The sequence below is a fragment of the Dendrobates tinctorius genome, unplaced genomic scaffold (assembly GCF_039654945.1).
Source record: "Dendrobates tinctorius isolate UK_male_01 unplaced genomic scaffold, ASM3965494v1 ptg000251l, whole genome shotgun sequence".
Lineage (NCBI taxonomy): Eukaryota > Metazoa > Chordata > Amphibia > Anura > Dendrobatidae > Dendrobates > Dendrobates tinctorius.
In genome coordinates, this window is record NW_027361918.1 from 5,320,676 (window position 1) to 5,563,170 (window position 242,495).

Below are 242,495 nucleotides of genomic sequence, written 5' to 3' on the forward strand. Positions count from 1 at the left end.
CTAGAACACGTACGGATCTCACAAACGGAACATATCATGCCCGAAGCATGTCAGTCATGTACAAATGTTCTGTTGGTTCAGTAACTGGAAGACTTGCGATTGTTATGGTGCAAGAATACAGAAGTAAATGTGGAGGCGCCGCGACCTCTATATACAGAGTAACACACAGCTATACAGTATTATACAGATCATATACAAGACACAGCAGAGACATGCAACCTATATGTACAAAGACAGAACGATGCAATCAGAAAGGCCAGAACATGCACGTCTCAGACTGGATATCTACAGACACAGAACACATTACAGGTAGAAGGAAGAGACTGCCTGCATGGTGGAGAACATACGCTTTATTAATGGGCACCTGGCATGGCGTAATGGACAGTACAGCACCAGGTCCAGAATGCACAGGTAGGCTCAGGCCCGTACACAATGCACACAATCTACTCATTACACGGTTCTGACCTGCAGAATGACCTCAGCCTAGAAGCCAACACCTGGTAGACCACGTACCAGATGTTCTCACGAGGGTAAAGACATGAATGTACTGATGATGAAATCATATGTATGACCCCATTGTACCATCTAAATTCTACTTCTGCAGTGTCTGTAGCAAGTCTTGTCCACCAGGACAGTAGATGAGCTGGTCAGGTTATATGGCCGTGCCATCACCGCTCACTAGGCAGGGCGTCTCCAGTTCCACCCTACTTATGGATGGGCTTTGGTTACCTCACTGGATGAAGCTTAACATTTTTCACAAGTATCCGGTGCATTTCCACCAACCGTATGCTGTATGGAGCACACATGATTAGCCGTGAGATAGGACTGTCCATCCACGTGACTGGAGAGTCTTTGCGTCTCTTTACTGAAAGACAGACACGTATCCCGATCACTGGGCTGTCTGATTAGGTTTCTTTAAGGCAATAACTAAAAATATTAGAAAAATAGATTTTGGTCCTGAAAATAGAAGATATAGAAGATGAGCATCCTTGTGGACACTCCTCGATGCAGAGTTACGCCCTTCTCAGGGTCACAGTAGGCATCACTCTATATAGTGGCCTACGTGCTGTAGATTGGGGACTGCCGGTACGAGATCTGCTGCGCTGCCCCACGCCATCATCATTCACGTCAAATGCTGCAGCAGATAGTCTGCTTCCCACTTTGTGAAATATGTGGCGTGCACATGTAAACCAGTGTCACACCAGATAAATACTGGAGTTTGTGGCCCTTCTCTGGTGACTGTTAGGACTTGTCGAGAAAATTCAGTTCTCTACCTGGGGAACACTATAGACTCAGATCTCAGGGATCACCAAGTCTTCTAGACTCATGGAATCTCACGATTGAGACTTGGCACCAAGAGCCATGATAGATTCACACACACGAATGTTCAAAGCTGACAGTGGGAAATGTTCTAGATCCATACGGTCCCATACTGGGGAATTTTCGATAACCAGAAACATTCAGCTCCTCAGCGAGGATAAAACTCCAGAAGAGACTGCACTGAAGGACAAACTGCTGGGTGAGGGCAAAAAATAAAAGGCACTCGTCTAAGATTCAGCGGTAAAAACCGTCCTGGGGTTCCAGAGGAACGGTCACTGAAGTCACCGGAACGTTATCCAGGTGCGGTTACACAGACAGCGCTGATCAGCCAACTTCTCCCCAATACTACCACAAGAGGAATACAACACCCATTCTCCAGCTGTACATCTACTAATGACCACCCTCACATAGGACTGATGTGACTCCCATCAAACTGATACACGGGGAGGTTGGCTCCCATCATATATCAGTCAGGCAGAGGATAAGTTGTAGTAGGCACAACCCCTAATATACAAGGACCACGAGAGAATGTCTCCACCAGTATCAAGCTGTTACTGAGAGTAATGGCATAACCCTCATTATGGTGGTTCCTGTTGGATGATACAATGCCCTGGACCGGAGCAGACCCCCATAGTACTATGCTAGCAGTAATACCCCTATTATTCTGGCACCAGGAGGTAATGATAGTTATTCTTGACCTAATCTGACCGGACCCGGTTTTGGGGTGTAGCTATTATATGGTGGTCACCAAATTGTCATTATCAATATTATTATGGATGGAAAACTGAGAGGAGTGGGGAGCAGCACCGGGTCATGACAGGTGGCTTAAGAACCATTATAACTGGATCCATAACCATGGATGTGATCTGAGCGCGTCGTCGCCTCTAGGAGGTCTCTTCTCCGTGGTAGTGCTCCATCCAGGCTACGGCTGGACATGCTCTTCTTACATAGTGTATATGGAGTATGACCCACATACAGGTCTGCACTCGGTATCTTCTACATCAGGTGGACATCTCAAGGTGTTCAGGTCCCACAGCTGGAGAGATGTCACCTGCACGTGGCAGAGGAGATGAAATGAGCCCTTGGGAAAGCTCCGCTGGTGGCAGAGTTCCATATGTATTGCTATAAGGAGTCTTCAGTCAGCAGCAGGCCCAGGACGTCAGGTGAAGAACTGGGCCAGTACTGGGCGGCACTATACCTCAATAATATTGACAGATGGGGCCTTTTGCTGAAAAGATGACAAAACAACATTAATAGAATCTAAAATGGTGACGAATGGAACATAATGTTCATTAAGTACTCCATACACATTATTAGACTAGAATCCCGCCGATATTAGCAGGATCAGATGGCGGTTTATTGTTTATGGTGGCCTCCGGACTCTCCCCCGACTGATCATGTCAGGGAAGAGAAGCATTTGGGATGTGAGATTTCTACCACCCAATACTTTTGCTGTCCAGCAGATAAACCATCACCAGAGGAGTCTGGAAGGGACTGAGGAGGCAGAAAAAAGATGTGCTCTGTAGAGCGGAGGAGGATAGAGTAGAAGGGTAGAGAGAGTAAGGAGAGTGAAGCTCTGTAGGGAGGTGCAGGAGACTGGAGCTCTGTAGAGAGAGGCTGGATGAGAGTGGAAGAGTAGAGAGGAAAAGGAGAGAGTGGAAGGGTAGAGAGAGGCAGGAGAGTGAATCTTTGAAGAGAGGTGCAGGAGAGTGGAGCTCTGTAGAAAGGAGCAGGAGAGAGTAGTGGTAAAGAGGGTCAGGAAAGTGGAGCTCTGTAGAGAAGTGCAGGAGAAAGTGGAGATCTGAAGAGAGGTTAAGGAGAGAGTGGAGCTCTGTATAGAGGAGCAAGACAGTGGAGCTCTGTAGAGAGTGACAGGAGAGTGGAGCTCTGCAGAAGTGCAGTAAAGAGTGGAAAGGTAGAGAGCAGCAGGAGAGTAGAGCTCTGTAGAACAGGACAGGAGACAGTGGAAGGATAGAGAGGGGCAGGAGAGAGTGGAGCACTGTAGAGAAGTGCAGTGGAGAGTGGAAGAATAGAGGTGCAGGAGAGAGTGGAGCTCTGTAGAGAGGTGCAAGAGAGTGAAAGGGTAGAGAGGAGCGAGAGAGTAGAACTCTGTTGAGAGGTGCAGGATAGAGTGGAGCACTGTAGAGAAGTGCAGTGGAGAGTGGAAGAATAGAATCATAGAATCGTAGAGTTGGAAGGGACCTCCTGGGCCATCTGGTCCAACCCCCTGCTCAAAGCAGGATTCGCTAAATCATCCCAGTCAGATGTCTGTCCAGCCTCTGTTTGAAGACTTCCATTGAAGGAGAACTCACCACTTCTCGTGGCAGCCTGTTCCACTCATTGATCACTCTAACTGTCAAAAAGTTTTTTCTAATATCTAATCTGTGTCTCCTCCCATTCAGTTTCATCCCATTGCTTCTAGTCTTTCCTTGTGCAAATGAGAATAAAGTTGATCCTTCTACAATGTGACAGCCCTTTAGATATTTGTAGACAGCAATTAAGTCTCCTCTCAGTCTTCTCTTTTGCAAACTAAACATTCCCAAATCCTGCAACCTTTCCTCATAAGACAGGGTTTGCAGACCGGTCACCATTCTGGTCGCTCTTTTCTGAACTTGCTCCAGTTTGTTGATGTCTTTTTTAAAATGTGGTGCCCAAAACTGGACACAATATTCCAGATGAGGTCTGACCAAAGAGGAGTAGAGGGAAATAATGACTTCACGTGATCTAGACTGTATGCTTCTGTTAATACATCCTAGAATTGCATTTGCCTTTTTTGCTGCTGCATCACACTGTTGACTCATATTCAGTCTGTGATCTATTAGTATACCCAAGTCTTTTTCACATGTGCTGTCACTTAGCCCTATTCCTCCCATTCTATATATGCTTTTTCCATTTTTATTGCCCAGATGTAGTACTTTGCATTTCTCCCTGTTAAAAACCATTCTGTTAGTTGCTGCCCACTTCTCCAGTTTATTTAAATCTTTTTGAATCCTCTCTCTCTCTTTTCTAGTATTAGCTATCCCTCCTAGCTTTGTGTCATCAGCAAATTTAATCAGTTTACCCTCAATTCCTTCATCTAAATCGTTGATAAAGATGTTGAACAATACAGGGCCCAAGACAGAGCCCTGTGGTACCCCACTTGAGACATTCTTCCAACTGGATGTGCAGCCATTTACGACCACTCTTTGGGTCCGATCACTAAGCCAGTTATGAATCCACCTAATAGTTGCCTTGTCCATTCCATACTTAATCATTTTTTCAATAAGGATTGTATGAGAGACTTTGTCAAATGCTTTGCTGAAGTCAAGATATACTATATCTACAGCATTTCCTTGATCCACCCAATCAGTGATACCGTCATAGAAGGAAATTAAGTTAGTCTGACATGACTTATTAGTTACAAACCCATGCTGACTCTGTTTAATCACTTCATTTTTATCCAGGTATTGACATACATGTTGTTTAATAATTTGTTCAAAGATCTTTCCTGGTATAGAAGTCAGACTCACCGGCCTATAGTTACCTGGGTCCACCTTCTTCCCCTTTTTGAAGATAGGAACAACATTTGCTCTTCTCCAGTCTTCTGGCACTTCTCCTGTTCTCCAAGAATTTTCAAAGATTATAGAGAGGGGTTCAAAAATTTCTTCTGCTATCTCCTTCAGTACTCTGGGGTGTAATTCATCTGGACCTGGAGACTTGAATTCATTTAGGCTAGCTAAGTGTTTCCTCACTATCTGTCTGTTAATAGATATCCTGGATTCTTCTATTCCCTTAATAGGACAGTGAATAACAGTTGATGTTACATTTCCTTTCTGAGAGAAAACAGATGCAAAATAGGAATTTAAAAGTTCAGCCTTCTCCACATCCTGTCTTACCATTTCATCATTTTCATCCTGTAAAAATCCTATAGCATCTTTGACTTTTCTTTTACTTTTGACATATCGCCAAAATCCTTTATTATTGCTTTTGACATCTCTTGCAAGCCTCAATTCATTTTCAGCTTTAGATAATCTGATTTGTGCCCTGCAGGTTCTGCAGACAGCATTATATTCTTCTTTAGATATGCCTCCCTCTTTCCATTTTATAAACATTTTTTTCTTCCTTTTTAGCATGTGCTTAAGTTCTGTGTTCATCCATCCTGGTTTCCTTAACTGCTTCCTATTCTTCCCTCTTTTCGGAATTGTTAACAACTGTGCTTTGAGAATTTCATTTTTCAAGATTTCCCATCCTTCCTGGACATTTTTGTCTTTAAGGATATCCAGCCATTGGATCCCTCCAATTCTCTTTCTGAATCCCTTAAAATCTGCCTTTCTGAAATCTAACCTTGACGTCTGAGTCTTCACAGGTCTTCCGCCTCTAGTTATCCAAAATTCTAAAATAGCATGGTCGCTACCTCCTAGGGTCCCAGCCACTTTTACCTCCTCAACCATTTCCTCCCTGTTTATAAGGATTAGATTAGAGGTGCAGGAGAGTTGAGCTCTGTAGAGAGGTGCAAGATAGAGTGAAAGGGTAGAGAGGAGCGGGAGAGTAGAGCTCTATTGAGAGGTGCAGGACAGAGTGGAGCTCTGTAGAGTGAAAGTAGAGTGGCAGAAGAGTGGAGCTCTGTAGAAGTGCAGTAAAGAGTGGAAAGGTAGAGAGCCGCAGGAGAGTAGAGCTCTGTAGAACGGGGCAGGAGAGAGTGGAGCACTGTAGAGAAGTACAGTGGAGAGTGGAAGGATAGAGGTGCTGGAGAGAGTGGAGCTCTGTAGAGAGGTGCAAGATAGAGTGAAAGGGTAGAGAGGAGCGGGAGAGTAGAGCTCTGTTGAGAGGTGCAGGATAGAGTGGAGCACTGTAAGGTGCAGTGGAGAGTGGAAGGGTAGAGAGGTGCAGGAGAGTGGAGCTCTGTAGAGGTGCAAGAGAGTGGAAGGGTAGAGAGGGGCAATAGTGTGGAGCTCTGTAGAGAGGGGCAGGAGAGTTGAGCTCTGTAGAGAGCATCAGAAGAGAGTGACAGTTTAGAGAAAGGAAGAAGAGGTGAGCTCTATAGGGAGGTGCAGGAGCTCTGTAGTACTGAGCAGGAGAAAGTGGAGCTCTGTAGAAAGAGTGGAAGGGTAGAGAGGAGCGGGAGAGTAGAGCTCTGTTAAGAGGTGCAGGATAGAGTGGAGCACTGTAGAGAAGTGCAGTGGAGAGTGGAAGGGTAGAGAGGTGCAGGAGAGTGGAGATCTGTAGAGGTGCAAGAGAGTGGAAGGGTAGAGAAGGGTAATAGAGTAGAGCTCTGTAGAGGGGCAGGAGAGTGGAGCTCTAGAGAGTATCAGAAGAGAGTGACAGTTTAGAGAAAGGAAGGAGAGGTGAGCTCTTTAGGGAGGTGCAGGAGAGGAGCTCTGTAGTACAGAGCAGGAGAAAGTGGAGCTCTATAGGGAGAGAATGGAAATTTGTAGGGATGTGCAGGAGTGGAGCTCTGTAGAGAGGAGCAGAAGAGAGTGGAAAGGTAGAGAGGGGCAGGAAAGTAGAGTGGTGTAGAGAGGGGTAGGAGAGTGAAGCTCTGTAAAAAGGTACAGGAGAGAGTGAAGCTCTGTAGAGAGCAGTAAGACAAAGTAAAGATCTGTAGAAAGTGGCGTGGCAGGAGAATGAAATTCTGTAGAGAAGTGCAGGAGAGAGTGGAGCTCTATAGAGTGGGGGCAGGAGAGTGAAAGGGTAAGGAGAGGTGAGCTCTGTAGGGAGGTGCAGGAGGGTGGAGCTCTGTAGAGATAAACAGGAGAGAGTGGAGCTCTGTAGATAGGATCAGGAGAGAGTGGAGCGCTGTATAGAGGAGCAGGAGATAGTAATTGTAGAGGGGGCATGAGAGGTGAGCTCTGTAAGGAGGTGCAGACGAATGGACCTCTGTAGAAAGGTGCAGGAGAGAGTGGAGCTCTATAGAGCGGAGCAGGAGAGTGGAGCTCTGTAGAGAGGTGCAGGAGAGAGAGTGGAATGGTAGAGAAGGGCAGGAGAATGGAGCTCTTCAGAGAAGTGTAGGAGAATGGAGCTCTGTAGTGAGGGGCAGCAAATATGAGCTCTCTAGAGAGGGGCAGGATAGATTATAATGGTAGAGAGGGACAGGAGAGTGGAGCTCTGTAGAGAGGGGCAGGAGAGTGGAGCTCTGTGGAGAAGGGCAGGAGAATGGAGCTCTGTAGAGAGGTGCAGGAGAGAGTGGAATGGTAGAGAAGGGCAGGAGAATGGAGCTCTACAGAGAGGTGTAGGAGAATGGAACTCTATAGAGAGGGGCAGTAAAGTTGAGCTTTGTAGAAAGGGGCAGGAGAGATTATAATGGTAGAGAGGGACAGGAGAGTGGAGCTCTGTAGAGAGGTGCAGGAGAGAGTGGAATGGTAGAGAAGGGCAGGAGAATGGAGCTCTACAGAGAGGTGTAGGAGAATGGAGCTCTGTAGAGAGGGGCAGTAAAGTTGAGCTCTGTAGAGAGGGGCAGGAGAGATTATAATGGTAGAGAGGGACAGGAGAGTGAAGCTCTGTAGAGAGGGGCAGGAGAGTGGAGCTCTGTAGAGAGGGGCAGGAGAGGAGCTCTGTGGAGAAGGGTAGGAGAATGGAGCTCTGGAGAAGGGCAGGAGAGATTGAAATGGTAGAAAGGCAGGAGAGGTGAGCTCTGAAGAAGGTGTGGGAGAGTGGAGCTCTCTATAAAGGTGCAAGAGAGTTTGAAAGGGTAGAGAGAGGTTGGAAAGAAGCTCTGTAGAGGGGTAGGAAAGAAGCTCTGTTGAGAGGTGCAGGAGAGAGTGGAGCTCTGTATAGAGAAGCAGGAGAGAGTGGAGTTCTGTAGAAATGTTCATGAGAGAGGGGTAGGAGAGGTGAGCTATATAAGGAGGTGGAGAAGAATGGAGCTCTGTATAAAGGTCCAGTATAGAGTGGAAGGCTTGAGAGTGAAGCTCTGTAGAGAGGGGCAGGAGAGTGTTGAGGCTATGTAGAGAGGGGCAGGAGAGTGGAGCTCTGTAGAGAGGGGAAGGACAGTGGAGCTCTGTGGAGAAGGACAGGAGAATGGAGCTCTGTAGATAGGAGCAGGAGAGATTGAAATGGTAGAGAGGCAGGAGAGGTGAGATCTGAAGGGAGGTGCAGGAGAGTGGAGCTCTATATAGAGGTGCAGGAGAGATTGAAAGGGTAGAGAGGTTTAGGAAATAAGCTCTGTAGAGAGCTGAAGGAGACTTGAGCTCTGTAAAGAGGTGCAGGAGAGAGTGGAGCTTCATAGAGAGGGGCAGGAGAGAGTGGAAGGGTAGAGAGGGACAGAAGAATGGAGCTCTGTAGAGAGGATCAGGAGAAGGTGAAAGCGGAAGGAGAGATGAGCTCTGTAGAAATGAGTAGAAGACAGTGGTGCTCTGGAGAAAGATGTCGGAGAGTGGAGTTCTGTAGAGAGGGTCAGGAGAGTTGAGATTTGTAGGGAGGTGCAGGAGAGTGGCGCTCTGTAGGGAAGTTAAGGTGAGTAGAACTCTGTAAAGGAGCAGGAGAGAATGGTGCTCTAGGGAGGTGCAGGAGAGTGGAGCTCTGTAGAGAGTGGAGCTCCATAAAGAGGTGCAGGAGAGACTGGAAGGGTAGAGAGGGGCAAGAGAGTGGAGATCTGTAGAGCGGTGCAGGAGAAAATGGAGCTTTGTAGAGCGGTGCAGGAGAGAGCAGATGTGTAGAGAGGAGCTCTCTAGGGAGGTGCAGGAGAGTGGAGCTCTATAGAGAGGAGCAGAAGGGTAGAGAGGAGCTCTGTAGAGGGGGAGGAGAGCAGAATGGTAGAGTGGGGCACAAGAACAAAAAGGGAGAGAGGGGAAGAAGAGTGGAGCAGGATAGAGTGGAGCTCTGTAAAGAGGGGCAATAGAGCAGAATGGTAGAAAGGGTCAGAAGAGCGGAGCTCTGTAGAGTAGTGCAGGAGAGAGTGGATCTCAGTAAAGAGGGGCAGGAAAGAGCGGAAGTGTAGAGAGGTGCAGAAGAATGGAGCTCAGTAGGAAGGTGCAGGAGAGTGGCGCTCTATAGAGAGGTGCAGGATAGAGTGGAACAGTAGAGAAGTGTAGGAGACTGAAGCACTGGAGAGAGGGTCAGGAGAGTTTAGGGCTGTGGAGAGGGGAATTAGAGGGACAGGAGGGAGTGGACCTCTAGAAAGGGGCAGGAGAGAAGCTCTGTAGAGAGGTGCAGGAGAGAGCAGAAGGATAGAGAGGGACAGGAAAGAGCAGAAGGATAGAGAGGGCAGGAGAGAGTGGAAGGGTTGAGAGTGGCAGAAGAATGTAGTTCCTTAGCAAGGGGCATGAATGAGTGGAGCTCTGTAGAGAGGTGCAGGAGAGAGTGGAGCTCTGTAGAGAGGAGCAGGAGAGTTGAGTGGGGTGTAGAAGGGCAGGAGAGAGCGGAAGGGTAGAGAGGGTTAGGAGAGTGGAGCTCTGTAGGGAGGTGCAGGAGAGAGTGGTGCTCTGTAGGAGGGCAGGAGGGAGTGATGTGTAGAGTGGTGCTTTATAGAGGTGTAGGAGAGAGGTTCTCTGGGGGGAAAGCAGACTAATGCTCTAGGGAAAGTGGATATCTGCAGAGTGGTGCAGGAGAGAGTGGTGCTTTGCAGAGAAGTCAAGGAAAATGGTGCTGTGTAGGGGGGCAGGAGGTAGTGTTTTTTTGTAGAGAGGTGCAGGAGAAAGTGGTTTGTAGGGTGGGCAAGAGAGAGTGGTCCATAGGAGGTGGCAGAAGAGAGTGGTGCTTTGTATAGAGGTACAGTAGAGAGTGGTGGTTTGTAGAGGTGCAGGATTTAGTGGTGCTCTGTAGAGTGGTGGTCTGTAGAGAGGTACAGGAGAGAGAGGTGGTCTATAGCGAAGGTGTTTGTAGAGAGGTGCAGGATTTAGTGGTGCTCTGTAGAGTGGTGCTTTGTAGAGAGGTGCAGGATTTAGTGGTGCTCTGTAGAGCGGTGCAGGATTTAGTGGTGCTCTGTAGAGTGGTGCTTTGTAGAGAGGTGCAGGATTTAGTGGTGTTCCGTAGAGTGGTGCAGGATTTAGTGGTGCTCTGTAGAATGGTGCTTTGTAGAGAGGTGCATGATTTAGTGGTGCTCTGTAGAGTGGTGCTTTGTAGAGAGGTGCAGGATTTAGTGGTGCTTTGTAGAGAGGTGCAGGATTTAGTGGTGTTCTGTAGAATGGTGCAGGATTTAGTGGTGCTCTGTTGAGTGGTGCTTTGTAGAGAGGTGCAGGATTTAGTGGTGTTCTGTAGAGTGGTGCAGTATTTAGTGGTGCTCTGTTGAGTGGTGCTTTGTAGAGAGGTGCAGGATTTAGTGGTGTTCTGTTCTTGTTAGAACGATTCTTTAATGGACTAACCCCCGAGACACAGGAATGGCTTTGGGACAGACGGCCAACGACTCTGGAGGAAGCCGCTCGTCAGGCGATGAACATCATGATGCCAGGAGGCCTCAGTTGTCCGGATCAAAGATGGTTACTAGGGGCCCGCCCATGGACCTGGAGGGCCCCAAACCACCGAAGATTGTAGGGGGACCAGCTAGAAACCCGGCCTACCACAGTCCCCTTGGGGCGCGATGCCACACCTGCCATCAGCTGGGCCACCTGCGAAGACAATGTCCCAACCGGACTCAGCATACCTAGTGGTCAAAGGCGGGAACAGCTACCTTCAGCCGGGCTGCTGTACACTGCTACCAAGGCGAAGCTGACCTGGCATTGTGGGCTACGACTAACCAAGGGGTGGAAGAGATGGAGGAAGTGCTGCATGAAGTAGACCCCGTGCAGGCAGCCCGGGCAGATAATCGACAACAGCATCGACAGGTCGTGTGGGTTAATGGGAAACATATGCAGGGACTAAGAGATTCCGGGGCAACTTTGACCCTTGTGAAGCCTCATCTCGTCCGGGACCAAGAGAAGACGGACCAGACTGGCAGTCCGTGTAGCAGAGGGAGCTATACATCGACTGCCCACTGCCAGGATTCTCCTGAACTGGGGAGTCGGGGATGGCCTTGTTGAGGTCTGCTTGATGGAGAATTTGCCTGCAGACGTCTTGCTGGGAAACGACTTGGGGACCATGTTGTCTGCATTCTCGGTTGCCCCTCTGGCTGAGACATATCCTGTGACCACTCGGAGACAAGCTCGAGCTGCGGAGGCGGAATCACACTCAGAGGAGGCCCAGGTAAGATATCCCAGCCCTACACGTATTCCCATAGCCAGACACATTTCTTAGGCCACCCCAGATGAATTTAAGAGGGAGTTACTTGAGGATCCTTCATTGGAGGGATATCGTGGGAAGGCACAGGAGGGGAGAGGGGTACTGGAAGGGGAACAGTTTGTATGGAAGCAGGGACTCCTCTACCGGATCACAGAGCAGCACCACACAGGGACAAGCTCCACTATAAAACGACAGCTGGTAGTTCCCAAGAAGTATAGGCAGGAGTTACTGCGAATCTCTCATGACATACCCTTGGCCAGGCACTTCGGCGTCAGTCGCACCAGGCATCGTCTGACACAAAACTTCTTTTGGCCGGGGGTAACCTATGATGTTTGTCAGTACTGCCAGACCTGTGACAGTTGCCAGTGCATTGGCAAGAGGGGGGATTGATGCAAGGCCAAATTACGCCCCCTCCCCATTGTGGAGGAACCATTTAGCCGAGTAGTGGTCGATCTGATAGGGCCGTTAGCCAAACCCAGTCCTTGAGGGAAAAGGTATATATTGACAGTGGTAGATTATGCCACACGGTATCCAGAGGCGGTTGCGTTACCTAACATACTGGCAGAGACGGTGGCGGCCACCCTGCTCCAGGTTTTCTCACGGGTTGAATTTCCCCGGGAGATTATCTCGGACCAGGGTACCCAGTTTACAGCAGAGGTGACCAACCAACTGTGGAAGCTGTGCGGCGTAAAGTCCATTAGAAGCGCCCCGTACCACCCGCAAACCAATGGGTTATGTGAACGCTTTAACGGGACATTAAAACAGCTCATTGGGACTTTTACTAGGACCTACAGGGACTGGGAGAAATTCTTGCCACACCTCCTGTTTGGGTTCTCCCTGTTCGAGCTGGTATACAGGAGACTGGTAAGGGGACCCCTAGACTTAGTGCTAGAACACTGGGAAGGGGAGGGCCTCATAGAAGGGGTACCTATTGTACCCTATGTGCTGGAATTCCGGGACCGCTTACAGGAGCTGACCCAGGCTGTACGTGAGAACATACAGGCGACCCAGCGGCGCCAGCGCGTATGGTACGATCGGAGGGCCAGAGAGCGCACCTTGGAAATAGGACAGAAGGTCCTGGTGTTAGAGCCCACTAAGCAGAACAAGTTCCAAGCTGCATGGCAGGGGCCCTACCAGGTAGTGGGGAAAATAGCCGACATAACCTATAATGTCGCCGATTGTGACGACCCCAGGGTTATCCGCATGTTCCACTTGAATATGCTGAAGCCCTACTGGGAGCGCCCTGAAGAGGTAGTGGCCATCTGTGCACCTGAAGCAGAGGATTTATCCGGACTTCCCTTGCCGGATGTCTTAGGGGAAAGGACTCAGTCTAAAACATGGGACCAGGTTCACTTGGGTGAAGACCTAGGCCCCTGGGAGAGACAGCAGGCGGAGGAGTTGAGGCAGCAACAGAGGATGTTTTCGGGGAGACCAGGGTACACTCGCCTGGCACAACACAAGGTTGAGACCCAGGATCAGACCCCTTGCGGCAAAACCCCTTCCGCGTCCCTGAGTCTGTACGAGAGGGGATGCGACAAGAGATGTTGCGTTTAGGGGTCATTGAAGAGTCAGATAGTCCCTGGGCATCCCCCGTAGTGTTAGTGCCCAAGAAGGATGGGACTACACGGTTTTGTGTAGACTATCGTAAGCTCAATGAGAAAACGGTGACGGATGCATATCCCATGCCACGTGTGGATGAGTTGTTAGACCGGCTGGCGGGGGCAAAGTATTTGACCACCATCGATCTATGCAAAGGCTACTGGCAGATTCACCTTAGTCCTGACACTATTCCCAAGTCGGCATTTGTCACCCCGTTCGGCTTATTCCTGTTTCGAGTTATGCCATTCAGGATAAAGAATGCTCCGGCGACCTTCCAAAGGCTGGCTGACCGGCTTCTGGATGGTCTCCAGGACTATGCTTGTGCCTACCTGGACGACATCGCCATCTACAGTGCGACATGGGAAGAGCATCTAAATCACCTAGAGACAGTATTGGACAGGATCCACCAGGCGGAATCACCCTGAACCCAAACAAGTGTCACGTGGGCAAAGCAGAGGTTCAGTATTTAGGGCATTGGGTGGGAAGTGGGAAACAACGACCAGAACCAGCCAAGATTGAGGCGATAGCCAAATGGCCCATCCCACGCACTAAAACCCAGGTCATGGCGTTTCTAGGGACAGCGGGGTAATTACAGGAAATTCGTTCCCAATTACAGCAGCGTAGCCAAGCCCCTCACTGATCTGACCCGTAAGAACCAACCCCGCCAGGTAACCTGGACCCCAGAGTGTGAGGAAGCCTTCCGCCAACTAAAGGACGCCCTCACCAATACCCCTGTATTGGCCGCACCCGATCCAACTAAACGTTTCCTGGTTCACACAGATGCTTCTATGTTTGGATTGGGGGCAGTGCTGAGCCAAGTCGGGACGGACGGACAAGAACACCCGGTAGCTTACCTGAGTCGGAAACTACTGCCCCGTGAAGTAAGCTATGCGGCCATTGAGAAGGAGTGCCTGGCGGTAGTATGGGCACTCAAAAAGTTGCAACCATATTTGTATGGACGACAGTTTTCCCTCCTAACGGACCATAATCCCCTAGTCTGGCTTAATCGGGTCTCAGGAGACAATGCCAGATTGTTGCGGTGGAGTTTAGCCCTACAACCTCTGGACTACACCATCCACTACAGACCCGTCAAACAAAACAGTAACGCCAATGGACTAAGTCGACAAACGGAACTTGTACCAACCCCATAAACTTCGGTCATCCCCAAACCGATCCGTTAAGGATCAGACTGTGTATGCCTATCGCGTCGCTGAAAAGGGGAGCCGTGTTACGTGTTATGGAACCACTCAGCACCCAGGGTATGTTGTGCAGTTGTATGTATGTATAATAGGTTCCATGGGAGATGCATGTCCCTAATGCATCAGCCCACAGGCTGCGCCCAGCCGCCGCCTCCCCCCACCTTTGTAATTCCCACAGTAAATATCGGCAGGCTCCGGCCACCTGCGGCCATTGTAATGCATGTCTGGCCTGCCGCTTTTCTATTGGCCGGCCCTCTGTATCTGTGTGATATATTCTGTGTCCTGTGAGTAAAGTGTTGTCAGACTAGAAATACATGGAGAAGCAGTGATCTTTTATATGCGCCCATGTAACCAAGGAATTCCAGCCAGCGTCCTTCATTCAGACTCCAGCCAAAGCAGAGTGGACCTCCGGAAACACGGGGTGGTACTGAAAGAGGTACCCGAGATATCAAGACCCCGTTACATGCAGGATTTAGTGGTGCTCTGTAGAGTGGTGCTTTGTAGAGAGGTGCAGGATTTAGTGGTGCTCTGTAGAGTGGTGCAGGATTTAGTGGTGCTCTGTAGAGAGGTGCAGGATTTAGTGGTGCTCTGCAGAGTGGTGCTTTGTAGAGAGGTGCAGGATTTAGTGGTGCTCTGTTGAGTGGTGCTTTGTAGAGAGGTGCAGGATTTAGTGGTGTTCTGTAGAGTGGTGCAGGATTTAGTGGTGCTCTGTAGAGTGGTGCTTTGTAGAGAGGTGCAGGATTTAGTGGTGCTCTGTTGAGTGGTGCAGGATTTAGTGGTGGTCTGTAGATAGGTGCAGGATTTAGTGGTGCTCTGTAGAGTGGTGCAGGATTTAGTGGTGCTCTGTAGAGTGGTGCCTTGTAGAGAGGTGCAGGATTTAGTGGTGCTCTGTAGAGTGGTGCAGGATTTAGTGGTGCTCTGTAGAGCGGTGCAGGATTTAGTGGTGGTATGTAGAGTGGTGCTTTGTAGAGAGGTGCATAATTCAGTGGTGCTCTGTAGAGTGGTGGTCTGTAGAGTGATGCAGGATTTAGTGGTGCTCTGTAGAGTGGTGCTTTGTAGAGAGATGCAGGATTTAGTGGTGCTCTGTAGAGTGATGCAGGATTTAGTGGTGCTCTGTAGAGTGGTGCTTTGTAGAGAGGTGCAGGATTTAGTGGTGCTCTGTAGAGTGGTGCTTTGTAGAGAGGTGCAGGATTTAGTGGTGCTTTGTAGAGAGGTGCAGGATTTAGTGGTGCTCTGGAGTGATGCAGGATTTAGTGGTGCTCTGTAGAGTGTTGCTTTGTAGAGAGGTGCAGGATTTAGTGGTGCTCTGTAGAGTGGTGCTTTGTAGAGAGGTGCAGGATTTAGTGGTGCTCTGTAGAGTGGTGCTTTGTAGAGAGGTGCAGGATTTAGTGGTGCTCTGTAGAGTGGTGCTTTGTACAGAGGTGCAGGATTAGGTGGTGCTCTGTAGAGTGGTGCTTTGTAGAGAGGTGCAGGATTTAGTGGTGCTTTGTAGAGTGGTGCTTTGTAGAGAGGTGCAGGATTTAGTGGTGCTTTGTAGAGAGGTGCTTTGTAGCGAGGTGCAGGATTTAGTGGTGCTCTGTAGAGTGGTGCAGAATTTAGTGGTGCTCTGTAGAGTGGTGGTCTGTAGAGTGGTGCAGGATTTAATGGTGCTCTGTAGAGCCATGCTTTGTAGAGAGGTGCAGGATTTAGTAGTGGTCTGTAGAGTGGTGCAGGATTTAGTGGTGCTCTGTAGGGTGGTGCTTTGTAGAGAGGTGCAGGATTTAGTGGTGCTCTGTAGAGTGATGCAGGATTTAGTGGTGCTCTGTAGAATGGTGCTTTGTAGAGAGGTGCAGGATTTAGTGGTGCTCTGTAGAGTGGTGCTTTGTAGAGAGGTGCAGGATTTAGTGGTGCTCTGTAGAGTGGTGCTTTGTAGAGAGGTGCAGGATTTAGTGGTGCTCTGTAGAGTGGTGCTTTGTACAGAGGTGCAGGATTTAGTGGTGCTTTGTAGAGTGGTGCTTTGTAGAGAGGTGCAGGATTTAGTGGTGCTCTGTAGAGTGGTGCAGGATTTAGTGGTGCTCTGTAGAGTGGTGGTCTTTAGAGTGGTGCAGGATTTAATGGTGCTCTGTAGAGCCATGCTTTGTAGAGAGGTGCAGGATTTAGTAGTGGTCTGTAGAGTGGTGCAGGATTTAGTGGTGCTCTGTAGGGTGGTGGTCTGTAGAGTGGTGCAGGATTTAATGGTGCTCTGTAGAGCCATGCTTTGTAGAGAGGTGCAGGATTTAGTAGTGGTCTGTAGAGTGGTGCAGGATTTAGTGGTGCTCTGTAGGGTGGTGGTCTGTAGAGTGGTGCAGGATTTAATGGTGCTCTGTAGAGTGGTGCTTTGTAGAGAGGTGCAGGATTTAGTGGTGCTCTGTAGAGTGATGCAGGATTTAGTAGTGGTCTGTAGAGTGGTGCAGGATTTAGTGGTGCTCTGTAGAGTGGTGCTTTGTAGAGAGGTGCAGGATTTAGTGGTGCTCTGTAGAGCCATGCTTTGTAGAGAGGTGCAGGATTTAGTAGTGGTCTGTAGAGTGGTGCAGGATTTAGTGGTGCTCTGTAGGGTGGTGGTCTGTAGAGTGGTGCAGGATTTAATGGTGCTCTGTAGAGTGGTGCTTTGTAGAGAGGTGCAGGATTTAGTGGTGCTCTGTAGAGTGATGCAGGATTTAGTAGTGGTCTGTAGAGTGGTGCAGGATTTTGTGGTGCTCTGTAGAGTGGTGCTTTGTAGAGAGGTGCAGGATTTAGTGGTGCTCTGTAGAGTGATGCAGGATTTAGTGGTGCTCTGTAGAATGGTGCTTTGTAGAGAGGTGCAGGATTTAGTGTAGGGGGCAGGAGAGTGCTGTGATTGGTAGGGATCCTGTGACAGACCAGTGTACTCACTTTCCGCAGTAACCCCCCCGTTTGCCGCTCTGGGGTGCTCTGTTCTGAGGACGGTTTGGCCTTTTCCTTGTTGTTGTTGGAGTCGTTGTCCTTGATGATGTCATACTGGCGGCAGAAGAGGGCAATCACCGCTAGAGGGCGACACACAGCAGTCTCCTCATTGTCCTGCCTGCCAGATGTCAGGACCCCCACAAATACACTATACAGAAGTGGCGCCCTCACCTGCCCACATCACCAGCACCGCCACAATGATTATAATCTCTCCGGTCTCCAGCTGCCGCTCTTTGTCCACTCCTTGCACAGTGATGTCTCCTGTCCGGGGCACAGAGATCAGAATTACAGGGGGAAGGGGGGGTGCACAGGCAGTATAGTATATTTTGGGTTCCGTGTAGCAGAGTATACTTTTGTGGGCTGGCTAATAGGATATATTTTGGGGTTCAGACAGCTGTGTATATGTTGGGTTGCAGGCACAATACATTTTGGGGTACAGGTGGCACCCACCTTGGTTGGAACTGTTGGATGGCAGGCGGTCAGTCTCCTTTAGGGTGCGGAAGTGTATCCTCTTGCTGGCCTGGCTCTCGCTGTAGAGGCCGATGGACTGGACCTGGATGATGTAGTCTGTGTCCTCCTCCAAGTCCCACAGCACACAGGCCCGGTTAGTGGTGTTCACCTCACGTATGAATCTGTAGATCTGTCCATCCTGCCTCTGAGGAGAGAGTTGGAGATGGGAGCAGTAGACAGAGGTGACCATCCAGGAGGAACCATGGTCATCATCCAACTACAACTCCCCAAAGAGCGCCCGGACCCTCAGCAGACAGAACAGTCGCTGACCTGCCTGATTATCCAGCTATACCCAGTGTCCTTACACAGGGCCCCCCAAATCTCACCCAAGAGCCCCCTCAGATGAAGGTCCCTCCAGACAGGGGAGAATCAGATCTTTCAGAGTATCGCAGAATGACTTTTCTTTACATGGGACAAATGTTCAGTACATACGATGGCATGTGGGAATTACCCAGACCACCATTAAGTACCTTCCCTTGGATACCCCTAACCCGGCACACCCCAGACCCGGCACTCCCTTTACCCGACACTTCCATGACCGGCATTCCCTTGTCCTGGCATTCCCTTGTTCTGGCACTCCCATGGCCCGGCACACTCTTGTCCTGGCACTCCCATGACCCGGCACTCCCTTGTCCCGGCACTCCCTTGTCCTGGCACTCCCATGACCCGGAACTCCCTTGTCCTGGCATTCCCCTGACTCGGGATACCCCTGCTCCAGTGATCGGCATACCTGCTGAGAGATGGCATATCCGATGATAATGTCACCCTCAGGGACGTCCCATGAGACGGTGGCGGAGTTGGCTTTTAGCTGTGTGACTGTGACATTGACAGGAGAGGGAGGACGATCTGCAACATAAAAAAGGATCAGCAGCATCTCCGACAGGTGGAACCCGATAACATAGGGCGACAAACATACCAGACGCCCAACCTGGCAGAAGACCCTTCCATCTGTGTCCACAAAGACCTCTGGCGCCCCACATGTGCAGACACCGATATAGACAGGGCGTCTCACATGTGCAGACACCGATATAGACAGGCGCCCCACATGTGCAGACACCGATATAGACAGGGCGCCCCACATGTGTAGACACCAATATAGTCAGGGCGCCCCACATGTGCAGACACCGATATAGACAGGGCGCCCCACATGTGTAGACACCGATATAGACAGGGCGCCCCACATGTGCAGACACCGATATAGACAGGGCGCCCCATATGTGCAGACACCGAAATAGACAGGGCACCCCACATGTGTAGACATCGATATAGACAGGGCACCCCACATGTGCAGACACCGATATAGAAAGGGCGCCCCACATGTGCAGACACCGATATAGACAGGGCGCCCCACATGTGTAGACACCAATATAGTCAGGGCGTCTCACATGTGCAGACACCGATATAGACAGGCGCCCCACATGTGCAGACACCGATATAGACAGGGCGCCCCACATGTGCAGACACCGATATAGACAGGGCGCCCCACATGTGTAGACACCGATATAGACAGGGCGCCCCACATGTGTAGACACCAATATAGTCAGGGCGCCCCACATGTGCAGACACCGATATAGACAGGGCGCCCCACATGTGCAGACACCAATGTAGACAGGGCGCCCCACATGTGCAGACACCGATATAGACAGGCATCCCACATGTGCAGACACCGATATAGACAGGGCGTCTCACATGTGCAGACACCGATATAGACAGGCATCCCACATGTGCAGACACCGATATAGAAAGGGCGCCCCACATGTGCAGACACCGATATAGACAGGGCGCCCCACATGTGCAGACACCGATATAGACAGGGCGTCTCACATGTGCAGACACCGATATAGACAGGCATCCCACATGTGCAGACACCGATATAGACAGGGCGCCCCACATGTGCAGACACCTATATAGACAGGGCGCCCCACATGTGCAGACACCGATATAGACAGGGCACCCCACATGTGTAGACATCGATATAGACAGGGCGCCCCACATGTGTAAACACGATATAGACAGGGCACCCCACATGTGCAGACACCGATATAGAAAGGGCGCCCCACATGTGCAGACACCGATATAGACAGGGCGCCCCACATGTGTAGACACCGATATAGACAGGGCGCCCCACATGTGCAGACACCGATATAGACAGGGCGCCCCACATGTGCAGATACCGATATAGACAGGGCGCCCCACATGTGTAGACATCGATATAGACAGGTGCCCCACATGTGCAGACACCGATATAGAAAGGGCGCCCCACATGTGCAGACACCGATATAGACAGGGCGCCCCACATGTGCAGACACCGATATAGACAGGGCGCCCCACATGTGCAGACACCGATATAGACAGGGCGCCCCACATGTGCAGACACCGATATAGACAGGGCGCCCCACATGTGCAGACACCGATATAGAAAGGGCGCCCCACATGTGCAGACACCGATATAGACAGGGCGCCCCACATGTGCAGACACCGATATAGACAGGGCGCCCCACATGTGCAGACACCGATATAGACAGGGCGCCCCACATGTGCAGACACCGATATAGACAGGGTGCCCCACATGTGCAGACACCGATATAGACAGGGCACCCCACATGTGCAGACACCGATATAGACAGGGCGCCCCACATGTGCAGACACCGATATAGACAGGGCGCCCCACATGTGCAGAGACCGATATAGACAGGGCGCCCCACATGTGCAGACACCGATATAGACAGGGCGCCCCACATGTGCAGACACCGAAATAGAAAGGGCTCCCCACATGTGCAGACACCGATATAGACAGGGCTCCCCACATGTGCAGACACCGATATAGACAGGGCACCCCACATGTGCAGACACCGATATAGACAGGCGCCCCACATGTGCAGACATTGATATAGACAGGGCGTCTCACATGTGCAGACACCGATATAGACAGGTGCCCCACATGTGCAGACACCAATGTAGACAGGGCGCCCCACATGTGCAGACACCGATATAGACAGGGCGTTGGCTGGAGTGAAGCGGCAGCAGCTGCGAGAGGCGGCGGACAGGCCGGAGCACAGCGGTAACAGCTGCAGACGACCATGGGCAGGTAGTGATCCCGGATTGGAGTGAAGCGGCAGTATCTTGTTGGTAAGTTTGGCGCTTACTCTCCGCAGACCACTGTAAGTCTCCTCTCTGCCGCTGGTCTCCTCTCTGGTCACCGTCTGTCACTCTGGCTCTCTCAAACTCCCACAGTCTCTTGCTTCGTGTCTGCCGTTCCGCCAACTGACTCCCCTGCGCGCTCCCTGTCCCTTTTATACTCGCCCCTCCCCTTGCTGTCCTGTCACTCCCAGCAGTCCACTCTCCTCCGTTCCCCAGGTACAGTTCCCTTAGGAACCTAGACGACGGTCGCCTTGGTTCCAGCCCGGACACTCTGTGGGGGCCCTTCTCCCTACACTCCCCCATCCTGTATGCTCGCCAGTCCTCGGGCGAGGGCCTCAGTATACTTGGGTTGGTCTGCAGAGATGTCAGTTTTTGTTACCATATGAACTGGTCCTGTTTGTATCGTTCGGGGGGTTTGCCGGCTGTTGACCGCTCGGAGCGTCTTAGTTCGACTAGGGTGGAGTCTTCTAGGATGGTGGATGGTGGTGGGCTAGCTGGTTCGGGCAGGCTATTTGTGTCAGTTGGTTTGTCATTGAGTGGAGAGCCCCTGGATATTGGGGGAAGTCTTCTTAGTCATCCGGGTACCAGAACACTGGCAATGGTTCAGAGACCTGAGGAGTAGGTTCAGGTTGTATCAGGTCGTTGGAAGTACATGGGCGTAACATATTACGGTGCACAATGCGAGTAGGCAACGTTCCGTCTTTCTCGGGTCGTATTTCGTACACAGGTCCTTTAGGGTTTATACGGCGTAGGACCCGATAGGGACTCTCTTCCCAGCGTGGCTCTAATTTGTTCTGGGGGCGTTGGTCTAGTACGAGTACTCGATCTCCGCTTGGGAGGTGGGGATAAATTCTTTCCTGGGTGTTCTAAGTCTTGGAGTTTGGTATGTACAATTCGATGGAGAGTTTGCAGCCGGTGTCGGTGATTTCGCACCCATGATGATATCCCGGTCCAGGGCTGAAGTTCCTCTGGGTCCAACTCTACCTCTGTGATCCCTTTGCCTTCTCGTCCGAATAGCAGGGAGTAGGGGGTATAGCCGGTAACTCGGTGTACCCGGTTGTTATAAACCCATACTAATTCAAGGACATATTCGGGCCAACGGGCCTTCTTGTCACTCTCTAGAGTACGCAACATTTGGATTAATGTCCGATTAAATCGTTCACAGGCCCCATTTCCCTGCAGGTGGTAAGGCGTGGTCCGGGATTTGTCAATACCGTAGAGACGGTGTAGATCCTCCATAATTTTTCCCAAAAAGCATGCTCCTTGGTTGGAATGTATCCGTTCAGGGCAGCCGTATACTTGTATGAAGTTTCTACAAATTGCGGAGGCGGCCGACTCCGCGGTTTGGTCTCGAGTGGGAGTGACCACAGCGAACTTAGTGAAATGGTCCACCATGACGAGGCAGTGTTTGTACCCATGGAATGCGGGACCAATGGTCAGGTAATCCACCGTCAGAAGCTCGAGGGGCACTGAGGTCACGATTGTTTGTACTGAGGCTCGCTGTGCGGGCGGTTTGGCTAAATCGCATGGGCGGCAGGCCTGGCAAGTCTCGTCCACAACAGCATGTAAGCGTGGATGGTAAATTATCTGTTGTAACCATTGCAAGGTCTTTTGAGCTCCGAAATGAGCCCCTTTTTCTTGGCTACTCGAGCCAGTTCGTTAAGTTGGGCTCCGGGCGCAACTACTTGCCAAATCGTCATAGATGTTGTCCTTGTTGTCATTTTACGATACAATAGTCCCTTTCTGATAACCAGCCTCTCCCATTGTCGTAACATCAGCGACATGTCCTGAGTCAAAGTCTGTCTTTGTGAGTCAGTGGGCAGTTTGCCAGCGGCTACCCATTTCCGGAGAAGTCCAATTTCTTCGTCTTCTTGCTGCTGTTGGATCCATTTATCACGGGATTGCTCCAGCATGCTCCTTAGGGTCTCAGAGGGGAGTACTTTCTGGGCGCTGTAAGCACGGTAGCGGTGAGGGCGAACGGTATCTCTTCCCCTTCCAGTTCGTCGTCTCGACCCTTCAATGGGGTTGTATGTCGAATCCTGGAGAGGGCGCCAGCGTGTACATTCTCGGCCCCTCTTTTATAGATGATTTTATAGTTGAATTTCGCCATCCAGGCCACCCATCTTTGTTCCATAGCCCCCAGTTTGGCGTTCTCCAAATGAGCCAGCGGGTTATTGTTGGTCCGCACCACTACTTCGGAGCCCGCCAGGTACTCTGCGAACCGCTCCGTCATAGCCCACACTACTGCGAGGAGCTTGAGCGTAAAGGAGCTGTAATTGTCAGGGTTGCGCTCGGAATCATGGAGTGAGCGGCTTCCATACGCGATCACTCTCTCCCGGCCGTCTTGAACTTGTGACAACACAGCCCCCAGCCCGTGAAGACTCCCGTCAGTGTGCAGGATGAACAGTTGCGAGAAACCCGCATAAGCTAACACCGGGGCATCCGAGAGCGCAGCCTTAAGGTCTTGGAAGGCCTCTTCTTGGGGTTGTAGCCACTGGATTTTTCGTCCATTTGCCCCAGCGGGAGCCCCCTTCAGCAGGTCGTGCAGGGCTCGAGCTCGACATGCAAAATTCATTACGAAAAGACGGTAGTATCCGGCCAACCCCAGGAAGGCCCGCACGTCTTTTATCGTCTCGGGGGGTAGGCCATCCCTGAATGGCAGCAACCTTTTCCCGGGACGGCCTTACACCCTCCGCCGAGACGATATGGCCCAGATATTCGATCTGGGTGCGAAATAGGTGGCATTTTTGGGGTTTTACCTTCAACCCGTACTTTTGCAGCCGACCGAGTACCTGCCCCAACCGCTTCAGGTAGTCCTCAAATGTGGTAGCATAGATGATGATATCGTCTAGGTATATCAACGTGGCCTCGAAATTGAGATCTCCCAAACACTGCTTCATCAACCGCTGAAAGGTCCCCGGGGCATTGGCCAGTCCGAACGGCATTGGATTGAACTCAAATAGTCCCATAGGAAGTATGAACGCCGTCTTAGCCCTGTCTTCTTCTGACATGGGCACCTGCCAGTACCCACTGGCCAGGTCCAAAGTCGAAAAATACGTTGCCTTCCCCAAGGCGGACAAGGATTCTTCTATACGGGGTAGTGGGTACAAGTCTTTGATGGTGCAAGCATTCAGCTTTCGATAGTCCACGCAGAACCGTAGGGTGCCATCCTTTTTGCGGACCAATACAATGGGAGCAGCCCAGGGGCTTTGGCTTTCTCGGATAACTCCCTTCCGTAGCATTTGGGCCAGCAAAGTTTTCACCTCTTGGTAGAGCTGTGGAGTAATCTGTCAATATCGTTCGCGGATGGGGACCGCTCCTGCCGTGGAATTCCATGGGTGATGGTGGTGGTACATCCAAAATCTTCCTCATGACTAGCAAATACCTCGTGGTATTGTCCGAGCAGTGTTTTTATCTGGGAAAGCTGAGCTGAAGTTAGTCCGGAGAGCTCGGTCCACATTTGTTCCAGGATTTTTCGACCCTTCTCCCGAGTCGAGATTTCGGTAGCCTGTAGAGTCCGGATAGTTACTTCCCAAGGGTCCTCGGATTGCACTCTCAATTGAACCGCAGGGGCCGACAGCACTTCTTCCAAAGGCCTTACTAGCTTGGCCAGTTCGGTCCGGGGCTTCAGGACGATGTCTTGGTCTTCAAGGTTGACGCAGCGCACCAGGACGGTCCCCTTTTGCACTGTGGTCAGGGAGCGGGCCACCATTATGCCAGGAGGCAAGCGCTCTGAGTAGCATGGCTCCACCTGCATCTCTAATGTATGCCCTCCAAGGGTATCGAGGCTCGAATTGGCAGTGCCATCACCGTCTGTCCAGGGGGCAGTACAAGCAGGGGAGCCTTTGCCCAGAGCCTCACCCTCCTGGCAGTCCTGATGTACTCGCGCTTCCCGCACCAACTGCTGGAATACCTGTCCTTGGGCCGTGCGGGAACCCCACTGCTTCAGGATCTTGTGCGTGGGATCATTGAGGAGCAGGTTGCCGAACTCCCGTAATATGTTCATGCCCAGAATGACTGGATGCTACTTATCGGTTTCCCCTTGGGTCAGAACCACTCCTCTGCAGTCGAGGGATTTACCGCACAGCGTCACCTATACCCACACCACCCCGGCAACAGAGAGAGGTAGTTGATTGGCGGCTACTAGTCTTATCATGGGTCCCCACTGGGGTCTCGCTGCCTCGGGAAAATTCTGCCAGAAATAAGTTGCAAGCATAATTGTCACTTGTGACCCCGTGTCCACTAGGCACCGGACGGCACGGCCCTCTACTTCTGCCCATACCACCGGACATTTTGCGACCAAATCTTCGGGACTTCCACCACCCCTAATCGTGGTTTCTGGCTCCAAGCGGCGTCCCCCCAGCCTGGAGCCCTCTAGTTTAATGGCCACGGAGGTGGGTATCTCCCACACCGCGGACATTCTCGGGCGAAGTGGCCCGGCTCCCCGCACTCATAGCACCGGGTCTGCAAAGACCGACCGCCCCGGGTGGAGCGGGGCTCCCAGGGGCCAGGATTGAAACTAGGCCGTCCAGTCCCGGACTCAGTCCCCTTCACTTCGGCCAACTCGCCCTTGATGTTCTTCAATTCTTGTTTCATCTCCTCCACCCATTGAGGCTCCACACTCCGGACCTTCCCCACAGGGACCACCATCCCCTGCTCCTGCTCTCGAGCGCGTGCTTGACTTCCCACCTCTGAAAAGTCCATACGGTGATTCATTCTGACCTGCTCCCGTAATGCCTGCCGCAGTCCAGTCACCAACAGGTCACGTAGTGTAATGTCAATAGGTCCTACCCCTACGCCGTCCTTCCTTTCGATGGCCCTATGCAGCTCTTGGAGGACATTCATATACTGGGTGATGGTCTCCCCCTCTCTCTGCATCCAACTGAACAACCGGGTCCTTAACTCTCCCACAGTGGTTGGGTCCCCATGGGTCTGTTCTAAAATCTGTAAAACTTTATCAAAGGTGTTGCGGTGTCCCGGGGGCCTCAACATTACTGAATTCCAGGCCTCCCCGTCTAACGCCATGAGAGCTACTTCGGCTTCCAGGTCAGGAGTCATCGGGTGCATCCAAAAGAGCCCCCGCATCCATTCTGTCCAGCTCCATAGCATGGTATTAGAGCCGGAAAACCTAGGCAGGTTGCTCAGCATAGCCCCCAACGAAAAGCTGGAGCGGGTGCCCTCGCTATCTGTCGAGTTCACGGCCCTGCACTGGTCTGGGGCGTTGTTGTCCACGCTCGGAGACTGCATCCTGCCAACTACGCCAAATGTAGGTAACAGCAGGTACGCAGGATGCAGTGACGAGACGCGAGACTGAGCTGAACTTTGGGAAGAAACTTTTATAAATTTAAGCCATTGGGGCTATGCTAAGCAACCAACACACAATAACAGCTATTGCCCTCGCAGGGACTTCTGCACAAACAAACACTTTCAAAGAGAACACTGTTATGAGTCACCGAAGGAGGAAAAAACAAAATACCAGCTAAGTCCAGAAAAACCAGAGAGGTTGGCAGCTATCGGATTGCAGAGCCCTGAACCTATCCACAACAACTAGCAGTAGCCGTGGGGGGTTCCTACGGTGCCCTAGACCCCTCTATCACAGCCGGAGAGCTACATAGCCTAAAGACAGAAAGGGGAAAACTAAACTGCACCAGAGCAGACCCCAAAGCAATAGGCAGCCCCCAACATATAATGACGGTGAAGCAAGATGAAAACACTAACACAGATAGAAAGATAGGTTGAGCAAATGATGGGGCCCAAGCTAACTACATAGGACAGGATAGGAAAGCTGCTGTCTGCCATCCGCAAAAACACTATCAAAATGAGCCAACCGACTAATAGGAAAAACAGGCCCTGAAGTCGCTAGGCTTCAAAAGACTATATCAGCACTCAGGTATATTCTGAAGACAGAGCAAAAGATCAACAGATCAGAGACAAAAAATGGAATTCAGCTCACCCCCGGCCGAGGATGGCAGAACTCCCAAAAAACAAGGCAAAAAAAAACACAACTGAAGAGTACAAAGCAGAGCAGAAAAACTTAGCTTTGAGACGCAGGAATCAGACTAGTCTCCAAGAATCCAGCAGGAAAATCACCAGCCAGGAAGAAGGGCGTCGGCAGCCTGTTATCCAGTCCTCAATTCCAGCCACCCAGTTATCATCTAGCTGCCCAGGTGTTTGGTAATCAGTCTCACTACCTTCCTTCACCAGAGGAGGGAGTTCATCAGACCTCAATGGTGAAGGGAAAAAATGAACTCACAACAGAACACGATTAACCCGGCAAAGGCCGATTGCTATAGGGCCGCGATATGGCCTACTACGGGTCCTTATTTCCTATAGTGTGAAAAATGAGGATGAATGAACTCATGGAGATCAACATCCAACACTGCAGAGACACCATCACATGTTTCACAACGCAGTGATTCTAGAGCAATGCCCCCATCCCTTATGGGAAATATGCAAAAACATGCAAAACACAAGCCACGGAGACACCATCACATGTTTCTCAACGCAAGCAATGACTAGCCAGGTTTTTCCCCTGGAAGGAACAACCACGGGAAGGGCAGTCTCCAATGAAGGAAACCACCTATGCCAAAACATGGTATCCATCCACAGACAGCTGTTTCGGGGTATTGCCCCTTATCAGTGTGGAGTAGGAAACTGGCTAGTAGGAGCAATGCCTAGTAAAAGACTGTGAAAAATGAGGATGAATGAACTCATGGAGATCAACATCCAACACTGCGTAGACACCATCACATGTTTCTCAACGCAGTGATTCTAGAGCAATGCCCCCATCCCTTATGGGAAATATGCAAAAACATGCAAAACACAAGCCACGGAGACACCATCACATGTTTCTCAACACAAGCAATGACTAGCCAGGTCTTTCCCCAGGAAGGAACAACCACGGGAAGGGCAGTCTCCAATGAAGGAAACCACCTATGCCAAAACATGGTATCCATCCACAGACAGCTGTTTCAGGGTATTGCCCCTCATCAGTGTGGAGTACGAAACTGGCTAGTAGGAGCAATGCCTAGTAAAAGACTGTGAAAAATGAGGATGAATGAACTCATGGAGATCAACATCCAACACTGCGGAGACACCATCACATGTTTCTCAATGCAGTGATTCTAGCCAGTGACCTGGCTAGTCATTGCTTGCGTTGAGAAACATGTGATGGTGTCTCCGCAGTGTTGGATGTTGATCTCCATGAGTTCATTCATCCTCATTTTTCACAGTCTTTTACTAGGCATTGCTCCTACTAGCCAGTTTCCTACACCACACTGATGAGGGGCAATACCCCGAAACAGCTGTCTGTGGATGGATACCATGTTTTGGCATAGGTGGTTTCCTTCATTGGAGACTGCCCTTCCCGTGGTTGTTCCTTCCTGGGGAAAGACCTGGCTAGTCATTGCTTGCGTTGAGAAACATGTGATGGTGTCTCCGTGGCTTGTGTTTTGCTTATTTCCTATAGTGTCACTTATTCGTCCTGACGTCCCTCGGCATCTCTGATGAGGCTGCTTTGGTGTCGCAGCCGCTGGGCCCAGCTGCTGAAGATCTGTCGTAGTCTTCGGGCACCCCAGCGCCCAGGAGCAGTTAGGGCACAACAGGCCCTGAGGGAGTCCTTTGATGAGGTAACCCCCTGTAGAAACAACAGGGTTCCGCTCGTAAGCGAGTTCAATGAGACTACAGTCCCCAAGCAGGATTGTGTCGCAGTTACCAGGAGTGGCGGTTGGCAGGCCAAGTGCACGGCCTGGGCCTAGGCAAAGAGTTTCTCTGTAGGCGAGGAGTAGGCCCCAACTGCCGACTGCAGCGGGGTGACGTCAACTGCAGGCGATGATGAATAGGCCGCAGCCGTGGGCTGAAGCGGGGTGGTAGCGGGCAGGCTGCAGCCGCGGGCTGGAGTGAAGCGGCAGCGGCTTTGAGAGGCGGCGGACAGGCCGCAACAGGCTGAAGAACAGCGGTAACAGCTGCGGACGACCGTGGGCAGGTCGTGACCCCGGATTGGAGTGAAGCGGCAGTATCTTGTTGGTAAGTTTGGCGCTTACTCTCCACAGGCCACTGTAAGTCTCCCCTCTGCCGCTGGTCTCCTCTCTGGTCACCGTCTGTCACTCTGGCTCTCTCAAACTCCCACAGTCTCTTGCTTCGTGTCTGCCGTTCCGCCAACTGACTCCCCTGCGCGCTCCCTGTCCCTTTTATACTCGCCCCTCCCCTTGCTGTCCTGTCACTCCCAGCAGTCCACTCTCCTCCTCCGTTCCCCAGGTACAGTTCCCTTAGGAACCTAGATGGCGGTCCCCTTGGTTCCGGCCCGGACACTCTGTGGGGGCCCTTCTCCCTACATCTGCATTTGTTTAGCTAGTACTGAAACAGGATTCATGGTAAGATCAGAAAATATGGAGCAACCAATAATGTCACGCTGTGACTGTAGGGAAGCCGGAGACGAGGGACCCTATACTGTTCCTAATCTAGGGAAGCCCCAGTTTATCACTAACCCTGAGGTTACTCCTGAAGGTGGAGATGCCCGGTTCTCATACCTCTCTGTGCTGTTATAAAATCCCATGAAGCTGCCACCCTCCCCGCAGTGAGGGAAGGGGCAGGGTTATAAGAGGTAACACTGGCTGAACGAACACTGGAAAACCAAGGCACAATCAAACAACAGGTACACAGGATAAAATACAAAGATGGGAGCAAAGAAAAGCAACACAAAGGAACGCCATCAAGGGGAAGGAAGAAGTATTCACAACAAACTGCATGCAACAATCTCAAGACGCCAAGAACGACTCTCCAGAAAACCTTCTCCAATGCAGAGAGGAGCAGAATGAAAATTCTATTGCTGGCATGGAGGGAAGCCAGACACAGGTTTATATAATGGAAGGGTGTGGTAACAATATGCAGCACAGCCAATAGACAACAAGGAGCTCTCAACCCTTTCCATGCCACAAAATACTTATTGTTAACTCATGAATGGCCGTGAGGATATAAAGAGGATCTGTGCTCAGCTAATCGCTGCAATCTTCTAATCTCAAATGTACCACAGGTCCCAGCAGAATTTGGTACATTCATTACAGTGGGGACACATATCATGGCTCATTAGGATAGAGACGTAACAGGGATCCTCAGGAGACAGACACTTACTGGCTTTCACCAAGCAGAGGTTACAGCTGAACAGGACGAGCACAGCCGGGCTCAGGTACATTGGTATATGGGCCATCTCAGGCAGGTTATGGCCCCACACGAAGCCTTGGGATCTCCGGCTCAGAAGTGAGACACAAGTCATTGGAGCTTCAAGTTTGGACGATCTCTCCCCAGTAATGTCTACATCCTATGACTGGAGGAGAAGGGAAGGTCTGCGCTGTACTCCATCCACTGTAAGTGGGGACAAGGGTATAGGAGCTGCGCCTCTTCAAGGGTGACTGGTGCAGAGTTTACAGCTCACCTGTGGGCAGAGGAGAACAATATTATCACTAAACACCGAACAATGAGGTGCAGAGATTTACTGACATTAACCTGTAATGTACCTGGAGGAGGGGTGAAATGTCAAATGTACTAAAAATGTATGCGCCTAATAAATGTACCCGTTAATGGCGGTCTGAGCCTCATATGAGCGGGTGTAGGGGTGTATCCCTCTCCACTATAAAAAGTGCAATAGTTCAATACAAATAAAATCAAAAATTCAGCACAAATTGCAGTACTACATAGTGTAATATGGCTCCTGGAGTGTGATATCATGATATATACAGTGGGGGGAAAAGTATTTAGTCAGCCCCCAATTGTGCAAGTTCTCCCACTTATAAAGATGAGAGCGGCCTGTAATTGACATCATAGGTAGACCACAACTATGAGAGACAAAATGAGAAAACAAATCCAGAAAATCACAGTGTCTGATTTGGAAATATTTATTTAGCAAATTATGGTGGAAAATAAGTATTTCGTCATTAACAAAAGTTCATCTCAATATTTTGTTATATATCCTTTGTTGGCAATGACAGCGGTCAAACGTTTTCTGTAAGTCTCCACAAGGTTGGCCCACACTGTTGGTGGTATGTTGGCCCATTGCTCCATGCAGATCTCCTCTAGAGCAGTGAGGTTTGGGCCTGTCGCTGGGCAACACAGACTTTCTTATCCCTCTATGGGCTTGAGATCTGGAGACTGGCTAGGCCACTCCAGGACTTTCATATGCTTCTTACGAAGCCACTCCTTTGTTGCCCTGGTGGTCTGCTTGGGATCATTATCATGCTGAAAGAGCTATCCACGTTTCATCTTCAAAGCCCTTGCTGATGGAAGGAAGATTACACTCAAAATCTCACGATACATGGGCCCCATTCATTCTTTAATGTACATGGATCAGTCGTCCTGGTCACTTTGCAGAAAAACAGCCCCAAAGCTTGATGTTGCCACCCCTGTTGTGAACTCTCTTAATCTGACTTTTGAGGCAGGGCTCCCTCTGGTGGATACTGCTGGTAGTGGAGCTGGTCAACATGATGTTAACCCAACAGCTGCAGAAGATAATTGGAGGAGTGGGGATAGTGACTGGGACTACATAAGCGAGCAGACTTCTCTCAGTGGCTGCCGGTGATATTCCTTTCTTTGCTTATTGTGGATTTCTTTCTCCTGCCTGATCCTGCATTTTTCAGCTAAGTGTCATTTGCTAAACCCTTTGCATCTGATTTTGCCTTGCTGTCAGGGGTCAGCGTGCTCCCCCAGGGGCTGCTGGCTCCTGCCCTGTATTTTTGTATCTTGTGTTTGTTTGCTCAGTCCCCTGCTGTATTAGTCTGTTGCTAGCTGCCAGTTCACACCTGAGTGCTGATATAGTGGGGGCGAGGTTTGTGCAAACCTCAGTATTTTTGTACATCAGTCGTGTTGGAATTGTTAGGGTTTTTGCGTGATTGCAGACAGTGCCTTTTCTGTCCTGTCCTAGTCAGTGTGGGTCCCATCATTTGCTCAGTCTATTTTCTGTCTGTGTTTGTGCATCATCTTGTCTCACCGACAATATATGTTTGGGGGCTGTCTATTCCTTTGGGGATCTGCTCTGGGGCAGTTTAGATTTCACCTTTCTGTCTTTAGGCTTAGTTAGTCCTCCGGCTGTGACGAGGCGTCTAGGGCAACGTAGGAATGGTCCATGGCTACTGCTAGTTGTGTTGTTAAGATCAGGGGTCTGCAATCCGCTGAGCGACCAACCTCTCTGGTGTTCTTGTGGCATAGCCTATTGCACTCTCCTCCTCGGTGACCCATTCATAATACACCCCCGTGCTTCACAGTAGGTATGATATTCTTTGGATACAACTCAGCATTCTGTCTCCTCCAAACACAACGAGTTTTGTTTCTACCAAACAGTTCTACTTTGGTTTCATCAGACCATATGACATTCTCCCAATACTCTTCTGGATAATCCAAATGCTTTCTAGCAAACTTCAGACGGGCCCGGACATGTACTGGCTTAAGCAGGGGGACACGTCTGGCACTACAGGATCTGAGCCCCTGGTGGCGTAATGTGTTATTGATGGTAGCCTTTGTTACGGTGGTCCCAGCTCTATGCAGGTCATTCACTAGGTCCCCCATGTGGTTCTGGGATTTTTGCTCACTGTTCTTGTGATCATTCTGACCCCACGGGGTGAGATCTTGCGTGGAGCCCCAGATCGAGGGAGATTATCAGTGGTCTTGTATGTCTTCCATTTTCTTATTATTGCTCCCACAGTTGATTTCATCACACCAAGCTGCTTGCCTATTGCAGATTCAGTCTTCGCAGCCTGGTGCAGGGCTACAATTTTGTTTCTGGTGTCCTTCGACAGCTCTTTGGTCTTCACCATAGTGGAGTTTGGAGTGTGCCTGTTTGAGGTTGTGGACAGGCGTCTTTTATACTGATAACCAGGTCAAACAGGAGCCATTACTACAGGTAATGAGTGGAGGACAGAGGAGCCTCTTAAAGAAGAAGTTACAGATCTGTGAGAGCCAGAAATCTTGCATGTTTTTACGTGACCAAATACTTATTTTCCACCATAATTTGCCAAACAAATCTTGCCAAATCATACAAGGTGATTTCCTGGATTTGCTTTCTCATTTTGACTCTTATAGTTGTGATATATCTATGATGTCAATTACAGGTGTGATGGTATGATATGTTATGTGGGTATCATTTTGTGTCTATATATATTTTACGGATTTCCTTTTAGTTTTGCCTATAATAAAGGTCTTGGGATTGTTCATACTTCCCTCACTCTGGTGATTGTGTGGTATCGGAGAAGGACTCCGTGCCAACTGGTGGCAGCTGTGGGATCAACAGAGTGCAACCCAATGGAGAACCACCCACAGAGTGAGTACAGAAATTGGACTGTATCCAGTTTACAGGAGAGAGACAGAGACCTGGGTCTGAACTACCAGGGACTGACTCAAGAAGCCTTAATTGACCTACTGGTGGGTGCTAGCCCGGCCACCTCCTCACAGATGTCTGAATGACAAGCACTGGAGACAGGGATCCCCACCCCAAAAAGTCAATGGTTGGTGTGGTATGAAGTAGAGGTGGCGGCTCTGGGCCAAGGCGTCTCACAGGAGTACAAGGAGGAGGCTGCCCGCCGGGCACAGCGGAGACAAGACGCAATGGAGCTTGAAAGAGGGAGTAACGCAATGTGGAGTGTTAACCCAACGATCCGGAAGCCTGTACAGATCACCCGGCCAGAGTTTAAGCCATTTGATGAGGCTTCGAGAGATGTGGAGGGGTTCTTCAAGGACTTTGAGCAGCAGTGTGCTGTGATGGAGGTACCCCACTCTGGCTGGATGCGTTTGTTAGTGGGGCTCCTGAACGGTAGCATGGCGGAGGCTTACCGAACCATTGACTCACAGCGGAATCGGGATTATAACACTGTAAAGCGGACTGTCCTGGATTACCATGCTATCACCCCAAGAAGGATGGTACAACACGATCCTGCGTTGATAACAGATGATTAAATGATGCCACCAAGAGTGATGCTTACCCCATGCCCAGGATTGATGATCTATTGGATCGTTTGGCCAGTGCCCAATTTGTGACCATGTTAAACTGGAGGAAGGGGTACTTTCAGATACCCCTAACGGAGGACGCTCGGGAGCGCTCGGCCCACTCCATTTGGGCTTTTTGAGTTCCTGGGAATGTCCTTTGGGATGAAAACTGCCCCCGCTACTTTCCAGAGACTGGTAGATCGACTGTTACAACAATGTCAGGACTTTGCCTGTGCTTACGTGGATGACATTGCCATTTTTAGCACAACCTTGGAGGAACATCTTAAACACTTGGGCATAGTGCTAGACTGTATCCTTACTGCAGGACTGACCATTCGCCCCGATAAATGCCAAATAGGGATGGCTGAGGTGCAGTACCTCGGGCATAGAGTAGGGGGTGGGACACTAAGGCCTGAGCCTGCCAAGGTGGAAGCCATTAGCAACTGGTGTAGACCCCAGACTAAAAAAGCAGGTACTTGCATTTTTAGGAACTGCTGGTTACTATCGCAAATTTGTTTCTAATTTCAGCACCTTGGCCAAGCCCCTAACCGACCTGACCTGCAAGAACATGCCTAGGAATGTGACGTGGACGACGGCATGCAAGGATGCCATTTCAGCATTAAAGACCGCCCTCATCACATGAAAATCTGGCACTGCCGCCGGCACTCGGACCGGAGCGTGCGGCTACATGTATTTCTATGCAGCCGCACCCTCCAGTCAGAGTGCCGGCGGCAGTGCCACGTTTTCATGCGAGAGACTCGCACCAGAATCGTGCGAGTCTCTCAAAAGTGAGTATGAGCCCTTAAAGGGATCACTGGTATGGAAGTTAGGACCATTCCACTCAGCGCTCTGGTTATGACTCCAGACTGACAGGATGATGTGGGATGTTAGGGGTAGTAATCCGGTGGCTCTGGCTGACGGGATGATGTGGTATATTAGTGGTAGTAGTCCGGTGGCTCTGGCTGATGGGATGATGTGGGATATTAGTGGTAGTAGTCCGGTGGCTCTGGCTGACGGGATGATGTGGGATATTAGGGGTAGTAGTCCGGTGGCTCTGGCTGACGGGATGATGTGTGATATTAGGGGTAGTAGTCCGGTGGCTCTGGCTGACGGGATGATGTGTGATATTAGGGGTAGTAGTCCGGTGGCTCTGGCTGACGGGATGATGTGTGATATTAGGGGTAGTAGTCCGGTGGCTCTGGCTGACGGGATGATGTGGGATATTAGGGGTAGTAGTCCGGTGGCTCTGGCTGATGGGATGATGTGGGATATTAGGGGTAGTAGTCCGGTGGCTCTGGCTGACGGGATGATGTGGGATATTAGGGGTAGTAGTCCGGTGGCTCTGGCTGACGGGATGATGTGTGATATTAGGGGTAGTAGTCCGGTGGCTCTGGCTGACGGGATGATGTGTGATATTAGGGGTAGTAGTCCGGTGGCTCTGGCTGACGGGATGATGTGGGATATTAGGGGTAGTAGTCCGGTGGCTCTGGCTGATGGGATGATGTGGGATATTAGGGGTAGTAGTCCGGTGGCTCTGGCTGACGGGATGATGTGGGATATTAGTGGTAGTAGTCCGGTGGCTCTGGCTGACGGGATGTTGTGGGATATTAGGGGTAGTAGTCCGGTGGCTCTGGCTGATGGGATGATGTGGGATATTAGGGGTAGTAGTCCGGTGGCTCTGGCTGACGGGATGATGTGGGATATTAGGGGTAGTAGTCCGGTGGCTCTGGCTGACGGGATGATGTGGGATATTAGGGGTAGTAGTCTGGAGGCTCTGGCTGACGGGATGATGTGGGATATTAGTGGTAGTATTCCGGTGGCTCTGGGTGACGGGATTATGTGGGATATTAGGGGTAGTAGTCCGGTGGCTCTGGCTGACGGGATGATGTGGGATATTAGAGGTAGTAGTCCGGTGGCTCTGGGTGACGGGATTATGTGGGATATTAGGGGTAGCAGTCCGGTGGCTCTGGCTGACGGGATGATGTGAGATATTAGTGGTAGTATTCCGGTGGCTCTGGGTGACGGGATTATGTGGGATATTAGGGGTAGTAGTCCGGTGGCTCTGGCTGACGGGATGATGTGGGATATTAGAGGTAGTAGTCCTGTGGCTCTGGCTGACGGGATGATGTGGGATATTAGTGGTAGTAGTCCGGTGGCTCTGGCTGATGGGATGATGTGGGATATTAGGGGTAGTAGTCCGGTGGCTCTGGGTGACGGGATTATGTGGGATATTAGGGGTAGCAGTCCGGTGGCTCTGGCTGACGGGATGATGTGAGATATTAGTGGTAGTAGTCCGGTGGCTCTGGCTGATGGGATGATGTGGGATATTAGGGGTAGTAGTCCGGTGGCTCTGGGTGACGGGATTATGTGGGATATTAGGGGTAGTAGTCCGGTGGCTCTGGCTGATGGGATGATGTGGGATATTAGGGGTAGTAGTCCGGTGGCTCTGGGTGACGGGATGATGTGGGATATTAGGGGTAGTAGTCCGGTGGCTCTGGGTGACGGGATTATGTGGGATATTAGGGGTAGCAGTCCGGTGGCTCTGGCTGACGGGATGATGTGTGATATTAGGGGTAGTAGTCCGGTGGCTCTGGCTGACGGGATGATGTGGGATATTAGGGGTAGTAGTCCGGTGGCTCTGGCTGACGGGATGATGTGGGATATTAGTGGTAGTATTCCGGTGGCTCTGGGTGACGGGATTATGTGGGATATTAGGGGTAGTAGTCCGGTGGCTCTGGCTGACGGGATGATGTGGGATATTAGAGGTAGTAGTCCGGTGGCTCTGGGTGACGGGATTATGTGGGATATTAGGGGTAGCAGTCCGGTGGCTCTGGCTGACGGGATGATGTGAGATATTAGTGGTAGTATTCCGGTGGCTCTGGGTGACGGGATTATGTGGGATATTAGGGGTAGTAGTCCGGTGGCTCTGGCTGACGGGATGATGTGGGATATTAGAGGTAGTAGTCCTGTGGCTCTGGCTGACGGGATGATGTGGGATATTAGTGGTAGTAGTCCGGTGGCTCTGGCTGATGGGATGATGTGGGATATTAGGGGTAGTAGTCCGGTGGCTCTGGCTGACGGGATGATGTGAGATATTAGTGGTAGTATTCCGGTGGCTCTGGGTGACGGGATTATGTGGGATATTAGGGGTAGTAGTCCGGTGGCTCTGGCTGATGGGATGATGTGGGATATTAGGGGTAGTAGTCCGGTGGCTCTGGGTGACGGGATGATGTGGGATATTAGGGGTAGCAGTCCGGTGGCTCTGGCTGACGGGATGATGTGAGATATTAGTGGTAGTATTCCGGTGGCTCTGGGTGACGGGATTATGTGGGATATTAGGGGTAGTAGTCCGGTGGCTCTGGCTGACGGGATGATGTGGGATATTAGAGGTAGTAGTCCTGTGGCTCTGGCTGACGGGATGATGTGGGATATTAGTGGTAGTAGTCCGGTGGCTCTGGCTGACGGGATGATGTGGGATATTAGAGGTAGTAGTCCTGTGGCTCTGGCTGACGGGATGATGTGGGATATTAGTGGTAGTAGTCCGGTGGCTCTGGCTGATGGGATGATGTGGGATATTAGGGGTAGTAGTCCGGTGGCTCTGGCTGACGGGATGATGTGAGATATTAGTGGTAGTATTCCGGTGGCTCTGGGTGACGGGATTATGTGGGATATTAGGGGTAGTAGTCCGGTGGCTCTGGCTGATGGGATGATGTGGGATATTAGGGGTAGTAGTCCGGTGGCTCTGGGTGACGGGATGATGTGGGATATTAGGGGTAGTAGTCCGGTGGCTCTGGGTGACGGGATTATGTGGGATATTAGGGGTAGCAGTCCGGTGGCTCTGGCTGACGGGATGATGTGAGATATTAGTGGTAGTATTCCGGTGGCTCTGGGTGACGGGATTATGTGGGATATTAGGGGTAGTAGTCCGGTGGCTCTGGCTGACGGGATGATGTGGGATATTAGAGGTAGTAGTCCTGTGGCTCTGGCTGACGGGATGATGTGGGATATTAGTGGTAGTAGTCCGGTGGCTCTGGCTGATGGGATGATGTGGGATATTAGGGGTAGTAGTCCGGTGGCTCTGGCTGATGGGATGATGTGGGATATTAGGGGTAGTAGTCCGGTGGCTCTGGCTGATGGGATGATGTGGGATATTAGGGGTAGTAGTCCGGTGGCTCTGGCTGACGGGATGTTGTGGGATATTAGGGGTAGTAGTCCGATGGCTCTGGCTGATGGGATGATGTGGGATATTAGGGGTAGTAGTCCGGTGGCTCTGGCTGACGGGATGATGTGGGATATTAGGGGTAGTACTCCGGTGGCTCTGGCTGACGGGATGATGTGGGATATTAGGGGTAGTAGTCCGGTGGCTCTGGCTGACGGGATGATGTGGGATATTAGGGGTAGTAGTCCGGTGGCTCTGGCTGACGGGATGATGTGGGATATTAGGGGTAGTAGTCCGGCGGCTCTGGCTGATGGGATGATGTGGGAAATTAGGGGTAGTAGTCCGGTGGCTCTGGCTGACGGGATGATGTGGGATATTAGGGGTAGTAGTCCGGTGGCTCTGGCTGATGGGATGATGTGTGATATTAGTGGTAGTAGTCCGGCGGCTCTGGCTGATGGGATGATGTGGGATATTAGTGGTAGTAGTCCGGTGGCTCTCGCTGACGGGATGATGTGGGATATTAGTGGTAGTAGTCCGGTGGCTCTGGCTGACGGGATGATGTGTGATATTAGTGGTAGTAGTCCGGCGGCTCTGGCTGATGGGATGATGTGGGATATTAGGGGTAGTAGTCCGGTGGCTCTGGCTGACGGGATGATGTGGGATATTAGGGGTAGTAGTCCGGTGCCTCTGGCTGACGGGATGATGTGTGATATTAGTGGTAGTAGTCCGGCGGCTCTGGCTGATGGGATGAAGTGGGATATTAGGGGTAGTAGTCCGGTGGCTCTGGCTGACGGGATGATGTGGGATATTAGGGGTAGTAGTCCGGTGGCTCTGGCTGACGGGATGATGTGTGATATTAGTGGTAGTAGTCCGGTGGCTCTGGCTGACGGGATGATGTGGGATATTAGTGGTAGTAGTCCGGTAGCTCTGGCTGACGGGATGATGTGGGATATTAGTGGTAGTAGTCCGGTGGCTCAGGCTGACGGGATGATGTGTGATATTAGTGGTAGTAGTCCGGCGGCTCTGGCTGATGGGATGATGTGGGATATTAGGGGTAGTTGTCCGGCGGCTCTGGCTGACGGGATGATGTGGGATATTAGTGGTAGTAGTCCGGTGGCTCTGGCTGACGGGATGATGTGGGATATTAGGGGTAGTAGTCCGGCGGCTCTGGCTGATGGGATGATGTGGGATATTAGGGGTAGTAGTCCGGTGGCTCTGGCTGACGGGATGATGTGGGATATTAGGGGTAGTAGTCCGGTGGCTCTGGCTGACGGGATGATGTGGGATATTAGGGGTAGTAGTCCGGTGGCTCTGGCTGACGGGATGATGTGGGATATTAGGGGTAGTAGTCCGGTGGCTCTGGCTGACGGGATGATGTGGGATATTAGGGGTAGTAGTCCGGTGGCTCTGGCTGACGGGATGATGTGGGATATTAGGGGTAGTAGTCCAGTGGCTCTGGCTGACGGGATGATGTGGGATATTAAGGGTAGTAGTCCGGTGGCTCTGGCTGACGGGATGATGTGGGATATTAGGGGTAGTAGTCCGGTGGCTCTGACTGACGGGATGATGTGGGATATTAGGGGTAGTAGTCCGGTGGCTCTGGCTGACGGGATGATGTGGGATATTAGGGGTAGTAGTCCGGTGGCTCTGGCTGACGGGATGATGTGGGATATTAGGGGTAGTAGTCCGGTGGCTCTGGCTGACGGGATGATGTGGGATATTAGGGGTAGTAGTCCGGTGGCTCTGGCTGACGGGATGATGTGGGATATTAGGGGTAGTAGTCCGGTGGCTCTGGCTGACGGGATGATGTGGGATATTAGGGGTAGTAGTCCGGTGGCTCTGACTGACGGGATGATGTGGGATATTAGGGGTAGTAGTCCGGTGGCTCTGGCTGACGGGATGATGTGGGATATTAGGGGTAGTAGTCCGGTGGCTCTGGCTGACGGGATGATGTGGGATATTAGGGTAGTAGTCCAGTGGCTCTGGCTGACGGGATGATGTGGGATATTAAGGGTAGTAGTCCGGTGGCTCTGGCTGACGGGATGATGTGGGATATTAGGGGTAGTAGTCCGGTATCTCTGGCTGACGGGATGATGTGGGATATTAGGGGTAGTAGTCCGGTGGCTCTGCCTGACGGGATGATGTGGGATATTAGGGGTAGTAGTCCGGTGGCTCTGGCTGACGGGATGATGTGGGATATTAGGGGTAGTAGTCCGGTGGCTCTGGCTGACGGGATGATGTGGGATATTAGTGGTAGTAGTCCGGTATCTCTGGCTGACGGGATGATGTGGGATATTAGGGGTAGTAGTCCAGTGGCTCTGGCTGACGGGATGATGTGGGATATTAGTGGTAGTAGTCCGGTGGCTCTGGCTGACGGGATGATGTGGGATATTAGGGGTAGTAGTCCGGTGGCTCTGGCTGACGGGATGATGTGGGATATTAGTGGTAGTAGTCCGGTATCTCTGGCTGACGGGATGATGTGGGATATTAGGGGTAGTAGTCCAGTGGCTCTGGCTGACGGGATGATGTGGGATATTAGTGGTAGTAGTCCGGTGGCTCTGGCTGACGGGATGATGTGGGATATTAGTGGTAGTAGTCCGGTGGCTCTGGCTGACGGGATGATGTGGGATATTAAGGGTAGTAGTCCTGTGGCTCTGGCTGACGGGATGATGTGGGATATTAGGGGTAGTAGTCCGGTATCTCTGGCTGACGGGATGATGTGGGATATTAGGGGTAGTAGTCCGGTGGCTCTGCCTGACGGGATGATGTGGGATATTAGGGGTAGTAGTCCGGTGGCTCTGGCTGACGGGATGATGTGGGATATTAGGGGTAGTAGTCCGGTATCTCTGGCTGACGGGATGATGTGGTATATTAGGGGTAGTAGTCCGGTATCTCTGGCTGACGGGATGATGTGGGATATTAGGGGTAGTAGTCCGGTGGCTCTGGCTGACGGGATGATGTGGGATATTAGGGGTAGTAGTCCGGTGGCTCTGGCTGACGGGATGATGTGGGATATTAGGGGTAGTAGTCCGGTGGCTCTGGCTGACGGGATGATGTGGGATATTAGGGGTAGTAGTCCGGTATCTCTGGCTGACGGGATGATGTGGGATATTAGCGGTAGTAGTCCGGTATCTCTGGCTGACGGGATGATGTGGGATATTAGGGGTAGTAGTCCGGTGGCTCTGGCTGACGGGATGATGTGGGATATTAGTGGTAGTAGTCCGGTGGCTCTGGCTGACGGGATGATGTGGGATATTAGGGGTAGTAGTCCGGTGGCTCTGGCTGATGGGATGATGTGGGATATTAGTGGTAGTAGTCCGGTATCTCTGGCTGACGGGATGATGTGGGATATTAGGGGTAGTACTCCGGTATCTCTGGCTGACGGGATGATGTGGGATATTAGGGGTAGTAGTCCGGTATCTCTGGCTGACGGGATGATGTGGTATATTAGGGGTAGTAGTCCAGTGGCTCTGGCTGACGGGATGATGTGGGATATTAGTGGTAGTAGTCCGATGGCTCTGGCTGACGGGATGATGTGGGATATTAGTGGTAGTAGTCCGGTGGCTCTGGCTGACGGGATGATGTGGGATATTAAGGGTAGTAGTCCGGTGGCTCTGGCTGACGGGATGATGTGGGATATTAGTGGTAGTAGTCCGGTATCTCTGGCTGACGGGATGATGTGGTATATTAGGGGTAGTAGTCCGGTATCTCTGGCTGACGGGATGATGTGGGATATTAGGGGTAGTAGTCCGGTGGCTCTGGCTGACGGGATGATGTGGGATATTAGGGGTAGTAGTCCGGTGGCTCTGGCTGACGGGATGATGTGGGATATTAGGGGTAGTAGTCCGGTGGCTCTGGCTGACGGGATGATGTGGGATATTAGGGGTAGTAGTCCGGTATCTCTGGCTGACGGGATGATGTGGGATATTAGGGGTAGTAGTCCGGTATCTCTGGCTGACGGGATGATGTGGGATATTAGTGGTAGTAGTCCGGTGGCTATGGCTGACGGGATGATGTGGGATATTAGGGGTAGTAGTCCGGTGGCTCTGGCTGACGGGATGATGTGGGATATTAGTGGTAGTAGTCCGGTGGCTCTGGCTGACGGGATGATGTGAGATATTAAGGGTAGTAGTCCGGTGGCTCTGGCTGACGGGATGATGTGGGATATTAGTGGTAGTAGTCCGGTGGCTCTGGCTGACGGGATGATGTGTGATATTAGGGGTAGTGGTCCGGTGGCTCTGCCTGACGGGATGATGTGGGATATTAGGGGTAGTAGTCCGGTGGCTCTGGCTGACGGGATGATGTGGGATATTAGGGGTAGTAGTCCGGTATCTCTGGCTGACGGGATGATGTGGGATATTAGCGGTAGTAGTCCGGTATCTCTGGCTGACGGGATGATGTGGGATATTAGGGGTAGTAGTCCGGTGGCTCTGGCTGACGGGATGATGTGGGATATTAGGGGTAGTAGTCCGGTGGCTCTGGCTGACGGGATGATGTGGGATATTAGGGGTAGTAGTCCGGTGGCTCTGGCTGACGGGATGATGTGGGATATTAGGGGTAGTAGTCCGGTGGCTCTGCCTGACGAGATGATGTGGGATATTAGCGGTAGTAGTCCGGTATCTCTGGCTGACGGGATGATGTGGGATATTAGGGGTAGTAGTCCGGTGGCTCTGGCTGACGGGATGATGTGGGATATTAGGGGTAGTAGTCCGGTATCTCTGGCTGACGGGATGATGTGGGATATTAGCGGTAGTAGTCCGGTATCTCTGGCTGACGGGATGATGTGGGATATTAGGGGTAGTAGTCCGGTGGCTCTGGCTGACGGGATGATGTGGGATATTAGGGGTAGTAGTCCGGTGGCTCTGGCTGACGGGATAATGTGGGATATTAGGGGTAGTAGTCCGGTGGCTCTGACTGACGGGATGATGTGGGATATTAGGGTTAGTAGTCCGGTGGCTCTGGCTGACGGGATGATGTGGGATATTAGGGGTAGTAGTCCGGTGGCTCTGGCTGACGGGATGATGTGGGATATTAGGGGTAGTAGTCCGGTAGCTCTGGCTGACGGGATGATGTGTGATATTAGGGGTAGTAGTCCGGTATCTCTGGCTGACGGGATGATGTGGGATATTAGGGGTAGTAGTCCGGTGGCTCTGGCTGACGGGATGATGGGGGATATTAGGGGTAGTAGTCCGGTGGCTCTGGCTGACGGGATGATGTGGGATATTTTGGGTAGTAGTCCGGTGGCTCTGGCTGACGGGATGATGTGGGATATTAGGGGTAGTAGTCCGGTATCTCTAGCTGACGGGATGATGTGGGATATTAGGGGTAGTAGTCCGGTATCTCTGGCTGACGGGATGATGTGGGATATTAGTGGTAGTAGTCCGGTGGCTCTGGCTGACGGGATGATGTGGGATATTAGTGGTAGTAGTCCGGTGGCTCTGGCTGACGGGATGATGTGTGATATTAGGGGTAGTAGTCCGGTGGCTCTGGCTGACGGGATGATGTGGGATATTAGGGGTAGTAGTCCGGTGGCTCTGGCTGACGGGATGATGTGGGATATTAGTGGTAGTAGTCCGGTGGCTCTGGCTGACGGGATGAAGTGAGATATTAAGGGTAGTAGTCCGGTGGCTCTGGCTGACGGGATGATGTGGGATATTAGTGGTAGTAGTCCGGTGGCTCTGGCTGACGGGATGATGTGGGATATTAGGGGTAGTAGTCCGGTGGCTCTGGCTGACGGGATGATGTGGGATATTAGTGGTAGTAGTCCGGTGGCTCTGGCTGACGGGATGATGTGAGATATTAAGGGTAGTAGTCCGGTGGCTCTGGCTGACGGGATGATGTGGGATATTAGGGGTAGTAGTCCGGTATCTCTGGCTGACGGGATGATGTGGGATATTAGGGGTAGTAGTCCGGTGGCTCTGCCTGACGGGATGATGTGGGATATTAGGGGTAGTAGTCCGGTGGCTCTGGCTGACGGGATGATGTGGGATATTAGGGGTAGTAGTCCGGTATCTCTGGCTGACGGGATGATGTGGGATATTAGCGGTAGTAGTCCGGTATCTCTGGCTGACGGGATGATGTGGGATATTAGGGGTAGTAGTCCGGTGGCTCTGCCTGACGAGATGATGTGGGATATTAGTGGTAGTAGTCCGGTGGCTCTGGCTGATGGGATGATGTGGGATATTAGGGGTAGTAGTCCGGTGGCTCTGGCTGACGGGATGATGTGGGATATTAGGGGTAGTAGTCCGGTAGCTCTGGCTGACGGGATGATGTGTGATATTAGGGGTAGTAGTCCGGTATCTCTGGCTGACGGGATGATGTGGGATATTAGGGGTAGTAGTCCGGTATCTCTGGCTGACGGGATGATGTGGGATATTAGGGGTAGTAGTCCGGTGGCTCTGGCTGATGGGATGATGTGGGATATTAGGGGTAGTAGTCCGGTGGCTCTGGCTGACGGGATGATGTGTGATATTAGGGGTAGTAGTCCGGTGGCTCTGCCTGACGAGATGATGTGGGATATTAGGGGTAGTAGTCCGGTGGCTCTGGCTGATGGGATGATGTGGGATATTAGGGGTAGTAGTCCGGTGGCTCTGGCTGACGGGATGATGTGGGATATTAGTGGTAGTAGTCCGGTGGCTCTGGCTGATGGGATGATGTGGGATATTAGGGGTAGTAGTCCGGTGGCTCTGGCTGACGGGATGATGTGTGATATTAGGGGTAGTAGTCCGGTGGCTCTGCCTGACGAGATGATGTGGGATATTAGGGGTAGTAGTCCGGTGGCTCTGGCTGATGGGATGATGTGGGATATTAGGGGTAGTAGTCCGGTGGCTCTGGCTGACGGGATGATGTGTGATATTAGGGGTAGTAGTCCGGTGGCTCTGGCTGACGGGATGATGTGGGATATTAGGGGTAGTAGTCCGGTGGCTCTGGCTGATGGGATGATGTGGGATATTAGGGGTAGTAGTCCGGTGGCTCTGGCTGATGGGATGATGTGGGATATTAGGGGTAGTAGTCCGGTGGCTCTGGCTGACGGGATGATGTGGGATATTAGGAGTAGTAGTCCGGTGGCTCTGGCTGACGGGATGATGTGGGATATTAGGGGTAGTAGTCCGGTGGCTCTGGCTGACGGGATGATGTGGGATATTAGGGGTAGTAGTCCGGTGGCTCTGGCTGACGGGATGATGTGTGATATTAGGGGTAGTAGTCCGGTGGCTCTGGCTGACGGGATGATGTGGGATATTAGGGGTAGTAGTCCGGTGGCTCTGGCTGACGGGATGATGTGGGATATTAGGGGTAGTAGTCCTGTGGCTCTGGCTGATGGGATGATGTGGGATATTAGGGGTAGTAGTCCGGTGGCTCTGGCTGACGGGATGATGTGGGATATTAGGGGTAGTAGTCCGGTGGCTCTGGCTGACGGGATGATGTGGGATATTAGGGGTAGTAGTCCGGTGGCTCTGGCTGACGGGATGATGTGGGATATTAGGGGTAGTAGTCCGGTGGCTCTGGCTGACGGGATGATGTGGGATATTAGGGGTAGTAGTCCGGTGGCTCTGGCTGACGGGATGATGTGGGATATTAGGGGTAGTAGTCCGGTGGCTCTGGCTGATGGGATGATGTGGGATATTAGGGGTAGTAGTCCGGTGGCTCTGGCTGACGGGATGATGTGGGATATTAGGGGTAGTAGTCCGGTGGCTCTGGCTGACGGGATGATGTGGGATATTAGTGGTAGTAGTCCGGTGGCTCTGGCTGATGGGATGATGTGGGATATTAGGGGTAGTAGTCCGGTGGCTCTGGCTGACGGGATGATGTGGGATATTAGGGGTAGTAGTCCGGTGGCTCTGGCTGACGGGATGATGTGGAATATTAGGGGTAGTAGTCCGGTGGCTCTGGCTGACGGGATGATGTGGGATATTAGGGGTAGTAGTCCGGTGGCTCTGCCTGACGAGATGATGTGGGATATTAGTGGTAGTAGTCCGGTGGCTCTGGCTGATGGGATGATGTGGGATATTAGGGGTAGTAGTCCGGTGGCTCTGGCTGATGGGATGATGTGGGATATTAGGGGTAGTAGTCCGGTGGCTCTGACTGACGGGATGATGTGGGATATTAGCGGTAGTAGTGCGGTGTTTCTGTCTGATGGGATGATGTGGGATATTAGGGGTAGTAGTCCTGTGGCTCTGGCTGACGGGATGATGTGGGATATTAGGGGTAGTAGTCCGGTGGCTCTGACTGATGGGATGATGTGGGATATTAGGGGTAGTAGTCCGGTGGCTCTGGCTGACGGGATGATGTGGGATATTAGGGGTAGTAGTCCGGTGGCTCTGGCTGATGGGATGATGTGGGATATTAGGGGTAGTAGTCCGGTGGCTCTGGCTGATGGGATGATGTGGGATATTAGGGGTAGTAGTCCGGTGGCTCTGACTGACGGGATGATGTGGGATATTAGGGGTAGTAGTCCGGTGGCTCTGGCTGATGGGATGATGTGGGATATTAGGGGTAGTAGTCCGGTGGCTCTGACTGACGGGATGATGTGGGATATTAGGGGTAGTAGTCCGGTGGCTCTGGCTGATGGGATGATGTGGGATATTAGGGGTAGTAGTCCGGTGGCTCTGACTGACGGGATGATGTGGGATATTAGGGGTAGTAGTCCGGTGGCTCTGGCTGATGGGATGATGTGGGATATTAGTGGTAGTAGTCCGGTGACTCTGGCTGACGGGATGATGTGGGATATTAGGGGTAGTAGTCCGGTGGCTCTGGCTGACGGGATGATGTGGGATAATAGGGGTAGTAGTCCGGTGGTTCTGGCTGACGGGATGATGTGGGATATTAGGGGTAGTAGTCCGGTGGCTCTGGCTGACGGGATGATGTGGGATATTAGGGGTAGTAGTCCGGTGGCTCTGGCTGACGGGATGATGTAGGATATTAGGGGTAGTAGTCCGGTGGCTCTGGCTGATGGGATGATGTGGGATATTAGGGGTAGTAGTCCGGTGGCTCTGGCTGACGGGATGATGTGGGATATTAGGGGTAGTAGTCCGGTGGCTCTGGCTGACGGGATGATGTGGGATATTAGGGGTAGTAGTCCGGTGGCTCTGACTGACGGGATGATGTGGGATATTAGGGGTAGTAGTCCGGTGGCTCTGGCTGATGGGATGATGTGGGATATTAGGGGTAGTAGTCCGGTGGCTCTGACTGACGGGATGATGTGGGATATTAGTGGTAGTAGTCCGGTAGCTCTGGCTGACGGGATGATGTGGGATATTAGTGGTAGTAGTCCGGTGGCTCTGACTGACGGGATGATGTGGGATATTAGGGGTAGTAGTCCGGTAGCTCTGGCTGACGGGATGATGTGGGATATTAGGGGTAGTAGTCCGGTGGCTCTGGCTGACGGGATGATGGGGGATATTAGGGGTAGTAGTCCGGTGGCCCTGGCTGACGGGATGATGTGGGATATTAGGGGTAGTAGTCCGGTGGCTCTAGCTGACGGGATGATGGGGGATATTAGGGGTAGTAGTCCGGTGGCTCTGACTGACGGGATGATGTGGGATATTAGTGGTAGTAGTCCGGTGGCTCTGGCTGACGGGATGATGTGGGATATTAGTGGTAGTAGTCCGGTGGCTCTGGCTGACGGGATGATGTGGGATATTAGTGGTAGTAGTCCGGTGGCTCTGGCTGACGGGATGATGTGGGATATTAGTGGTAGTAGTCCGGTGGCTCTGGCTGATGGGATGATGTGGGATATTAGGGGTAGTAGTCCGGTGGCTCTGGCTGACGGGATGATGTGGGATATTAGTGGTAGTAGTCCGGTGGCTCTGGCTGACGGGATGATGTGGGATATTAGTGGTAGTAGTCCGGTGACTCTGGCTGACGGGATGATGTGGGATATTAGTGGTAGTAGTCCGGTGGCTCTGGCTGACGGGATGATGTGGGATATTAGGGGTAGTAGTCCGGTAGCTCTGGCTGATGGGATGATGTGGGATATTAGGGGTAGTAGTCCGGTGGCTCTGACTGACGGGATGATGTGGGATAATAGGGGTAGTAGTCCGGTGACTCTGGCTGACGGGATGATGTGGGATATTAGGGGTAGTAGTCCGGTGGCTCTGACTGACGGGATGATGTGGGATATTAGGGGTAGTAGTCCGGTGGCTCTGGCTGACTGGATGATGTGGGATATTAGGGGTAGTAGTCCGGTGGCTCTGGATGACGGGATGATGTGGGATATTAGGGGTAGTAGTCCGGTGGCTCTGACTGACGGGATGATGTGGGATATTAATGGTAGTAGTCCGGTGGCTCTGGCTGACGGGATGATGTGGGATATTAGGGGTAGTAGTCCGGTGGCTCTGGCTGACGGGATGATGTGGGATATTAGGGGTAGTAGTCCGGTGGCTCTGGCTGACGGGATGATGGGGGATATTAGGGGTAGTAGTCCGGTGGCTCTGGCTGACGGGATGATGTGGGATATTAGGGGTAGTAGTCCGGTGGCTCTGGCTGACGGGATGATGTGGGATATTAGGGGTAGTAGTCCGGTGGCTCTGGCTGATGGGATGATGTGGGATATTAGCGGTAGTAGTCCGGTGGCTCTGGCTGACGGGATGATGTGGGATATTAGGGGTAGTAGTCCGGTGGCTCTGGCTGACGGGATGATGTGGGATATTAGGGGTAGTAGTCCGGTGGCTCTGGCTGATGGGATGATGTGGGATATTAGGGGTAGTAGTCCGGTGGCTCTGGCTGACGGGATGATGTGGGATATTAGGGGTAGTAGTCCGGTGGCTCTGACTGACGGGATGATGTGGGATATTAGTGGTAGTAGTCCGGTGGCTCTGGCTGACGGGATGATGTGGGATATTAGGGGTAGTAGTCCGGTGGCTCTGGCTGATGGGATGATGTGGGATATTAGCGGTAGTAGTCCGGTAGCTCTGGCTGACGGGATGATGTGGGATATTAGGGGTAGTAGTCCGGTGGCTCTGGCTGATGGGATGATGTGGGATATTAGGGGTAGTAGTCCGGTGGCTCTGGCTGACGGGATGATGTGGGATATTAGTGGTAGTAGTCCGGTGGCTCTGGCTGATGGGATGATGTGGGATATTAGCGGTAGTAGTCCGGTAGCTCTGGCTGACGGGATGATGTGGGATATTAGGGGTAGTAGTCCGGTGGCTCTGACTGATGGGATGATGTGGGATATTAATGGTAGTAGTCCGGTGGCTCTGGCTGACGGGATGATGTGGGATATTAGGGGTAGTAGTCCGGTGGCTCTGGCTGACGGGATGATGTGGGATATTAGGGCTAGTAGTCCGGTGGCTCTGGCTGACGGGATGATGGGGGATATTAGGGGTAGTAGTCCGGTGGCTCTGGCTGACGGGATGATGTGGGATATTAGGGGTAGTAGTCCGGTGGCTCTGACTGACGGGATGATGTGGGATATTAGTGGTAGTAGTCCGGTGGCTCTGGCTGACGGGATGATGTGGGATATTAGGGGTAGTAGTCCGGTGGCTCTGGCTGATGGGATGATGTGGGATATTAGCGGTAGCAGTCCGGTGGCTCTGGCTGACGGGATGATGTGGGATATTAGGGGTAGTAGTCCGGTGGCTCTGGCTGACGGGATGATGTGGGATATTAGGGGTAGTAGTCCGGTGGCTCTGGCTGACGGGATGATGTGGGATATTAGGGGTAGTAGTCCGGTAGCTCTGGCTGACGGGATGATGTGGGATATCAGGGGTAGTAGTCCGGTGGCTCTGACTGACGGGATGATGTGGGATATTAGGGGTAGTAGTCCGGTGGCTCTGGCTGACGGGATGATGTGGGATATTAGGGGTAGTAGTCCGGTGGCTCTGACTGACGGGATGATGTGGGATATTAGTGGTAGTAGTCCGGTGGCTCTGGCTGACGGGATGATGTGGGATATTAGGGGTAGTAGTCCGGTGGCTCTGACTGACGGGATGATGTGGGATATTAGGGGTAGTAGTCCGGTGGCTCTGACTGATGGGATGATGTGGGATATTAGTGGTAGTAGTCCGGTGGCTCTGGCTGACGGGATGATGTGGGATATTAGGGGTAGTAGTCCGGTGTTTCTGTCTGATGGGATGATGTGGGATATTAGCGGTAGTAGTCCGGTGGCTCTGGCTGATGGGATGATGTGGGATATTAGGGGTAGTAGTCCGGTGGCTCTGGCTGACGGGATGATGTGGGATATTAGGGGTAGTAGTCCGGTGGCTCTGACTGACGGGATGATGTGGGATATTAGTGGTAGTAGTCCGGTGGCTCTGGCTGACGGGATGATGTGGGATATTAGTGGTAGTAGTCCGGTGGCTCTGACTGACGGGATGATGTGGGATATTAGTGGTAGTAGTCCGGTGGCTCTGGCTGACGGGATGATGTGGGATATTAGTGGTAGTAGTCCGGTGGCTCTGGCTGACGGGATGATGTGGGATATTAGGGGTAGTAGTCCGGTGGCTCTGACTGACGGGATGATGTGGGATATTAGTGGTAGTAGTCCGGTGGCTCTGGCTGACGGGATGATGTGGGATATTAGTGGTAGTAGTCCGGTGGCTCTGGCTGACGGGATGATGTGGGATATTAGTGGTAGTAGTCCGGTGGCTCTGGCTGACGGGATGATGTGGGATATTAGTGGTAGTAGTCCGGTGTTTCTGTCTGATGGGATGATGTGGGATATTAGGGGTAGTAGTCCGGTGGCTCTGGCTGACGGGTTGATGTGGGATATTAGGGGTAGTAGTCCGGTGGCTCTGGCTGACGGGATGATGTGGGATATTAGGGGTAGTAGTCCGGTGGATCTGGCTGACGGGATGATGTGGGATATTAGGGGTAGTAGTCCGGTGGCTCTGGCTGACGGGATGATGTGGGATATTAGGGGTAGTAGTCCGGTGGCTCTGGCTGACGGGATGATGTGGGATATTAGTGGTAGTAGTCCGGTGGCTCTGGCAGATGGGATGATGTGGGATATTAGGGGTAGTAGTCCTGTGGCTCTGACTGATGGGATGATGTGGGATATTAGGGGTAGTAGTCCGGTGGCTCTGGCTGACGGGATGATGTGGGATATTAGGGGTAGTAGTCCGGTGGCTCTGGCTGACGGGATGATGTGGGATATTAGGGGTAGTAGTCCGGTGTTTCTGTCTGATGGGATGATGTGGGATATTAGGGGTAGTAGTCCGGTGGATCTGGCTGACGGGATGATGTGGGATATTAGGGGTAGTAGTCCGGTGGCTCTGGCTGACGGAATGATGTGGGATATTAGGGGTAGTAGTCCGGTGGCTCTGGCTGATGGGATGATGTGGGATATTAGGGGTAGTAGTCCGGTGGCTCTGGCTGACGGGATGATGTGGGATATTAGTGGTAGTAGTCCGGTGGCTCTGGCTGACGGAATGATGTGGGATATTAGGGGTAGTAGTCCGGTGGCTCTGACTGACGGGATGATGTGGGATATTAGGGGTAGTAGTCCGGTGGCTCTGACTGACGGGATGATGTGGGATATTAGGGGTAGTAGTCCGGTGGATCTGGCTGACGGGATGATGTGGGATATTAGGGGTAGTAGTCCGGTGGCTCTGGCTGACGGAATGATGTGGGATATTAGGGGTAGTAGTCCGGTGGCTCTGGCTGATGGGATGATGTGGGATATTAGGGGTAGTAGTCCGGTGGCTCTGGCTGACGGGATGATGTGGGATATTAGTGGTAGTAGTCCGGTGGCTCTGGCTGACGGAATGATGTGGGATATTAGGGGTAGTAGTCCGGTGGCTCTGGCTGACGGAATGATGTGGGATATTAGGGGTAGTAGTCCGGTGGCTCTGACTGACGGGATGATGTGGGATATTAGTGGTAGTAGTCCGGTGGCTCTGGCTGACGGAATGATGTGGGATATTAGGGGTAGTAGTCCGGTGGCTCTGGCTGACGGAATGATGTGGGATATTAGGGGTAGTAGTCCGGTGGCTCTGGCTGACGGGATGATGTGGGATATTAGTGGTAGTAGTCCGGTGGCTCTGGCTGACGGAATGATGTGGGATATTAGGGGTAGTAGTCCGGTGGCTCTGACTGACGGGATGATGTGGGATATTAGTGGTAGTAGTCCGGTGGCTCTGGCTGACGGGATGATGTGGGATATTAGTGGTAGTAGTCCGGTGGCTCTGGCTGACGGGATGATGTGGGATATTAGTGGTAGTAGTCCGGTGGCTCTGGCTGACGGGATGATGTGGGATATTAGTGGTAGTAGTCCGGTGTTTCTGTCTGATGGGATGATGTGGGATATTAGGGGTAGTAGTCCGGTGGCTCTGGCTGACGGGTTGATGTGGGATATTAGGGGTAGTAGTCCGGTGGCTCTGGCTGACGGGATGATGTGGGATATTAGGGGTAGTAGTCCGGTGGATCTGGCTGACGGGATGATGTGGGATATTAGGGGTAGTAGTCCGGTGGCTCTGGCTGACGGGATGATGTGGGATATTAGGGGTAGTAGTCCGGTGGCTCTGGCTGACGGGATGATGTGGGATATTAGTGGTAGTAGTCCGGTGGCTCTGGCTGACGGGATGATGTGGGATATTAGGGGTAGTAGTCCGGTGTTTCTGTCTGATGGGATGATGTGGGATATTAGGGGTAGTAGTCCGGTGGATCTGGCTGACGGGATGATGTGGGATATTAGGGGTAGTAGTCCGGTGGCTCTGGCTGACGGAATGATGTGGGATATTAGGGGTAGTAGTCCGGTGGCTCTGGCTGATGGGATGATGTGGGATATTAGGGGTAGTAGTCCGGTGGCTCTGGCTGACGGGATGATGTGGGATATTAGGGGTAGTAGTCCGGTGGCTCTGGCTGACGGAATGATGTGGGATATTAGGGGTAGTAGTCCGGTGGCTCTGGCTGATGGGATGATGTGGGATATTAGGGGTAGTAGTCCGGTGGATCTGGCTGACGGGATGATGTGGGATATTAGGGGTAGTAGTCCGGTGGCTCTGGCTGACGGAATGATGTGGGATATTAGGGGTAGTAGTCCGGTGGCTCTGGCTGATGGGATGATGTGGGATATTAGGGGTAGTAGTCCGGTGGCTCTGGCTGACGGAATGATGTGGGATATTAGGGGTAGTAGTCCGGTGGCTCTGGCTGATGGGATGATGTGGGATATTAGGGGTAGTAGTCCGGTGGCTCTGGCTGACGGGATGATGTGGGATATTAGGGGTAGTAGTCCGGTGGCTCTGGCTGACGGGATGATGTGGGATATTAGGGGTAGTAGTCCGGTGGCTCTGGCTGATGGGATGATGTGGGATATTAGGGGTAGTAGTCCGGTGGCTCTGGCTGACGGGATGATGTGGGATATTAGTGGTAGTAGTCCGGTGGCTCTGGCTGATGGGATGATGTGGGATATTAGGGGTAGTAGTCCGGTGGCTCTGGCTGACGGGATGATGTGTGATATTAGGGGTAGTAGTCCGGTGGCTCTGCCTGACGAGATGATGTGGGATATTAGGGGTAGTAGTCCGGTGGCTCTGGCTGATGGGATGATGTGGGATATTAGGGGTAGTAGTCCGGTGGCTCTGGCTGACGGGATGATGTGTGATATTAGGGGTAGTAGTCCGGTGGCTCTGGCTGACGGGATGATGTGGGATATTAGGGGTAGTAGTCCGGTGGCTCTGGCTGATGGGATGATGTGGGATATTAGGGGTAGTAGTCCGGTGGCTCTGGCTGATGGGATGATGTGGGATATTAGGGGTAGTAGTCCGGTGGCTCTGGCTGACGGGATGATGTGGGATATTAGGAGTAGTAGTCCGGTGGCTCTGGCTGACGGGATGATGTGGGATATTAGGGGTAGTAGTCCGGTGGCTCTGGCTGACGGGATGATGTGGGATATTAGGGGTAGTAGTCCGGTGGCTCTGGCTGACGGGATGATGTGTGATATTAGGGGTAGTAGTCCGGTGGCTCTGGCTGACGGGATGATGTGGGATATTAGGGGTAGTAGTCCGGTGGCTCTGGCTGACGGGATGATGTGGGATATTAGGGGTAGTAGTCCTGTGGCTCTGGCTGATGGGATGATGTGGGATATTAGGGGTAGTAGTCCGGTGGCTCTGGCTGACGGGATGATGTGGGATATTAGGGGTAGTAGTCCGGTGGCTCTGGCTGACGGGATGATGTGGGATATTAGGGGTAGTAGTCCGGTGGCTCTGGCTGACGGGATGATGTGGGATATTAGGGGTAGTAGTCCGGTGGCTCTGGCTGACGGGATGATGTGGGATATTAGGGGTAGTAGTCCGGTGGCTCTGGCTGACGGGATGATGTGGGATATTAGGGGTAGTAGTCCGGTGGCTCTGGCTGATGGGATGATGTGGGATATTAGGGGTAGTAGTCCGGTGGCTCTGGCTGACGGGATGATGTGGGATATTAGGGGTAGTAGTCCGGTGGCTCTGGCTGACGGGATGATGTGGGATATTAGTGGTAGTAGTCCGGTGGCTCTGGCTGATGGGATGATGTGGGATATTAGGGGTAGTAGTCCGGTGGCTCTGGCTGACGGGATGATGTGGGATATTAGGGGTAGTAGTCCGGTGGCTCTGGCTGACGGGATGATGTGGAATATTAGGGGTAGTAGTCCGGTGGCTCTGGCTGACGGGATGATGTGGGATATTAGGGGTAGTAGTCCGGTGGCTCTGCCTGACGAGATGATGTGGGATATTAGTGGTAGTAGTCCGGTGGCTCTGGCTGATGGGATGATGTGGGATATTAGGGGTAGTAGTCCGGTGGCTCTGGCTGATGGGATGATGTGGGATATTAGGGGTAGTAGTCCGGTGGCTCTGACTGACGGGATGATGTGGGATATTAGCGGTAGTAGTCCGGTGTTTCTGTCTGATGGGATGATGTGGGATATTAGGGGTAGTAGTCCTGTGGCTCTGGCTGACGGGATGATGTGGGATATTAGGGGTAGTAGTCCGGTGGCTCTGACTGATGGGATGATGTGGGATATTAGGGGTAGTAGTCCGGTGGCTCTGGCTGACGGGATGATGTGGGATATTAGGGGTAGTAGTCCGGTGGCTCTGGCTGATGGGATGATGTGGGATATTAGGGGTAGTAGTCCGGTGGCTCTGGCTGATGGGATGATGTGGGATATTAGGGGTAGTAGTCCGGTGGCTCTGACTGACGGGATGATGTGGGATATTAGGGGTAGTAGTCCGGTGGCTCTGGCTGATGGGATGATGTGGGATATTAGGGGTAGTAGTCCGGTGGCTCTGACTGACGGGATGATGTGGGATATTAGGGGTAGTAGTCCGGTGGCTCTGGCTGATGGGATGATGTGGGATATTAGGGGTAGTAGTCCGGTGGCTCTGACTGACGGGATGATGTGGGATATTAGGGGTAGTAGTCCGGTGGCTCTGGCTGATGGGATGATGTGGGATATTAGTGGTAGTAGTCCGGTGACTCTGGCTGACGGGATGATGTGGGATATTAGGGGTAGTAGTCCGGTGGCTCTGGCTGACGGGATGATGTGGGATAATAGGGGTAGTAGTCCGGTGGTTCTGGCTGACGGGATGATGTGGGATATTAGGGGTAGTAGTCCGGTGGCTCTGGCTGACGGGATGATGTGGGATATTAGGGGTAGTAGTCCGGTGGCTCTGGCTGACGGGATGATGTAGGATATTAGGGGTAGTAGTCCGGTGGCTCTGGCTGATGGGATGATGTGGGATATTAGGGGTAGTAGTCCGGTGGCTCTGGCTGACGGGATGATGTGGGATATTAGGGGTAGTAGTCCGGTGGCTCTGGCTGACGGGATGATGTGGGATATTAGGGGTAGTAGTCCGGTGGCTCTGACTGACGGGATGATGTGGGATATTAGGGGTAGTAGTCCGGTGGCTCTGGCTGATGGGATGATGTGGGATATTAGGGGTAGTAGTCCGGTGGCTCTGACTGACGGGATGATGTGGGATATTAGTGGTAGTAGTCCGGTAGCTCTGGCTGACGGGATGATGTGGGATATTAGTGGTAGTAGTCCGGTGGCTCTGACTGACGGGATGATGTGGGATATTAGGGGTAGTAGTCCGGTAGCTCTGGCTGACGGGATGATGTGGGATATTAGGGGTAGTAGTCCGGTGGCTCTGGCTGACGGGATGATGGGGGATATTAGGGGTAGTAGTCCGGTGGCCCTGGCTGACGGGATGATGTGGGATATTAGGGGTAGTAGTCCGGTGGCTCTAGCTGACGGGATGATGGGGGATATTAGGGGTAGTAGTCCGGTGGCTCTGACTGACGGGATGATGTGGGATATTAGTGGTAGTAGTCCGGTGGCTCTGGCTGACGGGATGATGTGGGATATTAGTGGTAGTAGTCCGGTGGCTCTGGCTGACGGGATGATGTGGGATATTAGTGGTAGTAGTCCGGTGGCTCTGGCTGACGGGATGATGTGGGATATTAGTGGTAGTAGTCCGGTGGCTCTGGCTGATGGGATGATGTGGGATATTAGGGGTAGTAGTCCGGTGGCTCTGGCTGACGGGATGATGTGGGATATTAGTGGTAGTAGTCCGGTGGCTCTGGCTGACGGGATGATGTGGGATATTAGTGGTAGTAGTCCGGTGACTCTGGCTGACGGGATGATGTGGGATATTAGTGGTAGTAGTCCGGTGGCTCTGGCTGACGGGATGATGTGGGATATTAGGGGTAGTAGTCCGGTAGCTCTGGCTGATGGGATGATGTGGGATATTAGGGGTAGTAGTCCGGTGGCTCTGACTGACGGGATGATGTGGGATAATAGGGGTAGTAGTCCGGTGACTCTGGCTGACGGGATGATGTGGGATATTAGGGGTAGTAGTCCGGTGGCTCTGACTGACGGGATGATGTGGGATATTAGGGGTAGTAGTCCGGTGGCTCTGGCTGACTGGATGATGTGGGATATTAGGGGTAGTAGTCCGGTGGCTCTGGATGACGGGATGATGTGGGATATTAGGGGTAGTAGTCCGGTGGCTCTGACTGACGGGATGATGTGGGATATTAATGGTAGTAGTCCGGTGGCTCTGGCTGACGGGATGATGTGGGATATTAGGGGTAGTAGTCCGGTGGCTCTGGCTGACGGGATGATGTGGGATATTAGGGGTAGTAGTCCGGTGGCTCTGGCTGACGGGATGATGGGGGATATTAGGGGTAGTAGTCCGGTGGCTCTGGCTGACGGGATGATGTGGGATATTAGGGGTAGTAGTCCGGTGGCTCTGGCTGACGGGATGATGTGGGATATTAGGGGTAGTAGTCCGGTGGCTCTGGCTGATGGGATGATGTGGGATATTAGCGGTAGTAGTCCGGTGGCTCTGGCTGACGGGATGATGTGGGATATTAGGGGTAGTAGTCCGGTGGCTCTGGCTGACGGGATGATGTGGGATATTAGGGGTAGTAGTCCGGTGGCTCTGGCTGATGGGATGATGTGGGATATTAGGGGTAGTAGTCCGGTGGCTCTGGCTGACGGGATGATGTGGGATATTAGGGGTAGTAGTCCGGTGGCTCTGACTGACGGGATGATGTGGGATATTAGTGGTAGTAGTCCGGTGGCTCTGGCTGACGGGATGATGTGGGATATTAGGGGTAGTAGTCCGGTGGCTCTGGCTGATGGGATGATGTGGGATATTAGCGGTAGTAGTCCGGTAGCTCTGGCTGACGGGATGATGTGGGATATTAGGGGTAGTAGTCCGGTGGCTCTGGCTGATGGGATGATGTGGGATATTAGGGGTAGTAGTCCGGTGGCTCTGGCTGACGGGATGATGTGGGATATTAGTGGTAGTAGTCCGGTGGCTCTGGCTGATGGGATGATGTGGGATATTAGCGGTAGTAGTCCGGTAGCTCTGGCTGACGGGATGATGTGGGATATTAGGGGTAGTAGTCCGGTGGCTCTGACTGATGGGATGATGTGGGATATTAATGGTAGTAGTCCGGTGGCTCTGGCTGACGGGATGATGTGGGATATTAGGGGTAGTAGTCCGGTGGCTCTGGCTGACGGGATGATGTGGGATATTAGGGCTAGTAGTCCGGTGGCTCTGGCTGACGGGATGATGGGGGATATTAGGGGTAGTAGTCCGGTGGCTCTGGCTGACGGGATGATGTGGGATATTAGGGGTAGTAGTCCGGTGGCTCTGACTGATGGGATGATGTGGGATATTAGGGGTAGTAGTCCGGTGGCTCTGGCTGATGGGATGATGTGGGATATTAGGGGTAGTAGTCCGGTGGCTCTGGCTGACGGGATGATGTGGGATATTAGGGGTAGTAGTCCGGTGGCTCTGGCTGATGGGATGATGTGGGATATTAGGGGTAGTAGTCCGGTGGCTCTGGCTGACGGGATGATGTGGGATATTAGGGGTAGTAGTCCGGTGGCTCTGGCTGATGGGATGATGTGGGATATTAGCGGTAGCAGTCCGGTGGCTCTGGCTGACGGGATGATGTGGGATATTAGGGGTAGTAGTCCGGTGGCTCTGGCTGACGGGATGATGTGGGATATTAGGGGTAGTAGTCCGGTGGCTCTGGCTGACGGGATGATGTGGGATATTAGGGGTAGTAGTCCGGTAGCTCTGGCTGACGGGATGATGTGGGATATCAGGGGTAGTAGTCCGGTGGCTCTGACTGACGGGATGATGTGGGATATTAGGGGTAGTAGTCCGGTGGCTCTGGCTGACGGGATGATGTGGGATATTAGGGGTAGTAGTCCGGTGGCTCTGACTGACGGGATGATGTGGGATATTAGTGGTAGTAGTCCGGTGGCTCTGGCTGACGGGATGATGTGGGATATTAGGGGTAGTAGTCCGGTGGCTCTGACTGACGGGATGATGTGGGATATTAGTGGTAGTAGTCCGGTGGCTCTGGCTGACGGGATGATGTGGGATATTAGGGGTAGTAGTCCGGTGGCTCTGACTGATGGGATGATGTGGGATATTAGTGGTAGTAGTCCGGTGGCTCTGGCTGACGGGATGATGTGGGATATTAGGGGTAGTAGTCCGGTGTTTCTGTCTGATGGGATGATGTGGGATATTAGCGGTAGTAGTCCGGTGGCTCTGGCTGATGGGATGATGTGGGATATTAGGGGTAGTAGTCCGGTGGCTCTGGCTGACGGGATGATGTGGGATATTAGGGGTAGTAGTCCGGTGGCTCTGACTGACGGGATGATGTGGGATATTAGTGGTAGTAGTCCGGTGGCTCTGGCTGACGGGATGATGTGGGATATTAGTGGTAGTAGTCCGGTGGCTCTGACTGACGGGATGATGTGGGATATTAGTGGTAGTAGTCCGGTGGCTCTGGCTGACGGGATGATGTGGGATATTAGTGGTAGTAGTCCGGTGGCTCTGGCTGACGGGATGATGTGGGATATTAGGGGTAGTAGTCCGGTGGCTCTGACTGACGGGATGATGTGGGATATTAGTGGTAGTAGTCCGGTGGCTCTGGCTGACGGGATGATGTGGGATATTAGTGGTAGTAGTCCGGTGGCTCTGGCTGACGGGATGATGTGGGATATTAGTGGTAGTAGTCCGGTGGCTCTGGCTGACGGGATGATGTGGGATATTAGTGGTAGTAGTCCGGTGGCTCTGGCTGACGGGATGATGTGGGATATTAGGGGTAGTAGTCCGGTGGCTCTGGCTGACGGGATGATGTGGGATATTAGGGGTAGTAGTCCGGTGGATCTGGCTGACGGGATGATGTGGGATATTAGGGGTAGTAGTCCGGTGGCTCTGGCTGATGGGATGATGTGGGATATTAGGGGTAGTAGTCCGGTGGCTCTGGCTGACGGGTTGATGTGGGATATTAGGGGTAGTAGTCCGGTGGCTCTGGCTGACGGGATGATGTGGGATATTAGGGGTAGTAGTCCGGTGGATCTGGCTGACGGGATGATGTGGGATATTAGGGGTAGTAGTCCGGTGGCTCTGGCTGACGGGATGATGTGGGATATTAGGGGTAGTAGTCCGGTGGCTCTGGCTGACGGGATGATGTGGGATATTAGTGGTAGTAGTCCGGTGGCTCTGGCTGACGGGATGATGTGGGATATTAGGGGTAGTAGTCCGGTGTTTCTGTCTGATGGGATGATGTGGGATATTAGGGGTAGTAGTCCGGTGGATCTGGCTGACGGGATGATGTGGGATATTAGGGGTAGTAGTCCGGTGGCTCTGGCTGACGGAATGATGTGGGATATTAGGGGTAGTAGTCCGGTGGCTCTGGCTGACGGGATGATGTGGGATATTAGTGGTAGTAGTCCGGTGGCTCTGGCTGACGGGATGATGTGGGATATTAGGGGTAGTAGTCCGGTGTTTCTATCTGATGGGATGATGTGGGATATTAGGGGTAGTAGTCCGGTGGATCTGGCTGACGGGATGATATGGGATATTAGGGGTAGTAGTCCGGTGGCTCTGGCTGACAGGATGATGTGGGATATTAGGGGTAGTAATCCGGAGGCTCTGGCTGACGGGATGATGTGGGATATTAGGGGTAGTAGTCCGGTGGCTCTGGCTGACGGGATGATGTGGGATATTAGGGGTAGTAGTCCGGAGGCTCTGGCTGACGGGATGATGTGGGATATTAGGGGTAGTAGTCCGGTGGCTCTGGCTGACGGGATGATGTGGGATATTAGGGGTAGTAATCCGGTGGCTCTGGCTGACGGGATGATGTGGGATATTAGGGGTAGTAGTCCGGTGGCTCTGACTGACGGGATGATGTGGGATATTAGGGGTAGTAGTCCGGAGGCTCTGGCTGACGGGATGATGTGGGATATTAGGGGTAGTAATCCGGAGGCTCTGGCTGACGGGATGATGTGGGATATTAGGGGTAGTAGTCCGGTGGCTCTGACTGACGGGATGATGTGGGATATTAGGGGTAGTAGTCCGGTGGCTCTGGCTGACGGGATGATGTGGGATATTAGGGGTAGTAATCCGGTGGCTCTGACTGACGGGATGATGTGGGATATTAGGGGTAGTAGTCCGGTGGCTCTGGCTGACGGGATGATGTGGGATATTAGGGGTAGTAATCCGGTGGCTCTGGCTGACGGGATGATGTGGGATATTAGTGGTAGTAGTCCGGTGGCTCTGACTGACGGGATGATGTGGGATATTAGGGGTAGTAGTCCGGAGGCTCTGGCTGACGGGATGATGTGGGATATTAGGGGTAGTAATCCGGAGGCTCTGGCTGACGGGATGATGTGGGATATTAGGGGTAGTAGTCCGGTGGCTCTGACTGACGGGATGATGTGGGATATTAGGGGTAGTAGTCCGGTGGCTCTGGCTGACGGGATGATGTGGGATATTAGGGGTAGTAATCCGGTGGCTCTGGCTGACGGGATGATGTGGGATATTAGTGGTAGTAGTCCGGTGGCTCTGACTGACGGGATGATGTGGGATATTAGGGGTAGTAGTCCGGTGGCTCTGGCTGACGGGATGATGTGGGATATTAGGGGTAGTAGTCCGGTGGATCTGGCTGACGGGATGATATGGGATATTAGGGGTAGTAGTCCGGTGGCTCTGGCTGACGGGATGATGTGGGATATTAGGGGTAGTAATCCGGTGGCTCTGGCTGACGGGATGATGTGGGATATTACGGGTAGTAGTCCGGTGGCTCTGGCTGACGGGATGATGTGGGATATTAGGGGTAGTAGTCCGGTGGCTCTGGCTGATGGGATGATGTGGGATATTAGGGGTAGTAGTCCGGTGTTTCTGTCTGATGGGATGATGTGGGATATTAGGGGTAGTAGTCCGGTGGCTTTGGGTGATGGGATGGTGTGGGATATTAGGGGTAGTAGTCCGGTGGCTTTGGGTGATGGGATGGTGTGGGATATTAGGGGTAGTAGTCCGGTGGCTCTGGCTGATGGGATGATGTGGGATATTAGGGGTAGTAGTCCGGTGTTTCTGTCTGATGGGATGATGTGAGATATTAGGGGTAGTAGTCCGGTGGCTTTGGGTGATGGGATGGTGTGGGATATTAGGGGTAGTAGTCCGGTGGCTCTGGCTGATGGGATGATGTGGGATATTAGGGGTAGTAGTCCGGTGTTTCTGTCTGATGGGATGATGTGGGATATTAGGGGTAGTAGTCCGGTGGCTCTGGCTGACGGGATGAAGTGGGATATTAGGGGTAGTAGTCCGGTGGCTCTGGCTGACGGGATGATGTGGGATATTAGTGGTAGTAGTCCGGTGGCTCTGGCTGACGGGATGATGTGGGATATTAGGGGTAGTAGTCCGGTGGCTCTGGCTGACGGGATGATGTGGGATATTAGGGGTAGTAGTCCGGTGTTTCTGTCTGATGGGATGATGTGGGATATTAGGGGTAGTAGTCCGGTGGCTTTGGGTGATGGGATGGTGTGGGATATTAGGGGTAGTAGTCCGGTGGCTTTGGGTGATGGGATGGTGTGGGATATTAGGGGTAGTAGTCCGGTGGCTCTGGCTGATGGGATGATGTGGGATATTAGGGGTAGTAGTCCGGTGTTTCTGTCTGATGGGATGATGTGAGATATTAGGGGTAGTAGTCCGGTGGCTTTGGGTGATGGGATGGTGTGGGATATTAGGGGTAGTAGTCCGGTGGCTCTGGCTGATGGGATGATGTGGGATATTAGGGGTAGTAGTCCGGTGTTTCTGTCTGATGGGATGATGTGGGATATTAGGGGTAGTAGTCCGGTGGCTCTGGCTGACGGGATGAAGTGGGATATTAGGGGTAGTAGTCCGGTGGCTCTGGCTGACGGGATGATGTGGGATATTAGTGGTAGTAGTCCGGTGGCTCTGGCTGACGGGATGAAGTGGGATATTAGGGGTAGTAGTCCGGTGGCTCTGACTGACGGGATGATGTGGGATATTAGGGGTAGTAGTCCGGTGGCTCTGGCTGACGGGATGATGTGGGATATTAGGGGTAGTAGTCCGGTGGCTCTGGCTGATGGGATGATGTGAGATATTAGGGGTAGTAGTCCGGTGGCTCTGGCTGACGGGATGATCTGAGATATTAGTGGTAGTAGTCCGGTGGCTCTGGCTGATGGGATGATGTGGGATATTAGGGGTAGTAGTCCGGTGGCTCTGGCTGACGGGATGATGTGGGATATTAGGGGTAGTAGTCCGGTGGCTCTGGCTGACGGGATGATGTGGAATATTAGGGGTAGTAGTCCGGTGTTTCTGTCTGATGGGATGATGTGAGATATTAGGGGTAGTAGTCCGGTGGCTCTGGCTGATGGGATGATGTGAGATATTAGGGGTAGTAGTCCGGTGGCTTTGGGTGATGGGATGATGTGGGATATTAGGGGTAGTAGTCCGGTGGCTCTGGCTGACGGGATGATGTGGGATATTAGGGGTAGTAGTCCGGTGGCTTTGGGTGATGGGATGGTGTGGGATATTAGGGGTAGTAGTCCGGTGGCTTTGGGTGATGGGATGATGTGGGATATTAGGGGTAGTAGTCCGGTGGCTCTGACTGACGGGATGATGTGGGATATTAGGGGTAGTAGTCCGGTGGCTTTGGCTGATGGGATGATGTGTGATATTAGGGGTAGTAGTCCGGTGGCTTTGGGTGATGGGATGATGTGGGATATTAGGGGTAGTAGTCCGGTGGCTTTGGGTGATGGGATGGTGTGGGATATTAGGGGTAGTAGTCCGGTGGCTTTGGGTGATGGGATGGTGTGGGATATTAGGGGTAGTAGTCCGGTGGCTTTGGCTGATGGGATGATGTGTGATATTAGGGGTAGTAGTCCGGTGGCTTTGGGTGATGGGATGATGTGGGATATTAGGGGTAGTAGTCTGGTGGCTCTGGCTGATGGGATGATGTGGGATATTAGTGGTAGTAGTCCGGTGGCTCTGGCTGATGGGATGATGTGGGATATTAGTGGTAGTAGTCCGGTAGCTCTGGCTGACGGGATGATGTGGGATATTAGCGGTAGTAGTCCGGTGGCTCTGGCTGACGGGATGATGTGGGATATTAGTGGTAGTAGTCTGGTGGCTCTGGCTGACGGGATGATGTGGGATATTAGGGGTAGTAGTCCGGTGGCTCTGGCTGACGGGATGATGTGGGATATTAGGGGTAGTAGTCTGGTGGCTCTGGCTGACGGGATGATGTGGGATATTAGGGGTAGTAGTCCGGTGGCTCTGGCTGACGGGATGATGTGGGATATTAGTGGTAGTAGTCTGGTGGCTCTGGCTGACGGGATGATGTGGGATATTAGGGGTAGTAGTCCGGTGGCTCTGGCTGACGGGATGATGTGGGATATTAGTGGTAGTAGTCTGGTGGCTCTGGCTGACGGGATGATGTGGGATATTAGGGGTAGTAGTCCGGTGGCTCTGGCTGACGGGATGATGTGGGATATTAGTGGTAGTAGTCTGGTGGCTCTGGCTGACGGGATGATGTGGGATATTAGGGGTAGTAGTCCGGTGGCTCTGGCTGACGGGATGATGTGGGATATTAGTGGTAGTAGTCTGGTGGCTCTGGCTGTCGGGATGATGTGGGATATTAGTGGTAGTAGTCTGGTGGCTCTGGCTGATGGGATGATGTGGGATATTAGTGGTAGTAGTCCGGTGGCTCTGGCTGATGGGATGATGTGGGATATTAGGGGTAGTAGTCTGGTGGCTCTGGCTGATGGGATGATGTGGGATATTAGTGGTAGTAGTCCGGTGGCTCTGGCTGATGGGATGATGTGGGATATTAGTGGTAGTAGTCCCTTGGCTCTGGCTGACGGGATGATGTGGGATATTAGGGGTAGTAGTCCGGTGGCTCTGGCTGACGGGATGATGTGGGATATTAGTGGTAGTAGTCTGGTGGCTCTGGCTGACGGGATGATGTGGGATATTAGGGGTAGTAGTCCGGTGGCTCTGGCTGACGGGATGATGTGGGATATTAGTGGTAGTAGTCTGGTGGCTCTGGCTGATGGGATGATGTGGGATATTAGGGGTAGTAGTCCGGTGGCTCTGGCTGACGGGATGATGTGGGATATTAGTGGTAGTAGTCTGGTGGCTCTGGCTGATGAGATGATGTGGGATATTAGTGGTAGTAGTCTGGTGGCTCTGGCTGACGGGATGATGTGGGATATTAGGGGTAGTAGTCCGGTGGCTCTGGCTGACGGGATGATGTGGGATATTAGTGGTAGTAGTCTGGTGGCTCTGGCTGACGGGATGATGTGGGATATTAGGGGTAGTAGTCCGGTGGCTCTGGCTGTCGGGATGATGTGGGATATTAGTGGTAGTAGTGCGGTGGCTCTGGCTGACGGGATGATGTGGGATATTAGTGGTAGTAGTCCGGTGACTCTGGCTGACGGGATGATGTGGGATATTAGGGGTAGTAGTCCGGTGGCTCTGGCTGATGGGATGATGTGTGATATTAGGGGTAGTAGTCCGGTGGCTCTGGCTGTCGGGATGATGTGGGATATTAGTGGTAGTAGTGCGGTGGCTCTGGCTGACGGGATGATGTGGGATATTAGGGGTAGTAGTGCGGTGGCTCTGGCTGATGGGATGATGTGTGATATTAGGGGTAGTAGTCCGGTGGCTCTGGCTGACGGGATGATGTGGGATATTAGTGGTAGTAGTCCGGTGGCTCTGGCTGACGGGATGATGTGGGATATTAGTGGTAGTAGTGCGGTGGCTCTGGCTGACGGGATGATGTGGGATATTAGGGGTAGTAGTCCGGTAGCTCTGGCTGACGGGATGATGTGGGATATTAGTGGTAGTAGTCCGGTGGCTCTGGCTGACGGGATGATGTGGGATATTAGTGGTAGTAGTCTGGTGGCTCTGGCTGACGGGATGATGTGGGATATTAGTGGTAGTAGTCCGGTGACTCTGGCTGACGGGATGATGTGGGATATTAGGGGTAGTAGTCCGGTGGCTCTGGCTGATGGGATGATGTGTGATATTAGGGGTAGTAGTCCGGTGGCTCTGGCTGTCGGGATGATGTGGGATATTAGTGGTAGTAGTGCGGTGGCTCTGGCTGACGGGATGATGTGGGATATTAGGGGTAGTAGTGCGGTGGCTCTGGCTGACGGGATGATGTGGGATATTAGGGGTAGTAGTCCGGTGGCTCTGGCTGACGGGATGATGTGGGATATTAGTGGTAGTAGTCTGGTGGCTCTGGCTGATGGGATGATGTGGGATATTAGTGGTAGTAGTCTGGTGGCTCTGGCTGACGGGATGATGTGGGATATTAGTGGTAGTAGTCTGGTGGCTCTGGCTGACGGGATGATGTGGGATATTAGGGGTAGTAGTCCGGTGGCTCTGGCTGACGGGATGATGTGGGATATTAGTGGTAGTAGTCTGGTGGCTCTGGCTGATGGGATGATGTGGGATATTAGTGGTAGTAGTCTGGTAGCTCTGGCTGACGGGATTATGTGGGATATTAGGGGTAGTAGTCCGGTGGCTCTGGCTGACGGGATGATGTGGGATATTAGGGGTAGTAGTCTGGTGGCTCTGGCTGTCGGGATGATGTGGGATATTAGTGGTAGTAGTCCGGTGGCTCTGGCTGACGGAATGATGTGGGATATTAGGGGTAGCAGTCCGGTGGCTCTGGCTGACGGGATGATGTGGGATATTAGTGGTAGTAGTCCGGTGGCTCTGGCTGATGGGATGATGTGGGATATTAGGGGTAGTAGTGCGGTGGCTCTGGCTGACGGGATGATGTGGGATATTAGGGGTAGCAGTCCGGTGGCTCTGGCTGACGGGATGATGTGGGATATTAGGGGTAGTAGTCCAGTGGCTCTGGCTGACGGGATGATGTGGGATATTAGTGGTAGTAGTCCGGTGGCTCTGGCTGACGGGATGATGTGGGATATTAGGGGTAGCAGTCCGGTGGCTCTGGCTGACGGGATGATGTGGGATATTAGGGGTAGTAGTCCAGTGGCTCTGGCTGACGGGATGATGTGGGATATTAGTGGTAGTAGTCCGGTGGCTCTGGCTGATGGGATGATGTGGGATATTAGGGGTAGTAGTCCGGTGGCTCTGGCTGACGGGATGATGTGGGATATTAGGGGTAGTAGTCCGGTGGCTCTGGCTGACGGGATGATGTGGGATATTAGTGGTAGTAGTCCGGTGGCTCTGGCTGATGGGATGATGTGGGATATTAGGGGTAGTAGTCCGGTGGATCTGGCTGACGGGATGATGTGGGATATTAGGGGTAGTAGTCCGGTGGCTCTGGCTGATGGGATGATGTGGGATATTAGGGGTAGTAGTCCGGTGGATCTGGCTGACGGGATGATGTGGGATATTAGGAGTAGTAGTCCGGTGTATCTGGCTGACGGGATGATGGGGGATATTAGGGGTAGTAGTCCGGTGGCTCTGGCTGATGGGATGATGTGGGATATTAGGGGTAGTAGTCCGGTGGTTCTGGCTGACAGGATGATGTGGGATATTAGGGGTAGTAGTCCGGTGGATCTGGCTGACGGGATGATGTGGGATATTAGGGGTAGTAGTCCGGTGGATCTGGCTGACGGGATGATGTGGGATATTAGGGGTAGTAGTCCGGTGGCTCTGGCTGATGGGATGATGTGGGATATTAGGGGTAGTAGTCCAGTGGTTCTGGCTGACGGGATGATGTGGGATATTAGGAGTAGTAGTCCGGTGGCTGTGGCTGACGGGATGATGTGGGATATTAGGGGTAGTAGTCCGGTGGCTCTGGCTGATGGGATGATGTGGGATATTAGGGGTAGTAGTCCGGTGGCTCTGGCTGATGGGATGATGTGGGATATTAGGGGTAGTAGTCCGGTGGCTCTGGCTGACGGGATGATGTGGGATATTAGGGGTAGTAGTCCGGTGGCTGTGGCTGACGGGATGATGTGGGATATTAGGGGTAGTAGTCCGGTGGCTCTGGCTGATGGGATGATGTGGGATATTAGAGGTAGTAGTCCGGTGGTTCTGGCTGACGGGATGATGTGGGATATTAGGAGTAGTAGTCCGGTGGCTGTGGCTGACGGGATGATGTGGGATATTAGGGGTAGTAGTCCGGTGGCTCTGGCTGACGGGATGATGGGGGATATTAGTGGTAGTAGTCCGGTGGCTCTGGCTGACGGGATGATGTGGGATATTAGGGGTAGTAGTCTGGTGGCTCTGGCTGTCGGGATGATATGGGATATTAGTGGTAGTAGTCCGGTGGCTCTGGCTGACGGAATGATGTGGGATATTAGGGGTAGCAGTCCGGTGGCTCTGGCTGACGGGATGATGTGGGATATTAGTGGTAGTAGTCCGGTGGCTCTGGCTGATGGGATGATGTGGGATATTAGGGGTAGTTGTCCGGTGGCTCTGGCTGACGGGATGATGTGGGATATTAGGGGTAGTAGTCCGGTGGCTGTGGCTGACGGGATGATGTGGGATATTAGGGGTAGTAGTCCGGTGGCTCTGGCTGATGGGATGATGTGGGATATTAAAGGTAGTAGTCCGGTGGTTCTGGCTGACGGGATGATGTGGGATATTAGGAGTAGTAGTCCGGTGGCTGTGGCTGACGGGATGATGTGGGATATTAGGGGTAGTAGTCCGGTGGCTCTGGCTGACGGGATGATGGGGGATATTAGTGGTAGTAGTCCGGTGGCTCTGGCTGACGGGATGATGTGGGATATTAGGGGTAGTAGTCCGGTGGCTCTGGCTGATGGGATGATGTGGGATATTAGGGGTAGTAGTCTGGTGGCTCTGGCTGTCGGGATGATGTGGGATATTAGTGGTAGTAGTCCGGTGGCTCTGGCTGACGGAATGATGTGGGATATTAGGGGTAGCAGTCCGGTGGCTCTGGCTGACGGGATGATGTGGGATATTAGTGGTAGTAGTCCGGTGGCTCTGGCTGATGGGATGATGTGGGATATTAGGGGTAGTAGTCCGGTGGATCTGGCTGACGGGATGATGTGGGATATTAGGGGTAGTAGTCCGGTGGATCTGGCTGACGGGATGATGTGGGATATTAGGAGTAGTAGTCCGGTAGATCTGGCTGACGGGATGATGGGGGATATTAGGGGTAGTAGTCCGGTGGCTCTGGCTGATGGGATGATGTGGGATATTAGTGGTAGTAGTGCGGTGGCTCTGGCTGACGGGATGATGTGGGATATTAGGGGTAGTCGTCCAGTGGCTCTGGCTGACGGGATGATGTGGGATATTAGTGGTAGTAGTCCGGTGGCTCTGGCTGACGGGATGATGTGGGATATTAGGGGTAGTAGTCCGGTGGATCTGGCTGACGGGATGATGTGGGATATTAGGGGTAGTAGTCCAGTGGCTCTGGCTGACGGGATGATGTGGGATATTAGTGGTAGTAGTCCGGTGGCTCTGGCTGATGGGATGATGTGGGATATTAGGGGTAGTAGTCCGGTGGATCTGGCTGACGGGATGATGTGGGATATTAGGGGTAGTAGTCCGGTGGCTCTGGCTGACGGGATGATGTGGGATATTAGGGGTAGTAGTCCGGTGGATCTGGCTGACGGGATGATGTGGGATATTAGGAGTAGTAGTCCGGTAGATCTGGCTGACGGGATGATGGGGGATATTAGGGGTAGTAGTCCGGTGGCTCTGGCTGATGGGATGATGTGGGATATTAGGGGTAGTAGTCCGGTGGATCTGGCTGACGGGATGATGTGGGATATTAGGGGTAGTAGTCCGGTGGCTCTGGCTGATGGGATGATGTGGGATATTAGGGGTAGTAGTCCGGTGGATCTGGCTGACGGGATGATGTGGGATATTAGGAGTAGTAGTCCGGTGGATCTGGCTGACGGGATGATGGGGGATATTAGGGGTAGTAGTCCGGTGGCTCTGGCTGACGGGATGATGTGGGATATTAGGGGTAGTAGTCCAGTGGCTCTGGCTGACGGGATGATGTGGGATATTAGTGGTAGTAGTCCGGTGGCTCTGGCTGATGGGATGATGTGGGATATTAGGGGTAGTAGTCCGGTGGCTCTGGCTGACGGGATGATGTGGGATATTAGGGGTAGTAGTCCGGTGGCTCTGGCTGACGGGATGATGTGGGATATTAGTGGTAGTAGTCCGGTGGCTCTGGCTGATGGGATGATGTGGGATATTAGGGGTAGTAGTCCGGTGGATCTGGCTGACGGGATGATGTGGGATATTAGGGGTAGTAGTCCGGTGGCTCTGGCTGATGGGATGATGTGGGATATTAGGGGTAGTAGTCCGGTGGATCTGGCTGACGGGATGATGTGGGATATTAGGAGTAGTAGTCCGGTGGATCTGGCTGACGGGATGATGGGGGATATTAGGGGTAGTAGTCCGGTGGCTCTGGCTGATGGGATGATGTGGGATATTAGGGGTAGTAGTCCGGTGGTTCTGGCTGACAGGATGATGTGGGATATTAGGGGTAGTAGTCCGGTGGATCTGGCTGACGGGATGATGTGGGATATTAGGGGTAGTAGTCCGGTGGATCTGGCTGACGGGATGATGTGGGATATTAGGGGTAGTAGTCCGGTGGCTCTGGCTGATGGGATGATGTGGGATATTAGGGGTAGTAGTCCAGTGGTTCTGGCTGACGGGATGATGTGGGATATTAGGAGTAGTAGTCCGGTGGCTGTGGCTGACGGGATGATGTGGGATATTAGGGGTAGTAGTCCGGTGGCTCTGGCTGATGGGATGATGTGGGATATTAGGGGTAGTAGTCCGGTGGCTCTGGCTGATGGGATGATGTGGGATATTAGGGGTAGTAGTCCGGTGGCTCTGGCTGACGGGATGATGTGGGATATTAGGGGTAGTAGTCCGGTGGCTGTGGCTGACGGGATGATGTGGGATATTAGGGGTAGTAGTCCGGTGGCTCTGGCTGATGGGATGATGTGGGATATTAGAGGTAGTAGTCCGGTGGTTCTGGCTGACGGGATGATGTGGGATATTAGGAGTAGTAGTCCGGTGGCTGTGGCTGACGGGATGATGTGGGATATTAGGGGTAGTAGTCCGGTGGCTCTGGCTGACGGGATGATGGGGGATATTAGTGGTAGTAGTCCGGTGGCTCTGGCTGACGGGATGATGTGGGATATTAGGGGTAGTAGTCCGGTGGCTCTGGCTGATGGGATGATGTGGGATATTAGGGGTAGTAGTCTGGTGGCTCTGGCTGTCGGGATGATGTGGGATATTAGTGGTAGTAGTCCGGTGGCTCTGGCTGACGGAATGATGTGGGATATTAGGGGTAGCAGTCCGGTGGCTCTGGCTGACGGGATGATGTGGGATATTAGTGGTAGTAGTCCGGTGGCTCTGGCTGATGGGATGATGTGGGATATTAGGGGTAGTAGTCCGGTGGCTCTGGCTGATGGGATGATGTGGGATATTAGGGGTAGTAGTCTGGTGGCTCTGGCTGTCGGGATGATGTGGGATATTAGTGGTAGTAGTCCGGTGGCTCTGGCTGACGGAATGATGTGGGATATTAGGGGTAGCAGTCCGGTGGCTCTGGCTGACGGGATGATGTGGGATATTAGTGGTAGTAGTCCGGTGGCTCTGGCTGATGGGATGATGTGGGATATTAGGGGTAGTAGTCCGGTGGATCTGGCTGACGGGATGATGTGGGATATTAGGGGTAGTAGTCCGGTGGATCTGGCTGACGGGATGATGTGGGATATTAGGAGTAGTAGTCCGGTAGATCTGGCTGACGGGATGATGGGGGATATTAGGGGTAGTAGTCCGGTGGCTCTGGCTGATGGGATGATGTGGGATATTAGTGGTAGTAGTGCGGTGGCTCTGGCTGACGGGATGATGTGGGATATTAGGGGTAGTCGTCCAGTGGCTCTGGCTGACGGGATGATGTGGGATATTAGTGGTAGTAGTCCGGTGGCTCTGGCTGACGGGATGATGTGGGATATTAGGGGTAGTAGTCCGGTGGATCTGGCTGACGGGATGATGTGGGATATTAGGGGTAGTAGTCCAGTGGCTCTGGCTGACGGGATGATGTGGGATATTAGTGGTAGTAGTCCGGTGGCTCTGGCTGATGGGATGATGTGGGATATTAGGGGTAGTAGTCCGGTGGATCTGGCTGACGGGATGATGTGGGATATTAGGGGTAGTAGTCCGGTGGCTCTGGCTGACGGGATGATGTGGGATATTAGGGGTAGTAGTCCGGTGGATCTGGCTGACGGGATGATGTGGGATATTAGGAGTAGTAGTCCGGTAGATCTGGCTGACGGGATGATGGGGGATATTAGGGGTAGTAGTCCGGTGGCTCTGGCTGATGGGATGATGTGGGATATTAGGGGTAGTAGTCCGGTGGTTCTGGCTGACAGGATGATGTGGAATATTAGGGGTAGTAGTCCGGTGGATCTGGCTGACGGGATGATGTGGGATATTAGGGGTAGTAGTCCGGTGGATCTGGCTGACGGGATGATGTGGGATATTAGGGGTAGTAGTCCGGTGGCTCTGGCTGATGGGATGATGTGGGATATTAGGAGTAGTAGTCCGGTGGCTGTGGCTGACGGGATGATGTGGGATATTAGGGGTAGTAGTCCAGTGGTTCTGGCTGACGGGATGATGTGGGATATTAGGGGTAGTAGTCCAGTGGTTCTGGCTGACGGGATGATGTGGGATATTAGGAGTAGTAGTCCGGTGGCTGTGGCTGACGGGATGATGTGGGATATTAGGGGTAGTAGTCCGGTGGCTCTGGCTGATGGGATGATGTGGGATATTAGGGGTAGTAGTCCGGTGGCTCTGGCTGATGGGATGATGTGGGATATTAGGGGTAGTAGTCCGGTGGCTCTGGCTGACGGGATGATGTGGGATATTAGGGGTAGTAGTCCGGTGGCTGTGGCTGACGGGATGATGTGGGATATTAGGGGTAGTAGTCCGGTGGCTCTGGCTGATGGGATGATGTGGGATATTAGGGGTAGTAGTCCGGTGGTTCTGGCTGACGGGATGATGTGGGATATTAGGAGTAGTAGTCCGGTGGCTGTGGCTGACGGGATGATGTGGGATATTAGGGGTAGTAGTCCGGTGGCTCTGGCTGACGGGATGATGGGGGATATTAGTGGTAGTAGTCCGGTGGCTCTGGCTGACGGGATGATGTGGGATATTAGGGGTAGTAGTCCGGTGGCTCTGGCTGATGGGATGATGTGGGATATTAGGGGTAGTAGTCCGGTGGTTCTGGCTGACGGGATGATGTGGGATATTAGGAGTAGTAGTCCGGTGGCTGTGGCTGACGGGATGATGTGGGATATTAGGGGTAGTAGTCCGGTGGCTCTGGCTGACGGGATGATGGGGGATATTAGTGGTAGTAGTCCGGTGGCTCTGGCTGACGGGATGATGTGGGATATTAGGGGTAGTAGTCCGGTGGCTCTGGCTGATGGGATGATGTGGGATATTAGGGGTAGTAGTCCGGTGGTTCTGGCTGATGGGATGATGTGGGATATTAGGGGTAGTAGTCCGGTGGCTCTGGCTGACGGGATGATGTGGGATATTAGGAGTAGTAGTCCGGTGGCTGTGGCTGACGGGATGATGTGGGATATTAGGGGTAGTAGTCCGGTGGCTCTGGCTGACGGGATGATGGGGGATATTAGTGGTAGTAGTCCGGTGGCTCTGGCTGACGGGATGATGTGGGATATTAGGGGTAGTAGCCCGGTGGCTCTGGCTGATGGGATGATGTGGGATATTAGGGGTAGTAGTCCAGTGGCTCTGGCTGACGGGATGATGTGGGATATTAGTGGTAGTAGTCCGGTGGCTCTGACTGATGGGATGATGTGGGATATTAGGGGTAGTAGTCCAGTGGCTCTGGCTGATGGGATGATGTGGGATATTAGGGGTAGTAGTCCGGTGGCTCTGGCTGATGGGATGATGTGGGATATTAGGGGTAGTAGTCCGGTGGCTCTGGCTGACGGGATGATGTGAGAAATTAGGGGTAGTAGTCCGGTGGCTCTGGCTGACGGGATGATGTGGGATATTAGTGGTAGTAGTCCGGTGGCTCTGGCTGACGGGATGATGTGGGATATTAGGGGTAGTAGTCCAGTGGCTCTGGCTGATGGGATGATGTGGGATATTAGGGGTAGTAGTCCGGTGGCTCTGGCTGATGGGATGATGTGGGATATTAGGGGTAGTAGTCCGGTGGCTCTGGCTGACGGGATGATGTGGGATATTAGGGGTAGTAGTCCGGTGGCTCTGACTGATGGGATGATGTGGGATATTAGTGGTAGTAGTCTGGTGGCTCTGGCTGACGGGATGATGTGGGATATTAGGGGTAGTAGTCCAGTGGCTCTGGCTGACAGGATGATGTGGGATATTAGGGGTAGTAGTCCGGTGGCTCTGGCTGACGGGATGATGTGGGATATTAGTGGTAGTAGTCCGGTGGCTCTGGCTGACGGGATGATGTGGGATATTAGTGGTAGTAGTCCGGTGGCTCTGGCTGTCGGGATGATGTGGGATATTAGGGGTAGAAGTCCGGTGGCTCTGACTGATGGGATGATGTGGGATATTAGGGGTAGTAGTCCGGTGGCTCTGGCTGCCGGGATGATGTGGGATATTAGGGGTAGTAGTCCGGTGGCTCTGGCTGACGGGATGATGTGGGATATTAGTGGTAGTAGTCCGGTGGCTCTGGCTGACGGGATGATGTGGGATATTAGTGGTAGTAGTCCGGTGGCTCTGGCTGTCGGGATGATGTGGGATATTAGGGGTAGTAGTCCGGTGGCTCTGGCTGACGGGATGATGTGAGAAATTAGGGGTAGTAGTCCGGTGGCTCTGGCTGACGGGATGATGTGGGATATTAGTGGTAGTAGTCCGGTGGCTCTGGCTGTCGGGATGATGTGGGATATTAGGGGTAGAAGTCCGGTGGCTCTGACTGATGGGATGATGTGGGATATTAGGGGTAGTAGTCCGGTGGCTCTGGCTGCCGGGATGATGTGGGATATTAGGGGTAGTAGTCCGGTGGCTCTGACTGATGGGATGATGTGGGATATTAGGGGTAGTAGTCCGGTGGCTCTGGCTGACGGGATGATGTGGGATATTAGGGGTAGTAGTCCAGTGGCTCTGGCTGATGGGATGATGTGGGATATTAGGGGTAGTAGTCCGGTGGCTCTGGCTGACGGGATGATGTGGGATATTAGGGGTAGTAGTCCAGTGGCTCTGGCTGACGGGATGATGTGGGATATTAGGGGTAGTAGTCCGGTGGCTCTGGCTGTCGGGATGATGTGGGATATTAGGGGTAGAAGTCCGGTGGCTCTGACTGATGGGATGATGTGGGATATTAGGGGTAGTAGTCCGGTGGCTCTGGCTGACGGGATGATGTGGGATATTAGGGGTAGAAGTCCGGTGGCTCTGACTGATGGGATGATGTGGGATATTAGTGGTAGTAGTCCGGTGGCTCTGGCTGTCGGGATGGTGTGGGATATTAGGGGTAGTAGTCCGGTGGCTCTGACTGATGGGATGATGTGGGATATTAGGGGTAGTAGTCCGGTGGCTCTGGCTGACGGGATGATGTGGGATATTAGGGGTAGTAGTCCGGTGGCTCTGGCTGACGGGATGATGTGGGATATTAGGGGTAGTAGTCCTGTGGCTCTGGCTGACGGGATGATGTGGGATATTAGGGGTAGTAGTCCGGTGGCTCTGGCTGACGGGATGATGTGGGATATTAGGGGTAGTAGTCCTGTGGCTCTGGCTGACGGGATGATGTGGGATATTAGGGGTAGTAGTCCGGTGGCTCTGGCTGACGGGATGATGTGGGATATTAGGGGTAGTAATCCGGTGGCTCTGGCTGACGGGATGATGTGGGATATTAGGGGTAGTAGTCCGGTGGCTCTGGCTGACGGGATGACGTGGGATATTAGGGGTAGTAATCCTGTGGCTCTGGCTGACGGGATGATGTGGGATATTAGCGGTAGTAGTCCGGTGGCTCTGGCTGATGGGATGATGTGGGATATTAGCGGTAGTAGTCCGGTGGCTCTGGCTGATGGGATGATGTGGGATATTAGGGGTAGTAGTCCGGTGGCTCTGGCTGACGGGATGATGTGGGATATTAGCGGTAGTAGTCCGATGGCTCTGGCTGATGGGATGATGTGGGATATTAGTGGTAGTAGTCCGGTGGCTCTGGCTGGTGAGATGATGTGGGATATTAGGGGTAGTAGTCCGGTGTTTCTGTCTGATGGGATGATGTGGGATATTAGTGGTAGTAGTCCTGTGGCTCTGGCTGACGGGATGATGTGGGATATTAGGGGTAGTAGTCCGGTGGCTCTGGCTGACGGGATGATGTGGGATATTAGGGGTAGTAGTCCGGTGGCTCTGGCTGACGGGATGACGTGGGATATTAGGGGTAGTAGTCCGGTGGCTCTGGCTGACGGGATGATGTGGGATATTAGGGGTAGTAATCCGGTGGCTCTGGCTGACGGGATGATGTGGGATATTAGGGGTAGTAGTCCGGTGGCTCTGGCTGACGGGATGATGTGGGATATTAGTGGTAGTAGTCCGGTGGCTCTGGCTGACGGGATGATGTGGGATATTAGGGGTAGTAATCCGGTGGCTCTGACGGGATGATGTGGGATATTAGGGGTGGTAGTCCGGTGGCTCTGGCTGACGGGATGATGTGGGATATTAGGGGTAGTAGTCCGGTGGCTCTGGCTGACGGGATGATGTGGGATGTTAGGGGTAGTAGTCCGGTGGCTCTGGCTGACGGGATGATGTGGGATATTAGGTGTAGTAGTCCGGTGGCTCTGGCTGATGGGATGATGTGGGATATTAGCGGTAGTAGTCCGGTGGCTCTGGCTGACGGGATGATGTGGGATATTAGGGGTAGTAGTCCGATGGCTCTGGCTGACGGGATGATGTGGGATATTAGTGGTAGTAGTCCGATGGCTCTGGCTGACGGGATGATGTGGGATATTAGGGGTAGTAGTCCGGTGGCTCTGGCTGACGGGATGATGTGGGATATTAGTGGTAGTAGTCCGATGGCTCTGGCTGACGGGATGATGTGGGATATTAGGGGTAGTAGTCCGGTGGCTCTGGCTGACGGGATGATGTGGGATATTAGTGGTAGTAGTCCGGTGGCTCTGGCTGACGGGATGATGTGGGATGTTAGGTGTAGTAGTCCGGTGGCTCTGGCTGACGGGATGATGTGGGATGTTAGGGGTAGTAGTCCGGTGGCTCTGGCTGACGGGATGATGTGGGATATTAGGTGTAGTAGTCCGGTGGCTCTGGCTGATGGGATGATGTGGGATATTAGGGGTAGTAGTCCGGTGGCTCTGGCTGATGGGATGATGTGGGATATTAGGGGTAGTAGTCCGGTGGCTCTGGCTGACGGGATGATGTGGGATATTAGGTGTAGTAGTCCGGTGGCTCTGGCTGACGGGATGATGTGGGATATTAGGGGTAGTAGTCCGGTGGCTCTGGCTGACGGGATGATGTGGGATATTAGGGGTAGTAGTCCGGTGGCTCTGGCTGACGGGATGATGTGGGATATTAGGTGTAGTAGTCCGGTGGCTCTGGCTGACGGGATGATGTGGGATATTAGGTGTAGTAGTCCGGTGGCACTGGCTGACGGGATGATGTGGGATATTAGTGGTAGTAGTCCGGTGGCTCTGGCTGACGGGATGATGTGAGATATTAGGGGTAGTAGTCCGGTGGCTCTGGCTGACGGGATGATGTGGGATATTAGGGGTAGTAGTCCGGTGGCTCTGGCTGATGGGATGATGTGGGATATTAGTGGTAGTAGTCCGGTGGCTCTGGCTGACGGGATGATGTGGGATATTAGGTGTAGTAGTCCGATGGCTCTGGCTGACGGGATGATGTGGGATATTAGCGGTAGTAGTCCGGTGGCTCTGGCTGACAGGATGATGTGGGATGTTAGGGGTAGTAATCCGGTGGCTCTGGCTGACGGGATGATATGGGATATTAGGGGTAGTAGTCCGGTGGCTCTGGCTGACGGGATGATGTGGGATATTAGCGGTTGGAGTCCGGTGGCTCTGGCTGACAGGATGATGTGGGATGTTAGGGGTAGTAGTCCGGTGGCTCTGGCTGACGGGATGATGTGGGATATTAGGGGTAGTAATCCGGTGGCTCTGGCTGACAGGATGATGTGGGATGTTAGGGGTAGTAGTCCGGTGGCTCTGGCTGACAGGATGATGTGGGATGTTAGGGGTAGTAATCCGGTGGCTCTGGCTGACGGGATGATGTGGGATGTTAGGGGTAGTAGTCCGGTGGCTCTGGCTGATGGGATGATGTGGGATGTTAGGGGTAGTAGTCCGGTGGCTCTGGCTGACAGGATGATGTGGGATGTTAGGGGTAGTAATCCGGTGGCTCTGGCTGACGGGATGATGTGTGATATTAGGGGTAGTAGTCCGGTGGCTCTGGCTGACGGGATGATGTGGGATATTAGGTGTAGTAGTCCGGTGGCTCTGGCTGACGGGATGATGTGGGATATTAGAGGTAGTAGTCCGGTGGCTCTGGCTGACGGGATGATGTGGGATATTAGGTGTAGTAGTCCGGTGGCTCTGGCTGACGGGATGATGTGGGATATTAGGGGTAGTAATCCGGTGGCTCTGGCTGACGGGATGATGTGGGATGTTAGGGGTAGTAGTCCGGTGGCTCTGGCTGACAGGATGATGTGGGATGTTAGGGGTAGTAGTCCGGTGGCTCTGGCTGACGGGATGATGTGGGACATTAGGTGTAGTAGTCCGGTGGCTCTGGCTGACGGGATGATGTGGGATATTAGTGGTAGTAGTCTGGTGGCTCTGGCTGACGGGATGATGTGGGATATTAGGGGTAGTAGTCCAGTGGCTCTGGCTGACGGGATGATGTGGGATATTAGGGGTAGTAGTCCGGTGGCTCTGGCTGTCGGGATGATGTGGGATATTAGGGGTAGAAGTCCGGTGGCTCTGACTGATGGGATGATGTGGGATATTAGTGGTAGTAGTCCGGTGGCTCTGGCTGTCGGGATGATGTGGGATATTAGGGGTAGTAGTCCGGTGGCTCTGACTGATGGGATGATGTGGGATATTAGGGGTAGTAGTCCGGTGGCTCTGGCTGACGGGATGATGTGGGATATTAGTGGTAGTAGTCCGGTGGCTCTGGCTGTCGGGATGATGTGGGATATTAGGGGTAGTAGTCCAGTGGCTCTGGCTGACGGGATGATGTGGGATATTAGGGGTAGTAGTCCGGTGGCTCTGACTGATGGGATGATGTGGGATATTAGGGGTAGAAGTCCGGTGGCTCTGACTGATGGGATGATGTGGGATATTAGTGGTAGTAGTCCGGTGGCTCTGGCTGTCGGGATGATGTGGGATATTAGGGGTAGTAGTCCGGTGGCTCTGACTGATGGGATGATGTGGGATATTAGGGGTAGTAGTCCGGTGGCTCTGGCTGACGGGATGATGTGGGATATTAGGGGTAGTAGTCCGGTGGCTCTGGCTGACGGGATGATGTGGGATATTAGGGGTAGTAGTCCGGTGGCTCTGGCTGACGGGATGATGTGGGATATTAGGGGTAGTAGTCCTGTGGCTCTGGCTGACGGGATGATGTGGGATATTAGGGGTAGTAGTCCGGTGGCTCTGGCTGACGGGATGATGTGGGATATTAGGGGTAGTAATCCGGTGGCTCTGGCTGACGGGATGATGTGGGATATTAGAGGTAGTAGTCCGGTGGCTCTGGCTGACGGGATGACGTGGGATATTAGGGGTAGTAATCCTGTGGCTCTGGCTGACGGGATGATGTGGGATATTAGCGGTAGTAGTCCGGTGGCTCTGGCTGATGGGATGATGTGGGATATTAGCGGTAGTAGTCCGGTGGCTCTGGCTGATGGGATGATGTGGGATATTAGGGGTAGTAGTCCGGTGGCTCTGGCTGACGGGATGATGTGGGATATTAGCGGTAGTAGTCCGATGGCTCTGGCTGATGGGATGATGTGGGATATTAGTGGTAGTAGTCCGGTGGCTCTGGCTGGTGAGATGATGTGGGATATTAGGGGTAGTAGTCCGGTGTTTCTGTCTGATGGGATGATGTGGGATATTAGTGGTAGTAGTCCTGTGGCTCTGGCTGACGGGATGATGTGGGATATTAGGGGTAGTAGTCCGGTGGCTCTGGCTGACGGGATGATGTGGGATATTAGGGGTAGTAGTCCGGTGGCTCTGGCTGACGGGATGACGTGGGATATTAGGGGTAGTAGTCCGGTGGCTCTGGCTGACGGGATGATGTGGGATATTAGGGGTAGTAATCCGGTGGCTCTGGCTGACGGGATGATGTGGGATATTAGGGGTAGTAGTCCGGTGGCTCTGGCTGACGGGATGATGTGGGATATTAGTGGTAGTAGTCCGGTGGCTCTGGCTGACGGGATGATGTGGGATATTAGGGGTAGTAATCCGGTGGCTCTGACGGGATGATGTGGGATATTAGGGGTGGTAGTCCGGTGGCTCTGGCTGACGGGATGATGTGGGATATTAGGGGTAGTAGTCCGGTGGCTCTGGCTGACGGGATGATGTGGGATGTTAGGGGTAGTAGTCCGGTGGCTCTGGCTGACGGGATGATGTGGGATATTAGGTGTAGTAGTCCGGTGGCTCTGGCTGATGGGATGATGTGGGATATTAGCGGTAGTAGTCCGGTGGCTCTGGCTGACGGGATGATGTGGGATATTAAGGGTAGTAGTCCGATGGCTCTGGCTGACGGGATGATGTGGGATATTAGTGGTAGTAGTCCGATGGCTCTGGCTGACGGGATGATGTGGGATATTAGTGGTAGTAGTCCGGTGGCTCTGGCTGACGGGATGATGTGGGATGTTAGGGGTAGTAGTCCGGTGGCTCTGGCTGACGGGATGATGTGGGATGTTAGGGGTAGTAGTCCGGTGGCTCTGGCTGACGGGATGATGTGGGATATTAGGTGTAGTAGTCCGGTGGCTCTGGCTGATGGGATGATGTGGGATATTAGGGGTAGTAGTCCGGTGGCTCTGGCTGATGGGATGATGTGGGATATTAGGGGTAGTAGTCCGGTGGCTCTGGCTGACGGGATGATGTGGGATATTAGGGGTAGTAGTCCGGTGGCTCTGGCTGATGGGATGATGTGGGATATTAGGGGTAGTAGTCCGGTGGCTCTGGCTGACGGGATGATGTGGGATATTAGGGGTAGTAGTCCGGTGGCTCTGGCTGACGGGATGATGTGGGATATTAGGGGTAGTAGTCCGGTGGCTCTGGCTGACGGGATGATGTGGGATATTAGGTGTAGTAGTCCGGTGGCTCTGGCTGACGGGATGATGTGGGATATTAGGTGTAGTAGTCCGGTGGCTCTGGCTGACGGGATGATGTGGGATATTAGTGGTAGTAGTCCGGTGGCTCTGGCTGACGGGATGATGTGAGATATTAGGGGTAGTAGTCCGGTGGCTCTGGCTGACGGGATGATGTGGGATATTAGGGGTAGTAGTCCGGTGGCTCTGGCTGATGGGATGATGTGGGATATTAGTGGTAGTAGTCCGGTGGCTCTGGCTGACGGGATGATGTGGGATATTAGGTGTAGTAGTCCGATGGCTCTGGCTGACGGGATGATGTGGGATATTAGCGGTAGTAGTCCGGTGGCTCTGGCTGACAGGATGATGTGGGATGTTAGGGGTAGTAATCCGGTGGCTCTGGCTGACGGGATGATATGGGATATTAGGGGTAGTAGTCCGGTGGCTCTGGCTGACGGGATGATGTGGGATATTAGCGGTAGTAGTCCGGTGGCTCTGGCTGACAGGATGATGTGGGATGTTAGGGGTAGTAGTCCGGTGGCTCTGGCTGACGGGATGATGTGGGATATTAGGGGTAGTAATCCGGTGGCTCTGGCTGACGGGATGATGTGGGATGTTAGGGGTAGTAGTCCGGTGGCTCTGGCTGACAGGATGATGTGGGATGTTAGGGGTAGTAATCCGGTGGCTCTGGCTGACGGGATGATGTGTGATATTAGGGGTAGTAGTCCGGTGGCTCTGGCTGACGGGATGATGTGGGATATTAGGTGTAGTAGTCCGGTGGCTCTGGCTGACGGGATGATGTGGGATATTAGAGGTAGTAGTCCGGTGGCTCTGGCTGACGGGATGATGTGGGATATTAGGTGTAGTAGTCCGGTGGCTCTGGCTGACGGGATGATGTGGGATATTAGGGGTAGTAATCCGGTGGCTCTGGCTGACGGGATGATGTGGGATGTTAGGGGTAGTAGTCCGGTGGCTCTGGCTGACAGGATGATGTGGGATGTTAGGGGTAGTAGTCCGGTGGCTCTGGCTGACGGGATGATGTGGGATATTAGGTGTAGTAGTCCGGTGGCTCTGGCTGACGGGATGATGTGGGATATTAGGTGTAGTAGTCCGGTGGCTCTGGCTGACGGGATGATGTGGGATGTTAGGGGTAGTAATCCGGTGGCTCTGGCTGACAGGATGATGTGGGATGTTAGGGGTAGTAGTCCGGTGGCTCTGGCTGACAGGATGATGTGGGATGTTAGGGGTAGTAATCCGGTGGCTCTGGCTGACGGGATGATGTGTGATATTAGGGGTAGTAGTCCGGTGGCTCTGGCTGACGGGATGATGTGGGATATTAGGTGTAGTAGTCCGGTGGCTCTGGCTGACGGGATGATGTGGGATATTAGAGGTAGTAGTCCGGTGGCTCTGGCTGACGGGATGATGTGGGATATTAGGGGTAGTAATCCGGTGGCTCTGGCTGACGGGATGATGTGGGATATTAGGGGTAGTAATCCGGTGGCTCTGGCTGACGGGATGATGTGGGATATTAGGGGTAGTAGTCCGGTGGCTCTGGCTGACGGGATGATGTGGGATATTAGGGGTAGTAGTCCGATGGCTCTGGCTGACGGGATGATGTGGGATATTAGGGGTAGTAATCCGGTGGCTCTGGCTGATGGGATGATGTGGGATATTAGTGGTAGTAGTCCGGTGGCTCTGGCTGACGGGATGATGTGGGATATTAGGGGTAGTAATCCGATGGCTCTGGCTGACGGTATGATGTGGGATATTAGGGGTAGTAGTCCGATGGCTCTGGCTGACGGGATGATGTGGGATATTAGGGGTAGTAATCCGGTGGCTCTGGCTGATGGGATGATGTGGGATATTAGGGGTAGTAGTTCGGTGGCTCTGGCTGACGGGATGATGTGGGATATTAGGGGTAGTAGTCCGGTGGCTCTGGCTGATGGGATGATGTGGGATATTAGGGGTAGTAGTCCGGTGGCTCTGGCTGACGGGATGATGTGAGATATTGGGGGTAGTAGTCCGGTGGCTCTGGCTGACGGGATGATGTGAGATATTAGGGGTAGTAGTCCGGTGGCTCTGGCTGACGGGATGATGTGGGATATTAGGGGTAGTAGTCCGGTGGCTCTGGCTGACGGGATGATGTGGGATATTAGGGGTAGTAGTCCGGTGGCTCTGGCTGACGGGATGATGTGGGATATTAGGGGTAGTAGTCCGGTGGCTCTGGCTGACGGGATGATGTGGGATATTAGGGGTAGTAGTCCGGTGGCTCTGGCTGACGGGATGATGTGGGATATTAGGGGTAGTAGTCCGGTGGCTCTGGCTGACGGGATGATGTGGGATATTAGGGGTAGTAGTCCGGTGGCTCTGGCTGACGGGATGATGTGGGATATTAGGGGTAGTAGTCCGGTGGCTCTGGCTGACGGGATGATGTGAGATATTAGTGGTAGTAGTCCGGTGGCTCTGGCTGACGGGATGATGTGGGATATTAGTGGTAGTAGTCGGGTGGCTCTGGCTGACGGGATGATGTGGGATATTAGGGGTAGTAGTCCGGTAGCTCTGGCTGACGGGATGACGTGGGATATTAGGGGTAGTAGTCCGGTGGCTTTGGGTGATGGGATGATGTGGGATATTAGTGGTAGTAGTCCGGTGGCTCTGACTGACGGGATGATGTGGGATATTAGGGGTAGTAGTCCGGTGGCTCTGGCTGACGGGATGATGTGGGATATTAGGGGTAGTAATCCGGTGGCTCTGGCTGACGGGATGATGTGGGATATTAGGGGTAGTAATCCGGTGGCTCTGGCTGACGGGATGATGTGGGATATTAGCGGTAGTAGTCCGGTGGCTCTGGCTGACGGGATGATGTGGGATATTAGGGGTAGTAGTCCGGTAGCTCTGGCTGACGGGATGACGTTGGATATTAGGGGTAGTAATCCGGTGGCTTTGGGTGATGGGATGATGTGGGATATTAGTGGTAGTAGTCCGGTAGCTCTGGATGACGGGATGACGTTGGATATTAGGGGTAGTAATCCGGTGGCTTTGGGTGATGGGATGATGTGGGATATTAGTGGTAGTAGTCCGGTAGCTCTGGATGACGGGATGATGTGGGATATTAGGGGTAGTAGTCCGGTGGCTCTGGCTGATGGGATGATGTGGGATATTAGTGGTAGTAGTCCGGTGGCTCTGACTGACGGGATGATGTGGGATATTAGGGGTAGTATTCCGGTGGCTCTGGCTGACGGGATGATGTGGGATATTAGGGGTAGTAGTCCGGTGGCTCTGGATGACGGGATGATGTGGGATATTAGGAGTAGTAGTCCGGTGGCTTTGGGTGATGGGATGATGTGGGATATTAGTGGTAGTAGTCCGGTAGCTCTGGATGACGGGATGACGTTGGATATTAGGGGTAGTAATCCGGTGGCTTTGGGTGATGGGATGATGTGGGATATTAGTGGTAGTAGTCCGGTAGCTCTGGATGACGGGATGACGTTGGATATTAGGGGTAGTAATCCGGTGGCTCTGGCTGACGGGATGATGTGGGATATTAGGGGTAGTATTCCGGTAGCTCTGGATGACGGGATGATGTGGGATATTAGGAGTAGTAGTCCGGTGGCTTTGGGTGATGGGATGATGTGGGATATTAGTGGTAGTAGTCCGGTAGCTCTGGATGACGGGATGACGTTGGATATTAGGGGTAGTAATCCGGTGGCTTTGGGTGATGGGATGATGTGGGATATTAGTGGTAGTAGTCCGGTAGCTCTGGATGACGGGATGATGTGGGATATTAGGGGTAGTAGTCCGGTGGCTCTGGCTGATGGGATGATGTGGGATATTAGTGGTAGTAGTCCGGTGGCTCTGACTGACGGGATGATGTGGGATATTAGGGGTAGTATTCCGGTGGCTCTGGCTGACGGGATGATGTGGGATATTAGGGGTAGTAGTCCGGTGGCTCTGGCTGACGGGATGATGTGGGATATTAGGAGTAGTAGTCCGGTGGCTCTGACTGACGGGATGATGTGGGATATTAGGGGTAGTATTCCGGTGGCTCTGGCTGACGGGATGATGTGGGATATTAGGGGTAGTAGTCCGGTGGCTCTGGCTGACGGGATGATGTGGGATATTAGCGGTAGTAGTCCGGTGGCTCTGGCTGACGGGATGATGTGGGATATTAGGGGTAGTAGTCCGGTAGCTCTGGCTGACGGGATGACGTTGGATATTAGGGGTAGTAATCCGGTGGCTTTGGGTGATGGGATGATGTGGGATATTAGTGGTAGTAGTCCGGTGGCTCTGACTGACAGGATGATGTGGGATATTAGGGGTAGTAGTCCGGTGGCTCTGGCTGACGGGATGATGTGGGATATTAGGGGTAGTAGTCCGGTAGCTCTGGCTGACGGGATGACGTGGGATATTAGGGGTAGTAATCCGGTGGCTTTGGGTGATGGGATGATGTGGGATATTAGTGGTAGTAGTCCGGTGGCTCTGACTGACGGGATGATGTGGGATATTAGTGGTAGTAGTCCGGTGGCTCTGGCTGACGGGATGATGTGGGATATTAGGGGTAGTAGTCCGGTGGCTCTGACTGACGGGATGATGTGGGATATTAGGGGTAGTAGTCCGGTGGCTCTGACTGACGGGATGATGTGGGATATTAGGGGTAGTAGTCCGGTGGCTCTGGCTGACGGGATGATGTGGGATATTAGGGGTAGTAATCCGGTGGCTCTGGCTGACGGGATGATGTGGGATATTAGGGGTAGTAGTCCAGTGGCTCTGGCTGACGGGATGATGTGGGATATTAGGGGTAGTAGTCCGGTGGCTCTGGCTGATGGGATGATGTGGGATATTAGTGGTAGTAGTCCGATGGCTCTGGCTGACGGGATGATGTGGGATATTAGGGGTAGTAATCCGGTGGCTCTGGCTGATGGGATGATGTGGGATATTAGGGGTAGTAGTCCGGTGGCTCTGGCTGACGGGATGATGTGGGATATTAGGGGTAGTAATCCGGTGGCTCTGGCTGACAGGATGATGTGGGATATTAGGGGTAGTAGTCCGGTGGCTCTGGCTGACGGGATGATGTGGGATATTAGTGGTAGTAATCCGGTGGCTCTGGCTGACGGGATGATGTGGGATATTAGTGGTAGTAGTCCGGTGGCTCTGACTGACAGGATGATGTGGAATATTAGTGGTAGTAGTCCGGTGGCTCTGGCTGACGGGATGATGTGGGATATTAGGGGTAGTAATCCGGTGGCTCTGACTGACGGGATGATGTGGGATATTAGGGGTAGTAGTCCGGTGGCTCTGGCTGACGGGATGATGTGGGATATTAGGGGTAGTAGTCCGGTGGCTCTGACTGACGGGATGATGTGGGATATTAGGGGTAGTAGTCCGGTGGCTCTGACTGACGGGATGATGTGGGATATTAGAGGTAGTAGTCCGGTGGCTCTGACTGACGGGATGATGTGGGATATTAGGGGTAGTAGTCCGGTGGCTCTGACTGACGGGATGATGTGGGATATTAGGGGTAGTAGTCCGGTGGCTCTGGCTGACGGGATGATGTGGGATATTAGGGGTAGTAATCCGGTGGCTCTGGCTGACGGGATGATGTGGGATATTAGGGGTAGTAGTCCAGTGGCTCTGGCTGACGGGATGATGTGGGATATTAGTGGTAGTAGTCCGATGGCTCTGGCTGACGGGATGATGTGGGATATTAGGGGTAGTAATCCGGTGGCTCTGGCTGATGGGATGATGTGGGATATTAGGGGTAGTAGTCCGGTGGCTCTGGCTGACGGGATGATGTGGGATATTAGGGGTAGTAATCCGGTGGCTCTGGCTGACAGGATGATGTGGGATATTAGGGGTAGTAGTCCGGTGGCTCTGGCTGACGGGATGATGTGGGATATTAGTGGTAGTAATCCGGTGGCTCTGGCTGACGGGATGATGTGGGATATTAGGGGTAGTAGTCCGGTGGCTCTGGCTGACGGGATGATGTGGGATATTAGTGGTAGTAATCCGGTGGCTCTGGCTGACGGGATGACGTGGGATATTAGGGGTAGTAGTCCGGTGGCTCTGGCTGACGGGATGATGTGGGATATTAGTGGTAGTAATCCGGTGGCTCTGGCTGACGGGATGATGTGGGATATTAGTGGTAGTAGTCCGGTGGCTCTGACTGACAGGATGATGTGGAATATTAGTGGTAGTAATCCGGTGGCTCTGGCTGACGGGATGATGTGTGATATTAGGGGTAGTAGTCCGGTGGCTCTGGCTGACGGGATGATGTGGGATATTAGGGGTAGTAGTCCGGTGGCTCTGGCTGACGGGATGACGTGGGATATTAGGGGTAGTAGTCCGGTGGCTCTGGCTGACGGGATGATGTGGGATATTAGTGGTAGTAATCCGGTGGCTCTGGCTGACGGGATGATGTGGGATACTAGTGGTAGTAGTCCGGTGGCTCTGGCTGACGGGATGATGTGGGATATTAGGGGTAGTAGTCCGGTGGCTCTGGCTGACGGGATGATGTGGGATATTAGGGGTAGTAGTCCGGTGGCTCTGGCTGACGGGATGACGTGGGATATTAGGGGTAGTAGTCCGGTGGCTCTGGCTGACGGGATGACGTGGGATATTAGGGGTAGTAATCCGGTGGCTCTGGCTGACGGGATGATGTGGGATATTAGTGGTAGTAGTCTGGTGGCTCTGGCTGACGGGATGATGTGGGATATTAGGGGTAGTAGTCCGGTGGCTCTGGCTGATGGGATGATGTGGGATATTAGGGGTAGTAGTCTGGTGGCTCTGGCTGATGGGATGATGTGGGATATTAGTGGTAGTAGTCTGGTGGCTCTGGCTGACGGGATGATGTGGGATATTAGGGGTAGTAGTCCGGTGGCTCTGGCTGACGGGATGACGTGGGATATTAGGGGTAGTAATCCGGTGGCTCTGGCTGACGGGATGATGTGGGATATTAGTGGTAGTAGTCTGGTGGCTCTGGCTGACGGAATGATGTGGGATATTAGGGGTAGTAGTCCGGTGGCTCTGGCTGATGGGATGATGTGGGATATTAGGGGTAGTAGTCTGGTGGCTCTGGCTGATGGGATGATGTGGGATATTAGTGGTAGTAGTCCGGTGGCTCTGGCTGACGGGATGATGTGGGATATTAGTGGTAGTAGTCTGGTGGCTCTGGCTGTCGGGATGATGTGGGATATTAGTGGTAGTAGTGCGGTGGCTCTGGCTGACGGGATGATGTGGGATATTAGGGGTAGTAGTCTGGTGGCTCTGGCTGATGGGATGATGTGGGATATTAGTGGTAGTAGTCCGGTGGCTCTGGCTGATGGGATGATGTGGGATATTAGTGGTAGTAGTCCGGTGGCTCTGGCTGACGGGATGATGTGGGATATTAGGGGTAGTAGTCCGGTGGCTCTGGCTGACGGGATGATGTGGGATATTAGTGGTAGTAGTCTGGTGGCTCTGGCTGACGGGATGATGTGGGATATTAGGGGTAGTAGTCCGGTGGCTCTGGCTGATGGGATGATGTGGGATATTAGGGGTAGTAGTCCGGTGGCTCTGGCTGACGGGATGATGTGGGATATTAGTGGTAGTAGTCTGGTGGCTCTGGCTGACGGGATGATGTGGGATATTATGGGTAGTAGTCCGGTGGCTCTGGCTGATGAGATGATGTGGGATATTAGTGGTAGTAGTCTGGTGGCTCTGGCTGATGAGATGATGTGGGATATTAGTGGTAGTAGTCTGGTGGCTCTGGCTGACGGGATGATGTGGGATATTAGGGGTAGTAGTCCGGTGGCTCTGGCTGACGGGATGATGTGGGATATTAGTGGTAGTAGTCTGGTGGCTCTGGCTGACGGGATGATGTGGGATATTAGTGGTAGTAGTCTGGTGGCTCTGGCTGATGAGATGATGTGGGATATTAGGGGTAGTAGTCTGGTGGCTCTGGCTGACGGGATGATGTGGGATATTAGGGGTAGTAGTCCGGTGGCTCTGGCTGACGGGATGATGTGGGATATTAGTGGTAGTAGTCTGGTGGCTCTGGCTGACGGGATGATGTGGGATATTAGGGGTAGTAGTCCGGTGGCTCTGGCTGTCGGGATGATGTGGGATATTAGTGGTAGTAGTGCGGTGGCTCTGGCTGACGGGATGATGTGGGATATTAGTGGTAGTAGTCCGGTGACTCTGGCTGACGGGATGATGTGGGATATTAGGGGTAGTAGTCCGGTGGCTCTGGCTGTCGGGATGATGTGGGATATTAGTGGTAGTAGTGCGGTGGCTCTGGCTGACGGGATGATGTGGGATATTAGGGGTAGTAGTGCGGTGGCTCTGGCTGACGGGATGATGTGGGATATTAGTGGTAGTAGTCCGGTGGCTCTGGCTGACGGGATGATGTGGGATATTAGTGGTAGTAGTGCGGTGGCTCTGGCTGACGGGATGATGTGGGATATTAGGGGTAGTAGTGCGGTGGCTCTGGCTGACGGGATGATGTGGGATATTAGGGGTAGTAGTCCGGTGGCTCTGGCTGACGGGATGATGTGGGATATTAGTGGTAGTAGTCTGGTGGCCCTGGCTGTCGGGATGATGTGGGATATTAGTGGTAGTAGTCTGGTGGCTCTGGCTGACGGGATGATGTGGGATATTAGTGGTAGTAGTCTGGTGGCTCTGGCTGACGGGATGATGTGGGATATTAGGGGTAGTAGTCCGGTGGCTCTGGCTGACGGGATGATGTGGGATATTAGGGGTAGTAGTCCGGTGGCTCTGGCTGATGGGATGATGTGGGATATTAGTGGTAGTAGTCCGGTGGCTCTGGCTGACGGGATGATGTGGGATATTAGGGGTAGTAGTCTGGTGGCTCTGGCTGACGGGATGATGTGGGATATTAGTGGTAGTAGTCTGGTGGCTCTGGCTGACGGGATGATGTGGGATATTAGGGGTAGTAGTCCGGTGGCTCTGGCTGATGGGATGATGTGGGATATTAGTGGTAGTAGTCCGGTGGCTCTGGCTGACGGGATGATGTGGGATATTAGGGGTAGTAGTCTGGTGGCTCTGGCTGACGGGATTATGTGGGATATTAGGGGTAGTAGTGCGGTGGCTCTGGCTGACGGGATGATGTGGGATATTAGGGGTAGTAGTCCGGTGGCTCTGGCTGACGGGATGATGTGGGATATTAGTGGTAGTAGTCTGGTGGCTCTGGCTGACGGGATGATGTGGGATATTAGTGGTAGTAGTCTGGTGGCTCTGGCTGATGGGATGATGTGGGATATTAGTGGTAGTAGTCCGGTGGCTCTGGCTGACGGGATGATGTGGGATATTAGGGGTAGTAGTCTGGTGGCTCTGGCTGACGGGATTATGTGGGATATTAGGGGTAGTAGTCCGGTGGCTCTGGCTGACGGGATGATGTGGGATATTAGGGGTAGTAGTCTGGTGGCTCTGGCTGTCGGGATGATGTGGGATATTAGTGGTAGTAGTCCGGTGGCTCTGGCTGACGGAATGATGTGGGATATTAGGGGTAGTAGTCCGGTGGTTCTGGCTGACAGGATGATGTGGGATATTAGGGGTAGTAGTCCGGTGGATCTGGCTGACGGGATGATGTGGGATATTAGGGGTAGTAGTCCGGTGGATCTGGCTGACGGGATGATGTGGGATATTAGGGGTAGTAGTCCGGTGGCTCTGGCTGATGGGATGATGTGGGATATTAGGGGTAGTAGTCCAGTGGTTCTGGCTGACGGGATGATGTGGGATATTAGGAGTAGTAGTCCGGTGGCTGTGGCTGACGGGATGATGTGGGATATTAGGGGTAGTAGTCCGGTGGCTCTGGCTGATGGGATGATGTGGGATATTAGGGGTAGTAGTCCGGTGGCTCTGGCTGATGGGATGATGTGGGATATTAGGGGTAGTAGTCCGGTGGCTCTGGCTGACGGGATGATGTGGGATATTAGGGGTAGTAGTCCGGTGGCTGTGGCTGACGGGATGATGTGGGATATTAGGGGTAGTAGTCCGGTGGCTCTGGCTGATGGGATGATGTGGGATATTAGGGGTAGTAGTCCGGTGGCTCTGGCTGACGGGATGATGTGGGATATTAGGGGTAGTAGTCCGGTGGCTCTGGCTGACGGGATGATGTGGGATATTAGTGGTAGTAGTCCGGTGGCTCTGGCTGACGGGATGATGTGGGATATTAGGGGTAGTAGTCCGGTGGCTCTGGCTGACGGGATGATGTGGGATATTAGGGGTAGTAGTCCGGTGGCTCTGGCTGATGGGATGATGTGGGATATTAGGGGTAGTAGTCCGGTGGCTCTGGCTGACGGGATGATGTGGGATATTAGTTGTAGTAGTCCGGTGGCTCTGGCTGACGGGATGATGTGGGATATTAGTGGTAGTAGTCCGGTAGCTCTGGCTGACGGGATGATGTGGGATATTAGTGGTAGTAGTCCGGTGGCTCTGGCTGACGGGATGATGTGGGATATTAGGGGTAGTAGTCCAGTGGCTCTGGCTGATGGGATGATGTGGGATATTAGGGGTAGTAGTCCGGTGGCTCTGGCTGATGGGATGATGTGGGATATTAGGGGTAGTAGTCCGGTGGTTCTGGCTGACGGGATGATGTGGGATATTAGGGGTAGTAGTCCAGTGGCTCTGGCTGATGGGATGATGTGGGATATTAGGGGTAGTAGTCCGGTGGCTCTGGCTGATGGGATGATGTGGGATATTAGGGGTAGTAGTCCGGTGGCTCTGGCTGACGGGATGATGTGGGATATTAGGGGTAGTAGTCCAGTGGCTCTGACTGATGGGATGATGTGGGATATTAGTGGTAGTAGTCTGGTGGCTCTGGCTGACGGGATGATGTGGGATATTAGGGGTAGTAGTCCAGTGGCTCTGGCTGACGGGATGATGTGGGATATTAGGGGTAGTAGTCCGGTGGCTCTGGCTGTCGGGATGATGTGGGATATTAGGGGTAGAAGTCCGGTGGCTCTGACTGATGGGATGATGTGGGATATTAGGGGTAGTAGTCCGGTGGCTCTGGCTGACGGGATGATGTGGGATATTAGTGGTAGTAGTCCGGTGGCTCTGGCTGTCGGGATGATGTGGGATATTAGGGGTAGTAGTCCGGTGGCTCTGACTGATGGGATGATGTGGGATATTAGGGGTAGTAGTCCGGTGGCTCTGGCTGACGGGATGATGTGGGATATTAGGGGTAGTAGTCCAGTGGCTCTGGCTGACGGGATGATGTGGGATATTAGGGGTAGTAGTCCTGTGGCTCTGGCTGACGGGATGATGTGGGATATTAGGGGTAGTAGTCCGGTGGCTCTGGCTGACGGGATGATGTGGGATATTAGGGGTAGTAGTCCTGTGGCTCTGGCTGACGGGATGATGTGGGATATTAGGGGTAGTAGTCCGGTGGCTCTGGCTGACGGGATGATGTGGGATATTAGGGGTAGTAATCCGGTGGCTCTGGCTGACGGGATGATGTGGGATATTAGGGGTAGTAGTCCGGTGGCTCTGGCTGACGGGATGACGTGGGATATTAGGGGTAGTAATCCTGTGGCTCTGGCTGACGGGATGATGTGGGATATTAGCGGTAGTAGTCCGGTGGCTCTGGCTGATGGGATGATGTGGGATGTTAGGGGTAGTAGTCCGGTGGCTCTGGCTGACGGGATGATGTGGGATATTAGCGGTAGTAGTCCGGTGGCTCTGGCTGGTGAGATGATGTGGGATATTAGGGGTAGTAGTCCGGTGTTTCTGTCTGATGGGATGATGTGGGATATTAGTGGTAGTATTCCTGTGGCTCTGGCTGACGGGATGATGTGGGATATTAGGGGTAGTAGTCCGGTGGCTCTGGCTGACAGGATGATGTGGGATATTAGTGGTAGTAGTCCGGTGGCTCTGGCTGACGGGATGATGTGGGATATTAGGGGTAGTAATCCGGTGGCTCTGGCTGACGGGATGATGTGGGATATTAGGGGTGGTACTCCGGTGGCTCTGGCTGACGGGATGATGTGGGATATTAGGGGTAGTAGTCCGGTGGCTCTGGCTGACGGGATGATGTGGGATGTTAGGGGTAGTAGTCCGGTGGCTCTGGCTGACGGGATGATGTGGGATATTAGGTGTAGTAGTCCGGTGGCTCTGGCTGATGGGATGATGTGGGATATTAGCGGTAGTAGTCCGGTGGCTCTGGCTGACGGGATGATGTGGGATATTAGTGGTAGTAGTCCGGTGGCTCTGGCTGACGGGATGATGTGGGATATTAGTGGTAGTAGTCCGATGGCTCTGGCTGACGGGATGATGTGGGATATTAGGGGTAGTAGTCCGGTGGCTCTGGCTGACGGGATGATGTGGGATGTTAGGGGTAGTAGTCCGGTGGCTCTGGCTGACGGGATGATGTGGGATGTTAGGGGTAGTAGTCCGGTGGCTCTGGCTGACGGGATGATGTGGGATATTAGGTGTAGTAGTCCGGTGGCTCTGGCTGATGGGATGATGTGGGATATTAGGGGTAGTAGTCCGGTGGCTCTGGCTGATGGGATGATGTGGGATATTAGGGGTAGTAGTCCGGTGGCTCTGGCTGACGGGATGATGTGGGATATTAGGGGTAGCAGTCCGGTGGCTCTGGCTGATGGGATGATGTGGGATATTAGGGGTAGTAGTCCGGTGGCTCTGGCTGACGGGATGATGTGGGATATTAGGTGTAGTAGTCCGGTGGCTCTGGCTGACGGGATGATGTGGGATATTAGGTGTAGTAGTCCGGTGGCTCTGGCTGACGGGATGATGTGGGATATTAGTGGTAGTAGTCCGGTGGCTCTGGCTGACGGGATGATGTGAGATATTAGGGGTAGTAGTCCGGTGGCTCTGGCTGACGGGATGATGTGGGATATTAGGGGTAGTAGTCCGGTGGCTCTGGCTGACGGGATGATGTGGGATATTAGTGGTAGTAGTCCGGTGGCTCTGGCTGACGGGATGATGTGGGATATTAGGTGTAGTAGTCCGATGGCTCTGGCTGACGGGATGATGTGGGATATTAGCGGTAGTAGTCCGGTGGCTCTGGCTGACAGGATGATGTGGGATGTTAGGGGTAGTAATCCGGTGGCTCTGGCTGACGGGATGATGTGGGATATTAGGGGTAGTAGTCCGGTGGCTCTGGCTGACGGGATGATGTGGGATATTAGCGGTAGTAGTCCGGTGGCTCTGGCTGACGGGATGATGTGGGATGTTAGGGGTAGTAGTCCGGTGGCTCTGGCTGACGGGATGATGTGGGATATTAGGGGTAGTAATCCGGTGGCTCTGGCTGACGGGATGATGTGGGATGTTAGGGGTAGTAATCCGGTGGCTCTGGCTGACGGGATGATGTGTGATATTAGGGGTAGTAGTCCGGTGGCTCTGGCTGACAGGATGATGTGGGATGTTAGGGGTAGTAATCCGGTGGCTCTGGCTGACGGGATGATGTGTGATATTAGGGGTAGTAGTCCGGTGGCTCTGGCTGACGGGATGATGTGGGATATTAGGTGTAGTAGTCCGGTGGCTCTGGCTGACGGGATGATGTGGGATATTAGAGGTAGTAGTCCGGTGGCTCTGGCTGACGGGATGATGTGGGATATTAGGGGTAGTAATCCGGTGGCTCTGGCTGACGGGATGATGTGGGATGTTAGGGGTAGTAGTCCGGTGGCTCTGGCTGACGGGATGATGTGGGATATTAGGTGTAGTAGTCCGGTGGCTCTGGCTGACGGGATGATGTGGGATGTTAGGGGTAGTAGTCCGGTGGCTCTGGCTGACAGGATGATGTGGGATGTTAGGGGTAGTAATCCGGTGGCTCTGGCTGACAGGATGATGTGGGATGTTAGGGGTAGTAGTCCGGTGGCTCTGGCTGACAGGATGATGTGGGATGTTAGGGGTAGTAATCCGGTGGCTCTGGCTGACGGGATGATGTGTGATATTAGGGGTAGTAGTCCGGTGGCTCTGGCTGACGGGATGATGTGGGATATTAGGGGTAGTAGTCCGGTGGCTCTGGCTGACGGGATGATGTGGGATATTAGAGGTAGTAGTCCGGTGGCTCTGGCTGACGGGATGATGTGGGATATTAGGGGTAGTAATCCGGTGGCTCTGGCTGACGGGATGATGTGGGATGTTAGGGGTAGTAGTCCGGTGGCTCTGGCTGACGGGATGATGTGGGATATTAGGTGTAGTAGTCCGGTGGCTCTGGCTGACGGGATGATGTGGGATATTAGGTGTAGTAGTCCGGTGGCTCTGGCTGACGGGATGATGTGAGATGTTAGGGGTAGTAGTCCGGTGGCTCTGGCTGACAGGATGATGTGGGATGTTAGGGGTAGTAATCCGGTGGCTCTGGCTGACAGGATGATGTGGGATGTTAGGGGTAGTAGTCCGGTGGCTCTGGCTGACAGGATGATGTGGGATGTTAGGGGTAGTAATCCGGTGGCTCTGGCTGACGGGATGATGTGTGATATTAGGGGTAGTAGTCCGGTGGCTCTGGCTGACGGGATGATGTGGGATATTAGGTGTAGTAGTCCGGTGGCTCTGGCTGACGGGATGATGTGGGATATTAGGGGTAGTAATCTGGTGGCTCTGGCTGACGGGATGATGTGGGATATTAGGGGTAGTAATCCGGTGGCTCTGGCTGACGGGATGATGTGGGATATTAGGGGTAGTAATCTGGTGGCTCTGGCTGACGGGATGATGTGGGATATTAGGGGTAGTAGTCCGGTGGCTCTGGCTGACGGGATGATGTGGGATATTAGGGGTAGTAGTCCGATGGCTCTGGCTGACGGGATGATGTGGGATATTAGGGGTAGTAATCCGGTGGCTCTGGCTGATGGGATGATGTGGGATATTAGGGGTAGTAATCCGATGGCTCTGGCTGATGGGATGATGTGGGATATTAGGGGTAGTAGTCCGGTGGCTCTGGCTGACGGGATGATGTGGGATATTAGGGGTAGTAGTCCGGTGGCTCTGGCTGATGGGATGATGTGGGATATTAGGGGTAGTAGTCCGGTGGCTCTGGCTGACGGGATGATGTGGGATATTAGGGGTAGTAGTCCGGTGGCTCTGGCTGACGGGATGATGTGAGATATTAGGGGTAGTAGTCCGGTGGCTCTGGCTGACGGGATGATGTGGGATATTAGGGGTAGTAGTCCGGTGGCTCTGGCTGACGGGATGATGTGGGATATTAGGGGTAGTATTCCGGTGGCTCTGGCTGATGGGATGATGTGGGATATTAGGGGTAGTAGTCCGGTGGCTCTGGCTGACGGGATGATGTGGGATATTAGGGGTAGTAGTCCGGTGGCTCTGGCTGACGGGATGATGTGGGATTTTAGGGGTAGTAGTCCGGTGGCTCTGGCTGACGGGATGATGTGGGATATTAGGGGTAGTAGTCCGGTGGCTCTGGCTGACGGGATGATGTGAGATATTAGGGGTAGTAGTCCGGTGGCTCTGGCTGACGGGATGATGTGGGATATTAGGGGTAGTAGTCCGGTGGCTCTGGCTGACGGGATGATGTGGGATATTAGGGGTAGTAGTCCGGTGGCTCTGGCTGACGGGATGATGTGGGATATTAGGGGTAGTAGTCCGGTGGCTCTGGCTGACGGGATGATGTGGGATATTAGGGGGAGTAGTCCGGTGGCTCTGGCTGACGGGATGATGTGAGATATTAGTGGTAGTAGTCCGGTGGCTCTGGCTGACGGGATGATGTGGGATATTAGGGGTAGTATTCCGGTGGCTCTGGCTGACGGGATGATGTGGGATATTAGGGGTAGTAGTCGGGTGGCTCTGGCTGACGGGATGATGTGGGATATTAGGGGTAGTAGTCCGGTAGCTCTGGCTGACGGGATGACGTGGGATATTAGGGGTAGTAGTCCGGTGGCTTTGGGTGATGGGATGATGTGGGATATTAGTGGTAGTAGTCCGGTGGCTCTGACTGACGGGATGATGTGGGATATTAGGGGTAGTAGTCCGGTGGCTCTGGCTGACGGGATGATGTGGGATATTAGGGGTAGTAATCCGGTGGCTCTGGCTGACGGGATGATGTGGGATATTAGGGGTAGTAATCCGGTGGCTCTGGCTGACGGGATGATGTGGGATATTAGCGGTAGTAGTCCGGTGGCTCTGGCTGACGGGATGATGTGGGATATTAGGGGTAGTAGTCCGGTAGCTCTGGCTGACGGGATGACGTTGGATATTAGTGGTAGTAGTCCGGTGGCTTTGGGTGATGGGATGATGTGGGATATTAGTGGTAGTAGTCCGGTAGCTCTGGATGACGGGATGACGTTGGATATTAGTGGTAGTAGTCCGGTGGCTTTGGGTGATGGGATGATGTGGGATATTAGTGGTAGTAGTCCGGTAGCTCTGGCTGACGGGATGACGTTGGATATTAGGGGTAGTAGTCCGGTGGCTTTGGGTGATGGGATGATGTGGGATATTAGTGGTAGTAGTCCGGTAGCTCTGGATGACGGGATGATGTGGGATATTAGGGGTAGTAGTCCGGTGGCTCTGGCTGATGGGATGATGTGGGATATTAGTGGTAGTAGTCCGGTGGCTCTGACTGACGGGATGATGTGGGATATTAGGGGTAGTATTCCGGTGGCTCTGGCTGACGGGATGATGTGGGATATTAGGGGTAGTAGTCCGGTGGCTCTGGCTGATGGGATGATGTGGGATATTAGTGGTAGTAGTCCGGTGGCTCTGACTGACGGGATGATGTGGGATATTAGGGGTAGTATTCCGGTGGCTCTGGCTGACGGGATGATGTGGGATATTAGGGGTAGTAGTCCGGTGGCTCTGGCTGACGGGATGATGTGGGATATTAGGAGTAGTAGTCCGGTGGCTCTGACTGACGGGATGATGTGGGATATTAGGGGTAGTATTCCGGTGGCTCTGGCTGACGGGATGATGTGGGATATTAGGGGTAGTAGTCCGGTGGCTCTGGCTGACGGGATGATGTGGGATATTAGCGGTAGTAGTCCGGTGGCTCTGGCTGACGGGATGATGTGGGATATTAGGGGTAGTAGTCCGGTAGCTCTGGCTGACGGGATGACGTTGTATATTAGGGGTAGTAATCCGGTGGCTTTGGGTGATGGGATGATGTGGGATATTAGTGGTAGTAGTCCGGTGGCTCTGACTGACAGGATGATGTGGGATATTAGGGGTAGTAGTCCGGTGGCTCTGGCTGACGGGATGATGTGGGATATTAGGGGTAGTAGTCCGGTAGCTCTGGCTGACGGGATGACGTGGGATATTAGGGGTAGTAATCCGGTGGCTTTGGGTGATGGGATGATGTGGGATATTAGTGGTAGTAGTCCGGTGGCTCTGACTGACGGGATGATGTGGGATATTAGTGGTAGTAGTCCGGTGGCTCTGACTGACGGGATGATGTGGGATATTAGGGGTAGTAGTCCGGTGGCTCTGGCTGACGGGATGATGTGGGATATTAGGGGTAGTAATCCGGTGGCTCTGGCTGACGGGATGATGTGGGATATTAGGGGTAGTAGTCCGGTGGCTCTGGCTGACGGGATGATGTGGGATATTAGTGGTAGTAGTCCGATGGCTCTGGCTGACGGGATGATGTGGGATATTAGGTGTAGTAATCCGGTGGCTCTGGCTGATGGGATGATGTGGGATATTAGGGGTAGTAGTCCGATGGCTCTGGCTGACGGGATGATGTGGGATATTAGGTGTAGTAATCCGGTGGCTCTGGCTGATGGGATGATGTGGGATATTAGGGGTAGTAGTCCGGTGGCTCTGGCTGACGGGATGATGTGGGATATTAGGGGTAGTAGTCCGGTGGCTCTGGCTGACAGGATGATGTGGGATATTAGGGGTAGTAGTCCGGTGGCTCTGGCTGACGGGATGATGTGGGATATTAGTGGTAGTAATCCGGTGGCTCTGGCTGACGGGATGATGTGGGATATTAGTGGTAGTAGTCCGGTGGCTCTGGCTGACGGGATGATGTGGGATATTAGTGGTAGTAGTCCGGTGGCTCTGACTGACAGGATGATGTGGAATATTAGTGGTAGTAATCCGGTGGCTCTGGCTGACGGGATGATGTGTGATATTAGGGGTAGTAGTCCGGTGGCTCTGGCTGACGGGATGATGTGGGATATTAGGGGTAGTAGTCCGGTGGCTCTGGCTGACGGGATGATGTGGGATATTAGGGGTAGTAGTCCGGTGGCTCTGGCTGACGGGATGACGTGGGATATTAGGGGTAGTAGTCCGGTGGCTCTGGCTGACGGGATGATGTGGGATATTAGTGGTAGTAATCCGGTGGCTCTGGCTGACGGGATGATGTGGGATATTAGGGGTAGTAGTCCGGTGGCTCTGGCTGACGGGATGATGTGGGATATTAGTGGTAGTAATCCGGTGGCTCTGGCTGACGGGATGATGTGGGATACTAGTGGTAGTAGTCCGGTGGCTCTGGCTGACGGGATGATGTGGGATATTAGGGGTAGTAGTCCGGTGGCTCTGGCTGACGGGATGATGTGGGATATTAGGGGTAGTAGTCCGGTGGCTCTGGCTGACGGGATGACGTGGGATATTAGGGGTAGTAGTCCGGTGGCTCTGGCTGACGGGATGACGTGGGATATTAGGGGTAGTAATCCGGTGGCTCTGGCTGACGGGATGACGTGGGATATTAGGGGTAGTAGTCCGGTGACTCTGGCTGACGGGATGATGTGGGATATTAGTGGTAGTAGTCCGGTGGCTCTGGCTGACGGGATGACGTGGGATATTAGGGGTAGTAGTCCGGTGGCTCTGGCTGACGGGATGACGTGGGATATTAGTGGTAGTAGTCCGGTGGCTCTGGCTGACGGGATGACGTGGGATATTAGTGGTAGTAGTCCGGTGGCTCTGGCTGACGGGATGATGTGGGATATTAGTGGTAGTAGTCCGGTGGCTCTGGCTGACGGGATGATGTGGGATATTAGTGGTAGTAGTCCGGTGGCTCTGGCTGACGGGATGATGTGGGATATTAGGGGTAGTAGTCCGGTGACTCTGGCTGACGGGATGATGTGGGATATTAGTGGTAGTAGTCCGGTGGCTCTGGCTGACGGGATGACGTGGGATATTAGGGGTAGTAGTCCGGTGGCTCTGGCTGACGGGATGATGTGGGATATTAGTGGTAGTAGTCCGGTGGCTCTGGCTGACGGGATGACGTGGGATATTAGGGGTAGTAATCCGGTGGCTCTGGCTGACTGGATGATGTGGGATATTAGGGGTAGTAGTCCGGTGGCTCTGGCTGATGGGATGATGTGGGATATTAGTGGTAGTAGTCCGGTGGCTCTGGCTGACTGGATGATGTGGGATATTAGTGGTAGTAGTCCGGTGGCTCTGGCTGATGGGATGATGTGGGATATTAGTGGTAGTAGTCCGGTGGCTCTGGCTGACGGGATGATGTTTGATATTAGGGGTAGTAGTCCGGTGCCTCTGACTGACGGGATGATGTGGGATATTAGCGGTAGTAGTCCGGTGTTTCTGTCTGACGGGATGATGTGGGATATTAGGGGTAGTAGTCCAGTAGCTCTGGCTGACGGGATGATGTGGGATATTAGGGGTAGTAGTCCCGTAGCTCTGGCTGACGGGATGATGTGGGATATTAGTGGTAGTAGTCCGGTGGCTTTGGGTGACGAGATGATGTGGGATATTAGGGGTAGTTGTCCGGTAGCTCTGGCTGATGGGATGATGTGGGATATTAGGGGTAGTTGTCCGGTAGCTCTGGCTGATGGGATGATGTGGGATATTGTCATGATCCAGTGTTGGATCTGGCGGTATTAAATTGACAAAGTGAACTTTTTTTACTTTGTCAGGTTCAGGGTGTCTTGACTGTCCCCGGTGGTGGTGAGTGGTATCGCACCTTAGCTTTAGTTTTAGGTTAATGTGCACGTTAATTTCATGACAGGTGTTAGGCTCTATAAAGGACAGCCAGGGGTTTTCAATCATTGTTGGTGTTAGTTGTTCATTTGCAACCAACCTTGGTGGTGGAAGGAGCTGAAGAGGGTGCTCAGCTCAATCTGAGTCCTGGTGTGGAAGGAGTCACAGAAGGGAGTTCTTGGCAGCTATTCAGGAGGAAGGCTGCAGTCGGTCGCTGGACTCTGTGCTGGAGCATTAGCACAGAGAGAGCTAAGTTTTCTTTTTCCCCTGTTTGTGACTTTCCTTATGTGTGTTCTAGTGCAGTGGTGGGATTAGTCTCCGCACCGACCTATTCCCTAGTTAGGGTTTAGGTTTAGGGCTTGCTAGGGTTTTAAGGCACGCGTGTGGCGACAGGCGAGGAGCCTGTATAGGGAATGTGAGGAGTGCAGGGACACTGGCTCAGGGGAGCTTAGGAGGTCTCCACGTCCCCCATTCCCTATCGCAGGGCCCACCACTGTAATTGTTCCCTGTGTTTACCCTTATTATTTAAATTCGCCAGCTGTAGGCGGGGTATCCAGTTTTAAGTGTATTTCTTAAATTCGCCAGCTGGAGGCGGTATATCCGGCTGCACGTCCCATTATTGTTTAAATTCGCCCTGCTGGAGGCGCTGTATCCAGGATCACGTGTGTCATAAATTCGTCCTGCTGGAGGCGCTGTGTCCAGTCACACGTGATCATTACATTAACACCAACCTTAAAATTTTTTTTCTGCTGAGCCATGGACCTAATGCAAACCTTTACCCAGGTACTGCAGACCTTTACTGAAGAGATTAGGGGGCTGCGCGGTGAGATGGTGCAGCAACTGCAGCTATTGGTGGGCTTTGGAGGTTTGATTCAGGCACAGGCTCAGCCAGAACCCAAGATATCTCTCCCAGACCGGTTTTCTGGAGGGAGAGATCAATTCTTGGTTTTTCAGCAAGCCTGTAAATTATATTTCAGGCTGCGCCCTCGTTCTTCAGGGAGCGAAGAGCAACGGGTGGGAATCATTATGTCCCTTCTGAAGGGAGATCCCCAATCCTGGGCCTTCTCCCTGCCGGACGATTCACCATCTTTAGAGTCCGTGGACGAGTTTTTTGCGGCGTTGGCGCTTGTGTATGGGGATCCTGATGGCATCTCTCTGGCGGAATCCCGACTCCGTAGGTGTAAACAGGGAGCCCGGATTGCTGAAGAGTACTGCTCGGAGTTTAGGAGATGGGCTACTAACACACAGTGGAATGACCCTGCGCTTAGGAGTCAATTTGTGCAGGGTCTGTCTCCAAAGTTGCAGGACACTCTGGTGCAGTACGCCGCCCCCAGGTCGCTGGAGGCCGCCATGTCCCTTGCCATCCGGGTGGATAGACGCCTTAGGGAAAGACAGACACAAAATATGCCCCCGGTAGTCCTCTCCAGAGGGGAGGACCCCCCAGTACGGTTGGTGGAACCCTGGCAGCCCGGTGTTGTTGGTACAAATAGGGGGTTGCCTGGGGTTCGCCGTGGTGGGGGGGTATGCTTTTCTTGTGGGAAGCCGGGCCATTTCATGGGAGCCTGCCCAGGGCGTGCCAAGTCTCCGGACGAACCTATGCAAGCAGGAGGTGTTGGGTTGTGTTCAGGCCTGCCTACGGTGCAGGGTGTGGTGTCGGCATGTCATTACTGTGGGCAGACGGGTCATTTCATTAAGGCGTGCCCATTACGTGCCAAAATATCTGTGTCATATCAGAAGCCGCATACCCCTGGTCGTTTGGAGGGAGGCGACCAGGGAATGTACATTTCCTCCATTTTGCCCTCCCAAGGTATTATGTCAGCAGAAGTGTTGGCTGGCGGGTTACCGGAGGTGGTACCGGTGCTTGTGGACAGCGGAGCAGGAGTCAGTCTGGTCGATGCTCGTTTTGTCCAGACTCATGGCCTGAAGTGTAGGACGCTGGCCCAACCTATTAGCGTCCAGGCCATTAACTCTGTTCCACTTAGCCAGGGGAGCCTTACCCAAGTCGTAGAAAACATCCATCTGCGTACAGGACATCATGAGGAGTCCTTGTCATGCTACGTCTTGGAGGGAATGTCAGTACCTATCGTTTTAGGCTTCCCTTGGCTGAAAAAACACAACCCGGGGATAGATTGGCGAGCTAGGGAAGTAGTCAGCTGGGGGCAGTCGTGTGGGGGCTGCTGTCTAGGGACTACCCTCTCTGCCGTCTCTCTTCAGGGGACCCCTTCCTCTCCAGTGAGAGCAGCGATTGTGCGGCGGGGGAGTAGGGGAAAGTTTCAGCCCTCGCCGCTAGCTAACCCTGTGAGGTGTAGACCTCGTGGTGAAAAGGGTTGGAGGGTGGGGTACCCTATGGAAGGGCGGGGGTGTGAGTGTGGTGACACAGGGGGACGCCTCTGTGGTCGGGTCCAGTATGAGTTCACCTAATTTATGACAAACGAATGTGTGCAATAAACGTTCAGGTCCGGACCTGTGTGTGAACGAGCGTGTATGTGTGCCACCAAAAAACATCCTGTGGAAGTGTGTTGTGGAGCCTGATCAGCTCATAACAAACAAACATACACATACATAAACTCGTTCCCCAGGTCGGCACTGTGGAGATGGGTGGTTCCTCCAAAATAATAAAAATAAACTTTATTGCCTATACCAGCTGTGTATTTGTCATAAACCTGAAGTGTCAGGTAGTGGTGGGGTGAACTCAGGATCTGGCCGTCCCCGCTGTAGGTGTTTCCCTAATGAAGGGTGGGCTTGAGGGTCCAGAGGCCCCTCATTAAGGAGGGGGTACTGTCATGATCCAGTGTTGGATCTGGCGGTATTAAATTGACAAAGTGAACTTTTTTTACTTTGTCAGGTTCAGGGTGTCTTGACTGTCCCCGGTGGTGGTGAGTGGTATCGCACCTTAGCTTTAGTTTTAGGTTAATGTGCACGTTAATTTCATGACAGGTGTTAGGCTCTATAAAGGACAGCCAGGGGTTTTCAATCACTGTTGGTGTTAGTTGTTCATTTGCAACCAACCTTGGTGGTGGAAGGAGCTGAAGAGAGTGCTCAGCTCAATCTGAGTCCTGGTGTGGAAGGAGGCACAGAAGGGAGTTCTTGGCAGCTATTCAGGAGGAAGGCTGCAGTCGGTCGCTGGACTCTGTGCTGGAGCTTTAGCACAGAGAGAGCTAAGTTTTCTTTTTCCCCTGTTTGTGACTTTCCTTATGTGTGTTCTAGTGCAGTGGTGGGATTAGTCTCCGCACCGACCTATTCCCTAGTTAGGGTTTAGGTTTAGGGCTTGCTAGGGTATTAAGGCACGCGTGCGGCGACAGGCGAGGAGCCTGTATAGGGAATGTGAGGAGTGCAGGGACACTGGCTCAGGGGAGCTTAGGAGGTCTCCACGTCCCCCATTCCCTATCGCAGGGCCCACCACTGTAATTGTTCCCTGTGTTTACCCTTATTATTTAAATTCGCCAGCTGGAGGCGGGGTATCCGGCTGCACGTCCCATTATTGTTTAAATTCGCCCTGCTGGAGGCGCTGTGTCCAGTCACACGTGATCATTACAGATATTACCGGTAGTAGTCCGGTGGCTCTGGCTGACGGGATGATGTGGGATATTAGGGGTAGTAGTCCGGTGGCTCTGGCTGATGGGATGATGTGGGATATTAGTGGTAGTAGTCCGGTGGCTCTGGCTGACGGGATGATGTGGGATATTAGGGGTAGTAGTCCGGTGGCTTTGGGTGATGAGCTGATGTGGGATATTAGTGGTAGTAGTCCGGTGGCTCTGGCTGATGGGATTATGTGGGATATTAGGGGTAGTAGTCCGGTGGTTCTGGCTGATGGGATGATGTGGGATATTAGGGGTAGTAGTCCAGTGGCTCTGGCTGATGGGATGATGTGGGATATTAGTGGTAGTAGTCCGGTGGTTCTGGCTGATGGGATGATGTGGGATATTAGGGGTAGTAGTCCGGTGGCTCTGGCTGATGGGATGATGTGGGATATTAGTGGTAGTAGTCCGGTGGCTCTGGCTGATGGGATGATGTGGGATATTAGGGGTAGTAGTCCGGTGGCTCTGGCTGGTGGGATATTAGGGGTAGTAGTCCGGTGGCTTTGGGTGATGGGATGATGTGGGATATTAGTGGTAGTAGTCCGGTGGCTCTGGCTGATGGGATGATGTGGGATATTAGGGGTAGTAGTCCGGTGGCTCTGGCTGGTGGGATATTAGGGGTAGTAGTCCGGTGGCATTGGGTGATGGGATGATGTGGGATATTAGTGGTAGTAGTCCGGTGGCTCTGGCTGATGGGATGATGTGGGATATTAGTGGTAGTAGTCCGGTGGCTCTGGCTGATGGGATGATGTGGGATATTAGGGGTAGTAGTCCGGTGGCTCTGACTGACGGGATGATGTGGGATATTAGGGGTAGTAGTCCGGTGGCTTTGGGTGATGAGCTGATGTGGGATATTAGTGGTAGTAGTCCGGTGGCTCTGGCTGATGGGATTATGTGGGATATTAGGGGTAGTAGTCCGGTGGTTCTGGCTGATGGGATGATGTGGGATATTAGGGGTAGTAGTCCGGTGGTTCTGGCTGATGGGATGATGTGGGATATTAGGGGTAGTAGTCCGGTGGCTTTGGGTGATGGGATGATGTGGGATATTAGTGGTAGTAGTCCGGTGGCTCTGGCTGATGGGATGATGTGGGATATTAGGGGTAGTAGTCCGGTGGCTCTGGCTGGTGGGATATTAGTGGTAGTAGTCCGGTGGCTCTGGCTGATGGGATGATGTGGGATATTAGGGGTAGTAGTCCGGTGGCTCTGGCTGATGGGATGATGTGGGATACTAGGGGTAGTAGTCCGGTGGCTCTGGCTGATGGGATGATGTGGGATATTAGGGGTAGTAGTCCGGTGGCTTTGGCTGGTGGGATATTAGGGGTAGTAGTCCGGTGGCTTTGGGTGATGAGATGATGTGGGATATTAGGGGTAGTAGTCCGGTGGCTCTGGCTGATGGGATGATGTGGGATATTAGGGGTAGTAGTCCGGTGGCTTTGGGTGATGGGATGATGTGGGATATTAGGGGTAGTAGTCCGGTGGTTCTGGCTGATGGGATGATGTGGGATATTAGTGGTAGTAGTCCGGTGGCTTTGGGTGATGAGATGATGTGGGATATCAGGGGGAGTAGTCCAGTAGCCCTGGCTGATGGGATGATGTGGGATATTAGGGGTAGTAGTCCGGTGGCTTTGGGTGATGAGATGATGTGGGATATTAGGGGTAGTAGTCCGGTGGCTCTGGCTGATGGGATGATGTGGGATATTAGGGGTAGTAGTCCGGTGGCTTTGGGTGATGGGATGATGTGGGATATTAGGGGTAGTAGTCCGGTGGTTCTGGCTGATGGGATGATGTGGGATATTAGTGGTAGTAGTCCGGTGGCTTTGGGTGATGAGATGATGTGGGATATTAGGGGTAGTAGTCCGGTGGCTCTGGCTGATGGGATGATGTGGGATATTAGGGGTAGTAGTCCGGTGGCTTTGGGTGATGGGATGATGTGGGATATTAGGGGTAGTAGTCCGGTGGCTCTGGCTGATGGGATGATGTGGGATATTAGGGGTAGTAGTCCGGTGGTTCTGGCTGATGGGATGATGTGGGATATTAGGGGTAGTAGTCCGGTGGCTTTGGGTGATGAGATGATGTGGGATATCAGGGGGAGTAGTCCAGTATCCCTGGCTGACGGGATGATGTGGGATATTAGGGGTAGTAGTCCGGTGGCTCTGGCTGACGGGATGATGTGGGATATTAGTGGTAGTAGTCCGGTGGCTCTGGCTGACGGGATGATGTGGGATATTAGGGGTAGTAGTCCGGTGGCTCTGGCTGATGGGATGATGTGGGATATTAGGGGTAGTAGTCCGGTGGCTTTGGGTGATGGAATGATGTGGGATATTAGGGGTAGTAGTCCGGTGGCTCTGGCTGATGGGATGATGTGGGATATTAGGGGTAGTAGTCCGGTGGTTCTGGCTGATGGGATGATGTGGGATATTAGGGGTAGTAGTCCGGTGGCTCTGGCTGATGGGATGATGTGGGATATTAGGGGTAGTAGTCCGGTGGCTCTGGCTGATGGGATGATGTGGGATATTAGGGGTAGTAGTCCGGTGGTTCTGGCTGATGGGATGATGTGGGATATTAGGGGTAGTAGTCCGGTGGCTTTGGGTGATGAGATGATGTGGGATATTAGTGGTAGTAGTCCGGTGGCTTTGGGTGATGAGATGATGTGGGATATTAGTGGTAGTAGTCCGGTGGCTCTGGCTGATGGGATGATGTGGGATATTAGGGTAGTAGTCCGGTGGCTTTGGGTGATGAGATGATGTGGGATATTAGGGTAGTAGTCCGGTGGCTTTGGGTGATGGGATGATGTGGGATATTAGTGGTAGTAGTCCGGTGGCTCTGGCTGATGGGATGATGTGGGATATTAGGGGTAGTAGTCCGGTGGCTTTGGGTGATGGGATGATGTGGGATATTAGGGGTAGTAGTCCGGTGGCTCTGGCTGATGGGATGATGTGGGATATTAGTGGTAGTAGTCCGGTGGCTCTGGCTGATGGGATGATGTGGGATATTAGGGGTAGTAGTCCGGTGGCTTTGGGTGATGAGATGATGTGGGATATTAGTGGTAGTAGTCCGGTGGCTTTGGGTGATGAGATGATGTGGGATATTAGTGGTAGTAGTCCGGTGGCTCTGGCTGATGGGATGATGTGGGATATTAGGGGTAGTAGTCCGGTGGCTTTGGGTGATGGGATGATGTGGGATATTAGGGGTAGTAGTCCGGTGGTTCTGGCTGATGGGATGATGTGGGATATTAGGGGTAGTAGTCCGTTGGCTTTGGGTGATGAGATGATGTGGGATATTAGTGGTAGTAGTCCGGTGGCTCTGGCTGATGGGATGATGTGGGATATTAGGGGTAGTAGTCCGGTGGCTTTGGGTGATGGGATGATGTGGGATATTAGGGGTAGTAGTCCGGTTGCTGATGGGATGATGTGGGATATTAGTGGTAGTAGTCCGGTGGCTCTGACTGACGGGATGATGTGGGATATTAGGGGTAGTAGTCCGGTAGCTCTGGCTGACGGGGTGATGTGAGATATTAGTGGTAGTAGTCCGGTGGCTCTGGCTGACTGGATGATGTGGGATATTAGGGGTAGTAGTCCGGTGGCTCTGACTGACGGGATGATGTGGGATATTAGGGGTAGTAGTCCGGTGGCTCTGGCTGATGGGATGATGTGGGATATTAGGGGTAGTAGTCCGGTGGCTTTGGGTGATGGGATGATGTGGGATATTAGGGGTAGTAGTCCGGTGGCTCTGGCTGATGGGATGATGTGGGATATTAGTGGTAGTAGTCCGGTGGCTCTGGCTGATGGGATGATGTGGGATATTAGGGGTAGTAGTCCGGTGGCTTTGGGTGATGAGATGATGTGGGATATTAGTGGTAGTAGTCCGGTGGCTTTGGGTGATGAGATGATGTGGGATATTAGTGGTAGTAGTCCGGTGGCTCTGGCTGATGGGATGATGTGGGATATTAGGGGTAGTAGTCCGGTGGCTTTGGGTGATGGGATGATGTGGGATATTAGGGGTAGTAGTCCGGTGGTTCTGGCTGATGGGATGATGTGGGATATTAGGGGTAGTAGTCCGTTGGCTTTGGGTGATGAGATGATGTGGGATATTAGTGGTAGTAGTCCGGTGGCTCTGGCTGATGGGATGATGTGGGATATTAGGGGTAGTAGTCCGGTGGCTTTGGGTGATGGGATGATGTGGGATATTAGGGGTAGTAGTCCGGTTGCTGATGGGATGATGTGGGATATTAGGGGTAGTAGTCCGGTGGCTCTGACTGACGGGATGATGTGGGATATTAGGGGTAGTAGTCCGGTAGCTCTGGCTGACGGGGTGATGTGAGATATTAGTGGTAGTAGTCCGGTGGCTCTGGCTGACTGGATGATGTGGGATATTAGGGGTAGTAGTCCGGTGGCTCTGACTGACGGGATGATGTGAGATATTAGTGGTAGTAGTCCGGTGGCTTTGGGTGATGGGATGATGTGGGATATTAGTGGTAGTAGTCCGGTGGTTCTGGCTGATGGGATGATGTGGGATATTAGGGGTAGTAGTCCGTTGGCTTTGGGTGATGAGATGATGTGGGATATTAGGGGTAGTAGTCCGGTGGCTCTGGCTGATGGGATGATGTGGGATATTAGGGGTAGTAGTCCGGTGGCTTTGGGTGATGGGATGATGTGGGATATTAGGGGTAGTAGTCCGGTTGCTGATGGGATGATGTGGGATATTAGTGGTAGTAGTCCGGTGGCTCTGACGGGATGATGTGGGATATTAGTGGTAGTAGTCCGGTAGCTCTGGCTGACGGGGTGATGTGAGATATTAGTGGTAGTAGTCCGGTGGCTGATGGGATGATGTGGGATATTAGGGGTAGTAGTCCGGTGGCTTTGGGTGATGGGATGATGTGGGATATTAGTGGTAGTAGTCCGGTGGCTCTGGCTGATGGGATGATGTGGGATATTAGGGGTAGTAGTCCGGTGGCTTTGGGTGATGGGATGATGTTGGATATTAGGGGTAGTAGTCCGGTTGCTGATGGGATGATGTGGGATATTAGTGGTAGTAGTCCGGTGGCTCTGACGGGATGATGTGGGATATTAGTGGTAGTAGTCCGGTAGCTCTGGCTGACGGGGTGATGTGAGATATTAGTGGTAGTAGTCCGGTGGCTGATGGGATGATGTGGGATATTAGGGGTAGTAGTCCAGTGGCTGACGGGATGATGTGGGATATTAGCGGTAGTAGTCCGGTGTTTCTGTCTGACGGGATGATGTGGGATATTAGGGGTAGTAGTCCGGTGGCCCTGGCTGATGGGATGATGTGGGATATTAGTGGTAGTAGTTCGGTGGCTCTGACTGACGGGATGATGTGGGATATTAGGGGTAGTAGTCCGGTAGCTCTGGCTGACGGGATGATGTGGGATATTAGTGGTAGTAGTTCGGTGGCTCTGACTGACGGGATGATGTGGGATATTAGGGGTAGTAGTCCGGTGGCTCTGGCTGACGGGATGATGTGGGATATTAGGGGTAGTAGTCCGGTGGCTCTGGCTGACGGAATGATGTGGGATATTAGGGGTAGTAGTCCGGTGGCTCTGGCTGATGGGATGATGTGGGATATTAGGGGTAGTAGTCCGGTGGCTCTGGCTGACGGGATGATGTGGGATATTAGGGGTAGTAGTCCGGTGGCTCTGGCTGACGGGATGATGTGGGATATTAGGGGTAGTAGTCCGGTGGCTCTGGCTGACGGGATGATGTGGGATATTAGTGGTAGTAGTCCGGTGGCTCTGGCTGACGGGATGATGTGGGATATTAGGGGTAGTAGTCCGGTGGCTCTGGCTGACGGGATGATGTGGGATATTAGGGGTAGTAGTCCGGTGGCTCTGGCTGACGGGATGATGTGGGATATTAGTGGTAGTAGTCCGGTGGCTCTGGCTGACGGGATGATGTGGGATATTAGTGGTAGTAGTCCGGTGGCTCTGGCTGACGGGATGATGTGGGATATTAGTGGTAGTAGTCCGGTGGCTCTGGCTGACGGGATGATGTGGGATATTAGGGGTAGTAGTCCGGTAGCTCTGGCTGACGGGATGATGTGGGATATTAGGGGTAGTAGCCCGGTGGCTCTGGCTGACGGGATGATGTGGGATATTAGGGGTAGTAGCCCGGTGGCTCTGGCTGACGGGATGATGTGGGATATTAGGGGTAGTAGTCCGGTGGCTCTGGCTGACGTGATGATGTGGGATATTAGTGGTAGTAGTCCGGTGGCTCTGGCTGACGGGATGATGTGGGATATTAGGGGTAGTAGTCCGGTGGCTCTGGCTGACGGGATGATGTGGGATATTAGGGGTAGTAGTCCGGTGGCTCTGGCTGACGGAATGATGTGGGATATTAGGGGTAGTAGTCCGGTGGCTCTGGCTGACGGGATGATGTGGGATATTAGTGGTAGTAGTTCGGTGGCTCTGGCTGACGGAATGATGTGGGATATTAGGGGTAGTAGTCCGGTGGCTCTGGCTGACGGGATGATGTGGGATATTAGGGGTAGTAGTCCGGTGGCTCTGGCTGACGGAATGATGTGGGATATTAGGGGTAGTAGTCCGGTGGCTCTGGCTGATGGGATGATGTGGGATATTAGGGGTAGTAGTCCGGTGGCTCTGGCTGACGGGATGATGTGGGATATTAGGGGTAGTAGTCCGGTGGCTCTGGCTGACGGGATGATGTGGGATATTAGGGGTAGTAGTCCGGTGGCTCTGGCTGACGGGATGATGTGGGATATTAGTGGTAGTAGTCCGGTGGCTCTGGCTGACGGGATGATGTGGGATATTAGGGGTAGTAGTCCGGTGGCTCTGGCTGACGGGATGATGTGGGATATTAGGGGTAGTAGTCCGGTGGCTCTGGCTGACGGGATGATGTGGGATATTAGTGGTAGTAGTCCGGTGGCTCTGGCTGACGGGATGATGTGGGATATTAGTGGTAGTAGTCCGGTGGCTCTGGCTGACGGGATGATGTGGGATATTAGTGGTAGTAGTCCGGTGGCTCTGGCTGACGGGATGATGTGGGATATTAGGGGTAGTAGTCCGGTAGCTCTGGCTGACGGGATGATGTGGGATATTAGGGGTAGTAGCCCGGTGGCTCTGGCTGACGGGATGATGTGGGATATTAGGGGTAGTAGCCCGGTGGCTCTGGCTGACGGGATGATGTGGGATATTAGGGGTAGTAGTCCGGTGGCTCTGGCTGACGTGATGATGTGGGATATTAGTGGTAGTAGTCCGGTGGCTCTGGCTGACGGGATGATGTGGGATATTAGGGGTAGTAGTCCGGTGGCTCTGGCTGACGGGATGATGTGGGATATTAGGGGTAGTAGCCCGGTGGCTCTGGCTGACGGGATGATGTGGGATATTAGGGGTAGTAGTCCGGTGGCTCTGGCTGACGGGATGATGTGGGATATTAGGGGTAGTAGTCCGGTGGCTCTGGCTGACGGGATGATGTGGGATATTAGGGGTAGTAGTCCGGTGGCTCTGGCTGACGGGATGATGTGGGATATTAGGGGTAGTAGTCCGGTGGCTCTGGCTGACGGGATGATGTGGGATATTAGTGGTAGTAGTCCGGTGGCTCTGGCTGACGGGATGATGTGGGATATTAGTGGTAGTAGTCCGGTGGCTCTGGCTGACTGGATGATGTGGGATATTAGGGGTAGTAGTCTGGTGGCTCTGGCTGACGGGATGATGTGGGATATTAGGGGTAGTAGTCCGGTGGCTCTGGCTGACGGGATGATGTGGGATATTAGGGGTAGTAGTCCGGTGGCTCTGGCTGACGTGATGATGTGGGATATTAGTGGTAGTAGTCCGGTGGCTCTGGCTGACGGGATGATGTGGGATATTAGGGGTAGTAGTCCGGTGGCTCTGGCTGACGTGATGATGTGGGATATTAGTGGTAGTAGTCCGGTGGCTCTGGCTGACGGGATGATGTGGGATATTAGGGGTAGTAGTCCGGTGGCTCTGGCTGACGGGATGATGTGGGATATTAGGGGTAGTAGTCCGGTGGCTCTGGCTGACGGGATGATGTGGGATATTAGGGGTAGTAGTCTGGTGGCTCTGGCTGACGGGATGATGTGGGATATTAGGGGTAGTAGTCCGGTGGCTCTGGCTGACGTGGTGATGTGGGATATTAGTGGTAGTAGTCCGGTGGCTCTGGCTGACGGGATGATGTGGGATATTAGTGGTAGTAGTCCGGTAGCTCTGGCTGACGTGATGATGTGGGATATTAGGGGTAGTAGTCCGGTGGCTCTGGCTGACGGGATGATGTGGGATATTAGGGGTAGTAGTCCGGTGGCTCTGGCTGACGGGATGATGTGGGATATTAGGGGTAGTAGTCCGGTGGCTCTGGCTGACGTGATGATGTGGGATATTAGTGGTAGTAGTCCGGTGGCTCTGGCTGACGGGATGATGTGGGATATTAGGGGTAGTAGTCCGGTGGCTCTGGCTGACGTGATGATGTAGGATATTAGTGGTAGTAGTCCGGTGGCTCTGGCTGACTGGATGATGTGGGATATTAGTGGTAGTAGTCCGGTGGCTCTGGCTGACGGGATGATGTGGGATATTAGGGGTAGTAGTCCGGTGGCTCTGGCTGACGGGATGATGTGGGATATTAGGGGTAGTAGTCCGGTGGCTCTGGCTGACGGGATGATGTGGGATATTAGTGGTAGTAGTCCGGTGGCTCTGGCTGACGTGATGTGGGATATTAGGGGTAGTAGTCCGGTGGCTCTGGCTGACGTGATGATGTGGGATATTAGGGGTAGTAGTCCGGTGGCTCTGGCTGACGGGATGATGTGGGATATTAGGGGTAGTAGTCCGGTGGCTCTGGCTGATGGGATGATGTGGGATATTAGGGGTAGTAGTCCGGTGGCTCTGGCTGATGTGATGATGTGGGATATTAGGGGTAGTAGTCCGGTGGCTCTGGCTGACGGGATGATGTGGGATATTAGGGGTAGTAGTCCGGTGGCTCTGGCTGACGTGATGATGTGGGATATTAGGGGTAGTAGTCCGGTGGCTCTGGCTGACGGGATGATGTGGGATATTAGGGGTTGTAGTCCGGTGGCTCTGGCTGACGGGATGATGTGGGATATTAGGGGTAGTAGTCCGGTGGCTCTGGCTGATGGGATGATGTGGGATATTAGGGGTAGTAGTCCGGTGGCTCTGGCTGATGGGATGATGTGGGATATTAGGGGTAGTAGTCCGGTGGCTCTGGCTGATGGGATGATGTGGGATATTAGAGGTAGTAGTCCGGTAGCTCTGGCTGATGGGATGATGTGGGATATTAGGGGTAGTAGTCCGGTGGCTCTGGCTGACGGGATGATGTGGGATATTAGGGGTAGTAGTCCGGTGGCTCTGGCTGACGGGATGATGTGGGATATTAGGGGTAGTAGTCCGGTGGCTCTGGCTGATGGGATGATGTGGGATATTAGGGGTAGTAGTCCGGTGGCTCTGGCTGATGGGATGATGTGGGATATTAGAGGTAGTAGTCCGGTAGCTCTGGCTGATGGGATGATGTGGGATATTAGGGGTAGTAGTCCGGTATCTCTGGCTGACGGGATGATGTGGGATATTAGGGGTAGTAGTCCGGTGGCTCTGGCTGACGGGATGATGTGAGATATTAGGGGTTGTAGTCTGGTAGCTCTGGCTGATGGGATGATGTGGGATATTAGGGGTAGTAGTCCGGTGGCTCTGGCTGATGGGATGATGTGGGATATTAGGGGTAGTAGTCCGGTGGCTCTGGCTGACGGGATGATGTGGGATATTAGGGGTAGTAGTCCGGTGGCTCTGGCTGATGGGATGATGTGGGATATTAGAGGTAGTAGTCCGGTAGCTCTGGCTGATGGGATGATGTGGGATATTAGGGGTAGTAGTCCGGTATCTCTGGCTGACGGGATGATGTGGGATATTAGGGGTAGTAGTCCGGTGGCTCTGGCTGACGGGATGATGTGGGATATTAGGGGTAGTAGTCCGGTAGCTCTGGCTGATGGGATGATGTGGGATATTAGGGGTTGTAGTCTGGTAGCTCTGGCTGACGGAATGATGTGGGATATTAGGGGTAGTAGTCCGGTATCTCTGGCTGACGGGATGATGTGGGATATTAGGGGTAGTAGTCCGGTGGCTCTGGCTGACGGGATGATGTGGGATATTAGGGGTAGTAGTCCGGTAGCTCTGGCTGATGGGATGATGTGGGATATTAGGGGTTGTAGTCTGGTAGCTCTGGCTGACGGAATGATGTGGGATATTAGGGGTAGTAGTCCGGTATCTCTGGCTGACGGGATGATGTGGGATATTAGGGGTAGTAGTCCGGTGGCTCTGGCTGACGGGATGATGTGGGATATTAGGGGTAGTAGTCCGGTAGCTCTGGCTGATGGGATGATGTGGGATATTAGGGGTTGTAGTCTGGTAGCTCTGGCTGACGGAATGATGTGGGATATTAGGGGTAGTAGTCCGGTGGCTCTGGCTGACGGGATGATGTGGGATATTAGGGGTAGTAGTCCGGTGGCTCTGGCTGACGGAATGATGTGGGATATTAGGGGTAGTAGTCCGGTGGCTCTGGCTGACGGGATGATGTGGGATATTAGAGGTAGTAGTCCGGTAGCTCTGGCTGATGGGATGATGTGGGATATTAGGGGTAGTAGTCCGGTATCTCTGGCTGACGGGATGATGTGGGATATTAGGGGTAGTAGTCCGTTGGCTCTGGCTGACGGGATGATGTGGGATATTAGGGGTAGTAGTCCGGTATCTCTGGCTGATGGGATGATGTGGGATATTAGGGGTAGTAGTCCGGTATCTCTGGCTGATGGGATGATGTGGGATATTAGGGGTAGTAGTCCGGTGGCTCTGGCTGACGGGATGATGTGGGATATTAGGGGTAGTAGTCCGGTATCTCTGGCTGACGGGATGATGTGGGATATTAGGGGTAGTAGTCCGGTATCTCTGGCTGATGGGATGATGTGGGATATTAGGGGTAGTAGTCCGGTATCTCTGGCTGATGGGATGATGTGGGATATTAGGGGTAGTAGTCCGGTGGCTCTGGCTGACGGGATGATGTGGGATATTAGGGGTAGTAGTCCGGTGGTTCTGGCTGACGGGATGATGTGGGATATTAGGGGTAGTAGTCCGGTGGCTCTGGCTGACGGGATGATGTGGGATATTAGGGGTAGTAGTCCGGTGGTTCTGGCTGACGGGATGATGTGGGATATTAGGGGTAGCAGTCCGGTGGCTCTGACTGATGGGATGATGTGGGATATTAGGGGTAGTAGTCCGGTGGTTCTGGCTGATGGGATGATGTGGGATATTAGTGGTAATAGTCCGGTGGCTCTGGCTGACGGGATGATGTGGGATATTAGTGGTAGTAGTCCGGTGGCTCTGGCTGACGGGATGATGTGGGATATTATAGTGGGTGTGGCTATGTGGAGTGGGCGGAGCTCTACACTCAGCTTTATATATATAGATATAATCATTATAATTTGTTATAACTAACCGTAGTTGGTCACTTTGCCCGGGCAGCACCGGGCTCTTCAGCTAGTATATAATATTATCCGCAAAATACGGGGGACGAGATCTCAATCTGAGCATGCGCTGCCTCGGCCTCCATTTTCCCTGAGGCCACCACATCGCAGTTATGGATATGCGGGGGACTCCGGGCTTTCATAAAATTCCGGCAGAGCCCCCCTCCCGCACCACGGAGCACCGCAGCCATTTTCACCCGCAGCGGCGCACACCAGAACACCCCCTCATCCCAGCCTGTCTCCTGCAGCAATGCGACACTCTTTCCTCCTCCAGTAGCGACACTGGCACCCTGATCCACAGCGGCCAGTAAGGTATATCCGCATTTTAGGCGCACCCCCATTTCCCCCCCAAATTTGAGGGGAGGGGGAAGTACATCTTATAATCCCAAAAATTCAGAGGTAATGTGTCATCTTTAACTTTGGGCCATTTAGAGACCATTTCATCTTCAATTTGTTTGACTGCTGACAATAACAGTAATTTTGACCAGGGGTGCCCAAACTTTTGCAGTCCTCTGTACTCCTAATGGCAGCCTATGTTTCTGCAGTAGATTTAGGAAGCTTGATGTTGGGTTAACGTTTGATGCCTAACCAATGCCTGGAGTGCACGAGTTAATGGAGAGACTGGTACTTCACAACATTCGACCTTACACAAGGCAACTTGCCAGATCAGGCTAGGGAGGAGATGGCCACTGACCTCTTCCACCACGGGACACCGGTGCGTCAGTCTTAGATTTGCTTGCTTGTCATGCTGGAACAATTTATGTCCAAGCTCCCAGGTGACTTACAACAATGGGTGGCGGATAGAAAAGCACTCCGCCCGGATGAGGGTGCAAGATTGGCGGATGATTGGTCAGCTAATCGACCCGGGCTACGTGAAAGCACAGCCCCAGCGAGTTGTGAACAGGAGGTTACATGGAGGCCAGCGAGACCCATGGACTGGTAAGAGGAGGAACTGTGGGGATCTCAGACTTTACAACGAGGGGGAGGTTTCCCAAGCCCCCAAGTCCGGCCACTGTCGGGGCGAGGTGGGGTAACGCTGCCATTACTGTGGACATATGGGACTCTTTGCCAGGAATGTTCTAACCCACATCATACCCGTCCCAAACCAGTGAGCGCTATGCTGCAATGGGGCTGGAATGCTGAAGGAGAGAGGATCCCACCACCCCAACCGAAAGAGGAAGAGGCACATGTGGTACAAGGACAAGTGTCCTGGACTAGATGGGAGACCTCAGCGACCATGAACCAGCATCTGCAGCCGGTCTGGGTAGAGGGCGCGGAGGCTGCGGGGCCTCTGTCACATTGATCAAAGAGCATCTAGTACCGGACCAGTGTATTGTTCCCGGCAGCCGGATGGTAGCCAACGTAGCCGGAGGAGAATCTCTGAGCGTTCGGAGGGCCCGGCTACATTCAGGCGGGGTCACAGTCATGGCATGGTGTACATAGGAGTAGCGCGGCACCTACCAGTAGTTGTGTTACTGGGAAACAACCTAGGAGCAGGGCTGGTGTGCCACTGGACCAGTGTCGTAACCCAAAGCCAAGTACCGATTCCCACTGCGTCAGCCGAGAGGGAACACAGCAAGTGTAAGGGAGTGAGATATGATGTCTTTCTTGCTTCCCTTCCTCGGATTGCCCTTCGGTTGTTAATGTGTACATATTGTGGATTAATAATGTCTATGATAGACGCCTGCGGTACTGCTACATAGAAATATGTATGATCGCTCATCTTTAATGGTATTGCCACATGTATGTGTTACCATTTTGCACAAAGCTATAACATATTCTCTTGTGTTCCTTTATTGCATAATGTAATGTGTCTGTTGTGCATGTACAGTTAGGGTAAGTTAGTGCATCCTTTTTGGGGGACGTTAGAGGAGGGCACTTTAGTATATAGTTCCTATAGACATGGGTAAGTGTAGTTCTGTTGAGGGCCACTAGATGGGGGCATACTAGTGGGCCTGTTAGGTATAGCTGATAGGATGGTTATAGAGGGTTAATTGTAAGAGGGGCTGCTGAGTAGTAAGAGGGGAGCTTGTAGGAAGTTAGGTGAGATGGGGCCAGGGTGCCCAAGTGTCCACATGGGCTATAGGCCCGGACAGCTTGGCAGCCACATAATGTTCAAGCACTGCAACCCACGTTACCAATGGCCACTGTGTGTCATAGCAGTGGGCCAGTGCAGAAAAGGAAGAATGTGGCGGCTTATCGCCTAGGCAGATGCTTTTAGGGCAGGAATCGGTTGGACAGCTGAGATGAAGGAAGTTGGAGCTTCGACGAGTTCGGTACAGATGGGCCAGATGCTTTACCACAGGCAACCAAACTTGATGACTGATGATTTAGAGTCTGGGGCTGTTGTTGATATCTTGCCAGCTGGAGCGGGAAACATGTGCTACTGTCATGGTTTGGGACATGGACTGTGACTACAGACTATACTGGTGGGTAATACAAAAGCTATAGGCCAACCAAAAGAGGGGAAACAGTGGGTATTGCCTGGTATGAGGGCAGTGGGACTATCAGTCTCAGAGAAGGGGTCGTGTGAACTGGGGACAATGCATTGTGACGATCTACCCAGTATTGCTGTAAGATCATGGATGTAAGGAATAAAAATGAGTTGTGTTGTTAACCTGCCTAGGCGATTATTACAACCCAGAACCTCAGATCTTCATATGGCTGAAGATAAGACAACCTTTTATAAACTAACCCTGCTTTCCTCTTCTCCACAACGTTATCCCTGACCTGTCTGGTGAGCTCCTTGGTTTTCATGATGCTGTTTGATCCGTAATGTTCTCACACAAACCTCTGAGGCCTTCACAGAACAGCTGTAGTTATACTGAGAACAAATCACACACAGATAGACACAATGTGCTAATTATGTGACTTCTGTGAGCAATTGGTCACTCAGAATTTGATTTAGGGGTGTTAGACTACAGGAGGCTAAATACTAATGCACTTCACAACCTTGTATCGTTTCCTTTACATTTCACCAATGCTTGTTACTTTGTGTTGATGTCGCAAAAAAATCTCAATAAAATATATTTAAGTTTGTGAAAAAATTTGGAAAATGTGTATTCAAGTGGTATGAATACTTTATCAAGCCACTGTTTGAAATCAAGTGACAAGTGTGCAGTGACAAGTGTTTAATATACAGAGGATAGATCGGGGCAGTGCCCAGGGTAAAATACACAGAGGACTGGTCAGCTCAGTAACAGGGGTATGATATACAGAGGCAGTCACCAGGGTATAATAAATGAGATCGGGGGTAGTGACCGGAGTATAATATATAGAGGAGAGATCGGGGGCAGTCACCGGGGTATAATTAATGGAGGAGAGATCGGGGGCAGTCACCGGGGTATAATTAATGGAGGAGAGATCGGGGGCAGTCACCGGGGTATAATACACAGAGAAGAGATAGGGGGCAGTGAATGGGGTATAATACACAGAAGAGAAATCGGGAGTAGTGACTGGGGTATAATATACAGAGGACAGATCGGGGGCAGTCACCGGGGTATAATACATGGAGGAAAGATCAGGGGCAGTCACCGGGGTAAACTACACAGAGAGGAGATAGGGGCAGTCACCGGGGTATAATGCATGGAGGAGAGATCGGGGGCAGTCACCGAGGTATAATACATGGAGGAAAGATCGGGGGCAGTCACCGGGGTATAATACATGGAGGAAAGATCAGGGGCAGTCACCGGGGTAAACTACACAGAGAGGAGATAGGGGCAGTCACCGGGGTATAATGCATGGAGGAGAGATCGGGGGCAGTCACCGAGGTATAATACATGGAGGAAAGATCGGGGGCAGTCACTGGGGTATAATACATGGAGGAAAGATCAGGGGCAGTCACCGGGGTAAACTACACAGAGAGGAGATAGGGGCAGTCACCGGGGTATAATGCATGGAGGAGAGATCGGGGGCAGTCACCGAGGTATAATACATGGAGGAAAGATCGGGGGCAGTCACCGGGGTATAATACATGGAGGAAAGATCAGGGGCCGTCACCGGGGTAAACTACACAGAGAGGAGATAGGGGCAGTCACCGGGGTATAATACATGGAGGAGAGATCGGGGGCAGTCACCGAGGTATAATACATGGAGGAGAGATCGGGGGCAGTCACCGGGGTATAATACATGGAGGAAAGATCAGGGGCAGTCACCGGGGTAAACTACACAGAGAGGAGATAGGGGCAGTCACCGGGGTATAATACACAGAGGAGAGATCGGAGGCAGTCACCGAGGTATAATACATGGAGGAGAGATCGGGGGCAATCACCGGGGTATAATACATGGAGGAGAGATCGGGGGCAATCACCGGGGTATCATACATGGAGGAGAGATCGGGGGCAGTCACCGGGGTATCAAACATGCAGGAGAGATCGGGGGCAGTCACTGGGTTATCATACATGGAGGAGAGATCGGGGTGGCAGTCACCGGGGTAAACTACACAGAGAGGAGTTAGGGGCAGTCACTGTGGTATAATACATGGAGGAGAGATCGCGGGCAGTCACCGGGGTATCATACATGGAGGAGAGATCGGGGGGCAGACACTGGGGTATCATACATGGAGGAGAGATCGGGGGCAGTCACCGGGGTATCATACATGAAGGAGAGATCGCGGGCAGTGACCGGGGTAAACTACACAGAGAGGAGATAGGGGCAGTCACCAGGGTATAATACATGGAGGGGAGATCGGGGGCAGTCACCGGGGTATCATACATGGAGGAGAGATCGGGGGCAGACACTGGGGTATCATACATGGAGGAGAGATCGGAGGCAGTCACCGGGGTATCATACATGGAGGAGAGATCGCGGGCAGTCACCGGGTATCATACATGGAGGAGAGATCGCGGGCAGTCACCGGGGTATAATACACAGAGGAAAGATCGGGGGCAGTGACCGGGGTATAATACACGGAGAAGAGGTCAGGGGCAGTCACCGGGGTATAATACACGGAGGAGAGATCAGGGGCAGTCACCGGGGTATGATACACGGAGGAGAGATCAGGGGCAGTCACCGGGGTATCATACACGGAGGAGAGATCAAGGGCAGTCACCGGGGTATCATACACGGAGGAGAGATCGGGGGCAGTGACCGGGGTATAATACACAGAGGAGAGATCAGGGGCAGTGACCGGGGTATAATAAACAGAGGAGAGATCAGGGGCAGTCACCGGGGTATGATACACGGAGGAGAGATCAGGGGCAGTCACCGGGTATCATACATGGAGGAGAGATCGCGGGCAGTCACCGGGGTATAATACACAGAGGAAAGATTGGGGGCAGTGACCGGGGTATAATACACGGAGGAGAGGACAGGGGCAGTCACCGGGGTATAATACACGGAGGAGAGATCAGGGGCAGTCACCGGGGTATGATACACGGAGGAGAGATCAGGGGCAGTCACCGGGGTATGATACTCAGAGGAGAGATCGGGGGCAGTGACCGGGGTATAATACACGGAGGAGAGATCAGGGGCAGTCACTGGGGTATCATACATGGAGAGATCGGGGGCAGTCACCGGGGTATCATACATGGAGGAGAGATCTGGGGCAGTCACCAGGGTATCGTACATGGAGGAGAGATCGGGGCAGTCACTGGGGTATCATACATGGAGAGATCGGGGGCAGTCACTGGGGTATCATACATGGCGGAGAGATCGGGGGCAGTCACCGGGGTATCATACATGGAGAGATCGGGGGCAGTCACCGGGGTATGATACATGGCGGAGAGATCGGGGGCAGTCACCGGGGTATGATACATGGCGGAGAGATCGGGGGCAGTCACCGGGGTATGATACATGGCGGAGAGATCGGGGGCAGTCACCGGGGTATGATACATGGCGGAGAGATCGGGGGCAGTCACCGGGGTATGATACATGGCGGAGAGATCAGGGGCAGTCACCGGGGTATGATACATGGAGGAGAGATCGGGGCAGTCACCGGGGTATGATACATGGCGGAGAGATCGGGGGCAGTCACCGGGGTATGATACATGGCGGAGAGATCGGGGGCAGTCACCGGGGTATGATACATGGCGGAGAGATCGGGGGCAGTCACCGGGGTATGATACATGGCGGAGAGATCGGGGGCAGTCACCGGGGTATCATACATGGAGGAGAGATCGGGGCAGTCACCGGGGTATCATACATGGAGGAGAGATCGGGGCAGTCACCGGGGTATGATACATGGCGGAGAGATCGGGGGCAGTCACCGGGGTATGATACATGGCGGAGAGATCGGGGGCAGTCACCGGGGTATCATACATGGAGGAGAGATCGGGGCAGTCACCGGGGTATCATACATGGAGAGATCGGGGGCAGTCACCGGGGTATCATACATGGAGGAGAGATCGGGGGCAGTCACCGGGGTATCATACATGGCGGAGAGATCGGGGCAGTCACCGGGGTATCATACATGGCGGAGAGATCGGGGGCAGACACTGGGGTATCATACATGGAGAGATCGGGGGCAGTCACCGGGGTATCATACATGGAGAGATCGGGGCAGTCACCGGGGTATGATACATGGAGGATATATATACACACACACACAGAGTTCTGTTTGCCTCATCAGCCGTTCTTCTCCTCCTGCATTCCTCCGGGGGTCTCCTCCTCATTAGTAGACCCCCATCTCCTTCTGTCCTTACCCCGGGGTTCTGACAGCTCATCCTCCTAATCCTCCGCATCCTGCCCACTGCTCTGGATGCTGCTGGACCACTCGCTGCCGCCTCCTCTTACCTCCTGGGCTCTCATCCTGCAGGATGCAGCGTGTGAGGGTCCGGGCTTGGATGGAGGGCTGCAGAGCTGGAGATGGGCCTGGATGCTGCAGCTCCTTCAGTGCACAGATGCTGAGTGATGCAGTGTGATGTGTGATGTGTGATGTCACTACCTGTGCTGGGAGGAGCGCTGAACGATAATCACTGATTAACCCCTTGCCTGCCACTCTCCATCATCTTATATCAGTAAACGGGACACAGAAAATACCATCCTCACACCAACCCAAGAGCTGACAATCTACACCACATCCTCCATGTCATCATGCACAGGTCAGGACGTATAAGCCTCACACCAACCCAAGAGCTGACAATCTACACCACGTCCTCCATGTCATCATGCACAGGTCAGGACGTATAAGCCTCACACCAACCCAAGAGCTGACAATCTACACCACGTCCTCCATGTCATCATGCACAGGTCAGGACGTATAAGCCTCACACCAACCCAAGAGCTGACAATCTACACCACGTCCTCCATGTCATCATGCACAGGTCAGGACGTATAAGCCTCCCACCAACCCAAGAGCTGACAATCTACACCACGTCCTCCATGTCATCAGGCACAGGTCAGGACGTATAAGCCTCACACTGACCCAAGAGCTGACAATCTACACCACGTCCTCCATGTCATCATGCACAGGTCAGGACGTATAACCCTCACACCAACCCAAGAGCTGACAATCTACACCACGTCCTACATGTCACAATGCACAGGTCAGGACGTATAACCCTCACACCAACCCAAGAGCTGACAATCTACACCACGTCCTCCATGTCATCATGCACAGGTCAGGACGTATAAGCCTCACACCAACCCAAGAGCTGACAATCTACACCACGTCCTCCATGTCATCATGCACAGGTCAGGACGTATAACCCTCACACCAACCCAAGAGCTGACAATCTACACCACGTCCTCCATGTCATCATGCAAAGGTCAGGACGTATAAGCCTCACACCAACCCAAGAGCTGACAATCTACACCACGTCCTCCATGTCATCATGCACAGGTCAGGACGTATAACCCTCACACCAACCCAAGAGCTGACAATCTACACCACGTCCTCCATGTCATCAGGCACAGGTCAGGACGTATAAGCCTCACACCAACCCAAGAGCTGACAATCTACACCACGTCCTCCATGTCATCATGCACAGGTCAGGACGTATAACCCTCACACCAACCCAAGAGCTGACAATCTACACCACGTCCTCCATGTCATCATGCACAGGTCAGGACGTATAAGCCTCACACCAACCCAAGAGCTGACAATCTACACCACGTCCTCCATGTCATCAGGCACAGGTCAGGACGTATAACCCTCACACCAACCCAAGAGCTGACAATCTACACCACGTCCTCCATGTCATCATGCACAGGTCAGGACGTATAAGCCTCACACCAACCCAAGAGCTGACAATCTACACCACGTCCTCCATGTCATCAGGCACAGGTCAGGACGTATAACCCTCACACCAACCCAAGAGCTGACAATCTACACCACGTCCTCCATGTCATCATGCACAGGTCAGGACGTATAAGCCTCACACCAACCCAAGAGCTGACAATCTACACCACGTCCTCCATGTCACAATGCACAGGTCAGGACGTATAAGCCTCACACTGACCCAAGAGCTGACAACCTACACCACGTCCTCCATGTCATCATGCACAGGTCAGGACGTATAAGCCTCACACTGACCCAAGAGCTGACAATCTACACCACGTCCTCCATGTCATCATGCACAGGTCAGGACGTATAAGCCTCACACCAACCCAAGAGCTGACAATCTACACCACGTCCTCCATGTCATCAGGCACAGGTCAGGACGTATAACCCTCACACCAACCCAAGAGCTGACAATCTACACCACGTCCTCCATGTCATCATGCACAGGTCAGGACGTATAAGCCTCACACCAACCCAAGAGCTGACAATCTACACCACGTCCTCCATGTCATCAGGCACAGGTCAGGACGTATAACCCTCACACCAACCCAAGAGCTGACAATCTACACCACGTCCTCCATGTCATCATGCACAGGTCAGGACGTATAAGCCTCACACTGACCCAAGAGCTGACAACCTACACCACGTCCTCCATGTCATCAGGCACAGGTCAGGACGTATAAGCCTCACACCAACCCAAGAGCTGACAACCTACACCACGTCCTCCATGTCATCATGCACAGGTCAGGACGTATAAGCCTCACACTGACCCAAGAGCTGACAATCTACACCACGTCCTCCATGTCATCATGCACAGGTCAGGACGTATAACCCTCACACCGACCCAAGAGCTGACAATCTACACCACGTCCTCCATGTCATCAGGCACAGGTCAGGACGTATAAGCCTCACACCAACCCAAGAGCTGACAACCTACACCACGTCCTCCATGTCATCGTGCACAGGTCAGGACGTATAAGCCTCACACCAACCCAAGAGCTGACAATCTACACCACGTCCTCCATGTCATCATGCACAGGTCAGGACGTATAACCCTCACACCAACCCAAGAGCTGACAATCTACACCACGTCCTCCATGTCACAATGCACAGGTCAGGACGTATAAGCCTCACACTGACCCAAGAGCTGACAACCTACACCACGTCCTCCATGTCATCAGGCACAGGTCAGGACGTATAAGCCTCACACCAACCCAAGAGCTGACAACCTACACCACGTCCTCCATGTCATCATGCACAGGTCAGGACGTATAAGCCTCACACTGACCCAAGAGCTGACAACCTACACCACGTCCTCCATGTCATCATGCACAGGTCAGGACGTATAAGCCTCACACTGACCCAAGAGCTGACAATCTACACCACGTCCTCCATGTCACAATGCACAGGTCAGGACGTATAAGCCTCACACTGACCCAAGAGCTGACAATCTACACCACATCCTCCATGTCACAATGCACAGGTCAGGACGTATAAGCCTCACACCAACCCAAGAGCTGACAATCTACACCACGTCCTCCATGTCATCATGCACAGGTCAGGACGTATAAGCCTCACACCAACCCAAGAGCTGACAATCTACACCACGTCCTCCATGTCATCATGCACAGGTCAGGACGTATAAGCCTCACACCAACCCAAGAGCTGACAATCTACACCACGTCCTCCATGTCATTATGCACAGGTCAGGACGTATAAGCCTCACACCAACCCAAGAGCTGACAATCTACACCACGTCCTCCATGTCATCATGCACAGGTCAGGACGTATAAGCCTCACACCAACCCAAGAGCTGACAATCTACACCATGTCCTCCATGTCATCATGCACAGGTCAGGACGTTTAAGCCTCACACCAACCCAAGAGCTGACAACCTACACCACGTCCTCTATGTCATCATGCACAGGTCAGGACGTATAAGCCTCACACTGACCCAAGAGCTGACAATCTACACCACATCCTCCATATCACAATGCACAGGTCAGGACGTATAAGCCTCACACCAACCCAAGAGCTGACAATCTACACCACGTCCTCCATGTCATCATGCACAGGTCAGGACGTATAAGCCTCACACCAACCCAAGAGCTGACAATCTACACCACGTCCTCCATGTCATCATGCACAGGTCAGGACATATAAGCCTCACACCAACCCAAGAGCTGACAATCTACACCACGTCCTCCATGTCATCATGCACAGGTCAGGACGTATAAGCCTCACACCAACCCAAGAGCTGACAATCTACACCACGTCCTCCATGTCATCATGCACAGGTCAGGACGTATAAGCCTCACACCAACCCAAGAGCTGACAATCTACACCACGTCCTCCATGTCATCATGCACAGGTCAGGACGTATAAGCCTCACACCAACCCAAGAGCTGACAATCTACACCACGTCCTCCATGTCATCATGCACAGGTCAGGACGTATAAGCCTCACACCAACCCAAGAGCTGACAATCTACACCACATCCTCCATGTCACAATGCACAGGTCAGGACGTATAAGCCTCACACCAACCCAAGAGCTGACAATCTACACCACGTCCTCCATGTCATCATGCACAGGTCAGGACGTATAAGCCTCACACCAACCCAAGAGCTGACAATCTACACCACGTCCTCCATGTCATCATGCACAGGTCAGGACGTATAAGCCTCACACCAACCCAAGAGCTGACAATCTACACCACGTCCTCCATGTCATCATGCACAGGTCAGGACATATAAGCCTCACACCAACCCAAGAGCTGACAATCTACACCACGTCCTCCATGTCATCATGCACAGGTCAGGACGTATAAGCCTCACACCAACCCAAGAGCTGACAATCTACACCACATCCTCCATGTCACAATGCACAGGTCAGGACGTATAAGCCTCACACCAACCCAAGAGCTGACAATCTACACCACGTCCTCCATGTCATCATGCACAGGTCAGGACGTATAAGCTTCACACCAACCCAAGAGCTGACAATCTACACCACGTCCTCCATGTCATCATGCACAGGTCAGGACGTATAACCCTCACACTGACCCCCAGAGCTGACAGTCTACACCTCGTCCTCCATGTCATAATGCACAGGTCAGGACGTATAACCCTCACACTGACCCCCAGAGCTGACAATCTACACCTCATCCTCTATGTCATCATGCACAGGTCAGAACGTATAACCCTCACACTGACCCTAGAGCTGACAATCTACACCTCGTCCTCCATGTCATCATGCACAGGTCAGGACGTATAAGCCTCACACCAACCCAAGAGCTGACAATCTACACCACGTCCTCCATGTCATCAGGCACAGGTCAGGACGTATAAGCCTCACACTGACCCAAGAGCTGACAACCTACACCACGTCCTCCATGTCATCATGCACAGGTCAGGACGTATAAGCCTCACACCAACCCAAGAGCTGACAATCTACACCACATCCTCCATGTCACAATGCACAGGTCAGGACGTATAAGCCTCACACCAACCCAAGAGCTGACAATCTACACCACGTCCTCCATGTCATCAGGCACAGGTCAGGACGTATAAGCCTCACACCAACCCAAGAGCTGACAACCTACACCACGTCCTCCATGTCATCATGCACAGGTCAGGACGTATAAGCTTCACACCAACCCAAGAGCTGACAATCTACACCACGTCCTCCATGTCATCATGCACAGGTCAGGACGTATAACCCTCACACTGACCCCGGAGCTGACAATCTACACCTCGTCCTGTGTGTCATCATGCACAGGTCAGGACGTATAACCCTCACACTGACCCCCAGAGCTGACAGTCTACACCTCGTCCTCCATGTCATAATGCACAGGTCAGGACGTATAACCCTCACACTGACCCCCGGAGCTGACAATCTACACCTCATCCTCTATGTCATCATGCACAGGTCAGAACGTATAACCCTCACACTGACCCTAGAGCTGACAATCTACACCACGTACTCCATGTCATCATGCACAGGTCAGGACGTATAACCCTCACACTGACTCCAGAGCTGACAATCTACACCTCGTCCTCCATGTCATCATGCACAGTTCAGGACGTATAACCCTTACACTGACCCCGAAGCTGACAATCTACACCTCATCCTCCATGTCATCATGCACAGGTCAGGACGTATAAGCCTCACACTGACCCCCGGAGCTGACAATCTACACCTCGTCCTCCATGTCATCATGCACAGGTCAGAACGTATAACCCTCACACTGACCCCGGAGCTGACAATCTACACCTCGTCCTCCATGTCATCATGCACAGGTCAGGACGTATAACCCTTACACTGACCCCGAAGCTGACAATCTACACCTCATCCTCCATGTCATCATGCACAGGTCAGGACGTATAAGCCTCACACTGACCCCAGAGCTGACAATCTACTCCTCGTCCTCCATGTCATCATGCACAGGTCAGGACGTATAACCCTCACACTGACCCTAGAGCTGACAATCTACACCACGTACTCCATGTCATCATGCACAGGTCAGGACGTATAACCCTCACACTGACTCCAGAGCTGACAATCTACACCTCGTCCTCCATGTCATCATGCACAGGTCAGAACGTATAACCCTCACACTGACCCCGGAGCTGACAATCTACACCTCGTCCTCCATGTCATCATGCACAGGTCAGGACGTATAACCCTTACACTGACCCTGAAGCTGACAATCTACACCTCATCCTCCATGTCATCATGCACAGGTCAGGACGTATAAGCCTCACACTGACCCCCGGAGCTGACAATCTACACCTCATCCTCCATGTCATCATGCACAGGTCAGAACGTATAACCCTCACACTGACCCCAGAGCTGACAATCTACACCTCGTCCTCCATGTCATCATGCACAGGTCAGAACGTATAACCCTCACACTGACCCCGGAGCTGACAATCTACACCTCGTCCTCCATGTCATCATGCACAGGTCAGAACGTATAACCCTCACACTGACCCCGGTGCTGACAATCTACACCTCGTCCTCCATGTCATCATGCACAGGTCAGGACTTATAACCCTCACACTGACCCCCGGAGCTGACAATCTACACCTCATCCTCCATGTCATCATGCACAGGTCAGGACGTATAACCCTCATACTGACCCCCAGAGCTGACAATCTACACGTCGTCCTCCATGTCATCATGCACAGGTCAGAACGTATAACCCTCACACTGACCCCCAGAGCTGACAATCTACACCTCGTCCTCCATGTCATCATGCACAGGTCATGACGTATAACCCTCACATTGACCCCCGGAGCTGACAATCTACACCAAATCCTCCATGTCATCATGCACAGGTCAGGACGTATAACCCTCATACTGACCCCCAGAGCTGACAATCTACACCTCGTCCTCCATGTCATCATGCACAGGTCAGAACGTATAACCCTCACACTGACCCCCAGAGCTGACAATCTACACCTCGTCCTCCATGTCATCATGCACAGGTCAGGACATATAACCCTCACACTGACCCCCAGAGCTGACATCTACACCACGTCCTCCATGTCAGCATGTACAGGTCAGGACGTATAACCCTCACACTGACCCCCGGAGCTGACAATCTACACAACGTCCTGTGAGTCATCATGCACAGGTCAGGACGTATAACCCTCACACTGACCCAGGAGCTGACAATCTACACAACGTCCTGTGAGTCATCATGCACAGGTCAGGACGTATAACCCTCACACTGCCCCCCGGAGCTGACAATCTACACAACGTCCTGTGAGTCATCATGCACAGGTCAGGACGTATAACCCTCACACTGACCCAGGAGCTGACAATCTACACAACGTCCTCTGTGTCATCATGCACAGGTCAGGACGTATAACCCTCACACTGACCCAGGAGCTGACAATCTACACAACGTCCTGTGAGTCATCATGCACAGGTCAGGACGTATAACCCTCACACTGCCCCCCGGAGCTGACAATCTACAACACGTCCTCCATGTCACAATGCACAGGTCAGGACGTATAAGCCTCACACTGACCCCAGAGCTGACAATCTACACCTCATCCTCCATGTCATCATGCACAGGTCAGGACGTATAACCCTCACACTGCCCCCCGGAGCTGACAATCTACACAACGTCCTCTGTGTCATCATGCACAGGTCAGGACGTATAACCCTCACACTGACCCAGGAGCTGACAATCTACACAACGTCCTGTGAGTCATCATGCACAGGTCAGGACGTATAACCCTCACACTGCCCCCCGGAGCTGACAATCTACAACACGTCCTCCATGTCACAATGCACAGATCAGGACGTATAAGCCTCACGCTGACCCCAGAGCTGACAATCTACACCTCATCCTCCATGTCATCATGCACAGGTCAGGACGTATAACCCTCACACTGACCCCGGAGCTGACAATCTACACCTCGTCCTCCATGTCATCATGCACAGGTCAGGACGTATAACCCTCACACTGACCCCCGGAGCTGACAATCTACACCTCGTCCTCCATGTCATAATGCACAGGTCAGGACGTATAAGCCTCACACTGACCCCCGGAGCTGACAATCTACACCTCGTCCTCCATGTCATAATGCACAGGTCAGGACGTATAAGCCTCACACTGACCCCGGAGCTGACAATCTACACCACGTCCTCCATGTCATCATGCACAGGTCAGAGCTGACAATCTACACCTCGTCCTCCATGTCATAATGCACAGGTCAGGACGTATAACACTCACACTGACCCCCGGAGCTGACAATCTACACCTCGTCCTCCATGTCATCATGCACAGGTCAGGACGTATAACCCTCACACTTACCCCAGAGCTGACAATCTACACCTCGTCCTCCATGTCATAATGCACAGGTCAGGACGTATAAGCCTCACACTGACCCCAGAGCTGACAATCTACACCTCGTTCTCCATGTCATAATGCACAGGTCAGGACGTATAAGCCTCACACTGACCCCAGAGCTGACAATCTACACCTCGTCCTCCATGTCATCATGCACAGGTCAGGACGTGTAACCCTCACACTGACCCCGGAGCCGACAATCTACACCTCGTCCTCCATGTCATAATGCACAGATCAGGACGTATAACCCTCACACTGACCCCCGGAGCTGACAGTCTACACAACGTCCTGTGTGTCATCATGCACAGGTTAGGACGTATAACCCTCACACTGAATCCTGGAGCTGACAATCTACACCAAATCATCCAAGTCAGCATGCACAGGTCAGGACGTATAACCCTCACAGTGACCCCCAGAGCTGACAATCTACACCTCGTCCTCCATGTCATCATGCACAGGTCAGGACGTATAACCCTCACACTAACCCCCAGAGCTGACAATCTACACCACGTCCTCCATGTCAGCATGTACAGGTCAGGACGTATAACCCTCACACTGACCCCCGGAGCTGACAATCTACACAACGTCCTGTGTGTCATCATGCACAGGTCAGGACGTATAACCCTCACACTGACCCCCGGAGCTGACAATCTACACCATGTCCTCCATGTCATCATGTACAGGTCAGGACGTATAACCCTCACACTGACCCCCGGAGCTGACAATCTACACCACGTCCTCCATGTCATCATGCACAGATCAGGACGTATAACCTTCACACTGACCCCAGAGCTGACAATCTACACCTCATCCTCCATGTCATCATGCACAGGTCAGCACGTATAAGCCTCACACTGACCCCAGAGCTGACATCTACACCTCATCCTCCATGTCATCATGCACAGGTCAGCACGTATAAGCCTCACACTGACCCCAGAGCTGACATCTACACCACGTCCTCCATGTCATAATGCACAGGTCAGGACGTATAAGCCTCACACTGACCCCCGGAGCTGACAATCTACACCATGTTGTGAGGCTCTCCAGATGAGGTGGGTCCGCTAGGCAACTGGTGCAGGACGTGGAGGTGTACAGGGGCTCCAGGCATTGGTGTTGCTTGGACTATGTGCAATCTCTGGATCAGTCAGGCAGCTGGAGGAATGGAAGTGTGCAGGGAGTGGAGCACACTAAATACAGTCATGGCCAAAAGTTTTGAGAATGACACAAATATTAATTTTTACAAAGTCTACGGCTTCATTTTTTCTAATGGCAATTTGCATATACTCCAGAATGTTATAAAGAGTGATCAGCTTAACAGCAATTACTTGCAAAGTCAATATTTGCCTAGAAAATTAACTTTATCCCCCAAAACACATTTCAACATCATTGCAGCCCTGCCTTAAAAGGACCAGCTAACATCGTTTCAGTGATTGCTCCATTAACACAGGTGTGGGTGCTGATGAGGACAGGGCTGGAGATCAATCTGTCATGATTAAGTAAGAATGACACCACTGGACACTTTAAAAGGAGGCTGGTGCTTGGCATCATTGTTTCTCTTCTGTTAACCATGGTTATCTCTAAAGAAACACGTGCAGTCATCATTGCACTGCACAGAAATGGCCTAACAGGGAAGAGTATCGCAGCTAGAAAGATTGCACCTCAGTCAACAATCTATCGCATCATCAAGAACTTCAAGGAGAGAGGTTCCCTTGTTGCCAAAAAGGCTCCAGGGCGCCCAAGAAAGACCAGCAAGCGCCAGGACCGTCTCTTAAAAGTGTTTCAGCTGCGGGATCGGGCTACCAGCAGTGCAGAGCTTGCTCAGGAATGGCAGCAGGCAGGTGTGAGTGCATCTGCACGCACTGTGAGGCGGAGACTCTTGGAGCAAGGCCTGGTCTCAAGGAGGGCAGCAAAGAAGCCACTTCTCTCCAGGAAAAACATCATGGACAGACTAATATTCTGCAAGAGGTACAGGGAGTGGACTGCTGAGGACTGGGGTAAAGTCATTTTCTCTGATGAATCCCCTTTTCGATTGTTTGGGACATCTGGAAAACAGCTTATTCGGAGAAGACCAGGTGAGCGCTACCACCAGTCTTGTCTCATGCCAACTGTCAAGCATCCTGAAACCATTCATGTGTGGGGTGGCTTCTCAGCCAAGGGAATGGGCTCTGTCTCAGTCTTGCCTAAAAACACAGCCATGAATAAAGAATGGTACCAGAATGTCCTCCACATTTCGCCCCCGCACATTTCGCCCCCAGCAGTTCGCCCCCAGCAGTTCGCCCCCGGATGTTTCGCCCCCAGCAGTTCGCCCCTGGATTTTTCGCCCCCAGATTTTTCGCCCCTGGATGTTTCGCCCCAGCAGTTCGTCCCCGGATTTTTCGCCCCCAGATGTTTCGCCCCAGCAGTTCGTCCCCAGATTTTTCGCCCCCAGATTTTTCGCCCCTGGATGTTTCGCCCCAGCAGTTCGTCCCCGGATTTTTCGCCCCCGGATGTTTCGCACTAGCAGTTCATCCCCGGATTTTTCGCCCCCAGATGTTTCGCCCCAGCAGTTCGTCCCCAGATTTTTCGCCCCTGGATTTTTTGCCCCCGGATGTTTCGCCCCCAGCAGTTCACTCCGGTAGTTTGCCCCCGGATGTGTGTACCCTGTTTTGCCCCCAGAATTTTGAGTTTGGATGTTTCACCAGTTTGTCCTTGTGGTTCATGAATTCCCGTCCGTCATCAATCCACATGTCACAGAAGTACTGTACAGAGTGCTGCACTTTTGTGACATTTTAAATCAACTGTTTCCATCTGTAACCCTCACAACTGATTGCATTATAGTGTCAGAGCATTTTGCCGCAATTTTAACAAGACATTTTCCAAAATGTTTCTAAAACGTTTTTGTGTTACAAAACATACCACGAAAAAAATAAACGGATTCTAAAAATGCAGTGTGAATGGGGCCTGATTAGGTGGGGAATGTAAACCACTCTAAAATCAAACCATTTTGTGACCTTTTACCTGACCCAGCACTGAGCTGCTTTCTGCAAGTTTTGTTGCAGATGTAACAATTTTCATGTCCGGTGTCCTGCGAGTTCCATTAGACGAGCTCTTATTCCATCTTTACATCAGAATACAGCAGTGTCTAAAATCTCTACAGAGAGAGAGGTGCACTAGCACGAAACATCAGTCAGCTTCCACAGCAATCCACTTTCTACAAGTGTGAATTCAGTTCTATCCAGACGTGGGAAGAAGAAGTTGGTCTACGAGAATCACATTTACGTAGTTTCCAAACGGACGGCGGACGATGTCCATTCCATCTGGGTCTGTGAAAAACGGTCGACTTGCAAGGGACGTGTTTGGACCAATGAAGCATCTGGTGAAGTGGTGAAAGAAACCAATCCCCGGACAACCATGCAGCACAAGCAGCAGGACCTGAAGCCATCCGACTTGTCAATGAGGCGGTCACCAGGGCAAGGACAACACCGGAGACACCACCACAGATTCTCACCGAAGTCATTTTAGGAGCCCAGTCTAATGTTGTAGCGCTTCTCCCAAGGAAAGCATCACTGAAGAGGACAATACGATTATCAAGGCAACGTGGCAATATTCCAAGGTTGCCCCAAACCCTTGATTCCAGGGGATCAGTACTGATGGTCTCCAGCAGCCGTTCCTTCTGCAGGACTCTGGTGAGCATTTAACATTTCCATTATATAGAATTATTGCAAAGTTTATGTTGCACAAATGTGAACAATTATCTATTACAAAGTGCTGATATAGAATGCTATGTGATTATTTTACCTTAAAGGGAAACTTTGAGGATAGTGTAATGTAGGGTGAGGCCTACTGATTCCGACTAGGCCTCACTTGTTTAGGTGCAGTCTGATTCTCTGCTCAGTCCTGCCTCTGAGATACGGTGGTCCGCCATGTTCATCAGCAGAGTGGTAACCTTGTCCACCAACCATGATTTGCAGGTATCCAGCCATTGTCAATCACAGCCAGAGGACAAGGTTGTCGCATCAAACCCTCATCACTAGATGTCAATTTTAGTATAGAATTTCCTGCTGTAAATTAGCTGCAGATTGTCTGCTGCAACTCCTTAGTGCATGTGAATGGACCTTAAGGATTCATTAACATGTGTCCTAACCTCTGCCCTGCCCCTTTAGCCATGCCCCCTGCCAACAGCCTGAAATGAAGTTCCAATGCTGAATTAGTGCTGGGCAGAGGGTACGCCATGCCCCGGTAGGTGGCAGTCACTTACCGGAGCATGGCAGGGGGTTAATTCATATTCACCACCTGCTGCCAAACGCTGCTTTGATACAGGACCTGGAATGCTGTTTGCAATCATGTGATCGCTCAGTCTCAGGATCTGTATCGAAGCAGAGTGAGGAAAGCAGCGCAGCAGCAGCAGGCGGTATTAGGTTATCCTTGCCATGCTCCAGGAGGAGACAGGCACATACCAGAGCATGATAGATCCAGGGGGCCCGCTGTTCATGGGCGCATTACACCCCTTGGCGGCAGACCCCTGACAGCCCGGGGGCTCTGGCGTCCCCTGCCTACATGGTAGGTATGCCACTGCTGCACTGCATGTGATTTTTTTTAACTGTGCATTTTTTTATGAGCATGTGGATGGGATTTAGACCTTTACGCTGCATATGACCCCGACCTAACGACCCGTTGAGTTACTATGCTTTTTTTCACAAATACTTCTTACACATTTGCTCGTTTTTCCTGATGTAAACCTTTTATTATCATGGAATTCTGCATTTTGCAAGTTTCTGCCGCCGTTATTCCTTTCACGACTTTGAGATTGTGACATTTTTGAATCTTGGAGGCATTTTTAAACAGGAATATATCATTTTCCACTGGGACATACATGTCGTAGAAAAAGCTATTGTTTAGCTCCTTCACACCAGATTTTACTTCAATTTAATGTTTTTGTTATAAAATCAGAAAATCTGAAACTAAATGTGAGTTTCTAATGTGAGATATGAACAAGGGATGCTTCTGATTAGGAAAATTTATTGTGATTTCATCCCAAAACTCTCTGTCGCGCATCCGCCCTTTTTGCGCTGCACCGAGCGCACAAAAATGCAACACAGTGCGTTTGGCGCACGTTGGCGCAGCGCAAAAAGGGCGGATGCCCGGGCAAAAGTGTGCCAGCGCATGACCAGCGTACCCAACACTAAGTATAGGGTATGCTGATCGTATGCAGCTGACAGGAGGGGGCGTGGCCGGAGGCGGAGCTTAGCGGCGGCCCTGCGCTGCGCCCAGCAACGCTAGTGTGAAACTAGCCTGTGTCCAAGAAAAAATATGCAACTCCAGGTAGAGAAAAGTTAATCCATGTGGCAGAAATGACCAGAGTACATATTAGAGATTTGAAAGCTAAGGTATAAGGAAGATATATAAAAGAAAAAGTGTTGCTACATTACCTTAAGTAGTGGCGGTACCCCATCGTGTGTTTCGCATTTGCTTTTTCGAGGGGAGTGTGTTTTTTAATATAATCAGGTAAAATTACCTTTGGGTATCTCTTATACAGGGTGCCGCTCCCTCCTGGACTAACGTGTCCGCCCCGACGCGCGTTTCAGCTCCTTTCTCAAGGGGCCTGCTACCCACCATGTGTCTCCATTATTTATATCTCCCAGCCGCAGCGTGGTATACCGTGCGACCAGAAGTGACGCTCACATGTCACATCCGGGTGGTGAGCGTTACTTCCAGTCGCGCGGACCAGAAGTGACCATGGTTATTTGATTATATTTGCGGAGTATTATTGTAATTATGGGTATGAGGGTTATTGCCAGACAAGCGGCATTGTTTTATGGTTGACATCTAGATCATAATCTGTGATGTGGCCTATACAGCTTGCGATATAATTATGGCTATATTAATATTTGTAGTAGTTTAAGTAGCAAAGAATAAGGAGGGCACCGCTAATAATAAAAGGTCAGGGATACACCAATAGTCAGTATAAAGAAGTAATGCAAAAGAAGAGAGAAAGATACTGACCAAGAACTGGGATCACCTCTATCAAAACTAAACATGTAAATTTTAGGACGCATGCGCATGATGGTACTATTTACAAATTTGTGAGATAACTCTCCTCTATATTTATTAAAGAGTGTGAAGGTTTAGTAGTAACTGCTCCGGCGCATGCGTATTGGCTGATTCTGGTCATGTCCTTCGGAATGACCTTCTTCCGTGGGAAGTGACGATTATTAGTGTCGTCAGGGCTGAGATGAAGTGTATAATCCCGCCCTTCTACTGCACAGGCGCATTGGCCGATTTCGGCTACGGCTCCCGGTATGATCTCCTTCCGGGGGCAACAACATTATCTTGCCCTTCCATCGCGCAGGCGTACTGGCTGATTTCGGCCACTGCCCCCGATTTGACCTCCTTCCGGGGGAAGTGACGTTTGGAAATATTCCCCTGGCCTGGACGTGGCGTCCAGTCCCGCCTCTCTGTATATGTGATCACACAGGTATTATCCGCAGCTGTGTCTTATTGCCTTGTTACTTTTCTGCATTTATATAGTACCTCTCTCAGACATAATCACTAGCCCCTGACGAAGCTACCTTGCGGTAGCGACACGCGTCGGGCACGTCCACAGGCTCCCCCTTGTTTGGGTATAGTATGCTGTTTTAGCATCTAGTGCATATTGTATGCACTCTTTGGGAGGTTACTTATTGGGCTCTGAATGTATTATTTCAGGGCACAAACATATGTTCTTATTTATTATTTTTTCCTCCATACCATGTCCTTCTCTGAGTTAGGGGGTTGTTTTGACATCTGGTGCATGCTTTAGCACATTTGCATTTTCATGGTTTTGGTCCCATAGTGCATTTTTCATTGTTTCATAAATTACTGTGATATTGTCAATACATTAATGCACTGTGTATATTCTTTATCGAGCATAGTGGTTTTTGTTTGATAGTGCTCCAATTGGGTTCTCTAATATCTGTTTAATTGTACCAGATGCTTGATATAACATGGTCCATTTGTCAGCTTCTATCATTACCTCAGATGAGAGGGGAGTCTGTTAGGGTTATATTATTAACCCATAAGGGTTTAATTGTCATTTTGTGACTTTTTAAATGTTTTTATATTGTTCATTTGTCTGAGTGATTCAATAAAATTTACATGTTTAGTTTTGATAGAGGTGATCCCAGTTCTTGGTCAGTATCTTTCTCTCTTCTTTTGTATTTGTAGTAGTTTATTATTAGGGCTTTTTCAGTTCTGGCCCTTGTAGCTGAAATATATTGCTGGCAGTCCCTGTGTCTATCCGTTTTCGTGGTAGCTGTCTCTTCCTGGATTTGCGCGGTTAATGAGTGACTGTGAGCAGTGAGTGTATCTGTAGTCTCCTACTTCCCCAGTTTTGGCAGTATGGTTTTAATTAATTTGTTTCAATAAAAATTCTAATTTTTATACACACAAATAATTGCCTTGTGATCATCCTTCTCCTATGGTTCTATGAGGTACCGGCAGACGCGGAGGGTCTTCTTCAGTCCTCTTCCATGCACTTCCACATTGTGTGAATATGTTATCGTACCCGGGGGAATCCCTTTCATTATTCCTAGCTAGGGATTCCCTTGGTCCAGAAGATTCTCCACACAGGTCGGGACCTCGGCAAAGGGGAGAGAAGCGATTTTTCTTTTCTGATGAGCAAACTCCCAACATTGCCTGTTTGGGGTCGGTGTGGTTGAACCCGAGCAGACAATGTTCGATACGAAACCTGAACTTTCCAGATCGGGTTTGCTCATCACTAGGTACAGTATGATATGTAATGGATGACAAAAAGAAGCCATTAAGTGTAACACCACTAGTACATGACAGTAAAATGATGGTCACTTGTCTTAGATCAGGGGTGTCAGACTCATATTCACCAACGGCCACACCAAGTTAATGGTTGTCCCCAAAGGGCTGTTACTGACAGACCAGATGCACACAATCGAGTCCCGTCCAGAACATGCATTTCTCTGCACAGAGCGTGCCCCTGTATAAGGCATGTCACGGGGGATCAGCTCTTTACCAAGCTTCCCTGGATCTCACTGAAGTCATGGAGAGCTATGGCTGCAGCTTCCAGTCACTGGTCCTTGTCGTTGGTCCTCCTGAAAGCTGCTGATAAACAGCTGGTTCAATGCAGAATACAACTGGACCCTATTCTTGGCCTAATCTGAGGAATGGGCATCAATAGAAAAAGGGATCCTGAAGTGAGAATACCACTTTTATCTGCTGCCCCATTCTTTGGTGTACAGGCAGAGTGTTCTGTGAGGACTAATCCCAAAACCCCCCTTCTGAAGGCCTGATAAAGAGGTTCTGTAGAAGCTGGTTAACCACTTTAGTTCAGCAAAGCCAATATCTCCGTTCTGCAGAGAAGGTTGGTGGGATTAACCCTATAGTCAGTCAACAGTCCCGCTGCTTCCATACATAGCCTGCATTAAGGGGGTATTCTCATGCCGAACAGCAAAATTAGGCAGCATGCTTTCAGCAATCATGTTGTGGTAAGCATGCTGCCACCTAGACCTAGAGGTCTTCTGCTCATCTTTCTCTGATCTTCTCCTGGCTGTGTGGGCTGCCGATCACCATGCTGGATCCAGAGGCCACCACGAGTCCTCTCCTTCTTCCCAGCATCCTCTTCTTCTGCCTGATCTCATCGCGGCATTGCGCATGCGCAGCAGTGTTTTGGTGACAGGAGAGGCATCCTGCCCCCTGGATTGACTGATGAATGGGGCAGGAGTGACGTCATGTCAGTGAGCGGCCAGGAGATATTCGGCCTCACTGCCGTGGCATTCTTCATGCTTCATGGATCAGTGATCCAGGCAAGATGAAAAGACAGCCAGAACCAGGAGAAGACGTCACGGGGAACCGCTAGACTGCACTCCGGGACCCAAGGAGCTGCAGCTGTGACAGGTAAGTATGTCACTTTTTTTGTGTTCTAGGGTGATAATACTCCTTTAAGGCCAGCCAGTAGAGCTGCTGAAAAGGCAGCCACAGGAATCCCCAGCAATTGGGGTCCTGTATATTTTACCCCCAGGTATGTTCAGCCCTAGATGTTTTGTTCCGTGCATGTTGACCCCAAAAGCTGAGGGTGAAACATCTGGGGTCAAAATGCTAGGGGCAAAACATCAGATGGTGACACATCCAGGGACAAAATGCTGTAGGTGAAACATCCGGGGGCAAACTGCTGGGGGCAAAAAATCCAGGCGCGAAACATCTGGGGGCGAAACATCCGGGGGCAAACTGCTGGGGGCGAAACATCCGGGGGCAAACTGCTGGGGGCGAAACATCCGGGGGCGAACCGCTGGGGGCGAAACATAAGGGGGGCGAACTGCTGGGGTCTGCTGGGGGCGAAATATGCGGGGGTGAAATGTGCGGGGGCGAAACCTTCTGGGGGCCAAATGCTGGGGACGAAATGTGCAGGGGCGAAATGTACCCGGGGGCGAACTGCTGGGCGCGAACTGCTGGGGGCGAAACATCCGGGGACGAACCGCTGGGGGCGAAACATCCGGGGGTGAAACATCCGGGGGCGAACTGCTGGGGGCGAAACATAAGGGGGGCGAACTGCTGGGGTCTGCTGGGGGCGAAATGTGCGGGGGTGAAATGTGCGGGGGCGAAATGTGCGGGGGCGAAACCTCCTGGGGGCCAAATGCTGGGGACGAAATGTGCAGGGGCGAAATGTACCCGGGGGCGAACTGCTGGGGGCGAACTGCTGGGGGCGAAACATCCAAATCCCCAAAAACCCCTAGCTACTGCCCCCCGGGTAGCTGCAATACCAGGTTGTGCACTCAACACAGAGTCATGAAATTCTTGAAGGAGTGTGGAACGGAATTGTTCGGGTACAAACAATTTACTTGGGGGTTTATTCCTGGGAGCTTGTGCTTCCAGAATCTCTCTCTGTAACTCAGAGGAGATTTCGGCTACAATCACTCCCGGTTGAAGAATGGAGGAAGGAGGTTCTGGAGGGGACACAGAATCAAAACTTCGGGATAAGGCATCCGTCTTTACATTTTTAGACCCTGGTCGGAACGTGATGGTAAAATGATATCGAGGAAAAAAAAAGTGCCCACCGAGCCTAGCTGGGGGTCAATCTCTTAGCAGACTCGATATAGGCCAGGTTTTTATGATCAGTGATGACCGTAATGGGATGAGCGGCCCCCTCCAAAAATTGCCTCCATTCTTCAAAGGCCAATTTAACCGCTAACAATTCCCTGTTACCGACATCATAGTTTCTCTCGGCCGAAGAGAACTTCTTAGAGAAAAAGGCACAGGGTTTGAGGTTAGTCAGGGTAGAGGGGCCCTGTGACAAAACTGCCCCCACCTCCGAAGCGTCGACCTCGACAATAAAAGGTCTTGACGAATCGGGTTGTACCAACACAGGGGCTGTAGTAAAACACTTCTTTAATGCCAGGAAGGAATTTTTTGCGGCCACGGACCAATTTTTTACATCTGCCCTTTAAGAGTGAGGTCCGTCCAGGGTTTCACCACCTGCGAGAACCCTTTAATGAACTTCCTATAATAATTAGCGAAGCCCAGAAATCGCTGCAACCCCTTCAGGTCATGAGGCTGCACCCAATCTGTAATGGCCTGAACCTTCCTGGATCCATGCGGAATCCCTCCCCGGATACAATTACACCCAGAAAAGACAGTTCTTGCATAAAAAATGAGCACTTCTCCAGCTTAGCGTACAAATGGTTCTCCCGGAGTCTCATAAGCACCGTACGCAGATGATGCAAGTGTGACTGACTGTCCTCAGAGTAAATCAAGATGTCATCCAGGTAAATGACTACATAACGTCAAATCAAGTCAGAAAAAACAACATTAATAAAGTTCTGAAAAACCGCAGGAGCGTTAGTGAGGCCAAAGGGCATAACCAGGTTTTCAAACAGCCCCTCAGTTGTCAGGAACGCTGTTTTCCATTCGTCCCCCTCCCGGATCCTTATAAGGTTATAAGCCCCCCGTAGATCGAGCTTAGAAAACCATTTGGCCCCCGTGAGTTGATTGCATAGATCAGGAATCAACGGGAGAGGGTACGTGTTCTTAACAGTAATTATGTTCAGTTCTCGAAAGTCGAGGCATGGTCGCAACCCACCATCTTTCTTCTTTACAAAGAAAACCCCGCTGCCACGGGTGAGACCAAGGGCCGAATATGCCCCTTGTGAAGGCTTTCTTTAATGTACTCTTTCATAGCTTGGCGCTCAGGCCCGGACAAATTAAACAAACGAGCCTTGGGTAATTTGGCTCCAGGTACTAAATCAATAGCACAGTCATATGGTCTATGTGGTGGGAGCGCCTCAGCCTCGCTTTCGGAAAACACATCTTTAAAGTCTCTCAGGTACTCCGGAATACCCTCCAGACCGACAGATGACACAGATACAGATTTTATCGGATTGACAAAAGGAACCGGGTTACAACACAGTTCAATATCATTACATCCCCATCGGGTGATCTCCCCCTTCACCCAATCAATAAGAGGATTGTGGCGTTGCAACCAGGGCATTCCCAATACCAGTCCTGCAGGCAGATTATTCATAATGAAACAACTTAAATTTTCCACATGAGTGGAACCCACTTTCATAGAAAAAACTTCAGACATAAGACAAATTCCATCCCAGGTACGAGGGGATGAATCCACAGCCACAATTTTAACAGGGTCTCTTACCTGACTGTCCCTATCTTATTAAGAGTCACAACTTGGGCATCAATCAGATTACTGGAGGAACCACAGTCGACAAAGGCGGTGGTCAAAACAGGACCGCCAACAATTTCCAATTCAACCTGGAGCACCATTTTTATACGTGAGAAAAAATGTACCTGGGAGTCTGGACAACCTCCTAGATTGTTGCCCAGACTCAGTCGTTTATCTTAAGAAGGGCAGGAGGGGCAATTCCTTTTTCAATGTCCAGAGGCTCCACAGTAGAAGCATAGTAGATTGTCTCTACGGTGCCTTCTCTCTTTCTCCTTAACCGAGACTGACCCAACCTTCATGGGCTCAGATACAGGTGCAGAGTCACACAATTTGGGGTACAAGGGAGACTCTTGTTGCATCATTCCTCTAGCATGGAGTCTCCGGTCCATAAGGACCGCCTGCATCATGGCGTCCTCCAGGGTATCAGGAGGCGGATGTAATGCCAGAGCGTCCTGCAGACGGTCAGAAAGGCCCCTGCGAAACAAACCCCTCAGGGCGTCGTCGTTCCAGGATACTTCGGCGGTCCAACGTCTAAACTCTGAGCAGAACCATTCAGCAGAGTTCCTCCCCTGTGTCACACTCATCACCATATCCTCTGCCAGACGCACGCTATCAGGCTCATCATAGATGTGCCCCAGAGCCTCAAAGAACAAGTTCACTGACATACGTTCAGGAGCAGAGGAAGACAGAGAGAAAGCCCATGCTTGCGGAGCCCCCCGAAGTAGGGAAATAATGACCCCCACCCTCTGGAACTCATCCCCGGAGGAGTGGGGCCTCAGAGAAAAAAAAAGCTTACATCCTTCTCTGAAAGATCTGAACTCCTTTTTATCCCCTGAGAAAGGGTCTGGCAATTTGACCGGAGATTTGGGGGACGCTAATGACACATCCCTACCCCCAGAACTAGAATCCCCTGCAGCGACAGCCCCCTGCACAGTATTCACCAACTGTTGCTGGGTCTGGGCCATCGTGCGCTGTTCCACATTGAGTTTATGGAACATTTGGGTCAGGTGCTTGACCTGATCAGCCAAAGCTTGTATGGGATCCATGAGGATAACCACACCTTTTTTTTTTTTTTTTCCTCTTCAGAGGAAAAAAAACCTGAAACGGTCAGTTATAATGTCAGGAACACCGCACTGCACTTGCTCACTGAGCCAGTGCGGGTGTCCTGAGTACAAAGACTGTGCACAAAGATACCTGCGGAGCGGGCAGCAGTGGTGACAATGCATGCTCCAGGACCTGAAGCATGTGACTGCTGGGGGCGTGGCCTAAGCTCCACAGAGCCAGGAGCTGCAGGGAAGCTCCTAGAAAGGTAACTACAGGACAATGTTACCAAGGGGCATAGACAGAGACAGAAACTAGATCAAGCCGAGGTCAAAGCACAAGATAGCAATACAGTACCAAAGGGTTAGACAGAATGGATAGTCAGGATGTAGCAATAGATCAGAAAACCAGAACGGGCATTAGACGGTACAATAGAGGTAAACTGTAATGGAGTAACGATAGCCAAGCCAGGAGGTCAGAACCAGAGAAGACAATAGTACCAAAACGTGAGACAGAGTACAGAGTGAGGGGACAGACCGGGTCATACACGGGAAGCAAACAAGCAACGCAAAGTACACGCACACCAGGGGTCAGACACACCAGAACAACAGTATAACTGACAGAGAATGCTAGCTTGGAGTGAGTATAAATACCCCTCCCAGATCCAAAGAGAGGCCGGCAAAAGTTAACCCTGTGAGAACAGGACATTAACCATGTCCTAGCCATGACAGAAACTGATCAGGTGGTTCAACACACACATATCCATGATGGCAGAGGAGTACCTAGGGTTTTGGTTCAGGGAGGGCGAAATTTCTGAGAGGGCCCCTTACCAGTATAGACCTCCATACAGTATAATGCATTCCCCATAGGCCTCTACTGTATATAGTATAATGTACTCTCTATAGGCCTCTATATAGAATAATACAATCCCCATAGGCCTCCATAATGTATAATTCACTCCCCATAAGCCTCCATATAGTATAATACACTCCGCATAGTCCTCCATATAGTAAAATTCACTCCCCATAGGCCTCTATATAGAATAATGCACGATCCATATGTCTGTATATAGAATAATGCACTCCCGATAGGCCTCTATATAGAACAATGCACTCCCCATAAGCCTCTATATAGTATAATGCACCCCATTAGGCCTCTATGACGTCAGACGCAGAGGGGGAACGATGGTAGAGGGAGCGTCAGCTGATACAGTTGAACTTGTGATGGCGGGCGTGGGCCTAATGTTGGCACTGCCTCCGCTGGTTCACAGGCCCGAGTGGCAGTGCAGGGAGATCTTGTCTCCCTGCTTTGCTGGAGAGTTTGACTGTATCAGCTCTCTGCGTCGAGTAGCTCTGGGTGGGCCCTCAGAGCAGTGCCCAAGGCGATCGCACCCTCTGCCCCCCGCTGGCTATGCTACTGCTTCATAGTATTTCAAAGTTTCTGATGATCAACAAAGTCGAAGGCCTTGCTGTAGCAAAAATCGATTTCCTTGTATTCTTGGCCTTTTCCATTATCCACCTAATGTTAGCAGTCTCTTGTTCCTCTGGCCACTCCTCGTCAGTAATACTATCATAATAATAATAAATTATATCTCTATAGCGCTGACATATTCCGCAGCACTTTACATTTCAGAGGGGACTTGTACAGACGATAGACATTACAGCATAACAATAATCACATTGTCAAGATCCATGCTGGATCATGACTGATATAACGCACAGGTAACCTTTTTTTTTCCCTAAGCTGTGCTTAAGGTGTTTTTGCCCCCGGTGGCCATTAGGATTATTGCACTGTGTCGTTTGTTCTAAGTTTTCCCCCCGGTGGTGGTGAGCGTCATTGCACTCTAGTTTCTTTTGATAAATGTCACGTGGAGCCGTCCTGTGTGACACGGCTCGCAGGCCGGTAACTAAAACAACAGGACGCGGCACGTGATACTGTCCTGTGTGACACGGCTCGCAGGCCGGTAACTAAAACAACAAGACAAGAGGTAGGGAAACAGTTACAACGGTGGGCCCTGCGATAGGGAAAGGGGACGTGGAGACCTCCTGCACTCCCCTGAGTCAGTGTCCCTAACGCTCCTAACATTCCCTATGCCGGTTCCGCACCGGGCACCGATCACGAACCTGTCGCCCTCGCACACCCTACACCTATCCCTTACTAGGGAGCTGGGTGGCACAGGCACTGGCCCCACCGCTGTACTAATACACACTAAGGAGAAAACACAAACGGGGAAACACAACTTAGCTTTACTCTGTTGCACTTGCTCCTGGCAACAGAGTCCACCACCAGCATGCAGCTCTCCTCCTGAATCGCTGCCACCAAGCTCTGTCAGAGCTAAGGAAATCCCCTATGACTCCTTTCACACCAAGCTCTGTCAGAGCTGCTCTCCAGCTTCTTCCTCCACCAAGGATGGTTGAAATGAACACTATCACCAACACTGATTGCAACACCTGTGACTCTTTTATAGCAGAGCCAGCAATCACACCTGCATTATAATCATGTGCACTAAGCAAAAGAAACTAGAGTGCAATGACGCTCACCACCACCGGGGGGAAAACTTAGAACAAACGACACACAGTGCAATAATCCTAATGGCCACCGGGGGCAAAAACATCTTGAGCACAGCTTAGGGGAAAAAAAAGGTTACCTGTGTTTTATATCAGTCATGATCCAGCATGGATCATGACACACATTGATCATAACAGATACCAAGAGGAATGAGGGCCCTGCTCGCAAGCTTACAGTCTATGAGGAAAGAGGTAGACCCGAAAGGTGGGTGGTAACAGTTGCCCTGATTGTATGGACCAGCCATAATATTAAGTGTGTAACAGTACAGACACAGAGGGCTAATGGATGCATAAAGCATGTGGGAACATGATGCGGGGAACCTAGTGTGACAAAACACTCCGGGATCACCTTTGCTGGGGTCAAAGGTCATGTGGGATTAGCATGAAACTCAGGTGCACAGCCGGGATTCGGACATAACTGACGCTGGGTCAGGTTTATTTAAGGTGAAAACCAAAACAGGGAGTAAAACATAAAAGAAATCCTTGCCTGTCTGGCACTAACTAAACAGGGTCCGATCTAACTACCAACTGGCGGGCTTCTCCCGTCCAGCCCAACCACAGCTACCGTGAGCACTGCTTTCACTCACAGGTGTCTCTCACACAGACAGGCTCTCTGTGTTCCCAGGCTGAGACACTAACACACCACCTGGCATCCTTTTATATCCGCCTCCCCTTACTCATTAGTCATCATGTGAGATACTGACCAGACTAGGCCACATAATAAAGGTATCTGGGCGAGATATACCTGCCCTCATCCACTACTCCCACATGCTTCTCACATATCCCCCCCTCTGCTCAGACCACTCTGGTCGAGCAATGACACCCGTCAGACAGTGCACTCGGGACAGGGCATCTGCATTCCCCATCTGTACCCCTGGGCGGTGCTCCACCGTAAAAGTGTAGTCCTGCAGGGCAAGGAACCCCCGGGTCACTCGGCTATTCCGTTCCTTGTGCAAGTGCATCCACTTGAAAGGGGCATGGTCAGTGATCAGCCTGGACTTTCTGCCCACCAGGTAATATTTGAGGGCCTCTAGAGCCCACTTAATGGCTAGGCACTCTTTTTCCACTACCCCATACATTTGCTCATGTTTATTCAGCTTCCTGCTGAGATAGAGGACCGGGTGTTCCACTCCGACCCTCGCTTGTGACAGTACGGCCCCGATACCGGTCTCAGAGGCATCAGTTTGTACCACAAACTCACTGCGGAAATCTGGAGTCACCAGTACGGGTTGAGAGCAAAGTGCCCGTTTTAGGCTATGGAAGGCTTCTTCAGCCGCTAAATTCCATTTAACCATGACAGAATCTTTCCCTTTGGTAAGATCCGTCAGGGGGGTAGCGATGGCTGCAAAATTGGGGATGAACCGGCGATAATAGCCGGCGATCCCCAGAAAGGCTTGCACCTGCTTTTTGTTAACTGGTTGCGGCCAGTCCTGAACCGCTTGAATTTTATCGACCTGGGGTTTAACAATACCCCTCCCAATTACATACCCCAAATACTGGGCTTCTTCTAGCCCGATGTGACATTTCTTGGGGTTCGCGGTTAGACCTGCCTCCCCCAGGTCCTCAATCTGTAAATGACAATGTCATCCAAATAGGCCGAAGCGTACTGCCTATGTGGCCTCAGGACTCGATCCATCAGTCTCTGGAAGGTCGTCGATGCTCCGTGCAGTCCAAACGGCATATACACATACTGGTATAAACCCTCCGGTGTAGCAAACACCGTCTTCTCTCTGGCAGCCTCTGCCAGAGGGATCTGCCAATACCCTTTTGTTAGATCTAGGGTCGTAATATACCGGGCCTTCCCTAACCGATCTATTAACTCGTCGACCCGGGGCATAGGTTAAGCATCAAATTTTGAGACCGCATTCAGTTTCCTGTAGTGATTGCAGAACCGGATTGTGCCGCCCGGTTTAGGAATTAACACAATCGGGCTGGACCAAGCACTGTGTGACTCCTCAATGACCACTAACTCTAACATTGCCTTGACTTCTCGGGAAACGGCTTCACGGCGCACTTCCGGGATTCTGTATGGTTTCACATGGATGGTGACCCCAGGTTCCGTTATGATGTCATGTTTCATTAGCGCAGTCTGCCCGGGTTTTCAGAGAAAAACTTTTGATTGGGAAGTAGAAACTGCCTGACCTCAGTCTTTTGCCGCTCCGAGAGAGTCTCTGCAATCCGTACCTCCGTTACAGTATGCGAGCAGGCGGGCCGGGCCAGATCCGCTGATAAGGCTGACCGATCCTTCCAGGGTTTTATCAGATTTACATGATAAATCTGTTCAGGTTTCCTTTTACCTGCCTGATACACTTTGTAGTTTACCTCACCAACTCTTTCCTTAATCTCAAAGGGGCCCTGCCACTTTGCCAGGAATTTACTGTCGGCCGTGGGGACCAGGATCAACACCCTATATCTGGGTGCAAACGTACGGATCTTGGCGCCCCTATCATAGATTCTTTTTTGGGCTCCTTGAGCCTGCATCATGTGCTCTTTGACGACGGGCATAACAGCCGCAATACAGTCCTGCATTTGTGTTACATGATCTATCACCGTTTTAAACGTAGTGACCTGACCCTCCCAGGTTTCTTTTGCGACGTCTAACAGTCCGCGGGGACGTCGGGCGTACAATAACTCGAAAGACGAGAATCCAGTGGAAGACTGGGGCAATTCCCTGATGGCAAAAAGCAAATACGGAAGTAAATAGTCCCAGTTCTTCCCATCCTTGTCTATCGCCTTTCTCAGCATCTGCTTCAGAGTTTTATTGAACCGTTCGACCAACCCGTCTGTTTGAGGGTGATACACGGACGTGCGTAACGGTTCAATTTGTAGCAACCTGCAGAGCTCCCTCATTACCCTTGACATAAAGGGAGTCCCCTGGTCGGTAAGTATCTGTTTTGGTATACCGACCCGACTAAACCAATGCACCAGTTCCTTGGCAATCGTCTTGGTGGCCGTGTTACGCAAAGGGATGGCCTCCGGGTAACGCGTGGCATAATCCAAGATGACCAGGATATGTTGGTGTCCACGTGCAGACCGTGGAAGGGACCCAACTAAATCCATCCCAATCCTCTCAAATGGGACTTCAATAATAGGTAGGGGTACCAAAGGGCTACAGAACCAGGGCTTAGGCGCAAAGGCTTGGCAGTCAGGACAAGACTCACAATATACACGAACATCATGATGCATGCCTGGCCAAACAAAACAGTGTAATATCCTTTCGGTGGTTTTCTGGACTCCCAAGTGACCTCCCATCACATGTCCGTGGGCCAGGTCCAGCACCTGCCGCCGGTAGGGTTTTGGAACGACTAATCGTTGCACCATGTCTTCCCCTTTTTTCTCTATCTGATATAATAAATTATTCTCCAGGACCATGTAAGGATATGCCAGCTTAGCGCCAGGTTCTACGGGTACCCCATTTATCACTTTTACATTTGTCCTAGCCTGAGAAAGGGTAGGATCCTTTATTTGCTCGCTTTGGAAGTCATCTTTCTGGACTTCCACATCCGGCAAACGGGGAGGTGGACGGTTCCCTGCCCCCTCCTCTCCCCTGGTCTCTTCAGTATTCCCCGCCATGACTTAAAACGGGAACTGAAGTTCATTTCCAGTAGACTCATCACTAGAGTCTCCCTGGGGAACCTCCTCCAGGGGTTCGGGACCCACACGCGCCCTGTGACAGGAATCCCGTACACTGTTACCCTGGGGCATCAACTGATTCTCCCACAATTGCCAGAAGTGGGAAAAATCCCGGCCCAAGATAACATCATGCAACAACACAGGGACGAGTCCCACTTTATGTTGCGCAGACCCATAGGAAGTAGAAATGCATATGACCGCGGTGAGGTACGAACAGGTGTCTCCATGCACACACGTTACAGAAAATTTGTCTGATGGTCCAGTCGGGGCTGACACCAGACTGGCCTTCACCAGAGTCACCACACTTCCCAAGTCTACCAATGCCACAACCCTTTTTCCATCCACCTTTACATCAAACAGGTGATTTTCCACCTTACTTTGACCAGCATTCACACTCACTACCCGGGCAACCATAGACATGCGTTTTTGAGAGTCTGTGACATCACACTGCATGGGTTCAGTAGTGACCGGACAGTTCGCAGCGATGTGGCCCATCTCTTGGCAGCGAAAACACCTAACGGGCCCCTTGCCTAGACCAATATTCGTTACTCTTGGCCTCACCGTGTGGGCAGTCCCGTTTTACTCCCCCACTGTCTTAGGGATTTTTCCTTCTCCCCTACTCCTGTCTTACCGGTTCCACGTGGAGATGATGAAGACTGAGGTGGGGTAGCGTCGTCTCGGAGTCCTTCCGCCATGGAGTAACGCTCAACCATATCCACCAATTGATCTGCCATCGTAGGATTTCCATGGCTTACCCACTTCCTCAGGGCTGGCGGTAGAGCTCTCAGGTATTTGTCCAGGACGACTCTCTGGGTTATCTCTGGCGCCATCAGCACCTCGGATTGTAGCCACTTCTTCGTCAGGTGGATCAGGTCGAACATCTGTGACCGTGGTGGTTTATCCGGCTGATAAGTCCATTGATACACTCTTTGTGCATGGACGGCGGTCATCACTCTCAGCCGGGCCAAGATCTCGGCTTTCAGTTTGTCAAAGTCCTGTGCGGCTTCAGGTTCTAAGTCATAATAAGTCTTTTGGCCTCACCGGAAAGAAATGTGGCAATTAGGCCGGCCCAGGGGGCCTTCGGCCATTTTTCTCGCACCGCCGTCCGTTCAAACGTGGTCAAGTATGCCTCGATGTCATCTTCGGTCATCATCTTCTGCCAGTACCGACTAACGTGAATCACTCTCGAATCGACTTCCGGGTTAACCTCAGGTAAGATCGCCAGGCGCTGCGCCACCTGCTGGAGAAGCGAACGATCTGTAGCTGTCCTGTCCACCAACTCCTTCAGCTGGGCCATCATCACCCGATTAGAGTCTTGCTGGACTGCGGTGGACTGTACCAGCGCTTTCACCACGTCCTCCATGTTCATGCTTTCAACGTGTTGCCCGCATTCTCCACCTTCCTGTGACAAAACACTCTGGGATCGCCTTTGCTGGCGTCAAAGGCCACGTGGGTTTAGCATGAAACTCAGGTGCACAGCCGGGTTCCGGACATAACTGACACTGGGTCAGGTTTTGTTTATGGTGAAAGCCAAAACATACAGGGAGTAAAACATAAAACAAATCCTTGCCTGTCCGGCACTAACTAACCAGGGTCCGAACTAACTACCAACTGGCGGGCTTCTCCCGTCCAGCCCAACCACAGCTACCGTGAGCACTGCTTTCACTCACAAGAGTCTCTCACACAGACAGGCTCTCTGTGTTCCCCAGGCTGAGACACTAACACACCACCTGGCATCCTTTTATATCCGCCTCCCCTTACTCATTAGTCATCAGGTGAAATACTGACCTGACTAGGCCACATAGGAAAGGTATCTGGGCGAGATATACCTGCCCTCATCCACGATTCCCCCAAGCTTCTCACACTGGTTATGGTAAAACTTTTGACTGTGCCACACAGGGATAGATTAGGTTAATGTGTTGAGGCGGTAGGTCAGTCTGAATAAATGCGTTTTCAGGGCACGCTTAAAATTGTAGGGATTGGGGACTAATCGGATTGACCTGGGAAGTGCATTCCAGAGAATTGGCGCAGCACATGTATAGTCTTGGAGACGGGAGTGGGAGGTTCTGATTATTGAGGATGCTAACCTCAGGTCATTAGCAGAACGGAGGGCATGGGTAGGGTGGTAGACTGAATCGAGGGAGGAGATGTAGGGTGGTGCTGAGCCATGGAGGGCTTTGTGGGTGCGGGTAATAAATTTGTAAAGGATTCTGGATTGGATGGATAGCCAGTGTAAGGACTGGCACAAGGTAGAGGCATCGGTGTAATGATTGGTGAGGAATATGATCCTGGCTGCAGCATTCAGGACGGATTGGAGAGGGGAGAGTTTGGTAAGAGGGAGACCGATTATAGGAAAGTTACAATAGTCCAGACGAGAATGAATAAGAGAAACAGTAAGAGTTTTTGCGGAGTCAAAAGTAAGAAAAGGTTGAATTCTAGAAATGTTTTTGAGATTCAGATAACAAGAGCGAGCCAGTGATCGGATGTGGGGGCTATCACCGTCTTTATAGGGTCTTCAATAGGTAGCCAAGTCTCATGTGTTACTTACATGCACTAATACTATTTCATTATGTACTTACTGCAGCGGATTTGGTTATTTTGATTTTAGCCAAGTAAGTTTCAAAAGCACTGGTGTATCGGAGAGTGATGAAAAAAGAAAATGTCCTCAACGTGTTGTGTCCCAATCTGAAGAGTTCCCGTCTCTCTCTGGAATTGCATACGGCCTCCTGGGACTGCAGAGCCATTTGTTGAGATCAGCTTTAGATGTGTCTACAGGGAAACAAATGTTATTTTCAGCTTTTTTCCAAAGAGAAGTCCATGAAATTCTCTTCCAGAATCAATGAATGCTTGTCCTGTGGACATAGAGGAACCAAAGGAAACAGACATACTGTATTTATATTCCATGCATTGGAATCAAAGGTGCATCTACTACACGGTCACGGTGAGCTCTCCGATAACCAGCCATGTAGTGAAAACAGTCGTGGCCTCATCCATCAGTCAATTGCCGTATTGTCCTGATGATTGGAGGCAGAGGACTTGTGTACCCTGACAAACAGTGACATAGGTGGAATCTGCATAACCCACCCTGGCTGTTAACCCTGACACTAGGTAATTGGCCAGAAGCCCAGGACAGGACCACCTTGGGGTGGGACTGTCAGAAGATGCCAGTGGAGTGGGACGACCCCATATAGTTGGGTCCACTGGAGAATAACGGGTGTAAATGTGGACATTATTGATACTTCAGAAAAAAAACTGCCACAGAACACAGGTGGTAGCCCAGGTCCAGGGTCCTACCAGACCGTGGAACAGGCTGCGGATGCTTACTATGATGTTCAAATTCTGTTAATATGGAGGATGTTTTAGAACTTGAACTTAAAAGCAGCGTGTCTGGACGATGAGACCTATACAAAGATGAACATGTATTTACCACTGATGTACGATGTGAGTTCTGTAAACTTGAGGGTTTGAGTGATTGTCGCTTGTTGTGATTCTGAGACCTTCAAGCCTGACAGACACATCAGTGTGTAAGACAATCTGGGGCATTGGCTCCATAAATATTCCACCTAAAACCTGGCATAAATCTGCCCTGATTATGCTGCTGAGAATGGACAAAGATTCATGCTCATAACTGGTGTCGTTAATGGTGTGCGTCCAGACAAACATAGACATCCCTCCGGGAGTCCAGAAAAGACAATATGGGGTGGATTCTGTTAATGTGATTATTGACAGATAATTATGGTTATGACATCTTATATCCTCAGACTCCAGGCAGATATTAAGATCATACCCTCCGAGAGTCAGAAAACAGCATCACAGATGAGATCCGCAAGGTCAACATGAGTCCATGGCAAGAAGGAAAACTCCAAAACCCTTATACAAGTGAATGAGACTGCTGATAATATCTGTACACTTTTTGCAGCCAAAACTGCTGCTTCCAGGAGTTCCTGCCAATGGGTGATCTCATCATGCAGAGATATTAAATCTTGGGACGCTCCTCAAACCTTCTCCGTCATCACCCAAGTGATGGGCAATGTGAAGGAAATGTTCACAGAATCCTGGTCTGGGAAAACAGCCCCATAAGTGCACTATATGTGAGAAAACCCCCCCGATGCATGGACAGATGCTACCCCCAATAACAGGACAATACCCCCATATACAGGACAACAACTTCCCATATACACGACAATACCCCCATATACAGGACAATATCCCCCCTTATACAGGACAATACCCCATACACAGGACAATACTCCCCATACACTGGACAATAAGCCCCATACACAGTACAATACTCCCCATACACAGACAGAATAATACCCCCCATGCACAGGACAATACCCCCATACACAGGACAATACCCCTCATACATAGATGGGATAATACCCCTCATACACAGATGGGATAATACCCCTATACCCAGGAAAAGTCAGTATACTGTTTGGAAGCCCAATAGTGCCATATACAGGCGATAAATACCACCACACCATGACCAGATCATATATTAACCCACCTAATGACTGAATAATACCACATGCAGGGGATAAATATCACCAGACCATGATCGGACCACATTGTCACGAAGTGTGGGAAGACTAATTGCAACACGAAGCAATGAGGGGGAAGGAAGCCCAAACACTAGGGAAATGGGGAGTGGAGACCCCTAGTCAGATCTAGGACCTGCCTACCCTACTGTCCTATATTGGCTCCACACCAATCGCCGAGCAGGAAGCCTAAGCCCTGTATATCCCTAACGTTTGGACCTGAATAACAAAAGGGGGGTGGGGGGTGAGCCCACTGTACTCTAAAAAGAAGAAGGGAGACAAACAAGGGGGAGAAACTTAACTTGGGCAGACTCCAGAGAGGTAACACCAAACGTCCTCCAAGAGCACCAAAGAGGAAGTAAGCCGACTGCTATAGCTCCAAGCCTACACAAGGGAAAATGTGAATATCACCGACGACTCCCTGAAGCAGACTGAGAGTCTATAAACACCCAGGTACAGGAGTGTCAATTAACATTGGAGGGGGGGTTGCCACTGGGTCCAAAATTCAGAATGACTTAGAAGATGTCTGCAATGCCAAATGCAGAGACCTTTTGCAGCCAGATGCAGAGCGACAGTCTGTAGTGTCTGACACACCCGTGATACATATATTACCATCAAATAATACCACATACAAGGAATACCACCACACGGTGACCAGATCACATATCACCATACAGTGACCAAATAATATCACATAAAGGGGATAAATACCATCACACCAATCCCAGACCACATATTACCACCACATAGTGACCGAATAATACCACATACAGGGGATAAATACCACCACACTGTGACCAGACCACATATTACCACACAGTGACCAAATAATACCATATACAATGAACAAACACCATCACATCATTACCCAATTACATATTCCCACCACACAGTGACCGAATAATACTACATTCAGGGGATAAATACCACCATACAGTCACACCGTGACCAGACCACATATTATCACAACACAGTGACCAAATAATACCACATACAAGGAACAAATACAGTCACACCGTGACCAGACCACATTATCACCACACAGTGATCAAATAATAACCTGATTACATATTGCCACCAGTGACCGAATAATACCACCTACAACGAATAAATATCACTACACCATGACAAGATCACATATTACCACCAGTTAGTGATGGAATAATATCACATACAAAGAACAAATGCAGTCACACCTCGACCAGACCACATATTACCATCACATTGTGACCGAATATTATCACATACAGGGGACAAATGCCACCACACCATGGCAAGACCATATATTACCACCACATAGTGACCGAATAATACTACATACAAAGAATAAATACAGTCACACCACGACCAAAGTACATTATCACCACATAGTGACTGAATAATACAACATACAAGTGATAAATACTACCACACCATGGCCGTATCACATATTACCACCACATGGTAATATGTGGTACAGACTCCCCATAGCCCTATAGCGTCTTGTTGTCTCTGACGGCAAGTGCACACACAGTTCGTCCCAGGCCCTGGGTGCACCAGGTGGTGACTCTGGCCCTCGTTGTTGCGGCAGGTCATGTTGAGTCCTGCATGGGCCAGTGCCCCTAAAAACTCCCCCCTTCTCTCTCTTGGGTCCACTGGGCATTTCCCCGGTACCCTGCCAGGTGAGTCTGATCCTGGAAGTAATCATTTTTTGTATCCGCTGCAGTGTTCAGTAGTGAACCCTGCATGTGGGTGATTTCACTGCAAAGAGTACTTAAAGGGCCCGTTGCCATCAGCTTGCTGGCCACCGGCCCGAGCACTTCAGTCCCCGGGAATCTGCCCAGGGTTACTCACCCCTTCTCTATGGAGACAGACACTTGAAACTCTCTGAGAGGATGGATATGTGAACCTCTCTGAGGGCACATACGTAATGACCTCTCTATGGGGAGGTCATGTTTACCTCTATTATCGATCGGAACATGAACCTCTTTGAATGGAGGACATGTTTTTGTACAGAGTTGGAAAGCAGCTTCAGAATGAGTGACAAATTTTTATGTTTAGGAAAAGCCCACAGGTGGAGAGTATGTTTATTCCAGACAAATTAAAGATAGCAAGTCTGAGAACAAGTTCTACCAGCAACTACTTTTATATGACTGGAGTGCAGAAATTGAAAGAGAGTTAAGAAGGAATCTTCCATTTGCAGTGAGTACGGCCTTAGCATTTCAGAGCTGTGGGAAACAGAATACCCCAAGGCAAGGGCACCATGTTAGGGTGTCCTGAGAGATAGTAGTTTCTATTCTGACCAGGATAGGACACAAAAGGTACATTTCTGAGGGGAAGGACATAATGAACTCTCTGAGGGATGGATGAGTTTACAACATATTGAGAGTCGGTTACTTGAATCTGGATTGCCCGCCAGGGCCGTGGGGTACTCGGAACCAGGCCCGTTGATTTCAATGGGAGATGTCACTGTGGCAGTCACCCGGTCCGTGGCCCTGGGCGTCCATGTAAAAGGGGTTGAGTGATGGGGATAAAGTCATTAAAGTCATTGAGATGATTCGTGACGCCACCTGTGGTTTCTGGTCATGTTGACCAGCGCTGCAGGGTTGCTTCTCTGGGGCGGATGGTGTGGTGCAGCAATGATGTTGTAGCCCTCCACAGGTAGGGCTGTAGTTCCAGGGCAGAGTAGATGAGGTTGGTGTAAATGAGGAGATAGTGAGGAGAAGTAGATGGTGCAGTGTTAGGCACAGAGATATATCAGTGCTGAGTGGGTTGGCGCAGGAAGAAGACAATGAGACAGATGAATGCAGTTCCAGTTCTTTTACTCACATTCTTGGCACAGACAGGTGCCCGCTTCGATGCTGCGGTCTCCAGACCAGGGGCTCAGCCAACTCCCAGGCAGATGGAATTAACCTTTCCAGCTCTCCCTTTCGTATGCCTGTTCTGAATGTCTCCTCACTAGCGCTTATTTGAGGTACTCACAGTACTGAGTTACACTGAAGTTCATACTTTCAGATGTTCCTTTGAACACTACTTGTATGGTAGACAGCTGTAGCCTGCTTCGGGGACTGCTTGCTATCAAGTCCCGGCTCACTCACGTTGCTGTTGTGCCCCCAAGTCTTAGTAGGGAATAAAGTGGTGACAACTTCTATTCCTCCGGTGTCTGCTGCAGGACCATCAGTATCCATACAACCTCGGGGACCGGACCCCGGCCATGTGCTTAGAACTTGAGGAAGGGCTCCACTCAGACCCTAATCCTTAGTTCTCTTCTTCTCCTTATGTTCAGCACTAATCTTTCTTCCTTCTGGAGAATCAGGCTTTCTATTTCTCTTTCCCGTGCCAGCAGCTTCAGGTCACTGAAGTCTGCTGCAGCACCTCCTTCACTCCATCCCTCTCATGGGATCTTCTCTCACAGACTGACCTGTAATTCTAAACCTCTCTGCTCTTTTATGTATTCTAACTCCACCCGCCTCCCAGCACTCTTCGTGTTCCAAGCAGGGAGCCACCAAAGGTGCTTTGCTACACTACTATGTTGTGTGGGGTGCAGGTGTTGGAGGCTGGTCAGGTGTTACCATCTTACCTGGAGAATGGGATACTACGCCTCAGGAGGTGGTGCAGTAGCTCTGTGGCGACTGAACCCTCAGGGGCGCCACAAATCTTTCTGAGGGGATGGACACTATGAGCCACCTGAGGTGATGGACTCATGAACTTCTATCAGGGAATGGATACGATAGCTGGAAGGATGTGATGACCTCTCTGAAATGTGAGACATAAAGACCACTCTGTGTGGAAATGCAGGGAAAGCCATTTATAAATTCTGATGGGACGTACACATGAACCTCTCTGAGGGGAGGGACACATGAATCTCTCTTGGGGACAAACACAATGACCTCTGTGGGGACAGATGTATGAAAAAATCTGAGATGACAGACACAAGAACTTCTCCAAAGTAACAGATATGATAACCTTCTCAAGCAACAGACACTTGAACCTTTCTGAGGGAGCAGACACGATGACGTCTCTAAAGGATGGACATATTTACTGCTCTGAGGGGGATGACACTTGAACCTCTATGAGAGTCAGACATGTGAACCTTTCTGAAGGACGGACTCTTCTGGTTTTTTGTTATGAAGCATACAAGCTTGTGAGGTTCTTCTAAATCTGTGAAACACTCCTCGTGTCTACGGGTATAGATGATGAGATATTTTCCGATGACTGACTTTGCTTCTCAGTGCTGCCATTGCAGTCTGTTACACTTCCCTTCACGGCCTCATGTGACATTTCTGGACTGGGATCAGAACTCTAGATCCTTGATATTACATGAGATTCCAGGATACACAGAACTTCTCAGGGGAGGGAGGCCCAGGCTGATTGTTTAATGATAGTCCTCTCAGGATGGGATGTGGTGGGAGGGAGCTGCCGGTATCAGAGTCACGCTGCCCTTTGTTCTAATTTCTATTGACTTCAGATAATTGGGCATCTTCATCGCAGTAATTATGAAGAACGTCTAATCAGCGGAATTACCCATGCACTGTCTATTCTCCACCATTAACCCTTTACTTCCAGCTCCGAAGAACTCTCTACGGATGAGACAAATGTCAGTAGACCCAGAACAAGATGATTACTACCACGCCAGTGAATGAGGATAAGCTTGTAGTCAGCTGTCGGAAACATGCAGAGTAAATGCTCACATGGTCAGAGTATGGACGGCGGACTCATGTATACCCCTCTGGGGCTTTCGGCTCATAGCTGTAAAACTTCCGTATACTAGAACCTGCTGCGTGATTAATAGCAGCAGCTCCTTGGTGATCCATGGACGCCTGACTGAAACCTGCTCCCGGGAAGAGATGTTGCCTTTTCCAGGGGACTAAGCTTGGATGGTTTTACGATGGTGACTCGTGTGCTGTTGGGTCTTGCTCTCTTTTATACCTTTTAGAAAAACTCAAAATCAAAAGTCAGCAATAGTACACGAATATGTCAAGGTTCTAAATAAATTGTGACTGAAATGAAACCATGAAAAGAAAATATTCCCATGTAGGACGTGTAGGCCGGACCGTTATACAGTGAGCCATCAGTGATATCATATGAAGGCCGAAACCAAGAGAGAACAGACAAAAAGGCCAATAATATTAAGCTGAAAAATAATTCAACATTTTATTGATCAAGAATTTGATGCACATGTGGAAGAAAAACAACTTGAAGAAAAGCGGGCGCTAATCCAAGTGGTAAACATAAATCATATAACCCCTTCATGACCTTGGACGTACCCACTACATCACGTTGGGAAGTGCAGGAACAACCTGCCTCAAAAACCCATCCCACTAGTTAGCCCCTTCAGTGAGCAAGGCAAAAAACAATGCTTTATCATCATACCGCCAAACAAAAAGTGGAATAAAGCGCGATGGAAAGATGAAAGTAAATAAAAATGGTACCGCTGAAAACGTCATCTTGTCCCGAAGAAACAAGCTGCCATACAGCTCCATCAGCAGAAAAATAATAAAGTTATAGCTCTCAGAATAAAGCGATGCAAAAATAATTACAGTTTCCATAAAATAATTTTTATTGTGTAAAAACGCCAAAACATAAGAAAACCACAGTGCCTTGTGAAAGTATTCGGCCCCCTGGAACTTTTCAACCTTTTCCCACATATCATGCTTCAAACATAAAGATACCAAGTGTAAATTTTTGGTGAAGAATCAACAACAAGTGGGACACAATTGTGAAGTTGAACGAAATTTATTGGTTATTTTACATTTTTGTGGAAATTCAAAAACTGAAAATTGGGGCGTGCAATATTATTCGGCCCCTGTAACTTAACACTTTGTTGCGCCACCTTTTGCCACGATTACAGCTGCAGTCACTTGGGGTATGTCGCTATCAGTTTTGTACATCGAGAGACTGAAATTCTCGCCCATTCTTCCTTGGCAAACAGCTCAAGCTCAGTGAGGTTGGATGGAGATCGTTTGTGTGACGTCCGCCTGCGGGTCTGGGCTGCAGCCAGGCAACACCCCGAGAAACACTGATACCCTTTACCCCTATACAGGGATCTGGATTTATAGCAGAGCCCAGGAGGCGCTGTCTGAATAGGAGCAGTGACCAGAGCAGGACGGTCGCCAGAAAGGTGTTCCAATACAGGACACAAACGTGGAGATATGCGAGTCTAAACCAGTCGGGAAGCAATGGTACAAAAACGGTAGACAGAAGCAGAGTCAGATTCAGGCCGAGAGTCATAAACCAGGAGAGTCGCAGAGGTACAGAATCGTTAGGCAGAAGGAGAGTCAGAAGTCCAGGCCAAAGTCAGTCAGTCAGAAAGCAATTCACACAGTAACATGCAGGGGAACCAAGAATATATCCGGCGGCTTGCAAGACCAGTCCCAAGGTATTTCAGGGATCAGGTCACCCCTCATAGGTTCCTGGACTGATGATGTCATCAGTACCGCCCCCAGGACCAGGCCAGATGGAGATGCAGTAACCTCTTGATGACTGACAGAGGGGTGGAGCCTGCGTCCACCAGATGCCTGCGCAGGTGCCCTTACTCTGTCAGCACCATAACTCCCGGGCGAGCCATGGTGCCTCCTAGTGACCGCGACAGGAGCAGCAGACCCAGAATTTAACGGCGACGTGACAGACCGGCGCCTCCTAGAGGCTAAAGCCGGGACAGTAGGCTCTGAGCCTGACGTGACAGAACCACGGCCCTGTCCAGTGGCCGAGGCAGGAACAGCCGTCCCTGAGTCTGACGATAAAGTGGCGGTCCGGCGCCTCCTAGAGGCCGCGACCGGAACAGCAGGCCCTAAGTCTGGCGGAAACGTGACAGTTTGTGAGCAGCAGTTTTCAGCTCTTTCCACAGATTGTCGATTGGATTCAGGTCTGGACTTTGACTTGGCCATTCTAACAACTGGATACGTGTATTTGTGAACCATTCCATTGAAGATTTTGCTTTATGTTTGGGATCATTGTCTTGTTGGAAGACAAATCTCCGTCCCAGTCTCAGGTCTTTTGCAGACTCCAACAGGTTTGCTTCAAGAGCGGTCCTGTATTTGGCTCCATCCATCTTCCCATCAATTTTAACGATCTTCCCTGTCCCTGCTGAAGAAAAGCAGGCCCAAACCATGATGCTGCCACCACCATGTTTGACAGTGGGGATGGTGTGTTCAGGGTGATGAGCTGTGTTGCCTTTACGCCAAACATATCATTTAGCATTGTTGCCAAAAAGTTCAATCTTGGTTCATCTGACCAGAGCACCTTCTTCCACATGTTTGGTGTGCCTCCCAGGTGGCTTGTTGCAAACTTTAAATGACACTTTTTATGGATATCTTTGAGAAATGGCTTTCTTCTTGCCATTCTTCCATAAAGGCAAGATTTGTGCAGTGTACAACTGATTGTTGTCCTATGGACAGACTGTCCCACCTCAGCTGTAGTTCTCTGCAGTTCATCCAGAGTGATCATGGGCCTCATGGCTGCATCTCTGATCAGTCTTCTCCTTGTTTGAGATGAAAGTTTAGAGGGACGGCCGGGTCTTGGTAGATTTGCAGTGGTATGATACTCCTTCCATTTCAATATGATCGCTTACACAGTGCTCTTTGGGATGTTTAAAGTTTTGAAAATCATTTTGTATCCAAATCCAGCTTTAAACTTCTCCACAACAGTATCACGGACCTGCCTGTTGTGTTCCTTGGTCTTCATGATGCTCTCTGTGCATCAAACAGAACCCTGAGACTATCACAGAGCAGGTGCATTTATACGGAGACTTGATTACACACAGGTGGATTATATTTATCATCATTAGTCATTTAGGACAACATTGGATCTTTCAGAGATCCACAATGAACTTCTGAAGTGAGTTTGCTGCACTGAAAGTAAAGGGGCCGAATAATATATATTTTTTTAATTCATTTATTAACCAAGAAAAAGAGAAACAACATGTACATGTATGAATACACCAAAATAATACACCTGCAGTTTGCCAAAATAATTGTGGATAAATAGCAATACGCACATTAAATTGTTTATACAATTTAGTTTCACAGGCCTATCAGTTATTGCTTAGACAATGAATTATTAAACAGGTGAACAGAAGCATTGTCAAGCTCTATATCTTTGAAAGTACTTATCACAAAAGCACTACCAATCTAATTAAACTACAACCTAACACGCTGGGGGCCGAATAATATTGCACGCCCCACTTTTCAGTTTTTGAATTTTCACAAAAATTTGAAATAACTAATAAATTCCGTTCAACTTCACAATTGTGTCCCACTTGTTGATTCTTCACCAAAAATTTACATTTGGTATCTTTATGATTGAAGCATGATATGTGGGAAAAGGTTGAAAAGTTCCAGGGAATACTTTCGCAAGGCTCTGTATATAAATGATCGCTGTAATCGTACTGACCTGAAGACTAAAGCTGCCTTATCATTTTTACCACATGCGGAACAGTATATAAAAAAAAAAGTTAATTCCTGAATTGTTGGTTTCTGTTCATTCTGCCTTCCAAAGATCAGAACTGAAAGTGATCAAAAAATGTTATGTGCCCGAATTGTTCCAATAAAAATGTCAAAAGCGGTGCCCCACAGTTTTGTGCACTTCTGAAAAGAAGAACAACAATGAACAGAAGCTACATGGAGTCCAAAGTAACTCTACTGTACTATTATAGTGAGTGGATCCTTCAGGGTTTTCATCCCAATCACGTCATTCAGAGATTTAGATGGAAATCCCAATGTAAGTGCTCAGCGTAGAGTGCAGGATAAATGTGATCCCAATTGTTATGGAAAATGTTCCCAATAAAAGCTTCAACTCAATCCACAAAAAAACAAGTCCCCACTCAGATCCATCATCTGTTAATAGAAATAAAGGGGGCTTCGTCTTTAATGATAGCACAAAGGCTCTGAAAAAGAGAAATGGCTACTGCCCCCACCCCTGAAAGAAATCCAGCTAATTCTGAACTCCCAAATCCAAATGCCCCCCTGTCTTCTGAGCCCCATAGTGTGCCTAAACCACATTTACCGTCCACGCATTTGCCATTACTGTAGTAATAAGAGCATGCCGAATTTACAGGTGCGTGTCTCTAGAAGCATGAGCTGGGTAATAGCACATACTGTTCGCTACAACGTATTGGTCACTACAACGTATGGGCACTACAGTTTACTGATCACTACAACATACTGGGGACTACAATGTATTGGAGACTACAACGTACGGGCACTATAATGTTCGGGCACTACAATGTACTGTGTACTACAATGTTCGGGTACTACAACGTACTGGACATTGCAATGGCAGTTTGCAAATTTCATTCAGCAACATCCACTGCTGCTGGTTTCTGGAATACACCCTTGGAGTCAAAATCATCGCTACACCTGTAAATAATTCCCAAAGGGGTGTCATTTCCAAAATGGGTCACTTGAGGGGGGTATTCTGCTTTTCTAGCACTTAGGGGCTCTGTATATGGAGTGCGCAATCTATTCCAGGAAAATCTGTGCTCCATGAGCCAAATAGCACTCCGTCCCTCCCGAGTCTCGCCGTATGACTAAGCAGCACTGTGCAGCCACATATGGGGTATTTCTACATTCAGCAGGTGCCATTTTTACCAGTTTTCCCATGTGAAACTGTAAAATCTGGGGCTAAAAAAAAAATTGGGGGTTTTAAAAATGTAATGACTTGTTTTTTCACTGCCCATTGGTATAAATTTATGTGACATTCCTGTGGTGTCACTATGTCACTATGATCACTGCACCCCTAGATGAATTCATTGAGAGGTGTAGTTTATAAAATGAGGTCAGTTATGGGGGGGGTTCTGCTGTTCCGACACCTCAGGGGCTCTGCCAATGTAACATGGCGCCTCTTCCCTTCTGAGCTTTGCACTGTTATAAACAATATATTCAGAACAGAAACCATACTTTCAATCCATCACACCCTGAAGCAAGTGGTGAGGGGGACGCTCCAATAATACATGACCACACAAAGAGAAAAAAGAGCACAAAGAAAGTCCCAAAATAAAATTCTGCCATAATTTATTAACAAGAAAAACATGTGAAACACAACAAAAGCATAGTAATAATCAGCTTGGAGACAAAGTTGGATAATTGATATCACAGGTGTAACACACAGAGTCCACCTTTATTTTTGGCCTCTTTCACACGTCCAGATTTCACACGGATATCTCCGGTACTGTACCGTAAAAACAGTACCGGAGATATCCGTGTCCGTGTGTCACATCTGTGTAACAACCGTGTGCCACCCGTGTGCCGCATCAATACCACACGGACGGCCGCCAGGGAAGTAGTGTTACTGTACTGTTAGCGTTGTTCCCCTTCCTGTGGTGCTGAACTCGGCTGTCATTCTCCCTGCTCTGCCTGCAACAGCGTGAGCAGGGAAGAATGAATGGGAAAAAAAAACAACTTGGGTCCTCCATATTTTTGGAACCAACCCGGCAAAACTATACAGGTGCGGGCTGCTATTCACATGTTGGTAAGGGGCCATGAATATGGGCCCCCCCAGCCTAAAAACAGCAGCCTGCAGCTGCCCAGAAAAGGCGCATCTATTAGATGCGCCTATTCTGGAGCTTTGTCAGTTTCTTCCCACTCGCCCTGTAGCGGTGGCAACTGGGGTCATAAGGGGTTAATGTCACCTTGCTATTGTAAGGTGACATTAAGCCCGACTTATTAATGGAGAGATGTCAATAAGACTCCTATCCATTACTAATCCTAGAGTAAGTAAAGGGGTAATTAAAGACACACAGTAAGAATAAAGTCTTTTAATGAAATAATACAGCACACATTGTTCCCATCTTTATTAGACTGCTAGTCCCATCTGGAAGCCATTGATCACCTGTAAAAATAAATAAAAAAAGAAACCAACAATATACCAGACCTGTCCAGCTTCTCAGTCACGTCCCACTGTGTAAATACATATCTGGGGATAATCAGTTTACAACCAGAGCGCTGCTAAAGCGACCACTCGGACTGTAAACTACTGGGGAATGAATGAGAAGCAGCGCGCACAAGACTCAGGGGCGAGCGGTGACTCGAGTCTGTGCTCGCTGATGGCATGAACCCCTGTGACCTCAGCACTGTCATTTTCCCATGCTCATCACTGAGCCTGTGCGTGCTGCTTCCCATTCATTCCCCAGTAGTTTACAGCCTGAGTGGTTGCTTTACCACCACTCCGGCTGTAAACTTATTAACCCCCAGATATGGGTTCATGCCGTGGGACTTGACTGAGCGCCGGACAGGTCTAGCAGTCTAATAAAGATGGGGAAAAATGGGAGTTGTATTATTTCATTAAAAGACTTTATTCTTACTGTGTGTGTGTTTAATTAACCCTTTACTTACTATAGGATTAGTAATGGATCCGTGTCGCATTGACTCCTCTCCATAACTAAGCCAGGATTAATGTTACCTTACAATAGCAAGGTGACATTAACCCCTTATTTACCCCACTTGCCACCACTACAGGGCAAGTGGGAGGAACCCGACAAAGCTACAGAATTGGTGGATCTAATAGATGTGCCTTTTCTGGGCAGCTGCGGGCTGCTGTTTTTAGGCTGGGGAGCCCATATTCAGCCTGTGAATAGCAGCCCGCACCTGGATAGTTTGGTTGGATACAAAAATAAGGGGGACCACACGTTGTTTTTTTTTCATTTGTTCTTCCCTGCTCGCGCTGTTGCCGGCAGAGCAGGGAGAATGACAGCCGCGGTCAGCACCACATGCAGGGGAACAGCGCTTACAGCAGCACTACTTCTCCGGCGGCCATCCGTGCTGACGGAGGACGGTGTACATTGTTCTCCACTTGCACATGTGCAGCACGTGTTGCGGGCCGTGTGTCCGTGTTAAACCGGACATGTTTGCGTGTTTTGCAAACGAACACACGCTCCGTGAAACCACACTGACATCTGCAGAGACATTCAGTTGAATGTGTCTACGTGTGTCAGTGTCTCCGGTACATGTGAAAACTGTCAATACACGTACCGGAGACACTGGCGTGTGAAAGAGGACTTATTGGGAGGAAAGAGCAGAATGTAGCAGCAGATTAATAAAGTGCAAGTGCACACAGTCTATAAATGTTCCCTTATACAGTATATAGAGACTCAATGGAGACGAAAACATTCACCGTCTCACGCTACACACATAAAAGTTACGAAAAAAAGTAGTAAATCAAATAAGAGTGTAGAACAAACTGAGACACTGAGTGAGAAAATCACCACTAGAGAAACATATACCAAGAGTAGGAAAAAGGTGTTTATCGCTTTAAGAGAACAAAATAAACTGAAATCATGATAGAAGCTGCTCTTACCCATAATCATCACTTGGGGAAAAGTTGTATGCAGCCCCAAGATGCGTTTCGGGTGGGGTCCGTAGCAAAAAGTGCGATGTCCTGACTTTAAATAGGGATCCCAATCATCTAATGCTATATAAGCGCATGCGCGGTGCGCCGCCGGCCAGTGACCACATCACATCTGGTCACACACTGGTGCCGCCGGCTGGGGAAATCCTCTGTGGCGTCATAACCTGGACGGCACCAGGAACAGGGACCTTCAGCAATGTGGCCAGAGACCGCGTGCACCACACATGCGCACCAGCATAGACAATGCCATCTTAGGCCGGTTTCACAGTTTTCTCACGTACCGGAGACACTGACACACGTAGAACCATTCAAATGAATGGGTCTATGCACATGTCAGCGTGTGTTTACGGACCATGTGTCCGTGTGCAAAACCCGCAGACATGTCCGTTTTCACCCGGACACACGGGCTGCAAAACATGCCTCACACGTGCACACAAAGAACAGTGCACACTATCCGTGTGCACAGATGGCCGCCGGGGAAGAAGCGCTACTGTAAGCCGCTGACCCACAGCGGCAGGTGCTGGACGCGGCTGTCAGTATTCTCTCCTGCTCTGCCGGCGAGCAGAGGAGAATGAATGAATGAAAAAATGACCTGCTGTGACCTCCGGACCGTGGAAGAATGCAAGTGATGAGATCACAGCAGTTCGAGCTCTCTCACAGTGACCTCATCATTTGCATTCTCCCACGGAGGTCACAGCAGGTCAGTTTTTCATTCATTCTCCTCTGCTTGCGCTGATCGTGGCAGAGCAGGGGAGAATGGATGACAGCCGCATTCAGCACCAGCCGCTTCTTCCCGTCCGTGTGGTACTGATGTGGCGTTGCCACACGTGTGCTGCAAGTAGTACACACACGGACGCTGATATCTCCAGTACCATTGTTAACGGTACCGGAAATATCAGGACGTGTGAAACCAGCCTTAAGTAGGGGCAGTCACTACTATGGACTTATTATAAGGGCACCAACCGGAATTCCTTGCCTGGATAATGCATACAAAGGGGAGGAGAAACCTTCCCGATGCGGTAAGAAAACTCCCCTGCCCGACACGCGCCCTACCGTAAGTGTACCATCTTAAGTGGGGGCAAAAAGATACTTAAGACATATTACTGTAAATAAGGGCACACACCAAAAAGGTATTACAGATAAAGGAAGGGGAAAGGAAGAACATTACAATGATAGGTCACCACAATAATTCCGGCATACTGGACATATATACCAAAATTCAATGACGTACTTGGGAAAAAAAAGTGCCGTACTCATTTAAAGTGACAGTGCGCAAAAACATAATATAAGGTAGATATATACAATTTTTAACAATAAGTATTCATAAACGGAGTGCGCAATATTCAAAAAAATACATAAAATATTTATTTAAAAAAACATAACTTAATACTGAAACAGAAAACATGCCGTGTACAAGGAAATGTAAGCACCAATTAAGGAGAAAAAGGAAAATATATAAACGGAGCCAATAAGTCGCCAGATCTACCAAACACCCATGAAGTATTAGATAACATAATGACTGTTAATGAGAATCTCGCTCACATTTTTACCTTTTGTCGCTGTCAGGAGTGGTGATTCGGGGATTGTTTTCAATACCGGCCGGTGATTCTGTAATATCATACGGATTTTGTCCCACTGATGATTATATGTGGATATAAACCGAATAGAAGTACCATCAGTTGTTCTCTTACTGGGCTGCAGTAATGCATTTCTCGAGGTTGCCTTAGCTCTAGAATAACTCCTTTTTATACATCCCCTGCTCCGAAAACGCACCCCAAGGTCCTCAGCCTGTCTTTCAAAAGATATGTCATAGAAACAGATTCTCCTCATACGGAGAAATTGCCTGTTGGAACTGCCTTAGTAGTGGAGTTAAGCTGGGCAGAGTTAGCATGTAGTAATGCGTTTATCGAGGTCTCATTTCTCTGCACATCTGTCTGTAATAATCCAGCTTTTTGTTTTTTTGATTAAAATGTCCAAGAAGGAAATCGCTTCATTATGGTAAGTACATGTGAGCCTGATGCTTTAGGCATTGCGGTTCAAATCCATCATGAAGTTTTTCTGATCATCTGCAAAGGTTTAAAATCCTGCAGTGCCCGCAAGGTCCCCCTGCTCCAGAAGGCACATGTGCAGTCCCGTCTGAAGTTTGCCAATGAACACCTGGATGAATCTGTGAGTGATTGGGTGAAGGTGCTGTGGTCAGATAAGACAACAATTGAGGTCTTTGGCATTAACTCAACTCGCAGTGTTTGGAGGAAGAGAAATGCTGCCTATGACCCAAAGAACACCGTCCCCACTGTCAAGCATGGAGGTGGAAACATTATGTTTTGGGGGTGTTTCTCTGCTAAGGGCACAGGACTACTTAACTGCATCAATGGGAGAATGGATAGAGCCATGTAAAATCCTGAGTTATAACCTCCTTCCTCTGCCAGGGACATTAAAAATGGGTCGTGGTTGGGTCTTCCAGCAAGATAATGACCCAAAACATACAACCAAGGCAACAAAGGAGTGGCTCGAAAAGAAGAACATTAAGGTCATGGAGTGGCCTAGCCAGTCTCCAGACCATAATCCCATAGAAAACTTATGGAGGGAGTTAAAGCTCCGAGTTGCCAAGCGACAGCCTCAAAATGTTAATGATTTAGAGATGATCTGCAAAGAGGAGTGGAGCAAAATCCCTCCTGACATGTGCACAAACCTCATCATCAGCTACAAGAAACCTCTGACTGCTGTGCCTGCCAACAAGGGATTTACCACCAAGTATTAAGTCTTGTTTACCAGAGGGATCAAATACTTATTTCTAACTGCAGAATGCAAATAAATTTATTTAATTTATACAATGTGATTTTCTGGATTTTATTTTTGATATTCTATCTCTCAATGTTAAAAATAACCTACCGTTAAAATTATAGACTGCTCATGCCTTTGTCAGTGGGCAAACTTACAAAATCAGCAAGGGATCAAATAATTGTTTCCTTCACTGTATACATGGAAGGATAGAAACGTACAAACCAAAGGGGAAAAGGACAATGAGGAAATACACCCAAAAATAGCAAGCAACAATCTTCAGAAGCAACAACAATCTCTAATTCAGCACAGCGTCTCCAAGGAACTAGGAAGCAAAGCTTTCATTGGCAAGGAAGAGAAGGTCTGGCCAGGTTTTATAGTGAGAGTTAATGACAAGATCAGGAGCAGCTTAAATATAGCTGCATGCTTGTGACAAGCATAGAAAGGGTTGTTAACCTCTTCAGCACCAAAGGAAATCAAATTAATTTAATATGGGACACAAACACACATTCTAAATGGAAGAGCTGCGATTCACAATACCTAGTAATCTTCTAACCCCAGATTTCCCAGGAGGACGTGACACACTCGTGACAGCGACTGGCCGAGAGAGCCGAGCAAGAGAAGTCACAAGTGACAGGCTGACAGAGACCACCAGCTGGCGTTAATCTGATTTCAGAAGGCGCAATCTACCCCACTTAACAGTGAGTCCAGAAATGTCAAAACCTTTAAACCCCGTCCTGAGCATTTTCCTGTTATGGACAATGATGCGGATCTGGACACATTTTTGAAGAGGTTTGAAAAGGCCTGTAGACAATACCAGTTGCCCGATGACCAGTGGCTCGATACTTAACCCCAGGGCTACGAGGCAAAGCTTTGGAGGTGTTTGCTGCTCTCCCTCGAGAACATGATGGAAACTATAAGGCCATCAAAAAAGACCTGATAAGGAAATATCGTCAGACTCTTGAAGTGTACCAAAAAAAGTTCCCAACCCTCCAACGTGGACCTCACAATAGCTACGGTGATAGGGTGAATGGGCTAAGAACCAACTTCAAGCAATGGGTCTAGGGATTATCGGTTACCACCTTCAAGGGATTGAAGGACATGATGTTGAAGGACCCTTTACTTCATCTTTGCTCTGTGGAGGTGCGACAGTTCGTGATGGACCAGGAGCCAAAGGAGGCCGCCCAGATTGACGCTACCTATCAGGAAAATATACACCTGAGGTGAGAAAGTCAGCCATCATCACCTGAGGTGAGAAAGTCAGCCACTGTCAGCTGGAAAGTTGGTAAGCAGACACCCAATGCCCCTGCCAGCCGATCCTTGGGGAGGTCTCACCCCATCTTCCAGCACCTGGCCTGCATCTGACTCCCTCTGGTGCTATACATGCGATTAACTTGGACATATTAGTATCACCTGCCCAGTGAGGCAGAAGAGAAACCCCACATTTGATGCCCAGGGGCCTAGTAAGCAGCCCTTTTTGTGGGTGGGGCGGTTGAAAGGGCCCATGAAAACTTGCAACTGTTTACTGTGTGTGACACCATTACTGTTGGGCTCAAGGACACTATTGCAGAACAACCCTTCATCCACCCTGAATTTGTGTTCACTGTCACAGGGATTGTGGTTGTTCGCCGACCTTTACCAGACTGGGGTGCCAGGAGGGGGTAAATGGAAGTGGGGGTGTTTGAGAACCTCCCCACAAATGTCTTATTGGGGATCGATCTGGGCAAGTTGGTCGGTCAATACATTCCTGAAAACCCTCGCAGATCTGGCATTTCACTTGATTCAAATGTCGGTAACTTGGATGTCAAAGTGATGCATGATGATAACGTGTTTCGTTGTACAGGAGAACTCAGCCATGTCACTTTGCAGGGTGATGTTTCGGGGGATCTCCTAAAAGGAGCGACCATCAGTGCTAAGGGCAATGGATACAGGCACGGGGAACATGAAGTCCTGTGCGTCTGACCAGTGTCACAACGGACTGTGACTTGACCAGCGGCAGCTGCCCCATGATTAGCACTGCCCCTGAGGTATCACGGGAGGCGGGGAAAGGTTTATCCACAGCCTGTCATGATGGTGAGAAGGTTTGTCCCACAGCCTGTCAGATTGAGGGAAAAGTGTTACCCACAGCCTGTCAGGGTGATGGGAAATCGGTACCCACATCTTGTCAATATGGTGGGAAGAAAGTATCCCCAGTCTGTCATGGTGTGGGGAAAGGGTTACTCACAGCCTGTCAGGCTGATGGGAAAGTGTTGCTATCCCTGGAGAGACAGCCTACATAGCTGCTGTCACCCGCAGTCAGAATGCCCAGAACGTAGGTAACACGTTGTCTTCTCGACACTCATCATCCAGATAGGTAACAGGACCAGTTACTGACCCAGTGCAGGTCCCAGCGGGTTCCTGTGAGGTTGGGGCCTTAACTTTGCTCTAGCTATGAGTTTCAGACTGTATTACCCATAGATGTCAGTCTTGAGGTGCTAAGTGACCTCATGGAGAAGCCCATCTTTGAGTCGAAACATGAGAGCGTATTGTGGGATAAAGGGAGGTTGTGCTGCGAGATGGGCTTGGGATACAATCTGTAAATCAGGCTCCCATGCCATCTCTAAAAGAGGAAGGTGCCGTAGAGAAAAATGGTAAAATCCATAAAGACATCTCTGGAGAGGGAACATATCACCTTCACATTGAACATATGGCAGGTCCCCATGCCATGAACAGGTAATTATCATAGGGAATTTGATGATAACCAGCCACCAAGCCTATGATTCGTTTACTCGGAGGCGGAGAAGGAATTAACCTCTGCTTAGACAAGGGTGGACCCCTCAAAGTGCGGGTCTGGTGGGTGTGGCCGAACAGTTAAAAAAAAGTTTGGGTACCAGAACAGTAACCAAACCTGAACACGGAACCTATTCACTTGAATTGGGGCCTGCACATCCAGTGTTTGCCATGCTGTCACACGCATGACAGTGCGGCAAGCACTGCCTCTGATCGGCGGTAAAATCATTACCGATGGACAGACGGCCGCAGTTTCCTCACTGACAAATGACAGTGTGAGCCTGAAGCTGTGATCGGAGGTAAAAAGTTTACCTCCAGTCGCTTGCATCTGCTGATGTGACTATGACTCCCATCAGCCTTCGCCTGCTGCTAATAACAGCGAGAGCAGGTGTGACTGATGAGAGTATTCATCAGCCAGCGTCTGCGGTCTAAAAAAAAATTTAAAAACTGACAGCTGCGGGCTGCAACACTCAGCAAGGTTGGTTATCAAGAACAAAGGTGTCTCCACAATGTTTTTTTAATAATTATTTAAATAAATAGTTTTCAAAAACAGCATGGGGTCCCCCCATTTTTTGACAACTAGCCAAGATAAAACAGACAGCTGGGAACTGGTATTCTTAGGCTGGTAATGGGTCATAGATATTGACCCCTGCAGCCTAAAAATTGTAGCATGCAGCTGCCCAGAAAAGGCGCATCTATTATATGCGCCAATTCTAGCACTTTGACTGGTTCTTCCCACTTTCCCTAGTTATATTGTAAGGAAAAACACACACACACTAAGTATAAAGTCCTTTATTTGAAATAAAAAAAACACACTTTTACTTTTTTATTAAGAATAACAAACACAGTTATACTCACCTATTGCCCATTCAACCGAATTCCTCATCTCCTATAAAAAATATAAAATAATAAACAAGAAAAATACCTTATGCCCAATTCCACTGAAGCCAATGTCTCCTGTCAAAAAACAAAATTAAAAAACAACAATATCTCTCAACTACCCATCATCTGTCTCACAACGTAATGCTTGTCTGGGGATAAACAGTTTCCAACCTGGATGGTGCCAAGATGTGATGGTCCAAGCTGAGGACTGTGGAATGAGGCTGTGTTACCAGTCGGGCCAAAGAACTGCAATGACCTCGGTGAGATCAACACTAGCACAATGAGAAAAAGACTCACAGTGCAGCAGTGAGTTCACAGGGAGAAATCTCTCATTTCTCCAGGTGTACTCTCTAAGCTCAAATGATGGACAGGTGAGGGATATTGTTGTTGTTTTTTTTTTGTTTATTACAGGAGAACGAGGGCTTCGGTGAAATTGGGCGTTAGGTGAGTATAACTGTGTTTATTTTTTAAAAAAAAGTAAAAGTGTGTTTTTTAATTTCAAATAAAAGACTTTATTCTGGCTGTGTCTTTATTTACCATATAACTATAGGATTAGTAATGGATAGGTGTTTTATACACGCCTCTCCATTATTAACCCGTGGGATTCATGTCACCGGACAATACAAAGGTGACATCAACCCCACAAATATTACCCCACTTGACACCAACACAGGGGAACTGGGAAGAGCCAGGCAAAGCACCAGAATTGGCACATCTAATACAGTTGTGGCCAAAAGTATTGACACCCCTGCAATTTTGTCAGATAATACTCAGTTTCTTCCTGAAAATGATTGCAAACACAAATTCTTTGGTATTATTATCTTCATTTAATTTGTCTTAAATGAAAAAACACAAAAGAGAATGAAGCAAAAAGCAAAACATTGATCATTTCACACAAAACTCCAAAAATGGGCCAGACAAAAGTATTGGCACCCTCAGCCTAATACTTGGTTGCACAACCTTTAGCCAAAATAACTGCGACCAACCACTTCCGGTAACCATCAATGAGTTTCTTACACTGCTCTGCTGGAATTTTAGACCATTCTTCTTTGGCAAACTGCTCCAGGTCCCTGATATTTGAAGGGTGCCTTCTCCAAACTGCCATTTTTAGATCTCTCCACAGGTGTTCTATGGGATTCAGGTCTGGACTCATGGCTGGCCACTTTAGAAGTCTCCAGTGCTCTCTCTCAAACCATTTTCTAGTGCTTTTTGAAGTGTGTTTTGGGTCATTGTCCTGCTGGAAGACCCATGACCTCTGAGGGAGACCCAGCTTTCTCACACTGGGCCCTACATTATGCTGCAAAATTTGTTGGTAGTCTTCAGACTTTATAATGCCATGCACACGGTCAAGCAGTCCAGTGCCAGAGGCAGCAAAGCAACCCCAAAACATTAGGGAACCTCCGCGATGTTTGACTGTAGGGACCGTGTTTTTTTCTTTGAATGCCTCTTTTTTTCTCCTGTAAACTCTATGTTGATGCCTTTTCCCAAAAAGCTCTACTTTTGTCTCATCTGACCAGAGAACATTCTTCCAAAACGTTTTAGGCTTTTTCAGGTAAGTTTTGGCAAACTCCAGCCTTGCTTTTTTATGTCTCGGGGTAAGAAGTGGGGTCTTCCTGGGTCTCCTACCATACAGTCCCTTTTCATTCAGACGCCGACGGATAGTACGGTTTGACACTGTTGTACCCTCGGACTGCAGGGCAGCTTGAACTTGTTTGGATGTTAGTCGAGGTTCTTTATCCAACATCCACACAATCTTGCGTTGAAATCTCTTGTCAATTTTTCTTTTCCGTCCACATCTAGGGAGGTTAGCCACAGTGCCATGGGCTTTAAACTTCTTGATGACACTGCGCACGGTAGACACAGGAACATTCAGGTCTTTGGAGATGGACTTGTAGCCTTGAGATTGCTCATGCTTCCTCACAATTTGGTTTCTCAAGTCCTCAGACAGTTCTTTGGTCTTCTTTCTTTTCTCCATGCTCAATGTGGTACACACAAGGACACAGGACAGAGGTTGAGTCAACTTTAATCCATGTCAACTGGCTGCAAGTGTGATTTAGTGATTGCCAACACCTGTTAGGTGCCACAGGTAAGATACAGGTGCTGTTAATTATACAAATTAGAGAAGCATCACATGATTTTTCGAACAGTGCCAATACTTTTGTCCACCCTCTTTTTTATGTTTGGTGTGGAATTATATCCAATTTGGCTTTAGGACAATTCTTTTTGTGTTTTTTCATTTAAGACAAATTAAATGAAGATAATAATACCAAAGAATTTGTGTTTGCAATCATTTTCAGGAAGAAACTGAGTATTATCTGACAGAATTGCAGGGGTGTCAATACTTTTGGCCACAACTGTAGATGCGCCTTTTTTGGGGGCTGGGAGCTGCTATTTTTAGGCTGGGGAGGTACCAATATCCATGGCCCACTACCAGCCTGAGCATGCCAGCCCCTAATTGTCTGCTTTAGCTTTGCTGGCTGTCCAAAATGGTTGGGACCCCACATTAATTTTTTTTAAATTGTTAAATATTTTTAAAATTATTACCGTATATACTCGCGTATAAGCCGATATTTTCAGCCCATTTTTGGGAGCTGAAAGTCCCCCTCTTGGCTTATACGGCGAGTCATATATGCCAGGGGTCGGAGGGGGAGCGGGGGTGTCAGATCATCCTTACCCCCCCTTGGCGTGTCTCTGCAGCCCCCTGCTTCTCCCACGGTCTCAGGCTCCTTCCTTCAGTGGTCACGTGGTACCGCTGATTAAAGTCATGAATATACACATATGAAGGAAGAGCTGCCAGAGAAACGGGGCTGCAGAGACCGCAGCAGGAGGGGTTAAGTATATGCGATATTCACCGGTCCACCGTTGCACGCCGCTCTGTCCTCTGTGGCACCAGAGGGCGCGATGACGTAGTCAGTGCGCACCCTCTGCTTGAACGTCACTGACAGAGGGACCCTGAAGACAGAGCAGCGCGCAGCGGTGGACCGGGGACAGGTGAATAGCTAAGGTGGCGGGGTCCTGAGCCAGCGGTGACACCGACACCTGTCTCCCATAGCGTGCCGGTGTCCCCACCTGCTCAGGAGACCGGCACCTGGCCCCCAGCGACGAGAGGTGAGTATGTCATTTTTTTTTTATTTGCAGCAGCAACAGCATTTGGGGCCTATTCTTTGAAGCATCTTATGGGACAGCATATGGGGGCATAATCTATGGAGCATCTTATGGGGCAGCATATGGGGGCATAATCTATGGAGCAGCATTTGGGGGCATAATCTATGGAGCATCTTATGGGGCAGCATATGGGGGCATAATCTATGGAGCATCTTATGGGACAGCATATGGGGCATAATCTATGGAGCATCTTATGGGACAGCATATGGGGTCATAATCTATGGAGCATCTTATGGGGCAGCATATGGGGGCATAATCTATGGAGCATCTTATTAGATTAGATTAGATTAGATAAACTTTATTGATCCCGGAGGAAATTACAGTATTACAGCAGCAGAACAAAGATCAAGAACATTACAAGAACAATACACACTTTACAAAATAAGTCTATATGGACAGCAGATGCGGATAGACTGGTACTTGTAACTCACCAATTCCCCCCCATACACTTTGAACTTCATTTAGTCTTGGGATGCTTTACACTTATACATTTGTTAAACATCCCCACAGCTGTCGGAACAAACGATTTTCTATATCTTTCCTTTTTACACATTAGTTGGAGTAGACGCTTGCTGAATGTGCTCTTTTGCTTCGCAAACAGTTCATAGAGCGGGTGTGTATTGTTGCTCATTATAGCCTTGCATTTCTTAGTAATTCTATCCTCTAATACCTCCTCGAAAGTCCTGAGTTGTAGACCCACCGCCGCACTAGCCTTCTTGATAAGTTTATTCAGCTTATTCGCGTCAGCTGTGCGCACACTACTACCCCAGCATATAATTGCATCAAAGATTGCACTCGCCACAATGGATTGGTAGAACATTTCAAGCATTTTGCTACACACATTAAACGACCTTAACTTCCTTAGGAAGTAAAGTCTACTCATCCCTTTCTTGCAAACCTTCTCCATATGGCACCTCCAATCAAGCTTGCTGTCCAGGTGAACCCCCAAATATTTGAAATTCTCCACCATCTCCACATCCTGACCATCAATAGTGATAGGTAAGCAATCCTTCATGCACCTTCCATAACTCAACACCAGCTCCCTGGTTTTCTTTACGTTGAGTTCTAAATGGTTAGCCTGGCACCAGTCAACAAAGTCCAAAACCACCCTTCTGTATTCCTCCTCCCCCCGGTCTCTCTCAATACCTCCGACTATCACTGAGTCATCAGAGTACTTCTGAAGGTGACAAAGGTCTGATTTATACTGAAAATCAGCTGTGTATAACGTAAAAAGGAATGGCGACAGCACCGTTCCCTGAGGGGCTCCAACACTACTCCGCACACTATCCGATACGGCCGCCCCCAACCTCACAAACTGTGGCCTGTCCGACAGATAATCAATGATCCAATTCACTAGTCCCTCATCAACCGCCATTTCAACCAGCTTTTTACGTAATAATAGTGGCTGTAAGGTGTTGAATGCACTGGAGAAATCGAAGAACATGGCACGCACAGTGGTTCTATCATTGTCCAAAAAGGAATGTACTGTTTGTAGTAGATACGCTACAGCATCGTCCACCCCCAGACTCTGCCGATACGCAAACTGAAGGGGGTCCGTAAAAGCAGACACCCTCGGACACAAGTAGGCAAGTACAATTCTCTCCAAGGACTTCATCACATGCGATGTTAAGGCCACCGGTCTATAGTCATTATGGGAGCTCGGGAAGGTAGTCTTGGGAACCGGCACCAGGCAAGAAGTCTTCCATAGAACTGGTACTCTCTGTGATTGTAAGCTCCAGTTAAACAGGTGCTGGAAGACAGTGCACAACTGATTCGCACACACTCTGAGGACACGTGGACAGATACCATCAGGCCCTGCTGCTTTACCCATGACCAGCTTACTAAACTGTTCCCTCACATCATTTTCGGAGATCAAGAAAGACTCCGACTTCCTCCCCCCAGTTGATATTGCTCGTCTCTCCCCGGCCCTCTCCTCTGTTGACATGGCACATTTATTGTTGAATCTGTTGAAAAAAACATTCATTTCATTAGCCATGATCAGCCCCCCACCCCCCTGATCTGACCTTGCCTTAAACCCAGTCAAAAGCTTCATTCCAGCCCACACTTCTCTGGAGTTGTTATGTGACAATTTATTTTCCAATTTAATTCTGAATGCTTCACGGGCAATCCTAATTTTCCCCTTTAAGTCTCTCTGAACAATTTTCATTTCCTCCTTGTCCTTCCTTTCAAAAGCTTTTTTTTTCCTGTTTAGTAGATGTTTCAATTCTTTTGTAATCCAAGGCTTATTGTTTGCAAAACACCGAACCTCATGAATAGGTACAATATTGTCAGTACAAAAGTTGATGTAATCAGTAACTCTCCTGGTAACCTCATTAACATCATCATTAGGTTCCCTGGCACATAACACCTCCCAGTCTGTGCATTCAAAGCAGTCTTGTAAAGTCTTTTCAGCTGCCGGAGACCATTTCCTTATCCGTTTAATTGTCGCTGGTTGTTTGCAGACAACTGGTTGATAAGCTGGAGACAATAGTATGAGATTGTGGTCAGATTTCCCCAGGGGGGGCAATGCAGATGATGAGTAAGCATCCTTAACACTGGCATAGAGGAGATCCAATATATAATTGTCCCTTGTAGAACATTTGACATATTGATAGAATTTTGGTAATGAGATCTTGGCTCTATTAAAATCCCCAGAAATGACAGTTAGAGAGTTAGGGTGTTTCGTCTGAAGCCGGGCAATCACCCCAGACAGTACATCCCCAGCTGCCTCTGGATTTGCAGATGGTGGTATATACGACACCACTGCAATAACAAGAGAGAATTCTCTAGGCAGATAGTAAGGCCTGAGGCCCACTGCTAATAGTTCAATGTTTGGGCAACAATGGGGGCATTATCTATGGAGCAGCATATGGGGCATAATCTATGGAGCAGCATATGGGGCCATAACCTTTATGGAGCAGCATGTGGGGCATATTATTCTATGGAGCATCTTATGGGGCCATTATTAATCTTTGTGCAGCATTATATGGGGTGTATTTTGTATGGAGCATTTATGGGGCCACGGTGAACTGTATGGAGCATTATATGGGCCTCCTAATTCAATATGGATATTCAAAAACATTTAACCTACTGATGTCTCAATTAATTTTACTTTTATTGGTATCTATTTTTATTTTTGAAATTTACCAGTAGCTGCTGCCTTTTCCACCCTAGGCTTATACGCGAGTCAATAAGTTTTCCCAGTTTTTTGTGGCAAAATTAGGGGGTCGGCTTATACTCCGGTCACCTTATACACAAGTATATACGGTAATTAATTTTAAAAGACAGCGTGAGAACCCCTTGTAAGGTAATGGTAGCACCGTAGACAGTGAAGAGGCAGTGACCCACAAAATTCAAACACAAAAGCCTTTTTAACGTATTGTCTTCACACATAAAAGTTCAAATTCACTTAACTGCATATAACTTCAGTGCATATTATCAGTGTTCAGTTCACACCAGTTCACAGCACTACATAGTACACGGCATCCTTTAGATTGCAGTCACTACACACGCTAGTTCTCCTCTGACTAGTTCCATGGGTGTCCTGCACCGCTTGTATCACAGTCTCTACTCACAGCCGTACACAGTCCAGGATATCCTCCAGATCGCAGCCGGGCACCATATCCACCTGTTTTGCAATCATTACACGCCTGTCCTCTTTCGGGCACAGGACATCCACCCCCCCGGTTCACCTCCAGGCACAGGACTGTCCACATCTGAGACCAGTTACTGTGGATGACTTGCATCACTGTGTACACTGTCAGTGCCAGGCCTATTGGCTCCACTCTGTCCTGTGCTCTGCACACCAACTGCTCTGCATAGCAACAAGCACCAACTCACTCAGGCCCTGACACACCTGAGAATCACTCAGAACGCCTCAGATCTCACTAACCCTTTCCTGCAGGGTTTTTAGCACAGCAACCTGTGGCTTTCAGCCACATGGAAAACCTGGAACCGGAATGGAACAGACTGCAACACTATCATACTGCAATCTGTTTCAAACACAACATCCAGAGCAGGTTTTCCCTACCTCTGTCTTGGACACTAACATGTCCAAGACTAACACTTTTATTATCAGTCTGCATTGCAGTCACAGCTATGCCCGTGACTGCCATGCACACCTATGGTTTTCATACACCCCATGCATATCCTAGGGAGACAACACAGCGACCCCTACCTGTGACATCGGTCACTGCTTCCCCATTGCAATCCCAGCTATGCCTGTGACCGCAATGCATCCTCATAGCCTCAATATGCTTCCGTGCGTATCCTGGGGAGAACAAACTGCACCCCCTAGCTGTAACAGGGGTCATTGCCTCACACCCTCTATTTTTCATGATAGCCTGCGTGCTAAAGCTGACAGCTGAGGGCTGCAGCCTCCAACTGTCAGTTTTGACTGGCTCGTAATCAAAAATGCAGAGGAACTGACATCATTTTTAAAATTATTTATTTAATAATGGCAGCAGTAGTAGGCTGATAGGAGTAGTAGTCACATCAACCGACGCCTGTGACCGGAAGTAAACATTTTACCTCCGATCACAGCGGCGGGTTCATGCTTTCATGTGATAAGCTCGGCATAGACTCAGGATAGGCTCGGGATAGGCTCATGATAGGTTTGGGTTAGGCTCTGGACAGTTTCTGGATAGGCTTGGGATAAGCTCGTGATAGGCCTGGGATAGGCTCGTGATAGGCTCGGGAGAGGTTCGGGATAGCCTTTTTCAATGAACCTTTTCTTTAAATCAGCATCCTGTTCGTCAATTTTTTTTTAGAATCATTAATTTTTTTTTAAACATAAAAAATGACTGTGTGAACAGCAGTTTTTGTGTCTCGGGTGTGCGCTTTCAAAGTGATGAAGCGAGTTAGTTGACGTTGGCTTCCTGAAAGCTTCAGTTCTGACAACCCACCACAGAACCGACTCCCCCGCCTCCACAATTATAATCCTGATGTATTGAATAAACAAGAATTTTTTTTACCGGAAAGCAGAATGCCACCTCTTCACTTCTTTGTTTGGATTCATATACATTATAAATGTGACTTCCAGCTATTTAGCACATGATTAGTTATGCAGTTTCTTACATCACGGCATTGTTAAAATCTAAATTTTAATTTGTATTATTTTGTTAGTATTTTGTAAACCCCCCTTTGGTTTTCACCACCCCATGAATTCTTTTGCTCTCCATCAGATTCTAGCATGTCTCTACTGATATCTGATCCCACGTCTGTTCTACACGTTCCCCAAGTTGGTGCACACTGGTCGCCTCACTGGGGTCTGTATACAGCTGTTTCCTCACCTCTCCCCAACAGTGTTGGATTGGGTTGAGGTCTGGGGACCATGGGGGACAATCCAGCCCCTCTACTTCATTGTCATTGAACCATTTCTTCTCCAATCTCGCCGTACTGTATGTTTTGGGTCGTTGTCCTGGTGGAACATTATGTCATCCTTTACATACCCATAGCACTTGAGTGTATGAAGTAACTCATCTTGTAGGACACTCACATATAGCTCAGCATTGAGACTACCATCAATCGTGGTCAAGTGTCTAACACCTATGGCTGTAAAATAAACCACATATCATCAGGTTTCCCTCCACCTTACTTGACAGTTCCTTCAATTTCTCGATCCATTAGCCCCTTTCTCTTGTTTTTTCCATATCAGAGCCTGGTCTATTGAATTTTGTCTCATCTCTCTAAACCACCCATTTCCAATCTTCCACTGATCACTTTTCATACTTTTTTGCAAACTTGAGCTGATGCTTCTTCTGACGATGAATGGATGGACGGACTTCATTTTGTATAATTCCATTTGCCAAGGCGCTCACCTGATGCAGTTTTTCAAATTTCTTGGCAGAAAAACTGCGACCGATGAGCTAAATGAGGCTGTTTCTCTTTTCTTGGTAAATCTTTCGGTTTGAACCAGTGACCTTTCACTTGGGAATCAACCTAATAACACACGGAGCCATTAGAGAAAGTGAGGACAGGTTGTAATCTGCAGTATTCAGGAAGAAAAAAATTATTCCACCAGGAGCAAAACAGTAACAATGCAGTGACATGACAAGAATTTGCATAGCTAATCATATGCTAAATAGCTGCAAGTCACATTTGTGTATGAGATAGCCAAGATAATTGTCTATAAATGATGGTGGTCTCATGTTCGTAGCAGAAGTGGATAATGAGGTATGGAGCCTGAGAGTCAGAACATTGTTACCCTTTTGCACGTCAATGTATACCATTCGCTCACTATGAGTTCCCCAATAACTGGCCTACAAGTGCAAACCGCTGCAGCCACGTCCATCACTTGTCAGTCAAGTCCTGATGATTGGAGGCCACGGAGTTGCGTCCTTTAACAAATTGGTTCCAGCAGTGGGATCTGCATGATGTCTCCGATGTCATCCCTAACACTGGACACAACATCAGTAAACCAGAACGCTAGAAAACCATAACAGTACCAACACCATGAAACCTTGACACCAGTTCACCAAGAAACTAGAAAACCAGGACATAAGTTCACAAAACCAAGATGCTAGAAAACCAGGATACAATAATACCGAGACACAATATCAATACATCAGAACTCCGGGACACTATGAGACTAGTAGAGAAGGACCCCATGACACCAAAGAAACCATTTAATGAAATCAGAATAGAATGATACCAGGACACCACGACACTCAGACATAATGGAACAAAGGCATCATGGGCTGAAGGAGAAGTCCTGTATCTCTATAGCTTCTATTCTTCAGCAGATGCTGAAATGACAATACATGGAGTCTATGCTTCTATGTACCCATCCTACAAATATTAAAGCTGTATAGTGATTATCAGGTGAACCTCATGTGTATCAGGAGAAGGTCAATTGTCCGTGTCAAGGCCGTGTACAGGCAAAGAAGCAAGGAATGGTTATAGCTGGGCGTAAGGGTAAAGGATCATGTAATTGTCATGACTAGAGTTGAGCGAAACGGGTCGAACAATTTCAAAAGTCGCCGACTTTTGGCAAAGTCGGGTTTCATGAAACGAAACCCGACCCTAGGATGAGGTCGGCCACGAGGTCGGCGACTTACGCGCCAAAGTCGCGTTTCAAAAGTTTGTTTTGCGCTCTTTTTCAGCCAATCAGGATCCACAGACACTGTGGGCAACGTGATGACTAGAGTTGAGCGACTTTTGTTTTTTTAGGGTCGCGTTTCGTTTCGTGAAACCCGACTTTTCCAAAAGTCGGGTCGAGCAAGATCGTCCGATTATAGGGAAAAGTCGGGGTCGTCCCGAAACACGAAACCCAATGTAAGTCAATGGGGAATAAAAGTCGGCAGTGAGAGGAGGACAGGAAACACACCTACAGTGCCCATTTGAATGCCAAAAGCATCAATTCTTCTTACTTAAGCTTGTCAACCTTAATTAACTTCATAATACAAGTTACGCACTGAAAAATGGGGGTTATTTGGCTAAAGTTGTGGGGGGGGAGGGCTGGCTCCAGGTTTTCATGTGCCCTGGGCGAAAGAGCGCCCCTTTAACACATACCACAACTCATCATGCTCCGATACGGCAGAGAAATAGCGGTATAGTACAATGAAAAATACCTCACTTTTTACATCTCATGACGAGGCCCATCTATTTCTCCATACAGAATCATTGGTCCCATATAATGTTTGAAACAGTATATGATGAGCTCCACATAATGCTACAGTATATGTTGGTCCCCATGGATGAAGCTCCACTGTCTTATGGGCCCAAATAATGCTCCAAACATAATGGGCCCCATTTCTAATGCTCTAGTGTATAATGGGCCCTGTAAATGCTGCTCCAGTGTCTGATGTCCACCTTTGGAATGTTCCAGTGTATGGTGGGCCCCATCTATCATTCTCCAGAGTATAGTGCTCCCCAAAAATTGCTGTCCCAACATTGAAAACAATCAAATAAGTCTCCTCGCTAGAGAATCCCTGTACTTGTCTGGACTCCTCGTCGTCCCCATCTTCCATCTCACTGCACAGTATTTCAACTTTGCAAGTGCTTTGATCCTGGGCAAGCAGGGGGGGCCCACTCGTTGGCGACGGCACTGGCACAGGGCCCCTGATAGTACGGTGGTGTGTCTGATGGCGGGTGGGCCGAACCTGCACTTTCATCTGCAGCTTCCTCTTTGTCACCGTGTAAGATGGAACTGTATATGGGAAGGGTAACCTGAGTTTCATCAGGGTCAGATTCAGGCCATGTAGCGTGCGAGGGGAATGTAGTGGTCTGGGTCAATGTACCAGCAGATTCATCGAGCAGTGGCTGGGCATCAGTGCACTTGTGTCGCCCCCAGGAGTACGGTCGCACAGTGGCATTACCTTCCTCCTAGGGAGTGTGATGTCATGCTTGGGAGCAACGAACGATCTCTCTAGCAGGTTAACTGATTGGGCAGCGGTATTCCCACGAGTCACGACCCTCCAAACAGCGTTCATGAAGGCAAAGTGTTTGTTTTACGTGGGCAGTATGGTTGCAAAGCTGAACCTTAAAGGAATGTCCAGAAGGGCACCACCAGGAGTGGAGCCTACGGGTAAATTCGACTCCACCTGGGAAACCTCAACCATGCCAGCTACAGAACAGATGCACACATTGCAAGCTTAATTCCGTTAACGAACGAGACTCCGTCATGCCCCGCGGTCCGAGTCCGGCTTACTAGAGGGACACGTGAGGCTCTGGCACATGAGATTGGCCAATAACTGGTGTGTCATGCCCTTACATGTCCGTGGCTGCATGTGCGCTACACTGAAAAGGCCAGCGTTTGTCGCTTACAGGTGCAGATAACCCGCTGAACAACGTTAGTGATGGGGATCACTGATTACAATTATTACCCGCGAACGATGATTTCCCAGTAAGTGCAGGTCAACCGCAGTTCCGGAATTAGGCCTAACCGTCATTCCTGAAAAAATGAAAAACTTACGTGTGCAAACCACAGGTCCTGTAGCTTTCTTAACAGCTCGCCAGCCGTTCTCACGCCCAGTATGGATTGCACGTGATTGCACAAAGGTGAGAAAGGGTACCGTATCCCCGGATAACATGTATGGATAGCGTACACATTCAAAATATATGTCTGTACATCAGGAGGCAGGCTCAGATGGTGTTAGGCCCAGTATGGATTGCACGTGATTGCACAAAGGTTAGAAAGGGTACCGTATCCCCAGATAACATGTATGGATAGCGTACACATTCAAAATGTATGTCTGTACATCAGGAGGCAGGCTCAGACGGTGTTAGGCCCAGTATGGATTGCAAGTGATTGCACAAAGGTTAGAAAGGGTACCGTATCCCCGGATAACATGTATGGATAGCGTACACATTCAAAATATATGTCTATAGATCAGGAGGCAGGCTCAGATGGTGTTAGGCCCAGTATGGATTGCACGTGATTGCACAAAGGTGAGAAAGGGTACCATATCCCCGGATAACATGTATGGATAGCGTACACATTCAAAATATATGTCTATACATCAGGAGGCAGGCTCAGACGGTGTTAGGCCCAGTATGGATTGCACGTGATTGCACAAAGGTTAGAAAGGGTACCGTATCCCCAGATAACATGTATGGATAACATACACATTCAAAATATATGTCTGTACATCAGGAGGCAGGCTCAGACGGTGTTAGGCCCAGTATGGATTGCACGTGATTGCACAAAGGTTAGAAAGGGTACCGTATCCCCGGATAACATGTATGGATAGCGTACACATTCAAAATATATGTCTATAGATCAGGAGGCAGGCTCAGACGGTGTTAGGCCCAGTATGGATTGCACGTGATTGCACAAAGGTGAGAAAGGGTACCATATCCCCGGATAACATGTATGGATAGCATACACATTCAAAATATATGTCTATACATCAGGAGGCAGGCTCAGACGGTGTTAGGCCCAGTATGGATTGCACGTGATTGCACAAAGGTTAGAAAGGGTACCGTATCCCCGGATAACATGTATGGATAGCGTACACATTCAAAATATATGTCTGTACATCAGGAGGCAGGCTCAGACGGTGTTAGGCCCAGTATGGATTGCACGTGATTGCACAAAGGTTAGAAAGGGTACCGTATCCCTGGATAACATGTATGGATAGCGTACACATTGAAAATATATGTCTGTACATCAGGAGGCAGGCTCAGACAGTGTTAGGCCCAGTATGGATTGCACGTGATTGCACAAAGGTTAGAAAGGGTACCGTATCCCCAGATAACATGTATGGATAGCGTACACATTGAAAATATATGTCTATACATCAGGAGGCAGGCTCAGACGGTGTTAGGCCCAGTATGGATTGCACGTGATTGCACAAAGGTGAGAAAGGGTACCGTATCCCCGGATAACATGTATGGATAGCGTACACATTCAAAATATATGTCTCAGGAGGCAGGCTCAGATGGTGTTAGGCCCAGTATGGATTGCACGTGATTGCACAAAGGTTAGAAAGGGTACCGTATCCCCGGATAACATGTATGGATAGCGTACACATTCAAAAGATATGTCTATACATCAGGAGGCAGGCTCAGACGGTGTTAGGCCCAGTATGGATTGCACGTGATTGCACAAAGGTTAGAAAGGGTACCGTATCCCCGGATAACATGTATGGATAGCGTACACATTCAAAATATATGTCTGTACATCAGGAGGCAGGCTCAGACGGTGTTAGGCCCAGTATGGATTGCACGTGATTGCACAAAGGTTAGAAAGGGTACCGTATCCCCGGATAACATGTATGGATAGCGTACACATTCAAAATATATGTCTGTACATCAGGAGGCAGGCTCAGACGGTGTTAGGCCCAGTATGGATTGCACGTGATTGCACAAAGGTTAGAAAGGGTACCGTATCCCCAGATAACATGTATGGATAGCGTACACATTCAAAATATATGTCTGTACATCAGGAGGCAGGCTCAGACGGTGTTAGGCCCAGTATGGATTGCACGTGATTGCACAAAGGTGAGAAAGGGTACCGTATCCCCGGATAACATGTATGGATAGCGTACACATTCAAAATATATGTCTCAGGAGGCAGGCTCAGACGGTGTTAGGCCCAGTATGGATTGCACGTGATTGCACAAAGGTTAGAAAGGGTACCGTATCCCCGGATAACATGTATGGATAGCGTACACATTCAAAAGATATGTCTATACATCAGGAGGCAGGCTCAGACGGTGTTAGGCCCAGTATGGATTGCACGTGATTGCACAAAGGTTAGAAAGGGTACCGTATCCCCGGATAACATGTATGGATAGCGTACACATTCAAAATATATGTCTGTACATCAGGAGGCAGGCTCAGACGGTGTTAGGCCCAGTATGGATTGCACGTGATTGCACAAAGGTTAGAAAGGGTACCGTATCCCCGGATAACATGTATGGATAGCGTACACATTCAAAATATATGTCTGTACATCAGGAGGCAGGCTCAGACGGTGTTAGGCCCAGTATGGATTGCACGTGATTGCACAAAGGTGAGAAAGGGTACCGTATCCCCGGATAACATGTATGGATAGCGTACACATTCAAAATATATGTCTATACATCAGGATTTGACGGCCCAGATTACACAGCGGAGGAGCAGGGAGAGGTAAAGATTGCAAATGCTGGGGCCCTGCCCAAGCAAGGGGGGCCCACTCCTCGGCGTCGGTACTGGCACTGGGCCCCTCATAGTACAGCGGTGTGTCTGACGGCGGGTGTGCACCACCACCGTCAGAGACACTTGATTGCACTATGAGGGACCCTGTGCCAGTGCCCGCACCCAAGAGTCGGCCTACCCACCTGTCCAGGGCAACGGCAATCGCACGGTGTCGTGCGCTAGGTGGTGACCCCGGCCATGGGGGGGGGAGGCAGCACAGTTAGGGAGTTTTAGAAAGTGGCATATGTTGATGTTGGACATTCAGCTGATGCAAAAGGCGAAATAGGTGAAGTCCCAGGAAGAGGTGGACCAAAGCAAGCCATTTTTCTGTCACCCTATGTGTCATCAGGGGAAGGTGGGACAAAATCCTTGGAAACCCATGCATGGTTCATTTTAATGAAGGTTAGATCATCCACATTTTGGGTTGACAGACGGGTCCTTTTTTCTGTCAGGATTGATCCAGCTGCACTGAAGACTCTTTCCGATAGCACACTTGCAGCTGGGCAAGCGAGCTCCTGTAAGGCATATTGGGCCAATTCAGGCCAGGTGTCCAGTTTAGCGGCCCAATAGTCAAAGGGGAATGACCTGTGTGGGAGAACCTCGATATGGGAGGAGAAGTAGTTTGTAACCATAGTTGACAACTGCTGTCTCCTGTCACTTTCCATCGATGCAGTATTACCAGTTGTGTGAGCGGTACTTGAAAAATCAGTCCACAACATTGTCATGAAACCCCTGTCTCCAACGCCACTTCTGCTGTGTGCACCACGAACACCTCTGCCAAGCTGCCCCCGGCCCGTACGGCTCGTGTGAGAACCATCACCGCTGCTGTGTGCTGGGAATGCCTCAAGCAACCGATTTACCAGAGTTGCTTGTTTATTAGCCAATATTAGGTCAAGGTTCTCCTGTGGCATGATGTTTTGTAATTTGCCTTTATAGCGTGGATCCAGGATGCTGGCCAACCAGTAGTCGTCATCGTTCATCATTTTGGCAATGCGTGGGTCCCTTTTTAGGATCTGCAAGGCATAATCTGACATGTGGGCCAATGTTCCCGGTGTCAATGATGCACTGCGAGTGCTGGTTGGAGGAGCACTTTCTGGCAAATCCACATCCCTCCAGTCACGCACAAACCCTGTACCAGACCTTGCCACGCCAACATTTTCACTTGCCCCACGAGATGCATCCTCCTCCCCTAAGTAATCATCCCCATCATCATCCTCCTCCTCCTCTTCTTCCTCCACCTCGTCCAGGAGAGGTCCCTGAGCAGACAATGGCTGAATGTCATCAAGGATTCCCTCCTCCTCTTCCTCCTCATCAACATTGGCTGCAGACGCCTGCTCCTTAAGGTGCGTCAAAGTTTGCATGAGCAGACGCATAAGTGGGATGCTCATGCTTAGGATGGCGTCGTCTGCGCTTACCAGCCGTGTGCATTCCTCAAAACACTGAAGGACTTTACAGAGGTCTTTCAGCTTCTACCACTGCACACCTGTCAACTCCATGTCTGCTCTCAAAGTGCCTGGCCGTGTATCCTCCCACAAATGCATTATGGCCTGCCTCTGCTCGCACAGCCGCTCCACCATGTGCAGGGTGGAGTTCCACCTTGTTGCAATGTCGATAATGAGGCGGTGGTTGGGAAGGTGGAGCAATCGCTGCAGCTTCTGCATACGAACAGAGTGTACAGGCGACCGGCGGATGTGCGCGCACAGTCTTCGCACCTTCTGGAGCAGGGCTGTTAACTCCGGATAATTTTTGAGGAAGCACTGCACCACCAGGTTCAAGGTGTGAGCCAAGCAAGGTATGTGGCTAAGTTTTGAAAGGGCTATGGCTGCCACAAAATTACGGCCGTTATCACTAACTGCCTTGCCTGCCTCAAGATGTATACTGCCCAGCCATGACTCAGTTTGTCGCTTCAAGTACTCGGCCAGCACCTCGGCGGTGTGTCTGTTGCCCAAACACATCATCTGCAACACAGCCTGCTGACGCTTTCCACTAGCTGCTCGATAGGGGGACACACCGTGTGCAACAGTGGCAGCTGCAGATGGAGTGCTCGTACGACTGCGCTCTGTGGACGAGCTTTCGCTTCTGGAGGAGGAGGAGGAGGGTCGAACGCCTACAGCCAACTGTTTCCTATACCGTGGGCTAGGCAGCACTGTCCCACCACCGCTGTCACCTGTGGACCCTGCATCCACCACATTAACCCAGTGCGCAGTGATGGACACGTAACGGCCCTGGCCATGCCGACTGGACCATGCATCAGTTGTGAGGTGCACCTTTCCGCTCACTGACTGCTTGAGTGCATGGACAATGCGGTCTTTCACATGATGGTGGAGGGCTGGGATGGCTTTGCGAGAGAAGAAGTGGCGACTGGGTAGGTCATAGCGTGGTACTGCATAGGCCATGAGTTCGCGGAAAGCTGTGCTTTCCACCAACCAAAAGGGCATCATCTCAAACGAGATTAGTTTGGCAATGTGGGCGTTCAAACCCAGTGTACGCGGATGAGAGACTGAGTACTTTCTTGACCTACTCATAGTGTCTGGGAGGGTGAGCTGGACTTGAGAGCTGCATATGGTGGAAGTAGCGGTGGACAGGGCGGACTGAGAGAGGGTTGATGATGGTGATGGAGTTGGTATTCTTTCTGATGGCCTAGAATCAGTCTTTCGTTGATATAACAGTGGGATTCCCTGACTGCTGTGGCCTTGCAACGACACCTCAACATTTGCTGCTGTGCTAACCGGTGGGCTTACAGTGGGGGAAACAATGTAGCGTTGCTGACTACCTTCGTTGTGATCAGTTGCACATGTGGCACTTGAGGTTTGGTGTTGTGTCCACGCTTGCAAGTGCATGCTGGTTAAATGTCTAAGCATGCAACTGGTATTCAAATTTTTCAGATTTTTCCCTCGGCTAAAGGTCTTTGCGCACTTCTTACAGATAACCTTGGCCTGATCATGAGGATTTTGTTCAAAAAAGTGCCACACTGCACTCTTCCTACTTTGGCAGACATTTTGCGTCCTAGCACGCTGTGATCTTTTGACCCTCTGGACAAGCTGTCCAGCAACTCTTTTGATGTTTGGAACCTGTCTTTGGAGTGCTCCGGGCCTGCCAGATAACAGCTGTTGTGATGTCGATGTCTGCTGTGGATGCTCCTCATCTGAGCTATTGGAAGCAGCACCCTCTTCCCCCAATGGATGCCAATCTGGGTCAACAACTGGGTCATCCATCACCTCCATCAGTGCCAAGATGAATCTGACATGGAGTGCACTGATGCACAGCCGCTGATGGATGATTCTGCTGGTACATTCACTCAGAGCACTACATTGTCCTCACAGTGTACAGAGCCAGATTCTGACCCTGATGAGACTCAGGTGCCCCTTCCCGCACACTATACCACCATACACGGTGACACAGAGGAAGGTGCACATGACATAGAAGAGGAGGTGATGGATGACCCAGTTGTTGACCCAGATTGGCATCCATTGGGGGAAGAGGGTGCTGCTTCCAATAGCTCAGATGAGGAGCATCCACAGCAGACATCGACATCACAACAGCTGTTATCTGGCAGGCCCGTAGCACTCCAAAGACAGGTTCCAAACATCAAAAGAGTTGCTGGACAGCTTGTCCAGAGGGTCAAAAGATCACAGCGTGCTAGGCCGCAAAATGTCTGCCAAAGTAGGAAGAGTGCAGTGTGGCACTTTTTTTAACAAAATCCTCATGATCAGGCCAAGGTTATCTGTAAGAAGTGCGCAAAGACCTTTAGCCGAGGGAAAAATCTGAAAAATTTGAATACCAGTTGCATGCTTAGACATTTAACCAGCATGCACTTGCAAACGTGGACACAACACCAAACCTCAAGTGCCACATGTGCAACTGATCACAACGAAGGTAGTCAGCAACGCTACATTGTTTCCCCCACTGTAAGCCCACCGGTTAGCACAGCGGCAAATGTTGAGGAGTCGTTGCAAGGCCACAGCAGTCAGGAATCCCACTGTTATATCAACGAAAGACTGATTCTAGGCCATCAGAAAGAACACCAACTCCATCACCATCATCAACCCTCTCTCAGTCCGCCCTGTCCACCGCTACTTCCACCATATGCAGCTCTCAAGTCCAGCTCACCCTCCCAGACACTATGAGTAGGTCAAGAAAGTACTCAGTCTCTCATCCGCGTACACTGGGTTTGAACGCCCACATTGCCAAACTAATCTCGTTTGAGATGATGCCCTTTCGGTTGGTGGAAAGCACAGCTTTCCGCGAACTCATGGCCTATGCAGTACCACGCTATGACCTACCCAGTCGCCACTTCTTCTCTCGCAAAGCCATCCCAGCCCTCCACCATCATGTGAAAGACCGCATTGTCCATGCACTCAAGCAGTCAGTGAGCGGAAAGGTGCACCTCACAACTGATGCATGGTCCAGTTGGCATGGCCAGGGCCGTTACGTGTCCATCACTGCGCACTGGGTTAATGTGGTGGATGCAGGGTCCACAGGGGACAGCGGAGGTGGGACAGTGCTGCCTAGCCCACGGTATAGGAAACAGTTGGCTGTAGGCGTTCGACCCTCCTCCTCCTCCTCCTCCTCTAGAAGCGAAAGCTCGTCCACAGAGCGCAGTCGTACGAGCACTCCATCTGCAGCTGCCACTGTTGCACACGATGTGTCCCCCTATCGAGCAGCTAGTGGAAAGCGTCAGCAGGCTGTGTTGCAGATGATGTGTTTGGGAGACAGACTCACCGCCGAGGTGCTGGCCGAGTACTTGAAGCGACAAACTGAGTCATGGCTGGGCAGTGTACATCTTGAGGCAGGCAAGGCAGTTAGTGATAACGGCCGTAATTTTGTGGCAGCCATAGCCCTTTCAAAACTCAGCCACATACCTTGCTTGGCTCACACCTTGAACCTGGTGGTGCAGTGCTTCCTCAAAAATTATCCGGAGTTAACAGCCCTGCTCCAGAAGGTGCGAAGACTGTGCACGCACATCCGCCGGTCGCCTGTACACTCCGTTCGTATGCAGAAGCTGCAGCGATTGCTCCACCTTCCCAACCACCGCCTCATTATCGACATTGCAACAAGGTGGAACTCCACCCTGCACATGGTGGAGCGGCTGTGCGAGCAGAGGCAGGCCATAATGCATTTGTGGGAGGATACACGGCCAGGCACTTTGAGAGCAGACATGGAGTTGACAGCTGTGCAGTGGTCGAAGCTGAAAGACCTCTGTAAAGTCCTTCAGTGTTTTGAGGAATGCACACGGCTGGTAAGCGCAGACGACGCCATCCTAAGCATGAGCATCCCACTTATGCGTCTGCTCATGCAAACTTTGACGCACCTTAAGGAGCAGGCGTCTGCAGCCAATGTTGATGAGGAGGAAGAGGAGGAGGGAATCCTTGATGACATTCAGCCATTGTCTGCTCAGGGACCTCTCCTGGACGAGGTGGAGGAAGAAGAGGAGGAGGAGGATGATGATGGGGATGATTACTTAGGGGAGGAGGATGCATCTCGTGGGGCAAGTGAAAATGTTGGCGTGGCAAGGTCTGGTACAGGGTTTGTGCGTGACTGGAGGGATGTGGATTTGCCAGAAAGTGCTCCTCCAACCAGCACTCGCAGTGCATCATTGACACCGGGAACATTGGCCCACATGTCAGATTATGCCTTGCAGATCCTAAAAAGGGACCCCCGCATTGCCAAAATGATGAACGATGACGACTACTGGTTGGCCAGCATCCTGGATCCACGCTATAAAGGCAAATTACAAAACATCATGCCACAGGAGAACCTTGACCTAATATTGGCTAATAAACAAGCAACTCTGGTAAATCGGTTGCTTGAGGCATTCCCAGCACACAGCAGCGGTGATGGTTCTCACACGAGCCGTACGGGCCGGGGGCAGCTTGGCAGAGGTGTTCGTGGTGCACACAGCAGAAGTGGCGTTGGAGACAGGGGTTTCATGACAATGTTGTGGACTGATTTTTCAAATACCGCTCACACAACTGGTAATACTGCATCGATGGAAAGTGACAGGAGACAGCAGTTGTCAACTATGGTTACAAACTACTTTTCCTCCCATATCGATGTTCTCCCACACAGGTCATTCCCCTTTGACTATTGGGCCGCTAAACTGGACACCTGGCCTGAATTGGCCCAATATGCCTTACAGGAGCTCGCTTGCCCAGCTGCAAGTGTGCTATCGGAAAGAGTCTTCAGTGCAGCTGGATCAATCCTGACAGAAAAAAGGACCCGTCTGTCAACCCAAAATGTGGATGATCTAACCTTCATTAAAATGAACCACGCATGGGTTTCCAAGGATTTTGTCCCACCTTCCCCTGATGACACATAGGGTGACAGAAAAATGGCTTGCTTTGGTCCACCTCTTCCTGGGACTTCACCTATTTTGCCTTTTGCATCAGCTGAATGTCCAACATCAACATATGCCACTTTCTAAAACTCCCTAACTGTGCTGCCTCCCCCCCATGGCCGGGGTCACCACCTAGCGCACGACACCGTGCGAGTGCCGTTGCCCTGGACAGGTGGGTAGGCCGACTCTTGGGCGCGGGCACTGGCACAGGGTCCCTCATAGTGCAATCAAGTGTCTCTGACGGTGGTGGTGCACACCCGCCGTCAGACACACCGCTGTACTATGAGGGGCCCAGTGCCAGTACCGACGCCCACGAGTGGGCCCCCCTTGCTTGGGCAGGGCCCCAGCATTTGCAATCTTTACCTCTCCCTGCTCCTCCGCTGTGTAATCTGGGCCGTCAAATCCATACTGTGCCTGACACCGTCTGAGCCTGCCTCCTGATGTATAGACATATATTTTGAATGTGTACGCTATCCATACATGTTATCCGGGGATACGGTACCCTTTCTCACCTTTGTGCAATCACGTGCAATCCATACTGGGCCTAACACCGTCTGAGCCTGCCTCCTGAGACATATATTTTGAATGTGTACGCTATCCATACATGTTATCTGGGGATACGGTACCCTTTCTAACCTTTGTGCAATCACGTGCAATCCATACTGGGCCTAACACCGTCTGAGCCTGCCTCCTGATGTATAGACATATATTTTGAATGTGTACGCTATCCATACATGTTATCCGGGGATACGGTACCCTTTCTAACCTTTGTGCAATCATGTGCAATCCATACTGGGCCTAACACCGTCTGAGCCTGCCTCCTGAGACATATATTTTGAATGTGTACGCTATCCATACATGTTATCTGGGGAAACGGTACCCTTTCTAACCTTTGTGCAATCACGTGCAATCCATACTGGGCCTAACACCGTCTGAGCCTGCCTCCTGATGTATAGACATATATTTTGAATGTGTACGCTATCCATACATGTTATCCGGGGATACGGTACCCTTTCTAACCTTTGTGCAATCACGTGCAATCCATACTGGGCCTAACACCGTCTGAGCCTGCCTCCTGAGACATATATTTTGAATGTGTACGCTATCCATACATGTTATCTGGGGAAACGGTACCCTTTCTAACCTTTGTGCAATCACGTGCAATCCATACTGGGCCTGACACCGTCTGAGCCTGCCTCCTGATGTATAGACATATATTTTGAATGTGTACGCTATCCATACATGTTATCCGGGGATACGGTACCCTTTCTAACCCTTGTGCAATCACGTGCAATCCATACTGGGCCTAACACCGTCTGAGCCTGCCTCCTGAGACATATATTTTGAATGTGTACGCTATCCATACATGTTATCCGTGGAAACGGTACCCTTTCTACCCTTTGTGCAATCACGTGCAATCCATACTGGGCCTAACACCATCTGAGCCTGCCTCCTGATGTATAGACATATATTTTGAATGTGTACGCTATCCATACATGTTATCCGGGGATACGGTACCCTTTCTAACCTTTGTGCAATCACGTGCAATCCATACTGGGCCTAACACCATCTGAGCCTGCCTCCTGAGACATATATTTTGAATGTGTACGCTATCCATACAGGTTATCCGGGGATACGGTACCCTTTCTAACCTTTGTGCAATCACGTGCAATCCAAACTGGGCCTAACACCGTCTGAGCCTGCCTCCTGAGACATATATTTTGAATGTGTACGCTATCCATACGTTATCCGGGGATACGGTACCCTTTCTCACCTTTGTGCAATCACGTGTAATCCATACTGGGCGTGAGAGCGGCTGGCGAGCTGTTAAGCAAGCTACAGCACCTGTGGTTTGCACACGTAAGTTTTTCATTTTTTCAGGAATGACGGTTAGGCCTAATTCCGGAACTGCGGTTGACCTGCACTTACTGGGAAATCATTGTTCGCGGGTAATAATTGTAATCAGTGATCCCCATCACTAGCGTTGTTCAGCGGGTTATCTGCACCTGTAAGCGACAAACGCTGGCCTTTTCAGTGTAGCGCACATGCAGCCACGGACATGTAAGGGCATGACACACCAGTTATTGGCCAATCTCATGTTCCAGAGCCTCACGTGTCCCTCTAGTAAGCCGGACTCGGACCGCGGGGCATGACGGAGTCTCGTTCGTTAACAGAATTAAGCTTGCAATGTGTGCATCTGTTCTGTAGCTGGCATGGTTGAGGTTTCCCAGGTGGAGTCGAATTTAACCCCTTCATGACCCAGCCTATTTTGACCTTAATGACCTGGCCATTTTTTGCAATTCTGACCAATGTCCCTTTATGAGGTAATAACTCAGGAACGCTTCAATGCATCCTAGCGATTCCGAGATTGTTTTTTCGTGACATATTGGGCTTCATGATAGTGGTATATTTAGGTCAATAATTTTTGCGTTTATTTGTGAAAAAAATGGAAATTTGGCAAAAATTTTGAAAATTTTGCAATTTTCAAATTTTGAATTTTTATTCTGTTAAACCAGAGAGTTATGTGACACAAAATAGTTAATAAATAACATTTCCCACATGTCTACTTTACATCAGCACAATTTTGGAAACAACATTTTTTTTCGTTAGGAAGTTATAAGGGTTAAAAGTTGACCAGCAATTTCTCATTTTTACAACAAAATTTACAAAACCATTTTTTTTAGGGACCACCTCACATTTGAAGTCACTTTGAGGGGTCTATATGGCAGAAAATACCCAAAAGTGTCACCATTCTAAAAACTGCACCCCTCAAGCTACTCAAAACTATATTCAAGAAGATTATTAACCCTTCAGGTGCTTCACAGGAACTAAAGCAACATGGAATGAAAAAATGGACATTTTAATTTTTCCAACCAAAATTTTATTTTAGCATCAGTTTTTTCATTTTCACATGGGTAACAGGATAAAATGTATCCTAAAATTTGTTGGGCAATTTCTCCTGAGTACACTGATACCTCATATGTGGTCATAAACCACTGTTTGGGCGCACGGCAGGGCTCAGAAGGCAAGGAGCGCCATTTTACTTTTTGAATGTAAAATATGCTTGAATGTTTAGCGGTTGCCATGTCTTGTTTTAAGAGTACCTGTGTGCCTAAACATTGGAGCTCCCCCACAAGTGAGCCCATTTTGGAAACTAGACCCTCCAAAGAACTTATCTAGATGCATAGTATGCACTTTGAACCCCCAGGTGCTTCACAAATTGATCTGTAAAAAAAAAAAAGTACTTTTTTTTTCACAAAAATTTTATTTGGCCTCAGTTTTTTCATTTTCACATGGGCAACAGGATAAAATGGATCCTAAAATTTGTTGGGCAATTTCTCCTGAGTACATCAATATCTCATATGTGGTCATAAACCACTGTTTGGGCGCACCGCAAGGCCCGGAAGGGAAGGAGCGCCATGTGACTTTTTGATTGGAAAATTAGCTCCAATCGTTAGCGGACACCATGTCGCATTTGGAGAGCCCCTGTGTGCCTAAACATTGGAGCTCCCCCACAAGTGACCCCATTTTGGAAACTAGACCCCCGAAGGAACTTATCTAGATGTGTGGTGAGCACTTTGAACCCCCAAGTGCTTCACAGAAGTTTATAACGCAGAGCAGTGAAAATAAAAAAATATTTTTTTTTCCTCAAAAATGATTTTTTAGCCCGCTATTTTTTATTTTCCCAAGGGTAACAGGATAAATTGGACCCCAAAAGTTGTTGTCCAGTTTGTCCTGAGTACACTGGTACCCCATATGTGGGGGAAAACCACTGTTTGAGCGCACGGCATGACTCAGAAGGGAAGGAGCGTCATTTGACTTTTTGAATGGAAAATTAGCTCCAATCGTTAGCGGACACCATGTTGTGTTTGCAGAGCCCCTGTGTGCGTAAACTTTGGAGCTCCCCCACAAATGACCCCATTTTGGAAACTAGACCCCCTAAGGAACTTATCTAGATGCATAGTGAGCACTTTGAACCCCCAGGTGCTACACAGAAGTTTATAACGCAGAGCCATTAAAATAAAAATATTTTTTTTCCCTCAAAAAATAAATTTTTAGCCTGCTATTTTTTATTTTCACAAAGGTAACAGGATAAATTGGACCCCAAAAGTTGTTGTCCAGCTTGTCCTGAGTACGCTGGTACCACATATGTGGGGGGGACCACTGTTTGGGCACACGTTGGGGCTCAGAAGGGAAGTAGTGACGTTTTGAAATGCCGACTTGATGGAATGGTCTGTGGGCGTCATGCTACATTTGCAGAGCCCCTGATGTACCTAAACAGTGGAAACCCCCCACAAATGACCCCATTTTGGAAACTAGATCACCCAAGAAACTAATATAGATGTGTGGTGAGCACGTTGAACCCCCAAGTGCTTCACAGAAGTTTATAACGCAGAGCCGTGAAAATAAAAAAATATTTTTTTTTCCTCAAAAAATTATTTTTAGTCCACTATTTTTTATTTTCACAAGGGTAACAGGATAAATTGGACCCCAAAAGTTGTTGTCCAGTGTGTCCTGAGTACGCTGGTACCCCATAAGTGGGGGGGGACCACTGTTTGGGCACACGTTGGGGCTCGGAAGGGAAGTAGTGACGCTTTGAAATGAAGACTTGATGGAATGGTCTGTGGGCGTCATGCTACATTTGCAGAGCCCCTGATGTACCTAAACAGTGGAAACCCCCCACAAGTGACCCCATTTTGGAAACTATATCACCTAAGGAACTAATCTAGATGTGAGGTCAGCACTTTGAACCCCCAAGTGCTTCACAGAAGTTTATAACGCAGAGCTGTGAAAATAAAAAAATATTTTTTTTTCCTCAAAAAGTGATTTTTAGCCCACTATTTTTTATTTTCACAAGGGTAACAGGATAAATTGGACCCCAAAAGTTGTTGTCCAGGTTGTCCTGAGTACGCTGGTACCCCATATATGGGGGGGGGACTACTGTTTGGGCACACGTTGGGGCTCGGAAGGGAAGTAGTGACGCTTTGAAATGCCGACTTGATGGAATGGTCTGTGGGCGTCATGTTACGTTTGCAGAGCCCCTGATGTACCTAAACAGTGGAAACCCCCCACAAGTGACCCCATTTTGGAAACTAGACCCCCCAAGGAACTTATCTAGATGTGTGGTGAGCACGTTGAACCCCCAAGTGCTTCACAGAAGTTTATAACGCAGAGCTGTGAAAATAAAAAAATATTTTTTTTTCCTCAAAAAGTGATTTTTAGCCCACTATTTTTTATTTTCACAAGGGTAACAGGATAAATTGGACCCCAAAAGTTGTTGTCCAGGTTGTCCTGAGTACGCTGGTACCCCATATATGGGGGGGGGACTACTGTTTGGGCACACGTTGGGGCTCGGAAGGGAAGTAGTGACGCTTTGAAATGCCGACTTGATGGAATGGTCTGTGGGCGTCATGTTACGTTTGCAGAGCCCCTGATGTACCTAAACAGTGGAAACCCCCCACAAGTGACCCCATTTTGGAAACTAGACCCCCCAAGGGACTTATCTAGATGTGTGGTGAGCACGTTGAACCCCCAAGTGCTTCACAGAAGTTTATAACGCAGAACCGTGAAAATAAAAAATCTTTTTTTTCCACAAAAATAATTATTTTAGCCCCCATTTTTTTATTTTCCCAAGGGTAACAGGAGAAATTAGACCCCTAAAGTTGTTGTGCAATTTTTCCTGAGTACCCTGATACCCCATAAGTGGGGGTACACCACTGTTTGGGCACACGTCGGGGCTCGAAATGGAGGGAGCACCGTTTGACTTTTTGAACGCAAAATTGGCTGGAATAAATGGTGGCTCCATGTCGCGTTTGGAGAGCCCCTGATGTGCCTAAACAGTGGAAACCCCTCAATTCTATCTCCAACCCTAACGCCAACACACCCCTAACCCTAATCCCAACCCTAATCATAACCCTAACCACAACCCTAATCCCAACACACCCCTAACAAAATCCCAACTCTAACCCTAACCACAAGCCTAACCGTAATCCCAACCCCAACCCTAATCCCAATTCCAACCCTAACCCTAAATTCAACCCTAACCCTAAATTCAACCCTAACCCTAAATTCAATCCTAACCCTTAGTCCAACCCTAACCCTTAGTCCAACCCTAACCCTTAGTCCAACCCTAACCCTTAGTCCAACCCTAACCCTTAGTCCAACCCTAACCCCTAGTCCAACCCTAACCCCTAGTCCAACCCTAACCCCTAGTCCAACCCTAACCCCTAGTCCAACCCTAACCCCTAGTCCAACCCTAACCCTTAGTCCAACCCTAACCCTAACCCTAACCCTAGCCCTGGACCTAACCCTAATGGAAAAAAAAAAAAAAAAAAAAAATTATTATTTGTCCCTACCTATGGGGGTGATAAAGGGGGCGGTGATTTACTTTTTATTTATTTTGATCACTATGAAAGTTTATCATAGTGATCAAAATAAATGAATGAATCTGCAGCGTTGCAGATTCGATTCGGCGCACTGCGCATGCGCCCGCCATCTTGCAAGATGGCGGCGCCCATGACGCTGGACGGCAGGACACCGGGACGGATAGCGGGAGATCGGAGGCACAAAGGAGGGTGAGGGGGTGATCGGAGGGTGAGAGGGGATGATCGGAGGGCTGGGGGGGGTGGAGAGAAGGCGGGGGGGGCAGATCATGACGGCGGCTGCCGATCGGTGCCGTCAGAAGGTGGCGGCAGCTGATCGGTGCCGTCAGTCGGTGTGGGGGGGGTCGGGTCTCGGTGTCCAGCCATGTCCGATGCTATTTCAGCATCGGCCATGGCTGGATTGTAATATTTCACCAATTTTCATTGGTGAAATATTACAATCGCTCTGATTGGCAGTTTCACTTTTAACAGCCAATCAGAGCGATCGTAGGCACGTGGGGGCTAAGCCACACCCCCAGGTGTTAACTCTGAAGGGTCCTTTGTGTGCGGGTCGGGTGACCTTTCAGTGACCCCGGTCACCCGACCCGCAGGGGGGCTATTTATAGCATGACGCCTACGTAGGCGTCATAGGTCGTTTGGGCACTGCTTTTCATGACGCCTACGTAGGCGTCATAGGTCGTGAAGGGGTTAACCATAGGCTCCACTCCTGGTGGTGCCCTTCTGGACATTCCTTTAAGGTTCAGCTTTGCAACCATACTGCCCACGTAAAACAAACACTTTGCCTTCATGAACGCTGTTTGGAGGGTCATGACTCGTGGGAATAACGCCGCCCAATCAGTTAACCTGCTAGAGAGATCCTTCGTTGCTCCCAAGCATGACATCACACTCCCTAGGAAGAAGGTAATGCCACTGTGGCGACCGTACTCCTGGGGGCGACACAAGTGCACTGATGCCCAGCCACTGCTCGATGAATCTGCTGGTACATTGACCCAGACCACTACATTCCCCTCGCACGCTACCCGGCCTGAATCTGACCCTGATGAAACTCAGGTTACCCTTCCCATATACAGTTCCATCTTACACGGTGACAAAGAGGAAGCTGCAGATGAAAGTGCAGGTTCGGCCCACCCGCCATCAGACACACCACCGTACTATCAGGTGCCCTGTGCCAGTGCCGTCGCCAACGAGTGGGCCCCCCCTGCTTGCCCAGGATCACAGCACTTGCAAAGTTGAAATACTGTGCAGTGAGATGGAAGATGGGGACGACGAGGAGTCCAGACTAGTACAGGGATTCCCTAGCGATGAGACTTATTTGATTGTTTTCAATGTTGGGACAGCAATTTTTGGGGAGCACTATACTCTGGAGAATGATAGATGGGGCCCACCATACACTGGAACATTCCAAAGGTGGACATCAGACACTGGAGCAGCATTTACAGGGCCCATTATACACTAGAGCATTAGAAATGGGGCCCATTATGTTTGGAGCATTATTTGGGCCCATAAGACAGTGGAGCTTCATCCATGGGGACCAACATATACTGTAGCATTATGTGGAGCTCATCATATACTGTTTCAAACATTATATGGGACCAATGATTCTGTATGGAGAAATAGATGGGCCTCGTCATGAGATGTAAAAAGTGAAGTATTTTTCATTGTACTATACCGCTATTTCTCTGCCGTATCGGAGCATGATGAGTTGTGGTATGTGTTAAAGGGGCGCTCTTTCGCCCAGGGCACATGAAAACCTGGAGCCAGCCCTCCCCCCCCACAACTTTAGCCAAATAACCCCCATTTTTCAGTGCGTAACTTGTATTATGAAGTTAATTAAGGTTGACAAGCTTAAGTAAGAAGAATTGATGCTTTTGGCATTCAAATGGGCACTGTAGGTGTGTTTCCTGTCCTCCTCTCACTGCCGACTTTTATTCCCCATTGACTTACATTGGGTTTCGTGTTTCGGGACGACCCCGACTTTTCCCTATAATCGGACGATCTTGCTCGACCCGACTTTTGGAAAAGTCGGGTTTCACGAAACGAAACTCGACCCTAAAAAACCAAAAGTCGCTCAACTCTAGTCATGACCAAGTTTGTAGGTGAAGGAAGAAGGAATGGTCATGACAGGAAGTAAGGGTGAATAAAGCAAGTAAATGTCATGGCTGGGTTTGGAGGTGGGATATCAGGGAAGGTTCATGGTTGATTTTATTGTTGTAAGAGCATGGTAGTGCCATAGCTGTGAGCTGTAAGGTAAGTGACATGGCCAGGATTACTCAAGTGTACGGGTTGATTATTGCAGCAGAGAGATATGAAAGGTTCTTTAATGGGTGCAGGAGTGCAGAAACAGCAAAGAGCCATGGCCTACTGGAGAAGAGGAGGAGCAGGAAAGTGTCCTGGCTCAGGGTAGGGGTGTAAGAGCAAGAAAGTGTCATGTCCAGGTTTAAAAGTGTAGGCGAAAAGAAGTGTCATATCTTGGTGTAGGGCAGTGTCTTAGCCAGGTGTAGGGGTGAAGGAGAAGAGAAAGTTCTTGGTTTGGTATAGCAGTGAAATAGCTTCCAATAAAACAGTCTACCTATATGCTGTCGTAAGCTTGTTAGCTTTATGACTGGACCTTTATAACTCACTGAACTGAGAAGATGGTGGTAGAACCATCTACAGACTTTATCACTCATCACCTAGAAAATTTATGACCTAAGAACCATGAGCAGACAACCTGAAGCCTTCATTGAGGAACAGTATGGTGCAGATCGCCTTGAATCTTGATTATTGTATTTATGTGTTATTTAACCTTTTCCTGATGTTTCTGGATGGCAATGGTATCTGTAAGTTTTGTTCTATGTTTGTCCCATGAGTGTCGTTCTTGGCTCTGAATAGCTCGGGCCCCTGCATGCTGTGCGTTCGGAGGCAGTGGGGCCCTTTTTATGCTGCATTTTTCTCCCACTCTCACCATCTGTGTCCTGGTGAGCTTTTTTCCAGTTCACTGTTGGCCTCCATTCCTCGGCTTCCTCCCCCTCAAATCACTTCTCTTGTTCCCGTCTACTCCCGCTGTGTCCTCCGCCTTCGTACAATTTTCCATTTTATGATTATTTCTCATTAGGTTTTCTTTTTTTCTTGTTCCCTGAATCAAAAATATTTAACTCTATCGACCCAGTTGCAGGCGTGTGGTCTCTCTGTCTGTCCAGCCGCATATGTCTTTGTCTAGCTGCTCGTGTCTCTGTCTTCCTAGTCGCCGTTATCAGCTTGTCAGTCCAGGCATTGGACTCAGTCTGTCCAACTGCTGGTTTCTTTCTGTCCACACAGTTAGATCGGCACATTTCTAAGATTTCTAATATCCACATATTTCTAGACATGTTTCCCATTTTCATGTTTCTTTAGATAAGAATTAGGACCTGATAGCTCCTCTCGTCTTGTTTCCATTGTTCACCACTGAGACCTGAATGTTTCCTGTCTCTTGATCTTAGAGGATCTTCAGTGACTTGATCTAAGCACTGTCATTGTGAGGAATCATAGTTGTTTTGTTTTATGTTCTCATAGCCACAGGCACTGAGTGACACCTGTAGGCTGCTTCTTCTGCAATCAAGTATAAAAATAACATCAGGTTAATCTGTGCAAAGCGTTAACTACTGACAAAAGTTGAAATCAATGGAGAAGGCTAGTAGATGAGAGAGATGGAGAAGACTGGAAGAGTAAAGAGATGGAGAAAGTTGGAAGAGTATAGAGATGGAGCAGGCTGGAAAAGGATGGAGATGCAGAAGTCTGGAAGAGGCTAGAGATGGAGAAGACTGGGAGAGGATATAGATGGAGAAGGCTAGAAGACGGTAGAGATGGAGAAGACTGGGAGAGGATATAGATGGAGAAGGCTAGAAGACGGTAGAGATGGAGAAGACTGGGAGAGGATGGTCATTAAGGAGGCTGGAACTGGAGGAGATGGAGGAATATGGAAGAGGATAGAGATGGAGAAGACTGGAAGAGGCTAGAGATGGAAAAGGCTGGGAGAGGATGGAGATCAATAAGGCTGGAAGAGGATAGAGAAGGCTGGGAGAGGATGGAGATCAAGTAGGCTGGAAGAGGATAGAGATTGAGAAAGCTGAAAGATGAGAGAGATGGAGAAGGCTGGAAAAGGATGGAGATGGAGGAGCATGGAAGAGTATAGAGATGTAGAAAGCTAGGAAATTATAGATGGAGCAGGTTGGAAGATGAGAAAGATGAAGGACGCTGGAAGAGGATGGAGATAGAAAAGGATGGAAGAGGATACACATGGAGAAGGCTGGAAGATGAGATAGATGCAAAAGGCTGAGAGAGGATAGAGATGGAGAAGGCTTGGAGACAATAGAGATGAAGTAAGCTGGAAGATGATAGAGATGGAGAAGGCTGGGAGAGGCTATGTGAAGAAACCAGAGTATTCTTTTTATCTGTCTATTGGATTTTGGATTTGGGTGTTGATTTCTGGTGGGTCAGACTTGCGGGTTGATGTACCATTTAATATACTGTGTAGATCTGTAATAGTGACTTGTAAGTGGATACACCATATAACATAGTGTGTGTTTATCTTTGTCTATTATGGTGTGCTGATATACTAATTGTGCATTGTATTCTGGAACAAGTTTGTTGACTTGGAAAGTAGAGAGGGAAAGAATGTGAGGGTGTACTGAAGGACACTGGGTAATTCTAAAAATATCTTACATGCCTTGGGTATAAAAAGACTCAGAAACACAGAGCAGTTCTCATCACTCAGAGCTACCAGTCAGACATTCTGCAAAACACCCAGCGGACGAAAGACAGGACTGTAGCCAATTCAACATGGCACCATCACGAGGGACATGGATCTATGATACAGATCTGATCCATTGAGCATCGCTGAACCATGGAAACATTTGGAGAAAGACAGTTTTAGGACCCGCTGGTCGCCTGGTTCCATGGAGATGGTCGGATAAGCCAGGTGATGACTCTCGTGTCAACTGGCATTGGACCTTGTACGAACTCTATGGACTGCTCTCGGTCATCTCCCTACGATTGTCGTTACCTCTTCTCTGTGTGTGTATCACAGGTGGAATAGCAACCCTGGTAGTTCTGATGTATCATCTACCATTATCCCGGCAAGTCAGCAGAATTGTGAGACCCTGTAATGTGCACCATGTGGGGGGTAATTGCTGGGACTGTTCTGTTTGCTATTGTGTGTTGTGGTTCAATAAAGTATTGCCACAGTTTTACCCTAACCCTGTGTCTGTTACATCCGGTCCCTTTTCTGCTGCACCCGATCCTGGTCCTGCTGCCCCCAACCCCATACCTCCGCGGGTTCCACGTCGGGACTCCCGCTCTGTGCCGGCCTTGCGCCATCCTGCCGCAGCCTTTGCTCCTTCCCTCCCCTCTGCTTCCTTGTACACTGTCAGCAGGTCCCCAGGGAAAGTGCTTAGGTCGAGTGCACGTGCTCCCGGTCTCTTAAAGAGACAGCACGCATTTTTCAAAAATGTCTCTGACCAATGGCGTGGGACTGATTACTATTTCTGGCCCCTCCGTTATAGGGAGGGCGCCAGAGCAACAAGTATCTTCTGTTGCTAGCTTCCGGTTCTGCTCTTGTTGTGCCTGTGTTCCTGCAGTGTTCTGCCAAGTACTCCACTTACACTGCTTGTCTCTGCAGACTGTCTGATACCTGTTACCCGGCTGTCCAGGATGACGTCTGTACCGTCTACACCAGTTCCGTCTCGCTCCGCCATTCAGCCATCCAAACCTCTGGACAACGCCAATGCCAGCTTATACCCGTGTACCTGGAACCAGCTGGTCAGCTCCACCATTCCTGTTAACCCTGTTTATCCATCTGTCCCCCTGGGACAGCGGCCACTTGACCGGGGTCTAACTGGAGGTAGCAACGGTGTTCTCCAGACATTCCATTCTGACCCTGTTCGAGGGGACTTACTACGGGTGTCTGGGGCTCACTTAGTCACGCCCCCTTCGGAGCCCCCCGAACCGTGGTCCCGAGGTTCCACAAATATTGCAATAAACAACGAATGTGAACTTCACCACCTGTGCCTCCACTTCCATTTGTTACAGTGTCATCTGAGTAGTGACCAGCCCACGGGGAGAGAGCGCGGGTGTTCAGTGGTATGAGCCCTGGTCCATGCAGTCTTCCTAAAGGCAGTCGGGCCAGTGGACGAGAGCACCCAATGACCCCGTTTCTCCACAGGCTAGAGAAGGAGAAGGCTGGGAGAGACTAGAGATGGAGAAGGTTGGAAGATGATAGAAATGAAGGAGGTTGAAAGATGATAGAGATGGGGAAGGCTGGGAGAGGCTAGAGATGGAGAAGGTTGGGAGAGGATAGAGATGGAGAAGGTTAGGAGAGGATAGAGATGGAGAAGGCAGATAGATGATAGAAATGCAGAAGGCTGGTAAATGATAGTGACAGGGAATTCTGAAAGAGGATACAGATGGAAGAGGCTGGAGAGTATAAAGATGGAGAAGACTACATGAAGACCATGATGGAGAAGTCTGGGGAATTATAGAGATGGGGAAGCAAAAGGCAGGGAAAGAATGGAAAAGTAGAAGGTTGGGAGAAAATGGAGATGTTGTAGAAGGCTGGCAGAAGATGGAGAAATCTTGGAAAGTATAGAAGAGGCAGAAAGATGGAGAATGGATAAGAACATAGACATATTTTGAAACATTTGTAAGTGAATGTTTGAGGTTATTGACTGTCAATAATCCAAAGATTTGTCACTAGCCAATATTCAATGTTCTTAACATCAACCAAACTGATCGTCGGTGATCCCAAGGATTATCACCTGCTAACTTGCAATGATCCCAGAATCTTTCAGTAACTGATTTGCAATGATCCTAAGTTTTGTCACTAGCAGATAGGCAATGAACCCAGGATCTGTCAGGAACCAGTGGGCAGCAATCTTAGTACTTGTCAACAGGAAACAATAAACTTTCTCTGCCCGACCAGTGTGCTATTTTGCAAACTCTTTATGATTTTCTTTAATCAAAGCCATTATCTCTTACATGACATTTTATTCTTTATCAGGCTCTTGCTGTAACTACTTATAGACCACATGTGGTGGAGGCAGAGGATCAGGTCCGTGGTTCAGGGTGCTACATTAGATGACTGTAAAAAAAACAGGGATGACTTCAGAAATAGAGAAGGTGGCAGCTCCACAACATCTTAAAACCGTTGGGTACATGACATCAGCTATGTCTCCTTACCTGCAGAAATAAAATAATCAGATTTATGATCACTTCCAATCACACCAAAAGCAATAGAACCAAGCTTGAAATATGTGAACCCATTGTAGCAAAGCTGGGAAGAACACAGTTAAATTCCAGCTGTGCAAGGTCTAGATAAGATGCACCTACGTGGTTTCTCAAAGAAGCAAGAAGTAGCTTCATGGAGTGGCAGTCGCCTGAAGGAGTGTCAGTCTTAAGTATGATGAGCAGAGTCGAGTGTGCTGCTGGTGAGTAGTCAGCCAAAATGTGAACTGAAACTGAGATAGATGTGCCGGAGTTTCTCTCTAAATGGAGACTTTGCTAAGCAGTCGCCTCAGCTGCATGATTTGTGGCTGCTGGACAGCCTGAATACATGTGGGAATTCCCTAACAAACAGGCATTCCTCACATGTATTCAGGCTGTCCAGCAGCCACAAATCATACAGCTGCATCGACAGAAACTAAATCTCCGAGCACGTCAAAATACTCAGAGGACACCCGAGCATGCTCGGGGAAACGCGAGCAACAAGTATACTCGCTCATCACTAGTGGAAGATATTCATGCCTTATGCCATGATTCTCGCTTTCTATTGATATGAGACATGGCATATACAACTTTATCCATCATTAATTCTGGGCAGATTCGCAGACCCCACAACAATGTAAGTGAATGCATTATGTTCAGCACAACGCCAAAATATGTCTCCCATAACTCTAGAACCTGCACCTGTCACTAAAAACCCAATATTCCTATCCGTACCGTGGCTGAACGGAGGGTCATTGAGCACATGGGAGGAAGAGAGTGTCAGCTCTTGTGTTCAGGCCCTGATTCACACTTCATAGTGAAGCCGTGCTCCTAGGCTGGATACAAGGGTCTGTATGATGGACGCTTACTTGCACAGGTCACACCAGCATCCTGTGAGTGGACACACAGACTGTTTTTGGACACGACGCCTCCACACTGGGATATCGATGTCTCAGTGCCATTACAAAACAGCTTCTCCAGCCATATTGGTCCTGATCCAGGGCTGAAATCCGCTCCTCCAGAGACTCGTTCTGCGGGTCCACATTCCAGCTGTCTACACACCACATGGGCATCTGAAATATCCCAAGTGTCATCACACACGGTGCCCCAAGCCTGGTTATAGAATACCTCCACCCGTCCGGAGCAGCGGGAGTCTCCCCCAGCCAGCCTCACCTTAGAGATCGCTGCAGGAGAAGAGGGAAGTATGGTGGAGTAAGATGGCGGCAGGTGATAGGATGTACAAACACAAATGTGGCAAATGTCATTACACTGGCTACCCATCTACTCCAGAATTCAGTATAAACTTATTACCCTCACCCACAAAGCTCTTCATGGCTCAGCACCACCCTACATCTCCTCCCTTGCTTCAGTATACCACCCTACCCGCGCCCTCCGTTCTGCTGGTGACCTGAGGTTAGCATCCTCAATAATCAGAACCTCCCACTCCCGTCTCCAAGACTTTACACGTGCTGCTCCAATTCTTTGGAATGCACTTCCCAGGCCAATACGATTAGTCCCCAATCCCTACAATTTTAAGCGTGCCATGAAAACCCATTTATTCAGACTGGCCTATCGCCTCAACGCATTAACCTAAACCATCCCTGTGTGGCACAGTCAAAAGTATTACCATAACCAGGTTCCCCGCATCATGTTCCCACATGCTTTATGCATCCATTAGCCCTCTGTGTCTGTACTGTTACACACTTAACATTATGGCTGGTCCATACAATCAGGGCAACTGTTACCACCCACCTTTCGTGTCTCCCTTTTTTCCTCATAGACTGTAAGCTTGCGAGCAGGGCCCTCATTCCTCTTGGTATCTGTTATGATCTATGTGATTATTGTTATGCTGTAATGTCTATTGTCTGTACAAATCCCCTCTGAAATGTAAAGTGCTGCGGAATATGTCGGCGCTATAGAAATAACATTTATTATTATTATTATTATAAATGTTCAGTCTCCCTCTGTCCCTCTATCCTTACATCGTCAGTGGTCCAAAAGTAAGCGTCTGTCACACATCTGTGTCCCTGCAGAGGTCTCTGTCCTCCTCCAGACTTTATATTTTTCTCACCCATACCCCTCTTTGTCATTCGGACCCCTGTCACCACCACTGGACGTCTTTGTAGCCCTCCATTGGACTCCACTGTCTTCTGCGGACTCTTTTCTATCTCTGTCTCCTGTGGGCTTCTCTCTGTTACCCCCTTCTGCAGACTCCCCTGCATCTCCTGTGGACTCCTATCAGTCTCCCCTCCAGGGAAGGAACACCTCTATGTCTTCCTTGGACTCCTTTCTCCCTCCTGCAGACTCCATTCTGTCTATTATCTGCTTCCTGTGGGCTCCTCTGTCTTCTGCAACCTTCTCTCTGTCTTCCTCTTGCGCTCTCCTCTCTGTCTCCATCTTGCTGCCCCTCTCTGTCTCCCTCCTGTGCCTTCCTCTATACCTCCCTCCTGCGGTCTCCTCTCTGTCTCCCTCCTGCAGCCTCCTTTCTGTCCCCCTCCTGCGGCCTCCGCTTGGCCTTCTACAGCATCTTCTCTGTCTCCCTCCTGTGGCCTCCTCTCTGTCTCCTTCCTGGGGTCTCTTCTCTGTCTCCTTCCTGGGGTCTCTTCTCTGTCTCCTTTCTGGGGTCTGCTCTCTGTCTCCCCCCTGTGGGCTCCTCTCTGTCTCCTTCCTGGGGTCTCTTCTCTGTCTCCTTCCTGGGGTCTCCTCTCTGTCTCCTTTCTTGGGTCTCCTCTCTGTCTCCTTCCTGGGGTCTCTTCTCTGTCTCCTTCCTGGAGTCTCCTCTCTGTCTCCTTCCTGGGGTCTCCTCTCTGTCTCCTTCCTGGGGTCTCCTCTCTGTCTCCTTCCTGGGGTCTCCTCTCTGTCTCCCCCCTGGGGTCTCCTCTCTGTGTCCTTCCTGGGGTCTCTTCTCTGTCTCCTTCCTGGGGTCTCCTCTCTGTCTCCTTTCTGGGGTCTCCTCTCTGTCTCCCTCTGGGGTCTCCTCTCTGTCTCCCTCCTGTGGTCTCTTTTCTGTGTCCCCGCCATGGTCTCCTCTCTGTTTCCCTCTTGCAGTCACCTCTCTTTCTCCCTTCTGCGGCCTCCTCTTCATGTCCCTCCTGTGGTCTCCTCTCTGTCTGCTTCCTGCCACCTCTTCTCGATCTCCTTTCTGTCTTCTGCGGCCCTCTTTCTGTCCCCCTCTTGCAGCCGCCGCTTGGTCTTGAGGCCTCCTTTCTGTCTCCCTCCTGTAACCTCATGTCTCCTGCACCCTCTGCCTTCTGCGGTATCCTCTCTGTCTCCTGTGGTCTCCTCTTTGTCTCCCTACTGTGGCCTTCTTTATGTCCTCCTCCTGCGGCATCCTCTCTGTCTCCCTCCTGTGGCCTCCTTTCTGTCCACCACCTGCGGCCTCCTCTTGGTCTCCTGCAGTCTCCTCTCTGTATCCCTCCTGCAGCCTCGTCTTGGTCTTCTGCGGCATCCTTCCTGTCTCCCTCCTGCGGTCTCCTCTTGGTCTCCTGCAGCCTCCTCTCTGTATCCCTCCTGCGGCCTCGTCTTGGTCTTCTGCGGCATCCTTCCTGTCTCCCTCCTGCGGTCTCCTCTTGGTCTCCTGCAGCCTCCTCTCTGTATCCCTCCTGCAGCCTCGTCTTGGTCTTCTGCGGCATCCTTCCTGTCTCCCTCCTGCGGTCTACTCTTGGTCTCCTGCAGCCTCCTCTCTGTATCCCTCCTGCGGCCTCGTCTTGGTCTTCTGCGGCATCCTTCCTGTCTCCCTCCTGTGGCCTCCTCTCTGTCTCCCTCCTGCAGTCTCCTCTTGGTCTTCTGCTGTCTTCTCTCTGTCTCCTGAGGCCTCCACTGGTGGTGATAGCGCAATGTCATGCCCGCGTTTTCTCCTGTCCTACCACAATCAGTGGGTTGGTACAGCACTGTATAGGGCTTTCTGCGCCATTTCTCACTGCGTTGAGCTGTCGCTATGTCACAGCGATGTGAATGGTGCCTTTTTGACAACACTGCACCCAGCGGAATCTCTCAGTGGTGCAACCTCGCACTTTGTGTTAGGAACGGCGGATCGCACTAAATAAAAATAATAATAAAGTGCGTTCGCCGCTCGGGGTCCACTGTGCAGTAGGTGATATAACCGCTGCTTAGTGGTGGCAGGAGCAATATGGCGGAAATGCGCACAGGGTTAAACTTCACCCAGGTGCGCAGAGCAATCTCAGTTAATTCAAAGAGATACCAAATAAGTACAAAACACAAAAGACTGAGCCTGTTGAGGTCACGGTACTCAGTAAAAATGCACACATGGTATCAGGTCACAGGAGTAGCCCAAGACAGCGGCACTACGTCCGTCTAGACCTACCGTGTGCGGAGCGTCGCAACTGCGGACGTAAAGGGGCTGCTAATGCAGCGCGGCGTGGACACTGCCGCTAAACGACAAGGCTAAGGCGCAAGCGCAATGTCGGACGCTAGCAGCTGTGGATGTTGCAGCAGAGGAGCGCTGGCGCTGATTCTAACTCAGTCCCTAACCACATGTGTAATATCAGAGGGAAGGGGTTTTTTAATGAGTCATTCACCAGAATCATACATCCGTCCTCATACACACAGCAGCAAGTAAGTCTATACTAGCGCATGGCTGGACAGCCATGCGCGCCATTTATAGCAGCCGGGACCTTCCGCAAGCTTCCAGATCTCTGAGATGGACCAATGAGATCTGGAGCGGGACCTGAGCACATGACCACCTGTGGCCGGTGGTGTTGGTGCTGTGAATGTCTTGTGCCCCTGCAGACCGCCTGTAGCTGGTGGTGTAAGTGTTGGTGCTGTGAGAGCAATGGGAGATCGTCCCATGAGCATGCTCAGTAGGAGGACAGAAGGACTTGGCCTCAGGAGAGATTTGCTGCAAGGCAATCTCCTCTGCAGTAGATAAACAGCAGGAGACTGCAGAATGTGAGGGTCTGGATCCCTGCGGGGTAAACGCAGAAATCCGACGCCTAACACTTTGCCCATTGTCCAGATTCGGCTGTAAGGTGCCAGAGAGTTTAGCCACGGACAAGCTACTGCTCCATGTCGCCATGGCGCACTACATGAAAGTGTGTCTCCTGGCTGGGTGTTGGTGGTGCTGGTGTTGGTGCTGTGAGGGCATTGTGCCTGTTCAGGCCACCTGCTGTCGGTGGTTTTGTCGTTGGGGCTGTGAGGGCCTTGTGCTCGTACAGGCCGCCGGTGGTGTTGGTGCTGTGAATGTCTTGTGCCCCTGCAGACCGCCTGAAGCCGGTGGTGCTGATGTTGATGCTGTGAGAGCCTTGTGGTCATGCAGGCCGCCTGTAGTCGGTGGTGTTTTGGCTGAGGGCCTTGTGCCTGTACAGGCTGCCTGTGGCCGGTGGTGTTGGTGCTGTGAATGTCTTGTGCCCCTGCAGACCGCCTGTAGCTGGTGGTGTTAGTGTTGGTGCTGTGAGAACAATGGGAGATTGTCCCATGAGCATGCTAATAGGATAATGTAGGAGGACAGAAGGACTTAAGGGCCTGTCACACTAAGCGATATCGCTAGCAATATCGCTATAACTAGTGACGTTATAGCGATATTGCTAGCGATATCTCTGTGTCTGATACTTACCTACTACCGGCTCCCCCGCTGGTTATCGCTGATCGCGCGAGAACGTTCAGGACCGTTTCTCGTCGTCAGCTTCCTGCTGGGGCTTCCTGCTGTGGAAACGAGCGACGTGTGGAGCTGGGCGGGAGGACGCAGGATCGCCTAGTGTGACAGGTAAGTAGCGACCCCCGTCCCCAGCGATGTCGCTGGTGAGATCTGCCTGTGTGGCAGCTCACTAGCGACCACTTAGCGATGTACCAACGATCCTGACCGGGTCATATCGCTGGTCGGGATCGCTGGTACATCGCTAAGTGTGACAGTACCTTTAGCCTCAGGAGAGATTTGCTGCAAGGCAATCTCCTCTGCAGTAGATAAACAGCAGGAGACTGCAGAATGTGAGGGTCTGGATCCCTGCGGAGTAAACACAGAAATCAGACGTCTAACACTTCGCCCATTGTCCAGATTCGGCTGTAAGGTGCCAGAGAGTTTAGCCATGGACAAGCTACTGCTCCATGTCACCATGGCGCACTACATGAAAGTGTGTCTCCTGGCTGGGTGTTGGTGTAAGAGCCTTGTGCCCGTGCAGGCCACCTGTGGTGTTGGTGCTGTGAGGGCCTTGTGCCCGTGCAGGCCACCTGTGGTGTTGGTGCTCTGAGGGCCTTGATCCCGTGCAGGCCGCCTTTGGCCGGTGGTGTTGGTGCTGTGAGGACCTTGTGGCCATGCAGGCCGCCTGTAGCTGGTGGTGCTGGTGTTGGTGCTGTGAGAGCTTTGTGGCCATGCAGGCCGCCTGTAGTCGGTGGTGTTGGTGCTGTGAGAGCCTTGTACCTGTGCAGGACGCTTGTAGCCAGTGGTACTGGTGTTGGTGCTGTGAGGGTATTGTGCCTGTTCAGTCTGCCTGAGGCCGATGATGTTGCTGCTGTGTGGGCCTTGTGTTTGTTCAGGCCACCTGCTGCTGGTGGTTTTGTTGTTGGTGCTGTGAGGGCCTTGTGCCCGTACAGGCCTCCTGTGGCTGATGGTCTTGGTGCTGTGTCTTGTGCCCCTGCAAACCGCCTGAAACCGGTGGTGTTGGTGTTGGTGCTGTGAGGGCCTTATGTCTGTGCAGGCCGCCTGTGGCCAGTGGTGTTGGTGCTGTGAGAGCTTTGTGGCCATGCAGGCCGCCTGTAGCCGGTGGTACTGGTGTTGGTGCTGTGAGGGCCTTGTGGCCATACAGGCCACCTGTAGCCGGTGGTGTTGGTGTTGTGAATGTCTTGTGCCCCTGTAGACCGCCTGAAACCAGTGGTGCTGGTGTTGGTGCTGTGAGGGCATTGTGCCTGTACAGGCCACCTGCTGCTGGTGGTTTTGTCGTTGGGGCTGTGAGGGCCTTGTGCTCGTACAGGCCGCCTGTGGCCGGTGGTGTTGGTGCTGTGAATGTCTTGTGCCCCTGCACACCGCCAGAAGCCGGTGGTGCTGGTGTTGATGCTGTGAGAGCCTTGTGGTCATGCAGGCTGCCTGGAGTCGGTGGTGTTGGGGCTGAGGGCCTTGTGCCTGTACAGGCCGCCTGTGGCCGGTGGTGTTGGTGCTGTGAATGTCTTGTGCCCCTGCAGACCGCCTGTAGCTGGTGGTGTTAGTGTTGGTGCTGTGAGAGCCTTGTGGTCATGCAGGCTGCCTGTAGCTGGTGGTGTTGGTGCTGTGAGAGCCTTGTACCTGTGCAGGACGATTGTAGCCAGTGGTACTGGTGTTGGTGCTGTGAGGGTATTGTGCCTGTTCAGTCTGCCTGAGGCCGATGATGTTGCTGCTGTGTGGGCCTTGTGTTTGTTCAGGCCACCTGCTGCTGGTGGTTTTGTTGTTGGTGCTGTGAGGGCCTTGTGCCCGTACAGGCCGCCTGTGGCCGATGGTCTTGGTGCTGTGTCTTGTGCCCCTGCAAACCGCCTGAAGCCGGTGGTGTTGGTGTTGGTGCTGTGAGGGCCTTATGTCTGTGCAGGCCGCCTGTGGCCGGTGGTGTTGGTGATGTGAGTGTCTTGTGCCCCTGCAGACCGCCTGAAGCCGGTGGTGTTGGTGCTGTGAGGGCCTTGTGCCTGTGCAGACTGCCTGTGGCCGGTGATGTTGGTGCTGTGAGTGTCTTGTGCCCCTGCAGACCGCCTGAAGCCGGTGGTGTTGGTACTGTGAGGGTCTTATGCCCGTGCAGGCCGCCTTGGCCGGTGATGTTGGTGCTGTGTATTGTGTCCCTGCAGACCGTCTGTAGCCGGTGATGTTGGTGTTGGTGCTGTGAGGGTCTTGTGCCCATGCAGGCCGCCTGTGGCCGGTAGTGTTGGTGCTGTAAGTGTCTTGTGCCCCTGCAGACCGCCTGAAGCCGGTGGTGTTGGTCTTGGTGCTGTGAGGGCCTTGTGTCCGTGCAGGCCGCCTGTGGCCGGTGGTGTTGGTCGGCCAGGACCATAGGTTCCGCAGTTCAATAAAGGAGACTCCCAATCTGAAACACTGTCTTTACTGAATGGTAACTAGGTAAGGGGGCGTTATGTAAAAGGTGCAGTGTGTACAAAGTCTTATGGACGTTTCCTCACAGTGTAAAGCCTTTTCACACACCGTATTCTTTCTCTCTGTAGTCTACTCCAGGTGAAGCACACTGTTTTGCCATACTTTGTCATAGCTTAGCTTGTCACCAGGTCTCTCTACCTCCCCTGTGGCTCCGCATCCTGTTTATTCTACTACTTGTGCCCTGGATCTACCACTCGGGACCACCACTAGTACCATGGACTAAGTCCTGCTTAGGTTTGTTACCTTCGGCATTTGGCAAGCTTGGGGTTTCTCATGACACATCATTCTATCCAAGGACCACTTAAAGTGGAAGGCCACTCTGTCTCTTCAGTCAGGTGGAGGGTGAGCCACTCCCTTATCCCCAGTCTCCTCCTTAGTAGTTCACAAAACAACATCACTGCTCACAGACACTTCCTACTGCTACTTGAACTTATCCCTATCTGAATAACTACAGGAAAAGTCACATGCCCTAACACTAAGCCCCTTCCATTATGGGCTAGTCCCAAACATTAACTCTTACCTTACCCTAATGTCCCTACCTAACTACAGTCACTTAACATATCTTGCCTATCTTATGTCATAAGCCCTAACCTATGTTCTTACCGTGTGCTCTCCTATACTGTACACTACAACCACTGGGCATTACCTTTACATTACTTATACACTACCATGTCACCATACACAGTACATATCAAAACATGCAGGACATAGCACTACAATTCAACGTGAATGGTGTATTCAGGGGTAGGAATGTGATAGCCATTGTCCACCACCCTTACATGGCCCTGTCGGTTCTAGATCTTCATACCTGATTGTGAGCACAGGACCTCAGCCTCCCCAGACTCGCACTTGTGTCCTTTGGACATGACAGAGCTGCATTCCGACAGACTTTTTTCCTGACCGGCACAGTACACACTGCGCAGATCTGTCCAAGCGACCGCTCCCCTGAATATTGACATCGCCTTGACATGAGCACGTTCAATAGCAGGCCCACAGCCAAGCTGCCTACACAACACAGCCTCCTCCTCCACATCCCATTCAAAGGCCGGAACCACATTCCATGAGGTACCGTGGAAGACCTGAACTTTGCCAGAACAGGCGCTGTTTCCTTCCTTCAACGACACCTTGGAAATGGCTGCAAAACACAAAGACGATACAAGATAATGAGAACAGAGGAGACAAGTAGTCATGAAGAACCAACTTGTAAGTGGAGCGGCCCTGAAGACAGTAAAGTAGCTAGCCCATTAATTGGAGTAATGTGGGCCCTGGCCCTTTAATTCACCAGACACGTTGTATGAGCTGTCTGCATAGCAATCTGCCCTGGTGTGCAAACCTTTGTATTACAGGAAATTAATGCAAATGCGGAGCTTTACTGGGTTTGAGGTGGGTGCGCAGTGTGGCTAATGTCACCTGGGCAAAAAGGGGAGAATGCCCTGTCCTAAAACACTGACCGGGGCTGTGTACTTAGAAACATACTGTGAATACTATGGGGAGATTTAATGGCCGCTTACAATCCATCTTCAGCATGTGTTAAGGTACTGTCACATTTAGCGATGCACCAGCGATCCCGACAACGGTACGACCCGGTCAGGATCGCTGGTGCATCGCTAAATAGTCGCTAGTGAGCTGCCAAACAGGCAGATCTCACCAGTGACATAGCAGTGGTCGGTGGTCGTTAGTTACCTGTCAGACACGGCGATGAAGACGTCCTCCTGCCCTCGTCCACGCGTCGCTAGTCGGCGCCAGCAGGAAGCCCAGCAGGAAGCGGCCGACAAGAAACGGCCCAGGACGTTCTCGCATGATCAGTGATAACCAGCGGGGGAGCCGGTCAGAGGTAAGTATCACACATAGCGATATCGCTGCTGCGCCACAAAATCGGTGACGCTTAAGCGATATCGCTAGCGATCTCGCTTAGTGTGATGGGGCTTTAACTGTAACAGGACACTTGGCTCAGCAGGTGGTCCAGCTCCATAAGCAAGTATCTAGGCTCATACAGGATGAACACCTGTGGAGCTCACACAGGTGACTGCTTCATTAAAACTTTATAAGGAGATTTAAGGAGAATATGGAGTTATCGTATGTCCTAGTCACACACCGGTTACATTTTTGAGATCTCTGAAACGTGCCAAAAGCCTTCCAGGGCCTCGATCCGTTCTAGCACTCTAGGGTGGGCAGTAACGCAGAACGGCTAGTAGAAGCCAGGTAGTGAAGCCGAGTTTGGTCTCCAAGCGTAATGGGAGCTCAGGGTGGAGAGGTGCGGGTTCATCACATGTGGTGGCAAAGCGATGGGATTGAGATAATAGTGTGGGACCCATACTTCCAGATAGTAAAGACTACCAGCAGTAGCTTTTTATCACTGGGATCATAAGACCAGCTCAGCACTAGACGGTCAGACAGCAAATACTGTAAGGTGTGTTGATGCATCAGGTTGCAACTCTGTGTCAATGACCAAAGCCAGTGGCACCAGAGGTAGAGCCAGGGAGATGGTCAATGCTATGTATGGCGGGGAGGAAGTGGAAGATAATGTTGCCCAAACAGAGGTGTAGTCCATCCCTCCTGCAAGCTGTTGGAGGCCAAGAACCCTGCCAACTGAAGAGGGAGTAAGATGAACGCGGTGTCTGTTGTCTCTGCCTCCAAGCCCAAGGGGGCACCTGCCCATGCTTCTCTCTCCACAACTGTTTGGGACTCCGAAGATGTAATCTGTGAAAACAGCCGCGACACTTCAAAGCCATGTGTACCCAGCCCCAGAAGGGCCTGTCTCTGTCCCAGAAACTGTCCACTGTTTTTTGCGTGGATGGGGGTAGGTCTAGCTCCCCTCTTCCAATCAAGTGGCTGCCGTGTCAGATGGAGGCCAGAAGACAGGTCCCGGGGAACTGAAAGAAGACGTGGCAGTCTCGTCTTTTCTGGCCACATTCAGTCAGGGATTTCAGTCAGCATTGGAAACTGACCTGAAAGCTCTTAAGGAGCAGGTGGCACAGCAACCCTCAAACTCAGACCTCGAGTGGGTGGTTTGGGACCAAGGACGGCTGTGTTAGGTGTCAGGTTCCTGCCTCTGCACGGGAGGAAGCCCAAGCCTTGCCTTCTTCGGTCTCCCATTCTGTTCTGGCCGCAGAGGAGGCTGCTTAGCAAAGGCTTTGATCCCGGCGTCTTGCTCAAGCTAGTGTTGTCAGGTTGGTTGCTGCTGTCACCTCTGGGTCAGCTTTAGCAATCCGCACTAGCCAGCAGCGAGCAGCTCCAGAGTCTAAGTCCTTTTTGCAGCCTACTGAGCATGCCCATGGGACGACCCATCTTTATTATTTGGTGCATTCCGCCAGCCCTTAACCGTTTACTAGTGCCAGCGTCTGGCTACTAATGGCGGACGAACAGCATCTGCAGTGGTACATCCAGCAGCTGGAGGGCAGGTTGGCGGCTCTCGAGCACTCAGCCTCTGGTTTGGATGTTACTGCGGTCACTGTTCAGGCAGCCATGGAGGCTGTCTCCCGTGTGTCCCTTGCCATCCCTATCCGGACTTTATCCCGCCTCCCATTGCCCAAGAAGTTCTCTGGCGATAGTGCTTCTTGTAGGGGTTTCGTGAGCCAGTGTACTATACAGCTGGAGCTGCTGGCTGCACAATTCCCCTCCGAGCGGGCTAAAGTGGGAATTGTTATTTCCCTCTTGTCGGGCAGGGCTTTGGAGTGGGCCACACCGCTGTGGGAGCGTGGTGATCATGTGGTGCAGAGTGCCTCGCAGTTCTTGGGCACTCTTTAGCAGGTCTTCTTGGGACCGCGAGTCACCCATGATACCGCGCTCCAGCTGCTGGCATTGTCACAGGGTTCGTCCTTGGTCAACCATTTCGCCATCCAGTTCTGGACTTTGGCCTCTGAGTTGGAGTGGCCAGATAAGGTCCACATTCTGGCATTCTGGAGGGGTCTGGCTGACCATGTGAAGGACGCCCTGGCCAACAGTGAAATTCCCGCCACACTGGAGGAGCTTATCACCGTCTTCACCCGTATAGTTCTTCGCTTCACCGAACAAAGGTTGGAGCGGTCCCAGTGTAGGCGGAGGTTTAGGCTGGCATCTAGTTTTGCTAAATCTCAGGAATCTCCCGATCGGGCGTCCAAGCCTCAGGGGGCTTCTTGTGCGGGATCCATGTCCCAGTCCGCTCGAGCACCTGTGGTCTGTCATGTTTGCCAGCAGTCTGGTCACCTTGCCAACCGGTGCCCACAGCGGTCGGGAAGGCGCTCGTGTCTAGCAGCCGTAGGAGGAGGCTCAATAGAATCAGCAGCGTTTTCCTCCAAGCTGTCCTTTGCGTGGACTCCGGAGCGGAGGGCAATTTTATGTCGTCTGCCTTCGCTCAACGGCACGCAATACCCCTGGTTATGATATCTAAGCCAGTCACCGTCAGAGTGGTGAACAGCGCAACCCTACCCTCACAGATTACCCACCAGACCACCCCGTTGATACTCTTGGTGTCTCCATCTCACCAGGAGACGATATCCCTTCTCGTCATGCCCGAGGGTATCGATCAGGTCCTTTTAGGGGTCCCCTGGTTGTGGTATCATACTCCCCATATAGAGTCATCCTCGGGGAGAATTCTCGGAGTAAATCCTGTGAGGGTAGATGTTTGAGGGAGTGTGTTCAGGTTGCCTTCACTGAGGTTCCCGCAGATCTTTCCTCTCTCCCCAAACACTATCGACAGTTTGCAGACGTGTTCTCCAAGAAGGCTTCCGCCTCATCGCTCCAGTGACTGTCCTATTGACCTCTTGCCTGGTGCTGAGCCTCCCCGGGGTCGAGTCTATCCCATATCTCTCCCGGAGACAGAGGCCATGTCTCAATATATCAGGGAGAAACTGGCAAGAGGATTCATTAGGAAGTCGGCGTCACCAGCGGGGGCGGGATTCTTCTTTGTCCAAAAGAAGAATGGAGAGCTATGTCCCTGCATCGATTACAGGGGTCTTAACGCTATCACTGTTAAGAACAAGTATCCTCTGGCTCTGATATTGGAACTGTTTGATAGATTACGGGGAGCGAGTGTTTTCACGAAATTAGATCTGCGGGGAGCCTATAACCTGATACGCATCCGTGAGGGGGACAAATGGAAGACGTCATTTAACACCAGGGATGGCCATATGAGTATATGCCCTTTGCTCTATGTAATGCTCCAGCCGTCTTCCAGGACTTTGTAAACAATATCTTTCGGGATATGCTCTACACCTCGGTGGTTGTCTATCTGGATGATATTCTTTTCTCCAGATATGGACTCCCACCAGAGAGAGGTTTGCAAAGTCTTCGACTTCTTACGGGCTAACTCCCTCTATGAAAAGTTGGAGAAGTGCCTGTTTGAGCAGGAGTCCTTGCCCTTCCTAGGCTATATCATCTCTGCCCAGGGTTTGGCTATGGATCCTGCCAAACTACAGGTGGTAATGGACTGGCAGGAACCCCACTCTCTTAAAGCGGTGCAGCGCTTTTGGGGTTCGTTAATTACTATCGCCAGTTCATTCCCCACTTCTCCACCTTGGTAGCTCCCTTGGTGGCCCTCACCATGAAGGGAGCAAACCCCAAGTTGTGGTCAGAAAAGGTCTCCAAGGCCTTCTTCTCCATCAAGACCCACTTTGCTAGCGCTCCCATTCTACATCACCACGATGTAGATAAGCCGCTCATCTTAGAGGTGGATGCCTCTTCCGTCGGTCCCGAAGCGGTCCTCTTCCAGAGGGACGCTCAAGGTCGGAAGCAGCCTTGCTTCTTCTTCTCCAAGACCTTTTCACCGACAGAGAGGAATTATTGTATCGGGGACAGGGAGTTGCTAACCATGAAGTTGGCCTTCTCGGAGTGGAGACACCAGGTTCCCCTTCCAGGTAATTTACCGACCATAAGAACTTGGTGTACTTGCAGGCAGCCCAGTGGCTAAACTCTCGCCAGGCCAGTTGGTTCCTGTTCTTCTCCCATCTCCACTTCACCCTCCACTTTCTCTCTGGGGAGAAGAACGATCGTGCCGATGCTCTCTCTCGCTCCATGGTGTCATCAGAGGAGGAGGAGACAGAGCCTCGGTTGATCGTCCCATCCAAGAACCTGAGGACCGTGGCTCCGGTCGCCATTGAGTCGGTGCCTCCGGGCAAGACATTTGTCCCTGCTCGTCTACAACCGGAGGTTCTCTCTTGGGCTCACGCGTCCAGGGTGGGTGGACACTTTGGGACAAAGCGGACCTCTGAGCTCCTGGCGAGGATGTACTGGTGGCCGCATATGGCCTGTGACGTCGGAGACTACATTTGGGCATGCGTCTCCTGCGCCAAGAATAGGTTTCTTCGGCAACGGCCTGCTGGGCTACTTTACCCCCTGCCGGTGGCGAACAGGCCCTGGGAGATGGTTGGCATGGACTTCGTGGTAGGCCTACCCAAGTCCTATGGTAGCATGGTTATTTGGGTCGTCATCGCCCATTTCTCTAAAATGGTGCACCTGGTGCCTCTATCTCGGCTACCTTCTGTATGAGGCCTGGCAGCATTGTTCATCAAGCATGTCTTCCGCCTACACGGCATGCCAGACAAGATTGTCAGTGATCGGGGTCCCCAGTTCGCGTCTCGGTTTTGGAGAGAGCTCTGTCGCTTGCTCAGCATTGAGCTGAATCTCTTCTCGGTTTATCACCCCGAGACGTACGGGTTGGTAGAGAGGGCCAATGAGACCCTGGTCACATATCTTCGACATTTTGTCTCAGCCAGGCAGGATGACTGGGCATCCTTGCTGCCGTGGACGGCGTTCGCCTTGAACAACGCTGTGGCCGACTCCACCGGTCAGACCCCATTCCTCCTTAACTACGGCCAGCAACCGTGCATCCCTGTGCCCATGCCATCTACCGACTCCAGGGTGGCAGACTGGGTGGTGGAGGCATGTGATATTTGGCACCGCACCCAGGATGCCTTTCGGGCCCCCAAGGAGAGAATGAGGGTCTCCGCGGACGCACACCGGCGCCCTGCTCTGACCTTCGCTCCTGGCGACTTAGTGTGGTTCTCCGCCTGTAACATCAGGCTGCGGGTCAAGTCCACTAAGTTCGCACCTCGCTACATAGGTCCTCGAACAGGTTAACCCTGTGGTCTACTGACTGGCCCTTCCTCCACGCCTAGGTATCACCGATACCTTCCACGTATCCCTCCTTAAGCCCGTCCACATGTCTCGGTTCTCCGAGTCATCTGCCGGGACATCAGGCTTGACAAGTTTGAGGTGAATACCATTGTGGCGTGCAGGGTGGTACATGGGAAAAAGTATTATCTGGTGGACTGGAAGGGTCATGGTCCAGAGGATCAGACCTGGGAGCCTGTGGAGAATATCCACACTCTGCTACTCATTGCAGCCTTTGAGCGTAGCGAGGCTCAGGGGGGAGGGGGCCGGGGTGATGCTGGGCATCGGACTCCTGCATCTGCACGGGAGGAATCCCCAGCCTTGCATTCTGCAGTCTCCCATTCTATTCCGGCCGCAGAGAAGGCTGCTCAGCAAAGGCGTCGATCCCGGTGTCTTGCTCAAGCTAGTGCTGTCAGGTTGGTTGCTGCTGCCACCTCTGGGTCAGCTTTAGCAATACGCACTAGCCAGCAGCGAGCAGCTCCAAAGTCTAAGTCCTTTTTGCAGCCTACTGAGCATGCCCGTGGGATGACCTCTCATTGGAGGTCGGAGGTCATGTGCTCAGGTCCTCAAGCAGCTTGGATTGGACCATCAGGAAGGTCCCAGAAGGACGCCGCTATAAAAAGTTCGCATTTGTGTCTTCCTGGCTCCGCAGTTGTGTTGCTGAGCACTAGTGTGTCAAGAGGGATTCTAACCCATTGTCTCAGGGATAGAGTCCTGTGACTATACACTAGCACTCACACTGCCGTACTCTGTGAGCATATACAGGCTACGGCATTTATATTTGGCAATCGTGCGGGTCTGTGAGGTAACAGAGTCCGCCTCTGTACACACTGGGTGAAGTTAACCCTGTGTGTTCCTCTATTATACCGCCATATAACGTCCGCCATTACCGAGCAGCAGTTAACATCTCTGCATGGTGGACCCCGGGCTGCGAAAGCACCTAAATACCATCTTTATTATTTGGTGCGTTCGGCCAGCCAGCCCTTAACAGGCTGTAACGGTCCAGCAGGTTTCCCCAGAGGTGTGGCCTAGGGACCGACAGCGGTACCATATCCGTTTAGGTCAAAGTTGTTGCGGATTGTGCAAGAGATTCAGATGGCTGGATATCCAGGGATCACTAAGACAAAGGCCAGGCTAGCCCAGCATTTCTACTGGCCAAGGATGGGGGCCAATGTGGCTCTGCCATATGATGTTGTAATGAGTGATTCCCTACTAAAATTTAAGAAGGGACTGGATGCCTTTCTTGAAAAGTATAATATTACAGGGTATATAGGCTAGTTTCCTTGATATTGCGTTGATGCAGGGAGCTAGTCTGATTGCCGTATGTGGAGTCAGGAAGGAATTTTTTTTCCCCAATGTGAAGCTTACTGTTTACCACATGGTTTTTTTGCCTTCCTCTGGATCAATATGTTAGGGTAGGTTAGGATAGGATATGGGTTGAACTAGATGGACTTAAAGTCTTTCTTCAACCTTAATAACTATTTTATTATGTTACTGCCGTTTGTGCAACACCTGTTAGAGGGTGGTGAAAGCGGAGCAGTGCCCCTGAGCCCCACTGATAGCTCTGCCCATTATTCAAGAGCCTTTCAGGAGGGTCGCTGTGGATTTGGTTGGCCAGATGGCCACTCCCAGGTGCTCCAGGAAAAGCTTCATACTGATGGTAGTAGACAATGCCACCCGGTACCCGGAAGCGGTAGCCTTGTCATCCATTCGGGCCAAGAAGGTGGCCACACCCTTACTGGAGATTTTCTCCCTAGTGGGTTTTCCCTGGGAAATGCCCTCTGACTAGGGACCCAGTTCATGTCACAGCTGATGGAGTCCCTCTGTAGGCAGATACAGGTGCAACATCTGGTGACCAACCTCACCTGCTATTTGCCTACCGGGAGGTTCCAAAGGCCTCAACGGCGTTCTCCCTCTTTGAGCTTCTATACGGGTGATGTGTGTGGGTGGCCCTGGCTCTGGTGAAAGAGGTCTTGGAAGGAGACTTAGTCACCCCTGGAGTGTCGGTCATCATGTATGTCGTACATATCTGTGACAAGATGCAGGCCTTGGCGCTGCTGGCGAACTATAATATGACATAAGCTCAGGCCAATCAGGAGCAATGGTTTGACCAGAATGCTTGTAAGAGGACCTACTACCAGGCAGGTCAAAATGTGTGGGTACTGGTCCACGTACCTCAGGACAAACATTAGGAGGCCTGGGAAGTCCCATACCTTGTGCATCAGTAGTTCAACGCTGTAGCATACCTGGTCACCCTGGACCATGCCCGGGGAAGGCGGAAGGCCTTCCTCATGAACATGATGAAGGCATATCATCAGTGGGAGGCCTGCACCCTCACCAAAAGCAACCTGCCAGAAGAGAGAGAGGCGGAGACCCTCCTGGATATGCTTGCCCAGATTAGGGCAAATGGGACCATCTAGGATGTGGAGGTTCGCCACCAGCTCTTGTTGGACCAACAGTTACAGCTGTGGGCAACCCTACACCCCTTCCGGGATTTGTTCAGCAAAAAGCCCAGAAGGACAAAGTGGGCCGTCCATCATATGGACACTGGGGATAACCCGCCAATCCGTGTACAGCATATTGGATCTCCCTGGAGGTGCAGCAGCATATGCACCAGAAAATTGATGAGATGCTGAAGTTGGGGGTCATTCAAGCATCCAGCAGCACTTGGGCCTCACCAGTAGACCTCTTCCCAAAGAAGGACCGGACAACCCAGTTCTGCATTGACTACAGGGGGGTTAAACTATGTCCCAGTCACTGATACATACCCTATACTGCACATCGATGACTTGCTTTATCAGACCATCATGGACCTGAGCTGGAGCTATTGGCAGCTTCCTCTGGCCCGTTAACCACCCAGTTGTATGCCTACAAGTAATGTAACATCAAACTGTGTGACTTTCAGTGGTCTAACCATGAAGGTCCAAGCTCTGCACCTCCTAGTAGTGCAAACACCATATTCTTTGCCGCCTTTTAGTACAAACACCACGCTGTGTGCCTCTTAGCACTGGAATCACCACGCTGTTTGCCTCTTAGCAGTGGAAACACCAGGCTGTGTGCCGCCTTGTAGCACAAACACCAAGCTGTTTGCCTCCTTGTAGAACAAACGCCAGGCTGTGTGCCTCCTTTTATCGCAAACACCAGGCTGTGTGCATCTTAGCAGTGGAAACACCAAGCTGTGTGCCTCTTAGCAGGGGAAACACCAGGCTGTGTGCCTCCTAGCAGTGCAAAGACCAAGTTCTATGCCTTTTGGCAGTGCAAACATCAGGCTGTGCCTCCCCTAGTAGTGGAAACACTAGGCTGTGTCACTTCTTGTATAATTGCAAAGCACTGTTCCTACCAAGTCATGTGCTTTCTGGAAGTGTCACAACCAAAGTCTTTGCATACTAGTAGTGTAATTCCTAAGCCTTACGCCTCCTAGTTTTGTAACCACCGAGCTCTGTGCTTCCTAAAACTGTAGGTTCCACGCTCGGTGCCTCCTAAAATGTAACTCCAAAGTTCTACGCCTACTACTAAGATAAATGCCAAGCTCTGTACATCTTAATTGTGCAATCGTCAAGCTTAAAGTGCATTTTACTTTCCTTGCAGTGAGAGATGCTGCTAACATGGTTCCTTTCTGGAAGTGAGGGGTGTCGGATAAGCATTTTAGCAACTGTTCCTGTTTTTATGTAACCAGCAAGCTCAGCATCTACCTCACTTTGACAAAAGTTGTTTCTAGTGAGCCCTGCCATATCTATGTCTGTCACTGTGCCATCCCAGCATTCTGAGCAGTATTCAGGATCGAAGTGCCGCACAAGAAATCTGTACGGTTTCCAAGCTTCTGGGTGGATCTGACGACTACGAGCTCCTGGGTGCCCTCCGCTGCAGCCTTTTTCTTAGTAAACCTCACTTGTCCCTGCTTCACTTTTAGTAGACACGATAACCCTTCAATGTGTAGATAAAGGATATGACAACCTCTGCGGTTACGCACCTGATGTGGAGCAGACAACGCCTGCATGGACGTTGTGGAGGCATGGCTGTGAGCTCCAGAGACTGAGGCTACATTCGGATAGCTGAGATTCTGCCCCAGAACAAAGTGTTTCTTCCACCGTCCTCCACCTGATATCAGCTTCTCCCACTATGTTTTCCTGCATCTTCACAAGAGGTCCACAACCCATCTGTCGGCAGACCACCGAGCCCTCACGTACATCAAAGTTCCATAGGCAGAGTCTATTCCATATGTTATTGATGGAAACTTCCACTATCCCATCACAAGGTCCGGAGCCATTGACCAGTCGCACACTGCCAACACCTAAGTGTAAAGAGGAGAGGAGCCATATTAATAAATGTCCTAGGAGAAGATCAAGATAGATTATTTTAAGACCCACCTGAAGACAGGCAGCTGACCCCCGCACTCTTTTCAGGACTGTCTGAATCTGGTTCACTCCATTTTCCCAGTAAACACTCTGAAACATCATGCTCATCTCCAGTACAGTCCATTTGCTCCAGGACATTTCCAGATGCTGGTCCGAATGCATCTCCTTTCATGGCTTCCAGAGAAGGTCCACACCCCACTTGCCTGCAGATGACATCCGCTCCATGCCTATCCCAGTGTTGATCACTGAGCCATCCCCAGGTATCATTGTAGAGAAGCTCCACTCTTCCCCGGCAGTGGTCACTGCCATCTGACAACCTTACCTGAGAAAAGACTGAAGGATACAAGGATGAGGGATCACATGTTATCCATTCAGCACCATCACTCAACTGGCTGCAGAAGGGTCCAAGCTGGTTATGAAACTTGTACTTTAAATTCTATATATTCCAGGAGCACTATGGAAGGTGGAAATGACAACCATGACAACCTCTGCTCCAGGATAGAAATGTGCCTCAAATAGTTGTCGGTTTCCTTCCTTTATGAAGAGGAACGTAGCAGACATGCCACACAGCACTATTAATATACAGGGGAGCTTAGACTGCCTAGACTATGTGCCAAACTGATCTCAGTATTTGAGAGGGAATTTTCGTTGGGGTCCTTCATGCTGGCAGTACCGGTATTTTGTGTTGAGGGATATACAAGTAGAAAGTTCCTGCAAGAACTGATATTTCTTGAGGACTAGTATAGGGGGAGAAGGATGCCACCAGGATCAGTATTTTCCAAGGTTCAGCATTGTAGGATAAGGATGCTGCCAGGACTGCGGTATCTTCTGTGGTCTGGTGAAATATCACAAGGATGTCTCCAGAACTGATATTTCCTGGGGTTCAGTATAGCAGGATAAGGATACCTCCAGGACCGGTATTTCTGGAGTTTGGCATTACATGAGAAGGATGCTGATAAGACCGGTATTTCCCGGGATTTGGCATAATAGGAGAACAATATCGTCAGGACAGGTGACTAGGACTGTTATTTCTTGGGTTTGGCTTAACAGGAGATAGATTCTGCTAGGACCGGTATTTCCCGGGATTTAGTATAACAGGAAAAGGATGTCACCAGGACTGATAATTCCTGGGATCTGGTATATTAGAAGGATGTGACTAGGACTGTTATTTCTTGGGTTTGGTATGATAGGAGATTCTGCTAGGCCTGGTATTTCCTGGGGTCTGGAGAAGGATGTTGTCAATACTGGTCATTTCTGAGGTCTGCTGGAGGAGAAGGATGCCGCCAGGATCGGTATTTCATGGGGTCTGATATAGGAGAAGGATATCGCTGGGACCGGTATTTCTTGTGTTCTAATATAGGAAAAGGATGTTACTAGTGTTAGGGCTGGCAGAACGCACCAAATAATAAAATAATAGTAAGATGCGTTCGTAGCCCGGGGTCCACCGTGCAGGGGTGGTAAACTGCTGCTTAGTAATGGCGGAAGTATAAAGCGGTATACAAGAGGTCACACATGGGTTAACGTCACCCAGTGTGAACAGAAGTGAACTCTGTTACGACACAGTGCCGCGCCACCGCTGAACATAAATGCCGGAGCCTGTTAAAATCACAGCACTCGGCAAGAGGGCGCTCAGTATGCGGTCACAGAACTCAGCCCCAAGGACACGAAGTCTGAGTCCCTCTAGACCTACTGAGTGCGTGGCGTCGCACCTGCAGGCGCCGCTATAGCTGCTGACTAAGGTGGAGTGTCGAGCACGTGCACCGTGGCATGCAGAGCCACCGGTGGACACTGATGTAGTCTCCGACTCTGCCTCTACCTACACCTAAGCCTGGGCGCTTAACAGGCTAGGCTGCACAACACATGCGTACCAAGGGTAGGGGTTTCCAATGAGTCAGTCACCAGAGACATTCATACATGCATACAACACTCACTCCTCATAGTCTGGTAATGCAGTCTATACTAGCGCATGCCCGAGCGGCCATGCGAACCTTTTATAGCCACGTCCTTCCGAGACCTTCCTGAGCTTTCAGATGGTCCAATCCGAGCTGGAGAAGGACCTGAACATGTGACCTCCGATCTCCAATGAGAGATCGTCCCACGGGCATGCTCAGTGGACCGAAAGGAGGACTTAGTCCCTGGAGTGGCTCGCTGCTGGCCAGCATGCGTTGTTATAGCTGGACCAAAGTTGGCAGCAGCAACCAAGCCCACAGAGCTGGTCTGAGCAGAGCGCCGGGATCGACGAGTCTGCAGATCAGGCTCCTCTGCGGCTGGAGAGGAATGGGAGACCGCCGGAAGCAAGGCTCGGGATTCCCGCTGTGCAGTGACAGGAATCCGACGCCTGACATTACCCCCCCTCCTCTCTGAGCCTTGCTACGCTCGAATTCCGCAATGAGAAGTGGAGCGCGGATGTTCTCCACTGGCTCCCAGGTCTGAGCCTCTGGACCATGACCCTTCCCGTCCACCAAATAAAGCTTTTTACCAGGCACCACCCTGCATCCCACGATGGCATTAACCTCAAACTCGCCCGATGACAGGTCAGATGTCGCGGCAGATGACTCGGAGAACCGGGACATGAGGACAGGCTTAAGGAGGGACACGTGGAAGGTGTCTGAAATAGCCAAATGTGGTGGAAGGGCCAGACGGTAGACCACAGGGTTGACCTGCTCAAGGACCTTGAAGGGGCTAATGTAGCGTGGTGCGAATTTTGTGGACTCGACCCGCAGCCTGATGTTACGGGAGGAGAGCCACATCAAGTCGCCAGGAGCAAAGGTCGGAGCGGGGCGCCGGTGCGTGTCAGAGGAGGCCCTCATTCTCTCCTTGGAGGCCCGGATAGCATCCTGAGTGCGATCCCAAATGTCACGTGCCTCCACCGCCCAGTCTGCCACCGTGGAATCGGTGGATGACACGGGCATGGGCACAGGGATGCACGGATGCTGGCCGTAATTTAGGAGGAATGGGGTCTGGCCGGTGGAGTCGGCCACAGCATTGTTCAAAGCGAACTCCGCCCACAGCAGCAAGGATGCCAAGTCATCCTGCCTGGCCGAGACAAAATGTCGTAGATAAGTGACCAGGGTCTGGTTGGCTCTCTCTACCAACCCGTTCGTCTCGGGATGATAGGCCGAGGAGAGATTTAGCTCAATGCTGAGCAGGCTACAGAGCTCTCTCCAGAACCGAGATGCAAACTGGGGACCCCGGTCACTGACAATCTTGTCTGGCATGCGGTGCAGGCGGAAAAGGTGCTTAATGAACAACGCTGCCAGGCCCTGTCCAGAAGGTAACCGGGAGAGAGGTACCAGGCGCACCATCTTGGAGAAATGGTCAGTGACAACCCAAATGACTGTGCTGCCACTGGACTTGGGTAGCCCCACCACAAAGTCCATACCGACCATCTCCCTGGGCCTGTCCGCTACCGGCAGGGGATAAAGTAGCCCAGCGGGCCGCTGCGGAGAGGACCTATTCTGGGCGCAAGAGACGCATGCCTGAATATAGTCCCTGACGTCACGGGCCATATGCAGCCACCAGTATGTCCTCGGCAGAAGCTCAGAGGTCCGTTTTGTCCCGAAATGTCCACCCACCCTGGACGAATGAGCCCAAGGGAGGACCTCCGGTCGCAGACGGGCAGGGACAAATGTCTTGCCCGGAGGTACTGACTCAAGGGCGACCGGAGCCACAGTCCTCAGGCTCTCGGATGGGACGATCAGCCGAGTCTCCTCCTCCTCTTCCTCTAATGACACCACGGAGCGGGAGAGAGCATCGGCCCGGCCATTCTTCTCCCCTGGGAGAAAATGGAGGGTGAAGTGGAACCGGGAGAAGAACAAAGACCATCTGGCCTGGCGAGAATTTAGCCGCTGGGCTGTTTGCAAATACACCAAGTTCTTGTGGTCGGTGAATATCTGGAAAGGGTGGCGAGCCCCCTTCAGGAGGTGTCTCCACTCCGAGAAGGCCAACTTCATTGCTAGCAACTCCCTGTCCCCGATGTAATAATTCCTCTCCGCCGGTGTGAAGGTCTTGGAGAAAAAGAAGTATGGGTGCTTCCAACCTTGCGTGTCCTTCTGAAACAGGACCGCTCCAGCACCGACGGAAGAAGCATCCACTTCCAGAATGAAGGGCTTATCTACATCGGGGCGATGTAGAATGGGAGCGCTAGCGAAATGGGAATTAATGGAGGAGAAGGCCTTGGAGACAGATTCCGACCACAACTTGGGATTTGCACCCTTCTTGGTGAGGGCCACCAAGGGGGCTACCAACGTTGAGAAGTGGGGATGAATTGGCGGTAATAATTTATGAACACCATAAAGCGCTGCACCGCTTTAAGAGAATGGGGTTCCTGCCAATCCATCACCGTCTTTAGCTTGGCAGGATCCATGGCCAATCCTTGGGCGGAGATGATATAGCCCAGGAATGGCAAGGACTCCTGCTCAAACACACACTTCTCCAACTTGGCGTATAGGGAGTTTGCCCGTAGGAGGTCGAAAACTTTGCAATCCTCTCTCTCAATATCTGGAGAGTAGATGAGAATATCATCCAGATAGACTACAACTGAGGTGGTGAGCATACCCCGGAAGATGTCGTTTACAAAGTCTTTTTAAGACAGCTGGAGCATTACAGAGCCCGAAGGGCATCACCAGGTATTCATAGTGCCCATCCCTGGTGTTAAAAGCTGTCTTCCATTCGTCCCCCTCACGGATGCAGATCAGGTTGGAAGCCCCCCCGCAGATCATGCTTTGTAAACACTCTCGCTCCCCGTAGCCTATCGAACAGTTCCGATATCAGGGGCAGAGGATACTTATTCTTAACGGTGATGGCGTTAAGACCACTGTAATCGATGCAGGGACGTAATTCTCCATTCTTCTTCTGGACGAAGAAGAATCCCGCCCCCCGCTGGTGACACCGACTTCCTTATGAATCCTCTTGCCAGATTCTCCCTGATATACTGAGACATGGCCTCTGTCTCCGGGAGAGATAGGGGATAGACTCGAGCCCGAGGAGGCTCAGCACCAGGCAAGAGGTCAGTAGGACAGTCGTAGGGGCGGTGAGGTGGAAGGGTCTCCACCGCCTTCTTGGAGAATACGTCTGCATACTGTTGATAGCATTTGGGGAGAGAGGAAAGGTCTGCGGGGACTTCAGTGGAGGCAACCTGAACGCACTCTCTCTGACATCTACCTTCACAGGATTTACTCCACCCGAGAATTCACCCTGAGGAACACTCTATATGGGGAGAGTGATGACGCAACCAGGGGGCCCCTAAGAGGACCTGGTCGATACCCTCGGGCATAACAAGGAGAAATAGCATCTCCTGATGGGAAGGAGACAGCGAGAGTATCAGCGGGGTGGTCTGGTGGGTGATCTGAGAGGGTAGTGTCGCTCCATTCACCACTCTGATGGTGACTGGCTGAGGTAGCAAAACCAGAGAAATTGCGTGCCGTTAGGCAAAGGCAGATGACATGAAATTGCCCTCCGCCCCGGAATCCACGCAAACCTATACCGTCAGAGGGGAAGAGCCAAACTCAAGCGTGCCCTCAAAGGACATCTTGGAAAATGTTGCAGTATCTAGTAGGCCCCCTGCAACAGCCACTAGACGTGAGCGTTTTCCTGGCCGCTGTGGGTACCTGTTGGCAGGGTGACCAGACTGCCGGCAAATGTGACAGACCACAGGTGCTAGCGCGGACCAGGACCTGGATCCCACGCAAGAATTCCCCATGACCTCTTGGAGCTCGGATGCCCGATCGGGAGGTTCCGGAAGTTTAGTAAAACTAGGTGCCAACCTAAACCTCTGCCTACACTGGGACGGCTCCAACCTTCGCTCCGAAAAACGAAGGTCTATGTGGGTGGAGATGATGATAAGCTCCTCCAGTGTGGCGGGAATCTCCCTGGTAGCCAGGGCGTCCTTTACATGGCCAGTCAGACCTCTCCAGAACACCGGAATGAGGGTCTTATCTGACCACTCCAGCTCTGAAGCCAGGGTCCGGAACTGGATGGCATAATGGCTGACCAGAGACGAGCCCTGCGATAATGCAAGCAGCTGGAGCGCGGTATCATGGGTGATTCGCCGTCCCAAAAAGACCTGCTTCAGAGTGCCCAAGAACTGCGAAGCACTCTGCACCACATGATCACCACGCTCCCACAGCGGTGTGGCCCACTCCAGAGCCCTGCCCGACAAGAGGGAAATAGCAAATCCCATTCTAGCCCGCTCAGAGGGGAATCGTGCAGCCAGCAGCTCCAGCTGTATGGTACACTGGCTCACGAAACCCCTACAAGAAGCACTATCACCCGAGAACTTCTCGGGCAATTGGAGGTGGGACAAAGTTGGGGCAGGGATGGCAGGGGACACACAGGAGACAGCCTCTGTGGTTGCCTGAACAGCGACTGAGGTAACATCCACAGCTGAGGCTGAGCGCTCAAGAGCCGCCAACCTGCCCTCCAGCTGCTGGATGTACCACTGCAGTCGTTGTTCATCCGCCATTACTAGCCAGACCCTAGTGTAAGTATAATGTTAGGGCTGGCGGAACGGACCAAATAATAAAATAATAGTAAGGTGCGTTCGCAGCCCGGGTTCCACCGTGCAGGGGTGGTAAACTGCTGCTTAGTAATGGCGGAAGTATAAAGCGGTATACAAGAGGTCACACATGGGTTAACGTCACCCAGTGTGAACAGAAGCGAACTCTGTTACGACACAGAGCCGCGCCACCGCTGAACATAAATGCTGGAGCCTGTTAACATCACAGCACTCGGCAAGAGGGCGCTCAGTATGCGGTCACAGAACTCAGCCCCAAGGACATGAGGTCTGAGTCCCTCTAGACCTGCTGAGCGCGCAGAGTCGCACCTGCAGGCGCCGCTATAGCTGCTGACTAAGGTGGAGTGTCGAGCACGTGCAACGTGGCATGCAGAGCCACCGGTGGACACTGATGTAGTCTCCGACTCTGCCTCTACCTACACCTAAGCCTGGGCGCTTAACAGGCTAGGCTGCACAACACATACGTACCAAGGGTAGGGGTTTCCAATGAGTCAGTCACCAGAGACATTCATACATGCATACAACACTCACTCCTCATAGTCTAGTAATGCAGTCTATACTAGCGCATGTCCGAGCAGCCATGCGAACCTTTTATAGCCGCGTCCTTCCGGGACCTTCCTGAGCTTTCAGATGGTCCAATCTGAGCTGGAGAAGGCCTGAGCATGTGACTTCCGATCTCCAATGAGAGATCGTCCCACGGGCATGCTCAGTGGACCGAAAGGAGGACTTAGTCCCTGGAGTGGCTCGCTGCTGGCCAGCATGCATTGCTATAGCTGGACCAGAGTTGGCAGCAACAACCAAGCCCACAGAGCTGGTCTGAGCAGAGCGCCGGGATCGATGAGTCTGCTGAGCAGGCTCCTCTGCGGATGGAGAGGAATGGGAGACCGCCGGATGCAAGGCTCGGGTTTCCCACTGTGCAGCGACAGGAACCTGATGCCTAACATTACCCCCCCTCCTAGGGCCCACTCCTCTCTGAATGCCGCCAGGAATGATATTTCCTGGAGTCCAGTATAGGGGGAGAAGGATGCCACCAGGAACCAGTATAGTAGGATAAGGATGCTGCCAGGATCCAGCATAGTAGGATAAGGATGCTGTCAGAACCGCGGTATTTTCCATGGTTTGGTAAAACATGAGAAGGATGCCTCCAAGACTGGTGTTTCCCAGGGTTCAGTATAGTAGGATAAGGAAACCTCCAGGACTGGTCTTTCTGGGGTTTGGCATAACAGGAGATGGATGCCACTGGGACTGGCATTTCTTGGGTTTAGCACAACAGGAAAAGGAAGCCGCCATGACCGATATTTTTTGGGGTCTGGCACAACATCAGAAGGATTTCCCGGGATTTGGTATTATAGGAGAAGGATGCCTCCATAACCAATATTTTGCAGGGTTTGGTATGACAGGAAAAGGATGTCACCAGGACCAATATTTCCCTGGGTCTGGTATATTAGAAGGATGTGACTAGGACCGTTATTTCTGGGGCTCGGTATAACTGGAGATGGATTCCGCTAGCACTGGTATTTCCGGGGATCTAGTATATGAGAAGGATGCTGCCAGGACTGGTATTTTCCGGGGTCTGGTATACTAGAAGGATATCACCAAAACTGGTATTTCGCAAAGTCTGATATATGAAAAGGATTTCGCCAGGACCAGTAATTTGGGGGTCCGGTATAACAGGAGAAGGGTGACACCAGCAACAATATTATAGGAGAAATATGTTAAGACTGGTATTTCTCAAGGTCTGCTGAAGGAGAAGGATGCTGCCAGGATTGGTATTTCATAGGGTCTGACATAGGGGAAGGATATCGCTGGGACCGGTATTTATTGTGTTCCAATATAGGAAAAGGATGACACCAGGACCAGTAATTCTGGGGTCCAGTATAATAGGAGAAGAATGCCACCAGGAATTACATTTCCTGGGGTCCAGTAAATCAGAAGAATCCCGCCACGACTGATATTTCCTGAGGTCTAGTATATGAGAAAGGTTCCACCAGGACTCTTTTTTCTGGGGTTTGGTGTAATAGGAGGAGGATGCCACCAGGACCCTTAATTCTGGAGTTTGGTGTAATAGGGGGAGGAGGCCACCAGGACTGCTATCTTTCAAGTTCCACTATAACAAGAGAACGATGCCACCAGAACTGGTATTTCCCAGGGTCTTGTATATGGGAAGCATACTGCCAGGACTGATATTTCTGGCGTTCAGTATAATAGGAAAAGGATTCTGCCAGGACTGATATCTCCCAGATTCCAGTATAGCAGAAGAGGGATGTCGCCAGAACTGGCATTTCCCAGGGTCTGGTATATGGGAAGGATACCACCAAGACCAATATTTCCCAGAGTCTGGTATATAAGAAGGATGACGCCAGGACCAGTATTTCCCGGGGTGTGGTATATAAGAAGGATGCCACCAGGACTGGTATTTCTGGCATTCAATATAATAGGAAAAGGATTCTGCCAGGACTGGTATCTCCCAGGTTCCAGTATAGCAGGAGAAGGATGCCACCAGGACTGATATTTTCCAGGGTCTGATATGGGAGAAGGATGCCGCCAGGACCGATATTTCCCGGGGTCTGGTATGGGACAAGGATGCCGCCCAGATCGGTCTTTCTGGAGTTCCTTATTCTCCGTTTCATCCAAATTGCAGTCACAGACAAGAGACTTACAAGCCTTTTTTGCGCTCTTTTCTTTTGCCTCAATGCTGCGACACACAGACTGGGTCAGCACAGACAGAGCTCTTTCAGGACTTGCGTACTCCAGTATGCTATATAAATGGGTCTTCTGTGGGTAGGACACAATATCATGTAACTCATAGTTCTGGAGGTTATTGAATTTCATCCCAAATATCTCCACCCCGGCTCTCTTTAGCTTGTGTATTTTAGGCTTCATGAACAAGTAGGGGTTGCCATCTTGAACCATGAGGATAAGGATGTATGACTTGCGGGTGATGCCGCTCTGGGGTCTCCATGTCATGGAGTTAATGAAATCCACAATGTACTTCTCGGGGATGAATCCGACCATTCCCCCATGGCTACGGAAATGCTCCTGGAGACTCTTGAAGTTGTAGTCGTACAAGTGCAGCGTAACCCGATGGTCGGTGACATTCTTAAGATGCTCTACGAACCCCCTGACTGGCTCCAATAAATGGTAATTTTTGCCATATCGGAAGCTGTCAGCGTAGACGACAATCTCAGCCGATGGGTGGACCCCATGGGAACAAGCTGTGGGAGACAGGACAATGCTCATGTTATTCATGTCCCGAAGGCCTTTGTGCACTGGCAGCATAGCTAATAATATTTTAAGGGGTTTCCCATTACCTAAGATAACCTTAATATAGTCTCTATTAATAAGAATACAACTCCGTAACCTACTTCTAATAACAGTATTGCAACATTACGTTCAGCCCCAGAAGTAAATGACGGGGACTTGTGCATGCTCAGCTTCTCATACCTTTCTGACAGATCTATTGCAGTCAATACAACCCATAGAAGTCCATGGGATGCTGAGTGTGTGCAGTAATAAGCAGCTATAATATGAGCTCAGTAGAGTCTGTGGACCTCACCGAGCAGAGGAAGGGGCAGGCATGAGCAGGAGAAGGGGCAGGCATGAGCAGGAGAAGGGGCAGGCATGAGCAGGAGAAGGAGCATGCATGAGCAGGAGAAGGGGAAGGCATGAGCAGGAGAAGGGGCAGGCATGAGCAGGAGAAGGGGCAGATATGGGCAGGAGAAGGGGCAGATATGGGCAGGAGAAGGAGCAGATATGAGCAGAAGAAGGAGCAGACATGAGCAGGGGCAGGCATGAGCAGGAGAAGGGGCAGGCATGAGCAGGAGAAGGAGCAGGCATGAGCAGGAGAAGGGGCAGGCATGAGCAGGAGAAGGGGCAGATATGGGCAGGAGAAGAGGCAGATATGGGCAGGAGAAGGAGCAGATATGAGCAGAAGAAGGAGCAGACATGAGCAGGGGCAGGCATGAGCAGCAGAAGGGGCAGATATGAGCTGGAGAAGGGGCAGATATGAGCAGGAGAAGGGGCAGATATGGGCAGGAGAAGGAGCAGGCATGAGCAGGCGAAGGAGCAGGCATGAGCAGGAGAAGGAGCAGGCATGAGCAGGGGCAGGCATGAGCAGAAGGGGCAGATATGAGCAGGAGAAGGAGCAGGCATGAGCAGGGGCAGGCATGAGCAATGAGCAGGAGAAAGGGCAGATATGGGCAGGGGAAGGGGCAGATATGAGCAGGAGAAGGGCAGATATGGGCAGGAGAAGGGGCAGGCATGAGCAGGAGGAGCAGGCATGAGCAGGAGAAGGAGCAGGCATGAGCAGGAGAAGGGGCAGGCATAAACAGGAAAAAGGGCAGATATGAGCAGGAGAAGGGACAGATATGGGAAGGAGAAGGGGCAGATACAGGCAGGAGAAGGGGCAGACATGAGCAGGAGGAGAAGGCATGAGCAGAAGGGGCAGATATGAGCAGGAGAAGGGGCAGATATGAGCAGGAGAAGGAGGAGGCATGAGCGGGAGAAGGGACAGATGAACAGGAGAAGGAGGAGGCATGAGCAGGAGAAGGGACAGGTATGAACAGGAAAAGGGGCAGATATGGGCAGGAGAAGGGGCAGATATGGGAAGGAGAAGGGGCAGATATGGGCAGGAGAAGGGGAAGATATGGGCAGGAGTAGGGGCAGATATAAGCAGGAGAAGGAGCAGGCATGAGCAGGAGAAGGGGCAGATATGGGAAGTAGAAGGAACAGGCATGAACAGGAGAAGGCAGATATGGTCAGGACAAGGAGCAGGCATGAACAGGAGAAGGCAGATATGAGCAGGAGGAGCAGATATGGGAAGGAGTAGGGGCAGATATGAGCAGGAGAAGGAGGAGGCATGAGCAGGAGAAGGGGAAGATATGAGCAGGAGAAGGAGGAGGCATGAGCAGGAGAAGGGGCAGATATGAGCAGGAGAAGGGGCAGATATGGGCAGGAGAAGGGGCAGATATGGGCAGGAGTAGGGGCAGATATGAGCAGGAGAAGGGGCAGATATGAGCAGGAGAAATGGCAGATATAGGCAGGAGAAGGGGCAGATATGGGAAGGAGAAGGGGCAGGCATGAACAGGAGAGGGGGCAGATATGGTCAGGACAAGGAGCAGGCATGAACAGGAGAAGGGACAGATATGAGCAGGAGGAGCAGATATGGGCAGAAAGGGCAGATATGAGCAGGAGCAGGGGCAGATATGGGCAGGAGAAGGACGAGGCATGAGCAGGAGAAGGGGCAGATATGAGCAGGAGAAGGGGCAGATTTGGGCAGGAGAAGAGGCAGATATGGGCAGGAGAAGGAACAGGCATGAGCAGGAGAAGGGGCAGATATGAGCAGGAGAAGGAGCAGATATGGGCAGAAGGAACAGGCAAGAGCAGGAGAAGGGGCAGATATGAGCAGGAGAAGGGACAGATATGAGCAGGAGAAGGGGCAGATATGGGCAGGAGAAGGAGAAGGCATGAATATTAGAAGGAGCAGATTTGAGCAGGAGAAGGGGCAGATATGAACAGTAGAAGGGGCAGATATGAGCAGGAGAAGGCAGGCATGAACTGGAGAAGGGGCTGATATGAGCAGGAGAAGGGGCAGATATGGGCAGGAGAAGGAGCAGGTGTAGTAATCGCAGGTACGTGGGATGCAGTGACGAGACGGGAGACGTGATGAACTTTAAGATGTAACTTTTATATATATATAGATGCCTATAGGGGCTATCTCGAGCAACCAAACAGTTATCCTTGCAGGGATCAACACAAGAATACACTGGTGACACAAACACGACTAACCCGGCAAAGACCGGTCACTATAGGGCCGCGGTATGGCTGACTATGGGTCCAGAATGTTAACTATAACGTGTCACTTATCCTCTCTGACGTCCGGCGGAGCGATGGTCGATGATGCTTCGGCGTATCAGCTGCTGGGCCCAGCCGACGAGGATTTGGCGGAGACTTCGGGCGTTCCTACGCCCCGGCGAAGTGGGGGCACAACAGGCCCCTGAAGAGTTCCTCTGCGTTGCACCTCCTAATGAAGGCAGGTCGGCGTTGCCTGGGGATCGGGATGTGCAGGCCGCAGCCACCAGCTGCGGGCGGGCAGCAGAGGCCGCGGACAGGCTGCACCTGCGGTTGGTAGTGGAGCGGCAACGGTTGCTGGCGGCAGAGGACAGGCCGCAGCCGCGGACTGGAGACAAGCGGCCGTGGGCGGCAGAGGACAGGCCGCAGCCGCGTACTGGAGACAAGCGGTAGCGGCCGCGGGTGGCAACAGACAGGCCGCAGCCGCGGACTGGAGATGGGCAGTAGCGTCTGTGGGTGCTGGAAGCGCGGTCGGGCGGTCAGTGGTTGTCCGCTGAGCGGCTCGGTGTCGCCCCCTTCTGTCGGTGAGGAGTCTCCCTTCAGCCTCTCCCGTTGCTGTGCTCTCCTCCTTGCTCTGGCTCTCGCTCTCTGGCACCCTCCAGCTTCCTGCCTCCTTCTCTCCTGTTCTGACGTCTGACGTCTCCTGGCTCCCACTCCCCCTTTTATATTGGCTCCACCCCCAACCTTTCTAGAAGTCTGGTTTAAAAACTCACATGTGACATGCACAAATGTGAACAAGTCTGTTGGACAATGTTCACACCACCCTGACTGAAACACAAACAAAGAGCACAGAATGACAAATGTGCAAAAATACCTTGCAGTAAGACATATGACAGTAGTCAGCAAGTGCTGATAAAAGGTAATAACAAATACAGGGTATTTAGTCGATACTTTTTTTGCAAAAAAATGTATACCAAGCTGCTTCACCTCGTCAAGGTAACCCGTATTGAAGCAGTCCCTATCTAATGTATTTAAAACCTGAACATATCAACAGTGTCTAAATGAGCAGGATTAAGACAGGCGCTTTCTAGTATGGGCACGTGGTGCAAGACAGCTCCTTATGTGCATGTCACACAAGAGAGGGGTGGGGTCTCTCAAATCATGCATAAGCACGAAAAAAGTCTCTGCGGTTCGTTCTCTAATTATGTCCCCCGGAAACAGTCCCCCTAGGAACCTTGGTGACGGCCTCCTTGGTTCCGGCCCGGACACACAGCGGGGACTCCTCCTCCTACACTGGCATGAGCAGGTGAAGGGGCAGGCATGAACAGGAGAAGTGGCAGATGTGAGCAGGAGAAGGGGCAGGCATGAGCAGGAGAAGGGGCAGGCATGAACAGGAGAAGGGGCAGATGTGAGCAGGAGAAGGGGCAGATATGAGCAGGAGAAGGGCATGAGCTCTATAAATGGAGTAGTTACACGACAGCAGTAGATGATACTGCACAGTCTTCCTGTTATCATGTGGACAGTTGTGGATAACTCTCTTTAAGAATCTTTGGACAGGAGATATTTATATTCAGGAGTTTATATAAACCTCAGTGTTCTGCACTCGTATAGTGTACATTTAAGCGTCTACTGTCATCGCCGCCATCAGTGCTCATGGACACATGTGCATTCAGCCACAGCTGTCACTAGCCACAGGACCTCCGCAAAGCCAGAGAAACCTTCTGAATTTGCCCGTGGACACTCAGTAACTCTGGTCGCTTGTAGACCCGTTACGTCTCAGCCTCTTTGTTAGCCAGCACTGTTATCTGCTGAGACCTACCTTCAATGTGTGCTGTTGTGCCGCCAAAGATGAGGACGAACCAGGCGAAGACTGACATGGTAGCTGGATACTCAGTGACTGCCCCACATCTGTCCAGCCATGAGATACTTCACAGGCTCAGAGGTCCTGTTTACCATCTGGTTAATGTGAAAAAGACAAACACAGATTTGTTTAGCTGTGATTGAGGAGAACATCCACAATGTGGGCACCCTGCACTGCATGAAAGGCATAAAACAGAACTGTAAAAGAAAACAATGATATTAAAGGTAATGTCACTCACACCAACCTGCCAATAGCAGGAGTCAGCAGTGGAGGGTTACCACAACAGTTACTCCAAGAATCATATTTATATTGCAGTGCAGCAGTATAGACACCATGTAGTGATGAGGCAGTGACCCAGGAGAGTTCAAAAAGCAAACATATATTTAATGTCCAAAACTCCCAAAATAAATGGCACACGGTATCCTCCAGATCGCAGTCGGGAATCAAGACAGTTCGTATCCGAGACCGATTGCTGTGGGCGACTGCACCGCACCACACTGAGGGGTGCCAGGGCCTTTAGCGCTGCTTTGCTCCGTATTACCTTCACACAGGCTGAAGCTTGCAGAGCCACCTGCTCTGCAGTTTGCAAACCAAAACTGACGCACCCAACCCTCTGCTGCAGGGTTTTTAAATGGAATCTGTGACCATGGGCCACTTGTAAGACCTGGCCGGGAGGAAGCAGAACCCTCCCCCCACTACCATCCTGTAGTTCGCTCCAAAAATGAAAGCCCATGCTGGGCTTTCTTAAATCTGCCTTGGACAAATAGCTTGTCCAAGACCACACTTCACTGCAACCACAGCTATATCTGTGACTGCGATGCACTCCAGCGGACTTAATATGCATCTATGTAGGTCCTGGGGGATGCATAGCGACCCTCGCATATACTTGTTACTGCCTCACATATCCCCCCCTGTTCCAACTTAT

At 50.9% G+C, this 242,495-nt stretch overlaps 2 protein-coding genes across 2 annotated transcripts; both read right to left on the reverse strand.

Annotated features, from left to right (window-relative positions):
• Positions 1-330: 330 nt before the first annotated feature.
• On the reverse strand, positions 331-122,761 carry FNDC4 (fibronectin type III domain containing 4). The gene is made up of 7 exons (XM_073557781.1): positions 122,631-122,761; positions 29,970-30,270; positions 18,430-18,545; positions 17,640-17,844; positions 17,361-17,450; positions 17,139-17,269; positions 331-2,548 (listed from the first exon to the last, which is right to left on the reverse strand). The coding sequence occupies exons 2-7, from the start codon at positions 30,109-30,111 to the stop codon at positions 2,513-2,515; spliced, it is 720 nt and encodes a 239-aa protein (XP_073413882.1). The 5' UTR covers positions 30,112-30,270; positions 122,631-122,761; the 3' UTR covers positions 331-2,512.
• Positions 122,762-207,626: 84,865 nt separating this feature from the next.
• On the reverse strand, positions 207,627-241,659 carry LOC141065350 (scavenger receptor cysteine-rich domain-containing group B protein-like). Its single transcript, XM_073557786.1, has 7 exons — positions 241,529-241,659; positions 236,580-237,134; positions 227,418-227,738; positions 227,021-227,341; positions 216,770-217,096; positions 208,772-209,086; positions 207,627-207,878 (listed from the first exon to the last, which is right to left on the reverse strand). The coding sequence occupies exons 1-7, from the start codon at positions 241,584-241,586 to the stop codon at positions 207,865-207,867; spliced, it is 1,911 nt and encodes a 636-aa protein (XP_073413887.1). The 5' UTR covers positions 241,587-241,659; the 3' UTR covers positions 207,627-207,864.
• Positions 241,660-242,495: the final 836 nt, after the last annotated feature.

Bases quoted from the DNA above. Each gene is read 5' to 3' on its own strand.
- FNDC4 (XM_073557781.1), bottom strand. From the start codon at position 30,111: ATGACTTGTGTCTCACTTCTGAGCCGGAGATCCCAAGGCTTCGTGTGG. The intron at 17,845-18,429 runs GTATGCCGATCA...CTCTCTCCTCAG, and splicing joins GATATGCCATCTCTCAGCAG to AGGCAGGATGGACAGATCTA. The intron at 2,549-17,138 runs GTGAGTACACTG...TCATCTTTTCAG, and splicing joins CGGGGGGGTTACTGCGGAAA to CAAAAGGCCCCATCTGTCAA.
- LOC141065350 (XM_073557786.1), bottom strand. From the start codon at position 241,586: ATGTCAGTCTTCGCCTGGTTCGTCCTCATCTTTGGCGGCACAACAGCA. The intron at 227,739-236,579 runs GTAAGTCTCTTG...TGTATCCTTCAG, and splicing joins AAAGAGCGCAAAAAAGGCTT to TCTTTTCTCAGGTAAGGTTG. The intron at 227,342-227,417 runs GTGGGTCTTAAA...CTTTACACTTAG, and splicing joins GGTCAGCTGCCTGTCTTCAG to GTGTTGGCAGTGTGCGACTG.